We start from the raw sequence: 283844 nt of genomic DNA on the forward strand, positions 1-283844 counted from the left end.
TGTCTTGGGGGTATTTGGGGAAAGAGCGATGTGAGCACTTCACTTTTTTGGAAATCAAACCCATCTTCAAACAGTATTAAGCCAAGAACCTAAGAGTATCTTCCACAGTTTGAAATAGGCATGAGGTAAGAGTCACTTTACATTAAAAAGTATGTAAAAACTTCCTCTATCCCTGTAAAATATTTGTCTTCATTAGGCATGCAAAAAGGTACCTAAAAATACTACTTCTTGTAATAGCACAACTTGACACTTGCAGATTAAAAAAAAGGCTTATATGTACATAAATGGTGCCAAAACTGGGAGGGCCAGCATTAAAAAGTTAGGAAATGAGAAATTAAAAGGCAATCCAAATTTGTGCTGCTTCTGTGTGTAAACCATGCTAGAAACTTAACAGTGTAAGCGTGTCCTATCCACTCATCTGTGCAAAGTAAGTCCACACAGAATACTGTCTTGCCTACAGCATACCGATGGGGGCCCAGGGAAGTTCCAGCTCCAGCACCAGGCCACAGCGATGCACAGAGTGCAAAGACTGCTCCAACACCTTCAACCTATTCTTCCTAAAGTCTGACCGGTCTCCTCTCAGAAGAGCTTCCTCCTGGTATGCAACATGGGGGCTGCAAACACAAACACACTCAGTGTGCACTGTACCTACTTCAGCTATGCAAAATAATTAGAAGTGCTGCAGTGAATGTTCTCTGTTTAATGTCCAGGCTTCTCTGCTGTTTCCTGAATGACACAACAGTGTAGAGCAGTTACAGGACAGCTGTGACATACATTTCATACCTATCAGCCAAGCTCCTAGAAGCCTTCAACATTATTTCTCACAGCAAGCAGTAGACTCCAGCTCCACTGTTCTCTTTCCCATGTTCTCAACCACCATTTACTAAAGGATCTCATCTTAGTACAAAACTCTTTAAAAAAAAAATCTAACCCAACTGTTCTGACCCATCTCAAACCCTTCCAGCAAGGTCACACCACCAGGTACTGGTCCCATGTGTATGTCCGGAACGAACACAGACTTTGTGCTGCACATTCAGACTCTGGTCGTTTGTTCCAGAAACCTAGATAGATAAATTTCACCTTATTACAGTTTAACAGTACATTCTTTGGAACCCATTTTTATATATAACTGGACAGTTCCCTAAAATGAGTTTTCTCAGCTCGTTGCGACTGAGGTACTTGTACTCAAGGGTACTGCAGCTTTTAATGTTGCCAGTCGGCATTCACAGGCTCTGATCAAGTATTTAGTACAGCAAATACTGTTTCATCATGTAATTCAAGGCTGAGACATACTGCACAAGAAGAAAATTTCTAGTTTGGGCTACAGTGACATTCTTAATTTGATATTCTCTAACATCTGCCTGGCTTTGAAACATTAATGGTTCCTCTAAAATTGTCCAGTGTTGTATGTTGTAAGATAAATCTTTACTTATAAGCATTTTAAAATGTCTTAAGTCTTGCAGAACAATAGTGACTATTACAGTTCACCAGGTATCACCATGTGAACAGGGGAGAAATAGTCTACCCGAAGTCCTGGTGAAGGTTACAGAGCAGGTCTCATCTAGCTTTGCCTCGTACAAACCACTGGATGCAGTGTTAGTTCTTTTCTTCCCCAAAAGCAGTGCAGCTTAGTCATGTAATGCAGCCAGAACCAAAAATATAAGAGGGCAATTACTACAGCGCTGATTGCCAGGGGCAGGGAGGGGGCCTAGCAGACAAAAAGTGAGAGCAGGAGACCTGGATTTTTCTGAAAAAAAAAGGCAATAATAAAGCACAACATTTACAGGATCTTGAACAGATGTAGTGCTAAAAGAAACCCTCCACAGCAGCCCAAAGAGAAAAGTGTGAGCTTAAAAAAAGACATTCGAAAAATTAACGGTGCGAAGACGGATCCAGTGGGCAAGAGGCAGGGGGCATAAGGTGAAACACAGGAGGTTCCCCCGAACAGCAGCAACACCTTCTCACTGCGAGGGCAACCAAGTGCTGGCAGGGGCTGCCCAGGCAGGCTGTGGAATCTCCCTCCTTGGAAGTATTCAAGAGTTATCTGGACACAGTCCTGGGCAGCCGGCTCTAGACAGCCCTTCCTGACACGGGGGTTGGACAAGGTGACTTCCCATGGTCCCTTCCAACCTCAACCACCCTGTGATTAACGAAGATGCTGAGCAGGGACAGACTGACTACTGACCCTTGGGTACACTGCTAGCTCCTGGCATTCAACCAGACTTCATTCCACTGGCCACGCTGCATGCATCTCACGGTACCACTTGTGGTTCCCTTCAAGCCTGTCCATCCTTATGGCAAACACACTGCACAGATTGCTTGCAGGGCGTAACCCACACCCAAGAGAAGAGAAACGCCTTGAAAGGCATCTCAGATACTGCGGGGGGGTGATGGGAAGAGCAGGAAGCACACTTGTCAGTCTCTAGGACTGGCCCAGGCACACAGAGCAACAAATCTCTCCTCAGAGGAACACCAGCAGAAGCAACAAATAACCAGCTCAGTGGGCCACAGAGGACACTTCTGCCTCTGAAGAAACCTCAGGACACAGACCAGAATAAAGCCATTTGGGCAACGAGCTGTACCATAGCACAAAGTGCATTCTAACTCCCTCCATCTACTCTGAATGATCTACAACAGCTAGAAATTCTAACTATCTGACCTCCTACGTTAAGAGTTACCAAAGAAAGTAAGAGTTACAATGCATTTATTACACACTGCTTTTTAAATGTATTTTATTTTCCATACAAACCCACTCTGTCCTGTCTAGAATCTGTATGACGTGGTGGCAAGATCTGGAGCTGCTAACCAATTTCAGAACTATATTCTACATGCACAGCTAGAACAGAGTGGCAATTAACAAATAATACCACCTCAAAACCTGCATAGATATATATATATCACACACACATATATATATCTATCTATATCTATCTTTCTACTTACTGTGCAAACATGACAAGAATACATTTTTTATTAACCAGAACTGAATGTTACACTTTGTGTCAATCTTGTTCTCGGGATACAGGTCAGTTGTCTTCAAAGATCAAATGAGAGGAATTGAGGACAACTCTACCTTCCCAGAGCTGAGGCCACGTCCTGCTGTGCACGCAGCCCTCCAAGGCCCTGGCCCAGGAGGACGGCTGCTGATGTGGGCACATTCAGCCTAGGCACAAAAGCTGCCCCTTCTCTGGAAACAAAGTCCGTTTCCTCCCTTCTCCCCTATAAAACCACATGCAAACTGAACGCTAACCTTCTGGGTCACACGGTAAACAGTGGCACAACTCCCAGAGGCATTTGCCTTGGGATCTGCTGGTTACACTGGCTGAGAAACCAGCCTAAGAAGCTCTGGACAGGGCAGCAGACAGCAGGACACTCACCGTCCATCTGTAAGTGGAGAGGCACAGGAGAATAAACTGTCTTCCAAGGGACTTCCAATGCCAACAGCAACGTTACTGACCCCTTCACACTCCACCAAGGTGTGCAGTTGGGCCATTCAGGAAAGGAACTGAGTAATTCTGCTCAGGAATACTGGTCACAAATAAACCCTGAGCTATTTAAAAAGGCCCCAAACACGTCTGTACATACTGTGACCTTTCTGACAAAGAGCAGACCCCTTCAGCTGCTGCAGCTGATTTGCTTTGGTAAACAATGCAGGTTTACATTTTCTTGCTTTCAGCTTTTCAGTTCTGCTCTGAACCCACCTGTTTGTTGTTTGGCTGCTTTGTTGTGGGCTTTGTTTGGGGTTTTAAGATTTGACAGTCTTTTCAGAATTTAAGCTATCATTTCCAGTTTTAATGGATACCAGCTGCAGACTGGCTCACCGAAGGTTGGTATTAATAGTGTCACATAAAGAGGGAGATACCTCAGGACCCGTTTTCTTACAGAACCAAAGATGATGTCAGCTGCTGACAAGCCCCAGGTCACGTCAGAACATTTTAAAATGGGGGCCGCCTTCCCACCCACTCTGCTGCCTGTCCAGCACACACAGGACCTGCATGCAGTGGCCCAAAGCTCACAGCGTGATGGGAAGGGGCAGGTAGTCCTTGGATGTCAGAATTTGTATCATCAGCTCTTTTACAGACACGGGACTCTGAACCAAGATCAGGTTTATACAATAAAAACACTGGGTTACATACAGAGTTGGAAGCACAGCCATACACAAGTTTACTTCACTCCCAATCTTTCACAAATTAAGAGCTTCATTACTTAGGGAATCCCCTCTGCAAAGCAAAAAGCCAGGAAAAAACAGACATCCACATTTTCTCCCTGCCTGTGAGCCTCCCTTCCAGCTCTGCAACCTCCGTGCATGGGAGTATTTTCCACGTACAGCTACTACTGACATACTAACATCGCTAACAAGAGATTCGCAGCTTTTGTTCACATTCCTAACTGCTGTTCCACCTTCCTTAACAGTTTGCAGCCTGCATGCTGTATATACCTTAGCTACGAGAGGGGGTTGCTTCCAGAGATCTACCCATAAGAGTTCAGTGCTGCTGGAGAGGTCCAAGAAACCAACCCTGAACAGCACAGCACTGCCCGAGCCAATGCCCACAGCCTCCCTGAGTACCAGCTTCCCAAAGCTCTGCTGTGCTACAGAGGTAAATCCTGGAAGAGAGCATTCTGCAAAGGCACACAGGGTGGAACATCCCAGTGATGCACGGAAGGACTCAAGGACTCACCCCCTTTCAGCGCAGGGTTTATTAAATGCACTTTAAGAGCTGTCTTTTTAGAAGTGCAGTTTGTAAACACCCTTGATCCAGCCCTGAAGCTTCACTCAGTCACAACCACCTCCACAGCCTTCACTGCAGTAAGAATTCAATTCGTTACACATAGGAAACATTCAACATTTCCCTTTTCCAGCAGATCCCAATTCCTCTAGCTGAAGTGTTCTGTTCAAACAGGAGGAACACACAACAATACAGAATACTCAGTGCAGCATGGTGTCACTGAGCAGCAGAGCAAGACAAGGCAGTTAACTAGAAGATCCTTTAAAATTACCACGTTTTGGGTCATCATACAACCATAGAATGGTTTGGGGGTTGGAAAGGCCCTCAGACACCACCACCCCCAGTGCCCCCCTGCCACGGGCAGGGACACCCCCCAACCCTCCAGCCCAGGGTGCTCCAAGCCACATCCAACCTGGCCTTGAGCCCTGCCAGGGCCTCTCCTCTCCCCAGGAAGGATTCCTGCCTTCCAGCCCCTATCCATCCCCCTCCTGCAGCTGAAGGCCGTTCCCCTGGGCCTGGCACTCCCTGACCTTGGTACCAGCCCCTCTCCAGCATTCCTGGAGCCCCTCAAGGGATGGGGAGGGGCTCAGAGCTTTCCCCAGAAGAAGCCTTCTTCAGGCTGAGGCAGACCAGCTCTCCCAGCCTGGCTCCGGAGCAGAGGGGCTCTAGCCCCTCACATCATCTCTGTGGCTCCTCGGGACCGGCTCCCACAGCTCCGTGTCCTCCTCCTCCTGGGGACCCCGGAGCTGTACACAGTACTCCAGGTGGGGTCTCATGAGAGCAGAGTAGAGGGGCAGAATCCCCTCCCTGGACCTGCTCGCCATGCTGGTTTTGATCCTGCCCTGAATTGGCTTTCAGGGCAGAAAGCACGCTGCCAGCTCACAGAATGGTTTCTGTTGGAACAGACCTTCAAGATCAAGCCCAATCATCTATCCAGCCCTGCCAGGTCCAACATTAGACATGTCACCAACTACAACATCTACTCATCTTTTAAACACCTTCAGGGATGGTGACTCCCTGGATAGACCATTTGCAAATCAACACCTCCAAGTCCTAATCCTCAGGGCTGTTCTCAATCCATTCTCTTCTCAACCTATAGCTGTGCTTGGGATTGTCTGAGCTGTGTGCACAACCTTGCACTTGGCCCTGATGAACTTCACTAGGTTCACAGAGTCACCAGCATCTAACATTTTATAATGAACTGAGGGTGATCTAAGAGACTCCTAATTCAGGAATGAACAGAAACCACTGAAAACAAGAGAAGAGTAGTTTTTACTGTTTAAGGTACAGCTTCTGATATTTGTTTTACTACTATTCCAGCACTTGAGTGAAAATGGTAAAACAAATACACCAAGATCTGTCTCTGAATTCATACAATACAGTAAATGGCATATATGATGTTTGCAATGGGCTATGTGTTTCATTTGTTGCTCACTAAATAACTTCATTAAACTTACCTACGAGATACTCCACGTTCCCCCCTTATGTGACACCCCAAAAGCTATGCGCCAATCTAACAGGAGGCTGCAGGAGGACACCGAGGTTTCCGATTAGCTGCTCACTTCTGATCAGTGAAATCATGCCCTGAAGCACTATGAAAATGGAACGAAAGAGGTGAAAGATGTGGAAGCACGAGGACATCGCTATCAAGTTAGTTATTACAATGTGCTACTTTGCAGTAACTTTCTTCCCACCAGTTGGGCTCCAGATTTGACTTCCCAGGTGTCCTCAATGTACCTACTCCACCCCGCTATGCTGTGCTGCTCTTACCCTGCTGCTGGCTATTTTGGCCAGCATCTCTAAGGTGAAAAGATGTCTCCACATGACTCTGTCCAAAATTTCTTGGTGAGGTGCTGATTCTGCAGAAATAGCTGTTCAAACATCACTGTTCCCCAGCTACTTTTCACTGCACCGAAGAAGCTGCTCTTGCACTGCAGCAGATGAAGAGCACTCAGTCAGAAATACTAACCTCAAAGGTCATAAGCACCTGCTCCAACTAACCTGGATGATTCAGCAATGATGCAGGTGATGAATCATCAGCTGAGTCATGTGCCTGTCTACACTGGGGAAAAAAAGCAGCAGTTGTCAGCAGAGCAGCCATCAAATCTTAGAGACCCGCAGCTGTTTCTTACATGAAAAATATCTGACCACAGATGAGGAGCAAATGTATTTTTCCCCTTCTCTTCCCATTCTGCCAAGCCCCTGCTGCAGAGGAAATGCCAGGACCACAGCCTTCTGCCATTTTCTACAGAACGTCCCCTTTCTTCAGTTATAACTTGGGGGAAAAATAAAACCAAAAGCAAACAAACAGAAAGAAAAACAAAAAAAAAATCCCAGCAAAACCCCCTACTTCTCATCTGCACTGAATTTATCATGTTTATGCTTGCTATTTAGGCTTCTTCCTGCACCTCACCCCTCCAGCCCATTTACAAGATACTGCCAAGTTCTTCAAAGGATCAGGAGATCCACTGTGCTCCCCCAGTCTCATCCCATTTAGCCTGACTCCACTCTCAGCGGGGCTGTTTTTCCCTTCAATTTTATCTTTATCACAGAAGTAAATTACCCCCTATTATTCCAGTGCCTTTTATTTCTAAATTCAATTAATTATCTTTCCCCTCTCCAGCTTTGCAAGACAGGGATCAGTGTACACAGATGCTGCTGCAAAGTAAGTTTTTGCTTAAGGGGCAAGAAGAAGGTGGGAGTGTGGTGACAGCAGGACAGCAAAGGATGGCAGCCTTCCTCCTACCCTGCTACTTGTCTCCAGCAATAACCCTCACCTCAATAAAAAAGCCAGCTCTCCTCTGAGTGGAGGGTCCCTATTTAGGGAGTGAATGAAGTCATGCTAGAGTGGAGTAAGGTCACAAGGTTTAAAAAACCATCCTGAAGAAACACCACTGTGAGCATCCCAGCCAGCAATCCCTAGGAACCAGTGGGCATCACAGACAGTCTGCACCAGGGGAAGCAAAGGGCAATGAAGTATGACCACAAACCCTTCTTTTCTGGCTTTTCACCCCATCACTCCACACCCTCTCATGTTCACCACAGAGAAAGTTGCAAACCCTCCACTTTAAAATCAATTATGAAAGGGCCAAAACACCTGTCAGGGAAGCAGATTTCTTTCCAGCTGGCAGAAATGACACCCTGCACACATCACCTCAGCAGAAAGCCAGAAGCCTAAAACTAGGTGAAAACTAGGTCAGAAATTGCCAGTTCAGCTTTCACCAGCACATGGGAAATGAAAGGAAGACAAGAGTCATGCTGATCAAAGTCCACACCCGACTCAGAGCAATCAAGTCTTATTTTACCTTCGGTTACAACAGCACCATCCTCTCCAGGAAGCACAGAACATTGGAGTACAGAAATAAAATGCACCTCCTGCTTCTCAGCTGTCCTAGATAAAGTCCTCATTTCCAGAGGAGCATCGGTGAAACAGCAATTCACTCCCAACAGCCAAATGCAAACACCATACAGAATATGCCCATCTTACACCACTGCAGTTCAAACAACTTGGAGGGCAAAACCATCTTCCTTCAGCCTGTGGCTCTGCACAAGCTCAAACTGCTTCCTCCACACTGCTGCAATCCCAGACCCTGGTTTGTGACCTGCAAAATCCACAGCAGAATTGACCTAGCAAAGTACAAATGGGGACAGACACACCTCGATATCTACGTTAACCAACCCCAGCACTCTAACAGATTGATCTCTGGGCTCATTAGGCATCACCCAGATGTCAGTGTACCCACTACAGGAGCTGTGGGTTCCCCCAGTTCTTAAAAAAACCCAGCAACATGGGTTGGTCTTTGCAATCTGTATTTGGCAAACCTTCTCTGCTTCTGTTAAACTACAGGTACTATTAAAGCACCAGCATTATGAAGTTACTTGGGGGAAGAAGCAGGTGAAATCGATCCAGACGTAACAAATATTTGCACTGTTCAAGACAGGCAATAACCAGAAGTAACAAAAACCTCTATTACTACAGGGCAGGCTACAGACCTCCTCTAACCCTACCAAACTGATCGGACACACAACGAATCTGTAATGATTTGGGGCTACACCACCTACTTCTAATCAGCGATCCTCTCTTCTTTGTGCTGCAGCAAAGGGAAAAATACAGTTTCTCCTCAGCACCAGGAGTGATGTCTTCATCACATGCAAACTGAGCCCAATGGCAGCTCGTTTCACGTCTGCATGGCAACAGTCCTGACAGCTGACTCACAAACACGACATTGGACTTGCTGTGCTTTAAAACTCACATGCTGCCTCCTCCAGCTGTACACCCAGGTTTTATACCCTCCTCCATAGGAGGAAAACACCAAATTCCATTTAGCAGGCAACAAAATGACATCATGGCAGCTACCATCAGTGTTGCTACAGGACGTTCCTTCAGATGGCCAGGGCTTCCTCAGAGAGCACATGTGAGACCGGCTGACTGCTGCACGCCAGGACACAACTGCCTTGGACAAGACTCGCCACTTCTCAGCAGACCCCCTAAAGGAAGGACGAGCTCTCCAGTCACACAACAAGTGAGCAGCCAGGGGCTACATGTTCCTCACACCTCTCTACCTGGGAGACTGGAAAGGTCACCAAGGGAGGCTGAATAGCACTTACTCTTTTCTAGACTTGCCAAGTGTCACCAAAATCCCTACGCTCAGCGAGTGAACTACCACCAGTGAGATGAGAACCATCACCCGTGGCTTTTAGGCTACAGTTCATGTAGAGAAACAATAAATTACTATTTCATCCACCTTAAAAGTTCAAAGGAAGGAAGTTACCCCACGTAAAGGGATTTAACATCCTCAAACACTTTACGAGAAGGAAACATCAGGCTAAACTAACAGCAAGGGGGACAGAGTTATTAAATTTCATTTCAACTTGGTTAATGCTTTTGACTTGCCAATTACTGCAGATGAGAAATCCTATATATAAAAATATTCCCCCTAAACCTACCCAGTTACGTGCCTGCACTGAGTCTTGTTTTTAGATGCCAGATGTGTGTTAGTAACTCAGACACTTTTGCTCCTTTTCAGGCCACAGAACACTAACCAAGCTCCCTCTGGCCTCAGTATTAAACAAAAAAAGAATCACTGGATATCTTTCCCAGAATGAGACCTGAGCAAGATGAGCAATGCCTTGAGAGTTTCCATGGAGTACATCAGTAAGCCAAGGCAGCTCTCAAAATTGTACTCCAGGCAATGTCCAAACAAAAGTGACTGCAAAGCCATCGCACACCACGGATCTCTTCGGGACACAATGACAACAGCATGTGGTCCCACAAACACGTTAATTGCCGTACTTGTTTCTCTATGAAGAGACACATAATTAACCAGCAAACCAAAACATGAACAAAGGGAAGGAACCCACCAGGCAGCTCCAGATTTGAAGACACTTTGCTGTCACTCAACAGGCAATGATTCCATCCCCAGCCTACACACAAACACGCAGCAGGACTGCCTGCAGTCACGTTTTAAAAAGGGGATGTTTCTGCACACCTAACCACTGCCTGCTGCATCACTCCATCTCCTGTGACAGCGGTACCAGGTAGTACCTTAAAAGAGAAGCAGCAGCTGAATTCCAAAGACTGCAACAGACTGACAATCCTTTCAGAAAAGGAGAACAGCTCTCTCCAAATGCCAAGTTAAAGCATTTGATACCGAGCCAGAGCTGGCACTAGTGAAGCCTGGCAGCATCTGATGCAGGGAACTCGAGAGGAACACCACAGAATATGCACTTGGTGTCCAGAAGCGAAAGGTGCTCCTGCCGTTTCCTCCATCCACTGAACAGCAGGTGAGCAGGAAGCACAGGCGGGTCCCCTCGCAGAGTTACTCTAAGCAACAGCTGGAAAGGAACTTGCCAAAATACTGCTGAATCCACAGGGTGCTCAGAGACCCTCCTGCCATACATGGCCTGCCAAAGGTCAGCACCCCTTGTCTGCTCCTCTTCGTCTCCAGCCTGTCCCTGCCTGCAGACAGTTCAGCAGGACAGACCATCAGAAGGGGAAAAGCGTTGAGACAGATGGCAGCCACCAAGGCCTCTGAACTTTGAGAACAGGAATGAAATGAATCTCGGAGTGCTGGAGGCAGCAGCACGGCCCCTTCACTCCCCCACGCACTGTCACTTCCTTTAGTGCCAGCTGTGTAACTCTCACTCCTACACCCACACCAGCCCTGCTCTGCTGCTCCGGGATGCTGCCCTACAGCCCTGCTGCCCCGACCAGCCGCCGCAAGGGAAGATGCCTGAACACATCCAGCAACAGGCAAAGCAAAGCTGCTGAACCCAGGACCCTGTCCACCACACCAAGAGGTGGCTTTTCCATTATCATCGCTATGTTCCAAGTGTTCAGTGACTGCAGTGTGCCTAAGACAGTGTAAAAACCCCAGTCACACTAATGCAGACAGCTCTACTTCCTTGAATGAGCGTGACAGTATTGAAAAACTCAAAGGTCTGTTTTTGTTTTAGTTCTGGTTTAGTTCCTTATTGCATCTAGTTCCAGATCTCTCTAGTTCTTCATCCATCCTACCAAATTATTTTCAGGATTTTATTCTCTGCTTTTCCATAGAATCTTCCTTCCTTTCAAAAAGCAAAAATCGGTCCCTCTCCCTTGTTTCACAAATGATTTTCTCCTAACACACCACAGGCCTATTTTAGACATCGATGTCCAACACAGGTGCATGTTCTGGTCTACTGTCCTTAGAAATTCATCATCAGCTATCCTTAGAAATTCTGGGACAGCATGTTTTCAATAATCTCCAATCATAAAAGAGTTGATCTCGAAATGGCTGGGACTCACAGCCACTCGCTTTTGCCAGCAGTGTGATGCAGCGCTCCATCCAAGCTCTGCACACAAGGGACACGGGTTTTACTTCCTGCTTCTCCAGACTAAAAATAGAGATGAGCACATGTATTATTAAGTAAGCACTTCTGGAGGTTTTGATGGGACTTTTACAATACATTACTCTGGGTTCAAGTTGCTGGTGGTATTTTCTTCATTAGGATATCTACCTTCTAACCTCAATCATTAAAGGTAGAGTCCAATGTGTGCAACAACAGCTTGAAATACCCATGATGATAGAAAGTAACCATGCTCATTAAGATGTCTCTGATGGATGCAGAGCAAGAGAAGAGCTGAGGCTGTTGGACACCTCTGGAGGTCGGTGGGTCCAGACCCCTGTTCTGGCAGGGCAACTCGTACAAAAAAGGTCTTGGAAACCTGTATTAAAAGTGCCATGCAGAGTAAGTTACCTCCTTCAGAGAATGCAACTGCCTAAAGGGATCTGTTAACAAATGCATCCAAAAAATAAGAAAGGCAGATGCAATTCCTAAGTGACCCCAGAATGCAAAACCACATGTGAACACCAGGTTTAAATGTACCAGGGCTGTTGCTGTGATAACATCTCCTGGACAACAAACACAAAGCAGCAATCTACAGCCACTTGTTAAAATAAATTAACAACCTTGGGAATTTAACATCAGTATTCTTGAGGCTGCCTAGACACTTGAGTTGCACAATCTAGAAGGTACATGAATCAGAATACATCTACCTTAGGCATCTCTCCCTACCCTGCCTCCTCTTCCTCAGGGTGCCTCAAAACACAACGCTGCTCGTAAGAGCCCACAGGGAGGGTAGCAGTCTGACTCCCTCTCTACTTAGGAGGGCCGTGCCATGATGGACAAGCCCTGACAGGACAATGAAGGGGTCAGCTATGTATCCCTGTGCACGATGCCAGCACCAAGACAGCTCTGTACAGGGCAGTTGGATGGGCACCAGAGATGACACGACACACCGCAGGTACAGAAGGAGGGAAAGCCACTCCTTCCAGTCACAACACACTGTCAGATCAGCTCTTCCAGATCATGCCCTGAGGCATGAGGCAAAGCACAAGTACTGCCCTGCCCACTCCCATCTCAAACCCAGGGACACCTCCTTGTGCTGTCCCTTGTGAATGCAAACCGTACGTTCTCCACTGCTCAGTTACGTTGCTTTATGGACAGGACCCAGGCATTCTTCTGGAGCACAAACTACAAGGAAAGAGGCGACAGAACCTGAGGGAACGATGTAAAGCTGCATCAGGGGAGGTTTAGGTTGGATGTTGGGAAGAGGTTCTGTACTGAGAGGGCAGGAGGGCACTGGCACAGGCTCCCCAGGGAAGGGGTCACAGCCCTGACCTGGGCTGAGGTCAAGAAGCATCTGGATGATGCTCTCAGTCCCATGCTCTGGCTTGGCTGGGCCTGTGTGGAGCCAGGAGTTGATGGGCCCTATGGGTCCCTTCCAGCTCAGGAGAGTCTGGGATTCTGTGACTCTGTGAAACACTCCAACATATATATTCTTCTAACTCCTGTTCCCTTTAAGCATTTTTCATATCACTGCAGAGCATTAAAAGACCTTGTTAGAGTGTTCAAATGAGCTCTGTTTGAACACAGGTGCCAGGCAGCAGCTCCCACAAAGGGCTCAGAGGCAAACCTCCAATCCGACCACAACCCAGCACGTGCACACCCTCCCTGCACGAGGGGACCACTGAAATCAATGAAATCATTCACCTGAACTAGACACATGCTTTAGGTTGTATTCCTTGTCAGCCGTAAGTCCACTATGGGCACTTAAAGTAGGGACAAGCACGTATGTGGAACACCCCAGGGTTTGCTCTGGGAGAAAAACGAAAGGCTTGTCTATACAAGGGGCAAAGTGCTCCACATTCACACCCTGCCTCATTCTGCTCCCCGGTGCAGACAAGATCTTACATGCTCTCACCAAAAACATGAAATACCTGGCAAGCCCATATTTATTAAAATTTTACAGTTGTCCCAAGTAATTAAACAGCCAAACACGGCTAAAAGTCTGTAATTCAGATCCCAGAAAGCATTCCCTCTGTGGGCAAGCATCCAAAAAGAAATAAATTAAAAATCCTCCAAACCAGAATGTAACTAGTGGTGGAATGCAAATTCCTACCCTTTACAAAAATTAACTATTCATTAAAATCTTAGGTCTACACACTGCCTCACCTTAACCTGTTAATGGGATGCTTGCAAATCCCATGTAAATCAAGTGAGCTGAGCCAACTCTTTTATGAGGAGAATAGATGTATCACCACCAAAATCTCACTGAACTCAAACTCCTGCCAACAGAAGAGAAACTGGGAAGAAACAGAACTCAGCTTTTCTCCTGAGGAAAACTCAGAACTGCAGAAAGAAGGCTCAAGCAAGGCTTGCTGCGAAGAGCATTGGATTCTCCTGTTAGCAGGCCTGATAGAAATAGGAAGGACCTTGCTGCTAGCAGCTGATGGCCAGTGTTGGGTTTCTCAGAGGCCAGCTAGCCAGGGTCCCGAACACTTCGCCAATATGAAGAGCTCTCTCAAGAAGCCCACTCCCCCAGTGGGACCCAAGGGGGTACACACACCAGAGCCTCGTGAGGTCCCCTGGGAAGGGAAGGGCTCTAACAAACATTTTGGTATACTCCTGTGGTGCAGACTTCTACAAAGCTTTGAACTTTAGTAGACCAAATTAACACAGCATCCCTTATGCGCTCCTTTCCATGCTGTCTTTTAAAGACAAAAGGCAGAATTTTTGGTCAGGAAAGAGACACCTATTAAGACATCTATTAATTCGATCCTTTTTTCCCTGAAAACTTGCAAAATATGCCTAGTTCCTCTGAATGAGTTTAAAAGTGTGTAAAAGCTGACTGCTGTGGTTGACATGCCAGAGGGATGAGATGCCATCCAGAGGGATGTGGACAGGCTGGAGAAGTGGGCCCAGGGGAACCTCATGAAGTTCAACAAAACCAAGGACAGGGTCCTGCCCCTGGATCAGGACAACTCCTGTTATCTGTACAGGTTAGGAGATGATGTGCTGGAAAGCAGCCCTGAGGAAAAGGACTTGTGGGGACTCATGGGTGAGAAGCTGGGCATGAGCCACCAATGTGCATCTGCAGCCCAGAAGGCCAACCCCATCCTGGGCTGCATCACCAGAAGTGTGGCCAGCAGATGGAGAGAGGGGATTCTGCCCCTCTGCTCTGAGGAGACCTCACCCGGATACTGCATCCAGCTCTGGAGCCCGCAGCACAAGAAGGACATGGACCTGTTGGAGGGTGTCCAGAGGAGGACACAAACATGACCCAAGGGCTGGAGCAGCTCTGCTGTGAAGCCAGGCTGGGAGAGCTGGGCTGGGTCAGCCTGGAGAAGAGAAGGGGGGAAGCTCCAGGAGGACCTTACAGCCCCTTCCAGTCCCTGAGAGGTGCCTGTAGGAAAGCTGGGGAAGAACTGTGCACAAGAGCATGGAGCGACAGGGCAAAGGGTGATGGTTTAAACTAGGAAAGGGGAGATTTAGGTTGGGTATTAGGGGAAAGTTCTTCAACATGAGAGTGATGAGACACTGGCACTGGTTGCCCAGAGAGGTGGTGGAGGCCCCATCCCTGGAGACATCCAAGGTCAGGCTTGATGGGGCTCTGAGCGACCTCATCTAGTGAAGATATCCCTGCTCACTGCAGAGGGTGGGACTGGATGGGCTGTGAAGGTCCCTTCCAGCCCAACACATCCTGTGAGTCCACGAGGAGCGCTCCCATCACTCATGGCTGCCCTGTTGCAATCTCACAGAAGATGGAAGCTGCTGATACAGCACAGAGGCACAAATCAGAGAATAAACCTGCAGCCTACATACACCTCTGTGGTGCCAGAGGTTTTAAATAATCAGTAATTCCAGAACTGCACATTAGTGTGGTATGTCACAACGTTCCTATACTCCACTCTGAGTTTGCCACATACAACTGATCTGAGGACAAGGCGGACCTCTCCCCCGATGTCACTTCACTGCCTCTTGAACTTTTCACAGTAACACTTTCCTGCACACAAAGATGCTGCACCAGTAGCTGAGAAGCGCTGAAAATTTTACTTTGACACTGCAAAATCACGTCCAAACTTTATGGCAGTAATGTTCCTCCTCTTCCTCCTCAAACTTCCAGATCCTGGCAAAAGTTGTAGAAAAATGCGGGAACTCAGTGCCTTACTAACACAGAAAGAGCCTGTGTGACCTCAGTGGGAGTCAAGCAGACCTTGAACCACATTAACTAAATAATCAACCTTTCTGGTGTAAGCCACAGACAGAGTCGCCCTCCAAAATCCACATTAAGAATATTTTGCATTCTGTCATTTTTGCTCAAAAATGCAACAAAAGCAAACAAACAAAACATCCCAAAAGGCACAAAAAACCCACCCCCAAGCCCTAAACAAATCCAACCCACACATTAAACTCTCTAGCAACTTCTATCTCAGTTATGTTTCACAAAGCAAAGGTCATATTTTGCTTCTATTTATCCTTACCTGTGTATTGTTCGAATTGTAAATTGTTAGTAGTGTGCAGTGGAAACTACAGACTCTGAGGAACACACTCCAAGTCAGAAAGAAATGGATTAGCTTGACTGTCAACGACCACAAGAAGAAAAGCACCATCTTTAGACTACTCGAATCCTGGTATTTCTCCAGATAAAGCAAAGCAGGAGCAGCAGCAGTTTAATATGGACTCTGCTTTTCCCAGCAGCTAAAACACCTCAGCTCTTTTAAGAGTGATAGCTTTGAATCTGACTTCCAACTGTCAGCTTTTGACGTCACAGATATTTAATAATTCATCCTTAATTACATTAAGTGCATAGCAGCAAAGTTCCACCAGAAGATAATACAACACTTAAAAATGCAGAACTGTTTTGAACTAAAGGGAGCTGCAGCCATGCAGCTGCAGAGTTCACATTTACACACAAACAGGCACATCAAACCTTCCTTGCAGGGCGTTTCCTGTGCTGCTAACAAGTTCCAGCTTCTCTCCTGCCAGATCTAAATTTAACCAAGACTAAGGCTGAGTCTTAAAAGACAAAAAGAAACCCCGAAACAAGAGACAACAAACCAACCCAGAAGCTCCAGCAACAAAAATAAAGCCATCCCCACAGCATACACGCAACTCCACTGCCAGGCAGCGAACACTTAGAGGCACCTTGGCTTTCACAGCAGTTAGTCGCCAGATACAAAGCACACAGCGAATGAGTAGCAGCCGCTCGCCTGCCCGTCCCGCGCGTTCCTGCCTGGCCCTCCATGTGTACAGGGAACACACGTGCTGCGCGCAGCTGCTGACGCGGCACACGTATGTCAAGGCAGGCGGCTGTGACAAGGGAGTCGGAAGCTCACCCAGAGCCAGGGCCCCGCAGCACGGCCAGACGTGCTGCGCCTACGCGGGACCGCGGCAGCAGCTCGGGGTAAGGCTGCCTGCGAAGCCGTCACACCTCGCTCCACACCTGCTGACTCATACACACTGTAACCCCACAGCTGCCTGAGCGAGACCAGGGACATGCGGTAAAAGGGGAAGAAACGACTTGGAGCAAAGGAGACCAAACGTTCCAGCACCAACTGCTGTCAAGATCCGGCGCGTCTGCGCCCCACCGCTGTCCCCAGGTGCGTTTGCCAATGGGGCTCCTGGAGAGCACACACCCCATTCCCACTCCACCCGCACAGCGATGCCGCTGCCCACGGGTCACCCCGCACACTTCTCGATGGGTTCATTCTTACCACGCATCTTTTCTTTAAAGAAGGTGTTCGATTTGGGCAATACTTGGTTCACTGATCAGAGGGAAATTCTACCAGGTCTCTACTATGAGACTGAACAATTCTATCACAGGCTCTGGAGCTTCTCCTCCTTTCCCAACACCCCTGTGTTTTGGAACTCTTAAAACACGGACCCCTGCATTGACTGATAATTCACAAGTTAAAAGCAACACCATGATTTTAAGGTACATTCAGAAATACACAACATACACCTCTGTGGCTTTGTACCTTCCGTAGTTACCATAGGCAAGATCACTGGAACTCTAAGTTGCATCTGATGCACACCTAGATGTACCTGAATTCACCAAGGCTCACGGTGAAGAACTAGATGACTCCAAGTTCTATTCCCTATTCCCAAAATCACTTTGGTCCTCCAGACAGCAGACAGGCCTGAGCAGTGCTTCACCAAACCACCACCAGCAAACACCGGAGAGCCCGTAACCCCACAGCATTACAGGGGAAGGTCAAACATGCAGTAACAGCATCGCTACCAGCCTCAACACCACCACAATCCAAAGGCAGCTCTTGATTTGACCTCAAAGACATTGACACTTCTGCTAACAGCTATGCAGAGAACTCGTCTGCTGCTACTGCCCCTCTGATCCCGGTTCAAGAGCAGTGAGATGCTCCAGCCGAAAGCACAGTGTGCCCCACGAAGCCCATCACACTGCTCCCTGCGACCACTTCAGAACCCAGCGACAAGGCACCGACGAGGAGACACTGCAGACCTGGCAGGCTGGCTGAGCGGCACGGCCTTCCACCCAGCAACCCAGGGGAACTCCTGACTCCACACTGGCACCCTCCTCACACAGTATTGCTCAAGATAGAGAAAACAAGTGAAATACTGAACCAGAGGTGGCACTACCTCAGGAAATAAAGCACTTATTCCAGCAGCTGCCCCCAGTCACACAAGAAAGACTTAACTCGCAGCCACTTTGTGCTACCTGGCTGTCTGATTCCAGGCACAGGACCGTCTCCCTGCACTGCAGAGGAAGGCTGAGCACTGACGTCACAGCAAGGTTTAGTACCTCCGTACCAAAGCCCCTTTGCAGATGAAGCCTGCGGCGCAACAGGCCCCTCTCAGCCAGCTGCCGGCAGGAGACAAACCCACAACTCCCGACACACGGCAACACAACCAGGACTTCACCCAGCTCGAGTCATCACACTGACAGGCGTGCATTTGGACACTTTTAGGGTTCAGCTGGACAGGGTGCTGGGCTGTCTTGTCGAGAGGGTGTTTTCGCCAAGGAAGGTTAAATCAGGTGGTGTTTGTGGTCCCTTCCAACCTGATATTCTACCATCTGCTTCAAGATGGAGGAGCGATGGGGAATGGTGAAGAGAAGTCAGTACGGTGATACATCACCTGTACAGCACAGAAACCTGCAATAACTACAGAGCAGGCTCTGCAGGATTATTCTCTGTGTGAAGCTGAAAGACAGGAGCAGGGACAGAAAGCAATAGGACATTTTAGCTGTGATAAGGAGACCAAAGCTGGAACCGTGTTCCAGTTCAGACTCTCCATCCTAAGCAAGCAGGGAAGGGAAACTGCTGCTGAAGGTACATGGTGAGGCACAGTGTGGAACAGAGGGCACCTCACAATCCCTGCAGTGTATTTTACACTCACATAAATAATCTACTCGGGTAAGCATGCTGAAATATCCCACAGAATTTCCTAGATGCAATGAATACTGAAGAATTTAACCAGTCATGCAAAACAACAAATTTTAAAAGGAGAAGGCAGCAAGAGCACAGGAAGCAGACACATTAATAATGAAAAATACCTGTTGTGTGGCCTAAAAATGAGCAACCAATCCCTCTATTTACATCCCATCAGGATGGGATCGGAGCGTTTAAGGCTCCACCATAACAAACTGCTGTGGGTTTTTTTTAAACAAGGCATCTCTCAAGCTGAAGTTAAATACAAAACCAAATGCAGTGAGGATCAGGGACTGCTTCAGTGCTTGCTCTTGGGTTTTGTCCAGTTTGCTGTTACACGATGCCTTACTTATCATTCAGAAATCAGCTTTGCAGCAGAGGTGCCTCCTACACATAAACATATTTGTTAAAAATAATACTTTATATATTTGCTAGGTCATATGTGTTTTTTTCCTTCTGGATTTCCACAGCTTTGCGATAAACTCTCCAACCTTCAAGTTAAGTCTTCGGGGCTGAAAGCAACTGAAAGACACAAACTAGCCCAGTTTTACCAAACCTTACCCACACAGAAACCCCAAAGCTGACCTGTCTCTGCTTTTCTGGAAAACAAAGATCTAGCTCCCAAGAGAGCTTGAAATACCAATTTTTACTCAGATCTCTACAGGAAAACCCTAAGTTCAAAACCATTAATATAAATTTCAACTTACAGATGCTCTTATGGGTGTCACTACAAACGTCCGACAGATCAGGTTGATGTTCTCACACACACAAGAGTTTGAAGGCTTGCTGATTCATCCTTCATCTTCAAAGAAAGATTTAGTCTTGATGAGAGCAAGAAGTTCAGCTAAAGAAAAACAGAACAACACTGCTAAGACTGCTCAGCTGTCTTCAAGAGTACATACTCAGATCACAGAGTTGCTATGGCATCAACTTCGGGACTGTGGTTAGACACAAAAAATGTCTTTTTCCTACAGACTGTTTTGGGAAGCTGAGCAACTCTGGCCACGAACCAAATATGTTTTGGCTCTAAAGCAGATGTAATTCATCACATTTGGACATTCCAATGGCTAGCTAAACCGAGAAAGCAAGACAACCAGCACTGTGGAGCATCCGTGCAAACTAAGCTCTAAATACACTGCCCTAGCAATAGGACAGAGAAATTCTACTTGTGCTTACCTTGTGTACTGGCATTATTTAATAACATCATACTACTTTTCCCAGCACTTAACCACCAGATCAGAACAAATGGGAAAGGTTCATTTTTGGCAGCTACGTATCAAGCTACAGTGGGAGGAAATTCTGTGGGGTCCAAGGTATGACATTCATTTCCCTTGCTTCCTGGTATTTTTAATTTTAGAAGCACCAGGCTATTCTTAAGCAACAGCTATCACAGAGACAAGCTAAAACGGGACTTTCACACGTACTGAACAATCCTGCAAGGCTCCGGATGAGTGAAACACTTATCATGCCCCAAACCTGCACACCTCCTGCAAACCGTTTCACGCCCAGCAATCGCAGAAGCCCAGAGCAAACCTCCCACACGCCCAACTGTTAGCTTTCCGAACGGCAAAGCGGCGTCCCCAGGCAGAGCAGAGCAGGGCAGGGCAGGGCAGGGCAGGGCACTTCCACACTGCCGCACAGGGGTGGGCAGGGAACGGGACACGGGGGCCGCTCCGAGTCACGCCGAAGCCGATCTGAACGCCCTTTCCCCCAGTCTCACCCCCACAAAACATGTCCTCAGCTACGTTCTACCCTTGAACTCGGGGCCCAGCTCTGCCCCATAAACGCGCGCTGCGAGGCCAGGGCACTCAAACCACTGAAACGCGGGATCAGGCCGCTTCAGCAGGCGCGCCGCCGCGACAGGCACCGTGCCTTATGAGTTACCCGTGCCCAGGCAGAGACACCAAACTCTCCCTCACCGTTTTACCCGTGCGACCGCAGCAGGCGGCACCGACGGCCCAAGGCGGCACCTCCTGTCCCGTCGCCAACAAGGTCAGGACGGGCACCCGCCGCCCCGCTGCCCGCCAGACAGCCCGGCGCGCCTCCCGCCCGCAGCGGGCCCCCTCACGCTGCGGCGCCCACACCAAGTCTCCGCGAAGAAGTGCGGCTCCCCGGAAAGCGGGGCTCCTTCCTCCTGCCTCCGGGTTCCCCACCGGTACGGGAACGAGCGCGGCACCGGCCGCGGGAACGTGGAAGAATGTGCGGGAGGCGGAAATCCCGGCCGCGCACAGCCCCAGGCCTCGCCCCAGCGGGAGCGCCCCGGGGAGCGCCTCCTCCAGCCCGCCTCGCCGGCCCCGGGCCCCGGCCAGACCCCCGCCGCCCCCGGGCCCGCCGGCCTCCTGGGCCGCCCCACACCGCGCCTTCCCGCGCTCCTCCCCGCCCTGCCCCCACCTGTGCCGGCCACGGCCACCGCCGCGGCCCAGGCCCCGCCGCGGGGGCGCCGCCGCCTCAGCCGCGCCAGCCGCCGCGGCCCCCGCCCCGTGTCCGCCGGGCGCGGCAGCCCGACGTGCCCACACACGACCCTCGGCCAGAAAGTTTCACTTACGCCCCCGCTCCGCCGAGCCCCGCGCAGCCCCCCGGAGAGGCCGGGCGAAGGGCGCGCCCCGCCCGCACCGGCGGCGGAAGGGAGAAAGAAGAGGAGGGGGGGAGGAAGGGCTCACCTCCGCCCGCGCCTCCGGACACCCTCGCCCGGGGACTCCTGCGGCGCGGCCCAGGCAGGGCTCCGGTGCGGCTAGGCGGGCGCGTCGGCGGGATGAGCTCACTGAGAGCGGGCGGCGGCAGTCCCCGCCCCGCGCACCCCCGCGGCCGCCTCTCCGCAGGACCGGCTCCGCGGGGCGGGGAGCGCCCGGGGCGGGGCCGGTCCCGCAGCTGCCCCGGCGTGGCCCGCACGAGGCCCCGCCGGACGGGGCGGCGGCGCGGCGGCTCTAGCTCGCAGCTCTGGCGGCGGGCAGGGGAGCGGGGAGCGGCCTCGGCGAGCGAGGATCTTCTCCGCTGGAGATTGTCCGTGTGCCAGACGCACTTACCCGGGTCTCGGCTGCCGCGGCCCTGCGGGGCGGCGCTCGGGTCCGCCGGCCGCTGCTCGAAACGCCCCAACGCGGGTTCCCTCCGCCGTCCTTCCGCAACGTGCGTTCCCGCCGGCTGCGGCGTCAGGAGCCGCAACCAGGCTGGGACAGCCCGGAGGCACGGCGCGGGGCGGCGGGCTTCAGCCTCCAACGCCTCAACGGCCGGTGCCGCGGGCACGGCCCGTGGGGAGAGGTCACCTGGAGGGCCCACGGAGAGGCCTCGGGGAGAGGCCTCGGCGGGGCCCACGACCCGGGGCTGTGCGTGTGCCTAAGGCAGGTGTGTCGATCGCTCTTCGTCCGTAGCCTGACTGTCACTGCATCGCTGCTCCTGAGATCTGCACAGGGCGAGGAGAGGGGCAGGATACAAAGAACGATGATGACCGAACCACCGCAGGCCTGCAAGGCGCAGATGGCAGGTGGGGGCACGAGGAGCGTGGGCCCTGCCCGCCGTGCAGACGCGGACAGGCTGGGTCCTGGAAAGCAGCACCTCTGAGAGGGTTTGGGGCTGCAGCTGTGACACGCGAATGCTGCTGCGCCAAGCAGAGCGAGCGCATTCGTCACCTGCGCACGCAGGGTTAGCTAGCAGCTGCAGAGCCGTGTGTTACCTCCCAATAAGGCTTCGGTGGAACCAGAAGCACGACACTCTCCAGTCTCAGTATTTTCCAAGTTCCTGAAAAATTAGGTTGCAGAAGGGAGCTGCAAAAATGATCTGCAGGCTGAAGGTGATGCCTCGTACTGAGCATTAAAAGTACTTGGTTCCTCCAAAAAGTAGCTCAGAAGAGTCTTAAGAAAGAGTGAGGTACAGTATTTTTCCGTTGGTGCGCCTGAGGACGTGACCCCTGGTACCCCGATGAGCCGCTCCAGAGCATCATCTTTACCCTCAGATAACCGTCTCACATTAATGGGTTTAGCGTTGAAGTAGTGGGGGGTTTGTAAGTGCTGAGGCGTGGGTTTAGCAGTGATGGTTTGAATGCCATCATTATGAGCACAACTGTTGCTAACATCAGCAGAACACTCATCTGGTGTGGTTTTCTCTGCCCATCTCAAACTGCCTTTTCCACCCGAAACAGCCAACACTCCATCAGTTCCCCACATAGAGGCCAAACTGCTTAGCTTCCCTACATGTAATTCTTACAATACAGTCCCACATCATCAGTTTAAATGAACCCCCCTCACACCAAAAAAGGAAAGTGTAGGGACAATCCAAGATACATTTATAAATAATAGTAAGGGTTTGCTCAGTAAACGGTGATTTATTTCACATGTAACTCATCATGAAAAGTTAAATCTGAATTGAACTGCAAAATGATTTTCCAGTGCCAGAGCACTCCAGGACATTTGCTCTGCTATGCATGCCTGTCACGAGCCTGTGAGGGGTGCAGGGAGCCCACGCCTGTGTGCAGGAATGAGTCTCAGGCTTGCATACAAGAGCATCCTCTCAAGAACATCTGACATGATTGCCTTGTATGGTATTAGAGGAGCAGCCTGACATGGAGACAAAGCCTCTCGGGGTTCCAATGGCAGAGAAGTTCGTTATCTCACACTCCAGCAGCTCCAGCTGAAGCCTTGTCCCAAAACAAGGGTAGGACGCTGTGTGTGACTCGGCCAGCACCTTTTCTCTCTTCTGGTGGAGTGCCCTTTCAATCACCTTCTCTTCCCTGCTTTCTGCCTGTGTCACGATGTGTATGTCTGGAAAGAAAGGAATTTTCTCTCTCTCTCTCAAAGGAAATGTCTTAGTTTTGGCAGTCTTTTGTTATTTTGTCTCTGTCTCTGAAATCCCAGACAAAAACCTGAGCTGTGACTCCACCAGTCTGGGATCTGTTCCTCACGTGCTCCCAGCACTCACTCGTTCTTCCTCTGTGTATGAACCCAGAAGATTTGAAGCAGCGTTTCCATCAAGTGGATTTAGGTCCTGCTGTTGCATGGGAAAGCTCAGGATCAAAATATTTTTAACTAGGCCTTGATTTTAGTGCTTCCCTACGTGTCTCACTGGAAAAGTGCTTTTGATACCAGCAACATCAAGGGTTTTGCTCTCACCAGTAGCTCCTTTTGGGAAGAATTTAGCCCACAGGTGTTTTTCTTCTTAAACTGTTCTGCCCTCTGCTCCTGCCTCTCATTTTTTCAGACGATTTGTCCATTCCCAGCCACTGAAATTCTTCAGCTTTTCCTGTTTTTTTTTCTTCTCACAAAGGTTATGTCTGTCCTCAGTCTCACACACTACGATGTAAGCTTCTAGTAGGTTTGATGCCTTTGGTTTTGCCTTTCTTTGTTTTCAAAACAAGTACCTTAGACCAATCTGAAATAGGATGGCAGCGATGATGACTGTAATGCTGCGGTCTAGGGAGATAATAAGACTTCTTGCTTTTCCTGCTCAGCTTTATGTTAGCTTGGGCTTCTCAACAGACTTCACTTCTTTGGAGGGCTCCTGCAAAGAGGTTAATTTCGTACATTTCAGGAGCTCCCTTTCAGTGTAACTGTTTTTATCCTGTCAGATCCGTTCACATGCAAATGGTAATTTGGTAGAAAATTCTTGATTTGCTGATTTTAAAGAAACTGCTTGTTCTATAACCAGCAGAATCAGCACCACCCAACAATCAGTAGCTTTGGACTGTTATAACTGTAGCTGTAGAAGGTGTAACGTCTGGCTTATGTTCTGGTCTGTACAACAGCATTCATGCTGTCTATCCAGCGTGCAGTTACCTGATGGCTCAGGCTGCTTTTGTTTGTGATGCCACCTTGGCACAGTGGGAGCAGAGCAGGAGGAAGCTTCATCTCAGCCACCCACTTCCAACTGATGCCATTTCATTGAAGTGTTACTCCTGGCTGGTTTTACTTGAACCAACTGGTTCCCAAGCTACTGGGGAAGGAGAGGCTGGGGAACCAGGAGGTATGCACAGAGGGATTACACATCAGTCTGTTTCCCACGAAACCAGGCTAGAAGTTGGTCATGTGGCTGTACAGGGCGAAACAAGAGTGACACTTAATACCACGTTACAAACACTGCCTGTGTCACACCCCTGTACGATCACTCCCTGCATCACCTCAGGTCTGCAGAAGGTTCTGTACAGAGCCTTAGTAATGTCACCTGTAGCACATCAGGACTTATTGTGATGTTTCATCTCTTAGAATACTTGTCAACAGCTCCCATAGGTGTAGATGCTGCTTTGTGAAAGTGTTAACAGGATAAATGGTAAAAAAAAGAATAATCACTGCTAATCAACTATCAACTTTGATGATCTCAAAGGTCTTTTCCAACCTTGTGATTCTGTGAACTAAAATACTCCAAATACCAGACATGTACTGCAATTGCATCCATTAATAATTTGTTCTCTCTGCTTCCCCTGTACTCGGCTCCCATTCTGCCCTTCTTCCATTATGGACTTTTTCTAAAATTACTGGGAACTGACCTCTGTGTAAGGGCTGGACTTGCAGCCAGCAGCTTGGGGACCTCGGCATTAGCATGTGCTGTTTCCTGGAGTGCTGGTCAGGAGTGTGCTTCTGAAGGTGCAGGGAGGTAGGACAGCAACAGGAATTGCTGTTCTGAAGTCCAAGGGGGCAGGGACTTCCTCTGTGAATATATACTCAGACCTGAATGACTTTATGATTTGGTATTAGTTTTTACCCCAAATCCACATAGCTTCATTACACAAAACCAGATGCTGCTTAGAAAGGAGAAAGCAGTACATCTCCTACCTCTCTGTGGAAGCTGGACTGACAGTGAATGCAGAGGGCTAAAGCAACTTTAAGTCAGAGGTAAAGTACTGCAGGAGTAGAGCTGAGTTGCCCAACAAGCTTTCCATGTCATCTGCAGATAAGCATTAATCCCCATTTAACACGTGATTTTTTGGAGGCTGTGTGGGAGATAGATTGTCCCCTTTCTGTTCCTCCAGCGAATCAGAAAAACAGCAAGAGATGGGTAGTAAACTTTATTTGGAGTAAGAAGAGTGTTGTTACTTGGTCTGCACAGGAGTCATGATCCGTGAACACACACACAGGCTTTGCTTAAAGGACAGCCAGCTGCAGACGTGCAGCATGAGGAGCGCAGCCTGGGATACAGCTCTTCCAGTGTGTGTGTATGCCAGCTGTCTACAGCTGTAGGAACAGGGAGAGGGGAGTTACACACAGAACAGCTGGACAGGGTACCGCAGGTTACGGTGATGTTAGGGGGTAGTGTGGGTGTGATGTGATGCCAAGCACAGGTCTTTGCCTTTCAGAATGAGCAGAATTTGGGTTCTGGCCTTGCTCCTACAGGTAATGTGCCCTCAGCCACTCCCTGAACTCCTCAGGAGCCACTCAGATTTGAAATATTGGGAAGGAGTAGTGATGAGAAAAACCATATCCATAATACATCTGGCTCCCTGTCAGCAACAGAACCGACAGCTGGGAAGCTCCCAAGGGAACATACAGATTATTTAATTACTCTAGTTATAGGAAACAACAAAAAGCAATACCACTTGGTGGAAAATGTAGAGTTGATTCAAAATAAATCAATAAAATCAGAGTTCATGATCATTCTACCACCCCTACAAGCTTCAAACTCAATAATCTTTAATTCATGAAGCGTGAGCTTACTACTTCAGAACAGCATGTGCGTTTAGAGCAGTGGATGTGTGCAGCACATCCAACTTCGACAACCAGATTTCTGACTTCCTTAGGATAAACCAAGTTAAAAGTTTTCAGTTTCAGGTGGTTTTAATAGATAAATCTTGCTTATAATCGATTTTGATGTTTGATAGCAACAAATAAGGAACAAACATTTCCGGGTTGTGTAGCTTAAAGACAGTGAAGAGTTTGCTCCAACTCTTAAAGTTTGACAAAGCATACCAAATATGGGAAATTTAAACCAGAAGGAACTTAAGGAAGTTACGAACAATGAAAGTAGGAGGTTGGGATTAAATTTTAAAGTCAATCTTCATTCTAGTGACTGTTCTATTTCAGTACACAGTAAATGCATATTGTGCAGCTGAAATAATGGCTATCACATGAAATATTTTTTATACTATCTTAGGAAAAAGTCTTAATACTTTAAGAAGTTACTTTAAGTAAAAGTAACTTCTGAATCAATCACCAGAAGTAAACCCAACATACAAGAGAGAGCACTGTCTATAGGTGAAGCCCGTTTCAGACATTTCAACCCTTCATACCCAACTGCTGAACAGGAAATGCTCTATCCAGCAATCAGTGTTGCCTGGTTCGTAAAGCAGTTAATTTGTTCTCAAGTGACCAGATTTAGAAACATAACATGGAAGCATCTACAAAACCAGCAAGCCTTCATGAATGGTGTGAACTCACCCGATACTAACAGTGTGCTCTTCACCTGCTCTTTGGTCTGTCTGTCCTTTGTAACAGAGAACGCAGGAAGGGTGAAGAAGTGGATACTGCTCATTACCATCATCAGGTCCTCTGTGTCTTTGCAACTTCTCGGGGGTCATGTCTGGAACACCACATGATGCTTTAATAAACTATGATTTCTTTCTTTGGCACTTTCTCAGCAGATTAAAACACGCCTCCTCTACAGGGAACAGCCCTCTCTTGTGAGGCTAGCGCAGCTGGCAGACACCGAGTCAGCTGCAGGCACAGAGCAGCCTCTTGTGGCAAGAGTAATATACACACCACAGCTGGGAACTGGGTATTTCTTAAACTACTCTTGATAGGAGTCAGAAACCTCCGTAAAATCTTACGTGTTCTCCACAGCTGGGGAGTCTCTCTTAGCTTGGGGAAACAGCAGTACTCACACTTCAGAATCATCCTCTTCACCTGAAGAATGAAGTAAACATGGGCAGGCAGGGATACATGAAGGGCAGGACTGGAAGGTGTTAACAAAGGTATCTCAAGGGTTTTCATTAGCATTCAGCAAGAATGGAATAAAGGCCATAAGTACAATCCAAGGCCAGGTTTAACAAGAATAAACGTGCTATTATGTTGATCACCGAAACCAGGACTGGTTCCACCAGGCAAGTCAGAGTGGCTTTAGAGCTGACTGAGAGCAGAGCGTGTGCCTGGTCCAGTAAGGAATTCTGCATGGAATTCGTTTTTACATCGCAGGAATGTACTCCTCTACCCCTGAAACCAGAGGTGATGGTTGGGATTATGTGTGCACCAGTTCCCAGCACTCTGGGGTTTGGTGCACAGGGAGATGTTACTGTGCTTGAAGCGATTTGCAAATCCATCCAGAGTACTTCAGGAGGAACAGGCTGAACAAGTACACCTGGGAAGGGATGGAGGCTTTCAACAACAGGTAATATTAAGTCTTTCATTACAGTTCTCTTCTATTTAACTTCCTATATTGGCCATGTAATTTCTTTGCCATTTCACCTGCTGCAGTTTCACACCAGAGCTGGAAATGACACACAATTCAGACCTTGCTCTGTGTGCTCAGCAGCATATACTGTAGTTTCCTCCAAGCCAGCTCAAAGTTACAGGCTGCCAAATTCCCACAGCTCTGCCAAGCACCACCCAACTCGGGAATGCCAGCTGCTTAGAGGTGGAGACACTCTTCCCTGCCCCAAGAGGAACCCGATCCCTCAGAGAAGCCCAGCAGAGCGCACATCTGCCTCAGGCTGCCAAACAGGGTGTGTGACATGAGCAAGTTAACCGATATGTTGAACCCATCCACGTTTACTGAGATGGGTTTTCACTGTTTTCCTTGCCACTTGGCTTCAGTCATTCTCATCTTTCTGGTCTGTGGTCTCCAGAGTAAAACCAACTGTGCACTAACCAGCACTGAGTCCATCAAAATGATGAAATAAAGATCAACAGAAGAAATAATTCCCGTTCTTGCTGAACACCTGCATAGTTTGTAGTAACCCTCAAGAAGCCTGAAAACAGGCTTCCTAAAGAGTTTTGTTTTTTCTAGCAAACCAACTGTATTTGCCCCTTATGTTTTGAATTTAGCTGTAGTGCTTTGTTATTTAAATATGGAAAGTATTTAATTAACACTCGAACTAAATAAAGCAAACTCTAAACCAGAAGACAACCAATTCATCATAGCATCATCAATGGTGGTGCAAACAAACTAAAATGACACACAGAACAGAAGGCACAAACAGGATGAAAAACTAAGGTGTCTCTTATTTAGAACTTCAAAATACAGCTTTAGTTTCCTGTTCAACTCATTATCAAGAATCCCCTTATAAGCAGGACACCTTAATAAACAGAATTAAATTACAGAAAATAATGCCCCTGACAGTGCACGAGTCAGGGAGAAAAAGACTGACTTGGTTAAACAGGGAGTGCTCTTAAACAGTGTTCTCAATTATAACATGTATTTAAGCTGAAGAGTTTAATGCATTCTCTATATAAATCCTTCAGATTCCCTCCAAAGACTACTAAGTGCTATTGACACAAGCAGCTCCTTGTAACACAGGACACAGCCTCCAGAGGCAGGGAATTCAATGATCAGTTGCCAGGATTTCTTGCTGGGTGTGTTATTGCAGAGGAGCTTGCTTTACACTTTGTAAAACCATGAGGTGGAGCTTATAAAAATCGGGCTCCTGACAGGTCCTCTTGCACCTGAACATTTTGCACAGGTAGAGCATGGAAGACACTGAACGTGAAATCAGACTTTCACTGGGCTGCTGGAGCTTCTGCACACCCGGAGCTCCAGCCCCTGCTGCAGTACATGCACACACTGCTCTCCACAGGGACCAACACTTCTCAGAAGCTCACACTGAGCCAAGGCTGCCTCCCTCCCGCTAGCTGGGACGCTGTGCTTCCAGCACTGGAGTTATGTATGGCCTTAATTCATCTACACAGTGCTGAACTTGCTGAACCTGCTCTGCACAGAGCAGCACACAGGACCCTGAAGAGAACCACGACATCCATAAGTGAGCACTGTACAGCCACCTGACTTATATCACAACAGCAGTTTCCTACAGTCACCTCTAACACCCAGCACACCACCCCTGCCCTGAACATGCTACTTCACAGTTTAAATAACATTCACTAAAACAAAGCCACCACGGGCTGCAGAGTCAATGAGGAACTAACAGAAGGGTGGTCAGATTCTTTGGCTTACTCCCTGCCCCTTGCAGCAGTGTCAATGCTACATCACAACATGGTGTTTACACAGCCACAGTGGTGACCCACTGCAGGAACAGGCTGCCTTCCACAGAGGAGCTTACACACTCCTGGGAGAGTAATGCTTCCCCAGCTGTAGGGATGGAGGATAGAAATAGGGATCCCTGGTATCCCCATTCCCATAGTACTTAAGTAACTCCTCACAGCAGGGAGTAACCACAGTTACTCACTGCTGCAGTGTGCCAGGATAGCCCCCTCCCTCCCATGGGGAATGGGCCTGCAGATGGTTTCTCCACTCAGGTGAATCACAAACAGGGAGACTGGCATCCAGGGGGAGGCTGAGCGTACCTTGGGAAAAGACAATCCTTTTCCTCTAAGATGTGATTGCACATTAAATCACTGGATGGAACAAACATTTTAAGGAGCAGATTACTTCCTAGAAAGTAACATTCATTACCTCTGGACTGGGCAGGCCTGACCATTTCTCCTGACCTTTGCTGACAGCATAAGCAGACCAGGCTCACATATACTTACTGTACTTGCATTTACAATTGCTCCTCCCCATTATCAAGCTTGACCCCTCACCAGTCCATGCTTAGGGAAGGAATAACTATTTGAATCAGTACAGGTTGGGGGTGACCTGCTGGAGACAGACCTGGGAGTCCTGGTAGATGACAGGGTGTCCATGAGCCAGCAGTGTGCCCTGGGGGCTGAGAGAGACAATGGGATCCTGGGGGCATCAGGAGGAGTGTGGGCAGCAGGTGACAGAAGGGGATCCTCCCCCTCTGCTCTGCCCTGGTCAGGCCCCACCTGGAGTGTTGTGGCCAGTTCTGGGCTCCCTGGGATCAAACAGCCAGGGATCTCCTGGAGAGAGTCCAGATGAGGGACAGAGATGCTGAAGGGCCTAGAGCATCTCCCCTGGGAGGAAAGGCTGAAGGAGCTGGGGCTGTTCAGCCTGAAGGGGGGGGGACGGACACGATGACTTATTAATGTTTATAAATATCTGAAGTATGGGATGCAGGGGGAATGGGCAGCCCCTTTTCAGTGTCTGTGGGGACAGGACAAGGGGCAACAGCTGCAAGTTGGAGCACAGGGAGTTCCCCATCAATCTGGGGAAGAACTTTTACCCAGTGAGGGTGAGGGAGCCCTGGGACAGGCTGCCCAGGGGGGTGTGGAGTCTCCTTCTCTGGAGAGATTCCAGCCCCGTCTGGACGCTGCCCTGTGTGACCTGTCCTAGGGACCCTGCTTTGGCAGGGAGTTGGACCCCAGGGGCTCTGCAGGCTCCTTCCCACCCCTGTGATTATATGCTTAGTCTTGCATCCCATTCCACAGCCCCAAGCTTAAACTCCACACACTGCATGCCCTGCACCTTGACTCCTCCCTCCTATCCACCCTCTCACCCTAGAGCTTCAACCCCAACTCAGGTACATCCTCCACTCACCCTCCCCAGACCCAAAGACAGACTGTTCTGACTCGGTTCTCCCACCTGTCTGGATCCCAGCAGAGCAATCCCTGCAGGGGAGATAGATTTCCTTACAGAAAGAAAAGGAAAAGAAATCCACTGCCTGGAAAGCTTTCACAGGCCTCCCTGAAGTCTCTCAATCTGCAGTAAGCCAAAGGCATACATTCAGCATCAACACATCAGCCTAAATGGAAACAAAAGAAAGCCTTTCAGTTATGCCTTGTTCTCTTAGGATCATGTTCACCTCAGCTTCGTTAGTAAATTAAAAAGCAAAAAACCCCAGAGGGCTGGGAATGTCCAGTCAAGATTTCCAGTTAAATCCATGCAGTACGGGAAGCTGTTAAGACTTCTTGGCAGTATTTACTGTAAAACCAGGTAAGACAGAAGCCATGATATTTTAATAAATCCCAAGGACATTTAGTGACTCTTCTTACAAAGTATTTTATTGCTACTGTAACAGAAATACAGTAAGATACAAGGCACAGAGTGTTTGGTCATTTTACCAGTGTGCTAAGTGTTACCTAGAATAGAAAATCTTTCATGTAAACACAGGAGTATTTTCATAAGTATCTTAACATTTCCGTGGCTGTTGAATAATGTGATTTCTTTTGGGCAGCATGAACTTCTCCAAGGCAGGCTGGGGTTTCCTGTGAGCCACTTGCAATGCTGTTGCATGAATTCTGTGGCTCATCTGTAACATTAAGGGGGGATACAATGTGATAGAACACAGCTTTTCTGTTACTGTCTTCCTAAAATCCATCACATGCAAGTAGTTTAATAACATCAGTAAAAACATAATTCCAAAGAAAGCTGAAATGATCAATACATAAAACTCATGGTGAGTCTATACACAAGTTTATTTCTGTTTTCAAAGTGCTATTAGCCCGACTACCTTCAGCAAATTGGATTTTTTTCCCCACTCTTTTTGAGCAGGTCATAGAATGAGCCATAAGATATGGAAAGCAGAGGAAATAATCAGTATGCCAGAGTTAACAGCAAGTTGCCTCAAAATCTTATTTTCCTAGATTCAAAAGTCTTCATTACAGTATCTAATTATAATTCCTGAGGAAGCTTCATGTATGAGATTCTGGAAACCAACAGGAAAAGGAAATGGTAGGTCAGAAGAGAGGAGGTGAGGACAAGTGGAAGAGAAACAGGATGAGTAGTGGAAGAGAAACAGGATGAGTAGTGGAAGAGAAACAGGATGAGTAGTGGAAGAGAAACAGGATGAGTAGTGGAAGAGAAACAGGATGAGTAGTGGAAGAGAAACAGGATGAGTAGTGTCTGTTCTTAACATCAAGATCTACATAGTAAAGCTGTAATCACATCTGCTGATGAAAGGCTTATGTTGAAGTGATGCCACTGATGTTTTACCAAGCTCTGTGGATGAGGAACTCTTGCATGCTTCAGAACCTGAAGACTGCAAGTGCATGAAAAATAGATGACTGTCAGCTCTTCAGATTAGCATGCAAATTAAAAAGCTGCTTGTTAATTCAGCTCTTGCAAAGTGTAGGTGTAAGAGTCTGCATCAATGGCCTAGCAAGAGATACTGGAGAGTTGTTGTAAGCACTTGATGAGTAGAAGGGTCCATCAGCAGCTTCCAGGCACAGAATTTTACATGACCTTGCAAGCATTTCCAAGGGAGAAGCCAAGACAACACTTGACTATCTCATGTCAGGCCTCAGGTGAAAGAGCTGCATAGGTGGCAGCGGCAGAATATGCTGAGCCTGTTGTCTTGGGACCCCTCACAGCAGCCTGACATCAGCTTTCCACCTCAGCCTCCACTGCACACCCGCCAGTGCCGCTGCCGCCCCGGTCATGAAGCTGTCTGCTCTGAGCTGGGTCCTGACAGGAGGTGAAGCTGTTCCCACAGTGGGATGGGGAACTGCAGACTAGGTTTTGTTCTAGATGATAATCCCAGCTCTGCCACACATTTAGGGTGCCACTGGTAACTCTTCCCCACATTGTGCATGCTGTGCTTTCTGCAGCAGTTTTTCATAACTACCCTGGGGCTAATCAACACTAAATAGGAATGGAATCACACACAGCAGGGTAAGGAGGGAAGAACAGTTACTTTGTAGCCATCTAGCACTTTCAGCCAAACAACCACCAAAAAACCAGAATATTCAGTAGCAGATGACAAACCCACAAGCATCACGAGAGCAGTTTAAGGAAACATAACTATCTTTTTTAACTTCTTGGAGAAGCCCTGACAAGCAGGATGCTAGTACCTTGTTCTTACAGAGGTACTTACTTTGCTCAGCACTGCTGCTAGCATGACACCCACGTTTGGAGCTTTTGAAAAACTGGCAATTGCACTGTAAAACAAGAGAGAACAGTAGTCAGCATTTCCATCTCACACAAACACTTCTTGCTTGTTTTTCTAGGCTTAATATAAAACATTTTGTAATAGAAATTTAGGGTTTGGAGCTAAAGCCTTTAAACACATCAAAGTCTATGATATTAAAAAAGGCTATTCTGAGGCAGCATAAAACAATGCCAAATATGCTGCAAGCTGGTTTATTTAGATGAAGTTTTGTACAAAAATCTTTTATCCAAAATATCCTTAAATATCTCAAAAGGGATTTTTTTTTTCTTGGTATGCTGTGGAGTGGCCTCACAAAGGCTGGGCACTGATACCCAGAACTACAACAGTTTACTTTGAAATTAAAAAAACTACCATCTAGACACATGAAAAAAATCCCCCTCTGCTGCTGGGGAGTGTTCATCCAACCTGGCCTTGAACAGCTCTGCAGAGGGGCAGCCACAGCTTCTCTGGGCAGCTTGTTCCAGGGCCTCCCCACCCTCCCCAAAACCAGCAAGGTACTGAGAAACATCAACAGAGCTCCAAGAACACAGCAAACTGAATCATTTCTCTTCAGCAAGGGGAGAGAGCCCCATGTAAGGTACTGCCAGAGACCTGCCAGGCAGGCACCTGATGCTCCATTGTGACCCACGTTACACAGCCACTTCAGAGCACACACACTTCGGCTTTAGAACTGAAGCACAAAGCTCAACTCCTGCCAAGACCAACCTCAGCTCTGAGCAGCCACTATGACAGTGACTATGGACCTCTCAGTCTCCTCTGAATCAGAAGCTTGGTGGCAAGGAGTCTGTATAGGAGAGCTAATAAACTGCTTCAGAGTTCCCTGACTTCTGTGGTTGCAACCTGACAATGAAATCCATCATCCCAACAAGGTGCATACGCTATGTTAACTATTGATTCTGGCACAAAGAACTAGCCAACAGGACAGAAGCCAGTGTTACTGGCTCAGCTTTGTTCCAAAAACTGTATTTTGGGTTAGTGTCCTCCCATCCACCAAGGAGGAAAAGCACACAGAAACCTGTGGTGGTTCCTGCAGCCTGCCAAGAGATGCTGTCCACCTGTCAGTGTTCAATATGGCCAAGCCCAGTTCACTCAAAAGTTACCCAGTTGATTACAACCCTTTACAGGAAAAAAAAAGTTGTATCTTGGTCCAAAACCCAAGTTTAGCTGTCAGTCTAGTCTCAGGCCTCCCTTTTATTGGTGTTTCTGAGTATCAGAATACAGGCAACTTGAATCCCAGAGTGGAAAAAATGTTGAAATCAGAAGCTTCTTACACAGCTGCCTGGGTACTACAGCACAGTATGGGTGGCTCCTTTCTGACTGGTAAAACATAACCAGCAGTGGAAGGCACAAATCACAGCTTCCAGGATAACTCCAAGATGTGCTTTAATGAAGACACAATTCCAGAGCCACCCCCAGTTTGAACAGGCTGCTTTATCATGCTATCTTGTGATGACAAAGCCCTCATGATGGCAAAGTCACATTCAAAGCAACAACAGATGTGTTTCCTACCCACATCTAAAAGCAATGCCAAACATTTTCCAGGGGAACAACAGATTCTAGACTCTTCTCATCCTAAAGGGAGCAAAACCCTCAGCTCCTGCTCTCAAGAGCCTACAAGATCAGACTGTGCTCTCTTCTTGGAGCTGGGCCACTGAGCAGCAAAGCTGCAGTGTTTTAGAGGGCTAGACCAAAGTGTATGCTAGGTGAGAGACCCTCTGAGAAGGATATCCAAGGTGCACTGTTCTGACCACAGGCAGAGGAATAAAGGTATTAAATGCACACGAGTTACGATGCCAGGTGGCATTTTAGATCCAGCTCCTGCAGCACAGCACTCTGATCACTGTACTTTGTTTTATCCCCACAAATCTCAAGTCTTTTTTCCTACGAAACCTGTAGGTATCTGGTGCACTGGTGAAGATAAGAGACACAGCAAAACACGTACCCGTTACAGCTAAAATTCAGTCCATTCCCTCACAAGTATCCCAGTCATCCTGTGGGAGGGATACACACACCACTCCTCAGCACAGCAAGGTCACAGCTATCAGGATGCAGCAGATGTGTTCCAAAAGCACATCACCAGTGTGGGAACTGCACCTAGGAGGGTACAGACACCAGCATCTGCTTATCTCTTACAGGGATATTGCAGATGGAGCTCTGTGATGTTTGTGTGAAAAGGAGCTGAGGGAGGGAAGCTTGCAGCAGCAGAACAGCCCTGTTTTGGCTAGAGACTGTGGAATAAACAGATAGAGAGCCTCTGCACAGAGGTCTGAAGGCCACGGTGCCTGGAGCGAGACCTTCTGCTTCATTAACAGCAACATTAATCTATGAACTGAGACCCTGAATATGCTGATGAGCAAGAAGCAGCACATGCTGAACATGGATGACTGTAGTACTTCACTCTCCCTCCAAATCACGTTAAATATCACCCCTGGAAGGGAATGGCCAAGATTAGGGTATATAAAGGGGATTGAAGAAGTGACCCCCATGGGGGAGAACAGAAGTTGAAGACCCCGAAGGGGCAGTCGACAGGCTGTGCTCCTTCACACCCAAGACAGGGACACTTTGGTAAGCAATTGCAGTTTCAGCCTTTTGGTGAGACAGTAGTACTTTGCTGGCATTATAATTATAATCACAGCATTTTAATTGCAATCACAGTCATATATTATCACTTCTGCAGTAAGTGCATTTATTAATGGTAATCACAAACTTCTACATCTGTCACTTTAATAAACTTCCTACTAGTTTCAACTTTGAGAAGCTGTCCTGGTCAAAGTCCTTGACTCTACTATTCTGTATCAGACTCTTAGCCTGCAGGTGACAACCAGACCAGGCTCCTCTGAACAAAACATCAGCATCACACCAACTAGTTCCCAAATGTCACAGCAGTTATGAGGGGTGCTAGATACTCCTCAGTAAATGCAGTTCTAGATGTGCCCTCCCAAAATTACAGGCCCTCAAAGGGAACTTTTTGTGCAAGTGAAGAAGGTATGTGGCAAGATAAGGAGCATCAAATTAGGTGGCTACTGTAAAAGTTTACATTACAGTAGTATCAAAAAACTGGCTAAATCCTATTTATGGGATGTGTTCCATTTAGGATTTGGACTCTAATGCAAATTCAGGAACACCACAAGTCATTAAAGTTTTACCCTCCTATCCTTACATTGGTTGACTTACTTTTCAGTTAGTGATGCTTAAGAAAAGTGCATGTATTTTAGAAAAACATTCAGTCTTGGTTTGAAAAAGCTGAGAGAATGTTTCTTTGATGACCAGTTCAACTGGTCACTGCTACTTCATTCAAAAGTAGAAACACAGCTTCATTTGGGGGCAAAATTACTTCATTAACCTCATAAAGTAGAAAACAGGAAAAGCCAAATTAGAGTTCAGATTGTAATAGGAGACGTAGCCTTAACTGGAAAAAGCAGGCTCTTTGTGGAGGGGTTTGACTTCCTCCAGAATGAGGACAGCCTAAAATTCATTATTTCTTCACTGGAAGCTGTTTGACCACTACTTTATTAGGTACAGGTAGACAGCACCTGTTTTAATTTCTGTTCCATGACACGTGACAAGAGAGAAGAGATTCAGCCCCTGCCTTTCTCTGCAAGGCACTGTCCTCTGGGTTTAAGCAGGAGGTTGCTTTTTCAGGGGTTTTTAAGTTGATGGGGTTTGTGGGGGTTTTTAAGTTGATGATTACCTCAAAGTTGCCCTTTATTTATAAATTGCACGAGTTAATTTAAGAATTAAACTCCTCGTAGATGAAGAGCTGTCTTAGTTTTGAACCTTCAGTCCCATTACTTACTGACTTTAACTAGGGGACAGGGGGAAAGAAGCCCTGCAGTGTAATACCTTGTCTTTTCTTTTCCTGGAGATTTAGCATGTTTCCCCACAGGTCCATTTTCTTGCTTCTTTGACACTCTCATGCCTCCAGCTTTGACTGCAAGATGAGAACACAATTTATGTGAGAAGATTTGCAGAATTACATACTACAGCACATACACTTAGAGAATAAAAAGCCCTTACACCCCAGATAACTGTTCACAAGAAATGATCTTTCAGTATTTATGCTTCACATTTAAACACACATGCACAGAGAGCTGAAGGGACCCAACACAGGCTTTAAACTTCTGTGTCGTGGAGAGGGGTTTTGCTCACTGCTAGCTATATTAAATCTTAACCCTTTATTCTGCTAACATGCATTCTTCCCCTCTTCAACCTTAGGTGTAGGAGTAAGCAGCAAACCAAACAAAACACCAAACACTTCAAGGTTTTTGAACAGTGTCACATTAAGGGTTTGGTGCTTTACCCTAGAATAAACCTAACAGTGCAGATAAGAACCAGCTGCACACTTACCTTGTACTTGTGTTCCAACATGTTTAATTATATTTTATTAAGATATCTGCCAATCACAAAACCAATTAGCACTAATTGAGCTACAGCCGGCTTCACAATAACAGTTTAAGCTCTGAGGCATGTCAGAAAATTCAGTTCTGAGCAAAGAACACCTAAAGTGTCTGAAACACTGAAAGACATACCTTCTCCCTGCTCATGTGTGTATTTTAAGTTTAAAACTTGTGAGAACAAGAACGATCAAATTCATTATTCTTATTCTGAAGGAGTTACTTTATCTTACAGCAAGGTTCCTATCCTTATAATGAACAACCAAGACTAGAGTTTTCAACTCCAGTTATTCAGGGGAGAAAGGGAACAGGGAATGGAGAAGAGTTTTGAGGATTGATCAGCTAAATAGCATCAGAAACATATTTGGCCACTTTCGTGGGAGATGTGTCCATCTGTAACTGATACCCACTCTCTGTCAACCCTGACTACTCCCCTTTTTCCTAGCTGCAGGTTTACTTTTAGAAATGAGAACTCTCTTGCAGCCATGTCCAGAGCAGCCTTACAGCACTAGAGCCCTGTGATACTTAGATCTGGCTTTTCTTTTTAGTCATACATCAGTAATTAACTGTGTGTATATAAGCAGCACAAATTGCCCAGCCAGCTTTGGCTGCAAATAGGCTAGAGATCTCAGCTGAACCAAATTCTTCTGGGAGTCTAACTGCATTCCCAGTTACCTGCCAATAGAGAGAATCAAAATTCTAAACACCCTCAGCTCACAAGCTATGAAACTCTTCCTTGTCTTTATAAGCAGGAGGTAACCCGAGGGGCATCTTTAAACAAGAATGACAAGGATTTGAAAAGACCCAAACAAGAACTCCTGGAACATTTCAAGACCTAAGACATAGTGTTTTGTCAAGTACCAATGCAAGTCATCCCAAGTTGTCTTCCACAGCTTATTAGGTGCTCAGATTTTTTGGGGGTTTTTTTTAGGAATGAGTCACACCACAAGCAGGAACCCAGCTAAAATTGCTGGAGTAGACAAACTGTAGTTGAACCTAAATCCATGACTTTTGGCTGGGGACTTTGGCTAAGCATTCACAGGACTGGCAATTTCTAGGTACAAGCACTTTCTGTAGTTTTAGTTTAGGGGTGTGAAGAGATCCAGACACGTGGACATTTCACCATTACGAAGCTTTAAAAAGCACAAGAGGGAGAAGGGGTGTTGGGCAGGAAGGAGAGAGACACCCAAAATGGGAAGAGGTACTTAAACACTAAGTAGCCTGTCAGGAAGTATGTCTGCTACCAAAAACCCACAGAAGAAAGTCACTTACAACAATTGGAAATCATGCAAGACCAATGCCAGTCCTTTCACTGCCTTGAACACAGCTGCTAGCAGCTGCCAAGCCTGCTCACACACATCCGTGGCAGCGGAAGGGTTAAATACAGACGCTCCTGGAATGCATCAAAGCTGGTTTGGGTTTTTGTGTGGGTTTTTTTTTTTCCCCAAAGCAATTAAGAAATAGGTCAAAGTTTTAACACAGGGTTAAAGAGTGCTCTGCAAGCCACACAGCCTGTTGGGAACGAAGTCAAAAACTTTAGTAATGCCGGCATTTAAAACACCGCCCGCTCTTAAAGAAAGAGATAGCACTCCCTCCGCAAACCCCAAATAACCCAACCCCAACGGCCCCCCAGCCCAAACGGAAAGCAAAGGCAGTACTGTCTGCCGAGTCCCGAGGGTACTGCGGTCAGAGAGCAGCCGCCCACCTGCACCGGCCGCTCGCCCGGCGCGGAGCTGTACCCACCTCATCCCGACTCCTGAGGCAGAGCCGGGCCGCTCCGCCCCGCGGCGGGTAGGCCTCGGCAAGGCGCAGCGACAGAGCCAGCACCGCCCCGGGTCGCTGCAGCGGGCGCAGGGCCCCTTCAGGCGCAGCTCAGCCGTGCGCAGCGACACGAACCCCCAGGGAAGCGCTAGAGGCGAGTGGCCCTGTGAACACCTTACACCGCAAGCTGGCGCGAAGCGCGGCACCCCCTCAGCGCTGGCAGGAAAGCACGGCCAGGCGCCCGAGCCCTGCCCCGAGCCGGCGGCGCCTCCCGCCCCCGCAGCTCGCTGCGCGCACCCCCAGCGCTACGGCCAACTGCCCGCGGCCGCCGGCGGGCACGGGAGCTGCTGACCACCGCCCGTACGCGGCGGACACCCTCCGAGCCTGCGGAGAGCCGCGGCGCGGGTGCCGCGCCGAGCGCTCCTGGCCTCCCGAAGGCACGGCGGGCCGACGGCCACGGCAGGGGAAGCGCTCTTGGCGCGGCAGCGGGAGGCGGGGCACAGCGGCCCGGTGCGGCGTCCCCAGGTGAAGCACAACCGGGCGGCCTGCGCGGCGGCGGGACGAGCTCAGGCCGCGCGGACGCTCCGGCGGCGCCGCTGCGGAGAAGGACCGGCCCGGGGAGGAAGGGACGGGGCGGCCCCAGCCTCTCGGCGCCCACAGGTCCCATCCTACCGGGCCCTCGTTGCCGGTGCCTAAGGAGAAGCCTCCCAGGAGCCCGCGGGCGCGGGAGCGCCGGCCCGTCCTGGGCGGCTCCGCGGACGCCAGGCGCTACCGGGCCCGCGTCTGCCGAGGCCGGTTCGTTCCAGCGACCGCGACCCGCTCCCCCTCCCCGCCCAGCTGCCCACGGAGTCGCTGCCGATCCTCGGGCAAGGCCGGCTTCTCTCCGCTCTCGGTGGGGCCGCCGGCTGGTACCGCAACACGGCACCACACGCCCCGAGAGCGGCCACCGCGGAGCGGGAGCGCCTGTCAGGCCGCGGCCCCGCACCTACCTGCGGGCGAGCGCCGACCCAGCAGCGGGAAGAACGACGCGCGCCGCCTGCGCTCCATGGCGGGGCCGGCAGGCGAGTGCGGGCTCGCGCCGAAGCGCTCTCGTGCGCATAGGGGCGGGGGCGGGGCTGTGGGGGCGGGACCGGGCTGTGGTGAGGGGCGGGGCGGCGGTGACAGGTGGGCGGTGGGCGGGGGCGAGGGGCGGCTCCCGGGGTGCCCCGGCGCGGTACCGCGGCGTTGGGCTCCCGCAGCTCCTGAGGCGGCGGCGCGAGGAAGCCGGACGAGGTTCCCGCCGCCGCACGAGGGCTCCGTGTCGGGCGGGCGGGCAGCACATCGCTCTGTCGCGATAGAGGCGCCGGCTCTCCGGCTCTCCGGGCCTTCATCCCCCTGTGCCGCCGCCGCGGTTCGTCGTAGCGTCTCCCGGTCCGTGCTGCAGGCGCCGGGTGCCCCTCAGCCCCCGTGTCGCGCAGCGCTGCTCGCTCGGGGCCACTCGAGGGTTTCACGCCGGTTTGGGAATATTATCGCTGATTTGGTCGGTTTCCCAGCTGGGCTCCCTGCGGCGTCCGCGGTGACACATCCCGCTTGTGTGTGTTGATGCGTCCCCGCGACCCGAGCGCTGAGTCCCGGGGGCGCTGGGCCGCGTTTGGCCAAGAGACTCATTCAAACGGGGGGGGGAACCAGCTTGTTAAGGGGCAGAGACTGGCAGGACAAGGGGGATGGAGTGAAGCTGGAGGAGGGAAGGTTTAAATTAGATATTAGGGGGAAGCTCTTTGCAGAGAGATTGGTGAGGGGCTGGGAGGGGCTGCCCAGCCAGGTTGGATGGGGCCCTGGGCAACCTTGTGTAGCTCCAGGCCTGGAGGTTGGTGTCCCTGCCTGTGGCAGGGGGTTGGAGCTCTGGGACCCTTGGGGTCCCTCCCAACCCAGACCAGTCTGGGATTCTATTGCAGGTAAATCCAGTGGGAATCAGTTCTGGGTGGCAAAGTGCCTCAGCTGGGGGAGAGGCCATAGCAGGTGCCCTCAGCGCAGCAGGCCACAGGGAATCTGAGCGCTACGGGGTGTCGTGCTTGGAGGGCATCCCAACGGAGCCGGAGCCGGTCCCCGGCTGGCTGTGACCTCACGGAGCATCCTCCAGCACCCCGAGGGTCAGGGTAAGTCTGTCTCATTCAACAGACCTAATGCTGACTCAAGTGGCACAGAAGGAAACCTCTCTGGTGGCACCAGCATCATGTCACAGCATCTCACTTCGTGCTGAGTGCTCACAGAGTGCTCTGATGTGCTGTTTTACCCCACCTGCTAATTACCGCTAATGAAAACAGTGAAGTTAGTGCAAAGTTGGCTATGACTTTGTATCCTGACTGAAGAAAGCATTCTCTTCCACAGAAGAAAAAAGAAACCCCACAAAACGTGGTCATTGGTTTCTCCTGCGGTTTTTAAGTGGTACTGCAGCAGAACTTGATTTTAACCATCCATGATATGAACTTCAAGTATGGATCTGTGGTCCATCTGTGTGGTGTTAGACTGATGTCTAACACTGTAATCGTTTTGAACAACTTCCACACTGTTGTGTGAAAATATGTAGCCACGGGAGAATGAAAAAATGGACTTTACCAGCTTGTTGTGATCTCTCCAGCAGAGGATTAGGCAGAGACTGTAACTGTTAGCAGCTACACTGTTACTTGGTGTTGTTGCTTTTTGAGTAAACTTTGTTAAACACAGGCATGACTTCTGCCTGGCATGAGGTGATTCTGTCTCTAGGAGGAAACAGGAGTGAGAAAAGCATTGAGCTGTATGTGTTTGCATACTCTTCTGTTTGCTGCCTGTGTTGAGAAGGGACCTTTTTAAATTCAAATATACACTGCAGATGAATCAGCCCTGATTTGAAGCCTGCAATCATCGCTCAAAAAGACTCAATGGACTGGGTCTGATGGAGAGAGCGAGCTTCCTAGATGTACGTGAGTGCTATGCAGATGCAGTAATCTCTGTGCACTAATTTAGCTGTTATTCTGGGATGGATAGAGCTCTAAATATTAGAAAGAACAGGATAGATTGTATATAACAACTTCAAAGTGAGGTATTTGCTTGTCCTTATGTAGAAAAAAGCTGTATTCAACGCTAGTTGCAACTGCTGTTTAGACAAGGAAGTTGTTAGAGCTTTTCCTTCTGTGGAAAGGTAAAAACCAGGCATGTTTCCCATGTGGTTCAAAAGAACCCACCTTTTGTTTGCCCTGTACTGCTCAAACTGTGGGCTAGATGTGGCCCCCCCCTCACCACCTTAGATCTTAACTGGCACCCCAAGTTAGCAGACTTACGTACTTGCCAACCGTGCAGTGCTAACCACATCCCTATCCATGTGTTTCACCTCCTGGGGAAGGGCAGGGACAAATTTTACCTTAGGTTCAAAAATATGTAATCCCTGCTGTGTATTGTCTTGTCACCTTGAGAACAGGCCGTTAGTTGTGTCTGTGAAGATAGTCACAGGTTACTTCGTTGTAGAAAACCCCAACAACCTGGAATGCAAATGTTGACAGTTACAGCACAAAGCCAGTAGATTCAGATCTGTTTCTTTCCTTAATTTGACCTTGTCCTACAGGAGGTACTTTTTGTGTGGCCGGTTCCAGAAGTTCATTTCCCATTGATGTGATTGTTGGAACCATCCCTGTGCTACTCACTAATCAGAGGAAAAATATGAAAAACATACTGACTGATCTTCAGGCTAAAAGGAGCAGGGGAGGAGCACATGCTGATGTAAATAGCTGCGCAGGCAGTGTGTAAAGCACAGGTACCTCAGGAGCTACCCCCATCTCCTTCTGCAGAGGTACTTGGGCTGTATTTATGTTCTGGTTCGTTCATAAAGGTGATAAACTTGATTGATTTCTGTGATGATGTTTTCTGAGAACCAAACATCTTTGCAAATAGTAATAAATTAAAGCAAGGCAATGACAAAGTGATTTACATCAAAGGTCCATTATCATCATCATCATGACCACTACGTACTGGGGATTTCAACAACTATTCTGCTAAATGACTCTAAATTTAGCTTGTTTTACCTACAAACCAGATCTCAGTAAGTATGTCAAAGGGCTTGATGTTCTCGTGGTGTTTTTAAGTGTTCCTGTGCTCTTCACGCTCCATGTTCCTGGCTCAGCTCGTTGAGCTGTGCACTCAAACTCAGTTTGTCCTCTGCCATCTTCACTGCTGAAGGTTAATGACAGAGCACACAAAGGTTCTGATGAGATGAGCAGACTTCAGAGGCCCATTTTACTCTATTTTTAAACGTAGTGTAGTGGCACAAGGACAGATACAACATTTAAACTGTAGAATTAAAGCTGTACATCTCAGGAACTAGTGTACCCATCTGGGACAGAAACAGCAGAGATGGTCAGGGTCACTTGCACTAAGCCACTTGGGACAGGCACAACTCTGCCACCTTCTCCCCCCTCTCCCTCGTCAGCTTTGGTGACACGGATGAGCTGCCGACACATCCCAGTAACAGAAGCAGCAGCTCAGGAGCTTCACTAACGAGCCTCTCAGCAGTCACGAGAAATCCTAAGGATGATCAGGCGGCCCCTGCCAGCGCGCAGTGAGGCTCAGACCACGTTTCAGCACTGACTGCAGACAGGGACTTAGAGACCTTTCCATGTCCTTGGTGGGTGTTGTAGAACTCAGCTGAATGGGGTTTTTATAGTTGAAGGGATGAGTTGCAGGAGTCTCTCTGTTGCCTTAGCATGGCAATGAGTGTTTACACAAGCACAGAGGAAAGGTGTCCTGCTGACCTCGGTCCCTGCTTCCTGCTGTCTATTTTGGCAACAGCTACAAGAAACCTGGGGGGGGTGTGTGTGCTCCTTTTGCCTGGAGCACAGCACGCTGTGTCCGTGGCAGCAAGCAGGGTGTTAAAATGCTTCATTCTGACTCTGTGTAATGGTGACCCTTAATGAAACACAAGGCCTAGGGACCCTGAATTCCTTGGTGTGAAATCGATCTAGGATAGCCTTAGTTGAATCCATGTAGCAGTCAGTTAAACTTTGTTGCACAGGGTGATTATTGTAATAGGAAAAATGACTTGTTGGTGACCTGGGCAGGTCTGAGGGGACCCCAGCAGCACACAGCCAACCATCAGTCAGGACCCCACTCACCGTGTCACTGTGCAGTTTACTCCTTGGCTTCTCCCTTTCACAGTCCAGCAGCCAAAGTAGCCCAACTGATTAAGGAAAATGGAATTTGCCTTATCATCTAAACTGGAGCAGTTCTGTTTACCTCTTCTCACATCACGGATGCAGTCGGGGTATTTGGGAACACTGGAAACTGAAGAAAAGCACATGATGGGAAACATTGATGATGATTACAGACAGCACAGAGATAACAGACAGCACAGAGATAACAGACTGCAGCATGGGGAATGTCATTTAGTGACCCAAAATAATACAAGATTTTTATTGTAAATAAATCCAAGCAGAACACAGTCAAAAACGGAGCTGTAATTTATATGACAGCCAGATCACCTTTTCTTGGAGAGAGCAAGGGAAGGAGAAAAGGGGTGAAGAGCACAGAACAGAGTTATGAGTATCCTGGGTCTAAGGAGTAATGGGAGGATTGAGAGACACTTTGGTCTCCAGCCTGACAAATCCAGAGTACATGTCCTCAAGAAACTGGGGAAATGGACAAATGTTCTGATGTATTTTACCTGCTTAAAGCCCTGCAACAAGACTTTACATTCATGGCATCTGTTCCCAAGTATCACACACACAAAATCAAAATAAGAATGGACCAGGAGCAGGTTTCCATGGATGAGACGTCCATATTTATTGGTATTCCATGTGCATAGAAAATGGCAGTGAAGTTTCTTATGAAATAGGCAGGGAATGGGAGAGGTGTCGATATACCGGACTGGACTTTGTGCTTCAAAATTACACTATTCATTTTTAAAACTTTTTTTTTCCTTTTAAAATCTGTCACATCTCCTTGGATCCTGTTTTCTGTGCATGGTGCTTCAGTCCCCTGTGAAACGACACGGCGTTACGAATGGATGGCACTTGAACCCAACGCGGCAGCTCCATATTTACACCAACGAGAGAAATTTACACGACGTAGTAGCGTACAATCCTGACATTCAGTAATAGCAAGAAAACAAGGGCATCCATTTTATTTTTTCTGTACAAACTATCAGAACAAGACTTTTATTCACATAAAAAAAAATCAGCTTTAATTTGCTCTGACCTACACACCTTCCAAATTCATGTTACTCGATTCTCAAACCTTTCATCACATCGCCCACACCCTCACCAGACTACAGGAGCTACAAGTAATTATACCTAACACCTAAACAGAGCAAAACCCCACCTCTTCCAGCTTTTCTTCCTGACAATTCCTCACTCAAAAAAAAAATAGTTTTCCCTGTTCCTTCTCTCATTTCACTTTCACATTTCAGAACCAAAACAACAAATGAGGCCATTCCATTTCTTCTCAAGCAAGATGAGAAACACGCTGTCGGTTTTTCTCTTGATGCTACACCCAGGAGTCGGGTGACCCTGGGTACTGTTCTGCTCTATAAGACGACCGTCTGGTGGAATAAAAGTCTACGTAATTTGTGGTTGATTTCAGTCCATATTGTGTTGTGTAATCTGCAGTAGCAGGAAAGTGAACTCGATCATCAAAATACGGATCTTCGTAGCTATGTGGGGACTGCAAGTATAATCTGTATGCATCGTAGTTTTTTCTGTTGGTGTCTTCTTGACTGTAGTACAACTGCTGATGCTGTTGACAAAATGATAGAAAGATGGGTTTTCAAAACGTAATTAGCAAAGAAAAGACCCGTTTCATTATACAGAACCCATCCCTAAAAAGCCAAGTGCAGCTCTACCAGTGATGACAGTAACACAGGTTTCAAGCCTCCACGAAACATACCTATTTTTAAATTAAGCCAGGGAAAAACTCTAAGCCTCCCTGCCTGTCTCCTGCATTCAACGGTAACTCCCAAAGGAGTCATTTTAGAGCATCGGCAGGAAGTGCAGAACCTGAGTGTACCTACCAAAAAACCCCCACCCCCAAAAAAGGGGGGGGAAAAGAGTCAAATCCAAAAAGAACACACTAAAATATGTGACTAACAAACCCCACAGAGGTAAGGAAGTACAAAAGCAGCTGTCAGCATCAGTACAGTGATGCCCAGAACTAATTACCTAATGAGCTACGCTATGGACACCTGCTGCAGAAACCCCTCTGGTACTGCACGGTGTGCTCAGAGTCCCTCCAGTGCCATCAGGCCCCGCGTCCCCCCGCCCCATCACCGGTGTCCTGTCAAGGTAAAACACTGGCCTCACCTGGAGTCGCCTGTTCTGTTCTCTTGCTGGTGAGGAATAGGAACTGATGTAAATTGGTGAAGCTTTGCTGGACCCTGTGAGAAAAGTTCATGACATAAACGTCAGTCTGTCTCCTTTTGTCTTTGAGCCTGTCTGCAGACCTTAGTGTCTACTGATGGCCAACAGAGTGACACAGGCAAATTTTGTCCCTCAGCAGTAGTTAAACTGAAGCCAAGAGACTTTGTTGTGTGGCTGTGTTCTTGTTTTACAGACTAATAACCTTTAAAACAAGGAATTTCCTTCTCTTTATGAACTGTCATCTCTATTGTTTTGCAACTTGTGTCAACAGTGAGAAGGAAAAGGGAGATCAAAGAAGAGATTAAATGTTGGTACAACTTAACAACAGTGTTAAAATATACAATGGTGTGTTACTGGTTATAATAATAATTATTATATCTATAATGTGCACAGAAAAACAATTTCCTACAATAGGATTTTAAATGACAATAGAAACTCCAAGCACCTCTCACCTCCCAGTTCATAAACAGATCCTCTCCTGTCCTGGAACGTGTGCACCTTTAAACAGCAGGAAAACCCTGCTGCATCCCACACACAGCAGTTGTCGCATGGTAAACAGCGGTGTGTGGTTACAGCCCCTAGTGTGGCTGTCCCGATTACGGCTGAATAAACACCCCATATAAGGAGTTACTGACATGTTCCAGTTAGAGGTTCACCTGACAGGTGCCTTACCAGTGTACATGTCTTTGTGTGTAATGACATCGCCTTGGCTGTTGTAATACTGCATAGAAGGTTGTGTTCTATCGTATTCAGAGCGGGGCTCTCTAATTCCTAATAAAGCCGGTGATGAGGACGTGCTGCCAACTGATGAGAAAAGGGAGATTATCAGTAAATACCACAAAAGCCTTTTCCATACCCAGCCTTCTCTGTATTCTCTCTTCATCCCCATCTCCTTTCAGGATTAAAAAACAAGAGAGATGTGGGTAGTGGACAAAGCAAGTTCTCAGCCCTTCCTGGAGGAAGAACCCAATGACAGAAGCCACCAGGAGCTCAGGTGAGTCTGTAATCTGTACCTCAGCGGTGACTCACTGCTCTGTAACACACAGCTGACATGCAGGTGGCAATTTGCCTTTAGAAGGTGATGCTCCTGCTCCTGTTTGTCACACTGCAATAGAGGCTTCAAGTCCATCCTGTCACTTGGGACAGGACAAAGAAGTTTCCTCTGCCTGGCTGAAGCGACCCACGTACCCACTCGTGTAGCCGCGCCCTGGTCAGCGTGCGGACGTGTATCCGTTGTGCTGACAGCCCGCACGAGGCCGTAACCACCGGCTGCTTACGTCATGTCCTTACAGAGCACAGCTGCATCTCTGCTGTGGCTGCAGAACATTTGTTCTGCTACAACTTCCTGGTGTACAGAGCACTCAGCTGGGTTGGCTGAGAAACACTCCAGGAACACAGGAGAAAATCACTTCTTAAAAAGAACGCCTAGAAACTGTGCTTCACAGTATTAACCAGTGGTGTTGTCTTCCATTAGCTGCGTCCACAACATCCTGTGTCACAATGCTGTTATTACTGATGTGATCCAAGCATATTCATGGCTTTAAAAGCCAAATTTGGGGTGTTAAAATTCTGACACAGGTCAACATGACACGTGCGTTAACGAGCAACTGAGACAAGAACAACTGTTACAGGCCAAGTGTAACTGCTCTTCCCCGCACCTACTGCCCAAGCTGTGATCAAGGTTTCTGTGTTTGTCTTGCTCATCCCAACGTGACATGACACAACTGGGAATGAAAACAGGCTCCTTGCTCTCTGTCACCTGCTTTCTGTGCTACCCGGTCCCCATGTTCCGTGGGGCAGCGCCCAGCCACATGCCACCTTTGGGGGGCTTTGTGGGGGGAAGCAGCTGTAGCCAAGTCCAGGACCTCACTGAGCAACGAGCTGATCTGCGTTTCAGACTGAGCAGGAGATTTGCTCCTCATCTGAACCAAAATGCTACAGCAGCGACATCCGCAGCTCCCCTGGGACCTGGTGCCTGCCAACAGCAACACCCAGAGCACGTGGCATGCGGGCGCTGAAATGCAGAGGGGAGATGGCCGGACCCCTGGGGTTTACAGAATCTGCAGGAACTGAGAGGCCTCCTGAGCTACAAGAAGGGGGTGCCAGGTGCCCCTTCCTGTTTTGGACTGACCTGACTGTATGACAGGTGACATCTGTTGATTTGTTGTTGATAAGGAAGGATGTGATTTGAATCTCTCTCGCTCTAGCGTTGACACTGGTGTGATAAAGTGACTCTGATTCCACCCATCCTGTGCAGTGGCAAGAAAATGAAAAAATAAACCCAAAATAAATCACTTTTCTCATTAAATGAGGAGTTTTTGTAGCACTGTTCTCCACAGTAGGGTAATTTTGTAATTTACCTTTTTATAAATGCTACGGAGATCCCGGTATTGCCACAACGTGTTCAGCACCTGGGCAGCTGCCTTGACAACTTTCAGTGACGACCTGAGGAAGCAGAGAGTTGTTATTAAAAATTCCCCCACTTACAAAGAACAAGGTTCCGAGGTACACACGGCCTGGCCCCTGATGCTGTGACACAAGCCTGGTCACCTCTCCTGGTGTCAGCATGACATGGCTGTGTGACTGCAGTGTGAACACAGCTGCGCCAGCTACCTCCACAAAAGCCTGGGGATCCTTTCCCTCTCCAGCCTAGAAACCCTCTCCTAAGGTCACCCACATGAGGAAGAGAGAGAGAAAGGCTGCCACGCCTCCTGTCACTGTTTGCAAGGACTAAAAACTTAGTGCATTTACTGAAACCTGAGGCTACATGCTTTAAATCACCAGACCAAATTCCCAGCTGTAGGAGACTAAACAAACAGAAGAGAGCTGATAGCAAGTCCCCAGGCATCCTCACAGGCAGACTTTGCTCTCAGTTGTCTTGCACTACTGAAAACATTTACTGGTTGGGAAAAACCCTTTCCAGTCCCAAGAGTGAGGCAGCAAAACTGCTCTACTATTCCTAAAAACCACAGTGTCTTTTTAAGGAGAAAAGGGAGTGAGTTGGTGATGGTACCGACGTGCCGCAGCGTGACATGTGTTAAACATACACCCTTCCCTGTCACTAAAGATTCACCCAAATACAGATTTTGAAAGAAAAGATTGAATAAAAAAAGAGGCAGTTGGTGGTGTAATCAGTGAGTAGAGACTGTCAGTATGGCCACAGCTCTCAGTTGAGCTGTAGGCACTGTCTCCACAGCCTGGTGAGGCCGTACAGAGGATCCCTGCAGCTGAGAGGAGTTCTGTCCCTCAACACAAAGCGAATTGTGCAGACCCAAGAGACACTGTGGTTCCCTCTGAGATGTGGATTTTGTTCAAGACGCAGCATGTTCCATTCACACTGACCCGCTCCTCAGAAGAGATGCTTTTCCCTCCTGACCATCCCACACAGCGCTGGGCAGGTGGCATGAGGGGCTGTCTGCTCCCCATAGAAAGGGATCTGGGGCATCTTGGGGCACACAAGTGTCCTGCTGGCCTGGCTCACTGTGGAGCAGGGAGAGCTGTGAGCAGGGAGTGAGTGCTGGCAGCACTGCAGAGCACTGAACTGACCAGGGGCAGGTGGGGCCTCGGCTTCCTGCTGACCAGCACCACGCTGAGCCACTGTGTGTTCCTGCTCCTCCACGCTCTGGAAGGCTGCACCACAACACCTCGATGCACCACTGAGCCCAGCACTGAACTGGGCTGGCGTGAGGCTGTGGTGGGCCAGGTCTTCCCAACCCACACTCGCTTGAAGACAGAATCCCGCTGGCGACACAAACTGCTCGGCAGGCCCCTCTTTCCTCACCACCTGCCAGATGTCCACAGGACCAGCTATCACGATACGTCCTGATAAAGGTGCTAACACCACATTCTGACTTTGAAAACCTTGAAATATACCATTATTCCTGTAGATGTTTAAGGTGGGACAACTTTTTCTGTACCATTTACCTGACTGGGCTTAGCTTGACTGAGACGATTACTGCAGCAACTGTAAAAAGCCTCTACCAAGAGCTTTATCTAAAGAATACAGCGTGAGGGAACGGTGTTACCTACTGCCTCTGCGTTCCCAGTGACTCTGAGAGCTACGCAGAGCAGGATTGCAAGAGCAGATGCTTTTTGTTCTCACCCCCCTGGCATTTCCCAGATAAAGCATTTGAAATGCAAGACAGAAACAGTTCAGGAGTGGTGACCTTTGTTGCCTACTTGCCTGTCACCCCTTCCTTTCGTGATGTTCACCAGCTTTTCTATCCCTCCAGTGTCAGCGAGGGCTTTGGCATTCTCCATGTTCTTACTGGTGACCTCGTGCAGAGCGCAGCAGATCGCTGCCACCGTCTCATCGGACAGGATGCTCGGGCCGTTGCCGCCTGGAAGCCGATTGACCAGATCTCGCATCGCGTATTTACCTGTGAAGCGCAGCGACAGAGCCACGTGAAAAACATCAGCATACTCTGGCAGTTAAGATTTGAAATTCTAGAACTCAGCACAGAACTGCACCTGACAGCAGTGAAAGAATCACAGGGTCACACCGCTGGAAACCTTCCAAGAACTCACATTTTACACAGGATCAATGACACCAGAGATCACTGTTGTAAGTTCCGTTTTCCTTTTAGCTTAAACATTTGAGAAGCTGCACTTCTACATTACAAGGGGAGCACCCACAAACAGGGTGATTCTGAGAAAGCAGAACCACTCCAGGAAAACCTTTGTGCTGTTACACCTGATGGGGCGTCACACACACCGAGCTTCACGTCCGCCCGAGCGCCAGCGACATCCTTACAGTAACCTGGAACCTTTCAGACATTCTGTTCTCCGTGTTTGTTACAATAAGAGATGGGGTCTCAGCTCTTTCAGATTTCAATTACTGACTGATGCACAAGACTAATCACACTCCTAACAGCAAATTAATTACAGCAAAAGTAATTCCCCCCCCCCCCCCCCCCCCCCCCCCGTTTAGGCTGTGCTCTTAATCAAATGACTAATTGATTTCATTGAAGACGTGTATCTGTACGTAACAGTGAGTAATGAGTAAGCTTTACACAACACCATTAGCATAACGTGCCTGAGGAAAAAAAATGTATCCAAAACTGAATTCTGCAAACAAAGGGAACAACTTTCCACATGCACTGGAAGACTGTCAGCAGCACTGCTGCATACAGTGACACACAGCACAGGAAACCTGTAAGGACATGGCATGTGTCACCAGGGCCCGTTCAGGTCCCCACACGCAGCAGCTGAGGCACGTTCAGCTCTGGCCAGAGAGCCTGAGGTTCCTGATCAAAGCAGGGAGATGCTGTGGGCTGGGTTTGTTGTGCTCAATGGGAAAGGCACAGATGTCAAATACCAAAGCTGACGAAAGGGAAATGGGAAGATTTTCTAGCAAGCACCCTCACTGCTCATTCAGCAGAGACACACACATTCTGCTCTATATCTGGGTTTTCGTGGAAACATTTTACTAGGAAAGGATTTCTTTCCTCTCTCCCTATTCATTACTATTAAATGATTCATGTACTGATATACTGGCAGCAGAGCTGTCCTGTTCTCTTAGGACCTGTATGAAAGGGACCTTGAGACCCTCTGCCAGGGTTATCACTTCGCTCCAAGGAACCAGAGTTGTGTTTTCCATCATCTTTTGTACTGCCAGTTTCCCACCCAGTGTAGTTTAGCTGAGGTGGCTTCCATCCCGTTAAGGAGACCGCCAAGCAAGATGGCTAAAGGCAAACCCGAGTGTCAGCACTGCTCTGAGAAGCTGCTGCTGTCTGAAAGATGAATTTCTGTGACACGACTGGCATGATCCAGTACACAAAGCACGCGCCTTCTCCCGGCAGGTCTCATCCCAGTCCCGTCCCCACAGGAGGCCTGACGTGCTGGCAGCTGTGCCCTCTCCAGCCCAGCCCCGTACGTACCAATCAGCTCCTTGTTCCGCACGTCCAGCGCCATGTTCCTTAAGGCCGTGGCCACAGATGAAACCACTCTGTCATTGTCCATTCTGAGCAGCTCCACAAGGATGGGCAGCCCCTTCTCCTTGCGTACCGCCGCTCGGATGTACGCTGCAAACTGGAGTGGAACCCAGTTACTCTCACACCCACTGCAACACCCTGACTGACTGTCAGTGTGAGCCTGCCAGGGACAGTCTCCAGGGGCAATGCGTATCTTTTCCAGCATTACAAGGTGCTGGCTCTCTCTGGTCTCTCTCTTACAGAGCAATGTTTTAAGAGTGTGGTCTAACAGACACTGGATCTTCACAGGGGACAGATTACTGAAAAGGAACCAGGTCAGGGTTTTTTAGAGCAATTTTGTCCTGGTTGTAAACTGAAAAAGCCCGAGCTGCATTTCTACAGCAAAGGAAGCAATTGACTTGTGTTTTTAATCTCTCCATGACAAATACAGGTGGCATCAGGTGTGCTTCTGTAGCACACTGATCACATGGGCCCCAAGCCAGAACCAATGTAAATAAATAATACAAACAATAAAGCAAAAAAACCTACTTATGCTGGTTGTATTTTGACAGTACACCAGAACTCACTGCCAGAAGGTGCTAGAAGGTTATTTTGACCTGATACGAACTGTAAAAACCTTTTCTGTTAGAATGAACCGTACCAATTCCAAGGCCAGTTCCCACACTGCTCCTCCTGTGCCTGTCACCTTTGTCACTGCCCTTCCCCACGGCCACAGAGAGAGGAGCGCTCAGGTGCATACTAGGAAACCATACACATTCCTCTGCAAGGCATTCCAGTATCTGATCAAAAGCAACATCTAAAATAGGGACAGGAGGAAGAGCAGGAGTTGAGTTACCTTCCAATTGCCTGCAGACAGATTCTGGAGTGATCCTGCAGAGCCCTCTAGAGTGGCTGGGTTGGAGCTCTCTGCTAGGAGCGTGAGGTACGGCTTCACCACAGACGGGTGCCACAGCATCTCCACCCCCTTGGGAGACTTGGAAAATCCAGGAATAGGGCCAACGCCATCCCACTGAGAAACAAACAGACATTTGTAGCGGTGTGAGACCTCTGTATTTTCACTCAGCATAGGGTAGTTTCTCTTCACACTACATGCTCCCCCTGCCAGTTGCTAAACTACACTCAATATATTTGTAACACGAGAGAAAGGACAAACCTGATCTTCCTGTGAAGTTTTTTTTTTCTTCTTCTTCTTTTTCCCCCAGCAGCTGGGCTCTGAATCTTTGCTGGGTGATTCTTTTCCCAGCAAGTCATCCAACTCATTGATTCCCAGCAGGCGTGCCTGAGGTACCTCCAGTTCCAGGCGGTAGGAAAGGTTTCTCAAGGTGCACACACAGTTTTCCACTGTCTGAGACCAAACCAGAAAGATGTCATGGAATCAGTCACCTTCTCACATAGTGATAGAGCAAACCCAACCAATTATGTAGGGGTGAAAAGGCATTCAGAGCACAAGCCCTGAATTCTAATCCTGGGTCTTGGGCCCTGCTTTGTCTCTTCTGAAACTGAAATAATCTTTCTCCTAACAGTAATCTCTACTGCAGCGGCTTATTTTGTAGGAAAAGCACAAGAGCTCATTATTGTTGTATGAAACAATGAATACTCCAGCACTGATGAAAACGAGAAGCACAGCACAAGTTACACTGTGCAACGGACCTTGGTTGTGCATCAGCAAACTAGGGGGGAGAGAAGAGCAGTTGCTAAATTATACCCCACAAGATCCTGCCAGGCGCGCAGCTCAGCACTGGAAATGCTTCGCTGCAGCCTGCACACACCTTGCTGTCGTAGTCAGACGTGTTCACACACGTGTGGATCACGTACAGCAGCGAATCAACCAGCCCCTCGCACGACCGCATCTGCTTCCGGGCCTCTTCACCAGCGGAGCTGAGATTCCTGGGGGTGAAAGGATGAAGGAACACAAGACAGACACACACACCCCCCATCGTTCTGTCAGTCTGCAGCTGACTGAACACTGAGAAGTTAAAAGCAAAAGTACCCTGTGCAGTGGCCCAGCCCCCAGGATCGCTACAAAGGTTCACACCCACAGTGCCCAGCAGCACTGACCGACAGGCCCTGCACAGCTGGGTCCCTTCTGCACTTGGGGTGCACTGGCTTGTCCAAGCCCAGCCCCATGGTGTGCTGCTGGAGCAGGGCCTGAGCCCTCCTGTGCTGGAAACACCCTGCGCTGCTGGAGTGTCAGTGCTCTGTGTGCAGCCTCATCAGACTGTAACAGTGCTACACACACACATGGATACACCTGTGAGCTGGGGTGTACGGAGAGGAAAAGGCAGTGCTGTGCTTCAGAACAGAAGCAAAGGATGCAGAGAAACACTGGCCTTCAAGGCTACCACACTGCAAAACCTGAAGTGACTGGATGCACATGGAAATGGGACTGCTGCTAAAAGCCTGCTGCCTGTGCACAGAGGTGCCTGTTCCCCAGACATCAGACAGCTGGCACCACCCTACGTTCCACAGCGGTGTAAAACTTGTCATCTGGAAAAACATCCCCGAGGGGGTTATGGTGATACCCTGAGGCTCAGAAGGGTTACTGGCAAAGGAAGAGCAAGCCCAGCTCTGGGCCTTACTCTACTGCTTAACGGAATGCGATTTGAAACCAGTGAAATTATAACAAACCTTCCAATGGACAGACACAGCTGACAAACCCCTGGCCCTGAATACTCCTTCAGATATTGTAGTTTTGCTTTTTTCTTATTCTGGATACTTTCCTCTGTGCTTATTGCTGGTTGAGAAACCCACTAAGGGAGCAGCCAAGCCCTTCTGACTGACACACACACACACACACAGACACACACACAGACACACACACACACGCATGCACACACAGACACACACACAGACACACAGACAGACAGACAGACACACACAGTTTAAAAATATACACAGAATCATCAGATGCATGGTGGTTTTTCCTGGAGTATTGCTAAGCTCTAGACACAGTACAAAAGCTGCAGTACTGGGGAAGCGTGAGGTTTGTAACTCACACAAAGACCAACCAACATGAACCTACTAGCCATTGGAAGTAACAGCTCTGGTAACTCGGCACTTTTCATATTTCTCTAATATGGAAAAAAATCCCCAAATGCAGAGGCTGCCCCAGTCACAGAGCTGTGTGTGACCTACAAAATACAGCAGCTCTTTTGTCCTAAAAACTACAGTGTAAAACAGACCTGTCACATAACACAACTGCTTTGTAAAAGGAGTCTTGTAGAGCAGCAAGTTACCTCAGGCATCCTGTCGTATTGCGCAGGACTAGCGAGGTCTGGAATTTAATTTTGTGATCATCGTCAAAGGAAGAGCTGTTCCAGCCGGAGTGTGGCACCACCACCGTGCTGGTCAGTGTCGACAGAGCATCCCTGATGATTGTCATCTTCACTGCGTCGCACGAAGACAAGTTCCAGAGAACCCCTGGAGAAGAGACATGCATTGTAGCGAATACAAAGCCACACTGAAAGACATCCCTTCAGACAGGAGAAACACAATCTACCTGTGCAAAGCCAAAGGAAATACAATTAGTCCACAACCTAACTTTAACATTGTTCCAACACTACTGGTCGGTAAGGGGTCAGAAAAGGAGATGCACTTGGCAGAGTGAAGTGAGTGTTTGTATCCTTCAGGTGGTGATGCCTTCAGCAGCCTTCACTGGGGGCTGTCTGGCTCTGCGTGAGCTCTGTGAGCAAGAGCTGGAACCCAGGCGATAAGCAGTGTGTTCCTAACAGGTCAGCAGGTAGGTTGCCCACAACAGTGAGAAGGGAAATGAATGTGAGAAAATACCTTTCTCTCCTCTCAAGGAAAAATCCTGTGCAGAAACACAGACTGAGTGACAGGGGCTGTTCCTTTCTGTGCTGAGGTGCAGGAGAGGGCAAGTCCCCGTGTGCTACAGCAGCTGAGCAAGAGTCCCTCAGAGCACACAGGCTTCACTCAGTTCCAACCCCCCCCTTCAATCTCTGAATCCTGCCTGCCTCAGAGTCACTACATCTCACTGAAGCCAGTAACTTGCATCCCTACTCAGTGACCAGTCCCATGCTGACTGCCTGTGACAGGCCTCTGTTGCAGTGTGCCAGACCACGTGCCAAATAAGAGCATGGCATCAACGTGCCATGGCAGGTGCTTCCTTCCTGGAGAGGTCACTAATGATCTGCCAGGTTAATTCAGCACAAAACCTCATGTAAAACAGGAGATGGAAATCTCTATTTGTTGACTTCTGCCTGCAGAGTTGTAAAAGAAAGGTCATAAGAAACACAGGAGCAAAAAAGAAGCAAGAAGAAAGCAAATCCACGGATGTCAGCTGAAAGATGATCTGTGTCTGGCAAACACAAGGTCTTGTGGGGAAACTTGTGAAAAAATCCCCAAGAAAGCAGTGGTTACTACCCAGCTGGAGGAAGGCATTACTTTCCCTAGATGTCCCACAGGTTAGGATAACGAGGACTAAGTTTAATGCTTATTAGAAGTAAACCCTGAAGGTGATTTGGGGACTTTCCATTCAGAGATAAGGAGAATGGTGGTAGGAGCTGGTGCAGTGCTGTGTTAAGATTACAGTATGATTGTGTATGTCATTTACCTAACAGTGCCTTTTTATTCCTCATTGTGGAGGCACACTTAGAAGCAAGTATTTAACTGCTCCAGAATCATCTGCCAAAGTCCAAAGAGACAGTCTGAAACCACAGGGCAAAGATGAATTACCAGAAAGTTACTTTTCAACAGCACTGAGGGTCTGCAACTTCCATCATCCTGGAAGATGGGAACATGCTGTTCACTCAGAGCTCTGTACAAGCCCATTTACCCAGCTGAGCAGGTGTTTGTGTCTCTAGCACATCTGGGCTGGGAAGGAGAGGAGCTCCTGCCTGCTATTCATGCTACACTTGCTGAGTGCCTCAGCCAGCCTCACGTTTCATGCTGAGTCTGTGACTGTGCTCTGCAAGGAACAGGAAAATCACAAACCCCTGTGAGTGTCTGGCATTGCCTGGAGGTGAGGAAAACCCGGGAAGGGCAGCAGAGGCCTTCGTGGGGGAAGGAAATCAGCAGTAACAGCCCCAGGAGGGGGGAATACAAATCAGTAAGCTTTGCAGGAGAGTTCAGAACACCACACGGGGAACCTTCAGTGATTCTAACCAAAGTGGTCTTTTTGTTTCCCTTTTGATCAGGGACTGTCTGCCCTGGTTTTGCCTGAAGTTCTGACCCTCACAGCTCTCGGAGATGACCATGTTGTAGGAAGAGGGTGAGTGGGCTCTAAAATGCCTGCATGGAGTACCTTCTGTTAGCTAGCCACAGGGCTCGTCCAGCTGCCAGTACTCCAGTGTGTAGTCCCTGCATTTTCCCAGATTTAAGATCTTGTGCTCTATGAACTGTCTGTTCCTTGCTGAATGGCTTTGTAATCCGGGGTGCTGGGGGCTCACCAATGTCACACCTTCTATTTACTTTCCACTTCTTTATCTCTCTGCATTTCAATCTTGTCATTTCAGTTACTGTTAATTAAACTCAGAGCTCAGCATTGCTACTGTTTTCTAATGGCTCTGAAACACGTTTGTGCAATTAAACTATCCCCAGTATGCTGGCTTTTCAAATTTATCATAGTGAATCTTTAGGGCACATTCCCAAATTCCTTCTGAGGCTAAGAGATTGCTTTTGACCCAATGTTTCCTCACAAGATTCATACAGATGTTTTCCATGTTAATTCATTTACAGAGATTGCAAGCAGTTTGTTACTCTAATTTCCCTTCTCTGGGATAAGAGAGTGTTCATCTATCTAACTGCACCTTAAACTGGATGATATTCAGCTGCAGTGACACCAGAGGCACCGTCAGCTGCCAAAGGCAAGGCACACAGCTCCAAGGGAAGTGTAAGCACGTTAGCAAGGAAGAGAAAGACCATGCTCAGGAAAAGTACCACACTTCACCAGGAACTCTTGCACTGCAAGATATGAATGTTCTATATGACCAAAGATGACGTGAGTGCAGCGGCACCAGGAACTGCCAGCCTTCACACCAGAAACCACGGCGTGTCTAGCGACGCCGGCTGTGTTTGTGTTACGTGAACCTGCGCTCACAGTACGCTGGGTGTGGTGCTGCTTCTAGGTCTGCCTTAGGTGGAGCTTTCTAACTATTAAACAAACACCCATTTGATCTTTTCCACTTCTTTAGATTGCTACTTATAGAGAGCATTTAAAAATCCCTAAGCTTTGAAGGTCTGCTGTGGATTCATCTCAGGCATCCAGCACTGGCACAACAAGTCAATGCCACTGAGTTAACCAGAAGACAATTAGGTCACAACTCTCCCTCTTGTTGTAGCTGGTTAATAATTTTTTTTTAAAATGTGTGTTAAAAAGTCACTTTTTCTGAATTATTCATCTTTTAAGTTGTAATTCAAATTAAATACTGTATTTATTTAAAAATCCCTTTATTTACAGATGATGTGCCACACCTTTTTTGGAAGATGACAGTGTAGGGCTGTGGGTTTTGTAACAGTGACTACGTGCCTTCTTCTTCTAGTTCAGAATCTCATGCTGGTTTTGTCTGTGGAGTCGTCCCTACCATCTTTAGAGCACAAGAGTAATTCAGATGCATGACACACTAACTTCGTAGAGCAGACACGGCACCTAGTGTGCAAGTCTTGTTTTAAGTCTTCCCTTTATATAACTTTGGAAAAACTGGTGTCCTTCCAGAGAGAACATGAAAGCAGCAGGTTGTCTTAATGCTTGCCAATGTGGGAAAGACGTAAGGACAGCAGCCTGCACGTGAACTTCAGCTTCAGTGCTCCAGAAATGATCTGAGCAGAGTCCCTTCCCTCCTTCATAGCTTCACTGGGGGAATGACCTAGAAAGGCTCCAGCATGACACCTCGCTCGCTTCTCACTCAAGGACTGTTGTGCAGCTTTGCTTAGCAGGGAAGTGGTTAAGCTTCACTGCTTAACAAAATCAAATGACAGAGCTACTAAAACTTGAAGGAGGAATTGTTTAAAGAAAGTGAAAACTGCTTTTTTGTGCTATCCTCTCCTATTTTTCAATCCCCTAAAACCTCCACAGACAAATTACTCTGATATTAAGAAAAGGAGACAGCACGTACCACACAGTACCCAACAAATCACCTTCTTTTGATGGAAATAGAGTTCCTTAATGTGTTAGGACTGCAAATCATTTACTCCTGCACTTTGTGTCTGCACCAAGCACCATGTAGGTTCATGGTTACGAGTTAAACCTGCTCCCTCACACCCAAAGGACTGGGAGTGTGTACACAGGCCCTTGCCATGATTGTACTAGCAGGCTGGGCACTGAGATGTTGTCCCTACTTTAGCACATATTTACATAGTTGGGGTCTATCTTAACAATCCTGCAAGATCTCCCTTTAAAACTGAAGTCAGCAGATGATAAAAAAGGCTGTAACAAAACAAATGTTAGGAGTCACTAAAGCAACGCCTACCCAAAGACCAGCCAGAGGGGAAAATTTACCCCAAGTGGAATTTCAGTGCAACTGCCTCAGGAGTCACTTCTCCCAGCGAATCCACACCTCAACACTAAAACTTCCACTGTCAGGGATCAAAATAAGGGATTTTGTATTCACAGAAAAAATACTGGTGCACAAATAAAACCCAGTCAAGATACGTAATCCCAGTCACTCACCAGGTATGCCAGTCTTGTCCACTTCAGAAAAATAACCTGTATCGTAGTTACCTGCTTGTTTCTGCTCAGAACTCACCTGTTACAAGCTCTTTTATTTCAGCATCAACTGATTTTCTCAACAGTCGTAACAAGGCAGGTATCCCCCCCACATTCTTCATGGCTATTTTGTTTTCATCGGTGGACTTCCCATAGACCAGGTTCCTCAGGGCGCCACAGGCATTCTTCTGCACTTCCAGGGCTCTGTGGTCCAAGAGATCAACCAGGTGCTTGATTCCTCCCAGCCTGCACACCTGGAATCAGAACACCAGGAACATCAGCGCCCACGGATTTCACGTGTTTCCTCTCCTTACAGACTGAAAAGGCTTAAGCAGCACGATCTGTTCCATTTCAGTACTGTTGGTGAATCTCAACCACTTGTTGTGTTCTCACATACAGAGATTCCTGTGACCCACACTCATCCACGTTGAAAGGGCTGAGGGACCTTCCCAGTTATTTGCTGTACTCAGAGAAGCATTTTTACTGCTGAATTTTGTTCCCAAGCAGGGCAGTTTTTAAAGCCATTTCCTGTATCTCAGAATATCTTTGTGTGGAACACTAGAAATAAGAAGCTGCAGACATTTCAATGCCAACTGCTGCCCTCGGCCACACACACACAAAGATCCCTAACAGTTGGCACTGGGTCTCTTTAAAAACTCCAGGCCTAGAGCAGAACAGAGGGATATACATCATCATTCCTCAATACCTGGCTTTTGCAGGACATGGCTCTGGACCAAAAAGGTAGATGTAAAACCTAACAGTCCTGAGGGCAATCCAGTTCAGTGTTAAAAGCATTTTTAGAGGCCCCTTTTCTATTCTAACCTGTTCAATAATGATTAGTTTGGCAAGCCACAAGGCTATTGTAAGTACATTTAACCGCACAATTTTTTATGGATTTTTGGTTTATAAAGGTTATTGCCTCTCACTGGCCATAACAAAAGAATAATAAAATTATTCTCAATGAAAACATAACTGAGATGTAGCCAAACCATTTTACATTTGTACTTTGAGAAGCATAAAATACAAACCCAGCTTCACATAAGGCTTCACTGCATTTGACACCAAGATAATCACAATCCTAAACCATTCCAAAGGGCTTCTTGTGATGGCCTCTGCTTTGAAGGGAGGGTGACTTGCACCTTCCTGCAGCCACCCATGTTTTCAGACCGTGCTGATCCCCACCCACCACCCCCACTGGGGACCCGCTGAGGGTCAGACAGGACTGCTGATAAATGATGGGAAGTGGCTTGGTGAGCACTTCTGACAGCTCCCTCGGCACCCTTCGCTGGATCCCGTCTGGCCCCAGGGACCTCTGTGGGTCCAGGTGGTGCAGCAGGTCGCTGACCATTTCCAGTGGGTTATGGGGAATGCATTCTGCTCCCTGTCCCTGTCTTCCAGCTCAGGGGCTGGGTACCCTGAGAACAACTGGTTGTAGTACTGAGGCAAAGGAGGCATTAAATACATCAGCCTTTTCCTCCTCCTTTGTGCTACACTTCCCCTCACATCCAATAAAGGACACGGTATGATGTGTCTGTAAGTCCTTTGCACCTGAACTGATTTACAAACATATGAAATATTTCTAATGCTAAGTGGGGTAAACAGCTGAGACACCACTTCATAAATAACACACAACTTTGTGCCACAAACTGGCACATTCCTTTTAGTTTTGTGTGCTTTTGAAAAAAATAAGGCAGACATGCCGTAATTTCTAGAACAAATTCTTAATAATGGAAAAGAAAGCAGTGAAGAAACACAAGATCCCCTATAAATGAACATGTGCAGACAAATAGTATCTCAAGCATTCCTCAACAGCCTGTCATATCCCTTATGAAATAGCAAGAATACCTATAAATCTGTCTACAGCCAACTATCACTGTGATCTTTACCAGATCAAAACCACCTCATCTTTTCATCTGCCTTCCAGCAACAGTGAATTATGCTGGACTACCTTCTTATAAATGTTGCACCATTTTTTTATTAACATATTTATACTGAAAACGATAGATCACACACATACATGAATGAAAAAGCAAGTTCCTTCAGACCAATAGCTAATAGCTTCTCTGCAAGAAGAGCAGCTCCTCAAATGCAGTTTCTAGAAATTTCAACAATAATGTTCAGTCAGAATTATCCTTCCTCTACATGATATTGACATAACTATTATCCTCTCTGTATTTCTAGGATTAGGTATTTTTTCTTTTGCTTGACAGCTCACTCATTCCCTACGATGCCTTAAAGTATCTGGATAAAGCCAGTGGAAAGCCTTTCAGAGTTCTTGTTTTTCCTACTGTCCAACCAACAACAGGCGCAGAAAAACAAGCTCTGATAACCATACTTGACGGTTCTGACAGATCACACAACCTGAATGCAGAATATCTTAATATAATTTCCAGGCAGCCCCTTAGGACAGGAAGATGTGTGTGCACACACCCAGGTTCCTCAATACTATCCACACCTGGGACAGACAGAAACACGAGAGGGTTCAAACACTCTGTTCTGATGGAGAAACCCCACAAGCCCCCCAGGAAGAGGTACAGTTTCCCCAGAAGAGGAAGGCCCTGGGCACATACCTCTGTCTTCACTTTGTTGTCCCCGAAGCAGAGGTGCTGAAGGTAGGCAGCCGCGTTCGCCTGAACCGAGGGGAACTGGTGCTGCAGCATGTGAATGACCTCGGGCAGCTCTGGGTCTCGCCAAGCGAACTCCCTTCAGCAGAGAAACATGTTCCAGAGAAGCCATTAGTTACAAAGGTACATTTGTTAAGGAGAATGAGCAAAGCCTCTAAGTGTTTTTCCCCAATTCTGGTTTTGTTCTGAGTATCAGGGTAGGAGGAAAAGCAGGTCTATCAGAGTAACTACGAGTCACATCACCTTTTAGTCCTGCAATTGGAACAGGACTCTTTGTATCTTACATCTTCAGTTAGCCTGTCAATCAGAGTATGTACAAACAGACTAAAGTTACACCAACTCACACACTGCAGCCTACAGAAATCTCCCAAAATTTAAACATATGATGTGACAGACACCCACTTAACAATGCTGCTCAGGGGCACTTCTTCCACACAAGCATCTTCCTCAGTGCTCCATGTTCTCCCTAGTCTGAAGGCAACTACAGCTCAACAAAAAGCTGCGCAGCCTGAAATTTCATCATCACAATCAAATGCAGGAAGTTTGCATAATTCAAGTTATTCAGGGATTGTAAACTTAAAATCACTCAAATCAAATCCCCTTCATTAAACAAAAGGATTTTGTGCAGACAGATCCTAGAAAAGCCACTAAACACATCCACCCCGATTCAGAAATACAGCCTTCAGTATCTGCTGGGCTATATTCCTTCTGTAAAGATGGGAGGGAAGAGAAAGCGTGTAGGGAAGAGGAAAAGAGGGAAGAAAAGTAGTGTCTAAGTTTCCCAAGCTCAAAAATCCAAATTATTTAAAAAAAGAAGAAGAAATAAAAGGAAAAGGCTGTTCCAAGAACAGGACTCAGGGACCTACTCAAAGGCCAAGGGTAGCCTGGCCAGTTAGTCTCCTGGGATTCCCAGTCACCACGAAGGGAATGTTCAGTTGGGTGCCCACTTTGAACTGCTCAACAACTTCAAGGATGATTTCTCCACACTAACGATAGGAAGACCTTGGGGAAAACTCCCTTTTTAATAAACCCAGCAGCTTTCTGAATGATCCCTCACTCTTATTCTAGAGCAGTCCTATCAAATAGCCCAGTCCGAGGCTAGTGCCACACTAACCTGCCCTCTGCACCAGCATCACATGCAAATCAACCTGGAACAGGTTAAAATAGATGGCAAAAATTATCCCACTGTGGAATTACAAGAAGGTGCATCAGCAATGAAACCTGAGTCAGAATTTCTTTGAAGTTCCTTGTTATGAACTTGAAACACCCCTGTTACAAGCCACTTTTCTTGTGAGCCATGCCAGAACAGGCCTGCAGCTGCATGTGGCTAGCAAGCACCACTACTCAGAGGCAAGATTCTCCTACCAACAGTGTACAGATGAATGTACCATTCAGTTAAATGAAATTAAGCCAGTCTCTAAACCCACAACACATGCAATGTGCTTTCAGGACCAAGAAGTGTGTAGAAGCTGCCTCAGTGAGCTGGCAACCTGAGGACAGACTGGAGTTCCTAGTGATCCTGTGGCTGTACTGGACAGAAACAGCACCAGAAACCCCTCCACACTTGGCTCGGGCTGGGTTTTGATGCTCCCATTTCATAATACAAGGTTTCCATCAACAGCATTGTTAATAAATTGTAATAACATTACACTTGTCACATGCCTACACTGTGTACATACATTTACAACATCAGGCTAGTAACTATTTTAAAATTATGAATGTGTATTTGCTTTCAAAACGGTACCTTTATACGTGATTTTAACACTTACATTGTGCTGGAATTCAAGTAGGCTGCTCATGAAAAATTCATTCAGATAAATTTGGTATGTACTCACTGATTTTTAAACCCTGATTCCCATACAGAGAAAACTTACTACAGTACTAGAGGTTGCTCTGTAGAGTCACTAAACATGTTTGGAGTGATCCAATCTGTTCCCATCAAACTCATAAAAGTGTTTTTGGTGAAACACTACATGAAAATAAACAGGGAAGAAAAACGTAGTAATAACTAAATGCATAAAACCTGATCTTTCTTACTGTGACAGGTAGAGAGCATTTATCACTTTGGCTATGAAGTTATAGATCTTAAACTCTAAACTAGTCAAGATCGGTTAAACAAAGCAAAACTGGAGTATGCACGAGGTGCCACACACACTCAAGGAATGTATTGAAAGTCTTACTACAGAGAAGATGTGTGGTTCTTGAGAGCACAAAGGGACTTGCCTGGGGTCTTTCTGAATGCTGTCTATGGACGGCGAGCGCGTGGTGCCGTCGTCGGCGGGCGGCGCGTGCTGCAGCCTGCTGTAGCCGGGCTCGGGCAGGCGGTACGGCGCTGACCTGTAGGGTTCCGCATAGGTAGCTGTTGTGTTCAGAGCATAATTATTTCTTTGGTATGTGAGTGTGCTACGCTGGCTGGAGGATCTCTGCAGATTGCCGACTCCTAGTACAAAACCAGTATGAGAACAAACTGGGTAACAAGTCTCTACTGAAGAGAAGAGGCAACACGTGGTTACAAGCGCAAGCAAGAAAAGGTTAAAAAAGTGCACGGTCCCCAGTGTTAAAAGCTATCTACAGATTTCAGGGAGTGACTATCCACTGTCCCAGAGAAGACAGAGAGGCTGGTTACAGAACTAAAGGTCTGGTGGCATCAGGCCTATGCCTCAGTTTGCCTCAGGAAGTATTTAAACAGGTGCCACTGAGCAGAAATGAGGGTGCAAAATGTTACCAAGTTCTGTAGTAAAATTCAATATAAACAGTAACAGCAATCTGCCAGCAGTACTAAAAAGTAACTAAACAACAGTGCAGATAGTTTATATCACACTTCCCTTCTCCCAGCTACATGTACATCTTCCCTGACAAAACACTAACAAGAGGATGATTTCAAGGATTAAGCTGATCATTTCAAAACCAGGAACATGTCTCTTCTTGCCTTAGCAGAGCTGCTGTGGTAGTGTTTGCTCTTCCAAAGTGGTATCAGGTAGACATGTAAACAGTGAACTGCAACTTCTAGTTATATTTCCTCAATGGCACATCCTGAGGAGCCTGATTTGATTACTCTAAGCCATCCAGGACAGGAGAATTGCAAACACTGTTGCCTCCTCCAACATTCCATACTCTCAGTATGTCAGTTTCAGTAAAAAACATTAAAAAGCAATTTCCAGATGTGTGAAAACACAACAAATGAATCTGATACTTCTCTAGAAATATTTCTAGAGAGTTACTAAGTTAAATAACCACATTTTGGGAGGTTTGGGAAATGACTCCACTAATCAACCTTCAAGAACAAACTGCACTATACTGTGTATTACATTTCTCTTTACAGAAGATTGGGTTTACGACAAAGCTAATGCCTGTGCACTTCACAATACACAAGCAGTGACTCTGTGAAGCACCACAGAAGTATTTCAGTTTCAATACACGATCTTCAGACATAGCATACCAACACTGCCCTTTGCTGGGAACCTGGGTAAAACCAGTGGCTTTGCTGTGAAAGATGGGTAGGTAATTTAAGTGTGCAAGATACATTTTACAGTCCTGATGAACACAGAAAAAAACCATGCACAAGCTCACTCTGTAAGAGGGTGATGCACAGAACAGGAGCAAGCAATACATCTTTTGTGTTGGGAAACACGCTTTGCTTGGATGTTCCTGAGTGTGTGACATCAAACTGAATATATTCTGACTCCAATATATATACCAATACATATATATATATATGTTGCTTGCAAACATGACAAGAGCTTTTTAATTCCTGCTGGCTATTTTCAGTCCTTCAAACCTAATTTCTATTTCTGTAATATTGACCTTTTCCTTTTACACCAGCATTTCCTATCTCTCTCATGTTCTTCTACCTGCCACAGGTTCCAGCAGAACTCCAGTGAGCGAGTGGTGTCGGGAAAGAGCTGACAGAAGAGTGCTGGGAGCCCCTTACCCACCTGAGCCCGTCCGATACAAAGCCGACTGGGATCCCTGGAGCAGCTCCACTGTTCCATGGTTGGGACTGCGGTACACCGGGCTGTAGTAAGTTCTGCCTTCATAGATAGGGGTGATGTGCAAGTCAGGAGATACAGCAGATCGTAGCTCTTGTCCTAGCTGACTGTGCTGGCTAGCATATGAGCTCCTCAGGCCTGAAACCGAGAAGAGGAAGATAAGTACAGCCCATATGAAAGAGGTATGGCTCCCATCAATTAAAACCACAGAGCTGTAATGACTGAATCTTTCTTCTTTTAGCTGAGAAAAGGTGTCAGTTATATCTAGTTATGAAGGTATATTCATCAAACTTCTTTCTATTATTAAATGAGCAACTCTGGAAGACTCCCTGACAAGCAGCATGTCTGATGAAGAGTTTTCTCTGCACACTGACAACTTTAAGTTTTTCAGCTCAAATTTTCTGGTGCTATTTACAGCAGAAAATCCAAACCACAGAGAGTTGAAGCTAAGTCAGCACGTGCAGTTCACAGGCTCAGCAGTGACAAGGCGAGACGTGAGCCTGACAGGAACGCAGCTGCGACACAGGGCGCAGCCTTCACGGGGTCATAGACTCGGGCATGAAACAATCCACTGCAGTAAGAGCAAAGTCTAGGTAGTGGCAGCAGAGATTTAAGCTTCATAAAGGTTTACACGATGCATGTGTGTGTATATATATACATATATACTGCTATGCTGCAGCTGTGTGGGAAGCTCTTTCTCCACTTTGCCTTCCAGCCATCGCTCCTGAGTTCCTTTTAACTTACCTGTCTCATTTCACTTGAATTCCTCAGCAGGGGACCCCCTGCTGCCACTTGTGCACTGCCAGATCCAAGGACGTTACTGGCAGAGGTGCACAGCAGCTTCTCAGTCACGGCATTCCAGAAAGCACTGCACAAGTTCAGGCTTGCCTCTCCTTGCAAAGGTTCCCCCTCTCCCGCCCCGTGACAGTTTCATTCATGCTGCCTGGAATTTCCCTCCCTGCATTCCCGTGTTACTGTATTGCTGTAACCAGCACCTACCTTTCCCCTTACTATTTTGCTAACTAAATTAGCAATCAATCTCCTGTTAAGCTCACTGTTGCCATCCTGATTAGATCAGTGGCACAGCCTTGATCCTGCATCTCTTCCTTTTCAGGCCTGGAACGCTGTTGGACACACAGCGCCAGTCCTCCCACTGACCCTCTAATGCAGGCTTTGTATGCACTCTGGTTTTAATGCTTTCATTTAAAGCACCCTAGTTCCCCCATTTTCTGAGTTATCCTTCCAGTGTCTACAGAGTAGCACTAACGCAGTAAAGTGGGTAGTGGAAAGAGGTTGTTAGAAATCAGTTAGTTCTGAGAGTCCTTCACCATCTCCTACTCGAGACACGAGGCAGCAAAACCAGAGGAACCACGCCAAAGCAAGGCAGGCAGCTGGACCCATGCCTGCCAGAGACAACACCACCTCCCTGGAAGATGCACACCTTATCAACATTTCAGTTTTCCCAGGACACTGATACCCTTCCTACAGACCATAAACCCAGGAGTAAGAGAGGACCTGATCATGTATCTGTGCCCTCCTTCAGCTTACACAGCAGGGAAGAGCTCTGAACTATAGTGAAGCCTGCTACAGTACCAACCTTCCCCCCGTCCCAACTGCCTCTCACAAGACTGACCATATACAAATTTAACATTCCAGGTGTTACACTGAACTGTTTCCTCTAGAGAATCATGAATTTTTTACTAGAAAATTTAAGAGGTTTGGGGTTTTTTTAAATAATACTAAGGGATTCTTACTCATAGCTTGCAACAGAGAGCACAGGAAGGCCATACCATTTCAAGTTTCCTAGAAAGATTACAGTGGAGATGGCCCTAAGATAAGATGCTCTCTAGGCTTGACTACCACAGATGCTAATTACTTCCTTCATACTAAAAGCATTAAATTTAACACATCCGTTACTTGATTACTGATTCACTACCCTAATAACTCTTTTTTTCTGAAGCTGTGAAGTTCTCAAGCAGTGGTATTTGTAAAGTATCTTAATACTTAAAGAGTGCAAACTGCTGTTACAACACAACTTATGCAGCCCACAGGACTGTGTTCGTTTAACCTTCCTAATGGCCTTTCATGCCAAACCGACTTCCACTCACCCCTCATCGAACAGGCAGACTACTCACCATGCCTGCAAAGAGAGGTGAGGGAGCAGACACCTCACACCTCTGCTGAGAACATCCTGCAATCTCCTGCAGGATAGTAGTTTAAAAGAAGAAACAGCCATTGCGGTCTGTTCAACAGAGCACATGGCCTAACTGCCAACTCACCTTGTCTGTGCTCATTTAGATGAAGGTCAGAATAAAAACAGTAACACACAGCATGTATAATAAGAACTGCCTCTCAGATGAATAGATTCTACCATTCAGGACTCTATTTTAAGCTAATATTACAATGCTTACCCTATATTTAAGTTGAAGTACTTTGATATTAGGGAGAAGACTAAAATTCAGTGGTACAACATCATGTGTTTTAAGGAAGAGCTAGACATAAAGCTAGGTCCAGCCTACTATCCTTTACTTTGTAACCTGCACATACCTTTGAATGTACTTCAAAATCTTCAAACACCTCTGCATTGAAGGCTCAGAATTCCACTTAGCTACTTACAACATCCAATTTAAACTGGTGTGTGGCTGGTGTTAGTAAGTGAAGAGAAAGAGGGTATTCACAGGGAATGTGGGGTACGATTGTTTGACATCAGCATTTACAACTGATCTGATACATCCACCCCAATTATGTCCTACTGCTACAACGTCATCCATCAAACCACCATCGCATTACTGCCTTTCCCCAGCCACACGTTAGTGCCAAGTTTTAAGCTGTGTCTTTACCTTTTTACTAACCTGTAAGGCTGTCTGGGCGTGGAGGGACCATCCTCTCGTATATATCGTACTGCTGTCCGTACTGCTCCATGTCGTGAATTGTCCTCTGCAGCGTTGCTCCCAGGTGCTGCGGAACCGCGGTCATGCCAGACCGCTTTGGGGACGCGGACCCCAGCTGAGTCTGGGATGGAGAAGCCACTCTGGTTTGGACGTCAGCCAGGGCGAGAGGAGAGCCGACCCTGACTGACGTTTGGTACTGGGAAGTGCCGCCGTTGGGATTGGCTGTCTGCCGGGAGGTCACGGAGCCGATGCGCCGCACGGCCGTCGGGGAGGCAGGTCTCTGTGCCGCGTACGGCGATGCTGCCCGCTGTGCCGGCAGGGTCGTGGATGAATAGGCATGAGAGGCGAGGGATCTCTGCTCAGCAACCGGCGGAGAGCCGTACCCGCTACCCAGGGACGTTCGCAGCGACCCCCTGGACGGGGAGACACCCGTGCTGACCATGTAAGAGGGAGACTGTGCTCTGGATGGGACGGAGCTGACACGTCTCATGACTCGGTTGGCAGCAATATTTACTGAAGGCTGTTTAACAAAAACATTGATTAGTTCTATCATTTCAGCCCTATGGTGCATACTGTTCCCCCCTAAGGAGAATTCAACAAGAAACGCACACAATAGAACAACAAATTTCACTCTAGCCATCATTCCTTCCAGTTTTCCTACATATTTTTTTTCTAACCAGTTTTTAAAAATCTATAAAAAGACAACTTAACCTTACAAAACCCCTTCTATTCCACATTCTCACCTGGCGTGAGGGGACAAAAAAAGCCAGAAGCAGCAGAAGGTAGGGGGCACAAATACCATCTTCCTATGCTTACATACAGGCTAGATTCTAGGGAGGTTCCCCCCAGTATCACAGGTGACTTTTAGGTGAGTGATACTTCCTTGGTTTTATATGGGCAGCACACTCTGCAGTCGGGAGTCCTCAGAAGTTTTACTTAATTTCAGCTGCAGTGAATGGAGGAGATCACACACATGCTGATCTCAGCAAACGGGTCTATGTCTGCTCCAAACCATCTCTGCTGTTTAGACAGAGAAGGCGTTAAATCAAAGTGTAATCTAGCAACACTCATGCCAACCTACACAAAGGTAGGTCTGGCTGTACAGCTGCTGCTTCAGAACGGTGTTGCGCAGCATGCAGGCACAGAGGAAGCACGCTGTTATGAGCGTACCTGGACTGATGTCTGCCCTTCAGCCCGTGAGCTCCTCACCAAATGGTTGTTGGCGGTTCCGGGCAGGCAGTGCTGCTGCCTGTTCTCCGACTTGCTCAGGTTCTGGCTGTTGTGGAAACTGCTCACTTCCTGGTAGCCGCTGTCGGAGTAAGAATTCATTTGTGTTGAACTTCTCGAGTTGCCTACAGACCCTGCAGACATAGAGCCAGTGTAAGAACAAAAGTATTGGCCAACTTCACAGAAACACAGCACTGCACAGCTCTTGTCAGCTGTTGCACTGGTAATTGTACTACATTTTCATGCAGTCAGTACAGAAATACATTCTAGTATTTAAAATGCACAGAACAGACCCTCACTTTCATGGAGAGATGTCTGTTCTGGTGAGTAGAGGTTCCCTTGCTCTGGTTCAGTTCTAATGTCATAGGCATTGGTGTGGACGCTCTCTGACACTCGGGGTTTGTTTACACCAGTGGGTGGAGGATCTGAAAGAACAGATTAATTGGATAAATCCCATGTTTCATATGTACATTCCCTGCAAACTAAACACCAGTACTTCTGTACACCACACTAACGAAGAACTTCCAACATGCCCAGACTCTACATCAGACAGGTCTCATCGACTGAGCAGAGGGAACGCTGCTCCTGCTGTCCCAGCACCTCTTCCCTGGAGTCAGGATGCAGCTTTGCAATTCTGACTTCTCAAACGTATACTGCAACCTGTCTTGATGAAAACTGTAACTGATGACCCACTCAGTGTACTTTGCAGAGCAGAAACATTGTGCAACTGATGTAGTGCAGAGAGTGCAGCTGTCACTTGTCTGAAGGTCCTATTAGCTGAAGAGCTACGTCATTAAAAGGCGAAGTTGAGCTGCATCCCTGTTTGTGTACCATCAACAGAAGTTACTGCAAATTCTTCACATGTTTTTACTTCATATACTATTTTTAACAACTCTTGAACTAACTTCAGGTCTAAGAACATTAGCTGAACTTTACAGACAGCGAAGGAAAGCATCAGGAAGCAAAGGAGACATCACAGCACTACTATGAAGAAAGGGAAGTTAAACACAGTCTGGAAGAAGGGACAAAGATGAGGACATGAAACAATAAACCTGAGTCAACATTACTTTGACAGAAATATTAAGCATTCAATTGCAATTAGACTTATTGATGAAGAACTGGCAGCAGAGATGCAGTAAGAAATGAGGGTTACATTTAAAGGTAACACCAGGTACCTAAACTCTCATTGAAGGAATGTATGAATGGGCCTAGAGTGGAAGCCAAACGAGCCATGCCATCAGCAGCCACCCCAGGAACACCCCCGCAGCACTTCATGTCCCAAGCTGAGAGCTGTGGGCACTGAAGCCTCCCAAGTGCTCCTTGCAAGTGAATGTAACAGCACGTTATGGAAAGAGGCAAAGCTGTGCAGGGTTTGTGAAGAGTTGATGCTGGTGACGTAGGGGGAAGAGGGAACAAGGGCTGAAGTAAGGTCTGTGCCACAGCTAATGGAAACCCTCCCAGTGGTGATCACTGTTTGAACACTATTCAAATACCAGATTAAAAAATAAAAGGTAAAAAATAAGCACATCTTAGAAATGACAGGCAGTCAGCACTGTTATTTACCAGTGCGACATTCCTGGGTCAAACCATCTAATGAAATTTGGTACTAACTGATTTACTGTAATGGGAGTATTATGACCAAATTTAATTTAGATTTAATAAGAAGCATTATCACACTTCCATTAACTTAACCATCAGTATCCCTAGGAATGATACCGAGATACCTCACTTTTACAGCTCCTGTCATGCTAACTCAGTAACAGATCCCAACCGCCATCCCTGGATATTGTACGTCCTTCAGAGTAAGAGACTTGTGGGCACTGGGAGATTTAAATTACTCTGTAATTACACATTAATATTTTAATTTTCAATCTTTTCTTTTTAAATAATACAAGGCCTTGTTATTTTAGCTACTTGATACAACATGATACTACATCGGTTCCAAACTGACAGTCAGTTTTGGGAGAGACACGCAGGAAGAATAAAGTTCAATTGTGCAGCACTGTGCAGATGTCCCTGGGACAGTGCTCTGGACCAAAGCCTTGCCTGCATCACACACTTGCCACCAAGCAAATGCTTTCACAGTGCTCAGACACCAAGGCTGTTTCGGGTCTGTAACAAAGGCAAGAATGCACAATAAAGTCAATTGTTGTCTTGCTGTCTTTCCCTGCTACTATAAATCATGAGGAGATTGCCCTGAATAAAATAACAGCCTTTTTATAAACAGCTGCTGATCTAATATTCTATTTATAAGCATCTGCAAAACAACATCATTTTATATTTCTGTTAAAAAATCCTGTGTAATTCTGCTGACGTATAAAGCAATTTCAGCTAAGGTCACATCTTATCATCTGCTGATGGTTTTTTGATATAACCACTACTGCAGTCAGGAAAAGCAGGTGATTTAAGGGAGCATTTCCACTCCTCTTTGACTTGAGTATTTTTCAGATCGCAGCTGGCAAAGCATCAAGTAGCAACACTTCTTCAGAGCAAAGCTCAGGAGTCAATCTGTAAGTGAAACCTACAATCACACTATAATCACAACACCAACGTACACACTGAGTGAAATGCGTACCAGAAAAAACGCATTCTTCAAACACACCCACTCCCCAGCAATTACTCCAGAAAAGCCTTACTTCACATCCACAGAGGTGAGAAATACACATCCAGATTTACATTAATGCAGAGTATTCAAGTGGAAATATGGCTTTGCCATGTGTTAAGTGATTTCTTACCAGGCATGCACACAGACCCCTGAAGACAAATACACAAATGGAAGGATAAAACAAAGATACAAGCAGGACAGATGAAAGAAAAAGAGAGGAACTAACAGAAAGCTGGGAGGGAAAACAAGCACTGGACAAAGAATAAGTTCCAAGAGAAACTGAGAGGGAAATGAAGAAATGGAATGCAACTGGATGAGATGAATCAGTAACACTGCATGCATCCTTACATGAAGCTGTGATAGTAACAATACATAGAACTCATTTACCAAAGCTTTTAACGAGCTGCCTAAAATTCTAATTGTATCAGCCCAGTTTGGCTTAATGCAGTGCTGTGTCATGAGAATGTGCTGAACCAGAGACATGGGCCAGCACAAGAAGTACTCTGCAGGGAGGCTGAGCCCATTTCTGGTCCTGCTGAGTGGTTCTGACATGTTCACCTCTGCACACCGGCTTCAGAGACAACAGCTGGTCAGAAGATTGGCTCTTCAATGTCCAATATTTTAACTGATACAAAACCCCTAACTAGCTGAATGCTCTGATGTGAGACAGACAGGGTGGATCCCATCCATCCCACCCAGCACACTCGTACTATCAGACAAGCGCTTCTTGTTTTGGGGAGAAAGTTCAGGTTATCCTCAGCTACTAAAACAGAAAAAGCACTCTCAGGAAAACCATCACTTACTGGAGATTTACTGTTAAGCAAGAATAAAAGAAAGAAAAAAGAACAGTTCCCAAGCTTAAAGCATACAGTAACTTTTCATGATGCTTACCTGCCAAGGGGAAACTCAAAAGAATTTGCTATTTACTTGCAAAGGAGACCAGGTACAGAAGACACTTGTTACAGTCACATCACACACAAACGCAAGGGCACACGTGTGCAAGAGCATTATCTGCAACCACCTCCAAGCCAAAGCAATCTTGCAACTGCAGAGGAGCACACAAGTCTCTTCACACGTGAGGAGAAGGAGATACATATATATTATACTTCAGAAGAGATACTTGGAAAAGACACGCAGCACTGCTGCTAACATTCAGGTCACTTCAGAACAAGCAATGAATGCCAAGAAAATGAAGGGAGTGGGGCTCAAAGCAAAATGTAGACATAAACGATAATACCTGATGATCTCCAAGGAAATGACTTCTCAGTAGAGCTGCAGAAAGAAAGAAATTATCACAAAAATGAACCATGTGGCTAGGTTGGGCTTATCTTTTAACCAAAGCATACAAAATTGCACACCCCCCAGCAGACAACGTTCCAGCACCCCCTGTAAGGAACACCTGGCAGTACTCTACACCTGACAACTGAAGGATGGGGTTTGGAATTTAACGTTGGATTATTCAGTAGCAACTCCCTGTAATTCCCTGCACAGCGAGTTCTCAGCCAGCGTGATGTGCCGGCCACGGGACAGGCAGGCACGGCGCCGGCACACACACACTTCCCTTCCCCTCGCAGGCAGGACGTGAGGACGTAAAGCAGCGCTCGCCGTCCCGCGGGCACGCCCTGCAGTGGCAAAGCCCCTGGGGCACAGCACCCGCTGCTCACGGAAGGGTTGGCAGAAGAGAACAGAAACAGACCTGTTATTTCATGTTCTGGTTTTCCAGAGAGGATTCCAATCCTCTGCACAGGATGAGAAGTCAAACCCTGTGACACACCAACACGTACAGCCCTCAGCGTGAACACCCACAGCCCGGCATGGTGCAGGTTAAAGAGCAGCCTCACGGCCGGGCAGGTGTTCAGCATCGGTGCAGACCCCCAGGTCTCAGCAACTATTTTACATCAGGCTATTTTAACCAGTTCATTTCTTCTACAAAGACATGTTCTTTCATGCCTTGATGAAGTACTGATGCACAGCAACTGCTGCAGACAAATGCCAAATCCATCCATATATTAAGGGTAGATTTGCTTTTCCACAGAAGTATGCAGAGCATTTCCTTGTTCTTCAGGTGAGCTGTCAAACTTGGAATATTAAAGCATTCCTGCCATTATTTTAAGCCGCTATTTCCCAAGCAAAAAGCTATTTAAAGGAAAAATAGGTGAGTCCATCAGACTTTATGGTGCCTAAATATCAGCGTAAACCGGTGATTTTTGGGTAAGATGTATTTATTTCTAAATCAGAATTATTTTACTTCTTTCTACTACAGCTACAAAAAACTTTAGCACAGCAACATAAACATTACTATATAAATACTATATACTTATTTTCTAAAATAAAACTAGTCATTTAAGAGCCTTTTTTAGAAACAAAGTATTGCATATAAAAGAGTGCTGAACTTGCATTCCAGCACAAACCAAGCTATAGGTACAATGGTACATAAAGAAAAGGGAGAATTTGAATGCAGGCTTCAGGAGCCTGAAAGCCAACTTCTATCTCACTAGGAACAGGGTTTTTACTATGTATTGGTTATTCTTCCCCTCAGTCTACAATTTTAGTGTCTTTTCAGAGGCTGCACTGATCAAGTTGAAAAGACTGAAATCTGGGGTATGAGGATCTGCAGGTGAAGAGCTGAGTCCCAGACTGAGCCTCTCCAGGCTCATCTTCAGAAGTTCTTTTGTGTTCTACTGTATTTCTGGGATGCTTGTGGAGAGAAGGTGCTCAAACAGACTCCGAATCCAGAGGCATGCCTGGAATTTCACAGGTCTTTTCTCTCTCCTGAATGAGCATCTTGTCCAAGTTCAGAAGCACAAATATTGGGTTTAGACAAAGACAAAACCATTAGGTGGTACTGGAAACACAAGTCCAGTGTCAGAAACACTCAGTAAGCACATAAATAAAATCAAATCACATGCCAAAGCAGGGTAATCAACAAGCTCAACTGAGTGTCACCACGTGGGATTAACTGGGATACTTTACAGCAGCTACCTTCCCCAAACTCAGGACCACGTGAATTCTGTTATTTCACCCCCATGTGTCGGGTGGACTGGTGGGAGCTGCTGCTGTGGTTCAACCCTGCACAGCCACTCACCCACTGCCCCATCTGCAGCGAGACAGGGAGACTGGGAAAGAAAGAGGCAAAACCTGTGGGCTGAGATAAAGCCAGTTTAACAGCCAGAGAAGGAAGAAGATAATTATGGTAAGAACAGAATGAACAGAAGCAGCGATGCCCAGCACAGCTCACCACCCAGGACCAGTGCTCAGCTGGCTCCTGAGCCGCCTCTCAGCCACCCTCATTACACCCAGAGCATGACGACATTCGGTGCAGAATATCACAGCTGTCCTGGCCATGTGCCCTCCAGCTTCTTGGGCACCCCCTTCCCATTGGCAGGGCAGGATGGGAAGCTGAGGAGTCCTTGGCTGCTCAGCACCAGCTAAAACATCCGTGTGTGACCAACGCCATCCTCACCATAAAACCAAACTGCAGCACTAAGCAGCTGCTGGGAAGAACATCGACTGCATCCAAGCTGAAACAGGACAACTGCCTTCACTGATAGAAGTCAAACTGGGATTTAAACAAACCCAGATTCTGCATGATAGAACCTGTTACGGTGTTTCAGGAAAGAAGGTCGTAGCCTCCAGCTCACAGGAGGTAACAGCCAGCCACATATGGTTATTTCATAGCTTTGCTTCAGCCATTACAACACTGCAATTGCAGTACCCAGGTTAAACAGCTCTGTGAGAAACAACAGCATCCTGACACACCTGGAACTCTGCAGCAGACCATACTACTACGGGCTAGCTATTCCAGGGCAAAACGCAGTGCCAAGACCACCAGCACTTAAGGTTTGCACACCTGTGGGCTGAAGTTCATTCCATTTAAATAACAAATTAAAAGTTTATCCCATTTCTAGTGAGAGAAACTACTGAACCCAAGTAGTGTGTTAACTCCAGGATGTTTCTGTTGTAACTACACGCCAAGTAAATTCTGGGCAACTGCACTGACTTCTCACTGTCAAGCTGAACCCTGTAACTATTTAGATGCAACCTTTTAAAATATTTTTGTTGTTAAAAATTGCTGAGGAAATGTGTACAAAACCTGGCATTAATTCAAAAGGATTTGTATGCAACTGAGTCATTCCAACTACTGGAAGCTGAGTTCTGAATGTGAGTTAATCTACATGAGTCCTTTGCAGAGGACACTCTTTACCCTTCAACAAGTAAACGTGGATGTAATGGGTGTTTTAATCAATTACCGTTAGATTATTAATTAATACTTAGCTCCACTGAAATGAAGAAATACAAAGAGTATTTGACAGATACTGTGAACACTGGCCCCAGAAATGTCATGCTACCTGTTTTACACTCTTCATCTCCTCATTTATTCCTCAGACTTCCTGGAAACTCGGTTCCTGATGGTGACGGCACGATTCTGTGGTGCTGGCAAAGGTGTAAGTGCCAGACCTACAGAAACACTTCACTCTTACCCACACAGGATATAAACCCCCCAAAGGTGTCTCTGCCCAACACATCTGGCTAACGGAGCTTTCTTTCCGCGAACGATAAAGGTTGCTCTGACTACAGCTCGTAAGCAGACAGCTCCATCAACATTTAGACTGGTTAAGAAATTAACTGACTTCATCTTCTCTGTCACCTTCCAGATGAAATGCTTTGAAGCTGCCCAGTCTTTCAGCTTAAATACATTTTATTCCACTGTTTCACAACCAGTGGATCCAACACTGCACTGCCAAGGAGAAGCTGCTGCCATTAACTAGCCATTATGGTCTCTTCCTGATACCTACATGTAACGTATCTAAAGTACTGTGCTGCTAAAAATACTTGATTTTAGCCTTGAAAAAGAATGAGGTTAGTAGGGTAGATGTGACCTAGTGAAGATGCCCCTGCTCACTGCAGGGGGATTGGACTAGATGGCCTTTAAAGGTCTCTTCCAACCAAACACACTCTATGATTCTATGAAGAAACTACAGGGTTTTTTATTCAGGACAGTTTGGTTTGGTGTATATAGTTCTAAATTAAAGAAGTCAGAGATAATATTTACTAAAATATAGCAGCTGTTTTTAAATGCCACGGAAGGAAAGCATAGATAAAATATCAGCCATAGGGTCATGTACATGGGAAGAATTTTCTCTTTCCTTCTCAGGCTGCTTCACAAGAGCACAACCTAAGTTAAATCAAAACATAACTCTGCACTACGTGTGTATAGCACATAGGAACACTGGGCTTTTTGCCAGTAACACTAATATTTGGTACCTGAAGACAGAGTGTGGATACAAACCTGCTGAGATCAATCTATTCATTTTTTTCTTTGATCCGTTGCATTATTTTTTCCTCACTTCTATTTCCTAAGTATCTGGACTTATTTGGGGGTTTTGGGTGGTTGGTTTTGTCCCTTTCCTCATTTCGCACCGTTGCTGCCTCACAGCTTCACGTGAAAGCTGATGCCTCAGACACACACTGAACCAGCTGCCAATTTGGGAAAAAATACATGTGATAAACAGAAATTCTTGGTGCTACACACACCTTTTGCAGGTATAATATGACATGGAACACATTAAACCTATTCTCTATTAAGTGTGCCAGAAGATTAAATATATTTCTGATTTAAACAGTATCTCTGCAGAGAAGAGCAGTGATTTGCACTGCCTGTCTTAGCTGCCTAAATATACAGCTGCTGCCACCAAAAAAAAAGGCAAAACCGGGAAAAATTAAGTATTATTTATTAAATATTTCTAAAATGGTGAGAAGCTGTAAAAAGCTAAATATGTGATTCTGTTGAAGACGTATGTGCTCCACACATTTTTCTTCAGTACTTTGGTTTACTGCTTGGCTAGGCTTTCATCCCTGGAATACATCTGCTCTGTCAGGCGCCCAGCAGCAAAGGGTTTGTTCAGAGGGACCTGTGCTTGCTGCTCAGGCAGAGCTGCCAGCCAAAACTGAAGTGCCTGTTAATACTGAATGTGTGGGTTTACTTGCCCTTTAGTTTACATTTCATACATTGACATCAAGAGCACGTTTACAGTTATATGCAACATGAGGCTTAAAGCTTTGTGTAATGGTAAATTCTGGGTGCAGGGGGATTCTTCTAATAAATGTTAAACTCCACAAATTTGCAATGCACAGTCCAAGCAACTGGCAGCCATCAAATTCCATGTAAGGAGATTTCATATGTTTGTTTTTCTTCTTGATAGAGTTAGCAGATGTTTACACAAGCATTTTAACTACTTTCAGCTTTTTTGATAGCTGCCCTAGTTCCTGTGCCCACTCTGCTGGGCTCTGTACAAAGCACCAAAGCCATCTCACGTCCCACAGACCAACATCAAACAGCTCTCCCACCACTAAACAGGCAGCACAAGTGCTCTGGGTATGAATTCAGAACACTGTATCTGCAGTGCTACAGCTGCAGACAGACTGTACTGCAACACAGCACCCAAAGGGGGTCACCCCAGCGGGCAGGCACACAGACCGGCCAGCTCGGGAACCACCAGCCCTCTGCACAGCCGTACCGGGCACAAGCAGCGCTGTGACACTACAGGCTGCGCTCACCCACCACCGCCTCCCAACCTGCACCACAACACCGTAACTCAAACTGCAGGTCTCCAGCACGTCTGACTGTTTGGAAAGAATTAACACCCCTTCAAGTTCACTATTCTAGCTCGATGACACCCCGCAGTAACTACAGGACACTGGCTGCCCTTGCAGCACTGCAGGCCCTTGCAAAGGGTGACAGCCCAGCGTGGATCAGAACAGAGCGACTCTTTGGGTTCTAAAGGTTAGAGCAGGGGACCCCGTAACGCTTCCTGAAGTCATCTGGTAAAACTAGAGCCTAGAACATCCCCAAAACTCAGTGCATATACATCAAAGGTTGTACATTCACCCTAAACACTAATGGAACTACCTGCAAGTGTGATTCTGACTGGATTTACATTCCCAGGCCTGCCTGAACACCCAAAGCAAGGAACTGTACAAGCCATCAATGCAATCTTCTGTCTGACATGTAAGTGCAGTCAGGAACACAAATCTGGACCAGGCTGGGAAGAAACATTAAAATATCCTGCAAATCTGCTGATGCTTTAGACCAATGGCTCTATTCGTGTGAACAAGCTGCAATCAGTGTCTGTAGGGATAACGACAGGGAGCAGTGCTGCTGGGGTCAGCCTGCTGCTGCACGCCGCGGAATGCCCGAGCACGGGGGCGGCACAGGTCTCACACTGCTCCTCCCCAGGCCAGCAGAAGCCAGAGCGCAACACGACGGCGTGCGGGCTGTGCAGCACAACCACCTGCTCTGTGTATGTTCTTTGTAAGCACCTGCCCATGGCATGAGGGAAAGGTGCCTGGCCATGGCTTGCACCACGCGGTCACTGCACAGCTTTACATCACTCAGCCACAGAGTGTGCTGCTCTACCCAGTCACCCTGGGATACCCTCTGCTTACTACAGAAACACACCCTGCATTTCACTCGGCAGTGGGGAAAGAAGATTGTCTGCTGTGCGGAGCAGAGAAAAACCCATCCTGGTACCTATGAACTACATTTAATTTTACAAAGCTCATTAGACCTCAGGTAGGCACACTGCTACACAAACAGACCATTCAGCACTTGGAGTGTTTACCCTGTTTGGATGATTTACTGTGCTGCCAAAAGAGCCTGCACACTGACGAAGTCTAGTGTGCCATTTACCCGCTTCTCTGCTGTTAGAGTGCTTGTGACAAGCAGCTATTACAAGGGCAGTACTGGACATTAAATTAATAAGTATGAGCCTTTCAGTTCCCAGCACCACAGTTTTCATGAGTTCCACACAACAGGTAACTCACAAGGAGAATTAGTCACACAGCCAGCTCCCTCCAGAGAGGTCAGGCAGCATGCTTTACAGCGTCGGCTTGCTCAGACCCCAGGTACCTGCTGCTGTCTACCTGCACCAGCCCCTCTCCAGCCTGGGATGGAGCACTGGCTGCTGCCTCTCACCTCTCCAGCCCGGGATGGAGCGCTGGCTGCTGCCTCCTGGCACAGGGAGCTGCACAGCAACACGTGCATGTTATGGCAGGAAGCCAAAGTAGGAAGATGCAACTGAAACTTCACAGTGTTTTTGTCTTCTCATCTTGTGGGTAACATGGCTAAAAATATTAAATACTTACATGTAACACTAATCCTGTGTCATTTCAGGCTCTTGAAAGGCTTGAAAGTGTACAGGGTGCCATGAAAGATCTCAGAAGTGATGAGCACAATGCTCACTTAAAATAATTAGGAGAAGAAATAATTTTAATAGGCAAATAACCTCCAGGTACACAAAAATAAAGGCGTATTGGAATAAAGGGCTGCAGCTGATCTGGTGCTTCCTTCTCCAGCAATTACACATCTCCTCAGGATCTGCAGATCTGCTCTTGTTCCCATCTTTCACACTCTCGTAAGAGAGCACAACAGCCAACTACTCCCATGTCTCACCTGCATTTACAAGACAGTGAATACAGGTGGGTAACAAACCAACAAGCCTAAACTGCCAGTTCTTCCTGTTTTGCTTTGTCCGTGTGTAGGAAGCAACACAGACATTTCTTAAGAGCCAGCAGGAACAGGATGAACTGTACTTCAGAAATAGGAGTCCTCCTCAGGCACGCTCACCAGGGCCTACCTCCAGAAGGATTTATCCAGGTCCACCAGTTTGGAACTGGGTAAGTCAGAAGCAATGCTACAAGCATCGAGTTCAAGGATGCCTTTGGCTGGACTTCTGGAATGAAACGCTCCTGAAGGTTCCAGCCATGTTAAAGCAGACTCCAGCACTGTGGCTGACACAAAGCCCTGCTGATGTCCTGAGACAGAACACCTGAGCAGAAGATAAAAAGGCACACACATCTCACACTTCAGTTCTGCTTGCTTTGCTAGATTTTGTCGTGGGTTTGGTTTTGGGGGATGTTTAATACCTAAGGCTCTGTCAGACAGTTCTCCTGCCTGGCTGAAACACTGTCTTGCTCTCTGAACTGCTCCGTGTTTCTGGGAGCAGCTCATTAGCTCCTCACGACCCATCTCTCAGCACAACATGCAGTTTCCAAGCCTTCTCTCTATGCCCCCTTGGTGTTTGTCTAATTTCTGGTCAGCCTTAGCAAAACATGTACATCATCAGGTTTGGGGAAACACAGATACCTTGTACAGCTATACATTTTGCTGCTATATTTGTGTCTGCTGTGATACTGTTCCAAGAGATTCTTTCAACAGTTTTGCCAACTACATTGGGAGTAACTGATTATGAAGTGATGAAAGCATCTAATTCAAATATAGATGCTTCTCGCATCTCTTAGAAGAGATATCCACATTAAAGAGTAAGGAAAACAACCAAGGGCACACAGATCTCAGAACATATTGCCTACATCAATTTTTAACCCCACATCCCTCAGTAAAAAACAAGTGATGTAGTATATAGCATTCTCATCCATCCAGGACCAGACTCAGCTGAGAGAAGAAAACTTAGAAAAGTGAGAACAGTGGTCAGAATACAGAGGTGTCCATAGGAACTAAGAATATAATTAGGCTCTTGTTTCAACTGTGTAGAATATTTTAGTTATAACTATGCAAATTTTATGGCCTAGAGAACAAGTGCTTCAAGAGTTTAGATTCACAACTGTACTCATATGAAAGCATACTGCTAACCAATGGGTTAGTTATTTTCTCCCCCTAAACTTTCATCATCTTTTTAAGAAAAAACCCCAAACACAAATGAACATAATTTAGCTAGAAGGAAACAACCAATGGTAGAAATTACTCCATGATGCTATCAATTATGTTTTCCATCTTGGTAAATGACAGTACTTGACAGAAGTATAGGTTCTAACTTATTGCGTAGATACTGGTACTTATTCCAAAGCCTACACAATACTAGTTGTGGGATAAGCTACCTCTGATGGTGTTCATGCCTGAAATTCCCTGGGCTTGGGACGTAGAAAAACTATTTCCTTTGCATTACTCAGGCAAATTCACTGAAAATGGACATTCAAGACCGAATTAGAAGTGGTTGGAGGCATAAAGTAACTGAAGCTTTTATTTATTCTTCCATAGGAATTAACTTTTTTAGCTTTCAAAACTAAATGTGAGCAACAGCTGGAGAAGTGTTTGGACCTAGAGGGAAGACAGGCAAGCACGAAGGTTACAAAAAAGTCATCTTGTCAAAGGAGTATTTTTCAGTATTTCAAAGGGTCTTAAATGCAAGTTCTCCTGCTAGTGACACCACCATCAAATGACAGTATCTATGGCAGACGGGACATTAGATTTTTAAAATTTACTTTCAAGTAATTGGCTCCTGTTCCTTAAGTTTTTGTAGGAAAATCTTTCCATTTAATTGCAGAAATAATTATTGTGGCCACAGGAGGAAACATTTCAGGATGATACCCAATTTTATTGCTGAAAGAATATAGAAACAAACAGTATTTAAGGCAAAACACACTCATGCTGGAGCATATTCTCTATGTAGGTGCCAACATGAAGTTTGCTGGAACCTGAAACGCAGGTATGAATGTTTCATAGGAGAACACAGTGTTACCAACGCTTTCAGACTGAACAGCTACCAACCATGTGCTATGCTGGAGATGAATGAATGCTCAAACTCATTCAGCATTTATAAGTTTGCTAAGGAATTAAAATAAATAACCAGAGTATTAGTTACAGCTAAAATATTAACAAAATGCTTTGGTATACTGTCATTGTATGTGAAATACATTAAGTATATTTCACACTATAGAAATATGCTAACAAAACACTTACAGCAAGATGTTCCCTGGAAACAAAGGTAACAACAGAAAGTAGGTAAGTTAATTCAGGAAAAAAATAGGCATTACTGCATGTAGCTAGCACTGTTACTCGATACAGACATGTATAAAAGTCTACTGTATTTCTCTTTGGCTGAATCTTAAAGTTTGACATATTTAAAGAGAAATTAAAGTTTTACATACATTCCACTGAATATGTAATCAATTATTAGAGAAGCCTCTTTAAACTGTCCCATAACTCTGTACAGAAAATCTGTGGGGATTTTTATAGTTCAGATACTAATGGGAGGTGAAAAGCTACCAGGAACATATATTTATGTAGGACATAAGCACCACTAAGCAGCCCCTTAATTTATGGGACATATGAAATTGAAGTCATCCAGACTGGTACCTTGTGCTGGCGATACTTGGTGATTCTGCTCCAAGCCTACATCTTTCTAGCTGATTAGCCACAATTTGCCTTTCCACTTCCAGTTCTCTGGTAAGTCTTTGAAATTGGAGCTCCTGAAATTTCAAAATAAAAAGAAAAGCATTCTTGGTGTTAAAAATGGGTGTGGATTAATTCTGAAACAATCACTGTTTCATCACAATACTGTTGTTTGTTTTGACCCTTTCTTGGTGTAATAAACTATCAGAAGACTAAAGTGGGCAATGAATGGTTCTTTAAACCAGTGGCTCATGCAAATATTGACTTATCACCTGTTACAAAAGAAAAAACAAGTTTAAGCATTTGTGGATTTTATTCCTCCTGCAATTAAGGTTTTTGTGTCTCCTAAAGTTGCCAAAACATAATAAAATCAGTGCCTATAGAGTCAGTCTCCAGTTTCACCTGCAAACGAGGTATATTGGGGAATACTGTGTCCTAACCGCCACATCCCAAGCTATGCCATGGTCTGACTTCTGCATCAAACCTTAACCTTTATTATCTCAAAGGGGCTGAGGGTAGAGATGTGCTATTGTACCTTTCCTGAGTCCAGCTTCTGTTACGTTTCTGGGACAGAGGTACCAAAGCCCAGTCTTTGCAGGAGGCTTTTAGAACGTAACGCTCAGGGCAGACATGGGAAGTACAAGTGCTGCACAGAAGGTCTGTGTGTGAGAGAAAGCCCTTCCAGATTTTAATACACACGATACTCTGGAGTCTATACTGTGCCATCAAGGGATACCAGTGGTGTTCCCACCCACAGTTAGTGTTTGTTAATGACAGAAAAGGATTCTCTTGAGCAGTTGTAGTATTTTTCAAGCTGGTGTTGCACATCATTAGAAGTTTACGTAAGCTGTTCGGTACTATTTAAAAACAATTGATATTCAATAATCTGATGAAGCAAGTCTTACATACAGGTCAAATGCAGCACAGAAGCATTTCTAATTTAATTTTAAACTACAAATCAGTAATAAGGACTTTTTCTCTGACTGTAAACAGTGCAACTGTGTTACACGGTAGTTGCATGCCTTGCTATCTTACAGAGTCACCTTCCCTCACGGATTACAGTCAGTGCAAACTCTTCTTTCACACCTGACACTCACATACCTTCCTCCCATGGACAGTCCCTGACAGAGCTCTCCACTCCTTGCAGTGTGTACACCCTTTCGGCCAGGTGAAGTGGGGTTCAGTGATGCACCCTATGGCTTTCAGCAGTCTGCACGTACCTCTCTGCCTCTCACAGCTCCAGTCCTAGAGTGCTCCACCACAGTGCTATGGAGAGGTCAGAGTAACACTGTAGTAAAAAGCTACTCTAAACCCAAGGTTTACCTTGTAGAAGTAGGGATAAAGTTTTTTCTGCTGGCAACACAATGACAGAAAGTCGTGCTGGAGCTGCGTACAGCCATTGGCCTGTTACAGGTACACCAGACAAGATGCTGCCCTCCCGGGGGGTGTATCAATGGTTGCTGCTCTCAGAGGCTGTTCTCAGAGCCCGCTGGGCACAGTAACACACCCTGCATTCCAAACACTGCTTGCAGGGCTGCTGGCAGGGTGCGGGGCTTGCACGCCCCGGCCGCGGGACACCGGCACGCACAGCCACGGCTGGCTATCTTGGGTTAGCCCATCCTCCCAAAACACAGCACCACACCACCTGCTAGGGAAAAAGCAGTTATCCCTGCCGAACCCACAGGGACACTGCATTTTACTACTCTACCAAGAGCAGCTCAACAGAATGGCATAGCCTTAGCTCTCCTAAACACACTGACACCAGGGAGGCAGCGGGAGGGAGATGCAGTCCTCACTGTCCTCCCGGCCACCCCTCTCTGGGCTGGCATCTCTGTGAAGATTCAGCATTAGGAAAGCTGAGCACAGCCAATGCTCAGACACAAAAGAGCATTTTAGGACATATGTCCTGAACTTGGATTTTATTAAAACCTGCTTTTAGACAGAATTCTAAAGCTAAAGCCTTTAATCCTGAGATCTGATAGGAAAAGCCTGATGAGCAGGGTAACCTGCAGACCACAGCAAATCTCAGGGGCCCGTACGTGGACTAGAAAGTATGGACAATGTCAGAAGGTCTGTGCCACATGTACCTGCACCCCACAGCAGAGACAGTCACCACAGCCTGACCCCTGGCCTGAGCACCACTCAACTTCATGTTATTCCCAAGAAGTACACACTCACCCAGACAGTCCTTGGAGAGCAAACAGGAAAAAGTGCATTCAACAAAACAGTCAAGGAAATACAGAAATGAGGATTTTTTTTTCCAGTTCTAAGTCTGAATATCAGTCATACACCCATCTGGAAGCTGACACACCAGTCAGTCCTTAACCAGCTAGTGGAGAGTGCTGTGACTGAAAAAAAGCAACCCAAAAAAGGATGCTGAAGCTGTGCAAGTTCTGAAGCAGCACAAGCTTTCCAAGTCAGCCATGGTGTACTACACAGTGTGTAACAAACATACATCTTTAAAATAAACAGCACTGCACTGCTCATTTGCAGAAACATGCTGAAACAGTTACCCTGTTTACAGCTGTTTTCTGTTCCTTATTTGCAATCATTACTTACAGTGCAATCAGCACTGCCACTGACACACACTGTGAATCCCAACACAAGGCTCAAGATGCCTGTTGCTACCAACTGATCCTTTGATCAGACAAATAAAACAATAAAACATATACTAGCCACTATTTGTTTCCACCCAGCCAATCTCTGTTCATCTGCCTCTTCGTCACAGGCAGAGGCATTAATGAAAACAAGGCTACTCAAGAAAACATCCTCTCCATGTCCACACCCATCTGCGCTCCCTCCGCTGCCTTCTGCTCTCCAACACACCCCGCTGCAGCAGCTCAGGGTGTTTCTGCAGGAAGGCACATCACAACACAAGTGTTATTATCACTAGGCATTGGTCTTCTTCTGTTCCAGGAAAAATGGAGCGAATTACCAGGTCCTACAACAAAGTTGATGTTACCCAGGAAGATTTTTTACCTGATGTGAATCAGTTAAAAAGGAGCATGCAATAAAGAAACCAGGACAGAGCTCCAGGTCCAACTGTCATGTCAGATACACAAGAAGAAAGTCTGGGCTTGGGAATCCAGCTTGTATCTACATGAGCACAGCTTTGTCAAGTTAAGTTGTCACACACCTCTGTCCTGAGGATGTTTAGAAGATGAACCAGTTAATTGAGCTCATTGAAAAATTCAATAATACATTTTATAAGTACAGAACTATCACAGGTATAAAAGACAGAAAAGCCCTACTGAACCTGAAGGAATGACCAGTGCAAGACAAGGCTTCTCCAAAACACCACATAAGTGTAACAGCTACAGAAAATACTAGTTCCTGCAGCACAGAAGAGGGCTCAAGATAAAATACAGCAAGTGGAAGATAAGCTGTGTTTTTCTCATTCCTCAGTGTGCTTTCTTTATATCAAGTTAATAGGTAGACAGCTTCTTTAATGTGAAAGCCAAGCACCCCTGAGAGGTGGCTGGCTGGCAGGTGAGAACACACGATGCTGGTACTTGCATCCAGGTACTAACAGGAACGTATTTTGCATGACTGACCACAGAGACCATCATGTTCCTGTTTTAGGCTTCGGGTAGCAGAAGGTTGAGAGGCAAGTTCTGTGCTTTCTATTTGCACCCCACTAGGATGTCACATTGCAGATCCAACATTTTTTGTCCATGTGGAACTTGTATCCCTCAAGTAATATGGATGAGAATAAGGAGTCTACATTCACTATATCCAAACTGAAGATGATTTCTTCCTGCCCTGTTGGGATTTGAAAACCTCTGGCAGAACACAGGTAACTCAGAACTTCAAACAAAGCGTGGTCCAGCTGGCTAACTGCAGGTTTTCTGGTGACAACCTCGCAAGAATCAGCAGGAATGGTGCAAGCAGTGAAGACAACTCAGCCTTCTTCTGAACGGTACATGCCTGGCTAGCCAGAGCAGGGATGGGCAGTGGGACATCTGAGAGAGGTGATGCCTTACAGACAGACACTTATCTTGTGGCTCCTTGGCTTCTGTAGTTCTCAGTGGCTGCTGTAGTAGAAGGCAGGACTGGGATGGGACGTTCCTTCAAATTGCAGTAACACTGGGATATGCCACATTGCTACAACTGCCAAATCCCACTGCCCTTGTGAAACATTAAGAACATAATTGAAAGCTGAACTATGAAATGCTTTCCTAATCATAAAAATCTTGCCTGTTGAACAATGCAGTTGGGCCTCTCCCAGTAGTGTAAGTCAATGATCTAAGAAAGCACGGCCTGCATTCCAGAGGAACACTTTCACCCTGCATTTGCCATTTCTCATTTAGCTGCAACATCCAGTGCAGAGCCACACAGGAAAGTTCAAGTGTGGCTAAAGAAAAGGCAATTACATTTTGCACATAAAAATGTGCAACAAAGAGGACAAACAAAATTAAGTTAACTTATGCCTTTTTCACATTAATCCCCTGCACAGATCTGCACGAAGTTCCACGTGTCCCTACTTGCTGTAATTCAGAGCTAGATCAAGCAACTGACTGCTTAAAGTCATACCAGATATCTTTCCAACGTGAATATCACACTGGAGTGACCTAAAGTTTTAGTCCTCTACCAAAATTTTAACAAATGTACATGTATCTGTCCATATTAGATCAACTGTAACATTTCCAGTTACAGTTTAGTCATGCACACAGCTGCCCCTGCATGCTCTCAGTATCTCAGTATCTTCCAAAGCAGAAGACAAAAGGATGACAAAGTTGGCCTGGGTAAAGAGAGTCACAGGTTACAGGACGCAAAGTGACACAGCTACAGTTACTGGCTGATGGCACTTACTCTGTATTCAGCAGCAGCAGACCATTAAAGCCCTTAATACTTTTGTGCCTGCATGGTTCACTAGCCTGGTAAAGCAGTTTAGTGCTGCTCTGGCTGATGAGGGATCAGAGTTGAAGCAATTTGTAGAAGGCTCACGCCCAGTCAGTGGTGGAAAGGAAGAGTGACACTGGGTATCACTGCCTGTGCGGGCAGCACCCTCTCTGCAAACTCTTTGCTGCAATGCCAGGGGTTTTTAATTGCTGCTGAAGCCCAGTATACTGTTGTGCCAGCTGGTGACTGGAGCCCAGCTGATGGCCAGTGGATAGACTGGTCATCTAAATCTAAGTGTTACCCAAGGAAGAAATACCCCAGTGTTACCTCGGGGTACCACAATTAGAGGTGACTCTTTTTCTAGGGGAGGTTCTCGTCAGAAGCCCAACAAACAGTACATGTTAGAAAGAAAAACTAGTTTCTAGATCTTCCTATGACTAAAGGAACTGTGATCAGGGAATGAGTTAGTCCTTTTGTCCAAGATAGGAGCAGCATATTTTTTGTCCCAGAATGTGAGCTTTGGGAAGCCAACTCCAATCCCCAAACTGGGAACGCTGTACAGAGCAGAAACAGTAAACTTCAAAGCTCTGGGATTAAATGGGTAAGAATGATCTGTCCAAGTTATTATTTTATTAAGAGGTGACCAAACCCCAGGTCTTGCAGTCATTCAGGAAATGCTGACAGATTGTTGATTGACTCATGCAAAGCTTGGAAATCCCTGTCATGAGAAGTATGGCCTTCACTGCTGAACTGATCCACATTTATCCACCCAACTGATCACTCCCTACATGCAAATCAGGACATCAGGGTCCTGTTCAATGTTAATGCCAAATTACTGAAAGCACAATCAGGAAAACTTTATTTCAGGTAACATGTTGAAGCAACATGTCTCCACTGTCAGATTACAGAGCACTACAAGTGCTCCATATCTGAACTGGTACAGAAACTACCAAACTTTTCTAGTAAAGATGCTTTTAAACATGCAAGACCACGTTTTCTGCTGGGTGAAGAATGCACTGTCTCCTCTATTTCCACCTGGAAAATCTGGTTTGCCTTGTCCCACCCCAACCCTGATAAAACATCTCCAGAACTAAATAAAGACTTTGGTACTTATTAAAGAAGGAAAAGAGCAAAATGCACACCTAAGTATTGTTCAATACAGTTATAGGAAGAAAAGGTTTTGCTTTAAACAGAACTGAACACTTCTAAGAAAACCCTCAGGCAAACCAAAGGGATTTGCAGTTATTCGTCAGAAAGAGAATCTGATTCTTCCTCTAAACATCATCTGTTTGCATAAGAAGATATGAAACGTTGTCCATCTTTAGGTGTTAAAAACAACTAGATCAAAGAGCCAAGAAACTAAAAAAACAACTCAGCCACTGGTGCAAGTGCTGCTGTCCTAGCACAGAAACTAAACCCAGCGCACTCGGTGACTGGTGGTTTTTCCTGCCAGACCTTTGCTCCCAGCCCCACCACTGGAAAGGAAAACATGCAGGCTAAGCAGGAAATTCACAGTTCCAAACGATCCCATTTAATCTTGCCAGTTCTGCACCAGAGTATCCCAAATCCAGCTGCAGGCAGCCTGCACCCCTACAGCAGCAGAGTCAAAAAAAGAGAATTCTCTGGAGAAGTTGGAAGCTGCTGCTCCTACATCAGAGTCACAGAACTCCTGACCAGCCTGGGTGGGCAGAGACCCCAGAGCCCCACAGTGCCCCCCTGCCACGGGCAGGGACACCCCCCCAGCCCAGGGTGCCCCCAGCCCCATCCAACCCGGCCTTGAGCCCTGCCAGGGATCCCGGGGCAGCCCCAGCTTCTCTGGGCACCCTGTGCCAGGGCCTCCCCCCTCCTCAGGAAGGATTTCTGCCCCTCAGCCCCTCTCCATCCCCCTCCTGCAGCTGAAGGCCGTTCCCCTGGGCCTGTCCCTCCCTGCCCTGGGCACCAGCCCCTCTCCAGTTCTCCTGGAGCCCCTCGAGGGCCAGGAAGGGGCTCAGAGCTCTCCCCAGCAGCAGCCTTCTCTTCTCCAGGCTGAGCCAGCCCAGCTCTCCCAGCCCGGCTCCAGAGCAGAGGGGCTCCAGCCCTCCCATCGTTTCCGTGACTCATCAGAACTGGCTCCCACAGCTCCATGTCCTCCTTGTCCTGGGGACCCCAGAGCTGGACACAAACCCATAAAAAATTAACTGCTATGATGCTGCCCCTACAATTTGTAACAACTTGTTATTGTAGTGTGAAAATACTCAATTTCCTTTTAATATGGAGAGGAGTCTCTGTACAGAGCTCTGACGTCTACCCAGACACTCACTGGGATTCAGGAATACAGATGTGTATATAATAATGCTTTAGTTTTACAGAAAACCTGTTTCAGTGTTTCCTGAGATATTTCTATCCATTGTACTGTAAAAACTTCCTGACATTTTAGAAATTGTATGTTTTGAAAAAAAACGTAAACAACCCAACAACAACTGTGTCCAAAACAAACCCACAGACAGGAGCCCTCTCCCCAAGCAGCAAACAGAAACCAACAGAGCCCCCACCAACCAAAAAACCCACACCCCATCATCAGATCCACTAAAAGAAGAAAAATCCAAAAGGCCAAAATCCATTTCAGTTTCACTGCAGTTACCCATAGGACTGCCCTGAGTTCACAAAGGAGATGCTCTACTGGAGAGGTGACTAAACCAGGAAGAGTCTGTCCTTCCCTCGATTCTCACCCCAAACAGACTGGTGTATCCACAAGGAGAGTAACTCAGCCTGGGAACGAAACCATACACATTACCCCACTCAAAGCCGGGGTGGGCATGGTGGTAGCACCATAATTTATATGAATTTAGGATGTATTTACACATTAAAACAACACTTGAACTTTGCCAGAAAGGGACAAAGCTCCAGTCATCTAAATGACTTCACAGATTACACTTGTTCTGCACAAACTGTTTTAAAGCACTAAAAGTGAATGGAAACATTTATCTCAAATATAATCAGGGGAGATTTACAGAGCTGTCTGACAATTCTGTCTCCATTCTGTTCAGAGTTCAGGGGACACACTCTAGCTTGGTGAAGAACTGGATTTCAGTTGGTTTGGGTCACAGGAAAAAAACAAATGGGAGTTTATTTAAAGGGAGGGTTGATAGACTGATCTGTGCAACTTTTCCTCTCATTGTATCTGTAACACCATGGCAGAGCGTGTAACAAAGTCAGCCAATACATTTATCAACCCATTTCAGTGCTACTGTGGTAATTAAAAAAATAAGAAAGTTAAGTTAAAAGCTTGGACAGTTTAACAAGTCATAATAAAGGCTTTTCTGAATGGTGTTTCCACTGTGGTAGGTGTTCCTGAAGCACCAAAGTTAAGGTGTGGCAAGTCCTACAAATACGGACCTACTGCAGATGAAGAAAGATTCCTGTGCAAAAGGAAGTCAGGCCACAGCAAACAGTGTAGTAATTTCTGTTTGAGCTTAATAAAGTAAATAACTGCACTGGAAAGGATTCTGTTCTGGGCTTTCTGCCATACAGGAAGGGTGTTGAGTATGTCCGTGTCCATAATTATTACCAACAGAAAAAAACACCAGAAAGAAACAGTTCAGCTCTTAATTCTTCCACATTATCATTTCCAAGCATGAAGCACAACTTGCATCTTCCTCCTCCTCACACTCATTCTAATATCCTAATCTAATTTCAAAGTTAAGCAACTGCTCTGAAGTTTGTTTCACGACTAAGCACCACTGCAATTCTGTTCTTTCTTCAAAATTGAGTTACTTAATAGTCCACATATTTAATAGTCTTCCTTCATGAGTGGAGAGGGGAAGGGGTTTTGACCTGTTTAAAATTAACAAATATCCCATTATCATTTTTACTAAGAATAAGATCAAAACAGTTCCTGGGTAGGAAAAGGAAAGTTCACAAATGCCTTTTACTGCTTACTTATGTATCCATCTACTGCAGACAATGCTGACATAACTGTTCAGTTTAAGTGTCAGAACAGCACAGAAGCAATTCTGGACAGGAATCCCAGCAGTGAGATTACAGGCTGGTGACCACCAGCAATTACAGCACTGTCAGTTACTGCTCATTTCTCTAACTACCTCTGTGAGCCTGGTCTTTGTGAACTGCAAATAAAAGGAGCCAACCCACAGCTACCACAACAGTGCTGTAAGCACCTGAGCTCTACCTGACACGTGTGATGAGCTGAGGGGCACAAGGCAGGCTCCTGGCTCAGGTGATGGGAAGTGACTTAGATCACCAGCTTGGGTGACCCTGGTTACTCCGATCTCGACAGCCTCCAGCATTAATATCCTTCACAGTGAAGATTAAATACTGGTTTGAAAATCACTGAGAAATGATTAGGATTGTCACTGCCATCTTAAAATACTTTTGAAGCTATTAATTTAGGCATGAAAATAAAGATCCAAATGTCATCATCCTGCAGGAAATTTTCATTTAGGAATGAAGATTCCATAGGTAAGAAATGTGTTGATATCATGAGGATGTAATTTGATTCTCACCTTTTATTATTTTTAGTATTAATACAGGGCAAGATGAGAACTAGCACATAAATTAATATCTTCAATCAAGTACTGATCTATCTTACAGGAAATTCTGCAACAGAGAGATTAAAGCAGATTTATTCTGAAATTCAGAATATTCAATGTATGTGTTGAGCCAAGAAAGATGTTCCTTTTTTCTAGTTGTGACAACAGCAGCCAGATGATCACTTCTCTGTGTTTTTTTTTTTTTTTAAAGTAAACAAAAAACCTACTTTAGCTGGAGTGTTTCTTTGTAGAACTAATTTTTTCCCCTTGCACAAACTTTACATATTTATGCTGAACTTGCTTTCTAACAAATTTTATGTTCTCTATAGGGGCTATCATTAAGATACATGCCCATTGATGTGTTGCAGATTTAAAACATACATTACCACCTTGGTACTGCTAACTGAAACCCTAGTCAGACTTTAAAAGCCATTCCCTAACCAAATGCAGTTGATCACACCAAGACCTGTGTGTGCAGACCTCCCCAACACCGCACACCACTTGCAGACCGCACGAGCGGGACCGGTTCTCAGTGCTGACCCACTTCTACACCACTTGTTCTGTTCTCCATTTTCAAACAACAGTCTGACTCCCAGCAACCAGGCAGACGTTCCAAGGGATACAGTGCCCTAACGCTGCTCCTGTTCAGCGCAATTAAACACACCCTCTGTGGCCAGGCTCTAACCTCCTGACACACAGAACACACCATGCTGGGCAGCACACTTCCAAAACAAGGCTCTCCCCCAACAATGCACCAGGAGACACTGGTGATGTCCTGCAGAGCACAGCCCAGTCCCCCAGCGCCGGCAGCGAGCCATGGGTATACCTGTTCCTTCACAGAAGCCAGAATGGTGGTGGCAGTAGCCTCTGGTTCCATGCCCGGGCCTGGGGAAGCCTCCTGTGCCGTCTGGGGCAGCCCCTCCTCCACCATGGGGGTCTGCTCAGGGGCTGGCATTTTGCCTGCAACAACAATAGTTTAAAATGGTTTATTTACATTTTGAGCCAGGGATGGTTAAGAATCAAGTTTTCATCGTTACATTTTTTTGCTTCCAAAGCCTTTCCAAACTTAACCAGATTGCTAGAAAACTTCATCTTAGTATCAAGGTATGTTGCTGCTACTGTGCTTCACCTTCCCCAGCTGAAATCAGAATGGAACATGAGAGCCAGGCAGAAGCAAGCAGGCAGCAAGGCTACTACTAGAAGTAGCAAAATCCCAAATGCATGAAAAATGCTAGTGTTGAACATCAAGAACACCCAGGATTAGTAAACGTTTACTACACGTGCAGTTTTTAGCATAGAAGAATGACAGGTAACAGCAGAATGCTTTGCTCTTAGGAACACACCATGGAAGTGTAATTATGGTAATAAAAAGTTAATGGGAATAATGCTTCTAGTGTTCTTTTTGCAAAGGAGGATATTAAAACACTGAAGTTAAACCAACTGCCCTGGGCTATGGATAATGTGGAAAGGACCGACAGGATTAGCACTCAAGAATCCCAAGCTTCATTATCGCAGAGGCAGCACACTAACCATTCCAGCACATGTAAAAAAGCAACTCATTTGTTTAACTATAGAAGTCACTATTAGCTAATGTTACAGAGATAGTTATCAAGCATGTTTAATACTCTGGAAATAGCAAGCAGGTGGCATCTCAGAACCTCTGCACATATGTCATGCTTTAATTTCCACCAGGAAAAAGGAAAAGAAAGGCTGTGGGGCTAAGAGTAGTCAATGTTTCATTTTAGATTTTCAGAACAAACTCAATATTCCTAGAGAAAATATGAACAGCAGCTTCCTTCCCTTCACTGAACCCCAGACTGGCTGGGAAGGGGGGGCAGGGCCCTCAGAATCTCTAGTGCCCCCTGCCATGGGCAGGGACACACCCCCCCCCCAGCCCAGGGTGCCCAGAGACCCATCCAAGCTGGCTTTGAGCCCTGCCAGGGATCCCGGGGCAGCCCCAGCTTCTCTGGGCACCCTGTGCCAGGGCTTCCCCCCTCCCCAGGAAGGATTCCTGCCCCCCAGCCCCTCTCCATCCCCCTCCTGCAGCTGAAGGCCGTTCCCCTGGGCCTGGCCCTCCCTGCTCTGGGCTCCAGCCCCTCTCCAGCTTTAACAAAAAGCAAGACACAGCTTACACTGCAAACAGGCTCCCAGGCCAAGAATGGAGCCATAAATCCTTTCAGTCTGATGTATTTTAACAACAACCATCCCTCCTCCACCACCTGTCTTTACAATGCCCATCAGCATGCAGCGGGGCACAGACTACCCTAAAGAAACAGAAGACAACCTGGAAGACAGCAGCTGCACATTTCTCACTTGGTTGGAAGATCAGTTGAGTGGTCCCTCAAGGGATCTCTTCTGGAATCACCCTACAGATCACTTGCCCTGCCAGGCCACTTGCTGTGCTCGTGCCTGTGCTCCACGACTGAGTACAGGCAAAGCATGGTGTTGTCAGAGGACGCTCAGGCGAGTACAGGCAGCCTGGGGCAGAGAAGACAAGTAGAAGCTGGCAGAGAGATGATGTAAGAAAAAGTACTTTCATTCTGCTTCAGGTAGAGTGGCACGTGCACGATGAGAGGGATGACTCCCGTTCAGGCTTCAGGACTGCTCCAAGAGTGTTTGTTAGCAAGCAGTCTGCGTCAGCCACACTGTCCGGGCTGCTACGGGCTGTGAACACGGTTAACGTGAGCTGTGACACAGCCACTGAGGGAATCAAACAGCTTCAACGAAACTACACTGCGATGAGAGGCAGTGGAGCAGTCAGGGAGGTAACACGGTGCAGGAGCCTGGCAGCCCATCAGCTTCCAACGCCGCCAAGGGACAAGAAAAGCTGCTTCCAAAGGCAGCCAGCACACGAGGCTCACCGGGGCCCGGCGCCTTCTGGAGAAGGGCCTCTCCTCCCCTCAGTGACCCCCAAGCCATACACGAGACCCGTGCCCTGGGAAGAGGCTGCGCTGAGGCCTGTTCTCGCCTTAGGTCCATCCCGCCTGTGGAGCAAGCAGAAGGCAATCGCACAACTGCGGCACTGCCGGGTTTCTGGTGGCCAGAGGAAAGCGGCGCAGGCTGGTTTGGCCACAGGAGGAGGCGCTCCCTTTCCTTCTTCCCTGACCCGGCTCGCAGCCGGGCCGACCCCAGGCGTGGCGACACACAGGCCGCGCCGCCCCGTCCTCACCTGAACGGCCGCGCCCGGGGGCGCCGCACAGCACCCCCGCCAGGCCCCGCCTCGCCTCACCCAGACCCCGCTCTGCCCGGGCCAGCGTTCGTGTCCCGGCCGCGGGGAAGGAGGGGCAGCCCCGCCCGGGCCACGGCCTCCACCCGCCCGTTCCTGGCTGGCTCCGAACGAACGCGCCCTGCGGAGCTGCCGGAGGCCGGGTGAGGGCAGAGCCGCAAGAAGGCGAGGCGGCCCCGGGCCGGGGCCGGGCGGTGGAGGACGGGCCGGCGCCTCCCGCTGCCACCGTCATACTAACCGCCCGCTCGTCTTTTACCGAGAAGAAATGAGGCCAAAGGGAAGCACAGGGCAGCAGCCGCTCTCCCGGTCACCGATCCCGGGTGCGGTGCGTGTGCCCGAGCAGGCTGCGGCGTGCCGAGGGCCCCGCCCGAGGAACAGCTCTACCCGGCTGCTCCGAGACGACGCTTTCATTCCTCCCGAGCTTGCCGAGGCAAGGGCTGCCCCGTGGATCTTCCTCAGCCAGCCCTCAAGGGCCCTTGTTTCTACAAGAACTGATTAAACATCGCACAAGCAAGCAGAACTACAACGATTTAACAGGATTCTGACCAGTCAAAGATGCAACTTGTCAGGTTTGAGAGAGTTAAATGTATTCTGTCAAGGTTTTACTTGTAAAAAACAACTCTCTCTTCAAGCTGCAATAGCCCAAAGAGTCACTGGTTACGTGTTACAATGCCCTGAGTCACACCTGGGTTTGTAAAATCACTTTCCATAGTTCTTTTATGGCTGGAACTCAGCGATTCGGGATTCTGAATGGACCGTTACACTTGCAAGCATATCGGAGGCAAATACCCAGTCATGCTTTCCCTTCATTTGGTAATGTTTGCTAAGTAATCAAAAGGCCAAATCTCAAAGACTCTCCCAAGTTACACAGAGCTCCTGTCAGCCTTCCTGCCCCACATCCTGAGGGGTTCACCTGCATGGCTGCGGGGGGACCTCATTGCAGCCTTCCAGTACCTGAAGGGAGCTTATAGGCAGGAGGGGATTCGACTTTTTAAAAGAGCAGGTAATGGCAGGACAAGGGGGAATGGACTAAAGCTAAAGGAGGGAAGGTTTAGATTAGATATTAGGGGGAAGTTTTTTACAGAAAGAGTGATGAGGGGCTGGAACAGGCTGCCCAGAGAAGCAGTAGATTCCCCGTCCCTGGAGGTGTTCAAGGCCAGGCTGGATGGGGCCCTGGGCAGCCTTGTGTAGATCCAGGCCTGGAGGTTGGTGTCTCTGTGACCGTTGGGGTCCCTTCCAACCCAGACCAGTCTATGATTCTATGACAAGAAGGATGTAACCGAGGCAGCACCCACCATGCTTTGGGACTTTGGGGCCAGAAGCACACGATACAGCACACGGCAAACACAGACAACCTTCTAAATTACACAAGTCTGTAGCTTTCAATCAGTTAAATAGTCAGATGTGTCATAGTTTAACCCCCCTGAGCAGCCCAGCCCCACGCAGCCGCTCGCTCGCTCCCTGGCCTTGGGATGGCGACAGAATCGAAACCTCCTGGGCTGGGATGAAGAGAGTTCACTGGGTAAAGCAGAAGCTGCATGTGCAGGCAAAGCCCAGCCAGGAATTCACTCCCCTCACCATGGCAGGCAGGTTCAGCCATCCCCAGGGCAGCAGGGCCTGGGGAGACAAATGCCATCGCTGCCGGTGTCACGGCCTCCCTCCTTCCCCCACTGTTCCTGCTGAGCACGAGGCCATCTGGTCAGGGAGAACCTGTTGGTCAGTGGGGTCGGCTGTCCTGGCTGCGCACCCCCAGCTCCTTGTGCCCTCCCAGCTCCTTGTGCCCTTCTCCTGGTCACTGGTGGGGCAGGGTGAGCAGAGGAGAGGCCTCAAGGCCATGGAACGCTGCTCAGCAGTGACTAAGGCATCTCTGTGTCAGCAGCAGGCTTTGGGTCTCAAACACAAAATACAGCACCATAGGAGCTACTATGAAAAAGGGAACTCTACCCCACCCACAGCCAGCACATCGTGCCCACACTTCCAAACCACCAGTTCTTTCTGAAGGTTCAACTACAAAAGGCAAGTTCTGAGATACCCTAAAGCACTGAAACCAGTGCAATATTTATTCCAAACAAGAGACTTCTTTTTATTTTTTCAAGAGATATGGGTAACAAAAGCACAGGGTTTTTTTTCCCCCTATTTAGCTTCAAAAAGTGTGGGGGTTTTTTAAAATTTCTGTGACACAGCAGAAAAGTACTATAAAAACGCAGAGCTGATGCTTTCTAAGTGATCACTTCCAAAGTAAATTGTCTAAACGAATGCTTAAAACTGGGCCAGCTAAAAACCTCTACAAAAATACGAAACAACGAGAACAGACGTGAGATTATCTCGATCTGTCTTTTCCATCATCTTATTTGTCATTTCATTCTCTTCTCACCCCAACGCTGAAATAACTGTTCAGCCTATCTGCAGTACATTCCTGTAACAAACCAGCCAAGGAAAAGTACATCCGAACTAGCTGAAAGGTACTGTAATTTGAACAGAAAATATGCCCAACACTGAGTCTCCAATAACAACACTCAGATGAAAAGCAATCACATTATTGACGAGGATGTCAGTGTTAAATGTGTGTGTAAATCAGTGTTAAGAGGTGTAATTAGAGAGCTATACCCCTCCACACAGGCAGCTATTTTTCCGATTAACACATTTCTTGGCAAAGTTACTCATTTAATAATCTTGATTTCCAGATAAGAGCCTACACACTCCTACCTACGTACTTGAGCAGCACAAAGGAACATGCTCACTCCCTCTGACCACCAGCGTGGCCAGGAGGGTGAGGAAGAGCCGGGTGAGGAAGGCCCAGCCTCACAGAGGACCCAGTCCACACCACCGTGCCTCTGGCTGGGCACTCTGGGTGAGGAAGGAACCCCAACTCAGCTGAGATTCTCACATTCGCCTTATGGGAACAGGGAACACCAAACACAGGATTCATGAGAGCCTATTCAGGTACAAGCCAAACTCCAGAGGAGTTAATATGAAAACCAATGTTTTCCTTAAGCAAGACTGGGATTTACTGGCTGAATATACTCCCTGGACTTAGTTGTGCTAATCACCCCTTTAGGTATGGAAAACTGATTCCTTATTGGAAGACAAGCAGCCAGGCTTTAATCCCTGAAAAAACTAGGTTCACAGTTACTGTGCCTGCCTCTCGTGTCGTGACCCAGCAGTTAGATCTCACCCAGGATGGGAGACTTTGTTCTTACGTCCAAATCCTGACATACTTTACAACCACGTTACTCTTACAAATCTACACTTGAAGCAACAAGGCCCATATCTCAGCTCTCAGATTCTTTTTTTCATCCTTTACAGTATATGCCAAAGTCAAAATCAAAACAGGACTTGCTGATTTTCTACAGCTTTTACATGAAGATACAATTAAAATTTATCTTGGTTTGGGGTTTTTGTTGTTGTTGTTGTGTTTTTGAGTTAGTTCACAGACCTGTCAGTACACTTCTAGGTACAAGTAGTTCCCACCAGCTCCATCCTGCTGTGAGGATGAAGTGTTGCTCAGCCACAGACTGAGCAGTGATTTGCACTGTCAAGCTCGGTGCGACCAAGTGACCGACCTAAGACAAGCTCTGTGTTGTGTGCCAGCCTGTAGTTAAGGGTTGGGATGAAGAGACAGCAGATGACATCTTAGCCACCTGCCAAGATGATGCAAGCAACTGAAGATGGACTATGAGAAAGATGGCTTAAGGATGCACATGAAAAACAGGTTTTAAGGTTTCCAGACACAGTAAGTCAAGACACTTCAAATACCACACCACAGGCTGAACACGCTGTTACGGTGTCGCATTAGTAGTGCAGTTCTGTTCACCTGGACTTCAGGGTGAAACCAGGAAAGCAGATACAATCTCTGATGACAACATGGGAGAAACCCACTTCTGTAAGGAGAGGACAAACCCCCCTGCACCCCTGTAACAAGAAACCTACACACAACAGATTCACTGCCTGAGGAGCCTGGGAGAGGCGTTCAGCTATCTTGCTGCTCAACTTTGCATCTTCCTCAGCCTTCCTTCTTTCCGGGTCACAGTCTTTCCTCTCTTTCTTTAAATACACACAGGTTCAAGAGGTATTTGGTGCTATGTCCTTTTTTACACCTTAGAAGTTATTTCCCTAACTCTTAGATACATGTGGTTTTGTTACAGCTCCCAGTACGGGACAGCCTGCGGGGGGTGGGGGGCAGGGAAGGGATGGCTCCATATTTTAACTCCTCCAGTGAGCAGGAAACTCTCCACATCCACAAATATCCAGTCGTAACATGCTCATGAGATTACTATTTTTTACAGCTTTCCAACTAACCACTGAGGAGCAGAGCTGAGACAGGTACAGCCAGACAGCTGCTTTGAATACAGGCAGATTTACGATCAGATCCTTCAGCCTGAGGCACCACTTGGAGCTCTGCTGAGGAAAAGGAGAATCTCTGTCACCTGAAGGATGCAGCGAGAGTGTCCACGCCTCACAAACGTGTGAGGTACCACAAGGTAACTGGCAATAAACAGTGTTCAGTAGTCGAGTCAACAAGGCTCCCTGCCTTAAAGAGGAGGACAGACCCCAAGCCCCCCAAACCCCAAACCTCTGGCTGTCCCGAGTCTGTGCAGCTCTGCTCTGCCCACGTATCCAGGTCCCTGCCAGCAGGACCCCCTGACCAGAGCTCACAGCCAGTCCTGCCGACCAGCAAACAGCAGAAGCACCTGCAGGGGTACAGCTCAGTCCCAGCCCCACGCAGGCTGTGGGGAAGAGGGACACCACCCAAACCAGTGGTCAGCTGACAGAGACATTCATCACTCACTCAGCCCTTCACAGCAGGATAAGCTCTTGGCTTGGGTGGGAGCATCTCCAGTCCTTTGGGGAAGCCCTTCAGAATGAAGGTCGCAGAACAAGGTAGCTCAGACCCCGTTACGGCCGAGCAGCGGTGCCTGTGGACGTGCAGCACCACCACCAAACCCTCGCTCAGCACAGGGGCTCCACGCCAGCTCCTTCCCAGCGTCCCACCTGAAAGCAAGTAACTTGAAAGGTATAACCACCGCCCAGCAGAACGCTGCTGCAGCTACTACTCAGCTTCCACTCATGTCTCCCCTGGCCCTGTAAAACGATTACCCAGCATTACCGGGACAGGACCGCTAGATACAGTGAGCACTAACTGGAGCTGGATGCATTTCAGCTGGAAGCAGCATGGGACCAAATTTATTCTGTACTCGTTTATAGACATATTCCTCTCAATTTTGTCATGTTGGAAAAAAACCCCTATGGAAACACTTTTCCCAACAATAAAAATTAACAGCTACAACCACAGTTTTAAAAGACAGCTGAAGAGTTACAGACCCCCACAGCTCCCTGCTTTGCCAGTGTGTGTAATGTGCACCACCGAGATGTCTGGCACAAGGCACCACCAATCCCCCAGCACAGCCCGCCTTTAAAAACCAACCAGACAGATCAGTGGTGTGATTTCACTGGTCACACAGACTCATAGATCTTCACTGGGGCTGCAGTCTCCCTCTCTGCATCCAGACCTGTGGTTCAGGAATGAGTGACCAGCGAGCAGCAGCTTAAACAGGCTTTCACAGGGAGAAATAAGAAAATCAAACTATGCCCTTGCAGAATTTAGAAACTGATGATGTTGGAACTCTGCTTTACTCAGGATACATTTGGAAGTTCTTTAATGCAACCCACAGCTGATCCTGCTCAATGACTACTACAGAAATGTCAAACTTGTGTAGACAAGAGACAGACTGGGGAATACCTCTGTTCTCTAATACACATGGCTATAGAGTGGCAAAGAATAAAACTCCATGTTAGTGAAACCAATTACTAAATTGTGCTCTTCTTTTCATTGTGCTCTGAAACAGATCCACATGTCAAGACTCAGTTTGCTGCTAGAAATGCAGTAGGTGCAAACTGCTGTATTTAAACAGATGGGGCTCTCCACTTCTGTCCCCAGAGCTAGAGGGGAAAAACCCAACGAAAAGAAAGTTGCATGCAGGACCAAGCTCTGCATGAACTAGACAACAAGCATCTTTGGCTTTTATAGCCCAAATCACTTCCATCAGTTCTCCAATCTCTCAAAAGAGAGAGATATCAGTGGAATTATTATTCTGAGGTATATTTGACTTTGTTTACCTTTGAAAACATTAAGTACTGGTAGGAGGATTATGCTCTATAAAGTATTAGTAGCAATACTATGAGCTCTGTAAAGAGAGGAAGAGCTGTGAAGCACCAGAATTTACAAGTGACATTGTGAGCAGAGGAGATCAGAGGCAGCTGATCAGACAGAGCGGGTGGTGGTAAACACAGTTACACCACCCATTCCCAACAAAGCCAACCCTGTGCCTTCCCCTGGTAGGGGTGAGTGACAGGAGCAGTGACTACATGTTAGATGCACTCAGGGTAAAATCTCTGGCTAGGCATCAAGATTTTTTGCAGATGTGCTGTAAGGGAAAGAGGAGAGTGAAGCCAATATTACATTAAATAACGTCAATACTTTTAACCACGCTCTGAATTAGATGCTTACAGTACAAAACGTAGATAATTCTGTACAGAGCAACAAGAAAATGCAGAGGGACAGAAAACTATATATACTGGAGGAATAAAGATTAAGCATGGAAACAGCCAAGAAAGGAAACAAATACTGAGTGATGGGAAAGGGTCCAGGGCATTTACTAAAGCTCAGTTCAAACAAGGAGCTCTCAGACCGGTGTTCACAGGCTTCCTGTTGTGTGGACAGACTGCAGCTTTGTGAGCACCCTACGATGACACTACGATGTGATTTTCTTCTCTCAGTTAACAACATCTCCTGCTGTAAAATCTCCCACAGGCATACAATTCTGTCATGAGATGGCAATGTTTTGCATCAAAGTTTACCTGTCAGAGATGCAGCTTAGGTTGGTTTTCTGCCTCATTTCCTGAAAGGCTGGAAACATGACACAAATGTATTTCAGAGCTCAAATCCAAAGCTTCAAAGGAACCTCAGACACTGGTCACAACACCATCACTCTTATTTCTACCTTTTAATTCACTGCCCTGTACTCTTGTCTGAGCAGGGGAACTTGAGCACACAAGCCCAGTAGCAGGCACTAGAATTGCAAGCGTGAAGGAACAGCAGAGATTTGTCATGGGCAGACTGTGTCCAATCTCCCTGTTTTGTCCTACAAGAGCACCAGAGGAGACACAGTGGGGATGTGAAGCTTCAGACGCTGCCACGTGGTGTGACAGGGCAGGGGAAGGCACTGCGGGGGAAAGAGGTAACCGGTGCAACTGGTTACAGAGTCACAACCAAGGCAGTAATCATACACCAGCTCACTTCCATGGAAAGCAGGCTGGAAACGGGGCTCTGCCACAGCACTGCCAGCCAGGGTGACCAGGGACAGGGAGGGAGAGCTAGCATCCCTGCCAGCTTTTTGTAGGACTGGCTGGGCAGGCACGCGGGTCCTTGTGTTCAGAGATCAGCAACTCTAGAAGAATCTATTGAACGACATATGCCAAGCTCAAATCCCAACCCACGCTGAAGCGTGTCTGCCCATCCCAGGGATGCCCACTGATTCTGTACCACCTCCACCTGCATAATCCTGCCTGCCCACATTCCACGTTGCCCCGGCTGGACGATCAAAGTCCTGCACCAAACAGGGACAAACTCAATGCAGGAGACAATTAGCAAGAGGACAGCCCCATTGAAAACAGCACGAAGCTGGGATGCCTGTATCCAAATCACACTCTCCTGAGGCAAAGGAAAAGAAGGGGGAAAGCAGAAATCCCGAAAACCACCTCATTTATCACTCCTGATTGCTTCTGTTCCACACTGCACTGACACTCACGATCCTCCCAGTCTACAGATGCACAGCCAGCTTTGCACACCCAACTTCACTGGGTCACGTGGAAAGTCAGGAGAGCATCTAAAGCTATGCAAATTGTATGTAGGAGTTGCCTGTTTGGATGCAAAACAGAGACTATGGGGCGACGCAGTAACAGCTGGAATACTGCAATCACTGTAGGGAAGATGAAACAACGATCAAGGATAATACTAAAAGGTACTGCTCTCTTCTTGCCAGGTATCAGACAGCGTCAGTGACACCAGTTACTTGGTTCTGTCTCTTCTAAATGGGATACTGAGGTGCTCTTCGCCCCTTCCAAATTCAAACTGGTTTGGTTTATATACTTACAGATAACAGAAAAAAATAAACACTCAGAGGTAGGATTTAGATACGCCTGCCAATAATACTGATACATTTAAATAGGCAACTCTACCACCAGGAAAGTTATGCACTTAATCAGCCATTGTAACTGTACTTTAAAAGAAGCTCAACATGAGAGGTTTAAAAACACAGCTATCAAAAGCAAATCCTCTCAACAACATGAGGGGAGTTGAAAAATTGCACAATTTTAAGTCTTAAAAAACCACAACAATTTATTACTGTTTAGGGGATTTCCACTTTCAGAATAGAGAAAGCCTGCCCTTGCTTGCACTGTGCAGGTCCAGGAAGACGTCAGTGTAAGAGCTCAGGAAATGCACTGGCGGGTGACAGCAGCAGCAAAGAATGCACTCCAGAGCCTGCAAGATTGCTACTTCACATTATGCTTAAATAGCAGCTGCAGTTAGAGGCTTATCTTTCTGTTTTTAGAAAGTCCCACTTAAGCTCCATAAAGATAAGCACAATTTTGGGTAGCTGGTGCTGAATGAGCGTTCCGAGCAGTTGAGGTGAGGAAGGGGAGCAGCGGAGCTCCGGGGAAGCACCCCAAGCCCGCAGAGCCCAGACCTATCCTTCACGCTGTCCGCAGAGGAACCACTTCAGCAAGGTGCTGGCTGCCTTCTCAGTGCCACGGGCAGCCGGGCACAGACTGCAGCAGCACCCATCTCCCCAGCTGCATTCTGCCTCCCGACTCAGAGAGACCCCACTTCACAACCAGAAACTTCAAACTGGAGCTTCTGGGCCAAGGCACCCAAGAGGCTCTATGAAGGGAGAGCTCACCCTCTCTCCAGGCTGCCCAGCACATGCTCGTGGACACGCTCAGTTCCCACGTGGCTGGGCAGGTAAAGCTGCAGGTGCTGGAGCAAACGTCCATGTGCCCAGCCAAGGAGGGGCAAATCCAGGCTCAACAGCCCCTCTCACACATCTCTTGTTGAAGGGAAGTGTGCAACATCCCACTTCTGTCAAACGGGAGCACTATATACACTAGGTGAAAAATGCCTGAATTAGATTGTGCCCATATAATTATTTATTCAAGTAACATTTTATAAGCTGTTGCCTCCTTACAATGAAAAGTGGTTTGTAACTTGTTTCTCTACAGTAATGCTGCGGGTTAACTCCAGGTAACTCCCAACACACCTTCTGAGGAGCATCCCTAATTCTTCTGTTACATGTTTAAAGGCAGATTTCAGCGAGGCCATTGATACAGAGTCTGGATGAACCTGCCCAAACACGGCAAGGTGAACGCACATGCACGTACTGCCCTGTCCCATGTTTATCCGGTGTGAATCCTGATGCTGACACAGCTTGTCAACATCCTCTCGCAGAGCCACAGGCAGGGTAAGCCCAGCAACTCCATCAGATACCTGCAGCAAGGCACAAGTCCCTCTGCTCGTCGTTCATGGTCACCTTTCAAGGCAGCACTTACTGCAGCCGAACTGAGAGGGTGAGGTGCCCACGCTGTTCTGGAGGCTTCCCCCGGCTGACCAGCACAGCGGCACACAGGGCTCTGAGCGATGCTGGCATGTGACACAGCCCTGTGTGTGCCTAGTGCTGTGATGTGCAAGCATGGAAGAATCCCACCAGGCTGATAACCCAGCCTGGGATAACCTGAGCTTCCTCCTGGGTGGATTATCCAGGCTGAAATTTTCTCAGAGCAGAGGCCATCACCATCACCACTCCCATCCTCAACAGGAATTAGAAGCTTAAAGCATTGAAATGAAGGAAAATGTAGAAGAACTGGCATGTGACAAAGCTCTGACATGAGGCTGGTTACTTGGTTCCATGCTTGTCACCAACAAACCCCTCACGAGCGGGGACAAGCCTTTACACCTCCTCATCCCCAAATAAGTCCTCAGGAAAGCGAACCACTTTATTTGCGGAAATGGCATTATGAACTCCACCAGCTCTTCAGAATTCAGTGTGAAACCTGATCTGACCTCACTCTTTCCTGTCTGCAAAAGACAGAAAGACTTGTGTCTGTGCCAAGGACAGCGTGCCCAAAGCTGCAAACGTTCAACAACAACAGGAGTCTTCCTTAATGAACCGCTGATCCCATGTCTTCGTGACAGGCTGCTCTGCAGTGTCTCCAACTGACTAGTTACCAGTGTTACCCAGTGGTGAACTGCAACACCCACTGACCAAACCGAAATTCAAAAGACAGGAAAAGCGACGTTGCCAGTGTCCAGCTGCAGCAAGCAGCCACCTCCATTGCTGCTGACTGGTGTTCCTTCTCCTGACAAAGGACAGTGGTTGTTACAGCATGACCATCAAAGCCATGGGCCACACTGCTATGGACAGCCTTACATGCTAAACAGCAGGGTAATTTAAGTAGGCAGACCCGTAACTGAAGCTGTCAGTTTGAGAAGGACAGATTTTGTGAAATACAAAGCAAGGTGGTGGAATCAACCAGCCAAGCTCAGTGAAGCTGCCTGATGCTCATGTCGCTGAACGAACCCAAGGCCGTCAGAGCGGCGGAAGGGGTGACACACACAAGCATGCTGGGAAGCATACCTACTTTAAAAGGCATACAGCTGAAAAGGTAGAGCACCCTAAGGGGAGAGGAGAAATCTGCATGTCCACGACTTTTGAGAGCTGCTGCTTTCCAAGTCAAATAATAATGGAATTACGTCAAAGCGACAGACGATCACACCAAACAAGACTGAGCTAAAGCAGCAGAACAGTCCCAAAAGTAACAAACCCATCTGTCTGCAGAAGAAACACAGGCAGGTCAGGCCCTACCAGATACCCAGGGCAGAACATGCTACACACGTCTGCTTTGCAGAGACCACGGTAACACATTCAGCCTGCTCGTAGGAAGGCAAAAAAGTGCTGCTAATGAGCAGCTCTGTCTGGGAAGAGGTTTCTCCACTCGGAATTCCCTTGTGATGAATCACGCTTAACACTGCCAGAACAACTGGTCTTCACATGTCTTCGGAGGCTGTGGGGGCGCTGGTAGCAAGAGGCGCTTGGGGTGCTCTGCGGGCACGCTACTGGGGAAGAGCTCGAGGGGTCAGTCCTGCTGCTGGGCTTCACCCAGGCCACAGCTGGCGAAAGCTCCTGTCACGGGTGGCAAGGGCACTGCAAGGACCAGCTGGAGAGCACAGCTCGCTCACTAGCTGTTCCGGCGGCACGGCAGCGGCCCCGCCATCGCCCAACGCGTCACAGACACACGGCAGCAGCGGCTCCGCAGCGCTGCGCCCACACCAAACCAACCCGAGTGTGCCCGCTGCCCAGCACAGGTCTGTCTGCTCATGCTTGCGCTGCCTGTGCTGCTCTGACCGAGCCCAAAGGGACTGAGGCTCCTTTTTGCCAGGCAGAAACCATACAAGACAGAGACTGAGGACAGATTGCTTTCTGTGAATACGTGGGGGTGAAAATGGGGATAAGGAGACATCCCAGAGCAGGCCAAATAGGTCTCAAGAGCCCGTAAAGAAATTTATCTCTAACTACAAGTTAAGGAATTTCTCAGTGTAACAAACCTTTTGGAAAAGGGAAAAAAATACACTGTCTATAGCACTTGAGAACAGATTCACTGGTGGCTATTTCTTGATGGTGTAACTGTGCCGCTGAGATCCTCAGAGTGCATTCCCATCATGCTGGATACCTGATTTACTTTTTCTATTTACACAGATGAAATCCTATCTAGCATAAGGGAAGTCAACCTACCTCAGCCACACAGTCAGAACAGCAGAAAGCAGCCAGCTCCTCTGGGATGTGTTTACAGTCAGTGCTGTTCTGATTCACATCCTGCTGGCATCTTCGCAACTGGAAAATGTTACGGTCAAGTCAAGGTGAATTGCTTGCTTTCCTTCTGTGGTAGGGCCATTTCAGATAGGACTCTTGAATAAAATATACACCAATATCTTCATACAGTAGCTGAACTTATCGATAATCAAAGCTATTACTGCATTAAGCATCCACCCACAGCATTCTACCAACACCAAGTACATCTGGACACCCATGGGACTTGGAGAGTCACATATTTAGGTTCCACCATGTTTAAAGCTACACACTGGGATTTGAAAAGAACCAGTTCAAGCCCCTGTATCTCCCTCTGCTCATTTTATGGGAAGGCTTCACGTTTTGGTTTAAGCTCATCTGGGATTAAGTGGGAATCTGCCCAGTTTTGAGCCAGCTCCTCCACCCAATCCCAAAGGAGCAGCACAGGAAGAAATCTACACCTTGTAGTTGTGTCACAACAAATAATGTCTTACTTTGGGGAGATGCTGTATGTCCCCCACCCAAGAAAATCTGCACACGAGTCACCATTCTTTCTGAAGGAAACTACAAGCCCACATATAAACCCTGCACTGAGAAAAGCCTGACAGACACAGACTCTTCCAGCTACATGAAGACATGATCTTGATGCTGGCCAGATGAGAGGCACAGTCCCTGCACTCTGAGACAAAGAGAAGGCAAAACAGAAGTAACATCAGGCATTCGCACGTCATCCAGTGTTACCAGGTCCACTGCCACTATACTGGATGAGATTAATCATCAGATTTTTAAGGCTGGAAAAGACTACTAAGATCATGTCCAACTGTCTGTGCAACACCAACATGTCAACTAACACACGTCCTTGAGTGCCACATCTGCATGCTTTTTAACCCCTCCAGGGATGGTGACTGCATCATTTCTCTGGTCAGCCTGGTCCAATGCCTGAACATTCTTACAGTTAAGAAATTTTCCCTAATATCCAATCTGAATGTCATTAATTGTATTGAGCCCTAGCTCTACCTCCAAGGTAAAAGCTGAGTGGAAAGCTAACCTGCACTTGAAACTGAAAAGGTGGTTTGTGTTTGTACACCCATGAAGCCACAAGTCCTAAAATTTTAACATCTTACATATGAGGCAACATCACCCCAAACTGCTCCGTGTTCACATTAAAAAAATACACTGGCAAGAGGTGTGAGCTTCAGACCACACGAGGCTGCCCATCGGTGAGGTCCTTCCAGAGGCCAGCTGAGCCACTGGCACTGCTGAGGAGACTGCTGCTGGCTACAGGGACTAGAGAAGGCATTAAAAATGAGAAAGCATTCTGTTTCATAACCAGCATATCCTCAGCTATAAGCATCGTCCTCAGCTTGGATCATCTCATTTCAACAGACTGAAAAAGCCCAAGTCAAGTGTATGCAGTAAATCCAGCTACCCACAAAAACTTGGGACAAGCTACACCACTCAGACTAGAGAGTCTCTCACATGGTAATGCTGATGGACCACAGCTGGCAGGAGATGCTCCAGAGAAAAGGTCTGGAGAAGCATCCAGTTCTGTACCTCTGGGGTTCTGTCCCTGCTACCATGAGGAAACAAGTTGGCAAACAAGGCAGCTTGTACAAACAAGACAGCTTCCAGTCCTGAATTACTACATGCACCTGAATGTATGGAAAATTATGGAAATTTAATGGTACAGCAGATAAAACCCTGACTCAGCATCTTTTACCAAACTGTGTAAAATGAAGGAGAAATATTACAAAGGAATACAGAGTACTAGCTGTTTCTCAGGGTCTTTACCCCATATTCTGTAAAGAACCTTCTTTCAAAACCTTTAAATACAAGTGCCGGATTCTTGTGACTGAAGATGCCCAAGAACAGTAGTTATTCACCTGCTGCCTGAAACCAAACCTCAGCTCTGAAATACAAGTCAAGCAAGCTCAAGCACTGTGCAGGTCAATAGCCCACGTTAAGGTTTTAAATAGGGGAAAGTTATAAGAATTACAGAAGAAAACTGGTGAGTTATCACAGCTCCATCTTCGCTCTCCTCCTGTCTGAGGCTGTTGCAGACTGCCAGAGCAGAGGCTCCACAGTTGGCTGTTAATTAGGGAATGAACTTTGATACAGTGACACTGCAGAGGTATTGCACTTCATACTTACTCACTCTGGGTGGAAGTGGACACGCCTCACTCGCGCTTCAGGAATTCAGAGGCATCCTGGCACCCCAGGCAGAGCCCTCCAGCCTGACTGCGGCTCCGTGCGCCCATCGCCTGGGCCATCCAGGGGCTGCAGCCCCTGTGGGACCCTGGGCAAGGAGGGGAGAGCAGAACGGGAGTTATGCAGTAGTGCATCCTGCCTCCCCTTCCTCCAACATGTTGGAGTTTGCCCCTCTGAGGGCCTGGAAGCGAGACAGACACGTCAAGCGTTTCCAAAGAGAAGCCTGGGCAGGCAGGTGGCTGTTTGCCACGCAGACGGCAGGAACCTGTTTCACCCACTGCCTGTATTGGTGAACCTGGGGAAAGGTTTCCTCAGGACCTTGCAGAGCCAACTGCCAGCTCTGGGAGAAGCACCAAATACTCAGAAGTCACCTGCTTAGTGCTCATTGCTCTTGGTTTTGTAGGGAAAACCCACCTATACCAGTGAAAGAGTGTGCTCAGCTGCTGGACCAGGAGATGAAGGGCTCCTCAGCTCGTGTTCTGCTGGGAAGAGGCACTGACCTAAGTTCTCATGCAGAGACAGTCTTGTACTGTGTGTTCAATCTCAGCTTCCATGCACAAGGAGAAGATAATGTTTATGCCTCAAAGTGCCACAGGCCTCTGCACAGCAAGGCGCTGTGTTTCCACCACACTCACCGACAACAGGCTGTTTGACACCAGCCAGCTCAGACAGACATTATTCACTGAACACCAGGAAAACGCCCCAACAGGCACTGAGGAGTTGAGGACTCGCAGGTGTTCTTCCAAGCAAATACAACAGCAGCCTAAAAACAACCTGCTGCAGGCGTGTTTCCATTGGCGACGTTGTTTTTATTATTTCTCCTGCAGCATCCCAACTCAAGTTGTGCAAATTAACTAATCTACCAGCCTGAGATTTTCCCATCGATCACTTTAACCTGAGAAGATGTGCACAAAGGACTGACTGGCTAACAAGTGAGCTTTTCATCAGGTGGGCTTCCTGGAACCACCAAAATTTGGGCATGTAAATATAACATCACATGGTTTGTGTGGCTTATCCATAAAGCACTATTTTTAGCTTTCTATAACAAAAATTATCTGGAATATTACACAGTAAAATATGTTGTTGTGTTGCAGTATGGTGCCTGTGATGCTGTGAGGTGAAGGGAAAGCGAAGGAAAGCTCTAGAAACAGCAAAGATAAGTTGTGGCAATCTGAAACAAATAAGTAATTGTATCTGCCTTTTCTATTTCAAGTTCCAGTCCTCCTGACATGTACCTGTAAGTATTTATATTATCCAATAAATCAATATGTGAGCAATGCAGGACAATTTATTAATACAGCACACAGTAACACAATCCTGCATCGCTGAACCAGCACCTGCCCAGACTCAAGGACAGTGAGACTTCCACACCTGATGAGGTGCAGATGCCCAGAAGCAGGCAAGCTGCAGTAGAGGCACCTTCTGTCTTACCTATTATCATCAAAGAGATGTAAAAGGAAAAAACCTATCCATGAACACCAACAGAGATGCTGAGTTTAACCAAAGGCATCCTCTGCCTACACCGTGCTGCGGCGTCTGTGCCCGCGCAGAGGCAGCTGGCCCAGGGACAGGCTCTTCCCACTCCCTTCAGGCACTCGGCACCGGCCAGAACTGAACTCAGCAGCTCACCAGTCCAATCTACCCCTGTCCTCAGCCCGCCTTGCCAGTCCACCACGTCTCAAGCTGCTGAGCATCTCTGGGGTACGCTGTTTTGTTGCTGGCTTTGGTTTTCTTACTCCAGTGTCAGTGTGTAGCTCGGTGAGTCCTCTGTGTGTGGGTTAAAACAACCTCTGTGTTCCACATTAAAAACCTCTCCCAGTTCTGAGCAGCGATTACATCAGCCTGACCAAAGCGTCCCACAATGGGCAGTGTTCTCTACACAGCCACCTTTCAAGTCTGTGAGCCACGCTCAGCCTGTGTGTCACTCCTATTCTGTAATGAATTATACACAATTATTTTTTTAAGTATCTTCTGGAGAAGAATGTATCAAATCACTGCAAATGCCTCACAAACCTCAGTGCTTGCTGCTGCTGTGGTATACACTAAACAGTGGCAGAACTAAGGAAACTTGGTTGTTTTCTTTCTTACTGGGCAGTGCAAGTGGCAGAGAGAAGACAGATGGACACACCTCGCACATCCATGAGCCAAGCTGAAATCCTGAGCAGAATGTTCTTCCCTCTCCACTGGATACAAATTCATGCCCAGAAAGACACAACACACCGTATCGGTCACCTCACAGCCACCACTTTTATTTCAGCCACATGTGGCACCGGCCACTTCCAGTCCCTGGTCCGGGGACAGGGAGCAGCAACGGACACAGATGCTGACAGCCCACGGTCCGCCGAGGCTGTGCCAGGTAACGTGGACCCACAGCTCAGCACAGGCCCCAGGGCAGACACCCTGCGCCGAGGTGCACATCACACACCACTGGGCACTGCTGCCTCCGCTCCTCCCGTTCACACTCTGCCTGTCTGTACGTTCTACCTCAGAGAAGGGCGCATCCGTCTGGAGCTCAGGCACCACGGCAGCACCAGCGAAACCTCTGTTCACAGCAGTCTTTTTTCTTAATAATAAAGCCTGGGGATTGTCTTTAAATAAAACCCAAGACAAAAATACTAACCTAATATCCATCTCCCTCCTTAACTTTTGATACCACACAAGACCTCAGTGGGAATCTGCAAAAGGCAACCAGCGTCACAGACATCTGTACTCCAAACCGTATGCACACGTCCAGCCAGGCAGAAATACCTGGGAGCTGGTACCCTGTGCCTAGGCTGCACCAGCCCCTGGAGTTTCCAAAGGAGACCTGAGGGGAGCGGGAGCTTCCTGCCTGACCCAGAGGCACAGGCACCACGTCCCGACCCAGCCCCACGGCCACAGCAAACGGCAGTGACTACGAGTTACAGTGTTCACCCATCGGCTGTACCCTCAGGGGAGCAAACACACCAACACTCAGCTCTGCAGCAACAGACAATTCTGCTAACACGAGGCGATGAAGGACACTGTTTAGGATTGAGAAGCTCTCCTTTGGGAACACAAAGGAGGCATTGCCTGCCACCACCTTCCTGGGCAGGGAAAGGGCAGGAATCCACAACACATGGAAAATCTCCTGTGGCATTGTGTCTCCAGAGGAGATGGCACAAGTCAAGTCATTCAAAGCAAATTAAGATACAGGTTACACACCTTCTATTTGAACACGTGTAATACAAGTGCTTTTGAGGATGTTTACAGAAAAAACAGTTGGAAGCAGAGCACAGGCGATAGCCTCAGGCTTTCCACACCACACACGTGCCAGGAGGAGGTGAAGGGAGGAAAAGTTTTTCTGTACTCACGCAAATGAAGAGAAATCCAGAGCTTTCCTTACACTTCATCCCTGTTTCCATAGAGCGGAACCTCATTTGAGAGGAGGCAAAGCCTAGCACCAGTGAGTCCAGCTCCTGTCATCCCTTACCCACTCCACAGACCTCTGCTACTTCTTACTGACCCCAGCACTAAGAAAGCTGCTCCTGCCTCCTTGGCATCAGCCCCTTCACCTCCTTCCAGGACATTCGGCCTCTTGGTCCTCCTGCCTCTGGAGACGGCTCCATCGATGCTAAGGGCATCCCCAGGACTGCAGTGATGCTGCCGCACGCTGCGCTGCTGCAGGTGAGGGGATCACAGCTGAGCCTCCCCACGTCTCGCTCTGATGGGCCTCGCTTGCCCGGGCACAGGGACCCCCCGCTCTGAACTCCTATGGATGAGTTCAGCCAGCAAAGGCTCTTTACACACCCTACACAACGCCTGTGAGCCACCTGCTGCACAGACCCCACTGCCAGAGGGGGATTTCATTCACTGCCCACAGACCCACAAACCATAAATACACCAGAAATCCCCCTGCTGAGCTGTGATGCAGAAAGCAAGTTGCAGCTCGTACGCCTTCAAAGGTTTTACAGCAGATTCCTTTTTTCTCTCTAACAATGAATTAATCACAATACCAATCAGAATATTAGATTGGTGATAACGTTGATTTCAGGTTCACAAAAACCCCACTATGCAAAGGTAAGGGGGAAGAAGTCTTAACTAATTATTCCTTGAAGAATGGATCAAACGCTCCCAAAGTATTAGTTCACAGCTGTATTTTCCCCACTAAAAAGCATAGGTAAAGTGACTTTTAAAAGCCAACAGGAAGTTGACTCATCCTCAATTTCTAAAGCCAGGGAAGAACTTTGTCAGACGCTACAGGGGGAGGCAGACCTGCAAGAGATGGCCATGGAGACATTTGGAGAAAGATACTAATTTCTTTTTCTTTTGTACCCACAGTATCTTAAAGCAGCAGCAACAGGAGGAAAACACAGGTGTGCTGACTTATTTTTAGTATTTCTTTCCTAATTTACAAACACTGAAACAGATTCCCCTTCTTTCCCCCAGCGATGCTGACTCCCTTTGCCTGTAAGCAGGATGCCATGAGAAGGACCACAAAGCTAAAGACAGCCACAGCAACTCTCCACAGACCACTTTACCATCACTTCTCACCCGGCCACTCACTGCTGGCTCTGGGGAGGGAAGGGAGGAAGAGGAGGCAGGCAGCAAAGTGGTGGAGCTAGAAGGCAGAGGTGTGCGTGACAGCCTGGCTGCTCTTGGGGAAGCGAGGGCTGATGCAGGGACCCAGCCTGTGCTGGAGTCACCTCCCTGACCCGTGACACAAGCCTGCTCCTCCGCGGAGCGCGGCCAGACTGGAAAGGCACGTCCCATCCCGCCTTTTCCTGGCTCAGAGAGCAGTTAAACCTCTGCAGGATACCACCCAGAGAGCCCTCTCCCTAAGCCTCTCCTTGTAGTGAGCACGTTGGGGATTTTGTTATTAAAAAGCTAAGTTAGTCTGCTGTGAAACTGAAGGAGTCCTTCCTCCTCCCTGAAACACACATCTGCCTCCAAAGAGGGGTGAGAAAGGTGCTACAGGCAGAGAGGCAAAGAGGCAGCAAGTGGGGAGGGAGCAAAGGTCTGAGCCGGTGCTGGCTGCAGAGACTTGAACTGACAGGAAGACACGAATTGCTTCTGTGCAAGCAAAACCTTTGGGAAGGACACCACAGGCAGCTTTGGGCTGTGCCCACCCACCCCCTCGCTCTTCCCACCCGCTCCCAAAGCAGAATAAACAAGTATTCCCTTTGGAGAAGAACAGGACAAGTTACCCAATGAACCTGGCGATACCACGGGCCTGAGGAAAAGCAACTGGGCATCAGAAAAGCCACTGAGCGCAGCCAGAGAAGCGCTTGGCACAGGCAGAGCCTCCGGCTGCGGCTGCGAGTGGGTGAGACGGGGCTCTGCTGCAGGACCCAGGCACAAGAGGGGCTCTCGGCCGGGCTCTGGCTCTGCACTCAGAGCCAGGTATTTACTCTCCACCCTCAGCAGAATTGGAGCTGCCTGATCACCAGCAGTGTTTGCGATCCAGACAACCGTACCCAGCCGTATTTACAAGCCGTGCCCAAAACTCCAGTTCCAGGGCCGGTGCTCTGCACGCTGGCACATAAAGCTGTGCCAGCTCATCTTCTCTCCCTCCACAATTAGTGAAGTTTAAACCAGTGCAGATTACCTTTGGAGTGGCAATACCTGCATTTTCATAACAAGTTGCTGTCTTATTTTCATGAGAGGGAAAACCCCACAGGAACCCAACCAGAAACTCCAAGCCACAGCAGCACGAGTCACTCAGGAGATGCACACACCAGACAACAGACCGGGTTCTTTCTGCAGCAGCTCTTACCAGCTGTTTCCCACCAGCACCAGGCAAATACTTCAGTTCCCAGCCGGGCAGCAGCCCTTTGCCCCACATTGAGCACACCGATGCCAGGCTGACCCGCACGGCGCAGCCAGGCTGCCTCCCAGGGCTGCCTCCCAGGGCTCCATCAGGCTCTCCCTGCCACAGCAGCTGACTACAACCTTGCCTTTGGCTTGCAGAAGCCCCTCTGCTCAAGGCACTGCTCTGCCTAGGCCATGAACAGCTTAAAAGGAGCGCAGCTTCTCTACAGAGGAATCCAGTTTTAACCTAAGTTCACTGACTTGATTGAAAACAGTAAGAAAGTGAATGAGAGCCACAGAAAATGTGTCTGGTAACAGGCTCATAGTTGTGGTTTGTGGGTTTGGTCTTTTCCCTGACAAGTATCACGAGTCCTGCTTGCTTTTTAGGGGTCTTCTCCATAACATACTACAATAACTGCATTCTGGTAATAAACCCAGTTACTCTTGTAAAAGCTTTGTGAAGCTCCTGGAGATCCCTGAACCAGTCAGTGCTGTCTGGAACCAAGCACACAGAGAAACACCTGCAGAACTCGCTCCTTCTCAGCATCAAAACCCAGAAAACACACCCAACAAAACTGTGTGCTCCCCGAGTCACAGCTCACGTGCTTGCTGCAGCCTTTGGTGTGCTATAAACATCCCTAAATCGTCTACATAAGGTGAAACACAAGTACAGAGAGTTCTTGCTTGTTCCCTGATGGGTGAGCAGGCAGCACGGTCCTTCTCCCGCAGCGCACACGCATTTCCTATGCCAAACCCTGCCCCAGCCTGCTAACCAAACTGCTGTTATGGTTACACAGCACAGGCTATCAGTCAGTATAACGACACAATAAATGCACCATCGATCCTGTGTGGCTAGCCCAGGAAGCTGCTACAAAGCAGCAACGTATCACGTCATTTTCCTCGGTTACTTTGTGCCCCGACTTCCTCTGGTCGCAGTGGAAGGACCCTGTGCTGCTGCCAGAAAAGGAGACACCAAAAGGGGCGTTACGTGGTTGACACCTTAAGAAAGGTTAGAACAAATCCCCCTTTACAGAAGGCTACTCACTCACAGAACCTGCTCCAATGGTGTTTTACAGCAGAACTTTTATTACTGCTGGTATTTATCCCTACCAGCTAACAGGACGAAAGGTAAAAAGCCATGTCTTTCACTGAAAGAGGCCCATCTGCTGGTCTACCTGAATTAAAGTCGTTAATATCAACTTATTTCAGTGGCAAGACCACACTTTACAGGCTATTTAAACACAAGGAAAAGGTTACTGCAGGTTACATTCATTCTCAAGGATGCAATGTTTAACCCAGACACTACAGCATGTCAGTGCCAACAGCAAGCTGCTGCCCCCAACACACCCCTCCTGCTTCAGAAGCGATGGACAAGCCAGATTAATACAGCTCTGTCTGCTAAATAAATACGTTCAGTAGGCGCCCACGTTTCTATCCCAGAGAGCCTATTACTCGATGTTCACCTCACAAGCACAGTTATTTGCCAAAGAGTAAAGCATTACCCTCCTCGTCTTCTCCTCATCCCGGAGCTCCAAGCGATCAGGAAATGAGAGCACGGCAGAGCCGGAGCGCTGTTAACGAGCCCTCGCGGCTGCGAGCCCGGCCGCGCCTCTTCCTTCAACACCCAGTCCCGCAGCGGGGACGGATGTCAGAGCAGCGCGGGGCAGGAGGTGAGTTAGGAAGAATACAGGAGTGCAAAGGTCTGTGGGCCAAACACGAGCCCTTCGCAAGCGCCCTGCCTCCTCAGCGCGCCGTCTGACGTGTCAGCTGGGAGGGGAGAGGGGCACCCCGAGTCCTTCTGGGGTACGGGCACCTTCCAGGCGAGGTGCGCCCGCAGCCAGCCAGGCTGCGGCTGGACGCGCCGGGGCAACCGCGTACCCGGACCCGCCGAGGGCTCGCCGGCCAGCCGGCCCGGCCGGAGGCGCGGCGCGTCATTCGGCAGCGGCACCCACGGAGCCCCGGGCGGCGGCTGCAGCGCCTTCGGTCCCGGCGAGCCCCGGCAGCCGCGCTGGGGCTGCGTTTCCCCGCCCGCCTTCAGCCCCTCGGTCAGGGGGAGCCGCTCAGGGCTGCGGCAGCCGCGCTCGGACGGCGCGGGCTGGGGATGCTCCGCCGGCACCGACGGACGGCGCGGAACCCCCGGCCCGCGGAGTGCAGGAGAAATACCAAATCCCGCCGCAGAACCAGGTCCGGGGCAGGCGGCGAACGGGAGCGGCTCCGTCGCGGGCACACGCCGCCTGCCGCGGCGCAGCCCGGCACCGGCCGCAGCAGCGCGGAGCCCGGCCCGGCGGAGCGCGGCCCGGCGACCCTGCCCGGGCGGGAGCGGAGGCCCGTCCGGCTCCCCGAAGTTTCCGCCCCCGCCCGCCCCGCGCTCTCGGCCGCGGTACGGCGCGGCGGGCGCTCCGGCGGGGCGGCCCTGCCTGCGGCGGCTCGGCGCGGCTCCCGGCTGCAGCGCCGCGCACCGCCCCGCGCAGACGGCGGCCTCCAGCGCGCGGCGCGGCCGCGCATCCGCCGAGGGTTCGCCCCGCGGCCGCGGAAAGCCGGCGCCCCCGGGAGGCGGCCGCGCGGGTCCGAAGGCAGCGGGCCCGGGCACCGCGAACCCCCTTCCACCGCCGCCAGCTCCCCGGCCCGGCCCGCGCACACCTGCCCCCGCGCGGCGCCCGCCCGCCCGCCCCCGGGCTCCCGCGCCCCGCCGCCCGGCGCGGATCCCGGGCCGGCGGCACCTCCGCCCGCAGGGCCCCCTGCGCGGCCACGGCACCGCGCGAGAGAGCGCGGGCGGGCAGCGGGGACGCGGGCGGCTCGAGGCGGCGGCTTCTCGGCCCCGCGCCCCCGGCGGGCTCCACCGCCTCACCGCCAGCCTCGCTCCCGCCGCGCCCCCGGCCGGCCCGCGGCCGCCCCCGACCCTCGCCCACTCACCGCACGGAGGGAGCCGGCGGCGGGGCGGCGAGGCCGGCCCCGCTCAGCGCCGCGGCGGGCCCTAGCCCGGGGTCTCCATGGTGGCGGCGGTGGCGCCGGCGCCGCCGAGCCCCGCCGCCCGCTCCGCCTGGCCGCTGCTCCGCCCTGTTTGCAGCGTCAGCGCGGCGCCCTGCCCTGCCCCGCATCCATTGGCCAGGCGCGGCGCGGGGCGGCGCGCTATTGGCTACTGCCTCACGTTAAACCCACCAACGGCGGCGCGACTTGAGGTCGTTATGGTTACCGATGCTGCGTGGAGTCGAGGCGCCGCTGGCGCCTCAGCGCGGGGGTCGCGGCTGGGACAGGACGGGACGCGGTGCCGCTGGCAGTGCCGCGCCGAGGGGCGTGGAGGGTCCCTCAGCCGCGCCCGGCAGCACTCGCCCCGCAGGCCGCCGGGACGGGAGGCTGCTCTTGCCCCGCCGCCGAGCTCGCCGCCTGCTCGCGGTGAGTGTCCGTGCGCGGAGCGGGCGGGGCGCAGGTGACTGGAGCAACCGGTTGCAAAATGGCCGCCAAGGCCGCTGCCGGCCGCGCTGTCCCGCCGGGCCGGGCCGGGCCTTGCCCTGTGAGGGGTGGGAGCTGAGCCCGGCGCTGTGCGGCTCCGCGGAGGGCAGCGCCGCGGCACGGCAGGGCCGGCGCCCCGCGGCCGGACGAGGGGAAGGCAGGGCGTTGCGGCGGGCGGGGAGCCCCACCGGCGGCAGCGCGGGCACGGGCCGCTCCCCGCTGCGGAGCGCTTTAGCCAGGGGCGCGCGCGGGGCTCGCGCGGCTGCTTGGCTCCGCGCCCGCCCCGCACGCGCAGCCCCGCGCCTCGCCGCGCGGCCCGGCCGGGGCGCGCCTCGCGCCTCCCTGCAGCGCGTGCGGCGGCGCCGCGAGCGGCCCGGAGAAGCCCCGGCCCGCCGGCCACCCGCGCGGCCTCGGCACCTGTCGCGCCGCTGCCGTTTCTCCTTCCCCAGTACTTGTCCCTGGGGGCCCTTCAGGCCAGCTGGGTCTTTGGGTCCTGGCTCCTTGGGTTTGGGAGCTGTTGCTGGACGTTCCGCATGTTGGCCGGGGAGCGCTTCTCGGGCCGCGAACTGCAACTATGGAGATCGCTCCAGTGTTCCCTGGCCAACGAAAGCCCCCGCGCCACAGTGCTAGGGGCTGCTTGGGGGCCCCCTGGGGAGCTTTCACAGAGGCTCCAGGCGCGGTTCTCTAGGCAGCTGTGGATTTAGGGTGCAATCAGTGGGCAGCTCTGGCCGTCTTAAGACGTTGTCCTATTCAACCCGTTCCCTTTTTGCATTCCCACAGACTGTGTAGGAATCCTGCTGAATAACAGCCATGAAAACAGTCCCTGTGTCCTTACTGGTGTCTTTCCCCCTTCCCGATTAGCTCTCCAGCTCACAGGTGCAGGGGTGCACCATGTTTTTATCCTGGCAGAAGGACACGTGACAACACTGAGATGGCTGGATCAGCGCCGATGCTGCAAGCAGAACCGTGTCCTTATCCGCTGTTCGGAAAGGGACTGTGAGTAACAAGGAGGGTGTAACTCAAATCACATAGTCCCTGCTCTTTATTTCCTACATGGAGTGTCATCTGCTATGCTGGGAGCTACGTAGGCTATTGGAATAGCTTTAATCTCTGTAATGTTTCTTGCCATTTGTATGGATTAATACAGAAGGAACTCCTACAGTATGATCATATGTCAAATAGAAAACACTTGGCAGATGTAAACAGGGGTCCTGATTCTTCACTGCCCTGAAAATCTCGTGATTGGTGCTACGTTAAGTGGGTTTAAGATCTTACCAAACCAGAATGGTGACCTGCATCTAAGAAATTGGAGGCCTGAGGAGTAATAGCAGAAACGTAGTAAACCAAAGAGTAAGAAGGATGAAATATGATAAGCAGAGGAAGGCTCAAATAAGAGTGCAAAGCAAGAGAGAAGGAAAAAATAAAACATGAAATCAGTAGATCTAGACTAGAGGGATGGGAAAGCACGGAATATGTGAGAGCAGGGACTTCATTAGTTGCAAGGTTGCTCCTTACAAAGGTGTACTGGATTAATTAAATCAACTTCAAATCAGCCTCAGCTGGTTTTAACCTGCAGTTTGGATGTCTTTCCGTTGGCTTAGCTTCCACAGATGACAGCTTTTGGAAAACAAAGCAGCTTTTACTTGCCTCCCCTGGCAAATGGAACCACTTCTGGATGCTGGGTTGTGGAAGGTACAGTCTGCTGGCAGGACATGGAGTAATGCCTGGAAGAACCAGATCCAGGGTGGTTCCAGGTGGATGGCTGTGACCTCCAGTGTTGGAACAGGCCGTTCTCAGCACCCTTTATCCCTGCAGAGCCCTGCACTGCAAGGGCTCTCTGTATTTTGGAGTTTACTGCTGACACGAGATGGGAAGGGGTAAGAAATAATGGTGAGAAGGAGAAGGTGATCTTGAGCCAGTTTGTTTTGGCACAATAGAAGTGTAAAGAATTTTAAAAAAATATTTTGAGGTCTTGTCAGATTTGCAAATATATTGAATGAGTATTGGAGAAGAACAGCTATTTCGTTCTGTGTCTGGTATTAGTCATACAGTCACAGCAGTTTTATTTGTTCTGGCACACAGAGCAGCCAATACATTATCTAATTTGACTGCTGCATATCACAGGCCATCAATTCCCACTCGTTTATCACAGCACTGAGCCCAAGAGGGACAAAGTATGCTGTGGAAAGGCACCCCATTTTAGCTTTCCAATACAAAGAGCTGCACGGTGCAGTGATTCTTTTGATTTCTTATTCCATTAGCCGATAATAGCCTCTGTCAAACACATGTTTAAACTCCTATATCAATTTTAGAATCTGCAACAAACAAGTACTGTTTCTCTTTATTCACCCTCTTCAGGAGGCGGGTTGGAAGTAAGATTATCTTGTGCTTTCGTTCCCAGCGTCATTTGGAAAGCACCCATTCCATTATGTTTGTGAATCTTACAGAGTCTAATGTTTTCCTTCTGAACCTTCCTGGCTTCTCAGGAGCCTTCAATCCAATCTCTTCAAATGATCCGGCTCCTTCTCCAGCTTTTTAGACAAGCAGTTTAGTTAGCGGGTATTTCCTGGTGCTTTTGTTGCTCTTGTGTTACCTCCGCATTCCAAGCCATTAATACATTTTTCTGCTTCATTTACTCTATTCTGAAATTAATCCAAATTGAAGTGTGTTTGCTTTTTTGTTCTTTCTATGCCACAGATGTTCGTGTTCCTTGCAGAACACTGGCATGCCTGTCCTGAACTTGGGTTTTCTCACTGGGTATATGCACACAGGCACGGTGGCTGGGAAGTGCTGGGTCCCTGGAAAGGCAGGGCTGTGGTGATAAATGTCAGTCACACAAACAGCGTTGTCTTTGCTTCTAGTTTTTGTTTGTTGGTTGGGTTTTTTTCTGGAAAGCAGTTAGTGCTACCTGTTTCATCTGTTACCTCTTACAGATACTGAAATTACAAAGGTTTGTAAGAAAAATAATAGCTGGAGAAGAGAGCGCTGCTGATGGTGGGCTAACTGAACAGGCAGCAGCTCCTCAGCATCCACAGGGAAGTGCTTTAGATGCAGATGGTGTGGGGTTTGTTCCCCTCATTAAAACTACAGTTTTATGTCAAAAGTTATGGCAAGCCATTGTGGTGATGTCACAGCAACCCTGTCAGCTATCACACAACTGACTTTGGGTGATTTGGAAACTGTAATTTCATTTGGCTTAAAAAGCGCTGAATGTTCTCCTGGTTTTTATTGCTGAACTGTGGAGGTGTTGGCACCTAACAGGAGGTGTGCTTCTGAAGTAGTGGGCTGACATTTGCCATTGTAGCAAGGGCTTCTACAGCAGCTTTAAGTTTCAGAGGTGGCATTTGAAATCACCACTCTACCATGAGCATGGATGTTTCTTTCCCTGTGGGAAACGAAGTATTGATGAAGGAGTGTTTGGATGCTGCCAAATTGGTAGCGTTTTCATGGGTTTTTCCATGCCTTTAAAGCATCAGGTATGAATTCTAGATCCTGTGAAGTGCTCACAAGATCACCAAGTTTCTGATTACAGGGCTCCTTTAATCTGGCTGAAGCTGTGCTGCCATGGAAAGGGACAATGCTACCCTGTCACGGTATCTCTCCAGCAAGGACAATCGTGAAACTGTGCAGTGAACTAGATTAGAAAGTTGATCCTGTTTCTCCAGAAACCTCCTCAGTACATAAGCTCTTATTTTTTTTGCTGGCTCAGTTTCCTGATCTAGCTCCCTGTTCCTGCCTCTGATGCCTGTGCTGGGAACGTTCAGTGAGACAGTGGGAACAGGGAACCTCCCCTTCTGCAGCCAGGTCAAATGTTTTGCCCTGGGTACCTGCTTTAGCAGAACGGAGGTGTGAGGAGCAGCACTTGGTGGGCTGCAAAGTCAGCTCAGCTGCTGAATTGATACAGGTTTAAGAAGAGTAACCTTTTCTTGAGAAAAGGCCTGTGCTAATGTAGTGACTTTTGTGGTACCAGGAGTGGCTTTGTTGGCATTGGGTTCGGCAGGTACAGTGGGAGAGGGGCTGGAGCCCAGGGCAGGGAGGGCCAGGCCCAGGGGAACGGCCTCCAGCTGCAGGAGGGGGATGGAGAGGGGCTGGGGGGCAGGAATCCTTCCTGGGGAGGGGGGAGGCCCTGGCACAGGGTGCCCAGAGAAGCTGGGGCTGCCCTGGGATCCCTGGCAGGGCTCAAGGCCGGGTTGGATGGGGCTTGGGGCACCCTGGGCTGGGGGCTCTGGGCCCTGCCCACCCAGGCTGGTCAGGGGTTCTGTGATTTTCCTTGGGGTAGCACACCATGGTGGCAGGGTGGGAAGAAGTGCCCAGTGAAAGGAAGTCCTTCAGTAAGCTTGGCTGCCGAAGCCAGGCTTCAAACTGCATGTACCTGTGAGCCAGGGCTGCTCTTGCACATCACTGCCTCTGGCAAAAGCAAACGTGTGGTTTGGTGACAGGATGTGGGGAAAAGCTGAGTGGGATGTCCAATGAAGAAAAGCTGATTAACAGGCATTCTGTTCTGTGGGTTTTCAGGTTCTAAGCTTGTAAGTAATCTTTGTGTGGAGACTGTCAAGCTTTTTAAAAAACAAAAACCAAGCAACAAGCACACACAACCAATAAGAAACACAGCAAAGCACAAAGCAAACCCTCCATAAACCGAAAAGCCCAGCTCTGGAGAATGCAGGTACTTGTATCTGCTCAAGGACAGGTGAAGGGCTGCTAAAATCCTCTGCAGTTGCTCCTGAACGGCTGCAGTTCTCAAGCTGAACAAAATATTACCCATCGTCTTACTAGGCTGTGCTTGGGGCCTGGAAAAAACGTGGAGAGATTTACCAAACTGTAATCGTTCCTGCCAGGCTGGGGCTGTAGAATTTCAAGCTGAAATCTAGACATCTTGTGAGCGTGGAGGCAGCAAAGAAAATTAAAGGCGGAAAGAAGATTGAGTCCTGTTTATGGCCTGTATGCTTTCAAGGGTCGCAAGTGAGAGGCTTCAGACAAGCGTGCTTTTTTTTGTACTATGGTGTCAGACAATGGTATGCATCACTTTAAAGTGAAGGTGTGCCAAATGCTTCCCTGCACATAACTCTGGATTTGGCTGGGCAGAACTAGCAAAAGCTGTAGGATGATGCCTGTGCTCCTGACAAAACAACCTGCAGTGGCGCAGGAATTATCTGTCCCTCCTGCTAGTGCACTCAGGCTGCAGACAGCAGTGCCACTGGCAGACCGACATCAGCTAGGGTAGCTGAAGGTGCTGCGATGGAGCCTTTGGTGTCAGCACTAACTCAGGAGGTCCTGCCTTCTCAGGTTGGCCCTGTCAGCCCTGATCCTGTGCCTCCCGCTGGGGCTGGGTTTGGGAAGCCATCTGTTAAACACAGGGCTGATGCAGAATGGCTTTGAAGTGTAACCATAGGTGTGCAAATCACTGCAACTGGGAAACACCTTAAGAGAAGCTAGGCTACAGGAAAATGTATCTCAGCCTAAGGAGAAATTGGGCTTACACACACTGATGTGTTCTTGAAGCACGGACAGGGAAAAAGTGTACCCCCATACTGTCTGGATGAACCAAGCAGGCGGACTGGAAGCTCGTTAAGAAATGCTTACATAAATTGGTCTGTCAGCAGAGCTGTGGGGAGGAGGCCTCCAGCAGAGAGCCAGGGAACCTTACTGTGCAGGTTTGGGTTTTGTAAAGAAAAAAAATCAGTAACAAAGCTAGCATGAAAATGGCCTAGGTGGGAACCCTTTAAATTAAAATACTATTTAGAAGGCAAGAGCAAAGACAGAAGCATGTGCTAAAGGTGAGGACAGCTTAAAATCACCTGCTTCATTCTATAAAATGAAGACTCAGACTTGTTTTGCTTCCTGCTTTATGATACTTGGCTTTAGCTTTCATGACCTGAAAACTGTGTATTTCTAATTGTTCCTTTTGCATTGCTGGAAGGAAAATCTCCTCAGATGGTTTGTCTGAAGGGAGGTGGGGCTGTCATTTAACAACAGCAATCCAGATAGTTTGTACAGAACTTTTAAGGCCACTCCTCAGTGGGTAATTTATTATTTTTTTAGTCTCTTCATAACTTATGTATACTCTGAGCTTCTTCAGCTGTCTTCCAATGGAGTTCTGCTGCTACTTAGTGTTGATTATTTTGGTGTCGGATGGTTTGGTAGATGTGACGGTTCTTATAGGACACGCTGTTCTGCTACAGCTCCTTTAAGATCTACATCCTTATCTGTCCCTGCCTGTAAGATGGCATCTTTATCACATTGGCCCTGCATTATTGTACAGGGAATCCACCCTGGACACTTCTGTGGTACCATGTGTATCCTGCCTCTTGGTAAGACATCATTGCAATTGAATCCTGCCCATTGGCGACCTCTTGTATATTTGTGGACTACCAAGAGTATTTAACACTGACCCCAGCTTCACAGAACACTTGGGTGTGTTCCAGCTTACACAGGCAGCGATGTGCCGGGTGGGATCTCGACTAGCATGGTGTTACCTTGCAGAAGAGTCCTCAGGAGAAAGGCTACGTGTGTGGAAGAGGAGTGGCACCGAACCTTTTTTGCATGTAGATCATCAGGCAGACACTGTTCTTAACCACTCTGGAGTTATCTGTACAGATAACATGGCTTTGTTCCGGAATGTATTTTAAAAGGTGACAATCCTGTGCTTTTCACTTCCCTGCAGGTTCGCTCTGAAGTGCCACCTGTTAGAGAAGGACTGTGTTTCCACAAGTCACCGAGGTGATGGTTCGATTTAGGTTTGGTTTGGGGTTAAATATTCTAGTTACATATGAGTAAGAAGTATTTATTTAATTCATTTTAGCAGTTAGAAGGCAGTGAAATTTTGTACTGGAGCATCACTTCATTGGTGCTGTTCAGCAAGAAAAATCCTAAACACGAAAATGACTTCTGGTAATTTTTTTCACTGTTTGGTTTAGTCTCCTTGTTGGTGTGAATCAGATGTATTTTTGTTTGTTTAAAAAAGAAAAAAAAGACTATTTTTTTTATAGGGATGGCTGAAATGCTGGGTTCCAAAACTGGAGCTGAAATTGCAGGATTTTGTAATACTAACATCAGTCTCTTTAGAGGGTCTCCAGCTACTGCTTTGGCTTTGTTTGTCATTAATAGAAAATAAGGCAAATTAAAAAAGGTCAGAGCACAGCCCAGACACTTTGTTGGAATGCAGGAACGTTGGTTCTATGGCAGTTTTCTGTTAAATCTTTACTTCTGTTGTGGTAAATGAGTACTGTAGATTTGAGCCTTTTACCTGATGGGTGCCAGAGCAGCAGAGTGGTGAAGTTGCTCCCTGCACCATTACAGATGCCCTGCCTTCCTCACAGGGCGATGAGGCAGGAGACAGGAGACAGGCTTCCCCGGGTCAGACACTTAAAGGTCGATTTAACTCTGCGTTTGTTATTCCCTCTGTAATGGAGATAATTGCAGGGCCCTAATGGACGACTCAGTCTCACCTCTGCCAATAAACCTTTACATGTGTTGTACTGTTTAATTTGTAACTTGCTTTTGGTTACACATTGAGGTAATAAATAGGAGGCTAGATGGAACATTAATAATATTAAAAGGTATCAAATAAGTCTCCAAATTTCTTGTGTTCAGATCTAGAAGTGTGTGTATCTGCCTTCAGTAAGCAGAGCAGGGCTGGGACCAGCATTGCCCAGCCACCTGCTGGGAACTTCCCAGAGCAGCTGGGGCTGCCCTGGGATCCCTGGCAGGGCTCAAGGCTGGCACGGATGGGCCTTGGGGCACCCTGGGCTGGGGGGGTGTCCCTGCCCATGGTGGGGGGCACTGGAGGGTGAGGGCCCTGCCCACCCAGGCCAGGCTGGGATGGTTTGCTGAAGGCATCAGAGCATCTCTGGGTTTTGTCTCCTCTGTAGCCAGATGGAACCTGCCTGGTGCACAGCGGGCAGCTGCCCAGCTTTGCCCTGGGTGGTCTGGCCCCTGGCAGGGGTTGTGCAGGTTGGAACACAAGGTAGCAGATGCCAGCTGACTCTTGATTCCAGGCTGTGTGCTGACATGGGTGACTTCATTTCCTACTGGCTATGGCCCTGGTCACTTTTTTAACCCTCCTCCCCTCCCTCCCCTTCCTCTTTCCTTCCTTTTCTTTGCTTGTTGCAATGCTTTTCCCCTGTAGAAAGACTTCAAATTTATTTTGTCTTGGATTTGCTACTTGGAATGTTCAAAGAACAGAGGAGGGATAGCAGTGCCCTTGTAAGGTGCAGCTGCTCGGGCAGGAGATGCACTGTCCCCGCCCTAGCACTGTGACAGGGTGTTCCATGAAGCTGATTGTTTTAAGTGTTACTCAAATTGATCTTCCTACTTTGGATTAAGTTTTACTTAATGAGGGAGTAATGAGATTAGCATAGACAAAAAGGACTGTGTCTCTTTTGGGAACATGCAGTTTCTGATACCTGACTCTGTTTCCAACAGATACATAATTCTTTCTTTAGGGAACGCAAATTTAAATGAGAATCGAACTATGGGACTTCTCCAGCAACTGTTTTGCTGGGGTATTACACTGCATTTTGTTCCTGGGGAGAGGATTGAGTGCCCGGAGATTAAAGCCTTCTGGATGGGTGCCATTTTCAGATAGTTCAACTAGAAGAAAATAGATCCGATTAAAGGATAAAGCTGGTTATTTGTTTGGTGTTTTTACAGGGTGCCTACAATGGGAGTGATTCTCTGCCCCTTTTCTCTAATAGTAATTAGGATTCCAACAACTCCACATTAATACTATCTTCTTTGACTGGAAACTTGCAGTAGCTAAGCAATTCACATTTCCTTTAAACTCTTGAATCTAGTGGAAAAAAAACTGCTTTCCACAAATATCTAAGAAACCTGTGGGCATTAAAAACGAGCACTGAAAATACGGGACTTCTGTGTTTGGGCTGGTTTCTTCTGGAGTTTGGATGTTGTAGGAAGCATCTGTCAAAGTTCCTGTGGATGGGTTCATAAGTGTCAGTGGAGCCCGTGGATGGTTTCTGGTTGGTGTCCGTGTGTGTAACTCGCTGGCAGGCTTGGGACACCCGCTGCTGGGAGGTTCAGCAGCCTTCCTTCTCACAAAATATGAGTAGCTATTAACCTGCCATTGATTATGCTGTTAAATTGTATGTTGTGTGGAATTACCTGGCTTTGTATTATTGATTTGACGTTTAAAGATGTCAGTGGCTTAGAGCGTGCCCCAGAAGTGTGTCTTAAAGAGCGTGCCCAGGGCACTAACCCCATGCCTCCCCTGCCGTGCCCCTGCCCTGCTCTCCATGAGCGGCAGTTTGTCTGAGAGGAGAAAAACGACACTCGTGACCCAAATCTGCTAAGATTTATGTATGCAAATGACTTGCTGCATGGGGGCAGTGAAATCCCTGCTCCTTTAAAGTTAATGGTTAAACTTACTGGGAGTGCTCTTAACTGGGCAGGAACCACCCTTAGCAAGAGATGCCAGGGTGTGAGCGGCAGGCTGCAGGCTTTGCTTGCTCCAGAAATGCTGACTAACCCTTTAGAGGAGAGCTTAATTTCTATTTAAATGAAGGGGAGCTGGATCTTTGCCTTCGCGTTTGGTACTCCTGTGTTTAAGAATATACTTGTCATACATCTCAGACACAAGCGTTTGCAGTAAGGATGCGCTGAAGGGTCTAGAGGAACTGGAGGCACAGTCTGAGAGGTCGTGTTTGTCATTCCCTAGAAGAGTTCTGAATTGTCAGGAAGTGCTAGCTAACAAACAGGAGGAGGGACAGAGGGTTGGTGAACTTCATGCTCTCTACTGTTACTGGGAGGTGTAGTCGTGGCTGGCTGCAGGCAGAGCTGGGTGAGCATTCTTGGGGAGCAGTTTTCCGTGTAGTAAAGGCTTCGGTTCAATGTCCACAGCCTCCTTTGTGCTTTCTCTGTGCACCACATCAGGACTTCCAGCCTGGAGGCTCAGCTGAAGTCTGAACGTAGCCTTGGAGCAGGGTATCTGCACACAGGTGTAGATGAACTTTGATAGTATTGAAGAGGTTTTGAGATATATAAGTGTTCCAGAGAAATACATTTAACTTGCAGTGCCTTTATCATTTCTGCTAGATACTGAAGATACAATACAGTTTTATACAGAGCTTGCCCTTTCCAAAACTGTGTTAGCGTTCATTTGTTATCAGTGTCTTAGTGAAGTCATAATGTTGAATTTGTGATAAGAGAAAATCATGTCCATTAAAAGGCAGGCATCAAATTCAAGTGTACTGTGTCTTTGCAGAAGAGAGAAATGGGCAGGCTTGAAGGGAATAAGAACTTATTTAATTACAGAAAATGGCCAGTAAGTTGTTTTATTGTATCAGTTGGGTTCCTGCAGATGTACTCTTCTGGTTCCTTTTCAAAGGAGATGAAGCTAAGGTGAATATGTGAAGTTTCGTGAAAATGCTGATGTTGGAGTGCAAACATGTCGGCAGAAAGGGGAGATATTAACAATGTGGCCAAGGGATAAATCAGTAAACACACTGGAGGGGTAGCTGTGCTGCTGCTAATCTTTCTAGCATCCACTGTTATTTTTTCAAAAAGGACAGTGTGTCTTGTGCTGGAAGAAGCCTGTCATTTAAAGCAGGCCAGATGGACCCAGATTAAGATGATGGCTCCCAAAACGTGTAATACAGGAGATTGACGCTAGCATGCAGCTGGGCAGGGAACATCAGTAAAGGGGTTTATAGAGAGAAGTGGGTGCGATGGAGCCAGTCTTCTCAGAGCTTTCAAGCACTCCCAGTTTTTCATCAGCAAGTTGTTTGTCTTTCATACAGTGCCAAACAAGAGTCACTGTGTAGTGCTCTCTTCCCAAGTTTCTCAGTAGAAGTAGTGCTAGGATGGCCAGAAACCAGAACACGAAAAAGCAGGCAGGAGGAAGGCTGTTTGAAGAACAGAATTGCTTTAAGCTTGTGAGAGACAAGATTGTTAGCTCCTTGTACAGTTATTTTTCTAAAGACAGATGTTTTGTCCAGCCTTTACATTACTCATAACTCTGAAATGTCTTTCCAGCCTGGTTTATTTTATTTAACCTAATAAAATCTTAACCCTACTGAAGGTTTGATGCAGCAATGAAACTGTTGGGTGGCATCTCCTTTCTTTTCATTTCCAGCTGAAATGCCTGACCTGTTTTTCTTTTAATTTATTTTTAAATCCCATGCTGCTGTGCTTTGACCATGTACAGCAGAGCCAGACTAATACTGTGAGCGGATGGGGAAGGCAGGAGAATAACCAGAAGCCAGCCTGGAAATCGCACTGGGGATGGGTTTGTGTGTGCAAGACGCTGCTCATTCTGCCAGACTTGGATACGGGTTGCTGATACTTACAAAAGACAGTTTGCATCCTCCTGTGCAGTTGTACAACACGTAATGCTAATTGGCAGAGCTCCCTGGTGCGGCTTTTTTTTATATTTTTCTCCTTTTAGAGCTTTTCTCCAAATCTGCTGAGTTGTCTAGTTCTTAGTCCTCCTACAGCGCTCCTTCGCCCTTCCCCTGCTGCTCAGGTCTCCAGGACAGGACTCCACGGTGGTAGTGTCTCTAGCAAAAACAACAGCCTGTTTCTCGTGGTGTGGGTGGGGAGGGAAGCGCGTCTCCATCTGCGAGAAGCTAACCTGGCTGTGCTGTTAGTCACAACCCCTGACCAGCGCTCGCCCATGCCAGGTCCATGCTCTCAGGTACATGGCGGGCTGTGTTTCAGCCAGGCCTGCTGGGCCTTGAGAACAGGCCTGAGCTGGGACTTCATCATGCCTCAGGTGTCTAGAGAGGGGCTTGCACTCACCTGTGGGCTTTGGAGCACCTTGCAGGGTGCAGAGCAAACAGGGGGAAGGCCTTGGCTCGTGCTGCCTGCTGGCCTGGGCTTGAGCTCGCGTCCACCGGTGGTGTGGAGCACAACCATCCTGGCCTGGCTGCCTCGGGATGTGTCAGCAGGGTCAGGGCAGATCCTTCTCCAGGTGCTTTCCAGGAGGGATGCAGTGTTCTATGACATAGAGTTACCACACATGGTCAGCAAAGCTGGCATGCCCTGTCTGCTTTGGACACGATGGGCAGTGAGTGCCTCCTGAGGCCCTGGGGCTTCTGGAGCTTTCCTGATCATGCTCTGCCTGCGCTGGGGCAGAGACAGGAGAGGGAGCACAGATGGATTTTTTAATGTTTTTATTTTATTTGAGCTGTCAGATAAAGTACTTTAGGTTAAACAGTTGCATGATATGATATCTCATTTTGATTTAGGATGTTTGGATGTGAGGTATATGTGGTACTCAAAAACCATCAGAGTAGATTATCCCTTAACGAGTGTGGATATATGGGGATCCTCTGGCTGCGATGCTTAGGAGACCCTTCAGAAAGGGCATTGGGAACCCAGGTTCTCCTCCCTCGTGCCTCTGCATCCCTAACCACTGAGATAAAAGAAAAGGCCCTTCCCTTTCTGAAAATGGTGTGGATTGTACCCAAATTTCCTTGTGGCTGTATTCAAAGGAGTATTTTAAAAGTTTAAATGCGAACATGTCAACCTTCCTGAATGTTTTATTAATCTTTCTGGTCACAAATATTAAATGGATTGATGAAGCTCCTGGATACCGTGTTTGGTACAATCTGCATTTTATGGAAGTTAATAAACTAATCATTAAAAGCACAGGAAATAAACCCGTTCCCAGTGAAAATATACTACGAGTACCAAGAGAAGTTACTGTTGTTCTAAGGAGTGCCACTTCGTGAATAATCTTCCTTTTAAAAAGTATGCAGATTGAAGTTATTCTGATGTAATCTGTGAAGGTAAAAATATTTTTAAGGCAGTCAGCTCCTAGTGAAATTTATTTCTACACTTTACCTATTTCAGCTTCAAACCCGTAGAGGTCCATGGAAAAAAAAATCATTAGCTGTAAGTTATTAGCTCTGTTCAAGCAGCTGCAAACCTTTAAAAATGAATAATTTTTCATCATGAAGTGCAAAGTCTGGGTTGTAAGCTGTAGTATTCATTCCGTGCAGAGTTTCAACTGAAGCTGACAGGAGGCTCGTAGGGGAGAGGTTGAGCAAGCATGCCCAGAATCCACTCACTGCTATCGATTAAATTTGTTGTCTTTAGACCTGAAAATAATTTGATCTTTGTAAAAGTGCTATTATGATGTAAATATACCAAGCCTCACCCTAAATTGATTTCCTTTCCCCTTTTAATACAGACTCCACAACTAGGAGAAATAGTAACATATCAGAGTATTGGCACAGTGGAAATTACTCTTTTTAACGTTACAGAATTCGAACCTTCCCATGGTCTCTTCAAGAGCCAAAGGATGAAGTGCTTACAGGCATTGCTATCTGTATTGAGATGTGGCTCTTGCTAAAAACCAAAGTACCCCCTGAAATACTGGCATTTCTTTCTGTGAACTAGAGCAGAAACACAAGAGGAAGTAGGAAAAAACCCTGGTACATATGATTTTCCACAGGTTATGCTTGTAAGAATGAAACATGTAAGTAGATTTTATGGTCTTTGAAATCGCTGAATCACAGGTCTTTCACTGAGCCCAGGGAGACTGAGAGCAGCAGGGATTTCCTTGGATGCTGATGCAGACCCCGGGCTCTGAGAATACGGTCTGGTAGCAGCTTGCCCATCCCTACTGAGAGTATCTCTGCTCTGATACTGACACGAGCAAACACAGGTCGTAGAACCCAGGATGGAGGCTTAAACGCCCTTTGTAAGGAGTAACCTTGTGAAAGAGCAGTCAGAGCATCTTTAAAGGTGACTTGTACCCAAATATACTGGTGAATTTGCTCTCTGTCTTCAGCGTGGGGAAACTGGGTGCCAAGAATTGCAAGTGCTAGCAGGCCACACAAAGCCAGCTGGCATTGCTGCAGATCTCACTGTGACTTGGGGAGGAACTTCTGATGTTCTGTAGGCAGGTAGGACTATCCTGTGTTGTGTTTCCCTTTGAAAGTTTTTTTGTATGTTTAAATTGAAGAATTCTGGCAACTTGGTGAAAGCTGCTCCTGTCCCTGGGCTGTTACAAAAGTCCAAATGGTGCCACAAAGCATGTGTGGACACCCTGCTTCAAGTGTAATGCAGCTGTATTTCTTTCTGTTTGCAGAATCTCAGCTGATATCTCTGCTGAGGGAAATCAACCTGCTGTGTAAACACTAACCATAGTATGCAAGTCGTGCTACTGGTCTGTAGAGCTCCAGCAGCTCTCTGGAGAAGGGTCATACCCATCCAGCACCCAAGCTGGTGCTTCCCCCTTCTTGCCTTGGCCCCGTGTAGACGTAGGCTGTGTTGATGGTGGAAGAGGAGACATGATGTGATTATTCTTCTCTTTTGTGTTAGTAAGAATATCAGTAGTGTTACAGAAATATCAGGCCACAGGTGAATATTCACATCTTCCTGAATGAGGCTGGGAATTGTGATGACTTAGTCTTCCTAAAAAGAGAGCCTCTTCTAGGCTAGTCAGTCAAAAAGCTTTAAAGTAAATATTTTCAATAGATTGTCATGCTTTCCCTTTCTCTAAATTCAGGTATGTAGTTGATTTACTTGTCAAAGGGAAGAGTAAAATTTAGCAAAGAAAAAACTGCCTGGTTTTGTTTCTTTGTGATTCGCTTTGAAAGCCTTGAGAAGAGACAATTGAAAAGCAGCTCTAAGCAAATATTTTGGGCTTTCTTACAGATTTTTTTTTTCCTACTTTTTGGTCTCTTCTTAATTTAAGTTTTCCTGTTCAATCTTAATGACTGTAAATTCAGTGGAAGATTGTGTCACAATATCATTGTGCTGAAGTTTGCAGAAAGTGCTGGATATTACAGAATTCCATGGGGAATTAGGCCAGTTTGGAGGGTTTCACTGCTGGTGTAGTTATGGTTCTCCCCATGCCCACCCCTTTTTGTAATTACAGAATTTCATGATGTGTCTGCCTCTGCCTGCTCCTGGGAAGAAGATTTTGGAGATTAAAAATCTATGTGAATTAGGACACTAGGAATATTAAACTAAACCTAATGTACAGGTTTGGAAAACAAGCTGAATAAAAATGATTTAAAAGTAAAGTGAACATTTAGACTGTCTTTGTGCATCTGGAAGAAACAAGTAAGGAAATGTAAATCCCTACCTTAAGGATTTACATGTATAGTTAATTTGTTTTAAAACCCCCAACTATTCTAACTGAATATATGCAGTTAGAAAATGATCTGTAGATAAGTTGATGTGTAGATAAAACTTTACCATGACAAATAGGACAAAATCTCTTCTGATGCAGAGAATTACCTCATTTGCCTGGGTGAGTTTGGCAGTGCTGTAGGGTTACAAGCTGAACCCAAAGAATCACTTTCAGTGAAAAAAGGGATCAACAGCATGAACATGCTGACCTTTTCCTTCCTTTCTTTTTCCTTGACTTCTGAGGAGAGTGTAGCCTTCGGGTCAGAACCGTGGATTTATTTACAGGTGAGTATTTAACTGTAAAATGCACATGAGTGTTTCAGAAGGGGGTGAGCTCCCTCGTGCACTGTTGTGTTTTCTCTGTCTTGTGTATCTTTAACTTCAGTCTCTGTGATCAGATGATGATGCTCAGTGTAGCTCCTGCCCAACCAATATTGTCAATTACTTTCAGAACAGGTATGCGAGGGTCCCTTTGCTGTTAATGAATGGTACCTCTTGGGTGAAGACAGATGACATTTAGGCTGCTATATTCTTGGGTTTAGTGCCAGGGACAGGTTCATAGCTTCGTAACACTGAGGAATCTGTAATACCTAATGAAGGAGCATTGAGAAATGTCACACTTCATCAGGGAGTGGTCACGGTTTTCTCCTTGGTTTGGTCATGGAATATTCACTGTACAAACCCTGGTGCTCACAAACTTCATTTACTCTGTGACTTGTGTGGTTACCCTGTACAGAATTAATGTGGGTCTGCCTTTGTGGCACTGGGACAGAGGTGGGGTGTATCTGTGTGATGATGTGACTACACTTCCAACTGCACTTACTGATTGTTTTCAGCACTAGTGGCAGCTCATCCATGACACTGTTGTCCATCTAGGTCAGACTTTTACCCTGTAGCTGCTTTGGGTGATTCTGCAATGCAGACACTTGTCATGAAGAAACATGGCTCACAGGAAAGCACAGTGCTTAGTACCTCTGGTTGCAGTCTCACGTTGCTAATTGAAATGAATAGCTCTCTGTCAGAGGAGTTCCCTCTAAATTGCTTCTGCTGCTCCTCCTTCCCTCCTAGCTGCATCGTGCCACTGCTGGAATTTGTGTGGATAAAGTGGTTCAACTCAGCAGAAGAGCAGAAAAGGAGCTCCTCAGTACAGAAGTGACCAGGTCTTGCTGGTCTGCTGCTCAGTGTGCTGGTCCTTGCTGTGGGACCACACAGATGTCAAAGGTGTGACAGAGTGGATGGAACTGTTTTATGGGGCAAATCTTGGTAAGGTAGAGTTGGGCTTGGGGAAGAGGGATGTGGGGGGCCTGGGTGGCCATGGCCTTCCCCTTCTGGCATTCCTCAGCTGCTGGTTGACTTCAAGACACACCTTGTTTTGATCTCTGGCTTGTGCTTGTATGCAAGACCCGTGATGATGGAGCTCACTTCATTAAGGGGAAAGTAAGGGGAATAAGACATCGAATTTTTACAATGTTGTGCATCTAATTGCATCTGAAATGTCAGGTTTATTCCAGGATGCTGTGAGTGCTTGATACGTGCTGCCTGATGCAGCTCCTCATGGGGAGCTAAGCCACAGCTGCTGAAACAGTTGATTGGGTTGACAAGTGTTAACACTGAGACTCTTACAGGGGGTGTATAGGGATCTATACATAAACCACAGTCTCTCAATAGAAGAAAGTCATCTTGTCAGGGTAAATCTCTAAGTAACAAAGAACACCTACAACAGTTACCTTACATTTGAGTCAATGGGATTGTTGTATTTTCAAAGCACAAGCAAAGAAGAGATGATCCGTGTCATGCCATTATATGTTCATGAAGGAAATAATACTTTGTCTTTTTTTTGGCTGCTAAATGATAGGAGACACAAAATCTCTCTTAAAATGAGAGATGAACCTGTGGAATTTCTTTATTGTTACATTTTCAGAGAGATGTGTCCTCTCTTCTCAGGAAACAATACATATGTTTTTGAATGTGTTTTTAGATTGCATTCACAGTGTTTGTGTTCTCAAAACATCTGTTTGTTTCTCAACAGGTATAAAAAAGCATATAAAAATGAGTGCTCCAGACCATGGAACACTCTCTGCAGCCCGTAGGATCAGTGGTGGGGGTATGTATGCTGTCGTGTTCAAATGTAACTTTTATCACAATCTAGAGTAAAGCTATTTATGAAATACTCAGTGCAATTAGTAGCTGCATATGGAAGTGTTCTGATCATAGAATCATAGTGTGGCCTGGGTGGACAGAGCCCCCAGAGCCCCCCAATGCCCCCCTGCCACGGGCAGGGACACCCCCCAGCCCAGGGTGCCCCAAGCCCCATCCAACCCGGCCTTGAGCCCTGCCAGGGATCCCGGGGCAGCCCCAGCTTCTCTGGGCACCCTGTGCCAGGGCCTCCCCACTCCCCAGGAAGGATTTCTGCCCCCCAGCCCCTCTCCATCCCCCTCCTGCAGCTGGAGGCCGTTACCCTGGGCCTGGCCCTCCCTGCCCTGGGCTCCAGCCCCTCTCCAGCTCTCCTGGAGCCCCTCGAGGGAGGGGAAGGGGCTCAGAGCTGTCCCCAGAAGCAGCCTTCTCTTTTCCAGGCTGAGACAGCCCAACTCTTCTCTTCTCCTCTGGAAGATGAGTGTCCCACCTTTGTTCTGACACCTGCATCAAAATACACCATCCTGGAATTAATTGTTGATCTCTGATGCTGAAACATCATGCTATCATAGTTTTCAAAGATCCTGGGGTTCACAAGCACCATGCCAAGGAGCTGTACTTAATGACTTGCAGCAGCAGCTAACTCTGTTCAGCAGTACTAGTAACAGCTGCCAGTTATTTTATAATGCCTGTGACAGGATCCATCTCTGACCTACCTCCCAGGTGCTCCCAGGCATTGTCTGCAGGGAGCCCGAGTTAGAAGTGTCAGGGAATTGCTGTGAAGCTCCTGCCCTGTCCTGCTGCTCCTGTGTGTGGGCACTGCTACTGCCCCAGATGACTCCTAGCAGACTAGGAGTGATTGTAAGCCTTTGGGAGCAGTAATGAAAGAGTAACAGGCTTAGGAGGAAAATCTGGCTGAGTGGCTTTTCTGAGGGTTTGGCAGCTGAACTTTTCCTCCTCTGAAGGCTGGATGATTTCCCGTGATCTCTGCTGGATGATGTCAGCATCCCCACAATCTTCACCTAATCTTGCTGATTTAGGGGGATGAGAACTTGAAATTTGGATTGATGGAAATAAAAGCCTAGAGATGAGCAAAGCTGCCTACAGGGCTACAAACTGGGAGAAAGGAGATTATTCATGCTAAGCTCATAGGAGGGATAACATGGGAGAGACTGGTGGATCAAACTGCTGAGTGTTCTTTGTGTGAGCTATATAGAGAATAAAAAAGTTGTAATACAAGATCTGGGCTGTAACCTGCTCATCTTAACACTGCTTTGGGGGAATAACTTGCATGTTGAGAAGGTGAGAGGAGAATAAAGCAGGACTGACAAACAGGAGGAGAGGAGGAAGCTGTCCTGTGTGTAGGTGGTGTACCCTCTGGAGTTGAGAGGATGGGAACTGCAGAGGGATTGCCTGTGGGAGATGCAGGTGCTGATTAGAGGGTGAGACAGAGCAGCTCTGTGTTAAGGGGAGCCTGGTGCTGCCCAGTAAGCCAGCAGAATCTTTTGACTAGTATTAGACAGCTCTGTATTTCAGGTTACCTTGAGAGTGCTTCTCTTTCTGTTGATGAAACTTCTTGGGACAGGATTAGCAGCCTTGGTTGTCTGTTTTTGTTCTGATATTGCTGCTGGTGATCTCAGTCCTTGGCTCACCCAGGTTTGAGTGTATATAATATGCTTGGGATTGAGGTGGCTATGAAATGGTGGCAGTTATCCTTCTCAGGAACTTGGTGAGGGGGAAGAGAAAGGTAGGCAGTGGATTTTTAGGAACATGAACTCATGGGAGGGCTCCACAGTAAACCTCGGGTGACTCTTGTTTGGGGACTATGGTAATCCCTCAGTGAAACTCCTTGAAGGGTTCATTCTAAATGATCTTCCTTGTGGTGAAGGACCAGCTGGGTGAAATCTGGATTGCTTTCAGAGGTTTTTTTGGCAAAGCTACTTCTGGGGCATTTTGGACAAGAGTCTGTCCCAGTCCTTCAAACACTGGTGGTAGGATTGCAGGAAGCAGGCAGTATCAGCAGTGTTGCACGCAGCAGGAACCACATGTTTTCCTTGCATTTTAGTGTCTGTCTCTGTTAGGAAAGTACTTTAATTTCCTGGGGCCTACAAAAGTTTAATGGAGAAATTACAGTGTTCTTGCAGCTGGAGATTCGATGGGAAATGTAACAGCAGCTCACTCCACATGTAGTTAGTAGTTTATATACCTTTTACTCCTATTGCTCAGTCCCTGGACACAGGCTGAGGTGGTTTTCCAGATTGCCAACTAAGAATGCATATATTGTATATATCAGACCTTTCTAAAATGCCTGTAAACCCAGTTTAAAGGGAATTGTTGAGTTCACATATAAAAAACCCTTTTAAATAAATTCTTTGTAAGTAGGTAATGTTTCTTTTGTAGTTTCAACTGCCTTGTCTGTTTCAAATTTTTATTTATCAAATAACAATCCCTTTGTTATGTAAACTTTTAATGTTTAAAATACACTGCTTCTAATTTCTATCTATGCTTTAATTTTATGACTCACACTTCAACTATTTCTCCAGAGTTTGAGATGACTCTGTGTGTTTTATGTGGCAACTAGGAAATCTGGTGATTCCTACAAGAGATGGGCTTTGCAGGCAGAAGTATAAACCTGTTGACTACAAACACCTGCAGGAACTTGCTGCAGCTGAAAAAAGGGCATCAGCTGCAATTGAATTAAAGGTATGGGCTTTATACTACTTGTAATGGGAATGATTTTAAAAGTGAATGGTGTATGTGTTTTCATTGTCCCAGTGAACGTGAGAATGAATAGGGATACCAAACTGCTGTAACAGTGTCCAGCAAAAGGGGGCAAAAGACCAAGACTTTGTCACAGTTAGTGTCACTGTGATTTGGGCATGTCGATGTCAAAATAGGGGATTTCTGTGAGTCAGAGGCACAAAATACACGTGGAGTCTGCTTCCCAGAGGACAGGAGCGGTTTGTGCTCTGAGGAGATTCACCCAGACTCGCTGCAGAAACTGCTCATTACCCCCATTACTGCTTGTAACAAGGAACTTGCAGGAATAAATGGGAAGGGGGGGTTGAGCAAGAAAGAAGCAGCCAAGAGTACAAGAAGTGAGGATTTCACAGAATCCCCAGGTTGGAAAAGCCCTTCAAGCTCATCAAGTCCAACCGTCCCTGTCCTGTGCTGACCCAGCTCCCTGAGCACCTCATCTCCCCTCTGTGAAACACCCCCAGGGCTGGGGACTCAGCCCCTCCCTGGGCAGCCTGTGCCACAGCCCCACAACTCTTTCAGTAAAAAATTTTTTTCTAATATCTAATCTGACCCTGATTTCCAAAAGTCAAGCTGAGGCAGATGGTAAAAAGGAAGTTAAAGGGGTTTTGTAGCCATAAAATGTACATAGAGAGCTCGGCAGTTAGAAAGGTGTAAATAGCTCAATGTGGGCCAAACGGTAAATAGGATTAGAATAGTTATTACTATTGAAGTTTAACAAAAACTTTATCTCTAATTTTATTAAGAATGATGGTTTATAATGTATGGACAAAGCAGGGTCTCTGGCAGAACTGAAGAAGCAGCAAGAGTCAGAGCTGTCAAGCTGGAAAGAAGGCTGGGTGCAGTTCTAAAATTGCCTTTGCATCTAAAACACGTTTAGAAGCTCTTTGAGCAGAAGTTGTGAAGAGCAGTGTATTGGTTACACGGCCACATGCTGGTTTATTTGTTCTGATGCTGTTTACGTCTCAGCAGATGGAACCAGCGCAGTGCCAATGAGCATAACTTACTAGTTCCCAGGCCTGTCCTGAAGGCTGTGCAGCAGAAGGGGGTTGCTCATGCAGATCTTCATTTCACATAGAAAAGGGTGACAGCGAATGAGAGAAAACAAATCATGCATTCCTTGGAGTACTGCCTCCTGCAGTGCACCTAAGGGTCATGTATCAAAAGCTCTGGCAAGTATTTCTCCCTGGTTTGGCGGTACAAATTCTACTGAGTTAAGTCAATAAACTAGCTTTTCATTGTCTGCCTGTTGGTATTGCACCTCTGCAAGTGTTTTCAAAGGGAGCAGACAGTGAAATATACATGCTGAAAGCTCCACAGAGAATAGAATGTGTTCCCACCTACTACTCCCTTGTTGCTGATTCAGGCTACTCAGGTTTGGAAGTGCTGGGTTACTCCTCTGTTGAGGCAGAGCCATGCAAGCACGTAGCAGCCAGTTGAAAAAAAAAAAAAGAAAAAAATACAGCACTTATAGGCAAAAGCTCCTATTGCAGCAGTTACATGGGTGTCATTGCCGTTGCTGTATTTTCAGGAGCGTGTTAGATTTCATGTACTTCAGCTTTTGCTCAGCTTTACAGCTGAAGATGGGTGTATTTTCAGTTTACTTTAAATACAGTATTTTGTTTGATTACAGTAAGATGCTTAAAAACAGACCTCAGCAAAGGAAGCTATAAATAACTTTTTAAATGAAAAAGCATGGAAGCCATGCATAGCAGCAAGTGAAAGCACTGCTTCCATTCAGCAGCCCTGTGGCGTGGGGGTGGGAAGCACGGCACAAGTGCTTTCAAACACTTACAGCACAGGCACGTCTGTGGCTTCTTGAGAATGCCTTGTTCCTTGTTGACTGGCAGTCACAGCACCTCTCCTCAGCACCTACTGCAACTTCTTAGCCAAACCCACCACTAAAGCAGCTTGCCGCAAACCCCCAGTGTGTTACCCAGGTCCCAGTCGGGGCAGCTCCTCGCCTGACTGTCTAGAAACCTGGTGACATCAGCCAGAGATACTCGTCTCGGGCTCACCGGAGAGGGGTAAACGTTCCTAGTTTCAATGCTGTAGGTATTTTGTCTTAAAGTAAGGTTTTAGCTTTGGTGGAGGGTGGATGGGAGGCTGAGATTGGTGGTGTGATGGGAGCCCTGCTTACCTGGGCAGAGTCTGCACAAAGCTCCCCAGGTGTCCTCTTTGAGGAGCCCGTGGGCTTCACCCGCCTGGCCGGTGGAAGGGTTTGCTCTCTGTGCTCCTGGTAGTGTGGGGCCTTGTCTGGCTTCCCAGGCAGGACAGTTGTCAGAGCAGCTTAATTCCACCTGAGCCAAGTGGAAAACTGGTGTAATTTCTTTCCTGAACTAGATGTGGAGTGAGATCTTTATTAGTCTCTTCCTGTTAAGAACTAGGACATGAGTTTCCAATCTCTTTCTTGTCTTGCTACTGTTCTGCAGTAGGATAATGTATCTGCGTGAAGGGAGGTCTGCAGAGGAAGAAAGAGGGGGTTGTATGTGAATTGTGTGAGCCCATGAATCAGAGGTGGTTTGCCCCTAGAAGAAGTTGGCTGGGACAGGGATGAGGTCCGGTGCAGTGGAAGGAGGTGGTGGCTAGGTGTCCAAACAAGGAGCAGGACAGGAGCCAGTTCTGAACTGAAATGCTGCTTTTCCCTGAGTATCCACGAAGCAGCCAGAAGACAGTTGTGGTGGTGGGAGGAGGAGAGAAAACTGGCTTGTCTTGGGGGCTTCTGTCAGCCCCAGACTTCTGACCCTTTCCCTAAGTTGCTGGTTGGCCAGAGTCATCTGGCCACTGCTTCCTCGGCCTTTCACCAGCAGCTTTTCCTGTAGTTTAAGCAGTAACTCCATCTGTCTCAAAAGCACGTCTCTGGTTTATCTGCAGAAGGAAGTGATGTTTTTGTGAAGCCCTCAGACAGCTTCAGAGCCTCTTTTATTGGATGGATTTTGAAAAATCACTCCTTTAGTCATCAATTTTTGAAATTCTTTTTCTTGAAAGACAGGCTTTCACTCTTTCATCTTCACCCCTGTAAGAAAGTGTATTTTTCTTTCTTCTGCTCCTCTTCCCTCATGGGAAATAGGGATGGGAAAGAAAAGGAGAAAAAGGGAAGGGAGAAAACGGCCTGTGCTCTTTTTCCTCTCGTTCAATTGTGGTTTGAGATGGAGTATTTTCTTCACTAAAATTGGTCACATTTGAACCCATATTCTTTAAAAGAACACAGTTTTGGAAAAAAGCTTTTAGATTCACCATTCTGTAGTTCAGTTTCCATATGAAAGCATTTGATATGAAGCTGTTGAACAGCTTCAGAATACTTACAGGCTTTAATTTTTCCTGCAGATTAAAAAAACAGAGCAAGTTTCAAAACTTAAAAAAGAGCAAATGCTGCTGAAACAGCATCAGCAAGTGTGGTGGCAAGAGCATAAAAGGCTGAGAGAGGACAGGTAAGAGCAGAGGAATCTTAATTAGCTATCGTTAAAGAAATACTTGGAGAGGCAGATTGTGGTGTGGCCCACTTGATTCAAGGGCTGTGAAGAGGACCCGAAGTGAAGATAACTTCTGTGCAGCACATGAGTCTGTGATACACATTGAAGGGGGTCTGCAGGCCTGAAGAGAACACGCACAGAGAGGAGGGCATGGGGGGGTGTTGTTCTGTACATAACCCTCGTGATGATCTCATAGCTGTTTAGTTGACCTGTCATATCCTTCAGATGTTGTATTGACGGAGTATCCAGAGTTGTCAGATGCTCTTTAATTCCTTCAGAGTCTGTCTCTGGATGTGCATGTTGAGTTCATGCTTACAACGGGGACCGTTAACACTGTTCTTGCCTGTTAGTTTGTGGACAGTTCATAGAGCAGATCAATGACAGCATTTTTTGCTCAGAGGAGGGTGGCTTCAGTACCACCTCCATGTCAGTCCTGCACTTTATCCTTCCCAGGCAAAGAATCCTGCTTTTTACTTTATTATTGGAGTACTTGAGGTTTATTGTTCTTGAAAACTCGATGAGTGAGAATTTAAAGCTTTTGCAAAACTTTTATTTATACCTTCCAGGCAAAAAACAGAAGCAGAAATAAAGACTTTTCTTGAGGAAGAAAGCCATAAGCAAAACTTTTTTTCAGCTATGAGGGACTTGGGTAAGAATGGTTATTAATTTTGTCTATAAAAGCCAAGAAATTATCTTGATTATTGAAGTCCCTGTCTTGGCAGGCTTAGATTTAGAAAGCACAGTGCCATGGAATATTTTGTGTGTTTGAGAGAGCTTTCTGTTTCGTCTGGATATAGAGCACAGATTGTCAAAGGAGCGGGACACACACCACACAAACACTGTAGTTCCTCTTTGGCAGCTCAGAGAGGGTTTGGAACTCGGTCTGGCTGACATGAAGCGTTACCCCTCAGAGGGATCTGGTTGGAAATCTAAAACAAATCCAACTGAACTGTTACAGCAGGTCAGTGTTTTAACTTTCACATTCTATTATCACTGTTTTTAGCATCTTCTTTTACTTTTATGTAATACTTTGAGAATAAAACTCCAATCCAGAGTGCCCAGTAACCTCTGTACTTGCCACAGTGCCAGTCTGCTTCCCTAAGAGTTGGGAAAGCATGGCAGTGTGAACTGGAAATCAGCTCTAAACAAGGTCTTCCATGTTAACACAAGATGAAGAGGTAACAGTAACGTATTTCATGAAATAGATGAAATTGGTGAAGAAGCAGCAGAAGGCAATTCTGGAACTCCTTATCCTCGAAAGCCTGGCTTTGGAAAGAGAGCTTGAAGACTGTAAGAGAGAAGTAAGCTTGTCCTTAAAGGTTTAATTAGCACTTTTTCAGATAGAAAATATAATGCAGAGTAGTCTGCTGAGTGGCATTGTTTCCTCTCAGGCATTAGCACAGTCTTCTGATGAGAAAAACAGACTTTTCCTTGAAGTCCCTCCAGCACTGCTGTCTTTGGAATGCCCCTATCAGGAGCTGAAGACCTTCGTTATCGATGAATACCGAAAGCTTGCAAGCGGGTACTGGTCTAAGCTTCAAGAGATTGATCAACAGTTGCAAGTTTTACATAGGTAATGACTTTGTGTCTGGCTTTCTTTTGTTTGGTATAAAATAAATGTGAAGTATTCTGTTGAACACATAGTTGTAGTCAACATGGTTGACAGACAGCCCAGCTCTGGGGTTAAAGAGTCAGTAGCTCTTTGCTGAGGGAATGGAGGCGGTCCTGTCAGCAGCTCTCCTCTAGAACAATCAGCAAAGTCTTTTGTGGATTAAAGAACCAGCAATCTGCTGTGCATCAAATGTCCTCTTCATGTGCTTTTGTACAAATAGAAATTAGTCTTTCTGTATGGTAATCACACTATCAGATTTATGCCAGAAAATACAGTCTTTGGGGGGGAGATCTAGAATGTATTTATCTAGAAAGTGACAAATACATTCAGTCTTTTCACAAGTCTTGATTGCTGCCCTAACTCTTACCACAAAGACATGTAAAGAAATGTGTGTGGCTCTGATTCAGAGCAACTGAAAGGAGGAGAGATCGTTCTATAAATGAAAAAATACATAGAAGGAACATAAATACTCACAATGGTCTAGAAATGGAGCATACATATCTACTAATAGTATAAAGCTAACTGGAGTCCTGGTGAGATTGAGCTGCAGATACTGGACCAGCCTTGAGGACTTCTTGCCATCTGGTGATACTCTTCTGCCTTAGAATGGCATCAGGTTTTACAATTCTGATTAGGAGAGTCAGAGGAGTGGTTTGAAGCCCAAGTAGAAGAAACGGGGGAGAGCAGGAAGGTCCCTAAATTTCTTTGGTAAAACAATCACATGCTGCTTCTAAATCTTCCTCTCTCTCTAGGTGTACCTACAGTGCAGCACTTAACTCTTCTGCTGGAATAGTTTGGGGGTGCTGAAACAGGTTTGGGATGTTGGCTCTCATAGAAACTGGTGCTATAATCTGTGTGTAAATCTTGTGTAAATTATACAGATGCTCTGCAGGTTACCTAAGACCTGTAGGCTATGACTGTAGTGCCCTAGCTATTCTAACGTGATGCTTATAAAAATTGTTCTCATCTTTCCAGTATTTCTGAAGTGGCAAGTGGCAATTTTCCAGCAGCTCCTCTGCTGCTGGCTCTGATGCTGTGTTAGCTGCTCACGTGGAAGAAGTTTTCACAACCTCTGTAAGAAAATCTGTGGCAAATGATAAGATTTTTAATATGGACAAAGTCTTTCTAGTGGCTTTGATACTAATTGTGCTGAAGCTTATGATCAGCACAGTTTTGGTGAAAATTCATAAATTCAAATCCCTTGATCCACACAGCACGTGTGTGACAGGGTAGCAGACAGACCTGAGCTGGGCAACAGAATCTGAACGTGGTTGAACAGCCTGTACGTGGTGTTCTCATCCATCACGTGCCAAGTCTGAATTTAGGCCACAAGCTAGCTAGTTTTGCACTGATAATTAACTAGCATCAAGACTTTAAAGGTAAAATACCTGATTTGTAAGGGAATGAAATTCAGCTGTAGGCAGCAGAACATTAAAGGGGCTGAGTTATGATCTAGTTGGGAGAAGAGAAACGGCTGTAGCTGGTGGTGGTGGCAGCAATCTGCTGGTGGGATGTAGGGGTGGCTGTGTAGGAAAATTTACCCAATTTGGATCAGTGAGTGCCAGTACTGTTAGCTGGGGATGCCTGAAGTCATAAATGAACCATCAGCAATTATCCCAGGCATTTTAGTTAAAGCTGGAATTCAGTCTCTTTTTTTACCCGTTTGCCTTCTGCTCTCCAGCTCTTTGATGTATTGCTCACTTGTGTTTCTGGGATCTTATCCACAACACTAAAAACGCATTTTCAGTTAAAAGCCAAGATTTTGTTCTTGTAGAATTGCTTCCTTCTAAGACTGCAGAAGGTACACCACTCCTGGTCACTCCACTTCCATCGGCAGGTACAGCCTGGTGACCTCAGTGTTCTGTCAGGCATCAGGCTGGTCCCACTAACACAGGCAGTGCTGTCAAAGGTTTCGTGGCAGATTTTTCACCTTGGTATGTATCCTACTGATTAATATAGCCTTAATGAGGCCCTTGCAATTACTGCTGCTGCTCTATCCCCAAAGATAGTAGGCATTCTCCTGCATTACACCTTTTCTCATTCCTGTCATTTGAGGAGTTGCTCTGTGGAACAACGTGACTGTGATAACACAACTCAGCCACTCCTGTCATTCTTCTCGCATCGCATGCTTGAATGAACAGTAAAGAAATTGTAAGGTAACAGCAGTCTTGTGGTGTTAAACACCTCACTGTGTAACTGTGCAGGCTGTCTGGGAAATGTGCGTAGAATTTCCAGAGAGAAAGATCAGAACAAGGTAATATTCTGCTCTGCTCTAGTCTGCATGCCTTGCAGTCCTACCAGAATCCAAAGTGTTACTGCTTTTAGAAACGGAAGAATTTGGCTGTTTTCAAGCATAATAGACAGTTTATAATGTTTTTAACACCTTAATACACTCTTACTGCTGCAAACCTCCAAATTCTTGTATTTGGGAAATACCCAAGTCCTGAGTTATCCCACCAATTGTGGACTTGGAACTGATATGTGTGCTATAGCTGATAATTCTCTAAGCACTATATATTTTTGCCACCATTCCCAAGAATGTCTGAATAATTCAAATAACTGAAGGGTGGAGTGTTGGACATTCAGCACTGTCTCCTCTGCAGCATCCTTTCCAACAAATGGGGGATTATGACTAAGTCATACTTAGTTCCTCTTTTCAGGCCCCTTACTGGGATCTAGTGGTACATCAATTGGCAGTGACATAACAGTCAGGGAGGTTCAGGTCTCACTTGATGGTATTGTTGCAGCCTGAACAAGCCAGCAGTGCATCAAGTATACGCTGCGATTGCAAGGGCTGTGTGGGGATAAGAGGGTGAGGAGGGAGCTCCCCTTCCGAGCTGTTTGTATTCTTCAGAGTCTGTGAAGCCAGGGATTAATGCTGGGGAAATCTGTTTCAGAGCATGCAGCTGCCTTAGGGCTGTTGAATAGAAGGCAATCGCTGTGTTTCAGTTCTGAAACAAAATAAAGATTGCAGTGTTTTACTGCAGAGCGATGCACACAGGACAGGCAAACGCTGCAGCTAAAATTTGGGTCGTGCCTTCCACCTCCTAAAAGTTTGTCACCATCTTGGCACTGAGCAAGTCTGATATTAGCATAAATATTAATGTGAGATGAATTGGCATTCCTCAGACTCCTTTCAGGTGAGATCTTCCTTTCTGGGACTTCCCCAAAGTTTAAGTGAGGTGACATCGTGAACTCATCAGGCAGATTTTGGGATTCTCCCTGCGTGTAATGGTGAGGAATACACTGTGCTGGGTGGTGCTGGGGGGGGTTTTGGCTATTTGTCTGAGCAGCTGACAATCTCTGCACAGCTGACAAATGTTGGCACAGCTGACATACCAGGGCACTGGCAGTCAGTGTGTCTCTACTGACAAAAAACTACTTGTAGTTCGAACTGTAGCTGATGCTCCCCAGATTATCTTCCACAAACTTTAATTTCTTGTGTTGTTCATGAGCAGTGTAGAACTCCATTGTGAGCAGACCTGGAGAGGAATGCACGAGTTGGGGGAAGCCTTGAGAGATGAGGTGCAGGTGGCAGAAACTGAGGCAGCAACTGGTGCATCTGCCCTGTGTGCAGACCTCACCAGGGTGGCCCTTGGAGCACATGGCCTGTGCCTCCCCTGCTCTCAGGCTCTCGGTGTAATGAATCTTTCCTGGTCATGGTGCATCTCCCTCTGCCTTGCTCTTCAGGAGGCAGAAGACCTGCATTTGTTCCTAAACCTGAGTCATCTGAAATGCTTGAGGGAAATTGTTAGGAAAGAGTTTCAGCTCTTAGAACCTCCTTGTTACTGTCACCAAGATAACATGTCCGAACGGCACCGTACTGGGGTACCTCAGGGCTTCCTGAAGAGGATTGCTGCTTCCTTTCAGAAATTACCAGAGGGAGTTCAAAATCTAACCCAGGAACTAGCAAACACTCCTAGGATGGCTGGTATTCCCTCTGAGTAAAGGCTGGCAAGGTTTCATAGTTCTTCTAATAAACAAGTAAATAAAATATTAGGGTGATAAGAATGCTAGGGGTCATCTTAAAGTATTTGTGTGCTCAGTTCAGCATCTGTAGGAGCGGTTGAAGTGAGAGAGATTGAAATCATAACAAAGAATAATTAGTTTGTTCATTATGCTTCAGAAAGCCTATACCTATGATAGCAAATTATGGCACAGTGTTTCTAAAATTAATAAATGAACTGGTTTCACATAAAGCTCCCTCTAGAGAGAAGAGTGGAAAACATTAATTCCTGAGAACGGGTTACAAGGTGTTTTTCTTAGAGGCAGCAGGTCACTCTTAACATCTATTCACAGAAAAACAAAACACATTAAAGTGTACCTAGAGTGCAAGAAACGAGGTGTTTAGTGCTAGGGAATAGTAATTGAACGTTTCTTCATACTGGATTATCATGGAGTTGCCACCACTCTGATCCTGGAGTGATGACTCTGTGCTGGGAGCGTGGCAGTAAGCTGAGAGCCGCTTTTATGTCACGAAAGTCAGAGGGTGAAGAATTGCAGCAGGGAGGAAACACCTCTGATCATTAGCTGTCTCCAGAAAGATGGTGAAGGTTAAATCCCTCTTAAGACCATAAGGGTAAAAATAAAGTCCCTTAGCCTGCATGAAGGAAGCTGTGAAACGAATGCCTTGGGGTAGGTGAAGATAAGTGGATGTCTGTCTACATGTGTGCCCAGGTGTGGCAGAGCCTGCCAAGTAGGACGCAGGGAGGAGTGACGCTGCAGTGCTGTCAGCAGAGACTGGATCCCCTCACTGGCAGGGTATGACTGCAAAACTGATTTGTTGGAAGAGGATATTGTGTCTGCTGCCTTGAGATGTGCCTGTGGGTGAAGCTCTCCCTGTCTCAGTACTAACAGGCCTGGGGATGCTTTCCCCTTTCCGCCCCCCATGTCCCAGAATGTTGTTCGATGGTGACAGTGCACCGTGGTTCTGGTGTACAGTGCTACTGGAAGAAAAGTTGTATTGAACTGGATTAGGTAGATTATTTTTTAATACTCGTGTTCACTGTTCTTTCTTTAGAGACAGTGCTAGATTGTATCATCAAATCTACTTTAATATTAGTTACATATAAGCATCTTGCAAAAGTTCCTCTTTTTTTAAATACCTGGTGTTTCTGCCTGTGTAAGGACAAAATTGTGATGTTCATGCAATGCCACCACTGCCAGCTCCAGCAGCCCAAGCTGCAAGCAGAGGGAGCCTGCAGGAATTTGGTGGGGGTAGAGCCATGGGACTGCTGCCTTTTAATTCTCACTAGATTTAGTCACTCTTGAAAGCGGGTCACTGGGACAGAGACACCTCTTGCTTTTGTGTATTGCTGCTCTTACACTATTGCTGACAATAAAAGCCTGATGTTAGCATAGGATGGGAATGGTTGGACTTGATGATCTTCAAAGGTCTCTTCCAACCTTGTGATTCTGTGATTCTTGCTACTCTAGTTGTACAAAATACACAAATGCATGCTGATTGCTACACCTCCTGTTTTACAGACTTGTGATGCTTATGCCTTACTGGTGAGGTGCTGGCTGTCAGAAGCTTGGGTTTTAAACTAATTCTTCGTTTAGCTACATACAGGTGTTATAAATTAATTTCGCTGTGGTGAGCATTTAGTGCTCAACTGATCATTCTTCCATTTTCCCATGGTGTTTTCCACGTGGTGTGACTTCCTTACGTCATGTTTGAGACTTCCTTACTTCCATGTTTGAGACGCGCAGCATTGCTGCCCAATAAAAGTGCCAGGTTAGAAAAGGAGCGATTCACTTGGGTGATGGTTCACTAAATGTTCACATTAGAAAGCAGTATAAGTTTGCTTTGTTTCATTCAAGTAAATCTAAATTTCTCAGTTCTGATCCAGGACCCACTTCAGGGTTGTGAGCCCAGCGAAAGACTAGGCCTAGAATAAACTAGGCCCAGACTCCTCCTGCCATGGTAAGTCAAACTGAGGCTGATTGTTCTGCATTTCTGTAGGAACATGGAGTGGAAAGAAGATGATCAGTGGGTTTTCCAGACCGTTATCAATCAGTACCCAAGTGGTCTTCAGAGGAGGAGGACTCTATACCTTGACGTGCTCCAGAAGTACCTCCCTCACAAATCCAGGCACGATCTGGTCAGTGTTGGTTTAAATACTAGATCAGTACATGCCTTCTTACATAAACAATGTAGTGAGCATTTGTATTAAAGAATGTTTATCAAAGTTTTTTCTTTCAGAATTTCATTGTAAGCTTTACTGTTCACAGTGAAGGGCTGTCCCTGTCTTGAAACACGTGAACCTGAAAACCCTCTGCTGCTTCAAAATAAGCACTGTGGAGATGTTACTGTTCTGCAAGCTCTTACAGCCAAACTCAAGGAATTAGTTTGTTAGCATTGCTTTTGCTGTGCAGTTTTATAGCTATGCCATGCTGCTTCTCATGGTACTTCTGGTTTTGATGAGGATGTATAGCATTGTCACACTGTCTAGGAATAGTTATTTTAATTGGTCTGTGGCACGTATATACCAGGAAGAGTGGAAAGTTATCTCCTGCTCTCAGGGAGAGGCTATTTTTATATGCATTATGCTTTTCAAATTGATTGCTGATTCCTTTTACACTCCACAGTGAATAAGCACGTAGCTAACAGAGAAACCCAGTTCAAGGCCAGAACACTTCAGGATGTCATAAGTAAAGTAGGAGTCTTTTTTTATCTCTGCATGTATTTTTAGACCATCTACTTCCTTGTGTCTGAGGAGTGCCTGGTGCAAAGGAGTGACAGTGAAATGATGCTGGTAATTAGTGTAGTTTCACCAGAAAGTTCTTGTGGATTTCAAAAGTTTTGCCTGTGAGAACTGGGCTTTGTACGGTGTAGGTGTATTTTAAGCACAGCCATTATTAATGGGTCCCCATAAGTCTTTGAAGGTCCATTTAAAATTTTAAAATGCTAAATTTAGAAGTCTTAATTCTGCATTGAATTGCTTGGAGGAGGTGATCCCCAGAAGTCCCTTCCAACCGCTGCGCTCTGTCAGTCTGTGAATTGGTCTCTGTTAAGTACATCACTAGCATGACAAATGCAGAAATGTTAGAGGTATGAAAGACTTTATCTTAAAACATTTGTGTTATGTTAGAATAGTAACTTGGGAGTTTTCAGGTGCCACCTTCCCTCTGAAGAAGAGTGGCCAAGCTCTGAGTGCTTGATCCAGTAGCATGAGAGAGGTCTGTTTTTAGAAGTGCACACTCTCCATCCCATTTCTTGCTTAGCAGTTCCTTAGCTCTAGGTGCTTGCCAGCAAGACTCCTCCACGTTGGTGGCAGTGGCAGTGGGAACTCCCACTGTGGGGCCCTGTGTGCATTTGGCCAAAGAGAACCTTCAGAGGTGATAGTGGTACCACATTCTCTTCAGCCAGCTATGAGCTGGGCACCAGGTGAGCCGAGCCAGCATCCCCTGTCTCCAGCCAACAGCCTGGAAGCCAGTGTCAGGAATGGTCCCTTGCACTTGTGAGCAGGCAGCCATTTCTAGAGTCTCCTTCATCCCTGTAACTTGTATTTTGGGCATATGAGTCCAAGACTACAGCCTCAGTCTGTGCAGCCTTACCTGCTGCTGCTTCTGCCAAAGGCTCACAGCTTGAACATCCTTGGGAACCGTGCTGAGTAAGGCCAAACAGATGTACTTAAGCTTTAACACTCACCAGCTTGGTTAGGTGTGTGCTGCCTGGCAAGCTAAGCATCCATTGCCAGATCTCTTGCTAATTCTCATGGGTATGGTCTCTGTACAGTCGCTTGCATCGCTGTCCTGTTTCTCTGCAGATCATAACTCACTACGAAGAGCCTCCTTTGCTGAAAGCACACAGGGTTTGGGAGATGTGCTGCATTTTCTGTCCTTGAGGGCAGGAAGGAACCTCTGTGTTTAACTTACACTGAAAAGTGTAGTTTGGGAAAGAGCAGTGGGTCATCAGGACACTGAAGTGCCACGTGGCACTGGCAGAAGGGAAGGGCTGGAGTGGTATCGCTGCCGCTCACACACAAGGAGACTGCAGCAACCTGGCATCTCCTGGAATACTTGGAGGCCCCAAATTGTGAATTCCATAGGAATATCTCGTGATGGAATAATTAAACCGATTATATTCAAGGCTTGCAAAAGTGCATTGAATTACCTGATTAACTTAGCTAATGGGTTTATTATTGGTTTAGGTTGTTCAGGAGGAAGCCTGGGCTCGTTACCGCTCCGTGGGGAGCCGGCGCAGAGCCTTGCTGTTCAGCTGGGCGCAGGCCAGGAAAGCCTTTCTCCTGAGGGCAGCGACGGCGGCTGCCGAGGCCTCTGCCGCCCGTGAGGCAGAGGTGGAGTCGGCTCAGACCCGGCAGAGGCAACAGGAGATCTGTGCTCAGCTCAAGGCAAAGGTATGTCCAGTTACAACTCCACTAGATGCAAGTCTGGTTTTTGCTGGTAGTTTCAGAATGAAGTGGTAGTGTTTTGGGGGAGCAAACCTTACTGGAGCCAGTTGTTGCAGCCCTGCTTTCACCGGCCTGAAGGAATTGTTCTGGGGGAAAAGCAAACTGGTCCCTTGGCAGGAATCAGTGTGTTTGTGAAGCTTGGCTTGCAAATAGTTGTGAAGGTGATATGTTTCATTGCCAGCAAAGATCCTTGTTAGTGCTTCAACCTGCTCTTGACCTCAGTTTGTCTTTTGATTACCCAGCATGCTTCAGGCCTCGCAGCGAGTTTCGTTTGGGCATTATCTCTGCATAAACTGCAATCACGTTTGTTTTGATGGACTTTGAGCACCACCAGAGAGTTTGCACTGTAGTTTGGGCTTGGAAGAGCAAGACTTGTTCTGCTGTTTGCAGTGAGAGACTGTAAGCAAGCTGTGGGAGTAGAGGTCTGGCTGCGTGTTCTTGGGTTCCTTTGTAGCCTTGGCTAATTGCAGAACATTGGTGTTGCTTCTGTTTCTTCCTCAGCACAGTGGAGTTGCTATCTGTACTGTCTGAGGTTCACTTCAGGATGGCTTTTAACAGGGGAATCCTCCGAAGTGGAGGCGAAATGTTACATCCACTTACACTTTGTAATTACTCCTTCATTCCCACTCCCATTCCCAGGGCCCATCTTGCTCTTGTGGGTTTTGTCTCTATCCAGTTCTTCCCCAAACTGCTTCTCTCCCTACTTCAAAACGCCTTTTCCCTGCCCAGGTTGCATGAGGAGACAGTATGTGCTCAGTCTTATTTTCCCAGCCTGGATGCATCTTTTGCTAAGCTGCAGGTTAGGAGAGGAAGGTCGGAAGTTTCCTTTGCTCAGCTCTCTATCACCCCCCGCCCCCCGGCATTTGGTGTACAGCTCTTCAGCAGCCAATGTGCAAAAACCCCACTGTTTTTTAAGACTAATGCTAGTTTGTTCTCAGAGAAATAATGAATATGTATTCCGTTTATTTTAAAGAACGCTTTCTAAAACCTGAAAAAACAGATCACATAACTGTTTTGCCCTTGTTATGGAGGTTTTGCAGTATTCTGAAAGGCGATTGACTGTGCTAAGAAGTGGATATAAAATATCTAGGGTGGGGTTTTGGTTTGGGTTTTTTTTTTTTTAATTGTTGGGTTTTAATTGGTTTTTTTAAGAGAATGGGAATAAAATGGGAGGAGCCAGGAGACATGAGGAGAGTGTTATGATGTTGATGCCTAAGGCTCTTGTAAGGGGAATCACATTTCTGGGCATGAAAGGCATGTTAGGATTTGTTTAGACAGCACCCTGTGATTTTCCACTTGCAGGAGATGAACATCTGGAAGCATGCACAGTGTTACTCTCACTTTACCACCATGAGCTCTGCTGAACCTTTACTTCACTCTTCAGCAAAATGCCCAACACTTGATTTCATAAAGACTCACAGTAAAGCTGGTACTGTGATGAAGGTTTTTGATGGTGATGCTGGTGGTGTGCTGTAGTAACAGCACACAGGCTGCCGTCCCTGCCCCTGGAGCCATCTGTCATAGGAAGGTTTGAACCAAAACACTTCAGGGTTGGAAACTGCCTGGGCTTGACTGAAGTCCCCCATTTTAACTCCTGTGGCAGGCTTCCCTGGAGCCAGGTGGAGCTGAGGGGGGTTGCTTGGGTTTTTATAGCCAGACCTCCTTTCTGGAATGGCTGAGTGTCTCTGCTGCACAATGAGAGGTGCAAGGACTGTGTATTCCAGAACGGTGAATCTGAGTCAGTCTCTTCTCCTTTTTCACCCCCACAAAGAGTAACAAGGCAGCGCTGGGTACTGACACAGGCTCCATGTACCTTAAGATCTTGCTGAGGCATTGAACGTTTTCTGAAAGTGTTTTGGATTGTGACCTCCTGTCTTCAGTAACCAGGAACTGTTTGAAGCTTGCACCCATTAGGCCTGAGCTTTGCAAGGGCTGCTCTCCAAGGTGGCTTTGTTACAATTTTGAACATTTGATCAAAAACAATTCACCTGTTTCCCAGCAGAGGAATGGAAAAGGTACATTTGTTTTCATCACAGAAGAGTATCGTTGTGACCTTGTTTTGATCAGCTCTGTAGCTGGAAGGGCTGGAGCACGGAAGGTGAAATTGGGCAAGGAGCTACCTGTTTTCAGAGACATTATTCTGAGTGTGTCCATGGGTTGTGTTTGGATTTGAGGGGTATATGCATTTGAAAGCTCACACGTTACCCAGTTAGAGTTCATTCTACAGACGTCTTTCTGCTCTTCTGAAGTGTGCAACTACAGATGTCATCCTGCAGGAAGCTGCTGTTGGCAGATACCAGGCAAAAAGCAACTCAGTCCAGTGAGTTAATTAAGACTGATTAAAGACCCATCCTCATGAGGATCCTTGGTAAGGGATAGAATGCCAGTCTGCCTCTAAGGAAATCAGTGTAGAGCTGGAAATCAGGGGTGAGGTCTGTTCTCCCACTTTTTGGCCACTGACTTAATGTTTTGCATTCTGATAAGTTCAGTGTAAGGAAATTGTCCTCCTGTCGCTTTGCCTGGGGAAACGTGTAGTTGCTGTAATGATTTAGCTGTATAGTAACCTCTGGGTTTGTGTCCTGAATGTGAGAGAGATAGAGAGAGAGAGACATCTCCTTCATGACACCTGTGGCTTCCAGGGGCAGCCCTAGCATCCACCTGCCTGTTCACACCAGCTGTGAAGTTGCAGCACACAGCAGCTCTGGGAACACAGGGGATGGCTAGATGCATTCTGCAGGCAGAATACGTAGAAATACATTAAAATCCAACTGGATCATTCAAGCAGCTGTTAATGACAGGGTGGGAGAAGACAAATTCTGACTGTTTCAGCTCCAGCCAGCAAACCCTGTAGCCTGTTTCCCTTGGGTTAACAGGGAGATCTTTCTGTAAATACCTGTGCTTCTGTGAGCTTGTAGGGCTTTTCAGAAGAGTTGTTATTTCTTTCTGTGTGTCAGTAGCAGTTTCTTCCTAATTATGGTACAGATTGAGCAAAGCAAAAGAGAAAAAAATGCTCACACATGACAAGCTGTGCAGGTTTTTTATTCCTGCAATAACCATGTGATCTCACCTAATATTTCTATAGTTCATCTGTCAACAGCAAGCCAGTGGTACAGCATTGACTAAAGATACACTAGTTAAAGCTCTTTTAAATGTACCAGAATCTGGAGCATGGGCAGCAGGTCAGGGGAGGGGATTCTGCCCCTCTACTCCACTCTCGTGAGACCCCACCTGCAGTGCTGTGTCCAGCTCTGGAGCCCTCAGCACAAGAAGGACATGGACCTGTTGGAACGGGGCCAGAGGAAGCCACAAAGATGATCAGAGGGGTGGAGCATCAGAGGGCCTGTGAAGCCAGGCTGAGAAAGTTGGGGTTCAGCCTGGAGAAGAGAAGGTGCCGGGGGGACCTTACAGCACCTTCCAGTCCCTGAAGGGGCTACAGAAAATCTGGGGAGGAACTTTTTAGAAGGGCAAGGAGTGACGGGATGAGGAGGAATGGGTTTGAATTGGAAGGGGGTGGATTTAGGATGGATATTAGGAAGAAATTTTTCACTCTGAGGGTGGTGAGGCCCTGGCACAGGGTGCCCAGGCAGGTCATGGGTGCCTCCTCCCTGGAGGTGTTCAAGGCTGGGTTGGATGGGGCCTTGATCAGCCTGGGCTGGTGAGAGGTGTCCCTGCCCATGGCAGGGGGTTGGGATGTGATGATCTTTGAGGACCCTTCCAACCCAAACCATTCTATGATTCTATGAGCCGTCCCATTGTGAGACTCTAGGTCTTCTGACTAACTGGAGGTGATAATTAAAAAATGAAGCAGCAGAGCAGTTGAATTAATGTTTATAGCAGCTTTCACTTGGGGAAAGAACTTTCAGGTTCTTATTCCATGATCCATCTCACAGAAGATCAATGCGTGTCCTTAACAGAAATCAGAGTCTCTAAGGAGGAATTTTGAAACAACTCAAGAAGCTCAAATGAAATAAATTACAGGGCCCATGGTAGTCTGAATGAAACAAAGTGTGAAATGGATAATGCTAGTGAGGATGTGCTGCTGGCTCTTAAAAAGGAAGTGTCTGTGGGACAACCATTAAACACCCCTGTTTGCTGGGGGAGAACAAACAAAAGGAGGAGTTGGGAGGTGACTGGGAATCTCTCATATTTGGCACGCTTTACGCTGCCCGGACATAACCACTTCTGGGGTTCTGCTGCAGATGCTGAGAAAGATTTCCTCTTTCTGTATAACCTTCCTCTTTCCAAAGAGCAGAGAGACTGGTGCTTCTATGTCATAGCCTGGTGAAGTGAGAGCGTTGGCTCACAGCATGCTGCTGCACAGTCGCTGTCTGAAGGACTGAAGTACTCGCTGTAATACATGTACAAATCCAGTCAGGGTATCTCTGTGTGTTCAAGACATTTTTCTATTGAATTTATCCTAAAACATTTATAATCCAGTTCTTTCCACCTTCATATAAAAAAACTCTCAAAGGACACTCAAGGGAAGACCTACAAGAGCAGGCAGAGGGATGGCTGGATCCCCTGTGTGCAATGCATTGGGTGGGCTCTTTCCCTTAGCGTAAAGCTATGTGCCTGCCTGCCTGTAACTCTTTGCTCTTTCTCCTCTTGTGTTCAGGAGTAATGCCCACTGCAGGCCTAAAATCTCTCGCAGCACATTGTGAATATTTGGAGAGCAACTCTTGTCTTCCTTATCCTGGCAGAAACTAAATAAATTAATTTCAAGAAGAAAATAGTGATGTGGAATTAACTGGGACACTGCAAAGCGTGTGAAGCGTGTTGCAGATCTCCTTCCTTCTCCCTTCCTGTAACATGAGAAGAAAGGATGTCAGAGGAAGAAGTTGTGTGTCCCTATTCAGCAAGTGCTCATCTGCACAGGTGATCAACACTGAAGTATTACAGCTGAACGTTTTGGGGGCTTTTATCCCCTGGATAGGCATCAAATCCAGTACTTTGACTAAAACCTGATCATTTTGCAGGAAACCTTTTTAAAAAATAAATGTTTAAATAGTGAGACACTTTAAAGAAGAGATTTCTCTTTCAGAGGCATTGTCTATTCACCACTGAGGTGACCCATTTGTTTGATGGGTATGAGAAATACCAGGAAGCTTTAATAGCCTGGATTTTGAATGCAGGCACTCCTTCAGGAAGCGTGAGGTGAACTCGAGTGGTAGGATGCTATAATGTTTCTCCAAAGTGGATGTGAGCAGATACCCGACACTTTAAAACTCAGGTAAGATGAGCCAGCTCTGACTCAGTAGTATGCTTTCAATCCAAACCAGGACTTGGTAGCTTGAGGTCAGCACAGCACTGATGAATCACATGGCTTTTGGGTCAGATAAAGTTCATACAAGCAGGCTTGAAGCATGTTCAGAGATTGTCTCTGCAAATTTTCCCCTCGTGCAGCTCAGGGCTCTGTTACAGGCTGGCAGTTAAGGCTGGAATGAAAGGGCAGGAATGTTCTCACAACTTCCTGCTCTCTCAGGGCACACACACCAGGAGCAGCCCATAAAGGGATTCATGGAGAGGGTGAAAAGCAGGCTTCTCTAAGGTTTAACTGCAAATGAAAACATAATTGTCCTTTTTGCTAATTAAGAAGCAGTCATTAGCAGAGAGAGGCTCACGTGTTGCTATCATGCTGCGGTTGGGCAGGGGAGCTGCTGGCTGAGCCACAGCAGCTGCCCCTGTGCTGAGCCGACTGCCTGGTCAGGCTGGGAGTTCAGACTGCCCCCGGGGCCTGCTCCTGCAGGGCAAGGAGAATGCACACTGTATCCAGCAGCATCACGCCTGGAAACGCTGCTCTTTGGCTGTAAGAGATCCGGGAAGGACCTGGAAGGACCCTCTGCAGGGGCACGTGCAGTTTGCTCAACCCTGCTGGCTCTGGTGCTACCTGTCTGTTGTCTCAGTCTTGTATACTTGATCTTATGTCCTGGGCATAAATTGCAGGGATTTGGCAAGGGGGCTGCAATGGTACCCTGCAGAGGGGAGACCATGGACTGACTTGTCAGCTCTGAGTCCCTTTAAACAACTCATTGCACCCAAAAACTCCAGCTGCAGGAGCACAGGGTGCCTCAGCCTGAGTATCTTGGTCATTTACCTGGGTTTGTCAAAGCTTGTAGTTTCCTCGGTGTGTTTGAGACATACACTTATCTGTCAAAATTAGCTGAAATTGCCCGGTGATCCCCAGAATGACTCAGGGATGGATAGCTGCACAAGCAGACACATCATGCTAATCTTATTTTCTTAGGAGAATTATCTTCCTCCTTCAGGTGGGAAAGTGGCAGGTCAGGCAAGCAACATCATTTACATGATCGCTTTGCTGTCCCTTCACACGCAGCACTATCTCTGGCACTGGTACCCAGAGCTCCTTTGATCCTTTACTGCTGCTGCAAAGTCAGCTAAGTAGTTGTAAGCAGAAGGACAGCTTGCTTAAGGTTATGCACGTGTGAATATTTAAGCCTACATATATTTAAACAGGCTAGTTGACACTCCTGTTGCCAAGAACAGAAGGATGTTCTGAGTAAGGCTGCCTGACAAGAGAGAGCAAATACCAGGGCAAGCTGTGGGACGTAAACTGTGCTTCCAGCTCCAGGGAGCTGAACCTGGTCCTGTCTGGGATCCCAAGTGCTGTCAGTACCAGTCCTGGCCCTCGTGACTGTTTCCTCACTGGAAGCAGCGTTTGTTTTTAGCCCTCAGGTTGTGACTGAGGATTGAGCTCAAATGCTTTTCTCTCACATCCTTGTTTCAGGTTTAATCACTTCTGTAGCTGAAGAAAACGCCTGTTAATGATCGAAACGGCTCCTTTCGGCCACTTTCTGACTTCCAAATTAAAATTTTTCTAGAGGTGGGTATGGATTAATTTTTTTATTGAACAAAATCAATCCTGGTGCCAGTAGCCTTGCTGCTCTTCATTGTTTCTTGCAAATGTCTTAGAGGTAGCCTGTGGAACACAAGCTGCCCGAGAGTACGGGTCAAAAATCTACCAGGGATGTGACCTTCCACTGTTTTGGTAATCACAGCCAGAACAAGGTTACCTTGTTCAGCAAACTAACCTGCAAATGTATTAATTCCTCATTTCCTGTTGCCAAATGCTCTGGTACTGGGCTTCTCTGAGGTCTCGTGCAGTCGGAAGCAGGATGCTGTTCGCTCGTACCACTTGCTGTTGTGTCGTGTTGCTCAGAAGGTTCCAGGGCAGAGGAATCCCCAGCCTAGAGGAGGAGGAGCAGGTTTTTAGAGCTGAAAGCTCAGTGGCTGGTGCCCCGTGTTTCTGTATTGAGGATTAGGTGTGGTAGGCGTTAGCATGGATTTTGAGCGCTTGGTGCTTGCCATGAAGCTGAGGGCCAGCGGCATCTCCAGCGCTGCGTAGCGGAGCTCGGACAGGAGGATGCCTGATGGTCAGCCTGTTGCTGACCTGACAGGAGCTCGTCGCTGCAGATCCCCAGGCTGCATGTGAACCCACACAACTCCCTATTTCCTACTTGATCATGATATTTAATGTGTGGTAAATCCCAGTGTCCTTCCACAGTACCCTAGTCATTGTCACTGGATGTTTCTGTGTTCCTGTCACCTCCTAAGGTTACAAGAAAAGGAAAACAGTACATGTGATGCTTTTAGAAAGTCCTTTTCTCTACTTAAAAAATGATGGCTTTGTTAGTGTTTTGACAAACTCCCCCTGCCCTGTTATACTTTAGACTCCAGGGAACTGTTCTTAATACACACTTTAATATTTTTCCTTTTTATGAGTTCTGGTATTCACCCCCGAGGCATCAGCCTCATTATCTCTCCACTCAGGAATGTCCACAAACACTTTCTATTCTTATTTCCAAGAATACCACTGTTAATATTTTATATCTCAATGAGTGGTTGGTTTGATTAGTGCAAGTTAGGTTTTTAATTTGATACCGTAGCAGGTCTACTGCTCATCCCGGTTCCTTTGGAGAGCTCAGCTTTGTTGGGGCAGTTTGCCTGTGACTCCCAGTGCCTTGGCAGACAAGACATTAACTGTAAGCCAGAGACCCAGGGGTGCCCAGTGTGCAAGCGTAAATCCACTCACCAGTGCCTGTGCTGAGAGTCCTGCGTGCCTGAGAGGGTTTAAAGCTCCTGCACGTGTTGCCAGTAGGTTCAGCAGTTCCTGAACTTCCTTCTCATGCGTGCCCAAAACATCCATAAGGAGTGTGCATGGGCATTGCTTCCTGGGAGGCTGCATCTGCCTGGGGAGAGCGCAGCCGCTCTGTGCTGGAGGTGCAGGTGTCTTACAGCAGCCATTGTGCCCTCCTCCCTAGCAGAAAGTCTCGCAAGTGGGAGTCCTCGGGGGTTTGTAACAAGGACATGCCTAAGGTGGGAAATACTTTCTTTTAATGGAAGGCACTACTAGAGGGGAGGTTGGGTGGGATGTTGGGGAGGTTGGATTGGATGTTGGGAAACATTTCTTCCCAGAGAAGGTTGTTAGGCCTTGGAACGGGCTGCCTAGGGAGGTGGTGGAGTCTCCATCCCTGGAGCTGTTCAAATGACAGTAGATGTGGTGCTTAGGCACATGGGTTAGTGGTGGTTTTGGCGGGTTAGGGTTAGGGTTGGATGATCTGGAAGGACCCTCCCAACCAAGACAATTCCATGATTCTGTACTTTTCTATAGTCACTGAAGAGACATTTCTGTATAATTAGTGACTGAAACTGTTTTAGTTTTGTGACACAGGCTTCTATTGTCCTCTTCCATTTATAAAATATTTAAGTCTAAGGGATTTATTATTCCATTAGCCCAAGTGGATTTCATGTGTTTAACTTCTATTAACCTTAATAGAAATTACCTGGGCGAATCCCTGTTCTTCTGTGGGAGACTAGATCTTTAATTTTTAAGTTTTCCTCTGTTTCCTTCCCCCTTTTGGTAAGAATCTTTCTCTTCGTTTTCCCACCTTAGAGTGTGAGTTGCTCAGGCAAGAGACATAGATCAGCAGGCACTGCTTTTATCTGAATATTAACGACTAAGCTATTTTGCAAGTGAAGAGGCTGCACTGCTGGTTATGAAAGTCACCTCTTAATGAGTTTTCCATGTTAATCTTCTAGTGATCTCAGTTTGACTGTGCTCTGTGGCCAGTTCTATAGTGGATAAAGCAATGACCTTCTCTTGTGCGGGGAAATAAGTTTGCCAAATTTATTAAATCATCTTCATTGATTGGGTGATGTGACCATTAGGAACTGAACTGAGAATAATACCCTTACTGAAGACCTGATGTTGCAATCCTGAAATTCCTTTAGCCCATAACTTTTTATCACTTAATCATTTTTTACATCTGTTTTGCTTGATCCTGTTCTTCAGGACACACTAGAGCTGTGTGGCTCTAAGCCAGCCTTTTGTAATGGGAATTCCTTGGGTCACCAGCTCGTTCTGAGGCAGCAGTCCTTATCTTCAGAACGTGAAGGAAAGATGTCATGGTTGGTGTGGTTTGAATCCAAGCGTGCAGTTAAGAGGCACTTGTTTCCCTTCTGAGCCCTGCGGCTTCTATCTGGAAAAAATAAGAGGTATCTCTGACTGACCTTAAGTGAGATAACTCAGTTCTGTATTTGGCAAGAAGCAGGGCAGGGAACATGGTGACAGAATGAAGCTGGGAAGGAGAATAAGAAAGGAGAGGACCTAGTCCTGGTTATAGAAGCTCACTGTGGTTATCTGAACTGTGGGCACTTCTTGCTGTGCTTTTGGGCTCAGTTCATTCCAAGCTTCCTTTTTCCTCTGGGCTCTGTGTGTCAGTAGCTGTAGGAAGCCTCTGATGGCCTGGAGGGCTCCAGGCTGAGTAGTGCTATGGAAGGGGAGCAGACATGGGTTCCCATGCAATTTGGTGCCCACCTTTTCCAGAGCTTATTCCATAGCTCTGAATGACTGCTTGGGCTCTAGCTGGATAAGCCAAAAGCTGCAGAGCTTGTTCTGTTTCCTAGGGCACCTTCAGTAGCTTAACGTTGAAGGAGAAACTTTGTCACTCTGAGGGTGACAGAGCCCTGGGACAGGCTGCCCGGGGAGGCTGGGGAGTCTCCTTCTCTGGGGACATTCAAACCCGCCTGGATGTGTTCTGTGGGATCCAGTCTGGGTGATCCTGCTCTGACAGGGGGTGGGACTGGATGAGCTTTCAAGGTCCCTTCCAACTCCTAATGCTCTGTGTGATTCTGTGATTAACATGAAGCTTTGCACACAAGAGGAGCTTTACTGCTGCTTTGACCTGGTTTTGGCCCAGGCAGAACCTGAGATGCAGAACATAACACTGAGCTCAGGTAGTCTGCACTGTGCCAGTGTGAAACCTGAAATAACACAGCTGATAGTTGTTGGGATCTCCCAGCCACTCCACAGGACAGCCCCTGAGAGCATGGGACAAATGCATGTAGGTGCATTCTGTGATCCCTTGCTGTATGTTCAGGATTATTCTTTTCACAGTGACTTCCTTTAAATGGTGTTTCAATCTCCAGTCTCCTTGCCACCCCACTGTGGCATTTCTGACCCAGTGCCCCAACTGCTGCTGTTGCTTTCGGCTGTGTGGTGACAGCTCCATGACAGTGCCAGTTCTCTCACCAGTGCTGGGATGGCATTCTGTCCATCTTGGGCATCCTCAGCTTACCTGTTCAGGTTTTTGCTGGTTGTTTTGCTATGTAGCATCTATTTTGTGAAGTTATTTTACTTGAAGAAACCCTGTAAATGTTTTTCCAGGCATTCTTGGAATCAGTTGTGAACTCCATGAAGGAGAAAAAGCCTGCACAGCACAAAGTAATAAAGCTCAGGCAGGGTGCAGGAGTGTTTCAGAGGTGTTAGAGCTGTGGGAGGGTCCAAAAATGTTTTGGGATTGGGTCACTTGGTACAGTTCATGGAGTGAGCTGGAGAGAGTCAAATGGGGATATCTGAGGACTTCCTTGCTGAGCCTTTAGTTACAGCGCAGCACGGACTTGATTGGGATTGCTGGGAATTCCTGCCTGGAACCTGAGCTGTAGCGGCTGCTAGACCTGTGTGGCGCAGGGCAGCAGGCAGGAGTCAGATGTGGTTGTTCTGTGACCCGTTCCTCCCGGCCCCTTTATGTCCTTCTGGTCCATCGGGTGGTTTTGCCTCAGTTTGTCTCTGTGTGTGACCCTCACCCTGCAGACCCTCACCACACAGACCCCCTGTGCCAGGCATGGGTTCTCTGCTCCTGTTTACCAGGCTGTACAGCTCAGCTGCCAGGAGGGGCTCAATGCCAGCTCTTGTGTCACCCCAGGCAGCTTCCAGACCTGTTTAGAACATAAGCCAGCGTTGCTTAAAGAGGAGAACCTTACATGGTGCTGTGTCACCATGTCCTGATTTAATGGGGATTCCCAAGGCAAGTATCTCAGGAATTGTTCTGGCATTGAGAGAGATGTATCTGTAGCATTAAGTGCATGGTAAATACATTATTACTATTCAGATGTTAGAGTGAAAGAACTAATTTATTACTTTAATTAGTTTGTAATGTACTTTACATTATTGTAATATGCAATATTGAAATGCTGAACTGAAAATAGGTATGTACACATTCTGTTCTGCACAGCAGCTTAATAACTCACTTGGCAAAAGCTCCTCTAATAATACATGAACTGTGAAATGGGCTTGAAATTCTGGTTGTAATTAAAGCCTTGCAGAACTTAATGCTGGCAGTGCTTATACTGCTAAAAGGTAAGGGGCTGGTGAAACAGGCAATAGGGGATCCCATTTTCAGTGTAGCTTCAATATTAGTTTAACTACTGACCTTGGTTTAGATAAACAGAACATTAGCTGTCGTCCCAGTAAAACTCCCCTGTTCTGATTCTGTGCTCGTAGGAATGACAGCCCACCGGGTTAGTGGGCTCCCCGTGAAACCTCGTGGTATCATGCATGTTCCAGCTCCAATCTGAGTTGACTTCTAGCAGGTTCCCTTGATTTTCTGTTTGTTAGGTTTTAAAGCTTTGTGTGTATGTTTTTGCTTGAGTGTGTTTCATAAGCAGGGTAGGAATCAGTGTGTGTTCTTCAACATTCATTTCCAAGATGTTCCTCTCCAGGTTCATTGATGTAGCAAGCACAGGGTAACAGAAACAATCCAGCATTTTATTTTAGATACTTAAGCTGCTAAAATGTACGAGCAGAGTGCTGTCAACACTGCTAAATAACAGTGTCTGTTTTGACAAAGATGACATGTTAGGAGTTTCAGGGTATGGGGGAGGCTCCCTTTGGGGAGGCTGAGCTCCAGGCACGCAGGGTCAGGGGAAAAGTGGCATCTTTCCTCAACAAGTCTCGTAGCTGCCAGTAAGGTCATCTCATGTAAAGCAGACCCCATCTAGTGCTGAGTCAGAACTATAGAAAACCCTGAAATAAAGGTCTGGATACATCTTGATGATGCTTGGCAGTTCCTCACCTTCAGTGGCTCTCTTCAGAACTTGGGAGAGCTCAGGCAGCTGGAACCTGGTACCTGCTTCCTTCCTGCCCCTCTGGCAGTGCCTGTGCTGAAATCCAGTGCAAGAGCCCCAGCTCTGCGTGTTCCTCAAGAAACATGCATTTCTGGGATGCCTAAAAACACAAATAAATGCCAGATTCTTTTTCTGGGAACTTGCTTACTTCTTGGAGCATCTGCTTGCTGCCTTGATGTTTTTAACTTGTGAACAAACTGACGGAGCTAAGATCTCACGTGGTAGGAGAGAGACAGAACTGAGTGTGGGAGCTGGTGTGGGAGAACAGTGTGAGGGCTGAACTATGGAGAAAAGGAGTTCCTTCACACCAGAATAATCGGTTGGCATCAAGGGAAAGGCAGTGGCCAGCAGAGAAGACATTCCCAAGTGAATGTCTGGATGCTGGAAGAGAGATGCTCTTCTGTTTCTTGCTGATTTTCTAGTGGAACAGCTCCAGAGTCAGGAATGAGAAGACCCTGGCTCAAGCTACTCTGGAAATGAGAGTGTTCCTGTTACTTTAGGGACAGCTGGACTATAGGTCGCTGCTTCAAACAGTGTTCCATTATTTCACCTGAAGTTCCACTTCATCCATCACTTTGCAGAGAGGGTGATGAACTGCCTTGGCCAGCAAGATTGTGGAGCCTGTGCCCTTTGGGGATACTGCACCTCGATCGGACACAGTGCCAGGTCACCAGCTGTAACTGGCCCTGCTTGGGCTGGGGGTGGCCTAGGGGCTTGAGAGGTCCTTCCGACCCCAGCTGTCTGACCCTGCTTTCTCCCACCCGGAAGGACTTCAGCAGTAAGCACAGGATAAAGAATGGGATGTGGATCTCCCACAGCCTGGGGGAAAGGGCTCCAGGTACTCACGCTGTGCTGCGGCACTCCTGATTGAGCAAGTCATTAAATGAGAATCAGGGACTGATTCAGAACGTACTGCTTGACTTCATTAATGTATCTGGATGACTGAAAGCAGGGTATTACTGGGGAGGCAGGGGGGAACATTCTGCTTTAGCAACAATTTTGCCTGATGCTCCTTTCACTGGGCTGTGCAGAGGAGATGAAGGAAACCGATTGACATGCAGGGTATGTTCAGTGCTCCCTGTCATCTGCAGGGCTCGCTTCTGAAGAACTGATTGAATGCAGATGCTTAGAGCTATTTATATTACTGTACTTAAGCCTAAGGGTTATTTATGTTAATACATCACCTCTGATTAAGGGAAAACCGAGAGGGGAGCAGGTGCTGTGTGTCCCCACGAGTGCTCAGTGTGCTCCCCAGTTCTGGTAGAGACCTCATGTACTGATGGTTGGTGTAGGGACCGGTGTGATGGGGGGATGCTTTTTCCTTTTCAGGAATGAAGGGACCATTTACCCTTGCCAAAGCAGCTTTACCAAACACGTCTGTATTTAACTGCCAGTGCTGTTGTCATGATGCACAGGAGACCCTGCTCAGGGGGTGCTTTCAAAATCCTGAGGAGGAAGACCACGTGTGAAGAGTCATCTCTGCACTTTCCTTTTCCTTCAGCATGGTACAAGTGTGAATTCCAGTCTGAAATACTTTAGTAAGAATGGCTGAAAGAAGGGCTGTCTCTGTGCTGTCTGCTGTACCTCATTGTGCACCCACATGCCTGTGTGCCCCTTGATGCCTCTTGCATGTTTTCAAGCCCTCATGCCCAGCCAGTGTTCACACACACGTGTCTCTATTCACTGCTAGCAGACCATCCTGTTACGTGCTCTGGGGTTCCTTCAGTGCCAAGGATAAATGTTGGCACAGTCAGTGGGAAGAATGTCCCGTGTTCTGGGACCTGAGTGCTTCCCACAGTCCGGGGAGCAGGTACAGCTGGCCCAAAGGTGTGCTCCACTGAGGAGCTGCAGTTGTGCTTCCACTTGCAATCCATCGCACGAAGGGCTGCCTGGCCCACAGAGAGGAGGCATGGCGAAGCTATTGTGAAACAGATGAGCCTACAGCTGCTCTGGGCAGCTCCAGGGTGAGTCAGGGATCCACACTTGCTGCAAACAGTGTGCTGGGGACATTGGATACACTTCACTGGTGTTACCGGTTACTGAGGCTAGTGCAGGGTGTCAGGAGTGCATCCAGAATGGATTGTTGGCATGTTGAGACAGGTGATCCATCCCATCCCTGGTACGTTCTGCTCAAAAGCATGGTGAGAGGTGCTGGTGCCTGGTCCCTGCCATGCTTCTGCTCACCCTTAGCCCACAGGCTGGGTGGCTGTGGGTGCTGAGCTGCAGCCCATGTCTCACTCCCAGAGAGCAGGACGCTGGGTGTGCCAGGTCACAACCTGTGATGGGGTGTCAGGATCCCAGACTAGTTGCACAGTTTGAAAGCCGACAGAAGGCGAAATCCCTGTCACTGGGCTCTGCTGATTCCTGCAGAGTCCTGGCTGGGAGCGAAGTGCTGTTAGAGGACCGCCGGGCTGGAGGATGCTCGGTTAGCATTGGCCTCCGCTTGTCCATGGCGTCGTTCAACGTTTCCGTGTTACCGACAGTCTAAGCGCTGAAGGGGAATTTAGGATCTGGTGTTACTGGAATGGTTATTGGTAACTCTACCTAAAACCTCAGATGAGGTGGGTTTCCCTTCCAGTCTCGGGTGGTAGGATCACAGTGTTACGAGCTCTGATGCAGGACTGTCTGTCCAACCCTTTCCTCCAGGTCCTGCAGTGGAGAGCGCAGCAGGAGGAGGCTGCGAAGCTGGAAGCTGCTGTGGCTGCCAGAAGAAAAGAGAAGGAAGATGAGAAGGAAAGGCTGCAGAAAGAGCAGGAGGTGATCCGCAGAGCTCGGGAGAAGGAGGAAGTATGGGAAACTTTTGTGTGTTTTTGTGTGTGTTAACGTGTGCATTTGCCTTTAAAATCTTTACCTGACCCCACTCCTGGTACTCCTGTAGCGTGTTTAGTACAGAGATGAGTGTAGGGCTCGTTGTCTTGCTGCTGCGCCTTTTAGCTTTAAAGCTGCCCACTCTTACACCCGTTGCACTTCTTCATTCTGCTTCTACAATAAAAGGAGTACACAGAGAGGCTGTGTGGCTGTCTGTGTCACACACAGTCGGTGCAGAGGCACTGCAGGGCTTCTGACTTGGGGATTTGTGCTCTCAGCGCTGTGGCAGAGCCTGCGAAAGCCTCTGATGCTGCAGTTCATGTGCTGCAATGCAGCAAACGAGCCGTTGGGTATATTGTCTGCAAGGCAGCCCTGCTCTTTGCAGCACAGGCACCTTAGAGTGGGCCTGGAGCACAGTGCTTCCCACTTTGGGGTGTCAGAATCCAGTGCGTTGTTCTGAGCATGGACGTGGTGGCTGCTCAGGAAACACCTTCAATGCCCAAGTCCAAACTGCAACTAATGGAAAATCAGAAACCCACTATAGGGAATATAGTGCCTTTAGCAAATCAGCTCTCTCACGTGTGTTAGTGCTGTCCTCCTTATTGTAAGGACATGGCAGGAGTGGGATTTTTTAATTAAAACTTTACCTCTTTTTCTGGTAGTCTTTTACACTGAGATCTCTCCTGCTGAGAGTCCACCTCACCTGTCCCGTATGTGGTAAGGCTGCATCGTTATTTCTGGGAAAAACAAGTTGGAGAATGTCCTGAATTCCTACTGCTTTGTCTCCCAAACACTGATGAGTAAATAGTCTCTATTCCTCCTGTTGTCCTACTCGTGGGTACACGTTTGCAAGAAGGGTGGTGAAGGGCTCTGCTCTTACAGCATTAGGAGCAGAGGTAAGGAAACAAGGCTGAGCTGCTCCTGGGACTTTTGTGATGCCTCCTGGAGGCTTTACTGACATTACATTTTAGGGGTATTAAAATTCTGCATAGATTTGTGCATCTTTTTTCTAAAGCTTCCCTTCTCCTTCCAGCTGTGTTTGAAGGTTTAGAAACTCAGTGCTGTTGTGCCCATGAGTTACAGGTGTTGCCCACGCTGCCATCCTCAGTCTTTTCCAAAACCCAGTCTTGACTCTCAAGGCAAACACTGTCTTTGTTTGCTGGAAGCAATATCTTTTAGTGAATTTTGTAGCTTTTCTCTTTCAATTTGTCATAGCAATTGTCAAGGAATCTGTTTGGCTTAAGGCATGAAGGGGTTTCTGAGCAGCCCTGAGGTGGTAGGAAGCACCATGCCATTCTCTGGCTGCTCTTTTGCTCTCTGATGTGGACTTACATCAGGTATGTCATTATGTCTCTGTCGCAGCTTGTCTCTTCTGGTACCTATGTGTGGAATGGGAAGGAAAAAAAAAGGTGGCAAAAAGTGGAAATGAAGGACTGAGAAGTACAAGAAAGGAAGGAATGCTACTACCCCTTGTAGATTTACCAGGTCATCCTAACTTTTGGGCTAGCAGTGTGTAGTACAGCTCAGAAAGGAGAGTGTGCAGTACCTGTTAGAGACGACATGGGATGGGGCTGTGTTACTGTGTGTTGGTGTTACCACATGCTACGCCTCATTGACACCTTTCACAGGCTGAGTTGAGGAATTCTGTTGCATCCTGTCACCTTACGTCGGATGAACTGGTTTATTTTACTCACGTAGTAAGGAGTGTAGTGTCCTGAGCGTGTTCCTCAGTTTGTGAACTTCCATTCACACACAGGTCCCAAGCTACAGATGTCTGAACCCTTCCTGAAAATCGGTGGCTTAAATTAGATAAACTGAAGGGCTTTTTTCCTTAACTGCATATAGATCTTTTGATTGTTTCCCTTAGGAGTGCAGTGTTGGAGTGGTTCTGCTGAGTATCAGTGTGATTCAGATGTTCTTGAAAACTGTATTTAAAACATTCTGAAGTTAGTGCTTCAGAGATGAGAGGTGATGGTTGTTCTTGTGTTTAAATAAACCTGCTCTGGCAGGCTGGGAGCTGGCGGTGAGGGTAGCTCAGGTCACCCTTAGGAGCTTTGGGAAGTACCCCAGCAGCAGTTTTTTCTCCAGGCGCATTTGTACAGTGGGTGGGATTTCCAGCTTGTGAATCCCACCCCTTGGCTCTGGGGAGCTGCCCTGGGCTTAGGAGCGGGGTCTGGTAGAATTATTTCCAGTGAAGGATCTGGAGTTCCATTTCAGTGACACGACCAAAGCCCTGATCTTTCCTATAAGCTTCTGTCCTGGTTTCAGCCAGGGCAGAGTTAATTCCTTCCTAGCAGCTGGTGGATGCCTGTGTGGTAGTCGGGATGCTGATAACACAGGGATGGTTTAGGTGTTGCCCAGCAGTCAGGGGCTTTTCAGTTGTTCCTCCTGCCCTGCGAATGAGAAAGTGGGGTGCCCAGGGAGCTGGGGGGGACACAAGCAGGGCAGGTGACCCGAACTGGCCAAAGAGGGTATCCCATGCCAATCACATCCTGCTCAGCATAAAGGGGGCTGGTGTGGCGAGGAGCACACGGCTCCAGGACACGCAGTTTCAGGGATGGTCTGGTTTCTGGATGGCTCTGAGCTGTGTGGGCTGAGCTGCTCAGTGAGACCCTGGATTGTGTATCACCAGTTCTGTATATTCTGCTGTAAAGTTCTATATTTATTATATCTGTCTCTCTGCTGCCCCAGTAAACTCTCCTCATCCCAACCCATGAGGTTTGGGTTTTGGTTTTCTTTCACCTCCCTCTTAGAGCAAGTGGCTGTGTGGTGCTCAGCTCCTGGTGGGGGCAAAACCACGATGACTTCCCTGCTAGGTTCCAGTCTAGCTCTGGAAGAGCCCCCTGGCTACATGAGGACCACCCCAAGCCACCTCCTGTTCCTGGCCAGGCTCTGCCCAGCAGCCAGGATGGGCTGGGCTGGGCTGCTCTGGTCCCAGCCCTGCGAGGAACTGAGGGTGCTTTTGCTCACAGGACAGAGCGGTGGTGAAGGATTGATGCCAGAGCAGGAAAGCAGAGAGCAGAGGAAAGGGCTGTCTTCAGTCTGCAAAGCTGAAAATGGTGTTCCCATCAAACTGCCCACACTCCAGATTTCTGTAGTGGGGGCTCCTCACCCCCTCATGCTCCCTGTAAGCTTCTCTTGGCACCTGCTGCTCTAAAATGTCCATTTCTTTCTAAAAAGGTCGCATTTGGATATTGAACGTTAATGCTTTTCTAACTGTACTTGTTCTCCCTGTCTCGGAACGATTGCTACTTTGTGTTTGTGCCAACTCAAGGTGAAAAAGTACCGGGCTGAGAGAGAGCTGGAGTGGCGAGAACAGGAGGAGAAGGAGCTGCAGCGTCTGGAGGAGCTAAGGCAATTAATGGCTGAGCAAGCAGTTAAAGACAGAGAAAGGTAAAACAAATTAAACATGAATAGCTACAGTATCAATAGTATTAAAATCTAATTTGTTTTGATCTCCCAGCTTTCGAAATTAGAAGAAAATAAGTTGGTTTTTTCTCTCTGCTTGGCAGTTCCCCCAGTCTGTGCACCAGGCCTGCACCATGATCGTGTCCTGGATGCAGCTGATTTGTTAGTCTGAATTAATTCACATCTCTTGAAGCTTTAGACCTTTGTGAGTGCTAGACTGTTGATGATAGGATATGCACATGGAAACCAGCTCCCTTCCTGATTTTTCATTTGTAGCTGGGGAATAAGACCTTCTACATTCCCACCTTGTAAAGTTATTTATAGTCAGGTTTGTTTGATTTGAGAGGCAAGTGAGAAGATCACATTATGCACTTAACAGCCTCAAAGATCTTTTACAGGGTCTTAAACTGTGCATCTAGCTGTAGATGCTCGCCACATGCTTGATGTAATTCAGGACGTCAGCCTGTTGAGTGAGGCTTTGTCAAGGCTTTGTTATGGAATTTGGCCTTTAGTGACCTGGGGAAGGAACACTTCATTTCAGAGAGGAATTCCTCTGTCAGAGAAACACTAAAACCCCCAGTGTAGTCTGGTCACAGTTGCTCCCAAATCGCAGGTGAACCTTTTTTGCATGAAACAAATTGCCTGTACCAGAAATGAAATAAAAATGTAATTAAAACAGGGCTAAAGTACCACTGGCATTAGAATACTGAACTTCACCTTTCCCACATTCTGGGAAATGCTACTTTAGTCTTGTTTTGTTAGGATACCTCGCTGACAGCTCAACTCCAGTGCCTGCATTCTCATGCCCCAAATGTATCTGTACCTTTCTCTAAACATCCCTGCAGTGCTTTACCCATGGTGAGAGACACACACACACACACACACCTGAATCATTGAGAGTTCAGCAGGACTGCTCAGGGAAACAGGGCTTTATCCTGTGTGCTCCCTTGTGCCATGTGTGGCTGGGGAACATCCTGCCCTTGTGCATGGAAATGTTGGGAATGAACCGTAGGAAAATGGCACAGCTCACCAGGAAAGTGGAGAGGAAATCACCTTTGGGCCACATGAATCAAAAGTCAGTCAGTGCTTAGTGCTGGGATTCCCAGAACTGATTGCTGTACAGAATGAAACAGCTGAAAGAAAAATGCTCACTGTTTGTGGAGGTTAATAATGCTCTGGAATTACTCAGTGCTTTTCATCTTCAAAGCCTTCACAGACATTAATCATACACAGGCAGAGGGATGCGTCTGTTGTTGGATCCTGTAGTGCTTCCAGCACAGCGTAAGGCATTTTAAACATGCACTGTGCTGAGCTGTGGTAGCATGCTGGTGTAGGGACTGCTGGGGGCAGAGCTGCAGTCCTGTGGACACTCACGGTGTTCTCACCCGTTTCACCTGCTGCAGCATGTTAATTGGGGTTGGGTCTTTGCAGAGCTGACCATGGAACATGGCACAGGCCAGTACGTGAGGTGTCTTCAGGAAGAGGTTTTTTGAGTGTGAGCTGACTGCTCTAAGTGCAAGATACAGCCTGGATACTGCACAGAGTTTCTGAGAGTTTCTAATTATTTATTCAGGTCTCATTGGTGGTGAATAGCCAGAGCGATGACCAGGTCAGAGAAAAGGAGCAAAGGCACCTGAAACTGGATGTAGAATTTCAAGGGACTTAAGTGCAAATTTACTTTCTCCAACTCCTTTGGTTCGTGACTGCCTGGCAGTGGGGACACGCAGCTGGCCAGGCATCGTGGGTGCTGGCCTGGAAGTTCCTGGGGTGCTGCAGGTTCTCATGGGTGCCTTACAACTCTTGTCTGCACAGCTGGCTACCCAGCACTTGCTTAAGCCCTGCTAGGTTTAAGTTCACATGAATTCCTGATCAAGTGAAAGATGGTGAGAGTATTGAGACCAGCACAAAATCCTAACAGTGATGCTGTCTGCATTCAGAGCCCTGGGGATTGTGCTGTGACTTCTGCTCTGAGCACAGGAGATGTTCTCTACCCAACAGTCATTTCATACAAAGCTTGTACAGCAGCATTAAGATAAATCATGGGAGCTGTGGTTAGGACCTAGATCTGCCCAGACCCTGTCAACTGCAACCCTGGAGTCAGCGCGCAGGGGTGAGAGCGGTGAGGGTGGCACCGCTCTTGGCAAGCGTCTCCTCTGCCCAGCCAGCAGGAATGGAGCACGGCAGCTGTGTGCTGTGCAGCTGGGGTCATAGCATTTATCACAGGCAGGGAAGGGGCAGCGTGTCCCCCCTTGCATGGTGCTTGTCACAGCTGCTCCTGGCTGGAACACGTGCCGGTAGCCTCTCCTCTCCCCTCGCCCCACCGCGAGTTCTCCCCATCCTGCAGCCCACAACCCCAGCACCCTCCTGCACTCGCCAGCAAGGCTCAGACACAGAACAGGAGGAGTCCAAAACTCTGTGGGCAAGTCCCTGGCCATTAGCCACCCGTAGAGCTGGGCGAGCCAGCAGGCTGCCAGAGGGTTGATGCACACAGTAGCTCTGCTTTCAGCTCAGGCTGTGATGCCTGGGAACATCTGTAGGGCTGAGGGCTGGCATGGGCTGTGCACAGCGATGTGGCCGCAGTGCCTCTGTCAGGGGGGCTGGTGGGTACCCCCAAAGTGTTCACACCACTGTGCCAGCCCCTCTCTACACCAGCTGCCTGATGCCTCAGCAATGACACGGGCACCGATCTGCCCATCCCGTCACTGGTGGGAGCGAGTGGGCTGTGACAGCAGCAGGCTGTGACAGCAGCAGGCTGTGACAGCAGCAGGCTGCCACCATGCTGGCTGCTGCTTTGGTGAGACTTGGTCATCTGACACCAGTGCAGGGAGAGGCTGGGGCACAGGACAAGAAGCATCTCTATTCTCTAACCCGTTTTCAAAACAGTCTGGCTACAGTTTTCATAAGAAACACAGTAGTCATTTTTCCTATTGAATATTTATGAGACAATGTCTGAAAGCAGGTTTTAATGAAATTATGCTTATCAAAAATGACACAAGTGTGTACCCACAATGCTCCAGAAAGGCAGCATGACTGCAACTAATCAGCTCAGCTCACTTTCAGCTGGGGAGTTATTAAAATCCTTACTTACTGGGGTACTTAAAGCCAGAATGGAGTATTAAGACATTTTAATTTCAAGCTTTTCTATAAAATTCAGTTACTTTGACAAAATAGAAGCTAAAATATTCCTGAGTAGAATAGAGTAAAAGAGAATGAACAGTTCCATTTGGTGTGGACGTTGTGAGCTTGAAGCTCAGGTAAAGCCTTTCCAGGCATGTTCTGAGAGCATGTTCCAAAGCAGGACCCCACTGTGCAGCTGAACACAGCTCTCTCCACGCTGGCCTTGGCCTCTCCAGCATGAGCAGGAGATCAAGTCCCTCAGGTAACAGCCATGGAAGCCTGAGCCACCTTCTCAGGGGCTACGGTGCCGCATCAGGACCTTGCCTGGCCCTGGACTACATGTCACCCCCTCCGGCAGTGGATCCCGTTGCTGTTGCATGGAAGTGCCAGGCAGGGTTTTGGTTCAGCTGTGCTGTACGTGTGGGGGAAAGCTGCAGCAGGGACACAGTGGTGGGGATTGGGCTGGGCAAGCCTGGGGTTCCTTCATTACAGAGGCTTCTGAGGAACAGGGTTCTGTCCCTGGTATCACTGGAGTGTGTTAGAACAGCAGTCAGCTCAAGTGAAAGGTTTTCACTGTGATATAATGGTGTTGGTTTTCAGGAAAATATTAATATCTGCTTTTTATTAAACTTTCTTTGTGTAAAAAGCAGTTTAGGCTTTCTCCTGGAACAAAATCACCTCTGGAGATTGTTACTGTAAGCATTCATCTGCCTAAACTAGAGTGGCTCCAGTGAGGAACTGGAAGTGTCTCTGGGGCATCCTCAGGCAGCTTCATACTATTCTGGGGACAGGCTTGTTTGTCCCAGTAACTGTTGGCTCAGGGCTCCTCTGGAGCTGCCAGCGCACCCGTACGCTTAGCTCTGGTTCCTGCAGCCTGTAGCACGAGTCAGAGACTCCTCTGAGCTACAGCTGGAAAGAAAGGAAATAGAAACCCATGCTTAGCTGTAACTGGAGAGGCTTGTTCTTCTCCTTTCTCTGAAGGAAAGTCACATTTTGAAGGGCAAGAGGAGGCTGGTGTCTGAACGTGTGGCACAGTGATGCCAGCTCCTCTGTAAGGACCAGCAGTAGCCTAGGAAAGGTTCTCTGCAGCTGCCTGGGGCGTGTGGCAGCAGGCTGGGGGGCCTTAGGAAGCACTGGCTAAGCTGCTGTGAGGGGAAAGTCTCAGGGTCACTTTGCTACCCCCAGTTTTCTCCTTTCACGTCAGGATGTAGTTCTCAGGCTTCCTTGCTTCTTCCAGTAACAAGACTGGGAGAGATGTTTCTTTTAAGGGAAAGGGCGATGGGAAAGAACTCTTCTGGCATACACAGATGTCAGAACATTTCTTCTTGGCAAAGAACACGGGGGGAAAGAGTAGCAGGGCTATATAAAGCAGGCTAGAGAGGAATCTGCATTCCTGGGATGAGATCAGAAAGGTTAGCCGAGCTGCTTAAAAAAATAAGTCACACTTCCCCAACCTCCCTCCCCAAAATCTCCCCCCCAAGTAACTCATCCAAATGAAGAGGCATTCCCTGCATGTTCTGGTGTTGATGAGCCGCTGTAGGATTCACAGGCGGACACAGAGAACACCAGACCTGTTCTCAGATGGAAATACCCGAGCAGCAGCTCAGAGGTACACCTGACCAAGGGGTTTCCCTGTGTGTGGCTCTGTGTTGCAGGGTGAAGTTCAGGCGAGCGCTGCTGGAGGAGCGGCTGCTGCAGCGGAAGGAGCTGGCCCGTCAGGAAGCTCGGGAGGCGGAGGAGAAGGCGAAATGCCTCGACGCTCTCAGGCAGCAGGTGCTTTGTCCTGGCTGTAGTGGGTCCGGACCCGGTGACGATGCACACACACTGTCATGTTACAGAGAGAGAAAAAGAACAATCTATCTAAAGCAAACCAGTGACCAAGCAAGCAGGAGCTGTGGGTCTGACCTGGGCAGGCACTCTGTCAGGGCACAGATCCCTGTGCTCTGTCGCTCAGGCAACGGGAGCGCGAGGATGTCAGATTGCACTCTAGGAGCTGTTGATACCTGAAAATAGATGGGTACTATTTTTTCTGTTTGATTATTTTATTTTGGGGTGGTTTTTTTTATAATCTTACGTCTGCCTTGAGCCTTAGGCAAGATTTATGACTAATGTAAATTCTTTTCAAATTCTGAAGACTTAGAGCCCTTGGGCAGCTTCTCACCTAAGGCAGATTTAACTCTTTGAAAGCTCTGCATGTTGTTAGGAGAAGGACATCCCAGGACATGCTTGCTGATGTTTGTCATAGTGAATGTAGTGGTTTGGCGTGGTTGGTTTTGGGTTATTTTTCCTTACTGCTGAGTTTTGAAGGAGTATTTTAACTTCATTTATACTTTTCTATCTAATCTCCTTGGTTTCCCCCTCCCAAAGATTAAAAGGAAAACCTGGGGTTTACGTTCTCCAGGAACCACAGCCTAAACGTGTAGCCAATGGAGAGTCAGGGAGGGAGAGAAGGTGCTCTTTAGACCCTTTAGGTTTTGGATAACTGAAGTGGCACTAATGCAGCACCTTCCTTGCTGGAACCACCCAGGGTTACAGATCTGGTACCTGATGCAGCTCAGCCTCACCTTCAGCATGTCCTTGGCTTCAGGGTTATCCACCCCGGCACACTGGACATGCCAGTGGGATTCTCTGTGCTCCCTCATGGGCTCTTTGTGGCTTATAAGTGCTTTTACTCCAGCGTTTGGGGGCACAAAGTCAAGGAGAAAGGAAAACATACTCCCAGGCTTCAGGTACTCCGGTAGGTCCGTGGGAGAGCCGAGCGTGGCAGCAGGGAGCAGACCGAAGGGAGCACTGACCTGTTGTTTCAGTTGGGTTTTTTAAGCTGCTGAACTTGGGCTCATTTCCAGTCCATAATGCTTTGCTTTTAAGCATCTGACTCAATTAACTGTTTCTCAGTATTAGCAGTGGTGGTTTAGGTTATCAGGGCATTTTTAATAACAACTGGCTGAACTGCATCATCTTCTGCATCAGACTTTATGGGCCTGGTCGAGAGTCACGAGCTGTTGGTCTCTTCTGCCTGAGCCCGTTCTCTTATTTTCAGTAGAAAACGCCTCCAGAACTGTTCTGACCAGGGTTGTAGCGGCCACTTTGCTGGTTTTCTAACCAGTATTTATTCCCTGTGTTACACCCCTTGAAAGCTCTTCAGTAGAGTCACCTGGTCTGTGTGTTTTGACAGAGGTGTCACTAATGAAGAGATGGGGGAGAAAAAATTATCATATGCAGCTTCAAATAATCTGTCTGGGTTTAACCATTTCCATTGTGTCCTGGCTTTTATTGTTTTGCTCTTGCATCTGTCTTGTCCAAAGTTGCATTAGCCTATATCTGAATACTAGAACAAAGAAGATAAGCCATGAAAAAAGGATCTGAAATCTGTAGACTCTGAGCTCTGACTCTTGCACAATCTAGTGTCTGAGAGAATCCTTGATACTGATCTAGTCACAGGAAATTAAACAGTTCAAACAGATGCCTCTAAGGAATACCCAAAGACTTATGTTACTGGGGATGTATCACTCACCCTTGCTGCGTGTGACTCAGTACAGACTGTGAATTACCCATCCCAACGCCCTTGTTTCCAATGGAAGGAGAGGGAAGTTTGGGCTCCAGGAGTGTGGGCATTGCTGGGTTATGAGCGTGCCAGTTCCTCCTGGTCACTGGTGTGAACGTCAGAGCTCGTGTCAGTCTCTGCTGGAGAGCTGAGGGCGCTGCTGCCTGTCCCTTAGTGTCCCTTACAGCACCCTGGCAGAGCGAGGCCGCTGCCCCGGGACCGCACGCTGCTGCGGTGTGAAGATCAGTGTGTGTGCTGGGATGGGCTGGTTTCCTTAGCCCAGAGCTCAGCTTCACAGCTTTGATGTATGGATACAGGGTGGTACAAGACAGCCTTTGACACTGTTGAGCCAGGGAGATGACTGTCTTCTCAGAGCACGTGTGCTATCGATAACAACCATCTCTCACCTCAGGCCTACGCAGAGACCAACTGTTGTTGTCATACCCTGTGTTTTAGGTTGCTGTTGCTGCAAGGTTAGATCCAGCTAGAGTCGTGGCTGACACGGTGGCATCTAAAGCTCGGATGGGCATTGGAGCCAAAGAAGAGTTTGAACTTCAGAAGCCGCTGTTTAAGTTGCAGACATACAGTGAGCAGCAGGTAACTGTCAGTAGTCTTGTTACTGGGTGCATGTATCTTGACAGCAGTGTTAGTAGCACATCCCAAGTAGCAATACTAGGAGGTAGGATCTAAGGTGTGTTAAAAGATAATAAAAACCCAAACCAACCAACCAAAACCAAACCCAAAACCAAACCATGTTAGGGGAAGTGTGTGGGGTCATCTCTGTGACTCAGGATAGCTGCTGGCAGAGCAAAGGATGGACCACAAAGGTCCAGCATGGAGCTCCTGGGCTCTCCCTGAACAGTGGCTGGGGAGGGCAAACAAGCTGCTGGGCAGTGCCTGTGCTCCCTGGGCGCTTTGCCTGCTCTGTTTGCTCTTTTTTCATTTCACCCCCCGCCCTTTACAGTTCAGTGTGTTTACTGGAGCATCTCCTTTTCACCTGCCCGGGTTAGCGTGGTGCTCAGCATCGAGGGGAATGGCCTCAGCAGAAGGTTCTCCCAGCTGGGTGTTGAGGAGCTGTGACACAGGTCACTGAGTGATCGGGGATTCTTTATCCTGGAAGGTTGTGCACAGCACAGATCTCTTCTGAAGCAGAAAAATAGTCTCTTGACTATCTTACTGCCAGACTGAGCATCAGTTGGGATGTGATATGCAGGTGCCAAAGGAGAAGAAAACAGCTAGGGGTGAATGCAGCAGAAAGCTGAAGTAACTCTGCTCTGGTTCTCAGGCCACGGGGTCAGTGCTAGCTCAGTGTCAAACAGAACACAGCAACATCAGAGTGGGGGTTCTGATTCCCTTACTGTTCCCATCTGCTCTGTCTGTGTGTTTGAAATTCTCCTCACTCTGGAATCTGAAAATTCCACTTGCAGAAAGTGCTGTGATGTAACTGACAGAAAGCTTGCCTTCAGCTCTGAATGAGCTGAAATGGAACAGCACCTATAGCTATGTGTGTTCAGCACTTCCTGTTCTACAGCATTTCAGTTTCTCAGCTGGGTAAAGGAGATGATGTGAGGACAGGAGATGTGGTTTGTGTTTGGCCATTAACATTGACCCAAATCTGCTGCTCTACGAGGTTCTGAAAAGCCATAGCTCGAAGATGCTCTGAACTTGGGTACTTGGGTTTGGTACCCAAATTCTCTGCATCCTCCTCCTGTTTTTGTTCCCCCTGGATTTTGGCACTGCTTGGACTGCATGGCTGGCTCCTGGTGAGCACAGTATCCTGCTCCTGCTCCCCCTGGAGCTGTGGGGCTCTGGAGAGCTGGCAATGGAGGGTGTTGGTTAGGGGCAGCTCCAGGTGCTGTGGGAGGAGATGCCAGGCCTCACGCTGCTGTCTGGCCACTGCAGCCCCTGAAGAAGGGCCTGAGAGCAGCTTAGCAATGCTGGCCCGTGGACAAATGTGGAATGTCCTTTCCCTGGGCAGTAACTGTTGCTCTGTGCAGCAGCTCTCACCAGGCACACAAGCTCTGGGCTTTCCCCGGGGCTGGTGGAAGGGGTTAAGAGCGTGCTGGAGGCAGGGCTGTGCTGGTGAGGGGCACGAGGGGTGTCATAGACTCCACAGTGAGTTGCCTGAATTAAAAGTCGCTCAGTTTCTTCTCAGCCCTCTGAGTTCTGCTGAGGAAGGACAGCCAAGGCTCGTCCCAGGGCTCTTTGTTAACACAGTTTGTGATCGTTAATACTAAAAAGGGTAATACTGAGGTATGTGCAGTGACATAAGGGTTATTTATTCACTCTGCAGCTTCTCTGCCTTTGACCATAAGTTGTTTGACTGTCTTTTAAAGCTTTTAAAATGTAAACACCCACAGATAACCTGTAGGATACTCTCTGTGTACAAGAAAGTCGCTGCTATGTTTCTGTCTATCCTTGGTGTGTTCTATTTTCCCAGATCATCTCTGACCCCAGGCTCCGTGTTGAGCTGGCTCTCCGAGAGGCTGGGCTTCACAGGACACCTTATGCCAAGGAGCTCTTACCCAAACTCCCTCCCCTGAAGCTCCCCAGGAGGGACATGGCATCCACCGCCTTTGAGGTGTAGGGCACCGCACGCGTGGGCAGCAGAGGCGCTTCGGGGTGCGGTCTGGCTGTGGGTGGGACCCCCAGAAAGCAGCGTGTCACCTTTCCCATGCAGCACTTCCTGCCTGCCACGGTGGGGGCTTATGGAGCCACTTGGTGGGGGTGGGCTGCAGCCTGGCTTCCCGTGGCCCTTTGCTGGACACTGTGCATGGAAGATCCCCACAGATGCAACAGCCCAACCCAGTACGAAGCGTCTGGAGTGGGAGCTCTGGTGTTTAACTGGCAGCATAAACCCAGAGCAGCTCTGCAGAGCATCCCCTCAGATCGCGTTAGGTGCATGAACACATCCCACTTACCTAACTCCTCATCCCAGGCTGCTTGAGAATATGATTCTTTTTAATTATTAAATCTTCATTGTCAGGAATGCTGTTATTTGTATTGTTATTCCTAGATCATCACCAAGAGGCTCCAGGAGAGCTGGAGAGGGGCTGGAGCCCAGGGCAGGGAGGGCCAGGCTCAGGGGAACGGCCTCCAGCTGCAGGAGGGGGATGGAGAGGGGCTGGGGGGCAGAAATCCTTCCTGGGGAGGGGGGAGGCCCTGGCACAGGGTGCCCAGAGAAGCTGGGGCTGCCCCGGGATCCCTGGCAGGGCTCAAGGCCGGGTTGGATGAGGCTTGGGGCACCCTGGGCTGGGGGGTGGGGGTGTCCCTGCCTCTGGCAGGAGGGCTCTGGGGGGGTCTGTGGTCCCTGCCCACGCAGGCCAGTCTGGGGCTCTGTCATTATTAGAAGAAACGTAGCCTGTGTCTATATTTGGAAAGCAGTTTGCTGCATTATATTTACTGCACACCAGCCATTTCTCGTTGCAGATTGGTCTTTCAGTATAAATTACAAGTTAGAAATAACATTTCAGATCTTCATTTTGGAGCTGGAACTCCTGAGCAGGATCCTGTTCAATGGAAGGGAAATTGATGTCGGTTCCTTCTGTAGCTGCTGATGTTTCCAGCCTGACGTAAGATGCCTGTAAACAAGTGACAATCAGCAGTTCCACCAATGGTTCCCCAGGGTGATGAGTATCTGTGGCGCACTCGCAGTTGTGTGTCTGGGTAATTACAGGAAGCTCGTTAATGCCCCATTGTGCCGCCTCCAGGCGCTGGCGGAGCAGCGGGCAGGTAATTCCTCACTGGCTGAAGGAGAAGCTGAGGATGGGGCAGGTGGGTCCCTCTGAGTTCCCCCAGCAGCCCCTGTGGTGTTCTGGCTCGTTCGGGTTTCACCAGCACGTGCCACCTCCTGCTCCTGGCACCCCCGGCGCAGACAACGTGTCTGGTTCTCACAGCCCGACTGGGGGTCGTGCTGGCACAGTCTGGTAGCGGGGGGTGTGGTGCTGGGACGGGTCACCCAGGGGGGTTGCTCTGGTCTGGCTGTTGAAGGGTGCACAGTCAGGAGCAGGCTCCAGGAAGGGTGCCAGAGGGCAAGGGAAGAGCTGGGGCGACAGACCCCCGAAGGCAGCCAAAATTTGAAACCTGAGTATTGAAGTGGGGTGGGGGTTCCAGAGGCTGGATTTAGCTTCTGCCTCTTCCTGCCAGATGGCAGTTGGGTGACACTTGGTGCTCAGGCTGGTGTGTCTCCTGGGGAAACTCGCTCTCTAAACCAGGCTGGGCCAGCTCCGTGTCGGCTGTTCCACAGGAGAGGCCAGCGCCGAGTCTCTTCCCGTCCGAGCCAGGCTGGCTTCCCCACTGCTTCCCACCAGCCCAGCATCCCAAATTCAGGCAGCTGTTTTGCTTGGGATTTTTTCTCCTGGAAGCTGATCTACAAGATCATTTCAGTGGTGCCAAACCTTTCCAGATTGTAGTTTCAGATGATGTTTTATAGATACCAGGTACCTGTCCCTTTTAGGCCGTGTCTGGCCAATGCCCTCATGTCTGTTGTTCCTCAGGGAGCAGCCAGGGCAGAAATCTGCTGCCAACCCACTGCAGCCATGAATTAGGGCTGCTTGTTGGCACGGTGAGGCCAGGATGAGGCCTTTGGGAGGGGGAAGGAACCGTGTGGCAGTGGAGCATGGAGAGCGCGCGGGTCAGTGAGGATGGCTCGGGGTATGTCACTCAGCACACCCGTGGGGAGGGGGGGCACTGCCAGGAGAGCTTCCGCAGAGCCCCTCAGCCGCCCCCAGCCTCTGTGGGGAGGAGGTGGGTGTTTTGCCATCCCGACCTTAGTGCTGCTCCTGAGAGGTGGCCGAGGCCCTTCGGGCAGCGGAGGTGCCTGGCAGGGTGTGCGGTGTTGTGCACGGTGCTGGCTGCACTGTTCCTGGAACGCTGAGATGTTGCAAGTTGGTTTTGTACAAAGATGTATGAATGTAAAAACATTAATTTATGAAATGTTAATGGGAAATAGGCTGCTCAGCCAGCATCTCCTGCAGCCCTGTGGTGTTTTTGCCTCAATGAGGGTAACGGTTCAGGGTTCAGCTTCCTTCTGCCAGTGTGTGAAGCTCGACTAACAATCTGAGAGAAACTCTGATGAAAATCGAGCTCTTTGGGTTCAGGATACATGATTCACCTGTGAATTCTGGTAGCCAGGAAAGCGGCTTAAATGTGAAGTGGCACCTGAAAGTCACATATCCAGCTGGCACGGGGTCAGGTGTGGTGTCCAGCTGCTGTGAGGCACATAGTGTGTGTGCCAGCTCTGTGCACACCCGTTTACGTGCACACTCACGTGTGTGCAGAGGGGAAAGTGAGCGTGGTGCCCCGCTGAGGATGGTGAGGGCTTTGCAGTGACAGTTGGTATTCTGGACAGGAGCTCCCTGAGGACACATGGTCTGAGCTCTGCAGACTATGGGCTGGTCTGAAACCCCTGGGAAACGGAACGAAACTATTAACAACAGAGATTGTTAAGCTAAAAGCAACAGTCAGAAAAACAAGGGTCTCTGGGCTGGACAGTGCTCTAGGAAACGGAGAGTTCGGGCTCTCCTGCCAAGTTATGCCCAGAGTTGTGGTTCTGTGCACAGGGGCAGAGCGAACCTCACTCATCATCCCCCTGCTCCTGCTGCAGCCCTGGGCATCACCACAGGCAAGGCCCCATGCTGGGCACCCATCCCCACCCTTGCACTGGTGCCACTGGTCGGTGGAGCTGACCCGTGCTGGTGCTGCCGCTCCTCTGCCAGCGTGTGGCATCCTCCCTGCTGCCCCAGGCAGGGGCTTGTCTGGGGCTCTTCCCCTGTGAATCCCCTCGCGCAGCGTTTTGTTTAAGCCCTGAGCCACACACAGATGGTCGCGTTTGCAGCAGATCCAAGGGTTATAAATAGCCCTGGAATTATTAATCCTTCATTTATTACATTCCATCTACTCTGTAATCAGCACTTCATTGTGAAAGGAAACGGCTCCAGAGCAGCCGAAGTTTGTGTAGGTCCCTGAACACCACCAGCAGGTTGTGCGTCCCCCTTCCCACGTCCCGGTGACAGACAACATACCCCCGCCCATCGAGTCCGAGGGTGGGGCTTTAATGTGCAGGAGCCCACTGCTGTGGCGAGACGGGGCGAAGGCGGGTCAGGGCAGTGCGGCAGGAACAGGGACCAGGCAGGACTGGGTGTGAGGGGCAGGCATGGCCCTGGATTCTGCGACAGGCAGGGGACAAGCAGCTCTGGGTGGCAGCTGGGGCGGCTGCCTTGGCGTCCGACCCCGGCTCCACTTGAGCATCCACCGCTGCTGGGGGGTACCACGCTGTGTCCCCTCCGCTGCCAGTAACCTCTTGGGCATCCCCTGTGTTCAGCTGCGTGCTTGGCACACAGCATTTGCTCCATGGCAGCCTCAGCTAGTTCCTGCACGTAACGCTGCCAGAAATACCCAGCAGGTAACATCCTGTGCTGCTCTGTGGGCGACAGTGTACCGAGCTCGTAGCAAACCAGGAGTTTGTGTTTCATTGTCCCAGATAACTGCCTGGCAGCACAAGTGCAAATTAAATTCAGGTTCCAGAGGCGGCGGGAGGCTGCTTTGCCTTCCTTCTCTTCAGGCTTTAATGGCAGGGGAGCAGCTAAGCAACAATGCAGGTCACTTTTACAAATGCTCCTTAAACAAACCCAGAGAACATTTTCCTTGTGTTATTAAAACAAATTCAGACCCTTCCCTGTCACTCACCCCGAGTAACCTGTGGTTGGGTCGGAGTGGCTCTGCCAGCAGCAGCTGCCAGTGATGCTCTGTCGAGAGCGCAAGGAAAACGCCCCACTGTTTCTTCAGCTGCAGGGCCCGGAGCTCAGAGCGGGTTTAAGGAGCTCTGAGGAGGGGGGGGTGGGTCAGACACCCTCTTTGCCCCTTTGGGCAGCTCCCAAGACCAACAGAGGCCATTGCCCCTCTGCCCGCTCCCCTTGTCCCACTGACTGCAGGAGGTTCCCCCTCTGCCAGCGCTGGGTCTGTCCCTCACTGGCTGTTTCTGCAGGGGTGTCACCAGTAACCTCGACGCTCCTTCCAGCACCGCGCTGGGGCAGTGAGGGCCGGTGTGCCACTTGCCCGCTGCCTGGCAGGCTGAGTGCCAGGGCACGTGGCTGGCACACCTCCCGCTGGGGTCAGGCCTGCCCAGCTCCTGCTTCGCACCGAGGGTTTGCCGGGGCCGCCGCAGTGGGCTCAGCCCAGGGCTGTGCTTCCCAGTGTGGAACCAGTGCTCCCACCCCGGATGCCAGCCTCAGACCGAGCCTTTCTCTGCCCGCTGGGTGCCAGTGTGAAGCCCCCCGGCGCTGTCCTCGGGCAGGCAGGAGCTGGTGGCACAGCACCCAGGGCCCTGTGAGGGGGTGGCTGCGCAGAGCTCGGCACTGCGGCCAGCGGCAGCCCCGGCTGTTCACGGGTCCCATGTGGGCGCTGATTGACACTTCCTGCTGCCTCAGCACCCCCAGCTTTTGGGCTGGTCCTTGACAACGGCTTTGGCTTCTTTCAAAGTACCTCTCAAGGCCTCCTCTGTCCAGAGGGCTGTACCTCTGTCCTTGCCAAAATCAAAGCGTGGTTCCCATCCCTGGCAGAGGCAGCCTGAGTTAACAACGAACTGTCCGGTTCCGGGGTGAGGAGGGACATGGACCCCGTGAGGGAGGCAGCCTTTTGCTGGGCAAATACAGGTCCGAACCCTTAAAACAGCAAATACTGTATGAAAGCAAATGTGGTTCCAAGCTGACAGCAGAGCAACGTGTGAGCTGAGTACCTGGCCTGGGCCAGGGTCAGGATGGATCGGAGGAGGGATGGGAGCAGAGCCCTTACAGATATTTCAGGCTTGCTGGAGTTGTACCAAAGTCAGGCTGGAATGATTTCTCAGCTCTGATGAAGTTCTCCCCTCCCTGGATGCTGCTAACATATGCCTGCCAAAGATGACTTATTACTGCTGCTCCACAGCACTCCTGTGGAATAAGAATCTGTCATCTCTTTTTCCTCTCTGAGGGCACCAGACTCCAGCATGAGGTGCTCAGAGAAAGCCTTCCTCAGGGACAAGACGTGCATCTTCCTCCCACAGCCCCCAGCTGCCAGAAGTCACTTGGTGCCATCGCTGTTTTCAGCACAAACCCCGCTGTTTCGGGCAGGTGGCAGCTGATGCAGCAGTTGCTGTGTGGATCCCCCTGGTTCTGTCCTGGTACTCAAACTGGACAATGCGGCGGTTTGGTGTGCTGCTTCCCAGGCCATGCTTGTTTGGTGGAGGGAAACGGGGTTCCTCTCCCCACACCTGCCTCCTGCATCCCTCACCCCCCATGGACACACCGTCCCTGTGGGAGGAGCGGAGCCGGGAGGGAATGGGAAGCCCCAGCTTCTGCCCCGCTGCCCGTGGAGGGGCTGCAGGCAGGGCGGCTGCCTGGCCATCGCCGGGGGATCGGTTTGGCACGCAGGGCCGGTGCTATTGCTGGGGAGGCACCAAGGAGAAGGAACAGCTTGTGCATCCAGCCCAGACGAGTCCGTGGGATGAGTGGGCAGAAAAATCACCTGCTCCTGCCGGGAGCGCAGCCAGAGGGAAGGACCCAGGCGAGTCCCTCACACGGCTCCAGCCTGACGCCAAACCACAGCCCCAAGGGGGCTCGGGGGACAAGGGACCCTGCAGTGGGCTGAGCCCACCCATGGGTGCTCTGCGACCCACAGGGCACGGCTGGGAGGCAGCCCTCCCAGGGAAGGCGGGCTGTGGCAGAATGGCAGGTGGACGGACAGACAGACAGATGTCACACAGACAGACAGATGTGGCAAGGCAGGAGGGCGTGTGGCCCCGCACAGGACACGCGGTGCCTCCATGTCCCCACACTTGGTGGTTTTGGACACGGCTGCGAGGCCTGTCCCTGTGCAGCGACCTCCTGGAACACCTGGGAAGCTCCTTAAGTTAGAGAGTTGCTTGTGACCTAAAGCCAGCATCCCCCTGCACCCCTCCTGGCCCAGTGCCGACCTGGCAGCCCCTGCCCTGCTGTGCTCAGCCCCGGGCAGGGACCCCTCCAGCCAGACTGCGGGCTGGGCCTGGAGCGAGCAGACAGGAATGTCCTGGGGCTGCAGCTCCGTTTAGGCTGAGACCCAGAGTAAGGAGTGCTCCTGGTGTGTCTGTCCCCGCTGCGCTCGAGGAGATGAGAACCAGCGTGTTCCTGTCAAGTAAACACAGCGGCACCAAGGGAACAGGTAACTGCTGCTGGCTTCCCAGAGCTGATGTGGAAGGGGAGGACAGCGGCTGTGGGTCACACAGGTCTCAGTGCCTGTGTCCATTCAAGTCCCTCACACTTGGCTTCCTCGATGGTGATTATTGGTCCTGTGGGTGTTCTCATTTGGGATGGCTTCAGATCCCTCCCAGGCAAAGGTGTGTCTGCGCTCTGGCTGACTGCAGAGCAACCCGTGTGCTGCCGGCATGGTTCTCCCCCCTGCTCCCTATGGCAGGGGCTGCAGGGTGGAGAAAGGGGGGGAAAGGAAGTGTTTTTGGTGGGAAGTGACCCACAGTGCCCATCCTGTCCAACTGCCCGTTTCCTTCAGGCGGTGAGCGTGGTGAGGAGCAGAGATCACTGCCCAGGCGAGTGTGTTTGTGACTGACTCTGAGCTAAATTCAGGCTTTCAGGGTTCCAGGCAGGAGCTGTAAGCATATGTGCTGCAGCCTGACAAACAGAGCGGGATGAAGCGTGTGGCAGAGGAACATATGGCAACGGAGACAGGCTCCTGGTGAGGGAAGAGCTCAGGAGAGCCAGGCTCCTGCACCCATCCAACACCTCCAGTCATCTGCAATGCTATTTTAAAACACATCAGCCTTTGTGGGGCAGGGACGTGCCACCCGCTGCGTCCTGCCCGAGCTGCTGGGACGTCTGCCTCACACCAGCCTGAGCCTTCTGACTCTGCTCCCTTCCGGCTTGTTTTGGGTGAGTGGGGGCCGGCAGCCCGGGCCAGGAGGGAACAGGTTGCGCTCACGGCAGAGCTGCTCTCAGAGCCATCACAGAGGTGTGAGCACTCGCATGAGTGCCTTAGTGTCAGCTCCTCAATTAGCAGTTCTGGTTCATTAGCAGCAACCGTATGAAGATTCCCAGTCTGAGGGGAGTCTGGTGCGTTCCTCCAGCAGTGAGTCGTGGCAGCCAGCAGGAAGGAGCAGGGAAAGCACCAGGAGAGCTTTGGCGTGACAGAAAGCAGCGTGTGCCAGCAGAGCAGAGCTGCCCCTCTCCCTCTGCCCCTGCCCTGGCCGGCTGCAGAACAGCCAGCGAGGGGGCAAGATGCAGACTGGCTCCGGTTCTTTGTGTTCTCTTGTTTATTATTGGTGTAAATCTGTTCCTGGCGTTGGGAGAAGCCAGCACAACCCAGGCACAGCAGATCCTCGGGCGCAGAGTAACAGCTCGTCGGGATGTGATTCCTGAGGTGAGACTGTCACAAACCCGATTGTTTCAGGGAAATCAGCTCTGGAGGGTGCAGCCAGCCAAGGCACCGGCAGCCCTGTGCTGCAGTGAGGTGCTGGTGGGGCTGAGCACTGCTCCTTCGCTGCAGGAATGACTCTTGAGCTGTGGACAAGGCTGAGGTGCCCGGGCAGGTGGGAGTGATGAGTCCAGCCCAGCCCTTGGTGAGGCATCTGCTGCGTTTCGAGAGCAGCCTGAAGAAGCACCTGCTATGAACAGAGCCTCCTTGCCTCAGCCTCGCCATCCAGGCTCCCCAGCTCCTCACAGAGGCACCACGTCTGTAATTCCTTCCTCGCTCTGCTGTTCCCCACCTCTGCTCCTGCAGAAAATTGACCCCGGGATTGCCGGGCACGGGGCAGCCCAGGACAGCTCTGGGATGGACGAGCCTGGGCACGTCTGTGTGTCGGGCTCGGCCGTGCTGCTGGCACAGGCAGTGGGCACCTCGGCTGGGCCGCAGTGGTGTTACCAATGCCTGGCTGCTCCACGCAGGAGGCTCCTCCAGCTGTGATGTGTTTCTAGCACGCAGCGATGTCGTGTGCTTGTGCAGAGGTCAGGATCAAGCCCTGCAGAGCTGCACGGGCCATGAAAAACACCCTGAAATACCCCAGTTGTGACTTAAAATCATAGGCACAGAACATTCAGCTCCTGCAGGAGAAGAGCAGAGCAGATCTGAGGGGGTGTGTGAGCCCCACCGCAGCAGCACACAAGGTGTCCCCGGACGGGCTGTCAGGGCTCTGCTTCTGCTCCAGCACCCGCCTGCCCTGGCAGAGGGGCTGCAGCCCGACCCCGGGCAGTGGGGAGCTGACTCCACTTCCACTGGTCTCATCCATCCTGTGCCGTGCTGCTGACCAGCGCTGGGCACGGCAAACGCTGCCTCTGGTACTCCCGAGCCTGGGGTTGGTGCGCAGGACAGACGGGAGCGCTTCCGAGGGAGCTGAGGGTGGATGATGCATCCCGCTCGCTGGGAGCGGATTCCCCGAGCGTTTCCAGGCACCGCTCAGAAGGAAGGAGACAGGTGCCACCTTGTGTGGGAACGGCTGTCCGTGCAGGGCACGGAGAGGATCTGTCCTCTCTTTCCTGCTCACTCCTGTGGCAAACTCCTCGCCTGACGGAAACGCAGCCGGCTCCTCACCAGCCCACGGCGGCGACGTCTGTCTGTCTCCCTGCTCCACCCGGGGCGACCCGAAGCGCCGGGCAGTGAGGTGCTGGCTGCATCATGCAGCTGCCGAGGGTCAGGGCCTGCCGCCCATCTGCACAGCGCCCCAGGCACAGCCACGGCTGGACCCCGTGTCCCTGGGGCTGCTGTGGGCACAGCGCTGCCCTGTTGTCTGTGGGGCTGCTGTGGGCACGGCACTGCTCCGTGTCCCTGGGACACAGCACTGCTCCACCTCCGGCGCTGTGCTGCTCCGGGCAGGAACCGTGCGGTCAGAGCCAGCACTGCTGACCCCCAGTCCGGCAGGTTCTGGCTCCGAGTCTTTCCACGGAGCAGCCACGGGACCTCCGGAGGCGCTTTATTTACAGCAGAAGGGCGGCTCACAGCACGCTGCCCCTCGCTGTGCCGGGCTGCCTGTCCTCTGACACGGAGGGTTATTTCTGTCACCTCCAGTGTTAACAGGCATCCCCCTCTTTCCCTTCCCAGCTGCTCAGAAGTGTCACAGCCGGCAGTCCTGGGGTGCCCGTCCCCAGCCACACGATGAACCACACGTCTTCCCTTCCCCAGCCGCTTCCTCAGCCGTGGGGGAGGAGAGCAAAACCGGTGCCTGGCTTTATGAGAACTGATGTGTGAGAACGGGCTGCGTGCTGACACTGCCACCCCTCAGCCCTTGCTAGGAGCACCTGTCCTTTGCTGCTCCCATCTCACGCCCTGTGCTCTGGGGGCGTTGGGATCACTGGCTCTGCCTGGCAGATGTGAAAGGGTGGGCCAGGACCTCGACACCTGCTCCCATCCCCACATCTAAATTTGGAGACTGCCATCCACTTCTCTTTCCTGTGCCTGCTCGTGGAACAGAGGAGTGTGTGTGGAGAGCTGCTGCGAGGCCCTCGGCGCGGCTCTGCAGCACAGAGCCTGGCCACCACCCCAAGGAGAAGGCTGAAGAGGTCTGTCCCCAGCGGGTCTGTCCGCAGGCAGCCGGACTCTGGGGACCCCTCAGCTCGGGCGCAGTGTGAGGCCCTGGGAGAGGCGAGTGCTGCCATCTGCCTGCTCCTCCACGGGAGAGCAGAGGGCTCCTGCTCCACCCCAGGGCGGACGGGCTCCTCGGAGGGGCCGAGGGACGGGAGCCCCGTGCCAGCCCTGTGCGCACAGACCGTGCTGCGCTTCTCTCTGCCCTGCCTCTGAGGATGGTTTCTGCAGACTGACTGCTCCTGCAGCAGCAGGAGTGTTTAAACACACGGCCTGGCACACAGGTGGCCGAATTGGGCACGCTAAACCACCTGCACGGACCCGAAGCGAGCGCAGAGAAGGGTTTGGGGAGCCTTGGGCTGGGCTCGGCAGCAGGACACCAGTAACCTGTGTTACAGGACCTGGGGCTGAAATGTTCCGCTGCTGGAAACGTCAGCAACCAGAGATCCTGTTACGCTCAAATGCCAGATGACAGAGGCAGGGGCCAAAAACAGCACCCTCTGCAGCCAAGAGAGTGGGGCGACCGCGCCAGCGGGGCCGGTGGGCACAGGCTGGCACCGGGGATGCCGGGGGGAGCGAGCAGGGCTGGCACCGGGGGTGCCAGGGATGCCAGGGGGAGCGAGCAGGGCTGGGCAGGCTGTGGTGCCTCGGGAGGAAGGGGCTGGTGCATCGCTCAGCAGAGCCCCTGAGCGCGGCACAGGGCAGAAGTGTGCTGGTGCCTGCAGAGACACGGGGTCAGCCGTGGGAGAGAGCTCACCCTTGTCATGGTCTGGGCATTTGATGTGGGAAAGAGCCTGCTGGCTTTTCCATCCCCACATCCCCTGTGCCCTGTGACTCGGTTGCCAGAGTTCTGGGCTGGGACTCAGCCCGCGAGGTCTCCTGCCCGGCTGTGCTCTGCACTTACTCCTCGATGTAACTTCAGTCAGCTCCAGTGGGCTCTCCCTACCCAGAGCAGGAGGCAGCTGCGCAGCCGGGGAGGTGCCGCTCCACAGCTGGAGAGCTGGAGGGTCTTGGGAGGGGGTTCTGGTGGGAGCAGCACGCGGCGCGCGCTGGGCTGGCGGAGCAGAGGGGCCGCACTATGGGCACTGTTTGGCGTGGAGTGGAAAGGAGTTGAGCTGCCAGCGCTCAGATGAACACGGTTCAGGTAACAACGCTTTCAGTTTGTGTAAAGCCGCGTTGGCAGCAGTTACATGTTACTGTTCGTGAGGTGAGCTGGGCGCTCCTCTCCCTGCCCCGCTGAGCGGCACCCGGCTGCCCGGCCCCGCCGAGGCCCGTGGGATTCCCGGGGTGCACAGCCTGAGGCCCTGCCCCGGGCAGCGCAGAGGGGGGGGGTCAGGCCCTTCGCAGGGCGCTGGGGCAGCACGCGTGCCCTCGGCCCTGCCCTCACAGCAGGGGAGGGGTGCTGGGGGCTGTGCACACACGCACTGGAGCTGCTGGGACAGCCCGTGCTGGCTGCGCCTCCAGCCCGGCTCAGCTCCCTTTGTGACTCAGCCCTGACTCACAGAGCCCTGGTGAGATCCGTGTACTCACAGTCAGATTTACCACGGGTAAATGTGCAAACAAGTCTTTAGCTCCCAGCCCCAGGACTCCCCGGGGTTTTCTCAGCAGCTGCACCCAGAACGGCGCCGGGCTGCACCCGGGGAAGGGGCAGTGATGTAGCCAGCACGACCCTCCGCTCAGAGGTGCGCTCATTTGCATGTATATATTGTATATATATATATATAAATCTCCCCGAGGCAAGATGGAATGACACGTGACAAGCAGCAGCCTGGAAGGTCACCGGGATTGTTGCTTCTGCAGCGCAGGTCACCTCCGGCACAGCAGCAAAGGCTCCATGTGGGGGGAATAACGCCAGAGGAGTCTGAGCCGGCAGCGGTTACTGTGAGGGCGGCTCCATCCCTGGCCTCGTGCGCGCCGCAGGACTCTGTGTTTGGGAAGGGGCGTTGGGGGGCGGGGGTCCCGCTGGGAAAGCAGAGTGAGAGCGGGACGGGCGCGGTGGCGGGAGGTGGGGCCAGAGGGGCCTCGCCGGGCTGCGCGGGGGGCCGGGCTGCGCTCCCCCCACCCCAGTGTCCCGCCTGTCCCTGCAGACCGAGCGAGGCGAGTCCGCGCCCGGGGCTGGGCTGGAGCGGCGCGTCCCCCCCGCAGGGGCAGCGCCCGCGCTGCGGGGCCCGGGGCGGCGCCGCCGTGTGCGGCCGCCGGAGCCCAGCGGGCAGCGCGGCGCGAGCGCTCACGGCTCCGCGCGGCCCGGGCACGGCGCCGCCTGCGGGCTCAAGCAGCGCGGAACACGGCCGTGACGTCACAGGCTGGGCGGTGACGTCACCCGGCAGGCGATGATGTCATCTGCCGGGCAACAACGTCACCCGCACGCGATGTCGTGGCAGCCGCGTGGTGACGTCACGGCGCTCCCGCCGCGGCGCGGGACGGGCCCCGCGGGACGCCGCCAGGGGGCGTCGCCGGGAGGCGCGGCGCGGCGGGCGGAAGTGACGCAGCGGCCGTGAGTGACGGCTGCCGGCGGCCATTAGCGGGGCGGGGCGTCGCCGCCGCCACAGCCGCTGCCGCCCCCGCCGCCCGCCCGGCCCGTCCCGGCCCGTCCCGTCCCGCTGTCAGCGCTCCGCCGCCGCGGGCGAGCGGCCGGGCCGCGCGCAGGGCGAGCGCCGGGCCCAGAGCGCGGCGGCCGCGCCGCCCCCGCCGCCCATGGCCGGCCCGCGGCCCTAGCGACCGCCGCGATGAGGAGGTGAGCGGGCGCGGCCGGGCCGGGGGCGCGGGAGGGGCCGCCTCGGGCGGAGCGGGGCCGGGGGCCGGCCGGCGGAGGGGGGTCCCGGCGGCGGGGCCGGCAGCGAGGGGCCCCGCCCGCGCTCCGGCGGCTGCCCCCGCCGCGGCCCCTGCCCGGGCCGGCGAGGGGGGAGGGGAGGGAGGGGTCCCGCGGCGGTTCGGCCCGACCCGGCCCGCGGGGACGCGGCGGCGGTCGCGGGGCGGCTCCTCCCGCGGCCGGCCCGGCCCTGTCGCCCCGCGGCGCCGCGCGGAGCCGTCCCGGCTGCGGGAGGGACAAAGGGCCGCGCGTAGCGGGCAGCGGCGCCGCCGGGCCCGGGCGGGGACAGGGCTCGGCCCGGGTGCCGGGGCTGCCCCGGCTGCGGGGCCGTGCGGTGCCGCGGGCGGGAGGCGGCCGCTCGGCCCCGGGTCCCTGGGCGAGGGGCGGCGGGCCGCGCCCGGGGGCTCGGGGCTCGGAACCTCGGGCAGGACCGGGCGGGCCGGCGCCCCTGGCCGGGCTCCTGCTCGCCGCGGGGGCAGGTTGGGAGCGGGCAGCCCGTGCTTCTGCCGGCTGGGCTCCGCGCTCAGCCCCGGGCTCTCCCGCCGCACGCTGCTCTGTGCGGCCTGGGGTGTGAGTGCAGTCGGGGAAGCTGCCCGGGCAGTCTTCCCAACTCTGCTGGTGTATAAACGCCCGTTGAAGTAACCAGTCTCCAGCAGCCCTTGTGCGGTAAGCTGGGCCTCAGCCACTTTATTTTCCCCCATGTTGAGGGCGAAAGTCATCTGCAGCAGGTTTTGGAAGAGCAGGGCTTTGTGTAGGTGTGCCAGAGGGACTAACTCATCACGGCCGTGTCGGTAATGGGGGCATCACGAGGTGGAGACTTCACAGCTCAGGACTGAGCTGCAGGACTGGTGCTTTTGTTTAAAAGCCCGTTTTGGAAACGATGCGTTGAGCTTTCAGAAGAGAGAGGGTTCTTTTCCCACATCTCCCGTGTTTGTGAGGAGTGCGGTGAAGCTGGGCTGCCACGCACCTCAGCCTCCTGCCTGGAGAAAACTGTGGCTGCAGCAGTTTGCTGTGGGCACTGACAGGTCTATTTTTAAATCTCCAGTTCTCTTCTGTTTCCTGTAACAGGATCTTTGCCGAGATCCTCACGCCCCATCCTCAGAGGAAGGGTAGTGACCCGGGATGCGGCAGACACTGTAAATATTCCGCCAGCTCTGCCCTTGAGGGTGAAGAGCCCTGGGTTGCCTTGAAGCTGAAAGGGGTGGGAGCTGGAGTCGTGGCTGTGGAGAGCTCTCAAGTGCCTGGCCGGCTCCTTTGATGGCCGAGGCGGAGGTGTTAGGGGTCTGCCTGCTTCAGGGGAACAAAACGTCCCTGTATGCATGGGCTGCTCTCCCCCGGAGGCGCTAAGTGTGTGCTGGAGGGGTTTGCCTCCCACAACGGGGTTTTGTGTGCTAAGACCTGCATTCCTCTGCTTTATTTCGGGGGGTGGGGTGCTGCTCCTGGCCCAGTGGATCAGGAGTAGTTGCTGATTGGAAATCAGCTGCTAACTTGCCTTCTCGCTGCAGCGACAGGCGTGTTCCTGTCCCCTGCTTCAGTCTGGGTCGGGGCAGCCCCTAAGATCTGTTGCTGTGACTTAGATCCCCCTTGACCCCTTTCAGCTGGTAAATAATCGGTGTTTACAGGCCTCGGTGGTCCCTAGGCCAAAGCTGTGGAAGGTGAGGCTGTTATTTAAATGAAGCTGCCTGAGGGAAGAAAGCCCTGTCGTAGATTTTAAAGTCTTTCAACACTTTCAAAGCTGGAAGTTGAGAAGGGGCAATCCTACTGCCCTGGGATCCAGAGACGTCACCCACGGCCTCTGCATAAGCCCCACTGCACAGTAACTGCTGCCAGCTCGTTTTCCCATGACTTATTTTTATATGTACATTAAGAAACTGGCAGTATTTTGGTTGTGCAGCTGTTGAGGTTGTTCCTGAGTGTTTAGACTCTGGCCATGGCTGCCGGGGTCCCAGAAGCACCTGTGAAGAGCTGGACTGTGCCCGCAGCAGCTCAGCCTCATCCTCCCTGCACGCAGCTCCTGCAGTAGCTGTGCCCATATTATGTTCTCAGCACTTGCAACCTGACACACTCAAGACATGACTTCTTTTCTTGATGCCTAAGCAGCTGGCTATTCCATCTTCTGATGGCTGCTTACACGCTTCTCTATTAACATATGTGAAGCTGTTTGCATTTTTTCTGCTGAGGTCATCTGCCAGGCTCACCTCTAACAGCCTTCAGAAAGATTCTTCTGCAGGAGAATGTGAGTGTGTGGAGGAGCTGAGGTGAAAGGAGAGGGCTAAATATAGCTATTTCCTGCAAAACTTATCTGGCTTTGAGGCTAGCTCTCCAAGTGAATGAAGCTCCATGTCTTCCAGAGCCTGCTGCCAGAGGGTTTCCTCTCCTGTCTCACTCTCACAGGTAGGACTGCAGCTGGATGGTGGTGGATGAGTCCCAGTGCAGGTGTACAGGAGAACACGGGGCCGGGGCTGGGGCACACAGAAAGGTGTGTGTCATGGTAACGTGTTCCCATGACAGTAGTGTTTGTCTGCCTTCAGCCCGTGTCCTGCAGGGAGGTGGTGGTGACTTGTGTCATCCTCCCCAAACTGCCAGACGCAGCAACAGCACAGGCATCAAAAAGCTGCTTTGGGAGGGGTGAGGATGGGTCCAGGAGAGGGTTGAAAGTCGTTGGGACAAACAGTGTGCTCTCTCAAGCCCTGCTCAGTCCTTGCCGTGCTCTTCCAGCAGCTGCGTGCTGCCTGGGGAGGGAGAAAGCTGTGGGCTTTTAGCAGCAAGGCAGCTCTGGGGTAGGAAGAGAACATAGGCGGGGGAAAGAACACCAGTGGGGTGGTGTGGGTGGGTTGTGTTTGTGTGTTTTGTTGGTGTGGTTTAGGGATTTTTTTTGGCCAGCTGGTACTCTGAAGTCATGCTTAAATTTAATGAAAGCCTGATGCTAAAATAGGATCGAGGGACAGCCGTTGTGAAGTAATTAGGCACCCTTTTAGCTCCCTCATCCCTGCCAAACAAAAAAGAGAAGCTGCTTGAATTCACTTGTGTTCTTGGGCATTTGGGCTCTCAGATGGGCACCTCAGTACCTGCCCCTGTGTCTTGCCTCTTCTGCGCTGTATAACCAGGGGAAAGCTTGGTCCAGTCGCTGTGCAGCTGTATAGAGCTACAGAGGGTCACAGTGGTGGTGCTGAATTACAGGAGGCTTTTGGGTGATAACTGCTCCCTTCCAGCTAGTGTATGAGGATTCATGGGCTGGGTTGCAGGGTGGCCTTGAAGAGGGGGTGCACATGCATTAGGGGATACCTTATTTGCTTTGAGACCAGAGGGTAGGCAAGACTAGGTCAGTTTAAGAGCATGTTTCTTGCAAAGGTATCCAGGACTGTCTAAAAACTCAGCTTTTGCATCTGCTGTGGACAAGTTCAGTGAGTACACGTTAGGGATGGTAACTCATTTACATCTTCTACATATCTGTCTGTGTCTGTAAAATAAGGACTGAGAGGATTTCTTAGCACTGTTGGAAAGCTGAATTCTCATCAGCTTACAGGCTGTTTTGGGGTGCTGAATGTGGAAAACTGGCTCTGCAGTGTGTGGAGTTCCATGAAGGGCTCTCAAGAAATTCCTTCTTAGCTGTGCTGGCAGCCACAACAGAGGTTAGAGTAACGCTTGCAGAGGCGTGGACGTGCAGTCAGGTAGCAGCAGGTAGCTGTACTGCACTAGTGTTCTTGGTTAGATTGGGCCGTGAGCCGCGGTGACGGAGCGCCGGATAACCCCTCACCAGGACGTGGTGTCGTGCGGCTGTGTGTGTTCAGCTCGGTGCCCACAGGCTCCTGTCTCGGAGTGATGGGCACTGTCAGCCCTCCTGGGGTTCGGAACCTGCTCGGACAGTTGTGCTCCCCTGGCCAGGGCACGGTGAACTGGCTGCGGTTACGAAGCAGCATCGAGCCCGATGTCAGTTCCATGGGCTGATCACCACGTTCTGGAGGGACACGGGGAGTGTGCCAGTTCTCCTGGGGAGCTGTGCACGTCGCTGCTGCTTCCTGAAAGAAAGTGGCTGTGTGTTTTGGAAGTGTGACAGCGTGCAGATGCCGGCTCTGTCCCCCTGCAAGGCCAGAACTGACCTTGGGATTCATCTGCCAGCAAATGGTCAGCATCAGGCGCTGTACGGCCCCTCTCCAAACAGCATCCTCGTGGTCTGTCTGCTCTGCCTTGTGTGCCGAACCCTGGCTGGGGCTGTGCTGGGCTGGTGCTGATCCTGGAGCCAGCTGGAGGGTGGTGCTCAGGTCTTGCTTTGCGTTCTTTGTGCCTGCAGATCAGTGGGCCAGCAGCTCCCGAGCACCTCCAGAGCCCCAGGACCTGCGTCCCCCACATGAGTGGTCACCTGCTCTCGAAGTGCAAAGGCAGCAGTTGGGATAACTCACTGTCCTTCAGGTCAGCAGTTTCCTCACGCTCAGGACCTGTTGGTTTAGTTTTACAGGGGGTTGGCTCAGTCTTGTTCCCTGGAGCTCTGTGACGTGGTGTAGAAGCAGCATGTCTAAATAAACTGACTCTTGGGCTGAGGAGAGAAATCACAGAATGGTTTCGGTTGGAAAAGACCTTCAAGATCATAGAGTCCAACCATCTATCCAGCCCTGCTAGGTGCACCAACAAACCGTGTCACCATCTACTCTTTTAAATCCCTCCAAGGATGATGACTCAGCCTCCTCCCTGGGCAGCCTGGTCCAGTATCTGACAACCCTTTCAGTAAAGACATTTTTCCTGATATCCAACCTAAAGTTCCCTAATGCAACTTGAGACTGTGAAAGGAAGTATGAGAGAGGTCTTAGTTAGGATTGAAATGCGAGTAAATGGGAAGTGATGGCTTTATGTTCTTTCTTAGGATGTAGGAAATGGGGAATACAATGTATAGTCAGCAGTCTTAAAAAGTAATAGATAGTTTTGGGTGGTGCCAGTTGTAGAATGATTGCGGTGGGACGTTCCAGAGAGATTTATTTATTTATCTTCCTTTGTGGGAAAGGAGCAGGGTATGTTTGTAGGTCTGTGGGAGCACCATTAAATGCAGCAGTCCAGAGCAGTCTGGGGCTGGGAAGTGTGGGGCTGGGGGCAGAGGAGGGTGGGAGCGTGACCTTCTCACACTGTGTCCTAATGCTTCTTCCTGGGGGCTGCCTCTGGCCTCTCCTGGGGTCAGCAGTTTGAGGTAGGTGTATGGGTTGGTTTTCCAAGGCAGCCAAATGGTTGCTTGTCCCCAGAAGTCACTTTTGCTGGTGCATCTCCCCCTTTTGAAATGCTCCTGGCGTTTCAGACCACGCCACTGCTTGATACCTGTCGTGCTTCCAAAGAGGGGCACTGGGAGCTGTCTCTGGCTTATTGTAAAGTATCTCAAGCCTGTTTCTGTAAAAGAAGGACTATGGGGCTTGATGAGGAAAAGCTTATTAAATCAGAAGAGCTCCAGTTTGGTGGTTGTCCAAGGCAGACTTTGAACTCTTCATCTGCCTTGTCTGGAAGGAACAAAGACGGAGGCAGGAGCTGGCGGAGGGGAATGCCGACGGGGTTATCCAGACCTCTTCACTGAGAGGGGTGGTGTGCTGTGCCCTTCCCCTCCTGTCCTGAGCACCTGGAGCACTGGTGGCCCTCAGCTGGGTGGGAGCTGGTAGGAGGACCTCTCCCTTGTCTGGCAGAGCGGTGGGACTAGCTCTGCTCAACAAAGGTCAGGCATTTCTTGTTCTGACTGCAGCCCTCACCTCTGCGAACAGGCTGCAGAAGAGAGGCCAACAAACACCTCTCCTAATTGCAGGCCTGATGTTTGTCTGGCAAGTATCCTGTAACAGTAGGAGCAGGTTGGCAGGTTTTCGACAGCCGCCTTGGCTGGGCGGGTAGCTCGGAGGCTCCCAGTGGCTTCCTGGCTTCCTTTTGAAGTCCTGCGAGCTGCTGAGCTCGGCTTTCATGCGTCGCTGTGCCCCGGCAGGCCCCCAGCCCTCCTCGCCCAATGGCCCGGGGTTGCTGGCTGAGCTGGCAGCCGTGGTTGTGCAAGCCTTCCCGCCGGCCGCTCCTGCCAGGAAAGCAGGTCCTCCTGCTCCTCCCTCCCCATGTGCTGTTCTCTCTCCTGCTCCGGCATCGCTGTGGCTGTGTGGTGAATGTGGTGATAATTTGGTTCAAACTTGGTCGTCTTTGGCAGCTCAGTTCTAATCCGGATCAACCCCTGGCTTGTGTTTGTGCTGGTGCTGAGGAGGGATCTGAGTGTGGGGGTGGCCGAGTGGACATGGAGGACTCTGGGTGCTGCCTCGGTGTGTCCGTGAGAGCCGTGGCCTTGCTGAGCATGTCTGGGTGTGGGCAGCTCGGCTGTGACCGAGGCTGTGCCTTGGCCCGCTTGCCGGAGCCGGAGTGGACCCTGTGTGCTCTGCTGCCCTGCAGCAGTTCCTGCAGGCACAGGGCTGCCTGCTCACCCTCAGCCCTGGGTGTACTGAGCACGTGTTTCTGGGCATTCCAGGGGTCTCAGGCCTGCACGCCCTGCCTTGTGCACGGCGTGTGGCGAGCGGGGCTGCGTCCTTGAGAGCTGCCGTGCCTGGTGGCACATCTACCCGCGTTGCCTGGCGCTGTAGGGTGGGTGACTTCCCGTGGTGTCGGCCAGTTCTGCGCTGGAGGTAGGAGGGAGCAGGGCTGGATCTCCCTAGGAACAAACGTAACATGAAACAAAATGCCTCTCTGCATTAGCCTAAACCAGACCGTGCTATTTAGGGCTCTCTGCTGCACTAAAGGTGTCTCTGGTGTTTGTGTGGGCGGGCTGCAACAATTAAATCATTTTAAGGCTGAATCTTAAAAGAGAAAATAAAATGAAAAGATAATGGTTTGGTTTAAGAGGATGAATTAATTGTATCTTGTTACTTGAGAGAGAAGAGAGACGGTACCTTGCAGGTTGTTTATTGTTGGTGAGGATCATGTCCGTGTGGCTTGTTGAAACCCTTCCTGACTCCATGAGGAGTAACATGAGGAGTTTTCTGTCCATTCAGTTTTACACTCCTTACTGACACTGGAGTGTAACTGCCTGTTGGAGCTGTGGCTCTGTGTAGCAGCCTGCTACAACACGGATTGCGATTGCATGGGCTGGACAAACCCTGGGCTGTAGGGTGGCTTGGTGACGGGTGTTACGTAGCAGTCGGTCTCGTGCTGTCATACTGTGTGTGACTCCCTTGTTTTCTGTTGTCAGAATGCAAAGATGCGACTGGCAGGACACTGGTCTGAGGATTGACTTGGCTAATTCATGCCTCCTTAGGAGTGGAATTGAAGTAAGCTGTGTGTTTTTAAAAAAACTAGTTTCAATTTGACTTCTAAACACTGGCTGGAGTTAAATGTTAATAAAAGCACCTTGGATGTACTCTTAGTTCGTGAAAAAGTGCTGATGCTTGTGAATTAAAAACCAATCAGACAACAAAAAAGCTCCAAAACCCCACCAAGTGTGGGGTGTGTGTGTTTTTTGCTGACTGTGGTTAGAATAGAAAAATAAATATTTGGAAAACTTAATGTCAGGAGGAGAGTTTCAGCATTCGTTCTTGCTTACTGGGTGTAGGTCTCATTAATTTTTACTCCGCCTGACCTGTGTTTTTGGACTGAGGTGTAAAACCTGAGCCTTGGTGAAGTGATGAAGGTAAAAAGATGCTTGCACAGCAATTTTCGTTCTGCTGGCTTTTCATCTCAAGGAGCAAACAGCAGTGTGGAGCCATCTCTGCTTGTCTCGGTTCAGGAGCTGTCCTCCCTGGAGAGGAAGGGTAGGGTCTTCCCTGGCTGTAGTTCTTTTCCCTCAGCAGAGTCCCTGTGCTGCAGTGGAGGAGCCCTTTCTGTCCAGCCTGGCTACCCCAACGCAAGTCGGAAGGAGCAGAGGTACGTCTGTGCTTGGTGGCTGTGATGCAGGTTAAGCCGTTTGAGTATTGGCTATTCTCCAGCATCTTTCCATAACTTGAACCCTTTTCTGTCCAGAAAGAAACATGCAAGTTATTTCAAGTCATTGGGGTAGCAGGAAAAGCTCCACCTAAAACACTGGGAAGAGACCTGGGATATGCTGCCCCTACCTGCAGATCAGCACGCCACACGTGTGGCACCAGTGGAGTCACAGCGTGGAGTATGGCTGGTGGCTTCCTGGCTTTCAGATGGGACAGAACCTGGCCTTTCCTCCTTCTCTGTTCTTAGGGATCCTGCCCCTTCCCTTCTGTTGTCTGGACCCTGTGCTGCTTAAATTCCCCAACTTGGCTTTGCCTCAGCCCTGTCTCTGAGCCTCCCGCCGGCTGGTTGTCAGGAAGCCTGTACAGGTGTTCCAGACGTGCCACATAGACACTTCTCTGGGTGTTTGTGGACCTGGCCTGTTTGCATCAGCCTTCAGTAGAGAATAATCTGAATGAGGAACGTGTTCCAACCCGCCTGAACAATAGGGTGTTTTTTCTGCCTTTGTGTAGGCATTGTACACGTCTGTGAGCCTCATGTCCATACCTCTGAAGTAAACTGGTGCATAATTGTTCTGCAAAACCTGTTCTAAAATCTGGAGCTGCTCAGACCCTTCCCTCCACACACTCTGGGGAATGAGTGCATCCATGTGACTGTCCCTAAATTATGGAAACCAAAGCCTGAACACTATCACGATGCCATTTGAGAGAAATACAGGGTTTCCATCATTTGTGCAAAAGTGGCATTTTTTGAGTGGAAAAGCCTTTGGCTTCATCTTTTTAGTTGGGATTTGATCCTGGATGTTGGTTAGACATTCAGATAAAACACTTCTAATGTGCAACAGCACCCAGGTTTCTGAGGGAGCTTTATCTTGCTCCTCCATTGGAAGGCCAGGCTGGCAGGCGATTTTGAGCCCCAAGACCAAACTCCCCTTCAGAAGCTGTCGATTTCCTTGCACAACTCCTGGAGCCTCTGCTGAGAAATCAGTGCTGGAGGCTGCGGTGGGGCTTCGTGCCTCCCCTGACAAAGGTCTGAGAGGAGCAAAACTCGCTTTATTCCCGGTCTGGGGATCTGTAAGCGTCTGACGTGCAGACCAATTATACTGGTGTTGGTTTGGTTCCCAAAGTGAGCTCTTTATTCTGGAAGGGGCCCCGCTGCATGCAAACAGCAGTACTGAAGGCCCCGAAATGTTAGCATTTGAATGGGTTTGGCTTGGCTTTAAAATAAATATCTGCTGGATGGAGAGCCCCGGGGAGTGGACTAAAGCAAATGGAAAAGGTGAATTAGCTTGGAGTTGTTCTGCAGGGCTGGGTGAGCAGCCACAGCACAGCAGCGCCGTGGCAGGTGAAGGGGCAGGAGAGGGATTTTGAGAGCTTGTTTGTATTTCGAGGCTGTTCAGAAGGGAAGTAGATGCAATTCAGAGCCTGCTGCTCCTCTTCACAGAGTCCTCTTGTCGTTCTGGCTCTGCAGCATGAGTCTTTGTTTGGCCTAAGCAGGTTCCCTCGAGTGCCCACACTGCTGCTGCCAGGAGCAGGGAGAACCGTTCCTGTCTGTCTCCTGACGCAGGCAAGCCTTCACCTTGCAGCTCTTGTCTCGTGGGACTTGATGGTTCTTATAAGACCTGGCTGAAGAAATCAGTGTGTTCCCTCTTTAGGAGAGAGTTTCACAGGTTTTTTTCTGGCTGTGATGGAAAATGTGTGAAGAGAAGCAAGGGTGCTGCTTCATGGACGTGTGTGCTGCAAGGTGACTGAAAGGAAAGCACATTGGCACAGTCTGCTTTGTCTGGGGAGGGAAGGAGCCGAACTCATGGCTTTCAACTGCCTTCTGGTGGGAATGGTAGTTCTGGGCAAGTGGAAAAGGCTCTTTTCCCTTGCTGCTGGCTGGTCCTTTCCCTAAGGAGTACTCTGTGCACTCTTTTGCTCCTGAAGGATTCCTAACAGGGTGGGCTTTGTGGGATTGTGTGACTGTGGGACTCAGTAGCAGCTGGGGAAGTTGAAGGACTTTGTGGAGAATCTGGGAGAGCAGAGGAGCTTCCTTCAACCAGCTTTGGAGGGCATCTGAGGGACTGTTGGGCACAGAGGACCACAGAATATGGGGGTAGGCAACTGCCTGTGGAAGGGAGGCTGGAGCCAGCCTGGCACCTGGAGAACTGGTGTGACCTGCTTTGTGTAGGGTCTTCGCCTTGGCATTGAGATGCCCTTAAACTGGAGGTAGCCCTGGGAGTCCCAGGGCTCACAGGGCAAAGGCCCCTCCGTGCCTTCACGTGCTCAAAGTCGTGATCTCTTTGTCAGGCCTCTTGGAGGAGAGCTTGGGAGAAGTGTGTGTATGTGGGGCTCTTCATGGGTACGAGTAACTGGCAGGGGGTAGAGGTGAAAGAGGGGCACACAGGCAGCTCTGTGGGGCTCCTGTGTCACTGTGAGAGGGTGTAGTGGCAAAGGGCTGGGCACGTGGCTGGGTATCCATAGAGAAGTTATCCCTTATCAGCTGGTAGTGGGTGCTGTTCAGCCCTGTGCCTACACCCGCTGTTTCAGGAAGGTGGGTAGAAGAGCAGCTGAAAGTGTTTCCCTCAGATTTCAGGTGATGGGTGTTGGTGTGTCGTGGTTGATGCCCTGGCTGCTACACCCTGGCACCATGGCACCCTGAGAAGGGTCTTGGTGGCACATCAGCACAAAGGTGATGGCATTGGATCGCGTGTTTGACTGGGGATTGCAGTACCTGAGCAGTTCCCTGCAGCACACACAATGTCTTGCAGGGTGAGGTTTGTGTAATGGTGTCTTGTCAGTGGGAGTGTGAGGGTCCTGCTCCCCGTGGTCTCCCTGGCACAGGGTGTGCTGGCAGTGACTCTGCAGGGTGGGCTTCCTGGACTAGGGCTCGGTGAGCATCAGCTAATTTCCTGTGTGGCAGTTCAGCCTGTGTGGAACAGCCTAACTGGTGCTTTGGAGTGACAACCTTCCCGTGACACGTGCAGGAACAGCCATTCACTTTATTTCCAGGGTTTGATTGTCCTTGTGTGGAGCTCTGGGTGGCTCAGGTGTGCTCTGCCAGCGCTGCTGCTCAGCTAGGGTCAGTTCCTGATGCCTGTTCATTACAAAACAGACATTGGACAGCCCAGAACTGTCTGATTTAACGTGGATTTACTGCCATGTTTATGTGCAAAAGAGGTCTGAGTGTGTTGGCAGCCTGACGCTGCGTACAGATTCTGCTCTCACTGCTCATAGAGTTACAGCTGGTCCACAGTCACCTCTGGTTATCTGCTGAAGAGAGGATGTACTTAACACCTTACCTTCCTTTTGGGCGATGGCTGTTGGTCTGGAAGGCTGCAGTGGCTCCTGTGTCAAAAAGCAAACCAATGCCCAAGGAAAGAAATCAGGCTTGTACAGCTACCTGTGAGTTACAGCTTAGGGTTAAAGAAAGTACAGGAGGTTCTCCAATGGAGTATTCAACTGGCTTCTTGAGAAACAGAGGAAATACTTAAATATCTAAATGTTAAAAGGAGATTCTGTTGGTTCTCTGTTCTTGAAAGGCCACTTCTTGCAAAAGAACCAAAAGACCCTGCAAAAACAGGTCTTCTCTGCTGCAAGTAATTCAAAACGTTTAAGTACAATAAATGGGTTTAACAGAAGAACCTACAAAAGAGACCCTAAAAAACCTCAAACCAGACATTTGATTTTACTCTGAACTGGGTGAAAGACTAGAAAGGTACAATTTAGACTTCTGTGGAAGAATTTGAGGGAATAAAGAGATTTTAATCTTGGGGCTGACCTGCCCCTGGAGCGCTACTGAGGCTGAGGGCCTGAAGAAGTAGGCTTCACCTTTGCTATTATATGTTCCAAGTATAAAAGTTAAAATTAGCCTAAATGGTTGAATGTTTTGGGCTTAATTTAATTTGTATTTTTCTTTGGTGGTTGTTTTTCACAGCAGAACACAAACTGCTGAAGTTTATTAAACACTTGTCCAGGCTGCCTAATGAACACGATTTAAGGTGACTAAACACTCCCTCCTGATCTAAGATGTTTCAGAGATGCCTGAAAAGGTCTTCAGATCCTTTGCTTCAGGATGGTACATGGGCTGTTGGGTGGTCACCACCGTGATGGGAGCGGGCGGGCAGCCAGGCACGCTGACCTGCTGGCTCTGCGGCCTCTGGCGCTGCCGCCTGGCTGGGCGGGTGGCACCGTGGCTTGATCACGTCCATATAGAGCTGGGAAGTCAGCTGGGACTTGTGGAAGCAGAAAAGAGTGTGTGTCTGATCTATGACCTGAGGAACAGGGTGATCTTACCCCAGACTACCTGATCAGCTGGCTGGGTTTGGTCAGTTTAGTTCAGGATCTGCAGGCACAGTGTCCTTTGCCTAATAAACAAGCTTTAAGAGCAAAATGTAGATCACTTTCCTTAATTAGCACAGGTCTAACAGTTGTAAACCTGTTTTCCAATTAGAAGGAAACTTTAAGAGTGAATAATCAAGTGTGCATCATGGTAAAATGTGAGTGCTGCAAGTGAGGGGCCTGGGCTCCTGGGCAGTGAAGCGGAGGCGGGAGCTGCTTTGGCCGAGGCTTGCTCAGTGAGAGGAGCCCTGCTGACACCACTGCCCTGGGCTGTGCTGCCCTGCCCTGTGCCACATGCTTCCAGACAGCGGGCTTGCTTCTGCTCTCCCTTGCTGCTGCTTCATGTGCTGCTTGTATCTCTCTCTTGCCTGAGTCTGTGGTTGGGGTGAGCAGAGATTTGCAGCAGGAACAGGGAGCGTCCCTCCCCGTGACTGCAAGCCAGCACAGCGCGCTCCCACAACAGTCAGAAGTCACCTGCTGCCCTCCTGTCCCCTGTTGTTCTACAGGCTGCCCTTATTCCTAGTAAATGGTCTTCAAAGTCTGTATTCAGGTACTCTTAACAATGTGTTCGTTTGTGTTGGGCAGCAATTAACCCTTCTTTGGGATAGAAAAATGTGCAAAACCAGCTGTGAAGTTGTTTCTTGCAGTTGGGACCCAACTTTGTAACTTAAAGGACCCTGATTGAGGAGGCAGTCTGTGCACCCCAGAACCTGAAACGAGCATGGCACCTGTGTGAATGCAGGATGCTGGTTCCATGCTCCAGACAGCCAGGCACAGCCCCAGATGGTGTGTGGCTTTCTGTCTTTGGGGGCTTTAGTTATTTTTTTAACGTCAAATTTTGCTTAGCTTGCCTTTGAGTCACTGTGCTCACACAATTACTCGGTAGGGTTTATTTTGCTTCTGTAGCTATTTTTTCCTAGTAGTGTTCCAAAGGAACTTCCATCCCATGTATCCAGGCTGAATACAGCATTCCCACTGAAGGGACTGCAGCGGAAGGGGGAGCATGGCTGTGTTTGGGGTGGTGGATGTTCCTTCTGTGGGTTTACCTGGTGTGAGCTCAGGAGGGTCAGGGGTATGAAGGGATTTGAAATAATGCTACTGACCTTTTGATGCATTTCTAAGAATAAGATTTTGAATTTGAGGGAGGAGACTGGAAAAGAGTGAAGCTGGAGTGAAGTCTTAAAGCAGTGTGGAGGGACCAGAGACCTTTACCCTCCTGTAAGAACATTTCTGTAATGCAAGTATGGCATAATACTGCCCCGAGAGCTGTGGGCAGAGAACTGGCACAGCCTAGGGAGGATGGAGACACTTCATGTAGTGCTGGAGTAGTTCTGTGCAGTGTTACTTGCCTGGAGCAGCTGGTGCAGCCTGGCTGGATTTTCAGGTGGCCAGGGATTGTTTTCTCCTGGGGAGCAGTGCAGACCTGCTGAGATCCCTCGCTCCTTCAACCCTCCCCAGAATTGCTAGTTTGGCAACTCTGTCCCTGGGAAGCTTACCACAGAGTTATTTTGGAGCTGTTTGATTTCTTTGCAGTCCTGTTTGTGGGAACCTGGGTGGTTTTGGGCTTCGAACCACGTCTCAGTCTGCCTGGGCTGAGCTGGCCTTGCTGCTGGATGGGGCCTGAGATGTGGTGTGGTGGCAGCCTGGCTTTTGCATGGGCAGTGGCTGAGCTGTGCAGGGTCGCCTGTGCTTTCCTCCCCGGCTGGGGCGGGTCAGCTGAGGCTGTGTTGACATGGCCAAAGTCAGAGCGTGGAGCAGAGGCTGGGCTCAGAATCCCCGTTGGGTTTGTGGACAGGAGCTGCCTTACGCTCTCTGGCTTGGCCGTGGTGCTCACAGGAGACTGCCTGTGTACAGGCAGAACAGACACCCGCTGCAGGACTCCCCAGGAGGGGAAGGGACCCGAGCGCAGCCGTGGGGTGTTCAGTGGCATCGCTGTGTAACCGGTGCAGGTCCAGAAGCATGTGGCCTCTGAGCAGGTAGCGAGTCACCTCTTACCAGGGCTGTTGCTTAAAGACCTGTTGGCATCAGAGCTTTTATACCTGGGGGTGGGTGTTACCTGCTGTCCCACAGTACCTGTTCACCAAACCCAGATGCAGTGTCGAATGTTGGGTGTCATGGGTAAAGATCACAGCCGACTGGTGCCCTGGTTGTGCCCTTCGGAGCCTGGTGGGAAGAGGAACAGAAAAGGTCTTGGTCCCAGCTAAAAGGAAGTAGCTTGAGATCACTCACTGCATCCCATAAAAGACAAAAGAAGTGTGAGGATGGAAGAGCAGCCTCTCCTCCTGGCCTTGTGCTGCTGAGGTGAGGTCAGCCCCACTCCTGTCAGCTACCCCGAGGAGGAAAGACTGTGGTTGCTGCCTCCCTGAACTTCTTTCTCTGGCATTAGCACAAATTCAGTCTAATCCTTTTGTAAGCAAGGTGACAATGTTTGAAAATGACCTGCTGTGTAACATCTGTGGAGCTGTCCCAGTGCAGAAGATAGCCGGAAGAGGTGCCCAGAAGGAGGGTGTGTTGCCAGGAAGTGAGATCCTAAGGTGAAGAACAGGGGAGGTTCCAGAAAATGGAGTGAAAATTACCACTTTGAAGAGCTTGGAGTGAGTAAAAACAATCGTGGTCTTAGTAAGGGACCAGAAAAGGAAGGGGGAAGGTCAGTGCTTCTCTTAGCTAAATGATTTACGTGATATAACTTTTGTAGGTAGCTAAATTCCAGTTTGTTGTGTTGTCCTGAACTAGGTATTGAGAAAATGCAGCATTGCTCTTCTAATTCAGGAGGATTCTGGGCAGAGAGAAGGTTTTGTTTGACTTTATCAATGGCTTTTCATGAACAAGGAAACTGAGCAGCAAGCAGCTTCTTGCAGTAGAGGTTCACAGGCTTCAAGCTCTGCTAGCCCCAGTCTCGATTACCTTTGCTGTGGGAGCCTGTGAGGAGTGTTAGGTGATCTTTCCTGAAAACTGGGAGCAGGACAAGAAGGAAGTCCCTTCCATCAGAGAATGGGAAGGGAGCTCAAGCCCAAAGCTCTAGTGCAAAGGAAGGCAGGCTTGCCCATGTCTGTGGTGAGCGTTACACAAGCAAAAGGCAAATCACTGTTGCACGAATGAGTAGGGATGACTTGTATTTTCACTAGCTCAAATTGTCAAGTGAGTTCATATTACTGAGTCAGTTCGGGGAGTTTTGGAGATGTTTCCCTGATTGCTGTGTTTATTCAGCCCACTGACATAGCAAAAATACCCTATTGGTAACGAATTTTAACTCGTTCAGCTCAGATCTTGCTTGCTCACCAGTGCTGGGCTTTATTGGAGTGTTGGCTGCCTGTGATGTGCATCGGGGACCTGTGGTGGCACAGTCCTGCGCCCAGCAGAGGTGGGTGTGCAAGGGGGGGGCTGGGGGTGGGTGCTGCTGAGTGCTGTTGCTTTGAGGCAACCCTCCTGCTTGGAAAGGAAGCAGCTAAGTTAGTGGGTGCCTGGGGAGCAGGCAGCAGCTGGCTGCAAAGCGGAGATCTGCTAAACCAGCGGTGATTTCCAAAGGGTTTTCATATGTGTTTAGTAGCAAATTACCACTTGAGTGTATTCAGTTGTGCTTCCCTGAAGCTGCCATGGGACGTCTGTTCGGAGCCGGTCCTTGTTGCTGTGAGACTTTGTTTAACAGTGGTACAGTGCAGTGGCTGGCACTCTGTCCTTCCAGCAGGATGCATCCTGTTCAGTGGGAACTGTTTGAATTGGCTTCCCCCCTGTGTGATGTTAAAGCTCTGCTGCTCGATGTAGAGAACCCTGCACGTTTTGTTTGTTCCTGACAACACACACTTGGTTCTGCTTTGGCCATTCAGGTCTGCTTGATGTGAGTGTCAGCTGAACAGAATGCCGTGCTTGGCAGTGCTCCGTGCAGGGCAGCTTCCTGCGCCCAGGACCGAGCTGTGGAACTTACCCGGGGGGCTGCATGCACAGAAAGGAGAATCCCTGCTCTGACAGCATCCCTTGCTCCGCGCGGCAGCGTGGCTCTCGGAGGCAGCCGGTACCGTGGGGAGGGCGGGAGGCTGTGCCAGCTGCACCCACCTGGTGCTGCGAGGACCCAGGATGGGTTTGGGAGCCCTGGGCACTGCTGGTGAGCGGCGGGTGGAACCCATCTCTGCCATGGTCAGTGGCTCAGCTTCCTGGGATGTACGGTTACGCTGAGCCGCTGGCGCGGGGGAGCTGGGTGTTGGGCTGGGTGTCTGGCTGGGCGCTGGGCCCCGGTTACAGTTCGGTGTGCCATCTGCCCAGGGAGATTTAGACAGCCCAGTGTTCCCTTGGTGGTAAGCCTAACTTTGTAATGCTCCTTGGTGTGACAGCTCGTTAGGAAATAACCACTAGTCATGGCTTCTGTTAATTAACTAGGAGCAAAAAAAGTCATTGGAAGAACCAGTCATTGTTTATTTGGCATGTCTTTCTCCAGAAAAGGCTGGTGCTAGTTGGTACATGCTCGGCTTCTGTGCATGTCTGCGGTGTGGCTTTGTGTTTTCTCTGTATTGATTTCCATGATTCATTGAACATGAGCTCAGCAGAAAGCATACTTAGCTGACACTGGAGACAGCTGTCTGTTAAAGCGGGACGTTTACGGATGCTGAAACGGCGCCAGGTTTTATTTCCATTCCTTTATCAAGTAACACACACCAGTCATATTTCTTTGTTTAATTTCCTTTTCTAGGTCACTGGTATGTCACCTCTGTTTTCTTTAAAGAGCTATGGCAAATTCTTACTCTAAACTTTGGTATCAGTTTTGTTCCTGTTATTCTTCTGATAATGCTCTTTGAGGTTGTTTTGAAGTGGAAAGGGCTTCACTTCGTGTTCGGGGGTCTGTGTGAGGGACTGGGTGGGGTTTTTTTGCTTTTCTCCCAGTAGAGCCATTCTGGAAGTTATGTGTGGGAAATGTGGATAAGAGCAGGAGCACGTAAAGCTTGGGAGCTGATGCATAGCTTTTCCCAGTTCTAATCTGGGTCTCTTGTGCCTATGGCAGGCTGAAGTTCCAGATGTTGTTTTGGTTTGGAGATAGTGAATAGGGGAAAAATAAGCATTCGTAATGTTAGCAGAGTCGGACTGGCTGCTCCTGTACTGACAGGAAAAGAGAGATAAAACCTCCATTAGTGGTGTGTGTGCTGCCTGAGTAGCCAATAACCCTGTGCTGCCTTCACTGGAAGTAGGTCCCAGGTTGGCAGTGGCTGGTGCCAGCTGCTGGAGGAGACAGCTGCAGAGGCTGGGGAGTGCTAAAGGGAACCTAAGCATTAATTGGATAGCAGTGGGAGTTTGTTTGGGTGTCTGCATCCCCTCCTTTCCCAGTCAGAAGGTAGTTCTTGGCCCCTTTCTTCTCCCCCCAGCACACATCTCAGTCCTGCTTGCTGACTTTCAGGGGCTGACTGCGGGTGCTGGCTGGGGCACCTGGCGGGGCGAAGGGGGGGTCACACATCAGGGGCCGAAGGGGCCCACTGCCGGGGTGGGCCGTGACACTGGTCCCCCCGATGCTGCGCACCGCAGAGGGGGTCAGGCACGTGTGTGCTGGAGGAAATGAACCTGCAGCTCTGCTCCTGATGTGTCCCAAACGTGCTGTGTCCCGGCAGGTGGGGGAGAGGCCCTGGCCTCTTCTGGGCAGCTCTGAGCCATGCATGGTATCGATGGCTTCCAGGCAAGGGGCCGGGCTAAATCTGCTCTGAAGCAGAACTGCAGAGTGCCTGTTAGGGATGCGTGTGGCGCTGGGGATGTGGTTCCTGGTACTGCTCTGTAGGTGTATGTATGATAGCCTACCCATTTCCCACGTTGTGTTAAGGATATAAATATGCTGGGTCTCTAACTGACCTGTCCCTCCTGTCATGCTGCTTTCTGAAATGTATGAGCAGTTTATTTTTGAATCATTGCTGCAGTTCTGCTTATTTCTCCTCCTTCTCCCCCTGCATTGTTGCAAGCAGGGAATAGCAGCTCCTGGTCCGCAGCCTGGCCCCCCACGCCTGTCCCTGCCCGCCTGGTGTGCCTGTGCTCCAGGGAGTCCTGACCTCAGCGAGGAGCTCTGTAAGGGTGCTCAGTTCACCTGCCTTGTTTCACACCATGGAGTTAAAGATGAATAGTGCTTGTACGGACTCACTGAAGTGAGAGGGGAGCCAAGCTGTTACGGCTCTTGTGGTACCTGAAGGCCTATCTGCTGCTTGGAACCAGGATAGACCCTGTTCATGTCACCATTTGTGTAGCTGATGGAAACAAGGGTTCGGCTTTGTTCTGGGGAGATGGGAGCAGAGCTGGTGGTGTGTGTTGCTGTAAGGGGTACTTGGAGCATCTGCAGTCTTAGCCAGCTGGGCATGCATGTAAGGTAGGCTAGGACTGTAAGGATTTAACCCTTTTTGCCTTGTTTTGTTCACAGAGGTGCGAGGACTGCATGCCCAGAGGTGGCTGGCTGGCCAGCTGTGGCTGTGTGAGCATTGCCCGATGCCCCAGAAGCACCGTCCTTAGAAGTCCCATGGGATGGGGCTGTAGGAAGGGTGTCAGAGTAAGGGGGCTGTTGCACACATTTGCTGGAGAAAGAAAACGTGGGCGCAGGAGAGTCCTGCTGCCTACCTCTGTGCTGCTCTGCATTCCTGCTTGGCTGCCCGGAGGCAGCAGTGGGGTGTCTTGCTCATGTGGTTCATGAGTCAAGCCAAGCCCAGATGTTTTCATGCCTGGTCTGGCCTATTTTCTGAGAATAATTTTGGATGCCTCAGTCCATTTTGTTGTGGTTTCCTTAGCGTCTGGTCCAGCTGAAGCGAGGATGATTCTTGGCCTAATGGAGTGCCGGTAGGCAGAGGCGGCAGCGTCTGCCTCGTCCCTGCTCCGTGTTCCTGCCAGCTTCAGCGCGCCCGAGAGCCAGACCCGCTCTGGGGAGGACCTGGCGCTGGGGTGGTTGCCGTTTGCCTTTGAGCAGGAAGCTGTGCAGCATGCAACTCAGAAGAGTGAGTGTGGCCAGGAGATGGGTGGAAGCTTGACGGGTGCTGTGGGGGTGGATGTGGCCTTGCTGCCCAATCTGGTGTCCTGTTTTCACTGCGCAGCAGCAAGGACATGGAAACCTTTTCACACTGACTCGGGGAGCTTTCCATCAGTACTACCTGTCATCTGCGTGACAGGTTGATGACAACAATGATCCAGGGCATCCAAGATGTAGTTCCTTATGCCTTTGACAGTGCTCTTTGCCCCTCTTGTAGGAAAGGTTTCCATAAAAAGCTATTTGGGGAAAGTATTTTCACCCCTTAAACTTGTGTGTTCCCATCTTGGAGGAAAAGGGCTTTATGCCAAATCTTCCTGACATTGAAAAGAAGTGGTGTGGTCACCTCCTCTGTCTTCAGCGTGGCCTCTTACTCTCTCATGCCCCATCAGCGTTGACCCGAAGTGTATTTGGGTGCTTCCCTTTTCAGAAGCAGTTGGAGGTTATCTTTGCCGTGCTTCAGGCTGTGATATTAACAGCCACGGCTGGATCCTCTGGGTGGAGATGTTGAAACTGGAAATGGCCAGTGGAGGTATGTCATAAGCTCAGTTCAGTCAAGAGAGTATGGCTCTGTGCATGATCGTAGATGAGTTGCTCTGAGGCATCCTTCATTTTGGAGATCCAAGGCTAGACTTGTCTGTAAGGAGAATTCTAGCTTGGATTTTGCTTCATGTTTGCAGCTAGGTCAGCATCACAGTTTAGCTGTTAAATAGTAATTTGATTGATTGCTTTTGGGATCTGTAACAGCAATTAAAGCAGAAGCCTGGGTATACAAGAGTCAGGCGTGGCGAGGCCACGTGCGACATGGGGATTTGGAAGCGTTTGGGAGGTGGAAAGAGCACACTGACAGCAGCTCTGGAAAGGAGTGTCAGGACCGTGTGTGTTTGGGATGAACTTGCCTTGGGGAGGAGTGGCAGGAGGGCAGCGTGGTATGGCAGTGGGCACACCAGCCTGTTACCAGGAGGGACACCCATGTCTGCTTCTGCAGCAGCCAGTGCCTGACAGAGCCCTTGGGAAGGAAAGATCCCAACCCCTCTAGCACATGGGTGGGATGCTGGCTGGTTGGGGCTGCCGCAGGGAAGAGGTGAGTGGAGCAAAGCCTGTGCTGGATGCAGAGCAGCACAGAGCCCCTGCTGAGAGCAGAGCTTGCAGGGTGCACTGGGGGGAGCAGAGCCAGGGGAAAGGGTGCTGGTGGAGGGCAAGAGGGTGCAGCTGTGGTGTGGGCAGCAGCACTTTGAGGTTCATGTCCCCAGAGTGGGGGCACAGAAGTCCCACCAGAGAGTTCCAGGACAGAGAAAACCCCTAACTGTTCCTAACCTTAACAGCTCCTTAAACTCAGCTCAGACTGATGACTGACCTGATGGTGTTTGTAGAGGCCTCTGCATGGTGGTGTCCAGTTCGCATGCTGTCGGTGGAAGAAGGAAGGTTGTGGGCCACTGTGCCTGTAACAGAGCATGGTTTTGTCTGTACCTTGTGTTTAACAACAGAATAACATGGCTCTGGCCTGTCCTAACAGGCAAGACTGAACTGTAGAACTGTGTTGTTAAAATTCCATGGTGTGTAATATAATCTCTGAAAAATTTACCTTTCTTGTGCAGTGGGGTGTCTCCTTTTCTGGATTGCTAATTGCATCCAGCCTTCTGGGCTGCAGAGTGATAGTTAATGAAGGGATGTGATGAGGTGAAGGGCCGCTCAGCCACGCGTGCCTTTGGAGTGTTAGGATCTTCTCTCCTCACTGATTGTTCTAAAAACATTTTGTTAATTGGTGTTTTGGCTCAGGGTTAAGCTGTAAGTGGAGAGCAAAATGAATACCTGACTTTTTCACATCCCTTAACTGTTCTTACTTAGTGGCAGCCCGTTGCCCCTGAAGAGTGCCACTGTGATCCCAGTGTAACTGTGAGGAGCCTGGGGTGCCCAGCCTGGCTCTCCCAGAGTCCCCCCTCTTGTCACAGTCCTTGCCCTGGAGCAGGGATGCTGTGCTGGGGCTGGCCCTGCCATGGCAGCCCTGTGCCGGCTGCGCTGCTGCTCCCTCCAAGCAGCCTGCTCTGGCTGCCTCCTCTGAGTAGATCGGGTGGCTTTGTTGTAACCAAGGGCTCTGTTTGCCGCGACATGCTGCAGTCAGGTTATTCTGCTAATCACTGAGGCACAGAAGGCTTTGGGAAGGGACCTCCAAGGTCATCTAGTTCCACCCCTGCATTCTGGTTCAGATGCCTGGCTAGGAGACCAAGTGGAAGCGACCTGTGAAAATCACTGCAGAGGTTCAGGTTTACCCAGGCAGGCAACACCCCGCTGAGCTGATTGGTGTGCAAAGGAGGGTCCTGCCCGCTGGTGAAAGACCGGTGCAGATAAGGGGTGACCCGACACAGATACGGGTCACCCGTGGAGTCGGGTGGGGAGGGAGCTCCAGACCCTTTGGCTCCCGGTGATCCGGCCTGATAACGCCAGGGGCTGAAAATAAACAGCATTTGCACCTCTTCAGGCCCCTGCTTGTGCAAAAACACAGAACTGGGCTGTGGTGGGAGCTGGGAATGAACACATTTGTAGGAACCAGGCTGCACCTTTGTCTTTCAGCAGGGCTTGCCAGAGTGAGCCGTGGTCTTCAGTGCTGCTCATGCCACATAACCTGAGCTGGGCTTCTCTACTAAAAGGGAAAAAACCAACAAACCCACAAAACCAACCCAAGGCAGATAAATGAGCACTTAAAAATTGTGTGAAGAAAAAAGATGGGAAAGCCAGAAAAAAATTGAACTTTCATGGGGGGGGGGAAATAAAATGAGGACTTTTGCTGAAGCTAAAGCTTTGCTTTCAGAAATGTCTTCCTGTGTTGGCTGAAGAGTTCAGTGAGAAACGTTTAACAGGTCATCTATGCAACATTAAGGTGTTAATAAAAAGCATTTAAAGTGTAGGATGCTGGGTGCTGCTTCTCTGAGCTGGTCCCTAGCCTGTGTGCCATTCACCTAGAGAGGGGAATGCAAGCACTGAATTACTGCTTTGCTTCTAAAGACCCAGCTGGTGGTGAGTTTAGCTTGTGTGTGGCTATTGTGGATGGCAGAGTTGTGCTCCAGTGTGATGGATGTTTTCTTTTGATACAAATCTGGTGAGGTACATGCAAAATATGTGCAGCCCTTGGGCTGTTGGCGAGCTGCCGCCGGGCCTGTCAGCGATAGCGTGGGTGCAGAGCCTGACCTCCTCCAGCGCCCGTGTTCCCACGTCTGTCCCTTGGAGATGAAATGCAATCTCCAGTTTCTTCACTAATTGGGCTTGCTCCGTGCCTGGCTCGGTGTGTGCCCTGTGCCAGGGTGGTGGTGTCCTAACTCCTGGCTCTGCTCCCCTGTGCTGATCCCCACGGTCCCAGCTACGGCTCTGGGGGCTGCCCCAGCACCGGGGTTTGGCAGGGCACATGTAGCTTGCTTAGGGCCAAGAGGGACAGCACTTTGTTTGCTGTGAAAGGAGAAGAGGCTTTGGGGTTCTCAGGGTGGATTCTTCAAAGCGTTGGGACTTCACAAATACAACTGTGAAGAATCCTGTGGATTGTTTTACTTAAACCAATTAGGTGTGTATGTTAATTTGGGTATCCTGGCCAAGTACTATCTCTGCCTTATGATATACTTATTGCTCACTTGGGCTTCTGAAAGGAGTTGGATTGATTCCCCCTTTGCCTCCAAAGCTGGCTCCAGGGTGGAGACCGGCCCCTCTGGAGCAGGTCCACTTGCCTGCCCGTCTCTGGAAATCCCCTGGCTGCTGCCCGAGGAGGCTTTACCACTGCGCCCTGTGGCGAGGCTCAGGTTCGCTAAGGGCAGGCTTCTGTCGGGAACAGTTAAAGCCAAATCAGCCCGTGGATGAAAGTCCCAGGCGCTGCATCCCGTCCGCAGCTCCGCGGTCCGGATCGGCTCCTGACGCGCGGCTGGGCGCGGGGGATCCCAGCGCTGGCTCCGGGTGCCCTCTCGTGGCTGCGGCAGCTGCCTCCATCCCCCGCGGGACGCGGTGCGCTGGCTCGGGGCAGGACGGAGATGTCTGGAGCCGAAGAGATCTTCGGTGTGTTATAGAAAGCTGTTTGCTTTCTCGTTTTCCTTTAAATCCAAGTCCTTGCCTTTGGAAACAGTTGTTGTGAATTCAGACACCGCATGGCAACTGGGTATCTTACGGCTCTCTTGCTGTGGAGTTTGTTAAAGAATGGGGTGTTCTTTATGTTAAAACTTATGTTTGTTTTCTCTCTAAGCTTTCTTGCTCTCTAGAGCAGTGCAGGAAGAGATGTGCTTGCTGGTGTCACCGGGACCAAACTTTGGCTCTTATCCTGTATTACTAATCACTTTTACAGCTTTTTAATTTGTATTTGTTTTCCTAAACAGTGGAAACAGGACTCTGCAGCTGGGATAAGCAGAGTGAGCTCGAGCAAATGCCTGGCTGCAGCGCTGTGTGTGGTTTGGTGCCTTCGCTGTGGGGATGCAGGTGCTGCAAGAACCAGAGCAGCGCGTGGGAGCCGGGATGCTGCGGCTCCGGCCCCTGCCAGCGCGGCGGGACGCCTGCAGAGGGGCTGCCGGGTCCCACAGCTGCCTGGCAAGCAGCGTGCTCTCCAGGGTTATTTTTAGTGGCTGCTGTGCCAGGCGTGTGGCAGACGGGGCATCCCCGAGCAAAGCAGCAGCCAGCCATCCTGACACCTCTTCCCAGGCGCTGGCAGGGGCTCAGCTGCCTAAACACTGCGTCGGACGGAGAGTGGTGTGGGCAGAGGGCAGACCTCGCCTCGTCCCCCCCTGAAATGTTCTCTTAGAGCCAGTGGACACGCTTGCTTGCAAGTAATTTTTGAAAGAAAAATCAGTATTTTATGAGGGTTGGAGCCTCCTTCCCTCCTCTGATCTCCCAGCCCCAGCAGACCCAGCTGAGGGCTGGTGTCACTGGGCTGTGCCATGCTGAGGGCAGTGGGTGCAGCCTGCTGAAAGCCCGACTGAGCCTGCACAGACCCGGCACAGGGCTCCAGTTGGCGATGTGCACCTGCAGGGTGGGTGTTTCGGAGGGTGCTGTAAGAATGCACGGTGCTTCTCAGGAAGGAATTGCTCTTTGGGGCTTTTGGGAAAATGAATGTCTGTAGGAACAGCGGCTCAGAGAAGCAGGGTTTAAATTGTTAGTCTGTGACTCTCCTGGAGAGGACCATCACGCTGTGAAGCGCATGAAGTCTGTTAATAGTCTGGTTTTGTCATTTGCATTTATAATAGGAAAAGCCTATTAATAAAGGAGCCCTGCTGAAGAGGCTTGCATGAGTCGTTGCTCGCTCACAGAGCTGAATGTGAGCTGTCCCCAGAACGCTGGCTGTCCCATTCCTGGCGCTGGTTGGTGCCTTCCTGTGGTGTCATGCCTCTCAGGCTGCTGTCCAGCCCTTGTGCTAGGCACTCCAGTGCTTGCAGCAAGGAGATTTCGTGTGTGTTACTCAAGGAAGTCACCCTTGGGCTTCATTGAAGGGGAGCTCTGAGCAGCATTTCGGATGAGGGATCCAGAATGACCACTTGTGTGGTTTCACAGTTCTCCGTGTTTGATCCCTTTGGTGAGGACTGGTCACAGTCCCCACACTCATTGATGAGCTGCTGTCAGTCTCAGCTCTGCCTCTGCCTGGGGCACAGGCGTGGGCCAGGCTGGTGGGCGTGTAGAGCTGGAGGTTGGGCAGCAGCCTTAGCACCCCAAGCACGTTACAGCTCCCTTTTGAGATGGGAGGGAGTCATGGTGGGAGGTCGGCTGCCTCTTTGGGGTGTGCAGTTTGGGTTTCTGTTCTCCTCCTCTCCCTGAGAAATACGGGGCAGGGGTGTATGTGTGTCTATTTACCTGTAGGGAATTGAAATAAACAGCTAGAAAAGAAAAACAGCCAAATCCATGCAGTTTGCAGCACTCTCCTGGCTTGCAGAGTGTCTTAAACCCCTCCTCTCATGTTCCTGTGTTAACATCTGTTCCTGCAGGACTGACCTGAGTGCTTGCAGGCTCCCTCTGCTCCCTGCTCCAGCCTGGTTTGATGGGGGGGTTGGTGGGAGGAGAGGCTGGGGGGCGACACTGGCAGGTGGTGGGTGGCAGGAGGAAGAGGAGGCTGTGGTGTGTACTGGTCTGACCGACCTGTGGCATTGGAGGGGGTGCGATGGCTCCCTGTCAGCAGCAAACAGCCACTGTCGCTTTTTGTTTGGGAATGGAGGGTGCAACTGTGAATTACAGCTCTGCAGGAAGCCTGGCAACCACCCTGGTGCCAGCAGCAGGCTGCTGTGCAGCCTCTTAACCCGCTCTGTGCCTCCTGCGAAGCCCCTTCCCTGTGCCGCCTGTCCCCGGGCGCTGTGCCCCTGCCCCCCAGCCCCAGGGCGGCTGGCTTGCCCAGCTCTGCCACGGCTGCACCCACTGTCATTAAAATCAAAGGTCTGTGCTTCTGTTCTTTGAACCAGGGATGTGCTGAGAGGAGGAGGGCAGGCCTCACGAGACACCTTTGTCTAGACTTGCCGGGAGTTACCTGGGCGCAGTGCCCGGGAAGGCGCTGGCGTAAGCTGTTTGGGCCACGGGATCGCATGTGGTGGGGAGGGGAGCAGAGTCGCTCTCGTGTCCAGCAGCTGCTCCCCCCTTGGAGCAAGGGACCCCTTTGAGCAGCTCCGGAGCATTCCGTGGCTCATCCTTCCCTGGGGTAGCTTCCTTCTGCTTTGAGCGTCCAGCCTGGGCTCGCTCGGTGGTCGCGCCGCGCGTGGCTTCACTCCGCCGTGTTCCCAGCGTGACTGCTGACAGTGAAATACTGGCACCTATTAAGGACGTGCTGGTGTGTCAGGAGCAAGGAAGGCAGCGTTCCCTGGTGACTGGATGCTGGGCAGGGAGAGCTTCACCCCAGGAGATAAGTGGCGAGTGCTCCCCGATCCTTTCCATAAGGATGTAAAATTTCAATACTCATGTTGAGAAAGTTTGGGTCATTTTAGGTGATGAAGAAACAATTATTGAAACATTTCTCCTATTCTACAAAACAAGCCCATGTCAGGAAATAAATACAGGAGCAAATGGCTTGGCTTTCGTCACTGAGCACTTAAGCAGCCTGCTAATGATTTGAAAAGGCAGACACAGAAGATATCTGAAAGAAAAAGTCAATATCAAATTTATTTTCAAGTTTCTTCTGCCTCGCTGGAATTAAATCTGTAAAATGAAGATGGATACTGATACGTAAGGTGGATGGCGATGACTCAGTTCCTTGGTCAGGGAGAGTAACTTGGTTTTGCATGTACTGCTTGCTGCTGCTTCTGGCTGAAATGTTACAGCGTGTGATCAGGCTTGAGGACCATGAGCCCTTCCCAGGCACCCAGCCCTGCTTGCGGAGTAGAATCCCACTGTGGGGGGACTGTAGCTCATCTCTGTCCCTCGGTAACATGCATCATTTAGATGTAGGCTGCAGGAAACTGCCTCAGAGTGTATTTGCAGAAGCCTGTAAAGGAAAATGTGGAGCTTTTACTTTGTATCCTGGAAAAGACTGGACAGGCAAGAGAATTCCCTCCTTTACTTTCTGACTTAGAGGGAGCACGTGCCTTTAGGGATGTGCTGGCAGCAGCCTGTTTTCACATGAAATGCAGTTACTGTCTTCAGCAGCAGGGAAATGGAGCTGGGCCACTGGAAGGAAAACCTTGGAAAAGCAGCTTCCATTGGGAAAATACTCTTCTGAGAGTGGTGTCTCCCTTAATCCATCCTGCTGTCTTTCTTACCATCTAGCAATGGCTCCTGCTGCTTTGGGTTATTCAGAGGCTGCTGGCTGAGAGCTCTGCTGTTTCCCCTCAAAGCTCAGGAATACAGCTTTACATACCTTCTTTTCAGTTCTTGAAAATTTACCTTTTTAATGGCTGATTGAAAGAATTTATCTTGTCATTTACGTGCCTGCTTGGTGCTGAAGGGGTCACGTTTTCCTCCTGGTGTGCTGGGTATGGGCACTGTAGTTGCAAGTGACGTTTCTGTGGCTCCAGCAGCAAACAAACATCAGATTTAAGAAACTGAGGTAGACGCAGAGTTTTGTAAACGAAGGAAATTATTTGAGAAAGGAGACACAATGAAAAGGAGACCAACCTTGGTGGTTCTGCATTCTGTATAAGGAATTGATGGAAGATGTTGCTAAATGCTCTTGGGGGGGGGATGCATTTTCAGATGCCAGTGCAAGTGTGCACAGCTCTCATGTCTTGTCTCTCTTGCAGCTCTGCAATGGCAGACGGAGTGATGATTCTTCCTGTGCTGATCCTGATGGCGTTTCCCTCCCCAGGCTGGCAAGGTGAGTGACTTGTGTCGCGGTGCAGCAGCGCTCTGCTGCTGGTGGGGCCAGGTTGGAGTCGGCTCAGCTGCCGGAGACCCTGCTCCTCCCTGGCTGACAGCATGGGCAGAGCCCTCTGGGGAACCAGCTGTTTGCTTTCCCATGCCCAGCTGTTCTGAGGGTATTCGTTGCCCATTTATGTATACAATGCACTGCACGTGTGATGGGCACAGGCCTGGGGAGGGAAATGGGAAAGTGTTTGGGTATCAGGTTACTGTGCTGTGTAAGGAGGACGTCCTGCCAGCCCTGGCTGAGGTGCAGTTGTGTGCTTGTGCTCTTTGAAGCCAAGTTCTTTTTTCTCTGGGAAGACTTTGGAGCTTCCAGTATGGTGCTTGGTCACTTCTCCATGATTGCTGTAGTAAGGACTTTGGCTGTGGGAAGTCACCTTGTCATAAATGGGTTACACAGCTGTGTGCACGTAAAGGCTGTGTGACATACCACGTGTTGAAAGGTTTGCATCAGCAGAACAGGAGAGGGGTATTCCCACTGCTGTGGGGAAGCCAAAGCTCTTTGGGATGTTTTGGGAGGTGACCCTCTGAAAGATGCGTGCTTGCTACTTCACCAACAGTCTTTTGAAGTGTTGAATTAAGGTTTTCTGAGAGTAACTCGGTTTCCCCAATTTAAATTGAAAGTGACCTGAGAGGCGTGTGGCGTATCCACAGTCCTTGGTGGTTCCCTTGTGAAACCTCCTGAGCTGCCCTGCTGAAACATGGGTATTTTCAAGTGCTGATGTGAGTAATGAAAGGCAGAGTTTTAAACAGTGTTAGAATGGATCATGAAAGGGGAGGATTAAAACCACACAGAGGTCTAGTTGCTGACTTTAGTCACGTCTATGAATAGGAAATTGAGACAAAATGTGAGAGGGGAGGAGCACTGGGTGAATGCCTGTGGGAATACATTGAACTGCCAGTGCTATTGATGCAATGCTATCTTGAAATAAGGCTTGGTAGCAGTTATCACGCTTATCACTCTTGAAGTGCAGCTATCTGCCTCAAACATTTCCAGCTTTCAGAACTCCTTATATTAAAAATCTGAACACTAAACCACCTGCCCTTCCCATCCTTGGCATTCAGAGCAGTTGGTGGAGAAAAACACAGGGGTGTGCACTGAAGCCTGTGGTCCTGGTTTGTTTCTCCTATGCTGTGTGGAGTCAGAAGCCTGTGCTACCCTAGCTTCTAAGGCTTAACTGGTCTCTTTCTGTGGGAGAGATGCTGATAAGCCATCAGGAAGAGAAGGGTCACTAAGTCTGTGCCAAGGTGCTTTCTTTTCCCAGCTGCCTGGGATACTGAGGCTGGAAGCAGAGGATGGTGCATCCCTGGAAGCAAAGGCAGAGCTGGCCCAGCTGAGCTGCTGGAGTGAGCTTTGGTGCGGGGCAGGAGAGTGTCAGCAGAGCTGTGTGTGGGTGTTGGGTTCTTGCTGTCCATCTGCCTGTGCCAGACAGACATCTGTGTGGAGCGGGGTTTCCCCTTCCTGACAGGGGCTGCCGTGCCGACAGAGAGCTTGTTCAGCTTGCTTTGTGGAGAGCTCTGTCTTTGGGCCTGTGTTCCCTTCCCACAGTGACAGAGCTCCCGTGGAAGACTTTGTGGAGCAGATGTGTCAATCTTGCTTTGCTTTTCCTGCTCTATTCCTTCCCACACCTCCTGCTGTGCTTCCTATGGGGAGTTTTCCCTGAGCAGTTACTTGTCTAACAAACACGAATTGTGCTGGTCTTCCCCCTGTTCAGGTCTTTCCCCGGTCATCCCCCTGTGTTTGTGCCTTTGGAGGCCCCTTGAGGGAATGGAAGTCCATCCTCTACTGCTGCCCGTGGGATGGGCCTGGTGCCCCCTGCCCAGCCTGCTTCCCACCTGCTGCTTCCCAGCTGTTTGTGAAGCTTTCACTTACCAGTGGCCGTGCACAAGTGCCGTTTCCTTGCCCCGGCAGCAGCGTTAGGAGCACAGCATGTCACGTGCTGCTGGTGCTTCGGCCCTTCCTAGTGCTGGGGGGACAGTGTCTGGGCTGTGTCCCGCTGCCGAGCGCAGCCCCTGAACGGGGCAGGCTGGGCAGGGTCTCCTGTTGTGTGGGGAACAGTGCTGGGGCTGAGCAGCTGTTAGTGCTGGACAGTGCAGAGGCTGGGGATACTCAGAACACATCACTGTGGGCTGCCCAGGGGAGCGGTTGGTCACCGTCCCTGGCCGTGTTTGAAAGACGTGGGGACGGGGCCTAGTGATGGGCTTGGCAAGGTGAGGTCTGTGCTGGGCTCTGATGTAAAGGCCTTTTCCAGCCAAGCTGACTGTGTGATTGCTGGTGTGGCTGCCTTACAATGCTTGCTGCTGTGTGCATTGGAATGAGAAACATCCCCTCCACGAGCTGATTTATCTTCTGCTCCCCTGAAGTGACTAAAAATCATCAAGGGGAGCTAACCACCAAACAGGCTGTCTAATGTACAATGGAACAGGCTAAAGAGATCTTAATTTTTCCAAGTCTGCTTTCCTTCATCTTCAGTTCATGATGATAGGAAGCCGTAGCAGGTCCCAGCTCTTCCTTCCCCCAGTCCTGGGCGTTTAAGAAGAATATTCCTGCTTCTACGTACTCCAGCCTTTGGGTGTGAGGTCCCTGCCATCCCGCTGCAGACGGCAGCAGCTCTCCGAAATGAGCTTCCCCTGTGGTTTGTACCCTTCCTGGTTCGGTTCCCGGGTTCTGCGTGGGAGCAGGGTGCCCCACACGGCAGGTGGTCCCGCTGGAAGCCGAGCTGCAAGCCCAGGCCGGGATCCCAGCCGCGGTGGCACAGCGCGGGGGCTGGGCGCGGGAGGCTGCATCCCGCTGGTCTGCGGGCTGGGCTCGGCCTGGCGTGCCCGCGGTTAGCGATGACCGCAGCGTCCGTGCATCCGCAGCACGCGGCCATGGAGGCGTGGCGCCGTCCTGCCACGCGGCGCCGTCCTGCCACGCGGCGCCGTCCTGCCACGCGGCGCCGTCCTGCCGCGCAGCTGCCGGCTGCACTGGACGTGTCGCTGCCCTCACATCTCCACTGTCACACAGGTGAGTCTCAGTGAGCAGAGGGATGGGTGGTGTGAGGCTTTGGTGCACGGCCTGTTCGCCTCTGCCCACCCTCGGCCTGGTTTCCAGCCCCGTGCTGAGAGGCCCTGCGGTGCTGTGCAGGTCGTCCCCCGTGCACACCTGCGCTCCATGCACATCCTGCCTTGTGTGGTACGTGCCAGCCCTGAGCTGCAAGCTGAGTGCAGCCCTGTGCGGCGCAGGGACTTGGGCTTGATGGGCCTCCTGGGTCCCTTCCAGCTTGATGACACTTCGTGAGGGGGTGTGTGGCGGCGGTGTGCTGCCAGAAGGAAATGATTCGATGCTGTCAGAGCCCTTCTCAAAAGGTACAGGTAATACTAGCACCACATCGTTAGAAGGGAAAATGAAGCTCTTAGGATAGCACGTGCTTTTAATGTCCTGTGCTTTCTGAAATTACTTCAGTATTTGCAAACCACGTGCAGTTGACAGGCGTTTTTTCAAGTCAAAGGTAGTTGAGGAAGCTGTGTTGCTGTAGAGCCAAGGAGGAAAGGTGTCCAAGTGCTGCCTGTTTCCCTGGAAAACGTGAAGAGGTCACCTCAAAGTTAAGGTGTGTTACCAGAAAGGAGTGAGGTGCATTCCTCCTTGGAGAGGAGTATGCTGGTATTTCCTTAAGCAGGTAACAGTGCTCACTGCCCAGGTGTTGGACCTCAACCACGAAATACAACTGTCCAGCTCAGCAGCTGGTTGTGCAAAGTCAGCTTCACATAGAAGCCAGCACCTTGTCTTTGTTCCTTGCATCGTTTCCATCGTTAGCCGTGCAGGGTAATGAAGCTGGGCTCTGTCTGCCCACTGCCATCATCATGTGGTGGTTTGGCACCCAGCAGCGCAGGTCAGGGTGGCTGGGCTGGGTGCTGGCACCCCAACATCGCTCACAGCATGCCCTGTCCTCGCTTACAGGGGAACAGGGAGTGCTTCAGCTCTGGTGAAACGCCTGGTAATTAGAGTCAGCACTCTTAATTATTGACTTTCATAAAGTGAATGAACAAACAGAATAAGGGAGCTTTGGTTTTGACACTTTCATAATAAGGAGCTAATAAACCAGTTAATGAGAAGTTAATGCAAAGCTCTGCATCTGCGTGGCACGTCGCCCGTGTGTGTGCACAGTGTGTGTGGGGCAGACGTGCAGCAGCGAGCCCCGCGCTACGGGACAAGAGTGTGTGCTGAGAATCTGTGCCTGGAGCATCTGCCCTGTGAGGAAAGGCTGAGCGAGCTGGGGCTGTTCAGTCTGGAGAGAAGCAGCCTGAGAGGGGATCTGATCAATGGGTATCAATAGCTGAAGGGTGGGACACAGGGGGACATGGGCAGCCTCTGCTCAGTGTCTGTGGGGACAGGACAAGGGGCGATGGCTGCAAGTTGGAGCACAGGGAGTTCCCCCCCAATGTGGGGAAGAACTTCTTCCCAGTGAGGGTGAGGGAGCCCTGGGACAGGCTGCCCAGGGGCTGTGGAGTCTCCATCTCTGGAGAGATTCCAGCCCCGTCTGGACACCGCCCTGTGTGCCCTGTCCTAGGGACCCTGCTTGGGCAGGGGGTTGGACCCCATGGGCTCTGGGGGTCCCTTCCAACCCCTGTAATTCAAAATATTCAAAAAAAGATTAAAAAGGTAAGGGAAGTGTTTTGGAGCCTGGCTTCTGCCCTGTGTGTGCTGCCCGACTGCTGTGCATGGTGGCCAGAGAGCCTTCTGTGCCCAGGCTGTGGCTGAGGATGCTTACCTGTGGTCCTGTGTGGTGGAGGGTTATCTGCTTCAGCTGTAACCTCTTGATTGCAGCTGCTGTGGGGTTTGCTGGTCACATCTCTCCTGTGGTCTCACTCGGCCATGCTGCTGAGAGCTGTGGAGCAGTACTGCCCAGTCCAGCCCTGCCCTTCACCCTGTGCCAACACAGCTGAGCTTTGCCGGCGCTGCTGGCTCCTCTGGGACCTGTGGCTGGAGCAGCCAGCCCTGCGTGGCTGGCTGTGTGCACGGGGAGCTTGCTCCTGGCTCTAGCACCGCGTTCAGCTTGTACGTGTGTGCTGAAGCATCAGTCTGCTCTCTGCTCCTGCTCTGCCACTCTGCCTGCAGGGACGGGGACACGGTCAGTGCTGTGACTGGGTCTGCAGCCCAAATTGCCCTCCCGCTCGGGGAAGTCCAGCCTGGCTTTGGGTGAGCACTGCTGATGGAAGGGCTGGCTGGTACCTGTCCTGCACCCTGGAGTTCAGAAACTGAGAGAGAGAGAAGCATCTCGGGCATCCTGTTAGATGGCTCGCCCTGCCTTCGGACTGGAGCGGCAGGCGGTGTGCCTGCAGTTTCAACACCTGGGCTCACTGCCGGTCGGGACGTGGGGTTCACTCTGCGGGCTGAGCGAGTGCCCGTGGCGGGGCAGTCGCTCCTGGCCCACCTTGGCTTGCGGAGCTGCTCCAGGAGGTGACGTGAGGGGAGCTGGGCTGCTGCCAGAACCACACCAACTGCTGACCAGAGCTCGGCTCTGGGGTCAGGAGAAGGGGAGGTGTTATGCTGAAGCAGGCTGCGAGCCAGGTGAGGTCTTGTGGGCTCTGGGGTGGTGGGTTAGCTGTCCTGCCCCTGAGAGCAGCTGCCTCTGCTGCTGATGGCTGCAGCCCCCGGCTCTGTCCTGTGTGCCACGCAGGGCAGGAACACCTCGCTCACTGGGCAGAATGGAGTCCTGGGTGCTGTGGGGCTGCTGGGCAGGCTGTGCTAAGCACAGTGTGGGTCCTGTGCCCCGTGGGAAATGGTGACTGTGCCTGGGCAGCTGGTCCCTTGCAGGGCCCTGGCTTCGGGCACTGCAGCTTTTCCAGCCTCGGGACCAAGGGCGTGTGTGTTACTGTCCTGGCTGTGTGGTCCTGCGGCCTGGGGGACACCGAGCTCTGGTGGTAGGGATGCTCGGTGTAACTTCTTTCTGCTAAAAGCTCCACAGAAGTAGCAAAGTGGTTACTCGGTACGTGTGTGACCCTGTATACCAGTACTGGACATAGGTGTGACAGATGCTGTCTGATTTTGGGATTCATACCCTAATTTAGTTAGTGGCTCAGCAATGGGAAATTGTACTTGTGTGTGTGTTCATCGTGGGGGATGGGGAAGGAAACAAAGGGGAAAACAGAGTTCTGTTCCCAGTGGGCAGACTCCAGTGATAGCCTTGAGAAAGTCCAGCACATGGTATGCTCAGCTGCTATTTTGGGAGCATCCACTGCATCTGTGGCTGGAAATTCTTCTTACATGTTAGAGCTAAAAAGTGTGAATCAAGCTGCTGTAACCTTGGTGTGTGTGTGTGCAGGCTGTGTGCAACAGCAGCGGTGCCTTCTGCCTTCCTCAGGTGAGCCTCTGCAGCAGCCCTCCCTGTGCACCGGGCTGTTCCCCACCACGGGCACCTGGATGTGCCCGGGGACTGGAGCTTCCAGGGTTCTCCATCAGCTGGCCCAGACCAGAGTGACCTGGTGTGTGTGTTCCTGAGTGGGCAGCATGTGTGGTTCAGCGCAGAGCGAGTGGCCCTTTCCAGCCAGGGCTCCCAAAATGCTTTGCTGAGGATACCTGGAAGTTTCAGTTCCTACTCTAAGTTCTCCTACAAATTCTTCCTCCAGCTTAGCCCAAGTGTCTGCAGTGGAAGGGGGGGTGGTGTACCCCCCACAGAGTGTGCTGCTTTTCCCTCGGTTACTCAGACTCAGACTCCCAAGGTTCTCCTCCAAGGCTTTCCTGGGAAAGTCCATCCAGATCCGCTTCTCCAGCGAGCTTGTAAACCTGCTGAACCCCTGTCACTGTGTCCACGGCAAATTTAAACAGCCTTAATTTGATTTAGTTAATGCCATTTCTGGAATACTGGAGAACTATTTCCATATAGAAATATGATGTGGTTTGACACATCTGTTGTAAATTTACACTGTTAGTGTTTTGCCTCTGCTGAGTGCCCCTGTGTAGATGCTGTCCTGTGGTATATGCCTGCAGAGGCCGTGGAAAATCACCCAAACTCTGTAAAATGCCTGAACTCTTAGAATGTGGGTACTGGGAGGGAGCAGATGGGACTGGTGTTTCTCTGATGGTGCAGGCTCCTACCTTTGTCCTGCTGCAGTGGCTGAACTAGACATTAGCTCCTGCTTGGGGGTTCTCAGCACTGTTCCCAAGTAGTTTTTCTTCCCTTAAACAGAAGGTTTTGTCGCCTAAGGATTTTGTTACCTCTCTGTAAGTGAAGCTGTGAAGGACAGGGTGATTTTGTTCCTCATCTCTCCTCTTCTACAGACGATGAACTGAAGCTCAACATGGTCCACTACGAGTGTGTGTGTGAGGGCATGTCCTGCGGGAACGGAGATCGCTGCCAAGGCCAGCAGTGTTTCGCTTCCCTGAGCATTAATGACGGGGCTAAGGTTTACCAGAAGGGCTGCTTCCAAGTCTATGAACAAGGGAAAATGACGTGCAAAACCCCTCCCTCTCCTGACCAGGCTGTTGAGTGCTGCCAAGGATACCTGTGCAACATGAACATCACTGCGCAGCTGCCTTCCTCCAAAGGTGAGAGGCTGGTGAATGAACGGTGGGGTTTGAGAAAGCAAAGAGCCTCGTTCCGCTGGTGTGATGGGGGTGAGATGGCTGCAGAGCCCCCAGGTTGAAGGATCTGTTGCTGGGTGAAGGACAGGTTACAGCGTGCTGAATCACAGGGCCATGGCTGGGGTCTGTGCTGGGGTCTGTGGGGACAGCCCCAGCAGCATCCCTTGTGTGAGTGCACACAGATCTCAGGCTGGGACACACCTCCCTCTCAGACCAGGAGGCTCCCAAGTTTACATGTTGCTTTTACAGACTTCCTCTGGAAATTCACTGATATTTGTTTATTTTTCTCTTTTCCCCTTCTTCTGTCTTTTCTTCCTCCCCTTCCCAAGGGCAAACCTATCAAGGAGAGGCTGCAGGTTACAGCATGGAAACACTCATCATCGTTATCCTGGCTCCTGTGGTAGTGCTGGTAGTTTTTTCTGCAGTAGCTGTGCTGATCATCCGGAGAATACAGAAGAACCACATGGAGAGGCTCAACTCGAGGGATGCAGAGTACGGCACCATCGAGGGGCTCATTGCATCTAATGTTGGAGACAGCACGCTGGCAGTAAGTAACCCCTGTGTGTGGTGGGATTTGTGTGAGCTTTCCTCACTTCTGAGCACCCTCTTCCTACCCTCCAGACGTGGCCATGTCAGCAGCAGGACCTTTTCCTGCCAGGGGACACGGTGTCAGGACTGCTGTGGTGATGTTCCCATGCTCACAAAGCCATGGTTTAATGAAATTTAACCAGGAGATAGCTTTTGCAGGTGTGAGAGTTGCCATAAGCTGTAAGTCAGGCTGCTGTGGTTCCTAGAAGTGGTGTCTGGATGGCAGAGCAGCATGTGTGATGGGTGGGTAGCCTGGAGCAGTAACACAGGGTGTAAAAACCTACTGTGGCTTTGATACATGAAAGACAGCCTGTAAGGCTGGGAAAGATGTGATGCCAGGGGAAGAAGGGACAGAGATTTGTAACTTCTAAAATCTCCAAACCTGGCTCCTGTGATCTCGGTGTGAGAGCTCTGGGATGGCTGGGAAATCAATCACTGAAGCTCTGCTGAGAGCTGAGTGGAATGAGCTCTAAGAAATGAGATGCTCACTCAGACTTCAGCTTGGAAAGCATGTTCCTGTTCATGCAGCCTCTGGAAGATGAAGTGATACAGGAAAGTGTTTACTTTTTAAACACTTCATGTGCCTTACCCTTCTACTTGAGGATGACAGAGTGTTGCCAGCAGCTTCCCCCTGCCTCACCAAAACCGAGCAAGTGAAGCTTCAGAGGCAGCTTGAGTGTCGTGTCTGAAACCAGTGCAAAGAGATGTGTTCTGCTCCTTGCACTTCAGAGATAATCTCCTCAACATCAAGAGCCTGGAAAACACTTCCAGTTTGGAGCTTTCCCACCATTATGGACTTTCCCTGCAGGTTGGAAAACTGGCTGAAGAAAAATGGCCCAGAACACAAGTATTATTTTAAAAATGTGATACTAAATACATGAACTGGGGCTTTTCTTTCTGTGTTCTGGGGCGTGTTAGTGTCCCTCTCTGTAGGGAAGAGAAACTGAAGTGGGTATTTTTGTAAGTTAAGAATAACCCTCAGTGCCTTCCATAGAAAGTGTTGGTTACTGCCAGCTGTGGAGGCAGTTTTGACTGTGCCAAAAAGAGAAGAAATCCCCCAGGCAAGGACTGCACCTCCTCACCTGAAAGCTTACACTGCTCTGCATGCCCAGCTACAGGAGTTTATCAAAAGAAGGGTCTGTGGGACCACTCAAAAGCTGGAGCTGTTTTGGGGAGCTGAAAACTATTGGATCTTTTTGTTCTGAGGCAGAGATGTTTCTCTAAATACTGCTGTGGGGAAGTGTTGGGAGAGTCATGTGCAAACCCATTCTGTTCACAAGCATGTCCCAAGAAGGGCATTTTCAGGGCTTGAGGAGGCCAGTAAGGGATGCAGTTGGGAGCAGGGAAGATGCTTCTGTAGGGAAGAACAGGTTAAACTAAGTAATCGGAGTTCTGGCCATTTGGATGCCCTGATATGTGTCTCTGGTGTGGGGAGGGAGCAGTAAACCCCGGCTTTGGCCAGAAGGAGGAGCACAGGTCTCTTAAGGGAGTGGGGGAATGATGGAGCCGGGCGGTGTGGCAAGGAGTAAGGGGAGGATGGGTAGGAATCAGTTGTTTGCCCTCTCTGCACTACAACAGGCATCAAAATCAACAAGTAAGAGCAAGGTTAAACGTAAGGAAGGTGTTTGTTAACACGGGGTAGTGCCATAGGTTGGCGTACGTTGAGCAGCGGGGTGAGGAGGCTGCGGGGTGTTCAGCATGGGGCTGGCAGGGCGCTGGAGGAAGGCATCCTGTGAGTCAGGGCTCCCACATGCACCTGTAATTCACTGCACCTCTAGTAGCCCCATATGCTGATTCCCCAGTGCCCCCACATACATCCATGTGCCTCGTACTCCAGGTAACATCTGCACCCCCTGATTCACTCCACTCGTGATGCCCTTGGAAAGGACACAGCCTGAGGTACAGAGACCAGGCTGCCCCTCTGGAGGGACCGTGAGGTGGCTGCTCTGGTAACAGCTTTGGCTTTGGATGTAAGATGGAGCAGTGGGATTGTCTCCCTCCCAGCTCCAGATGTCCAGGCACTGCCCTAACTGCAGGACCAGGTGTGGGGCAGACTGCAGCAGCCTTCTGCTGCTGCCCTGCTCGTGCGCAGCTGGGTATCTGTCCTTGGCGCTGACTTCCAGCCTCTACCAGCTCTTATCTCTTATCAGCACAAGACTGTTCCCATTACATGTGCAATCCTTTTGCGCTTCAAGTCATCACCATTTCCAAATAACATTAAATAAAACCTGAGGAATAAATTGAAATTCCTTTAGAAAGGCATTGGAGGAGGTGCTGACTGTCAAGGCTTGGTGTGATGGAGCTGGCTTGTCTGGCCAGCCTCTGAGTTGGGTGGTAGTTCCTTGTTCCTAAGTGTTGGACTAAACAGTTTCTTAAATTACTTAAATTCTGGATTTTTCTTCTCCATTGTGAGTTTTAAATTGCTAGTTTTGCCCCAGGTGAGAGTACTTTAGATTCAGGATTAGTCCCAGTCGTGTAGCAGATGCTTAAAGCCCCAAGCTCCCTAATGGGACATGGAAAGAGCTGTTGCCTCTTCAACTCTTGTTTTTCCTGTCACTGCAGGTAAGTTTGGGTTGTTTATTGTTTTGGTTTAGGGTTTTTTTCCCCTCTGATACAAGCAGGAAGGAAAACGAGCTCTTAGTTTGTATTAAAAAGCAAAACAGCAGTCTCCTGTCCCTCTTAAATTATCTTTTTCTGGAGTACTCATTAACAAATTGTTAGGAATAATGAGATTTCATCGGGTCTGGTTAAAGCTCAGTAGTGCAGTTTGCTGCAAATATTAGGAAGTTGATTATGCTTATGCTTTTTATCCTGCTCTCCTTTGTAAAGAGGAGAAGAAGAAGAAGAAAAAGCCCAGTAATGCAGTTGTTAATGATTGGAACTAGTACGGAAGTCCCAGCTATGACAGTAGCTGGGTATTAGCTTTTTAAAAGGCTAATAGGATTTTAGCATTCAATTAGAATCTCATTCATGGCTTTTTGTCCTAAGCTTGCAGGTTAAAGTCTGGTTTCCATGCACTAAAAATACCAGGAACTGATAAAAACTTACAAGACAGACTTGTTATGGGAAGTTTTCTGGAGTCTCAGGGATGTAGCCAGTGTAGGTGATGCAGGTGGTGTTCCTGTCACCTTGTTTGTTTTTAAAGTGGTTTTGGTTACAAATAACTACCAAACCTGAGCAGTTTGGGCCAGCCCTTCCATGCTGTTAGTGAACACAGAATGGCTTTTGTTTTGAGGGCCTGTTCAGCTGGCAAGGTTTGGCCCCTTCAGGGAAGGAGACCGACACTGAGTCTGTCCCAAAAACTACCTAAATGCTTTGTGTAAGGCATGTGAAGTCATTCTGCATTCTTTACAGATCTTTATTAGATTACTGTCAAAATAGCAAAGTATTGCATGATTTGCTTTCTCTTCACTGTTACTGAACTAATCTATAGCACTTCATCTGGGGATTTGATGGCTAAACCAGAGGTGTCTGGTGACATGAAGGTGCTGTGTGGTTTTCAGGGCATCTGAGTGTGACAGGTCTGGTAGAGGAGCTGCTGGGCACCTGTTGGGCTCCTGCTCTGCTCTGGGATGGTGTCTGGGGTCAGCCAGATAGGTGAGGACATCCCAGGTAGCCCTGGGTGCTGTTAGCCAGCCGATGGCGGTGGGTCCCACGGGAGCACGGCGGTGAAGGTTGCTGCAGCTGCCTTCCTCCTCTCCCTCACAGCTGAAGCTCTGCCTGCAGAACCAGGGAGCTTCATAAAGTCACACGCAGACTCAGAAGTGGGGACAGAGGTGCATGTGCCATGGGGGGCCCCAGCCCTCATAGGTTCAGCCTGCCCAGAAGGGTTCAGGGTTGGGGAGACCCACTCCTGCCTGAGCACGCTTCCCAGGGAGCCCAGCAAGAGCTGGAGCCCCAGAGCAAGCCTCCAGCCCAGGGAGCTCAGTGGCAGGGCTGGAGCCCCAGAGCAAGCCTCCAGCCCGGGGAGCTCAGTGGCCTGGCAGGGGTGATTAAAGGCTGCTGGGAAATACTGGGCAGGCAGGGGATGCTCTTCACTCACGGACAGAGCACGCTGCTGTGCTGCCTGGTCACTGCTGGGAACAGCCCACAGCAGGATGGGAACGTCTGCATGGATGTTCCACAGTAAATGCTGGTGACTCTATAGGGCTGAAGGCTTCAGGTGTAGGAGAACTTAGAGGACATAAGTTTCTTTCATACTGAGCTGGCTCGGATTATTGTAAGGCATAAAAAATGTGGAGGAAAACAAAGTGGATGTTAACCTTCTTGGAATAGGTTGGCAGAAAAGAATAGAGAGAGCGTGAGGTAAGAGAACCAGAGTGCTGCAAAAGGGTGGAATTTCACCACAGAGGATAGCTTGTGGGTGACAAGTGAGCCTGTGGGTTCACGGGCAGTAAAAATGGATTATCCTCTACCTATTAAAGTGATTTACTTATTAAAGTGATACTGTAAAGCCAAATAAAATATAGAGGTGGAATAAGAAATCTGAGAATGAAATGATACGTTGTGTTGTGTGTAGAACTTCTGGCAGAAGGTCATCATGCATAAACTGGCTCCCCTGCCAGTTCTTTGAGGTGATGAACACTTGGAAGGGGGATTCTCTGCCCATCTGTAGGGTGATGGCACCAGCGTGTCTCAGTCCTGAGTGGTCAGACGGCAGCGCTGGAGCCACCGTGATGCCCATGGGCTGTACTGTACCTGCCCTGGGAAGTGGGGTGCCTTTGTGTATTTAATCTGAGGAGAAAATGTCAGCTCTTCTAGGTTCTAAACATCTGCTTTTCCTTTTCAACAGGATCTACTGGATCATTCCTGCACATCTGGAAGTGGCTCTGGGCTTCCTTTCTTGGTGCAAAGAACGGTGGCTCGCCAGATCACGCTTGTGGAGTGTGTAGGTTAGTAGAAGTCTTGTTCACATCTAGTGCCAGGTCTTGGGAGCAAATGTAGAGAAAAAGCTTAATGTCCCATCTTCATTATCTGTTTCTCCCCAGTTACTGATGTGATACATGAGATTTTCCAGGCTTGGCAGAGATTGTTAGTTGACAACTTTCACTGTGCTTTCCCCCACCAGGAAAGGGCCGTTACGGAGAAGTTTGGAGGGGTCAGTGGCAAGGAGAAAACGTTGCTGTGAAGATCTTCTCTTCTAGGGATGAAAAATCCTGGTTCAGGGAAACTGAGTTGTACAACACTGTATTGCTGCGGCACGAGAATATTTTGGGTAAGTGGAAGGGCCATTTTCCTGTCTCCTGGCTGGATGGTGTACAGGTGTGTCAACCAGGCAGCTCACCTGCAGAGCACTGCAGGTTGGCCCCTGGTCTTGAAGTCTTTGAGGTCAGGTTCTTGTCTGTGTGGTAAATAGTTGAAGGGAGATTTTGAGGGGGAGACTTGCAGGAGGGTGCTGAAGTCTCAGTCTCAGCTGGACAGAGTGTTGTAGCAGCTGTGCATCACTGCCCTGCAGCAGTACTGCAGCGAGCAGCAGACAGCCACATCAACAGGTTGTTGGCAACATGGTGCAGAGAGAGAGGAATGGAGGTGCCACAGGCCTGCATGAAGAGCTCTGCCTTGGCCTTGAGTGGCAGAAGAGCACTGCAGTGTGTTAGGGGCAGGATGGGTGCTGAATCTAGTGCTGGGAAAACTTCCATTTGCCTGGGAGAAACTGGGCAGGAGTTGATGCTGAGATTGTTCAGGCACAAGGAAGAGCACTCAGGTGTTTCAAACTGCAGTGTGCAGCCATCGTTTGCTCTGTTTAACTGTTCTGCTCAGGGTCAGGCTAAGTTCCTTTGCTCTTTAACTACAGCTGACCCCTCATGATGTATCTCACTTGATTTTGAATCTTCCACCCCCGCTGTACTTCATGTGCTCAGTTCCCAGAGCACAGGAGATGGCTTTAACTTGCTGTGAGCTGCATCTGATTCCTGGCAGGCAGGTCACCTTTTCTGGGGTGCAACCTCTGCAGATAAAAGCAGTGGCGTATTTCCTGTGTGTGACATTACCTCACCCTCTGTCTGTCTGTCTGCAGTCGCTTTCCCTTGGGCTCCCTGTTCCCTGCTGGGGAATATTCCTTGGCTCTGTAGCTCATCCCACTTGACGTTTTTCTAATGTTTCCCTTTGTTGCTACAAAAATAATTTGGTGGCCTCCTGAAATGTGAATTATTGGACTTGCCTGCCCAAGAAAGCAAGTAGCTTGGCTGAAATTGCGTTACACGTTCCCCATCTCCCTCTGTCTGTGTTTAGTCTTTCTTGATAACTGTCACATTTGTTGGCTGTTGTACAGAATGTATTTAGATGTGATGCTAAACAACATCCTGGGCTGCAGAAGTGTCACACTGCAGGAGAGACAGCAGTGGGTGTTCTTTCTGACAGGTGTCACACCAGGGCCTTTAATAAACATGATTTGTTCCTCTGGCTTGTGACTGAAACTTCTGTTGCTTCCCAGCTAAAGCTGTTGAGGCCACAAGTGTGCTGACACGCAGCGAATCCAGGGGTAACGGGAGGGGAGCTGGTCCTGAGTGTTGGGTTCTGTTTTAATGCACCAGTTTTGGAAGCTGTTCTTGAGGTTCATGAGCTTCAAATTGAAGTTTTTCTCTGCTGCTCTGTAGAAGATCGTTGTGAAATACAGCTGTGACAGGCAGAGGTGCTGTGCCCTGCTCTCTGTGCTTGTTGTGTGGCCCCGCTGCGAGCTGGCCAGCAGCAGAGAGCGATTTATCAATCAGAAGGGGATTGATTTATCAAAAACAGGGGTCAGGGGAGAGCAAGTTGTTGCTGAGGCACAAAGAGGCATTTTATCTGAGCTGGGTCAGCAGGATGTGGTGCTCCTGTCCTGTGGGATGAGTTTGACCCGTGAAGGCCGATTGTTGGGGGTGCCGTGGCAGGCTGACCTTGGGTGTGAAGGTGCAGCTGGCACAGCATCTCTTCACAGGGGCCGATGTGTATGTGAAACACACTTACCTCTTGTCTCAGCAGCCTGCACTGGCTGCTTGTTGTCCTTAAAACCAGGAAGGACTGTGTGTGCCCTGTCTGTCAGAGGCAGTGCCGCTTGCTGGTGCGATGCAGCTGTACGGACACTGCCTAACAGTGACCTCCCTGCCCTGAGTCCTTCAGGAAGGAGGGGGGGAAACTGCTGGTTCTTTCCAGAGCGCATGGTCCGTCCCAACAAGCAGCTGTGTGTGTTTGCTGGGGGCTGAACAAACGTGTAAATGTGTTACTGTGAGCAGACTGAAGTTGGTGTGCCAGAGCATCGGTCCCCTGCCACCATGGTGCTGCCTGAGCCCCTTGGAGGGGGCAGGCAGGAGGGGCCTGCCAGCCCGGGGCCCTTCCCTGGGGAGTGTGGGGGGAGCTCTGTCCCCTGACACCGCTGTCCCCCTGCCTCTCCCCGCAGGCTTCATCGCCTCCGACATGACCTCCCGCAACTCCAGCACCCAGCTCTGGCTCATCACCCACTACCACGAGATGGGGTCCCTGTACGACTACCTGCAGCTCACCACGCTGGACACGGTCAGCTGCCTGCGCCTGGTGCTGTCCATCGCCAGCGGGCTGGCGCACCTGCACATCGAGATCTTCGGCACGCAGGGCAAGCCCGCCATCGCCCACCGCGACCTCAAGAGCAAGAACATCCTGGTCAAGAAAAACGGGCAGTGCTGCATCGCCGACCTGGGTGCGTGCGGCGGGCCCGGGCCGGGACGGCTCGGCGAGGGCAAGGGGGGTGTGGCGTGTCCCGGCGGGGACGGGGGCGTGTGGGTGACGTCTCGGCGAGGGGGGGGGGTGTGTGTGTGTGTGTGTGACGTGTCCCGGCCGCGCCCCGCCGATGCCGCTAGGTGGCGCGGACGGACAGACCGACGGACGGACGGACGGACGGGGCGCGGAGGGACGGGCCCGGGACCCGCGGAGGGGTCCGCCTGGCTTCCAGCGCAGGGCTGCGGCCCGCCCGGCCCCGGGGCAGCCGCAGGCCGGGTCCCGGCACCCGCTGGTGGGTCATGCTGCCAGCCGCAGGGCGCTGGGGAGCGGTCGGGCAGCGGGGCTCCTTCATCCCCCAGAGCCGGTGGCCACGCAGAGATGGGGCTTCTGGAGTGGCGGGGCTCCTGTCGCCCTTGCCTGAGGGAGAGGAGAGCCAGGGAAGGCAGAGAACTACCTGGGCCTATCTGAATTTGAACCGTTGAGTCCTTAGGGTTGGAAAAGACCTCTAAGATCACCAAGTCCAACCATCATCCCAACACCACCACGCCCAGTAAACCATGTCCCCAAGCGCCGCATCCACGCAGCATCTGCCTGTCCTTTAAATACCTCTGCATGGGGTGGCAACTCAGCACTGCCCTGGGCAGCTGTTCAGCTCCAGTTCAGTGCTTGACCAACTTTTGGTAAAGAAACTTCCTGATCTCCAAGCTAAACCTCTGAAAACCAAGAAGAATAAAGTCACACTGATGTGTGTCCTGTGGGCTTTGCCAGCAGCCTGGGTGCTGCACGCCTGAACCAGTGAGGTGGGTGCCTGCCCAGTCCTGGTCCTCGTGGCTGGCAGCAAGTGCAGGAGCTCTGAGTTGGGTGCTCGTCCCTCAGCACACGTGCTGCAGACGAGTCTCTGGGGCAGCAGCCCACCCAGACAGAGCTGCAGGTACACCACAGGCTGTGTCCAGCATGCTCTAGCTAAGCAGAACCTGTGTGATGAAGTCTAGGGGGGTGTCACCCGGGCTTCAGTCTCAGCACTGTGGAAGGTTCTGCCATTCTAAAGCAGCACACGTGCTCTGGAGCAGGTCTTGGTTCAGCAGCTTCGCTGAGCAGCAGAGTAACATTACACAAAAGACAGAGCCCAGCTCTCCCCTTGCCCCTCTGTGCAGAGCAGCACGTCCCTGCGTGAAGCTAACACTGGTGTTTGTAAGGAAGGGACAAAGGATGTTAACAGAGTTAAACAAAACCTGCTCAGGTTTTGTTTCCCACAGGTACTTCAGTATCCCAAAGAGCATTTGTTGGTGTCTTGAACACCAGTGTGCTCCATCAGTTTGCTCTCCTGACAAGCTGCTTTATTCATTTTTAAGAATCCATGCCTTACAGCACGAGCTTCCCCCAGCAGCAGTCATGTCCCTTAACTCAGACGTGCCATGAGGTCTCCAGAGGTGGGAGAAGCTGTGGCAGTGCCGATCTGCTCCTGACCCATAAACAGCACAGGCGCCACCGTGATGAGACCCCGATTACAACACGGGCGTCCCTTGACCTTGTTGCGACACCCTGGTAGTTCGTAGGGTGCAGGATGCTGACTTGCATCCCTCAGCCTCCAACCTTTGACCTGTCAGGCTTTGCCCAGTCTGGATGGAGTAGTGTGATTTTTATCACAGCCTTCTCCAAAGTCTTGGTGTCTTCAGAGTTTGCCAGGAAATTGGTTTTCTAACCTTTGTTTCCAGTGGGAGTTGTAAAAATAATACTGTAAGCCATGTGTATTGTCTAACAGAAGCTAAAATCAGCACACACACCAATGTATGGGGAGTGTGTGTGTATCTATGACAAATGCTGGTTTAACTGGAGAGCAGGCTTTCCAAGTCACCTTCTTGGCAGTCGTGGGGTTAGGAGATGATGTCTCTAGAGCTGCCATGAGTGCTCTTCAGCAGCTCCAAATGCCTTGGAGCTCATTTGGGTTGTAGGAAGGCGTGTTCCAGGTTTTTATGGTGGTGATGTACAGACTATTGTTTGGAAAGGGGAAAAACCTGGCGACAGGTTCATTTTTTGCAGGACTGAGTTAAGAAGCATTTTAAGCTTCACCTAAAATAAACTCACGTTAAATGTAAATGGTGTATGTTATTCTTACAAGATTTGTTGAGGAAATTAGGGAGAGTTTGTGTTGTCTTTTCTATTGCTTAGTTATGTCATGCATCTGTTGCTGCTCAATTTGCAGTGCTCTCTGTTTACCAGGGCAAAACGAGTACTCGGTGTGTTTCCAAATTTACAGTAATTTAGTTCCTCACATAATGTTCTTTGCTTAAATGTTTAGTAATTAGTAGAAACCAGGTAGAGTGGTTTGGAGTGACTCATTTCAGATCAGCTTGAGGATGTTTGTTTTTCAGGCTACCGCAGATACGGTGTTTTTTATTTTCCAGCTTTCTTTTTTAACTTGTGTATCTCCAGCGTGCAGTGTTTTTCTTCTCTCTTCCCCACAGGTCGGATATATCCACCTACCCCAAAGTTCTATAAATAAACTTGAATGCTGTGTAAAATTGTTGTCTTCTGAGGAACAGATGCCTGGCCTTCTGTGTATACGTGCTTAGAGCGCTGGTGACATCCAGTGGCTGCAAAACACTTAATGACAACATTTTGCAACAGCGCAATAACATGCTTAATGGTAATCCCTGAGGAGATAATTGGGCTAAGCCTGCGGCCACGGGGGCTGTTTTTGATTGCTAGCCTAGAGCCGACCCAGTTGGGCTTTGGACAGTTGGACTCTTCAGCTCCTTCCTTGGGAACTGGCTGATGGGCGTCACCGCTCACGTGGAATGTTAAGTGTCTGCCCCTGTGGTTTTAAAGGGACCCAACTGTGACTTGGTTTTCTCTTGCCCCCCAGGCCTTGCGGTGATGCACTCCCAAAGCACCAATCAGCTGGACGTGGGGAACAACCCCCGCGTGGGTACCAAGCGCTACATGGCCCCCGAAGTCTTGGACGAGACGATCCAGGCAGACTGCTTCGACTCCTACAAAAGGGTGGACATCTGGGCCTTCGGGCTCGTGCTCTGGGAGGTAGCGAGGCGCATGGTTAGCAACGGTAAGTGCCTGGGACCCCTCACGTGGTTTGGAAGGGGCCAAGCAAACTAATTCACTGCAAAGCACCTGCCACCAAAATGTGGAGGACACCCAGCAGAATGCTGGACCTCTGAGGTCTGTTGGTTCCTGACGCTTCGCTGCCTGTGCAGTTGTTGGCACCTTGGATACAGTGGATGAGTATTCTGGCTCTCTGGGTGGCCAGGGCTGAGCTCGTGACCGGCCATCCTCCTCCCTTCAGGTAGCCCTCTGGCAGTGAAGACATGCGACGAACAGCATAGGTGTTCTGGTGTTGGTATGGTTCATCAGTGGAATCGTGGGTCAATGATGCACTCAGGTGTCCGTGGCTAATGACAGGAAGGAGAAGTCCTGTGCAGGCATGGTGTTCATGTCCCGTTTATTGGCAGATGTGAGGGCTTGCTCCTTGCATTTCCCAATGTTTGGAGACCTCTGGGCTGCAGCTCGTGTCAGAGTGAGTGCCTGGAGAGTTAAAGCTGTAACGTCACTGTTTGCAGCGCAGCTTTGTGCTCTGCGCTGTCTCACAGCCTGGAGCACTGCAGCTTCCCAGCTGCTGTGATGCGATGGGCCTGCTGGGCAGGGGTTGGCACAGTCACTGTGCCATAGGTGATGCTCGTGCAGTGGGAAGCAGTCGGGCTGCGGAGGGACCGTGCTCATGGCTGTGGGTGAGGGACCAGCAGTGCTCACACATCAGCACCTCATGGGGCTCTGTGTGCACAGCAGCAGGACAGCAGGATGCACACCTTCCCATGTAGCCTTCCACACGTGTGCTGCCAGCCCTGGGCCTGACTTGCCCAGTGCTGTTCCTGGGGGCTGTGATCCTGGGTGCTGCCTGGGGTATGAACACACCTTCACGCTCGTGTGTGCATCTTGTACATTGACAGTACACAGGTGTACCCCATTACCTCTGGGGAGGAGAACTCCATGGAAGGGTGGCTGTTAGAGATGTCCCCTGATGTGCAGGTACCTCCCAGCTGCTGCAGCCCGCAGCAGTTTGCCTGAGCTGCCTTTAGCTGAGAGCTCAGGCTGTGCTGGCACCTTCACCGGGGCATGTGAGACTCGGCACGGGCCGTATACCTACCCAAGCTGGTGGGTAAATGCCTCCGTGACTTGACTCAGGCTGAGCTCAGCCTCTAGCAGTGCTACAGCTACGACATGACACTGGCCACGTCAGTTAAGCTTAAGTTTAAGACGATGGCAGTACAAGTTCCAGAGTACATGCTGCAGTTGCTCTGTGTTGCTGCTGGTTGCCATGAGCAATGACACTTCCTGGCCCTGGTTTGAATGGAGCACGTGTTCTCTCTTGAATCCAAGTGCGTGGCAGTAGGGAAATAACTTCCCTGTCAGGTGGGCACTTGGCTGACCCTGTTAGACCCCAAACCTTTGGCGCTGGGAGGGAGCTTGCTGAGGTCAGGGTGGCATGTCGGTGTGACCTGGGTGCTGGCATGCCAGTGGCACTGACACCCGCACCAGAGAGCTTGGCTGCTGCGCTGTGCTGATGGACACTCCTCATCCCTCCCTGATGGGTGGAGGTGCTGAGTCTGTTCCGTGAGCCAGCCTGGTTCAGAGCTTCAGCTCCTGGAGACTCTGGAGTTGGGATCTAAGTCTGGTCTCTTCAGATACTGCTAAAATGTTTGGTTTTAAATGTTTAAAGTTGTCTAGTGATCCTCAGGGAGACACAGTGGTTCCCAGGGCTTCTCTGTTGCGCTTAGCGGTCGGAAACGCCTTCGCCACAACAGAGGATACATGTGTACCACCTCTGTGCTGAGGCTGGAGCCACTCAGAACTCTTCTCTCTGTACTTGAAAAATGCAATTTAAGCCCCCAAACCAGTATTTCACTCCCTTCAAACAGACCAGGGGTTTTGGATGTGCCTCCTTCCTGGCATTCCATGCCGTGCATCATTCCTTCCCCGGTACCGGGCCCTTGCAGCTCTGTTCCTGGTCACCTGTCACTGTCATTACTGGCACTGTGATCTCTTCAGGATTAAGAGCAGCACCAGAAGCTGAAAGGTGGTTGCTGCCCAGGCCATCACCTTTGGGGTCATTGTCCTGCCTGCGAGGCTGGGCCTGTTGGCAAGTGTTTGTGGGGATTGTGCTGTGCACCCTAGATTGCTGCACATGTAGGACAAGGTGACACTAAAGGGACAAGGGGTAAAGGTGAGGAAAGTGCTGGGGTGGGGGAGGTGAGAGCTCTGATTGATTTGAGTAGCAAAGAGACAGCGTTTCCAGGGGCAAAGATAGGCTGTACTGGCTGTATTGCAATTGCAGAGCTCCCCTTACAAGTGCTGGGAGGGCAGCAAGCTGCGGGGCATCCCGATCGCCCTGGGGTGTCCCTGTAGCCAGCACAGGCTCGCCTTCCCTTCCCAGGCAGTGGGCGAGGGCAGCGTGTCACAGGGCAGCGCTGCGAGCCCAGTGCTGTGGGCGGGAGGTCACCGAGCTCGCTGGCAGCACCAGCGGCTGCTGTGGAGCCAGTGGGGGTCCCGTGGGGTCGGTGACGTTTGGCTGAGTGCTCAGGGCCAGTGGGGGTCCCGTGGGGTTGGTGATGTTTGGCTGAGTGCTCGGGAGTTGCTCCCTTGGAGTAAAAGTTCACTTCATGCTTGTTACTGTGCCTCTCCTCTGAGGCAGCCAGCTCCATACCCTGCACTTCAGAAAGACCCCAGGAAAACAGTAATTGGTGCCAGACTCTCTCTTGGGGCGATAAAGTTCATCTGTTTTCCTTGTGGACCCTGGAAGCGTTTCCAGAGCCCTGTGATGTAGCCCTGTGATGTAGCCCTGTGTTTGAAGCCACTGCTTTTATCTGCAGCAGAAGCATGGGCAGTGTGGGCTCGCAGGAGGCTCTGCTGCTCAGCCAGCAGCTGCTCTCCTGGGCTCCATCGGGAAGCAGGAGGAGAGAAGCCAGGAGTGCAGTGCTGTGGGTGATGCTCAGTGCAGTCAGGGGGGTAGGGGTGGTACCTCTTTGTGCAGCGTAGTCTCTCCTCCTGTGTCTGTGTTGGAGTGCCACAGGGCACTGGTAGGTGCTTTGGTACGGTAACTTGCTCGGGCAGCCAGGTCTTTGGACTGCCCTGCAGCTCTTGAAGGGGGCTGTGGTGTCCTGAAGATGGATTCCCTTTTCACTGGCCACTGCAGAGGGATTTACAGACTTTACAGAGGATCCATGGGACTTGAATCTTTATCTCCTGTATAACAAGAAAACTAGATCCCAACCGCCCTAGCAAAGTCTGAGAACTTCTTTTCAACCTCAGGATATCCAAAGCAACAGATTCTCTGGGATTTCAGGTGTGTGTGACACAGGCAGAGCTGCCAGCCTGCCAGAGGCAGTTCTGCAGTGGTTCTGGTGTACATCGAGGGCCTCGGTCGCTTGGTGCTTCTCCCAGCTGCTGTCCCAAATGCCTCTCTTTGAGCACCAGTTTTTAAGTTGGCTTCCTAAGAAAGCTGAGCTCCCTGTAGATCACTTGTGAGCTCAATCCACTGATGAAACAGTGCTGTTGGAGTAGGCAAAAGGCTTTCCAGCCTGCCAGCTCTCTGTAGGCTGGGTGACACGTTGTGTGAGCACGTGCATGAGCTCCTTTTCCAGCGCGGAGTCGTGCAGAGCGTGCGGAGACGCCGGGTGCCACAGCTGTTGGTGCTGGGCTTTGTAGTGGGACATGGTGCCAGTTACCCTGGGCACTTCACTGCTTCAGCAGCAAGGAATCAAGTTGTCTGAAGCCCAGCGTGGGGGTCTGTTGGTACTGACCTGCTTGTGGGCTCCTATGGGAATCCTGGAGCAGTGCAAAGTGTTGGTAAGCCCAGTAGAACCCCCAGTGAGGAGCTTCAATCCCAGATGTGTGGCAGGGAGCACGTTATCAGCAGTGGCTTCTGGCAAGTGAATTTGTTTCTTGGCACTTCGGCTCAAGCATCTGCAAAGTGGATGTAGCTCTCGTTTTGTGGAGCTGTAGCCTGAGCCAATTAATGAACGTTTGGGGCAGCAGAAGCTGCTCCTGTGGCAGTCGGTGCTGTGCAGCGGCTGTTGGGCACCGTGCTGGTACCTCCTGAAGGGTTTTTGTGCTGTGCAGAGGGCTGGGTGGTCTCTCTGTGCAGGGACAGCGTTCCACTGCAGCCTCACTAAGCAGTGCCTCTTGTGTCTCTCTAGGTATTGTGGAAGACTACAAACCACCCTTCTACGACTTGGTTCCGAACGATCCCAGTTTTGAAGACATGAGGAAAGTGGTCTGTGTGGACCAGCAGAGGCCAAACATTCCCAACAGATGGTTCTCAGACCCCGTAAGTTGGTGTGCTGGGGGGGCCCAGCTGCCTCTGAAACACTCAGAGGTTATTTTGGCTATGGCTTGAGATCAGGGTGCTCTCAGCGCTGCTCGTCAGGGCTGGGCACAGCCGGGCTGCAGGGGGGTGCTGGCCCTTGGTCTGGGGGCAGGCAGGGGCTGCAGGGAGCCAGCCTGGGGCTGTCGCGTCTCCGCTGCTCCCGGATCAGCTGTTTAGTAGCAGGGTTGAACGAGCTGCTGTAAAGCTGCTCGTCCCATGGTGGGCTCTCCAGGGGGGAATCCTGTAAGGACAAGGTAGCCTCTGTACACCTTGCCATGGCTCAGATTCAGGACAGAGACTGGGGACCTGCTGCTCCTGTGGAGAGGCCAGTGCCTCTCTTTGCCTTCACCAGAGCTGGTCTGGGAGCTGTGGGGGTCAGTTTGGGTCTGTGTGCTGGCTGCAGCCAGAAGGATGAGGTCCCACCTGCCAGGTTTTGGTGACTGATGGCTCCAGCAGCCCCAGCCAGCTGCACCAGGCATGATGAACGCTGACAGAAAACCCATGCCTCCTCCAGCGCCCTTTGTTGGCCTTGCAGGGGGCAGGTTTGCTGGAAGGAGCCTGTAGTGTTCTGTTAACTAGAAAACTGGCAGAGCTGCAGCATTAAGTCACAGCAGCTTGTCACTCCAGCTGGCCGCTGCCTGGTTACTGTTCAGCTTACCTGTTGTATCGGGACTGTCTGGTGTGTGAAGGCTGAGTGTTGGACAGGCAGCAGTCAGCCCTCAGCAGGCTCTGCAGTGGGGTGTTGTTAGGGCCTGGCCCAGCCCAGTGCTCCTTGGCTTGTGATCCCTGTCCTTAAACGTGTGTTTTGTCTTTTCCTCTCTCCTCAGACGTTAACATCTCTGGCCAAGCTGATGAAAGAGTGCTGGTACCAGAACCCATCCGCCAGACTCACAGCCCTGCGAATCAAAAAGACATTGACCAAAATCGATAATTCCTTAGACAAACTGAAAGCTGACTGTTGACCCCCTTCTCCTGGTGCTCTCCTGGCAGGAAGGCGTCTGCCTGGTTGGGAAGCAGCCTGGCCAGGCAGTGGATACGTTGGCTCCACGTGGCTGCTTGCAGAGGCAGAGGCTCTTCTCACCAAGGCGTCTGCTGGGAGACGCCGGAACCGCACGGACTTTGCTCAGCGACTACAGTGGGCATTTCGCAAACGGTCAAGCTCTAAGGACTCAGCTGGATGGACTGTTGCAAAGGTAGTGGCCTGAAGGAAGACAGAGAAATCCTAAGACAAGATCAGGGCATTAAATAATGGCTTTGAACAGCTTTTTTCCTTTTTTTTTCCTTTTTTTTTTTTTTTGGTTTTTTTTGTTTTTAATTCTCCTAAAATCACTCCCAGGAACACGTGGAAGTGGTAAATTTTAATCAGCAATATTGCCTGTGCTTATCTTCTTTATTGCACTAGGAATTCTTTGCATTCCTTACTTGCACTGTCACTGTTAATTTTAATGACATGACTTGCCAAAAATAAGATTGGCTGTATACTACATTGATCTATGCCTGAAGAATAGGAAACGAATTTGGTAAACTGAAAATGTAACTGTCAGATTTTAGCTGCATTTTACATGTGTACTGATGTTTACAATAATGCTGAACACTAGGAATTTCTCCTTTATACAAAACTTGCAAATTATTTATTACTAGTGCACTTGGCAGTTTTTTAAACTGTGAAATAAGTGCATAAAGTTAAAGCTTATTTTTATGTGGCCTCTTTCATGATTTCTTACACAGATGTTTTTGTAACACGATATAACCTGAGACATGAATTGTTTTCTGTATTGTCATATTACAGCTCGATAAGTCACATCCTAAGTGCTTCACATTTGTAGGTGTGTGGTCTGTAACATGTTTTCAGTTCGAATATGGAACACATATATAGCCATTACCCACACGGCACTGTGCCCAGCATCCCACTGATCTAGAGGAGGACAGCAAGGCAGGAGTTCACTAGAGTTTTAGGTCATGAATGCTGTGGGGAAAATGCATTTTATTTCTTCTAAGCTATATAATATGCATTTAAACTCTGCCAGAAAAATAACTATTTTGTTTTAATCTACTTTTTCTATTTAGTAGTTATTTGTATAAATTAAATAGAATGTTTTCAAGTCAAACAGCAGTGTGTTAGTTCTCTTGCTGCCTGCCAGGGACAGCGGCGTGCCACTGCAGGGGTGTCACCGCTGGGTGCCTGCTGTGGTCAGCCCTGGGTGGGACGCTGAGGTGCTGAGGCTGCCGGTGTCTGTCTGTCTGGCCGTGTCTGCCCTGTGCTGAGCTGGATCCCCGGAGCGTGTGGCAGGGACCTGGTGTGATGTGAGCACATCCACACAGACTGCCCAGCGTGTGTGGCACGGGAGGAGGTACGTTACCCCAGCCTCAGGGGCAGAGCTGGGCTGGCTTGGACTCTGCCTGCACACACCTCTCGGTGCTCTCATCCTGCTGTGCCGAGAGGCAGAGGAGCTCGGCAGTGGCAGTGTCCTCTCACCCTTGGAGAGCAACTTGTTTCTTGGTTTGAAGTCCTCCAAGCAATCAAAGGACCCAGGTAGCAATGAGCTGCTGGGACATGCTCCCTCCCTGGGTTAAAACATTCCTTGGAGTCAGTCAGACTCTGCTGTGTGTTTCCCTGTGACCGTTCCTCCTTGGGCCCAGGCAGGTGTCTGGCCTCTCTCTGTGCCCACCTCTAGCCTGGCAATGGCAGCTGAGCTGTGGGCAGGTGCTGCGTGGGGCTGGGAGTCGGCAGGAGCACGGCAGAGCGGGCTGAGTCGGTGCTTCGCTGTTCCTGGGGGGACTCTGAGCTGATTGGTGCTGCAAGAAGCTGAGGAAAAGCAGGATCTGATTATTTTTACTGTTAGTTCTTAACAGGAAGGCAAAGGCTCTGTTGCCTGGATGTGTTCTGGTTCGCTCTAAGCTGGCGTGTGCTGGTGATCGTGCTGGGGGCTCAAATAACTGTGGCCCAGCAGGGACAGTGTTCAGCAGAGACTGGAGCCCACCCACCAGTACCCCATGTACCCCGCATTAGGGGTAGGAGATGATCCAAGCAAGGCCCGGGCAGGGTGAGGAAGTCTGGCTGGTGCCAGGGCCCCGAGGTGCTCGTCACTGTGGTGGGCAAGGTCATTTTCCTTGGTGCTGCTGCTAGTAACTTCTGTGTATCCAGACACCCAGGGACTCTTCTAATTGAAATGCACATTTGTGCCCTACTAACAAAGTGGTTTTGGTCCAGGCTTTGAGCTATCTGAAATGTTAACTGATCTTCTTAATTAGGTAACTATTTGACAAACTTCATAAGGAAGATTGAGTGGAAAATAGTCACAAGAATTTCTTAGCAACTTCTCATCCCTTGACTTAGGCATAAGTCATTCAGCACTCTGCTTTTCTAATGGGTAGTTGCTACTACAGGTAGCAGGGTCCATGCTTTAAACCATGACAGAAGTAGTGGTGCTGTGACTGGTCTCTTGGTGTGCCTGGGAGCAGTGAGGGGAGGCTCAGTGATGGTCACTGCAGTTATCTGCTGCCTGCAGCGCTGAACCGCTGCCCGGCATCGGCACGCTCAGAGGAGTGAACCCGCTTCTCTCTCATGGTGTCAGGGCTTGGCCAAAGGGAGAGGTGCCAGGGGTGTAGTGATGAGAACACCCCGCCCCCACGCTGCTTTTCCAGCATGTTTATTAATTGATGTTCCTCTAGTGCCCCCCAGATCTAATCTTCTAAAGAGATTTGGAATGCTTATATCTAATCTGCTGCACTTATTACTATGGAGATGGCACAAGTGGTGCCACAGCTGAATTATTCGTGTGCCTGGCAGACCCGTGCTGTGACCCTGACGTGGGCAGGAGCTCTGGTTCAAGCAGCACCTGCCCCTGTGCCAGAGCCCTGCTCAGGGGAGGCCCTGCATCTCCAGAGGCCAATGTGATGCCCCTCGGTGCAGGAGTGGCACCGTCTGGTTCCACTGTGCCTGTGAGGAGGAAGGTGAGGCAAAAACCTTCTGTCCTTGTACTGGGCACTGGTGAGGCTGCACCTGGAGTGCTGGGTCCAGTTCTGGGCTCCTCACCATCAGAAGGACATGGAGGTCCTGGAGCGAGTGCAGAGAAGGGCAACCAGGCTGGGGAAGGGGCTGGAGGGCAAATCCTCTGAGGAGCAGCTGAGGGAGCTGGGGGTGTTGAGCCTGGAGAAGAGGAGGCTGAGGGGAGACCTTCTCCCCACCTCCCCTGCCCTGCCAGGAGGGTGCAGAGAGGTGGGCGATGGTCTCTGCAGCCAGGGGACAGGAGATGGGCCAAGGGGCAATGGGCTCAAGCTGCCCCAGGGCAGGGTCAGCTCAGCTGGGAGGGCAAAGTTCTTCCCTGGCAGAGTTGTGGGGCTGTGGCACAGGCTGCCCAGGGAGGGGGCTGAGTCCCCAGCATTGGGGGTGTTTAACAGAGGGGAGATGAGGTGCTCAGGAATCTGGTTTAGCTTAGGATGGGATTGGTTGGGCTTGATGATCTTTAAAGGTCTCTTCCAACCTTGTGATTCTGAAAAACCAGAGGTGCCTGAGGTGGGGGGAGGTCGCTGCTTTGGTTTGGGTTTCTGTTGGCCCCACGTCCTGGGGACAGCGACTCGTGTTGGTGCTGCTGCGCAGAAGCTGCTCAAGGTTTCCTCCCACTTGTACCTCTCCTTGTGCACCTTCCCTGCTGGAATTTTCCATGAAAGATCCGTACCCAGCCGCCCAGAATTCTCTCTGTTTACTTGGATTAAGCTGTTTGATGAGGGAGGGACCAGGATGAGCGCTCTGCTGTGCGAAGAGATCGGCCCTGGTGTGGTGGTTGGCATCGGAGGAGGAGAACGAAGGTGTTACAGGTGCGGCTCTGTTTATACAGATCGAAGTTGAATCCTTCTCAAACACAGCTTTACATGTCAAACCTCAGATTTCTGGGGAAAAGTAAGCATTTTATCAAGAGTGGAGTTAATGATTGACTGTGACACATCCTCTCACCTGGGAGGCACATCTGCTGTATCCCAGTTGGAAGGAAAAACCCCACCACAGTCCTGGTGCCTGAGCCACGACACCGTGCTGAGGGGAGCTGAGGAGGGACCTCTGGTACTCGTGGAGGGAGAAGCTGGGGCCATCTCCATGCCGTTTCTCTCTGGTTACAGACTTGTGTTGCTACTTTGCAACAGGGATCTCCCAAGGGGATGGGATGTCTGCTCACTAGATCAACCTGCTTGGTGCCAGCCGAGCTGCTGGGAGGTCCAGGACGGTGGTTCTCCTGGGTCGGTGGCCTGTGACACGGTACACCAAAGCACCTACCAGCCTGGGGACACGTAGGGGTTGGGGTTTAAAAAGAAAAGGAAACCTAAGAAGCCACCCCCAAGGCGAGCTCCTGCCCCCACAAGTCGTGTCCGTGCTGCTCTGTGTGTAGTCGCCTCTGTCCTGGCAACGCCCTCCTGCAAGGAGCCAGCACACTGACCTGGTTCTTGGTGGTGGAACCACACTTCAGGAAAGGGAGGAGGATGCAGAGTGTGCTGGGGACACTGCTGCCCAGCATGTGCCAGTCATGGGGCGGGTAGTGCAGTGGTCTCTCATGTTTAGCATCCTCCTGCAGAGGCAAAGCTCCTGGAGTGCATCACTGGGGCGAGGCTGCAGCTTTCACCTCTTGCCAGCATCAAAACGGATGCTCAGGATCGAACCCTGGGAGTTACTGAGGGCTGTGCCTGGATCTAACCCTGGGAGTTACCGAGGGCTGTACCTGGATCTAACCCCGGGAGTTACCGAGGGCTGTACCTGGATCTAACCCCGGGAGTTACTGAGGGCTGTACCTGGATCTAACCCCGGGAGTTACTGAGGGCTGTGCCTGGATCTAACCCCGGGAGTTACTGAGGGCTGTACCTGGATCTAACCCCGGGAGTTACTGAGGGCTGTACCTGGATCTAACCCCGGGAGTTACCGAGGGCTGTACCTGGATCTAACCCCGGGAGTTACCAAGGGCTGTACCCAGTTCCCATGTTGTTCAGGCCACTTCACTGCAGCAGGACCGGGATCGCTCCCTGGGGCACAGGACAGTCGAGTTGCCGTCTGGGCTCCGTGTGCCGACGCGGACTCACGGCACAGATCTGGTTTGGTTCCTGGATTGTTCTTGTGGGAACCTTAAACATGACACCTACCAAAGGGGGTGGGGACCCGTGCCCAATGGGCTTCAGAGCGATGGGAGGACGGAGATGGGGCGCTCCTGTCCGTGCTGGTGTAGAGACGCCTGTGAGGACGCGTTTCGGGAGCGTCTCGAGCAGTGGTCCCTCCGCCCCGGGGTCTCTGTGCCTTTGGCTGGGCTCTGGGGGCGGAGAGTTGGGTCGGTAGCGGCAGCTCAGGCCCGAGGCAGGGGGCAGGCTGAGAAGTTGGCCTGGGCTTGGTTTGTCCTTCACTGCTGATGACACCAAAGGATGACGAAGAGGAATCAGGACCAAGTGTCGAGTTGGCAGCTTCACCCTGCTCAGGCTGTGCCGCCATCTCCCCTGCACGAGTGTTGTGATGGCACCGGCAGCCTTGCGAGGAGGAGGAGGAGGAGGAGGAGGAGGAGGAGGAGGAGGAGGAGAGCAAGAGCAGGTGAGGAGCAGGTGGCACCGTCAGCGCTGGGATGGCAAGAGAGGAGGCCAGTGACCATCATCTTGGGAACAGAGGTGAGAGCGGAGGCGGCAGGCAGGCGCATTAGGGAATTAACATTTTAATTACAGTAATGCTCACCCTGCCGACACTTCTGTGTCTGAACGATGCTAAAATGTTCCGAGAAGCCCCATCATTACGCTCCCCATCGAAAAGGCACCACTCAGATCAGTGTGAGCTGCCCAGCAGATTTATGGGCTGCTGTTTAATGGATTTCAGGGCTGTGAAAGCAGCGTTCGGGGTGACTAAAGGTTTGTAAAATGCTTCTTGGAACAGTTTGGGGGTTTTTTACTCTTTCTGATTGCCATGGTCAACTGCAGAATGTTTTTGCAGAAATGTATCATTCTGATGACAACTTTTGGAAGGTTTCGTGGCACTTCTGGATGAGCAGAGCAGCAGACTGCAAGGCTGAACTGGGATGCAGGGGACCAAGGTAAGGTGGTGGGTGCTGCCTCTTCTGGAATACCCATGTACTTCGTTTTGTTTTGCTTGTGCAAAGTTTCAATAGGTTTTAGGTTTGTCCTGATGTGGAGCAAAACAAATTACAAAACTAAATTCTTGCTTTCCAGCCAACCCTGGAAGTACTTCCAGTTGGCAAAGGTTTTTATGGTGTTGCCTATTTCCAAAGACTCTTGAATCCCCAGGATACATTATTTCTGTCCTGCTGTGAGCTGTGCCATGCAAGCATCCAGCATGTTTGCCTCACAGTAGCCTTGATGTGTGGTGGGGTTTTGTTCCCCCTCCATCCCTTGTGCTGTTGCTCTCTTGTTTTTCAGTGCCTGCGGTGTGTCAAAGGCCTGAGGGAGACTAGAGAGGAAGGGTGAAAGCTCAGTGGGGACCCAGAGCTCTGCCCCGGCCTGGACGCTGTCGGCAGAGCTGCTTCTGGTGAACCCCTGTGTCGGTAGGCAGCAGGGAGCTGCTGTTCCTTCTTGTCTGTGCTTGTGCACACGGAGAATTCTGCTTTAAACAGCCCAAGTGAAGTGTGAGCACAGGTTGTGTTCCCTGCCCTTAGCACAGTGCAGCCCCGCAGACCGATGGCTGGGGGGTTTCGCAGCGCGGGTCGTCTCTGCGGGGCCACAGGGGCCGATGCCCAGAGCAGCAGCGCTGCGGGAGGGGTGTGGGCACAGCCTGTGCTCCAGCACCCCGAGGGACCGCTGGAGCCTGTGCCTGTGGCTCGGGCTGGAGGCAAACCAGCAGAGACCGAAGTGAAGGCTGAGAGGAAGAGGATGGTTTGGGGTGGGATTTTTTGGTCCTAAACTCCCCTTCAGAACACTTTTACAACGTGAGCAGCTTGTAATTCTGCACCAACAACAGCTGTAACAGCGTTCACCTACGTGGAACCTGTTGAGTCGCAGGGTAAGGCCCCACAGACAGTTCAGGGTTTGACCTGTTGTACAGAACATGAAGTGCCCAGGCAATTAGTTTTTAATGGCCTAAATGGAAACAAAAGGCCTCAAGTGTGCTTTGAGCACCCCCAGGTTGTCATTGTCAGATCGCTGAAGGGCCTTGTCTGACCTGGGTGACACCCACCCCATCCCTGCCCTGCGGGAGCCCTGGTCCCATGGAGCCCCGTGGGGCTGCTCTGCTGTGCTCGGTGTGAGGGTGTTTGTGAGTCTGTGTTTATGTAAATACAAACGCAGATGGGAAGGGGGGACAGAGAAGCTTGTTGGGCACTTGAATGCACGTCCAGCATCCGAAAGGAGCGACAGGGATGGTTTGTGCCAGGGAGCCTGGAAATGCCTGGCTTGGATAGAGGCGTCTCAAGGTGCCGGGGGAGCTCCCCATGGCCACGCTCGTCCCGAGCCGGCTGCAGCCCGTGGGCTCTGGGGCACCTGGCAGGGAACCACAGCGCTCAGGTGCTGTGGGACAGGCCCTGAGCACGGAGGGTTTCGCTGGAGGGGTGGGCAGCTGGGGAAGGGGCTTCTCCCCCGTTACACCCACCCCTCCGCAGAGCCTCGTGCCTGCGGCTCCCGTGAGGATCTGCCCATCCCAAGGCACGAGGGTGGAAATGTTCTGAAAGAGGTGAGAGAGAATCTGGGAGTCTCCCAGCCCTAAAAATCCCGAGCTGGGAGGAGATGGCTGGGGACAGGAGAAGCACTGCAAGGAGAACCATCCTGGTGATGAGGAAGCTGGAGGCCGTGAGGGCTCCGTTCACCTCTGATTTTGGGCAGACCTGGGCTATGTGCACTCTTCCGTGAGCAGGGCTTGTAGTAGTGTTACTCACCTAGTTCCTCATCAGTAACTAACTGCAGGCCTGCTGTTCACTGATGTGGGTGGAAAACAACCTCGAGATGGGTGTGCACTGTCTTGGGCTGATGTGCTTCCTTTGGGTTTGGCCCAGACAAGAAGTGAAGTTACTGGTAGAAGCTGCCACCAGATTTATAAAGGAAACAGTACGGAGAGTTGGCCGCTGAGTAACCCTGAAGTAAGAAACCAATTCCTACCCTTATCTCTGTGACTGAGGGCTGCAGCTGGAAGCACTGACAGTAATGAGAATAGGTATGATAATGGTAACACACGCAACAAAGAATCTTGTTCTCTGAGTTTCTGAGGTGCTCATTGTATATACACCTGCTTGGAAACGTGTTCCAGAGCAGCCCGGGGTTTTTGGGAGGAGCAGGAGTTTGATGAGGCTTTTCTCATCCCCTGCTTGGTGCAGGCAGCATCCCTTGGGCTGGAAGGGCTGTTTGGTACCAAGATGCCTCTTGGTATCACTGAGTAAAGGTCAGCTCCTGCACTTACGTTAATGGGAAGGGAGGGATGGGAAGGCAAGGACTGAGGTATGAGAACAGCAGATGCTCATCGTTTCAGTGTTAAATATTCAGGGTTCTCAAGAAAAAAAACAGGAAGGTGGATTGGGGGGGTGGAGATACTAAAAAAGCAGAGCAAACCAGTGCTTGAAACCCCTTTGGTGCCTTGTTACTGGAGGAACGGTGTAGGTGCCAGAAATGGGGCTGACGTTTTCACAGCCCTTTGAATGGCAACCAGGGTTCTGCATGGGCCTGTTCAGGTGGCCGAGTGGCGGCCCAGTGTTTGGGTGATGGAGGAGTGAGGGGTAACGATGCCCAGGCTCTGGTAGAAGTCTTGCCCCATCCAGACCCCGTAGGTGGTACACAGGACCAGTGGCTTCAGCTGTTTATAACCTGAGCTCCCAGTGGCTTCAGCGCAGGGCCAGGCGCTTTGCCTTTCTGGAAACCAACTGAAAACACTGACATCCACAGATTCTGCTTAATAAAAACCCTGCTGTGCTGAGGACAGGCTAATTAGGGCAAACGGAGCCCGGGGTCGGTGCCGCTGATGGGAACATGGAGCGTGCTCACCCATGGTGCCCTGTGCTTCAGGGGAGCGCTGAGGGCGAGCGGCTGGGCAGCCAACAATGGGCAGAGACAAAGAGGAGGAGAGTAGTAATTAGGAGTTGGTAATTAGCGTTCCCTCTCTCCCTTCCAGGGCCACGCTCCTGGGACAGGAAAGCGCATGTGCACGTGGCCTGGCTGCACCGGGAAGGCTGCTGGAGCCGGTGGGGGCTGCCGGGCTGGCCCAGTCCTGGGGGAGGGCTGGGGGCTTTGGGGGTGCTGGGGGAGCTCTGGGGGCCGCTGGCCACGGGACAGCCCTGGCCATCCCCCAGCCTCAGTGGTCCCGATGCTCTGTGTGTTCCCACTGAAGCTGGCGGTGTCGGGGACCCTGTACGCTCGAGGGACAGGCTGCCTTTCCCATTTCTGGGGTTAGATAAGGAGTTCCTTTGGGGATGCTACTGAAACAAAGAGCTGAGTGCTTTTTTATGAGAAGTGTTTATTTAGAGCCAGAATGGGTGTGCTAAGAACTATTTTGTGTAACTCTGTGTGCTGTCACTTCTTCCTGTAAACTTGGATTCTTTTTCTGCACAAGCACAGGGAGTGCTGTTGTCTCCATGGCTTCTGTAACCTGTGAGCAAAGCTGTTCTACAGATGTAGCTTCTTAAAGTGAAGAATGACCTCCCCTGCTCCAATACACAATGTGTAATTCTGTGTCTTCCCTCCCAGAGAAGCAGCAGCAGTAATGATGACGTGCTGTGCCCCGGCCGTGAGTCCGGAGGAGATTTACACTTTCTAGTAGCACTAAGTAAGTTATTCTAGTCTTCAGAGGGGAAGGCAGAAACCACGGGTTTGCCAAGAGCAGTGCTCTGTTCACCTCATCTTGTCAGGAAGATGAGCAGTGGCCAGACCCTGGTGAGGCTCTTGATGTTCCCCCATGGCATTCCCATGGCCCAGCGAGGATCCGTGTCGCAGGAATGCAGGGCTGAGCAGGGAGCCAGGGAGCTGGTCCTGGCTCTGCTCTCCAGTTTGACTTCGCTCTAAGGAGTTGCAGTTTTTTACTCTTAACATTTTATTGCTTTGACACCCAAACCTGACTTTCTAATGCATTTTCTAATCCCTCTCCACTACTTAGAAAGCAGCAAGGTCTGTAATCGCAGGTTGATAGAGCAGCCTGGGTGGGAAGGGACCTCAAACCCACGGTGCCCCCCTGCCATGGGCAGGGACACCCTCTGGTGTGTGCTGGTGTGTCCTGTTTCAGGGTATCACACAGCCTACAGTGTGAGTTGAGAAATAACTCCAGGTCGGGCTTGGCTGTAGTGAGATGCAGCAGCTCCCACTGCAGAGCTGTGTGAGAGCAGCTGGTTTTGGCCTTGGTTAGTGGCTACTCATCCCAGGCTGTGTGGGTTTCATCTTCCCGGTACCTGTATCTTGGGTAATTAATTCTCTTCTCAGAAGCATTTGGTGGAACAACTTCTGCTCGTGGAAGAGTGATGCAGAAACACAGGTCACGTCATCGGAGTTCACACGGGTGTGAGTGGGCTCCTGTGGAGCTGGCAGCCCTTGTGCTTCGGGTTGGCATGTGGAGCAGGGACAGGTGCTCTCGGAGGAGAGAAAGGGGTGAGGGAAGCCCCTGGGTGTGGGGGGATGAGGGGGTGCCAGGCCTTCATCCCTCAGCCAGGTAACTTCCCCCTGCCCTCTGCCCGCTGCGGTGGGCAGTCGCACTCCTGTTCCTGCGTGGGCATCGCTGGCAGGATTTCTGCAGGGCTGGCACTCCTGCTCCCCAGTGTTGAGAAGGATGTAGTTAGACCTGCTTAACTTCTCCAAAGCAGGATCCCAGGCTCTGGATCCCAGGTCTGTAGGGATGCTCACTGTGGTGCCAAAGCTCGGAGGGAGCAGGAGCACTGGCTCATCCGTGCCCTTTGTTATTGGCAGGACTTCATTCAGGTTATTTGGGTGCCAATCCACAGCACCAGGCTCTTAATTGAACCAAGCCCTCAAGTAATTTGCTAACGTTAGCAGCAGAGCATTGGAATACATTGAATTCCCAAATCCCAGGACCTTGGGGAGACTCCAGAGCTGTAATTGTTGGAAAAGCCATCTGGAACCACGCTGCCTTGAGCTGTGCGTGGAAGCGAGCGGGTCAGGAGGAGGATCCGTGGGGATGCTCCAGGGGGAAAACATCTGGGGTTAGGAGCTAGTAACAACCTCGTGGGTGTATGGCTGGTGGTGCAGCCCTGGATGAGGAAAATTACATGAATAAAATCAACGCTCAGTGATGATTTCTTCTTCCCCCCCCCCCAGGCATTTCCGTACCAGCGTGGAGCCTCCGCCGGCGCGATGGGCGATCCCAGGTGGAGCCAGGTAGGCTGCGAGGGGTGACAGGTGCCCCCGGCACAACCTCAGTGCTCAGAGAGCCTGGGCAGTGACTGTCTAGGGGAGTCTGGAAGGCTTAATAGAGATGTCATAATTACAGGGAAGAATTACAGGGCGGCAATAAACGCCCAGAGAGGCGTCTCCCCACGGGTGGGAAGCGGGGCCCTTGCTGGTGCCTTGACACAGGTGCAGGGCCGGCGTGTGCGGCGATGCCCGGCAGACAGGGCCCTGCCCCGGCCTCTCCCGTAACGCCGTCAGGACGGACTCTGCTTGCACCTCGATTCACACCGAGCGCTCCTTGTCAGGATGGTACCCCTGGGTGCTGCTGCGCTGCCGCGGCACGGCGGCTCCAGGACCCCCCGGGGCCGCGCAGCCTGAGCGCTGCTGGGTGTCTGCTGGGAGGAGCGGGGCGGGCTGGGGTGCGGCTCTGCAGCCGGGCCCCGCTTATTAGAGAAGCTGCAGACACCCCCCTTTCCCCCCCCGGGCTCCGGCTCCGACCCGCTTCTCCCGACCGCCTTAGCGGGGCGAGGGGCTCCCCCCGCTCCGCCCCCCGGACGCGGGCTGGGGTGGGGGACACGCAGCCGGGCACCGCTCGCTCCGCGGCAGGAGGCAGGGCCGGGGGGGCTCCGGGCAGGGCAGAGCGGAGCGGCCCCCAGCGCCCCCCGCCCCGTCCCACGGGCGCTGCCCGGGCGGGGAAGGTGGGCTCGGGCGGGCGGAGCCGGGCGCGGGCGGCCCCTCCCCTCCCCGCTCCGCTCGCTATAGCTGCCGGCGGCGGCGCGGGCGGGCAGCTGCCGGCGGCGGCGGGGACCCGGCAGCAGCGGGACCCGGCCCCGGCCCCGCCGCCGGTGCGCGGCCATGAGGCGGGCGCCCGGCTCCGCGCTGCGGGCGGCGCTGCCGCTGCTGGGCGCCGCCGTCTCGCTGTGCGCAGGTAGGGCGAGCGGCACCGGGAGCGCGGCCGCGCCGGGACCCCCGCTCGTTCCTCGGGACCACCGTTCCGTCGGTCGTTCCCCGGGACCCCGGCGCTCCCCAGCCGCGCCCCCCCCCCCCCCCGCCCCGGGCCGTCCCCGTCCCTCGGGCCGCTAAGGAGCTTAACGCGGGCGAGTCCCTCCGGCCGGCGCCGCGGGGAAATAGGTCAGCGGCGCCCGCAGCGGGTCCCCCCGCCCCGGCTCCAGCGGGCGGCACGGCCGGGCCGGGGCCGCGGGTGCCCGGTGCTCCCGGGGCGGCGGCGAGAGGCTGCGGCGGGGCCGGCCCGGGCCGCGGAACGCCGCGCCTGGAGCGGGCTGTGCAGGTGCGAGCGGAGCATCCCGCATCTCCCGCCTGCATCCCGCGTCTCCCGACCGCATCCCGCCCCGCGCGCTCCGCGGCTGCTCCGCAATCCGGCAGTCGCCTCCCAGGCAAAGGCGGCGGCGCCCGAGCGATGCCTCCCCTCGCTCCGTCAGCTCGGATTTACCTTCCTCTCGGTGTTCCCAGCGAGCGGTTCTTGGCGCGATGCTCGTTCCGCTCCCGCAGCGGGGGGTGGGCTCCCCAGCCCGATCGGAGCCGCTCCAAGCGCTCCCGTCCCCCGTCGCGGTGGAGCAGCCGCAGCAGGGCTGGGCTCCTGCTCTTGCAAGTTCTTGGGTACGGCCCTGTACATCGCTAAGGCTTGGTTCGTGGTAAAACCTGACCTATCCAGGCTCACTCCTTGCTCATCTAGGTGGATGTGAGCCGCAGGACCAGGCAACCCCGTGCCCCTTTTCCCTGTCAGGCTTGAACTGAGCTGGGGCTTCACAGCACTGTGGCTGTTCCCGCTTCCCTCCGGAGACTGCTGCGCCCAGGAGTCGTGTTGGCTTTGATCATGGTTTATGTAGGACAGTCTTGTGCTGCTTTCTTCTCTTAACGTGTGACGGTGTCATCCTCTGCTTTTCTTACCCCATGAGCTGTCATTCCCGAGCCTGGCTCAGGTGCGACCTGTGTGCATATGGTCCAGGGTAGGCGGGCATCTTCTTTGCCCTCACAGCTCTTAGGGGGGCACCAAGAGGAGTTACAGGTACCTGGAAAGGGTCTTCAGGTCTCAATTGCTGTTTGGTGTCAAGTATTTAGCTGTGCATCTCTTAACGAACTCCTACCTCAGTCCTACCCCACCCATCTGATCGAGACACACGACCAAACACGCCCTGGTAAACTTCCCCCCGCCAGTCTGTCCCACACAAGTTTGAAGATGCTGTGCTGGGCAGCAGAGCTCTGTGAGGAGCCACCATCCTGTCTCTGTATTCAGGAATATTTCTAAGATTTAGAGGAAAAATATTTGCCGCTGCTAAAGGTGGGTCCTACTGTTTCCTCTCTGCTTACCCCTGCGGGTGCTCACCATTCCCTCTTCCCCAGCCCTGACTCTGCATCCCCTGTGTGGTATTCAAGGCTTTGGGTGCTCTTCTATGCTCTTCTGAGGGTTGTTTCTGGGAAGCAGGGAGCACTGGCTGTGCTGTGGCGTCTCTAAACAGACAGAGTGGAGGGTGGGTTGCAATAAGAAAAGTGTTATTGTGCAGGGTGCTGGCAGCACCCATTACTGTGCTGCAGTTCATGCTTCTGCAGAGAGCTTTTTGGCACATCCCGAGTTTGTCAGAGTTTATTTCCCCTCCCTGGGTGCATTTTAATCCCCAGGCACAGACCCGAGAGCCTGTGAGTTGTCCCCAGTGCACAGAGATGCCTCAGTGTCTGTTTAGAAATGGGAAGCAAACTGCTTGCTGTGGGGAATGGCTGTGTAGGGATGAAGGCATGGACACAGGGACACAGTGGGAAATGGGGATCCTGCGCCGTGAGCAGGGCTGTAGTCACACAGCTTCACCCCCTTGTCTTTGCCGTGCTGCACAGTGCCCTCATTGCTGAAGATACCCCACAGATCCCACCTGAATTCCTGTCACACTCTGTATTGCAGCACTTCCTATAGAGAGTAGGCTTAGAGTAAGAGTCCGAGGTACGTAGCATGCGTGGCCACGGCTGTGAGCCAGGCACTGCGTGTCCGGGTAACGTGTGTCGCTGGTGGGTCTGGAGAGCAGCACTGTGCAAGTGCATCTTCCTTCCAGCCTGATTGTTCAGTTCACTCAGTCCTTACTGAACAGCCTACGTGTTGTCAGGCACCAAAAGTGGTGTGTCCTTGGTACGAAGTACCTCCTGTAGCACAGCAGTTGTGCTTCATCCAGCAGTGGAATTCACTGCGATGTGGCAAGTGATCAGTGCAACGCTGTCCTCTCATTTCCCAGGGCCACTGAAGCTTTGTTTTCCTGGCTGTTAGTAAAAAGCTTTAATGAAGTGACACAGATGAGAGCTACAAGCACTGAACACCCTGGCTCCAGGAGCTGTCGGGTGTCTGCCTGTGATTCGCACAGGTAAAGACTGTGTGTGGGTGTGATTCAATCCTGCTTTTTTGGCGTAGGCTCTAGATCCTTACTGGGCACTCAGAAATAGTTATTCTTGGCTTTAATCTGGCCAGGGTATCTCTTAGGCTCTGAAAAGCACTGCAGGAATGGGAGCGGTGTGGACGGGAGTGAGCCGTGGGATGCACCTATGGACCCAGCTGGGTTTGTGTTGGGGTGTCTGCCGATGTCTGGCTGGAGTTTGGAGTTCTGGCACTGAGATGGCAGTGATCTTCCCTAAGAGCAGGGGTCTGGGATGGGATGCTGCAGCCTTGGAGCATCAGTTCATTTCCCTATTCTTCCCTGTACCGGGTGCTTGGAGGGGCAGGCTCGGGGCTTTTCTGTGCTTGTTTCTGTAGGGTAGAAATTCAGCTTCTGCCCAGCTGTGGAGGTTCTGATAACCTGGTAATTAACAAAGCGCCGCCGCGACAGCGCTGAGCTGCGGGCAGATGATGTTGAGGAGATACACTTGGCTAATAACTCCGTGCCAGCTCAGAAATGCAATTTCCCCTCTCGAGCCTCAAGTGCTGTTGGGCTCTGAATTACCCTGCGTCGTCTCTGGCTGTTACGCCGAGGACCCAGTCCTAATTGAAACCCAGGATGGATGCTTGGATTTAGATGCTGTGAATACCTGTGGAGGGGGACGTACCCTTCTGTCAAGCACCTTTGGACAGGGGCAGGTGAGTCTGGGCACATATAAGTCTCTCCAATGGGTGCTGGTGGGTTTGGTTGTGTCCTGTCCTGTCCCAAATGCTTTCGGCAGCGCTGCAGCCCCAGCGTCCCCGCAGACGCGTTGCTGCCGTGCTGAGGCGATAGGTGTAAGGCTGGTGCTGTGCCTTGCTGCGCTGGGTGGCTGTGCCTTGCTGCTGCTGGGAGCCTCGGGAATGCATTTTCCCTGAACACACAGTCTCTGGGAGTTAGGCTTTTCTTGCAGAGCAGTGTGGAAGGGACCTGTGGCGACGCTCCCATCTGGCTGCCGGCACCCAGCTGATGCTTCGTCTTTCTGCCCTCGATTCCTCTGGTGCTCGGTGGTGGCAAAAATGAGTAAGTAAAGTACACTAAAAACTCAATGTTTTCTTGATTAGCAGGAAGCTGATTCTTGGCAATGAGAGCAGCGCAGCGTTAGCAGAGCTGGTGTCCCTCTCGCTGTGGTACGCTTTGCCCCAGCACTACACTTTCGGTCTGGCACATGCAGGGACAGAACTGGCGGCAGTTAAGTCACAGGGGGGGTTTGTTAAGTCACAGGGGGTGTTTCTGATTCCCAAGTGCTGCTCTGGACTGCTCTGGCCTTCTGAACACTGTCATTCTGAGGCATTTGGATTTTCATTGAAAACCTGTGCGTTCCTTTCGCGGGGGAGCTGCAGTCAGCGGGAGGGGACGTGCGGCGACGTACGTCACTGTGGTTTCCTGAGTGTGAAGCACCTTGTCAGGCTGTTTTTGGGTGCTGAGTACACTCAGCTTTCAAAGCTGGGGACTCTTCTCTGTGCAAACCACCTTGGAGTCGGTACGTGCTGTCAGCACCGTTGTGCCGCAGCCAATGTACTTTGTACCCTCACCCTTGGGCTGGATCCCCCTCCAGCACCTTAGGACTGAGACCGGCAGATTCTTCCTCAGTGTTATTTGCACACTGTTTCACAAGACTCCTGTGTGCAGAGGGTTCTGCTGAACAGCCTAAGTTTCATGAAGCACAGCGCTTTGCAGGGCAGCACGCTGATCTGAAGGTAGCGAGAGATCCGCAAATGAGAGAAATCAGCTGCTTACTCCAGCAAAAATAATTGTGCTGGGGTTCATCGCCCTTCCCCTGCTTGGTTAATGCTGGTATGGCTGGTACCTGATCCTCAACATGATCTACAGGTTCCTTATAAACCTGTCCCATCTCCCCAGGAACTGCCTGTGAGGTGGAAGCGCCCCATTTCCGAATGCATGTCCAGTCGCCCTCACCATTGTCCTGTAACTCATCCTACTTCTGTGCCCTTGTGAAGGGGTGGCGGGAATTGGACCCGACAGCAGAGTTGGGTCTCCTGGCTATGGCCCCTTGGTGAGCTGGTGGGTGCCCCCTGGAGAGGCATGGTCGCCTGTTCCTGGTGGCGATGGGTAAGGTTGGGGTGCGTCCTGCACATGCACATCTGAACTGGGTTTTCTCCCGTATAATTTTGCGCCTCTCTGGCTCTTGATGCCTCAGCACGGCGAGGTTCCTGCGCAGCAATCTGAAGTCTCTCTGCTTTTGCTGTCCTGAGCGAGCCGTGCTGCTGTATTGTTGAGTCCCCGCTCTGGACGCTGGTGCACGCACACACGCACACACACACACACACGCACACGCACAGAGACACACACACACACACACACACACACACACTCGCACACACGCTTCTGTGTGGTGTCGCAGAAAACAGCCGCTCGCTGCAAGAGCTGATGGCTTCCCCTGCCTTTGATTCCCGCTGCTGCCAGAAAGTGGGCTGACCCCTGGTTAGGGCTGAGGCAGCTCTGCCTTATGGCACTGAAGTGCCTCTGCTGCGGTGGGGTATCAGCAGAGACAACCAGCCCAGACGCTGCCAGACCCATACCGGCCCTGCAGCACCGGTACTGGCGGCTCGCTGGTCTCTCCTGGCTCCAGCATGAGCAACTGACCAGACACTGGGAACAATAGTTTGTGGTCTCCTTTGAGGCCCCTTTTACAACAGTGAAGCTTTTGCCACCAGCACCCTCCTGAGAGCGATGTGAATGGGTTGGTTAGTGGGTTGGGGCCCCTGGGCAACAGCAGTGCTGCTGCTCGGCCGAGCTCCAAGTCTCTTAATTTGGGAATAAAATGAAGGTGTGTGTAGCAGTGCCCAATCCAGAAGGGCTGTGCAGACCCACTGAGGATGGAAACAACGCGGATGGTCAGCCTTCCTTCCCGGCAAGACTGTGGACGAATTTGCAGTTGCTGTAAGGCCACTTGGATGTGCTTCCCAATTTAATTCTGAAATGCTCCACTGCCTGTAGTCACAAGAGGAAGCTGCCAGCTATTGTAGGCAGCGCTGGATTATCGCTTGATGGAGGATTAATGCCTTCTTAATCTGTACAGTGAAACGTGGAACCGGTGTGGTTCCTAGGAGATAGCAAGCCTGGGCTTCCCCCCCATAGCTTTTAGTTGATTCTTTTAGTCCCATGGCATTAGTCATCTTATGCCAATTATATGCTCGATTCTTTCTATTTAACTTCTGTGGTTGCACTATACCTACCTACTTGGTTTAATTGTTAGCAGCTTTCATTAAGGTGGTGTCTGACCTCACGCTCTTCCCTCTGTTGTTCACGTGTGGTACTGTTCTCCTTTCTTAGTTATCTGGTGATTCACGTAGCTGAAGCTGAGACTTGGGGAAAAGCGGCTGGAAGCACAAAAGGAAAATAATCCTCTGTTGGCTTGTTGGGAATGGGGTGCTGGTGGGGATCTCCCTGCCATGCTTTGGCGGGGGGGTGGACTTGATGATCTCTTGAGGTCCCTTCCAGCCCCTGTGGTTCTGTGAAGTTAGGGGCACAGTGTGTTCGCCTCTGTGCTTTCTTACATTGCATTGAAGACTAGGGAAAATCCCAATCCCTTTTTCTGTAAGCAATGCCAGCAGCGTTCTGCTCTCAAGAGCCGGTCGTTCTATCCTCGATTCACAGTGGGTCTGGTACGTGGGCCCAAGCCTACTGCAGTAACGGCAGGGAAACCCTCGCAAACTGCCTAGGCCTCAAAAAGCACTGCGGGCAGGGAGCACCCATTCCCTGTGCGCTCTGCGACTGAAGGGTGCTCCTCATGTAGCTCTTGGCGCGTGAATCGGCAGCTCAGGCTTGGCGGTTGGGCCCTCCTTTGGTTCTCTGGGTCCTTGCTGAGGGGCTCCTGGGCTTCGGTGGGCAGAGGGCCTGGCTGTCCTCTGTGGGGCCTCATGTCTGTAACCGCCATCCCGGCCAGAGGGGACCCACGGTGCGTCCTCCCCCGGGCTGCGCAGCCAGTCGTGGTGGGATACCACGCTTGCCTTACGGGGTGCAGCCTCTGAAGGGGTGCGGTGCTTTGGGGGTCAGGTCAGACTGGGTAGTGACTGCTGGGGAGTTTGTTACAGGCTGGGCGAGCTGTCCCCGCTGGCAGCCACGTTCAGATGCCTCACACAGCTCTCTGAGGCCACGGCACGTTTCAGTCGTTCCCTTTCTCCTCATTTCTCAACCAGAGTGTGCAGGGTTGGAAGGGCAATGTTGGGCTTGAGCAAACGAAGGGCTCAATTCATTACTGGATTGGAGAGTGCCTCATTTGGAGACTTGGGGAGCAGGTTCTCCTCCCACCCCTTCGATCCTCTGCCCTTTAACTCCTTGTTCCATGGCTCCAGTGGCCGTGTCTGGGCTTCTCCCCGTGACAGGGCGCTGCTGGCAGCATTGCCAGGCTGGTCCCTGGGAACAGAGCTGGAGGAGTGCTGTGTGCCTTCCCCAGGGCGGGAATCAGCATTTCTTGCTCCATGTAGGGACCTGTGGAATTGCAGTCAATATTCTCCCTCCCTTCCTGCCAGAGTCAGACTGCTCAGGAGGGGAAGTGTGGCTCAAAGCTGGTGTTGGCTTGAGCAGTGAGAGATGTGGAAGATCTTCCGCTGTCATGCCACCAGCCCTCTGCTCTGTAAAGTGGGGGGAGTGGCTTGTCAGCTCCTGTGGGGCAGCAGTGGGGCCAGAGCACGCGCTGAGCAGACACGTGACGCAGCAGCGTGACGTACACTGCCAGCGATTGCAGGCTGCCAGCCTTTAGGAGGGAACAGGGGCAGGTTTTCCTATAAAAAGGAAGAGATCCGAGGGGGATGCTGCCCTGAGCAAAGCGGAGCAGAGTGAGATGTGCCCAGTGGGTCGGCACGGAGAAGGCACAAATCCCAGCGAGTCCCTGGGGATGTCAGTGGGGATGGTGCTATGGGCTGGGCAGCGGTTGAGTGGTTGTACCGGCATCTGCAAGGAGCTGTGTGCGTGGTGCAGATTGGGATGCAATGCTGGGTGAGAGCCGAGCGCCAGTGGGGTTTGCCATGGCCCCTGTTCAGCGGGATGGGGAGTGTGAGCGTGGATGCTCCCAGGGGCACATTCACGGGGGTCCCGGCTCTACTGAGGAGTGGCACCTGACACAGTACAGGGCTGGAGAGTTGGACTTCTGTGGTTGAATTTTGAGGTCATCTTTCTAACAGCACCTGGTTTGAGTTTCCTGTCTCTTCCTTTGCTGATCTTGCCTTCAAGTAGATGGGGTGATTCTTCCTGGGTAAGGTCTTGGAATTTGGCAGCATTCAGCCTTGGGTGAGCAATGGGTGAAGACATGACAGTGGGAAAATGTGAAACATGAGGCTGAAGGGGCAGGGAAAGTGGGGTTTGCCTCACGTAGGACCCCTCTGAATCTAGCTAGCAGCAGGGGTGCGTGAAGTCTTCATCCTGGCCCACCAGTGTGTTTCTCCTGGCTCTTGCAATGTCGGCTGCTTGACCTCTGCCACGCGTCACCCTGCAGCCCAGACCTGTTCCAGCCCAGCAAGGCTTGGCTTAGGGAAGCTTGGCCAGAGCTGATCTCGGACACGGGCTGGCACAGGGCTGTTAGAGGGGACAGAGAGCAGAGAAACCTCTGCCCAGTGCTGCCACCCGGCATTTCCCCTGCCCCAGCACCGGGTGTGCTGCTGAGCAGGGAGAGCACAAAGCCTTGGCCGAGGGACGGGGAAGAGTCTGGTGGAGCCAGGACTGAGGTGGTGCTGGGGGGGTGGTGCTCAGCCTTTTGTAAAGGAGCGATTGAAGAAGGCAGCAGCTCGAGTGTGGCTGGGCAAACACATGGGAAGAGGGTTTTTAGGATGCTTTTGAGTGCAGACAAGGTTTTCTTCGTGTGCTTTCCCACCTCTTCCAAACCCAACTTAGTGTGCCCATCGGAAGTTTGTGTGCCAGCTACCACAAAGAAAATCAACTCTATCCCAGCCCAAACCAGCGTGTCACTGAGCTCCCAGGATGTGACTCCTGGCAGCTCAGTGTCTCCGAAGGACAGGAGAGGATGCTTGTGAAGCCATCTTGGTCTGCAGGGGCAGGAAAGTGCTCTAGAAGTGTTGACTTCAAGATGTTCCTTTTCCTGCTGCTCCCAGCTTGTCATCGGAGGGGGGCAGATGCTTTTGCTTTCAGAGCAATAGTAGTGTGCTTGGATTGTATTGAGAATTTTGACCTCAAATTTTAAACTTCTGTTGTTCTTTGCACAATGGCTTCTTGCAGAAACAGCTCTGGGGCTGGTTCCCAAGCCTCTGAACTTGCGGGTGTGGGCACTGGATTGGAGAAGTCAGTCTTGAGCGATGTACTCAGAATGAGTAGGAAAAACAGGGTGAGGATCTTGCTGTCAGTGACGTCGAAAGGCAGAAGGACACCCAGTACAGTGGTCTCTGAACACAATAGGAAGCCCCAGTCTTTGAGTGGTTACAGCTCTTGTTTTCCCCTGATCAAGCTGCCCATCAGACCACACACTGGCATCACAGCTCCTACCAGCCCCGTGGCGGTGCAGGGCCCCTTTCACTCTGGAAACAGTGGCTCAGTGGGCTTGCAGAGCCCCACAGCCAACCTTTCTCCCCCTGTGCTCACGGTGTGCCCTTGGAGCTGTTCAGGACTCCGTGGCATCGCAGATCAGCTCCTCTCAAGCAATCTGCAAACTGCCGGAACGTGGATAAACCTATCAGACACCTGCTGTGGATAACACCACAAAGACCATTTCCCATTTTAGCTTTAGGCGATGAGAAAGGGGGGAAAAAACAGCCTCCTGACGTGTCCGAAGCGCCCAGGCGCTTGCGACAATCTTGTATTCATTTCCTCCTGTAATGCTTTTGTTTTGCAGCCCTGGCGATGATGTGTCTGTTTTTCTCCTGCTAGATCTCTTCTTGATGTGGATCTGACTGAGCCTTGCTCCTGGCGTGTCTTCCAGGGCGGTGGTAATGTCTTTAAGGGAGAGATTCACCTGTTTTGTGGCTGCGTGACTGATGGTGCTCGCTCGCCGCGCCGCGGGGAAGGCGCAGCAGACAGACAGGGCTGTGGTTCCTGGCGTACCCTGTACCCAGGATAAACACCGACATATGGTGCCAAGGAAGTTTGTTGTGGCCCGAGCTGCAGATAAACACTGCAAGCTGTTACTTCAGGAGATTGCTGCGAGGAAAACAAATAGCACCACAAGAGCAGGAATCAGATCTGTGCTGACGTCTGTCAGGACTCCTCTGCTCCTCCTGAGATGCTGAGACGAGCCCCTGCTGTTCCTGCCACGTGGTCAGTGGTGCTGCGGTCATCGACACATCCCTCCTCAGCCATGGGTGTGGGACACCCCTGCTCCCAAGGGAACAGAATGGCTTTATGGATAAAATTCCTTCTTTTTTTACTTTAAATACTCCAAATACTCTAACTCCTTTAAGTAGAGCAGTGTTCAGTCTCATGGAGCTATAACCGACATAGGAAGGTGTACAGAACGCATTTCGGGGACCTTCTGGTGGGATAAGAACCATTTAAGTCCAAAAGTGGAAGAGATCGATTCTCTGTGCTCTAAAATGAGGGGCTTTCAGCAGCCATCAGATCAAGTGCAGTTAAGGACGCGTTTCCTGTAGAAATTGCCTTCAGCCTGAGGGTGAGATGTCTCAGTTACTGTATTGCTGCTCGTGTGGGTTAAACTTGGCATGAAGCAGGTGAAAATGGTTTGTCAAGAAGCAGGTGAGGAAAACAAGGCAGGCAGAAGAATTTATTGTGGGCATTGGGAGTTTCACTGGGGTGATCTGGCCTCAGCTTCCCCCTCCTCTTCCAAGGAAGAGTCATGAAAGCCTGGAGAACGCAGTGGTTATTAGAGGTGTTTCTATTGCTTTGGTAGAACACAAAGGTGTGGTTAAAATCACACAAAGCCGGGTGGGTATCGGTGTGTCTCAGAGCGCATCGCCTCGCAGGACGGGGCAGGGACTGTCCGTGGCTGCCCCGTCTGTCTGTGGGGTGGAGGCTGCTGCGTGCTGGAACTTCTCCTCTTGGCACTTCTCAGGCTCGTTGTGCCAACCCAGTTGGCTCTGGCAGGTGGGGGCACAGTGGAGCAGGGCTGAGTGCTGGCTGCATTTCGGGACAGCAGCAGCAGTGGTGGTTTAGAATCCACTGTGCAGAGAACGTAGCTGTGTCTGGACACCCATCTTGAAATGGAGCCTGTGCCCACATGCTTGTCCCAAGCGTTGTTGGTGGGAGCTGGGGTACAGACCCGGAGGCCCCCCACCGCCTGCCCATCTGGGCACGGGGTGCTCCCATGGGAACAGCCTCTCAGACACTCAGCCCTCTCCTCCACACAGACGGAGCCCAGGCCTGGGGACCGCACAGTGCGAGGACCTGTCCATTGCGCTGCGGGGGCTGTCGGGGGGCTGCCTCCCTCCTGCAGCCCAGGAGCCTGTCCAGTGGCGTGGGGCCTGCACTGGCGTCCTGTCCAGTGCTTGCCATGAGCCAGCCAGCCTTCCCAGCAGCAGGGCCTGCTGTGCGGGGGTCTGCCTGCCCGCTGGGGGTCTGCCTGCCTGCTGGGGGTCTGCCTGCCCACCAGGGTCTTCTCACGACAGCTGGGAACCTGTCTCTTTCAGGGCTGAAGTGCGTGTGCCAGCTGTGCGAGCACACCAACTTCACCTGCCAGACGGAGGGCGCCTGCTGGGCCTCGGTCATGCTGACCAACGGGCGGGAGGAGGTGATCAAGTCCTGTGTCTCCCTCCCCGAGCTCAACGCCCAGGTCTTCTGCCACAGCTCCAAGAACATCACCAAGACCGAGTGCTGCTACACCGACTTCTGCAACAACATCACCCTCCGCCTGCCCGTGGGTAAGTGCCATGTGCACCCTGGCTTGGGAGCGCAGAGGTACCGTGCGGGGGATGCGGCCCTGGGACCCAGCTCCCTGGGATTTAGAGGTGGCTGTGAAACAGCAGCTCATTTCCCCCTGACTGGTTCCAGAGGGGGAAGCTGAACAGCAGCTCTGGTGAAAAGTGAATCCCTTGCAGCACCCGAATGTATTTGTTGGGGTCCCATGAGGGGATGAAGAGTCTGAAGGGAGCGGGCTTGTACCCTCACCGGCTTTATGTGTTGGAATTTCTAAGGGAGTTTGTGATTTGAATTGGCGTTAGTCTCTTTGTTGGGAGGGTGTTATCCACAGGGTGTAGATCTGCAACCTGTAGCTGCTGTGAGCTCACAGGTGTGAGCGGCTGAGACCCTTTACCTGGTGCTTCACAAGGAAATCGTGGAGACCTGGCACTGGCTGATGTCCTACAGCCTCGCACATCCCTGTGCATGATTCATCCGACCTGCTTTGGGTGGCTTTGGTAGGGCTCGGGCATGAGAGCATTGGGAGGAAGGGGCTTAGCTGCCTCCAACCTCAGGCTGTCAGGTTCCTTTGGGCAGCTGGTAAGCAGCTTCTGTCAGTGTGACATCGCTGTCATTGATTCTCACACAGCAGGGGCCGGAAAGTGTGAGATTCCCGGTCCAGATCAGCGGGAGGAGGAAGATTTGCCCTTCTAGGAGCAATAGGTATCACACAGCTGGTGCAGTGCTGGGCTCTGACAGGCTGGAAGTTGTGTAATGAAGTTGATGCTGTGCTTTTTTTAAAATCAATATTTATGCTATTTTTAGATTGAATTATTTAACTGTTCTTCCCGAGATGTGTGCCTCATCCAGCCTTTTCTGAAAGAGCAGCCAGTGTACTGCTTTATGGGATGGCAGCTTTTTATGTGCCTACACCAGTGAGAAGTGTTATAGGTAAGGAAGATGCGAGTGAATACCCAGTTACAGTTGTAGCTTGTGTTTGAGGTGCTGTCACAGAATAGTGAGCAGGATTCAGGGGGCTGTTTCTGGGAGCCCTTGCTGTATCACGTAGAGTACAGCGGAGAGGCTGGGGGAGCGGCTCTGGTAGTCTGGGGACCGTTGTCTCCTGGTGCAGGGATGCTGGGTGCTGCTGGAGCAGGGGCTGTTCCCACCCCTCCCCATCGGAGCCAGCCTGGCTGGGGCCCGGCACCTGGGGGGCTCTGTGCCCTCACACCTGATCTCACCTGTCGCATGGGGCAGGACTAAGGATTAATTAAGTATTTTTCTTTCAGTCGACACAGAGGGAGGTGTGGATAGTGGTCATGCTCCAGGAACGTAGCAGTGAAATACCAGGGGTTCAGGGTTTTTTTTTTCCCCAAGTTGAGATGCAGGAGCCTGGGGAGAAAGCTGCTATTTATAGAGGAGCAGTGGAGGCATGTCTGCTGTCCTGCTGCTCAACGGAGAGTTGCAAAACATCTGGTCTCATATTTCAGGACCAGAGACAATGACTTCATGTTCAGCCTGAGCCCTTTGCTCCAAACATGTGGGGAATTGGTGTTACTCGAAAATCCAGCGGTGCCCACGCTGTTTGCTCTCTGGCCTCTCTGACAGCCCTTCCTCACACGATGTGTACTGCAGGAGCGCGCCGTGGGGTCCGAGCACAGATCCAGCTCCTGTGGGGGCAGGAGCTGGGCAGCAGAAGCTGGGCAGCAGGAGCTGGGCAGCAGAAGCTGGGCTGTCCCGGCTGCTCCTTGGCACGGTGTGCTTGCCACACCAGCAGCAGGCTGTGCTGTGGGGAGAGATGGTTTGAGTGCCATCACCTCAGCCACCTTCATGGGTGCATTCCCATGCTTAGGAAGCTGCTGTTCCTAAACTGAGGTTTTAGGTGGCTCCCTGCTCAGCTTGCTGGGGTTTTGGGCTTCTGTGGCACTTGGAAATCCCGATCCAGACCTTGGGTTTGTCTCAGGTGGAGGCAGCACAGCCTGTAACCAGCTCTGCAACTTGGAGGCAGTTGGAGGTTGAGGAATTAGTCCATTTATCTCACCGACACCGTGAGCACTTTGTTTTCCACCACTGAGCACAGGCTGGGCCAGGACTCGCAGCCAGGACTCGCTGTGCTTGGACCCAGACGGGATTGCTTGGCCCAGAGCTCTGTGTGTGATGTCACCTCTTCCTGACGTGTGCCACTGTGTGTTATCTGGCTTCTCCCATCTCAGTGGTCCTTGCCAGCTGTGGTGGTAGCCACACCAGCTGCTGGAACTGGTTATTAATGCCTGACTTGGCACGTGGGCTTGCTGGGCTTTGAGCGATCCCTGCTTTGTAAGGCCAGCCCACCTCCACCACCCTCTAAGCAGTGATAATATGTGCAGTTTAACACTTGGTACAGACACCCCGGTGTGGAAGAGCCCTCCCTCCCTCCATCCATCCCCACCATGCAGGGTCCAGTTTGTAAGTAGAGCACGTAGACACAAACAGCTTGCTTCTAGGCAGGAGTGAATCTCCCAGAGGAGGAGAAGCCTTGAGAAGACCCGGCGTGGTGGACAGCCCTGCCAGGCGAGGAAGGAACTTCAGGCAGCCCTTCCCTCCTGGCCACGGCGGCTGTGGGGACACCGGCCCATCCTTCAGCTCCTCTGTGTGCTGACCTGCTTCGGTAACCACAGGGGCTTGTGTTGTAACTGTATCAAGAGTGACTGGGAGAGGGTCAGAGGGCTCGGAGCGAGAGCATCTGCGGGGGCAGAAAGCAGCGTGTTCTCTGCCTGTGCCTGAATTTCCTGGGTGGAACTGCAGATGGCAATGCGTGCCTCAGTCGGTGGCACGGCTCTGGGGCTGCAGCGAGGAGAGGTGGCTCTCGGTCAAGTTGTTTTTACGAGGTCTGAACAGACTCATCTTCAAGGGCAGGTGCAACCTGGATGGTTGTGCTCTGTGCTCTTGGTGGTGGTGGGGAGTCATCGCAGTGTCCTGCGGTAGCAGGTGCTGTGTTTCAAGGTGTTTGCAGTAGTTTGTGCTTTTCTGTGTTACTCTGACTTTGGTTCCAGGCTCCTGGTGTCTCACCTGGGCTGCTTCCCACCCCAACAGCTGGCTTGTGCTGACCTTCTGTGCTGCAGGGATGCTGAGGCAGGGCTGCAGGAACATCCTGTGTGCCGCTTCCTCGAGGAAGTGTGTGCTTCCCTCTCTGGAGGAGAAATCGCCTCTGCACCGCAGCGTGCAGCGGGCTCTTTTGAGAAGCTGCTAATAAGATCTGGAAGACTTCTTCCAGCTGAAGACTTATGTCACACACGAGTTTCAGACCATACTTCAGGTCCAGGAGACAGTGCTTGTGGCGTCTGCCCCCAGCTTGCTGGTGAGCAGGATGTACCCCACTCACCAGCCTGTTTGCAGATGACAGACTTTGCTTGCAGCCCTGGGGCAGGTACTGGAGCTTCTTATAGCCCAGTACTTACATTTGGATATGGTGGTGGGTGATGTTTGCCCCCAAGGAGAGTAAGTGCAGGCTGGGGAAGCTGTTTCCCACCCTGCAGAGGCAGCCTTTGAGCTGGAGCCCGAAGGACCAGGTGCTTTACATTTGTCTGTGTGTAGGCGTGTGGGACAGTGCATGCTGCTACTCACTGCAGCCTCCACACGCCCAGTGATGCTGGATGCTAAATCCCCATCCTCACCAATGCTGAAAGTGGGGTGGAGGGGTGGGGTGTGGAGGTGTCACCAGGCCCTGGGCGCTCTGCCCAGGCTGCTTTCAGAGGCTGGCCAAAGGCAATGTCAGCTTCTCCGAGAGGAACCATGGGGGTGTGTTTGGGGGGACAGCCTCACATCCCTGAGTCAGTGGGGAACAGCAAAGGATTCTCTGGTTTTGGGGTTTTTCCTTCAAAGGTACCTCAGTCCTTCCAGCAAAGGCAGCAGCACGTGGCACCTGCAGCCTCCTCTCTGCTCCGGCTCGGTGACCCGGCACAGCGTCTCCTCCAGAACTCCAGATAAAAACCATACAAGTTCTGTTCTGGATTTGCATAATGGAAAATGAGTCAGAGGAGGAAGGAGGCTTTATGCAAGAAGATTAAGCTAATAGTGGGATTAGAAAAGTGTATAGTAAGTAATTTGCCAGCTCTCTTCTTTATTCCTACTGCCCAAACAGTACAAAGGCACAAATGGCCCTTGTGTCACCCGCAGTGGCACATGCTGGGATGAGAGAAAGGGAAAGTTAATAGAATTCCTAAGGCAGAAATCCCTTGAGTATGCTCACAGTGCCAGGAGAGACGGATGGTTCCAATTAGCCTGCTTGTTGGGCTGGAGTCTCATATTTTGATGGGTTTTTTAATATTATCCCTAGGTTTTTGCATAACAAATAATTACTCATCATTTACCTGTTTGAGAAATGCCTTAAAGGCGTTAAAGCCCTTTTAGGAGAGTGATCCCCATGGATATGTTGCTATTAAAGAAGTCAGGCACTGCACTACCAGAAGTTTTTCAATGTATTAATGCAGAGAGTGAGAAAAATCACTCAGTAACTCTGTGAATAACCCCCAGAGTTTGCATATACCTTGTAAGGGAAATTGCTGGAATCCTTTTTGGACCTTGAGGGTTAGGGTTAGGGGTGGGGGGCAGGCTGTGCCACAGGGCAAGGCTCAGCCCCCCCCCCCCCCCCCCATCTCCTGTTCCCTGGGATGGAAAGGATGGGAAGGTCTCACTTTGTTTGCCCAGCACGGACTCAGTCTGAGAGCAGCGTTAGAAGGAAGGTCTGGGCTGGGAACGAAGGGGCAAAACACACTTCTCACCAAAATGTTAGTGATGGACAAAAGGAGGAGAAATACAAAAGAAGAGGAGGGGAAATGTTTCTAGATATTGTTTCTGTGCCCTGTGCAGGTGCTGCTGGAGCTCAGCAGCTGGTATCGGCACGTCGTGTTACGCTGTGGCAGCAGAAACAGAGGCTTGGCTCAGCTGGCTGCTTTCTGGCTGGGGGTTTGGGGGTTGGTGGGGCTTTCTGATGAAGAGCATACGCTTGGGTACTGAGGCACAGCACAGCCAGGCTGATGGAGGTCAGGACTCTCTGAAAGCAGGGGTAGCCGCCTGTGACCGACCTCCGTCTGGACCTGGTGCCTTCCAGCCTGCCAAGCCTGGTCAGGGGTTCTGGAGAAGATGTGGGTGCAGGGACCCATGAGAAGTGCTTCTGTCCTGGGACAGCCGGCCTGAACACATCAGCTTCTCAGTTACTGCCATCCTCTTTCTGCCTGTCAGGATGTCAGCTCTCTGTGACCCAGAACATAGGCTGTCAGCTGGGGTTGTGGTGGTACCAAGCTGCTCAGAGACCGAAATAACTGCAGGAGCATCACCAAACCTCTGTCCTCTGCGTGTTGGTGCAGTTCAGTGCTGCACAGCCAGTGCGGTTCCTGGGATAATCCCCAGCACGAATCTCCTGAGCTCTCAGCACAACCCCTGTGCCCAGGGCTCCAGCCTGCCGTGGTGCTGTGCGGAGGTCTCATTCTGCAAATATTTCACATACCTCTGTCCATCTTGGCCATTCCAGCCTTGAGTGCTCTGGAGGGATCAGCAGGAACCCAGCCGTGCAAGGAGAGGGCAGGGAGGGGGAAGCTGCAGCTCAGGAAAGGTGCCTGCTCATCTCCAAGCTGTATCCCCGGTGGGTCTGCTTCAACTTCAGGACGCTCTAGCAGCCCTTTCCCAGCCGATGGCTGAATGTCCTGGGGTGGTGACAGGGCCTCTAGTCATGGTGAAAGCTGGAGAAACTTAATTTTATGTTCTCATGCAAACTGTGCTGGAAGTATTCTGAGCAGAGCCCCCGTTAGATGCAATACAGGTTCTTACTGCACCAGAAATAATACACATTTATTTCCCCAGGCAGCTTAGGACCTTGGACCTGCATGGGTAGGGGCTTCTAGAGGTCTTAAGGTGGCCATTGTGTGTTAAAAGTGAGGCAGACGCTGTGTGTGGAATGTCTTTTCCATCAGAGGGAAAACGATCCTTCCTTTCCATGTCCCTCTGTCCTCACTGTTTACACAACCCAGTTCGGCCGCGTTGGGAAATCGCTGAGCGCTGCCAGATGTGCTCCGGCCATGGCAGCGCGTCTTCAGCTGCTGCTCCTGCTCAGGGAGGCGCTGAGGAGCGCCTTTGAAACCGGATTGCAAAACGCCCTGGTGACTGGCGCTGGCTGGGGCTGGGGTCAGGCAGCCACCAGAGGGGTCCTCTGCTTGCCCAAGGAGGGAGCGTTGCACAACCCCTGCAAACATTGCACACTCGGCGGGGTCGCCTGGAGTACCGCTCGTGCCGTGCCTGGCGCGTGCTCTGCACGTGTGGCGTGTTCTGCATGCGTGCCGTCTGTCACTGCGGGGTGGCTTGTGCCAGGGACGCCGGGGCCGTGGGCTGCAAGCCCAGAGCGGTGCCGTCTGCGGTGCCGTCTGCGGTGCCGTCTGCGGTGCCGGCTGTGGTGCCGGCTGCGGTGACAGCTGCGGTGCCGGCTGCAGTGCCGGCTGTGGTGCCAGCTGCGGCGCCGGTTGTGGTGTTGGTTGTGGTGCCAGTTGTAGTGCCAGCTGCAGTGCCGGTTGTGGTGCCGGTTGTGGTGCTGGCTGCAGTGCCAGTTGTGGTGCCGGTTGTAGTGCCAGCTGCGGTGCCGGCTGCGGTGCCGGTTGTGGTGTTGGTTGTGGTGCCAGTTGTGGTGCCGGCTGCGGTGCCGGCTGTGGTGCCGATTGTGGCGCCAGTTGTAGTGCCAGCTGCGGTGCCGGTTGTGGTGCCGGTTGTGGTGCTGGCTGCGGTGCCGGTTGCGGTGCTGGCTGCTGGGGAACTCTCTGCCCTGTGGAAACATAACTGAAACCACCCAGGACATCACTGCCCAGGACATCGCTGCGCACCGGTTAACAAGGGGGAGCTGCAAGGAGGACTCCAGCTTTGTCCTCTCACAAACCTGCCAGACAGCCCTTGAGCATCCTGTCAGGTCTGTTAAGGAGCAGCCTGTGGGCAAGGCAGAAAAACTTTGTTTCCAGAAGGGTCTGAAGCGTGTGCTGGGAACAGACATGGGCCCTTCGGCTGTCCCGGCTTCGGGCTCTCCTCTCCGTTACAGCGTGTAGTGCTGACACGTAACGGGGAGAGGAGGAAGGAGCCAGGTACCTCTGGGCAGGGTGGCTTGGCACAGCCCCTCGGGGCAGCACTTCTGCTGTATGTTAGTGGGAGGAAGTCACTGACGATGTGACTCCAGGGCTGGGTTACCCTGGAGATGCTGGTATCAGCGTACAGGGCTTGGCAGCTGCCCCGGGGGATGGGGGCTGAGGGCTGACTTTGCAGGGCTGGCGTTTGCCACTCTGAAATCATCCATAGCCCTCAGGTCCCGTGCTTGGTACGGGTGGCTCTGAGTGCTGAGGGGTCGGTTTGGGCTGTGTCCCTGCTTTGGTTTAGTTTTTTGGGCCGGGTGTGTTGGTTGGTTTGGTTTGGTTTAAGCTTGTTTGAAGTTTGGGGCCGTTAAGGGATTTGTGGGCATGTGCAAGTAAACACCTCAGTAACGTCTTCCTGCAGCTTCTTGGTTTTCTACCCCTGTGGTTTTAAAATGGAAAATGATGTAGGACATACTGCTTCTTGACCCTGGTGAACGCAGCCTTGTGAGCATGGGCTCTGAAAAACAGCCTGTCTCTGAGGTCCTTCGAAGGCCTCCTTTGCCAGAGCTTTGTCTTCCCATATGTGCTGCACCTCGAGTGCTGGGTCCAGTTCTGGGCTCCTCAGCATCAGAAGGACATTGAGGTCCTGGAGTGAGTCCAGAGAAGGGCAACCAGGCTGGGGAAGGGGCTGGAGGGCAAATCCTCTGAGGAGCAGCTGAGGGAGCTGGGGGTGTTGAGCCTGGAGAAGAGGAGGCTGAGGGGAGACCTTCTCCCCACCTCCCCTGCCCTGCCAGGAGGGTGCAGAGAGGTGGGCGATGGTCTCTGCAGCCAGGGGACAGGAGATGGGCCAAGGGGCAATGGGCTCAAGCTGCCCCAGGGCAGGGTCAGCTCAGCTGGGAGGGCAAAGTTCTTCCCTGGCAGAGTTGTGGGGCTGTGGCACAGGCTGCCCAGGGAGGGGCTGAGTCCCCAGCCCTGGGGGTGTTTAACAGAGGGGAGATGAGGTGCTCAGGGATCTGGTTTGGCTTAGGACAGGAATGGTTGGACTTGATCTTTAAAGGTCTGTTCAACCTTGTGACTCTGATTCTGTGAAATCGCTTTTGCCCTGGGTTTGTCTTTGGCTGGGACAGTGTGCTGGGAAATCTCCCCACAGTGCTTGACAGCGTGGAAGGCCCCGTGCCCTCTGGTGAGGTGGCTCCCACTGGACATGGATGGCCCGTGTGCAGGGCTGCCTCCCACACCGTGGTGTGTGAAGCACAGCGTGGGGTCTGTCGGGGGGTGGGGGTCTCGTCTCGGTCAGGCTCCCTAGTGAGCTGGCCCCGTCTCTCATCGTCAGCAGCGACCAGCAGGCTGCAGATGAACGACAGTTTGCTAACAGCAGGTGAAACCATGTGCTCTGTTGGGTCCCTGCCGTGGTTTGGGGGCTAAAGTTGGGAGGGAGTGCTCCTTGGGTGCGTGCTGTGCGTGGTGCTGAGCGCTGGGCTGGGAGCAGCTGGCGGCTGCGGTGCTGAGTGTCCACATCTGCCCGGGTGTCAGGACAGACGAAGCGGGACTGTCCCCCTGGGAGAGACCCTGCGGGGAGGGTGGGCTGTCAGCGTGTCAGCCTTTCCCGGGGCTGTCCTGGTGACAGGCACAGTGACACCTTACTGCCAGCCACATGTCAGCAAACATCTCCACTAGTGATGTCTCACTGCTGGTGGGGCGGCCCGTCTGAGGGTGGTGCTCAGCGGGGTCGCAGTGCTCACCTGAGCCCAGGTGCCCACGGAAGGGTGTGGGGGGACACTCCATAGCACCCAGAAACGTGGTGTCTCGCTGCTGCCTGGCCTGGTCAGGGCGGCTCTGGGGAGTCACCAAGCCTGAACGTGGTGTCTGCTCTGCCACCCCCCCACTCACTGTCCCTTCCCTCGCACCCCGCTCTCCCTTCCCTCCCACCCCGCTCTCCCTTCCCTCCCACCCCGCTCTCCCTTCCCTCCCACCCTGCTCTCCCTTCCCTCCCACCCTGCTCTCCCTTCCCTCCCACCCTGCTCTCCCTTCCCTCCCACCCCGCTCTCCCTTCCCTCCCACCCCGCTCTCCCTTCCCTCCCACCCCGCTCTCCCTTGTGTCTTCCTCAAGCATCCGAGTCACCCGGCAAAGCCAGCGCGGGACCCGTGGTGCTGGCGGTGACGGTGGCGGTGCCGGTCTGCGTCCTGTCCCTCGCCGCGGTGCTGGTGGCATGCAGCTGCCAGGGCCGGCGCTGTGCCCGCGGCAGGGCGAAGCAGCCCAACGTGGAGGAGCCGCTCTCCGAGTGCAACCTGGTGAACTCCGGGAAGACGCTGAAGGATCTCATCTACGACATGACGACCTCCGGCTCCGGCTCTGGTACGTGGCGGCTGCCTGGCTGCCCTGCCCACCCCCCCGGTGTGGCCCAGGGGTGAATGAGCCGCCTCGCTCATAGGGCGATGAAGAATGTTGGCTGCTGGGCAGAGGGTGCGAGTGGGGGCTTATCTCAGAGGCTCTTGCACCTCAGGTTCTGTGTCAAGGCAGGCTTGGCCCCACCTTGGGGCAGCAGCAGGGCCTCCTGGACAGGCTTGGCACTGCCTTGGGGCAGCAGCAGGGCCTCCTTGGCTCTTTTTCTGTTGAATTACAAAAGTTTGATCCTTTGTCGGATGGGAGAGCTCAGAAAGCTGGTGGAGAGGTTGGAGGTTGCTGGCTGACGTGTGTAATGAAAGGTGCTGAATGGGCAGGATGCTGCTCCTGACATTTTGATAGTGGAGCCAGAAGAATGTGACTTCAGATTCTTGTTTGGAGCAGAACACCAGCCTTTTCCACATGTCCCAGTGCCTGACAGCCTCTCTGCAGTAGTGTCTCCATTCCTACTGAGAACTTGTCAGGGATGTCCCAAAATGAGGTGGGACTGGGGAAGCTCCATCGTCAGGGCAGTGGCACGTCGGTGTGCAAAGCCAGCTTTCTGTACCTGGGAATTTTATTTACTGGAAAAAGAGCGATCCCATTCACTTTCACTTCTAAGGGATAAAGGTATAAACGGTGCTTGGATCAATTTTCTTGTGTTCTGTGAAGTATGAGCACTTTTGGGGTGAATTTACCGTATTTCCCTAAGGTTGTATCACAGGTCAAACGAGCTGACTCTGCTTTGCCCCCCCCACAGTCATACCCACTCTTCACCCCCCTGAGCTAGCCGTGGGGCATCCTTGTGCTGAGCCCCACATCACCGCTGCCGTCTGGTCCCAATGCAGCCCAAGGGGGGTTCTCCCCGCTCTGCCTGGGGCAGCTCTGGGGTTTGCTGGGGGCAGGACGAGCCCCGGTACCGGCAGCAGCACCGCAGGCAGCGAGGGCTCTGTTGAGGAACCCGGAGGGAAAGGTTGAATCCATTTGAATAATGGATTAAAGCTGGAGGAGGGAATGGTGAGAGGAGAGATTGGGGGGAAGCTCTTTGCAGAGAGAGTGGTGAGGGGCTGGAAGGGGCTGCCCAGAGAGGGGGTGGGTGCCCCATCCCTGGGGGTGTTCAGGGCCAGGTTGGCTGGGGCCCTGGGCAACCTTGTGTAGCTCCAGGCCTGGAGGTTGGTGTCCCTGCCTGTGGCAGGGGGTTGGAGCTCTGGGACCCTTGGGGTCCCTCCCAACCCAGACCAGGCTGGGATTCTATGATTCTAAGCTGACATCAAACTGTTCTGGGTTGTTTGGTATTTTCCTCACTGATTATTTTGCTGTGGTAAAAGCAAGGCTGTCTAGGCTTAGAAACAGATAGATAGATTTATTTTAAGTCCCGAGTCACGCGGTGTCACGCCGGATCAGACAGGGGCCTGTGGCTCACAAAGCGAAACGAAACTGCAGTGACAATTCGTTTGTTCTTCCTGCAAACCTGAGCCAGAGCTCCTCAGCCAGAGCTCCTCAGCCAGAGCTCCTCAGCTCGCTGGCTGCAAAACAACCTGCAGCCCACATCAGACTGCACGAAGTGCTTTGGGTCTGCTTTCTTACATTGCTGTTTGGGGATTTGAGGGTTTCTGTAGAGTTTGGGAAAGGTACATGTGTCACACGGGTCTGACAGCGCGCTGGAAAAGAGACCTGTGTGCTGAGGAGGGTGGGAGGGGAAGGGGGGGGGCTGGCTTTGGGCAGGGCTGGTGAAGCAGAGCAGGGGCTGAAGCCCCTGAATGCTGCGAGGATGCAGCAGGTGATGCCCAGCATGGGACTGGTGGGTCTGAACTTCAGCCCTGGCTTTTGCCAGTGCCAATAGCTGCAGCTGGGCTAGGTACACATTGGCCACAGCCAGTCCTTTCTCACACAGCAGCAAAGCAGGGCGGATTGTTGGGGTTTTCAGGCCTCTGGTGTGTCCGTCCCTTATCCAGAGGGTAGGTAACTCCTGCCCTGACCCAGACTGCCTCACAGCTCTTGCAGGACAGCAGTGTCCGGAGCACAGAGCGTCCAGCTGTGGCATTTACAGGTCACCACTGAACTCTTTCACAAACCCCCCTGTCTCCCTCTGAAACCAGGTCTGCCTCTGCTTGTACAAAGAACCATCGCGAGGACTATTGTGCTGCAGGAGATCGTGGGGAAGGGCCGTTTCGGCGAGGTCTGGCGTGGAAAATGGTGTGGGGAGGACGTGGCTGTGAAGATCTTCTCCTCCAGAGACGAGCGGTCCTGGTTTCGGGAGGCAGAGATTTATCAGACGGTTATGCTGAGACACGAGAACATCCTGGGCTTCATTGCTGCTGACAACAAGGGTACGTGTGGGAAACTTGTCCCTGAATTGCTTCCTCTGCCCCCGCTCCCATCCGGAGCAGCACTGTGACCCTCAGGCTGTGCAGAGCTCCTCCCTGGGGCAGCAGCCGGCAGATCGGTTCCTTTGCATGTCTGAGTCAGCCGTGAAATGGGGAAGGTTTGGTTAAATTGGTAATAAAGCTGGATGTCTTGTTTCTTGCGGGTAGATAACGGGACGTGGACTCAGCTCTGGCTTGTCTCCGAGTACCACGAGCAGGGGTCCCTGTTCGACTACCTGAACAGGGGCACGGTGACGGTGGAGGGCATGGTGAAGCTGGCGCTGTCGGTGGCCAGCGGCCTGGCACACCTCCACATGGAGATCGTCGGCACACAAGGCAAGAGCTTCCTCCCTTCTCCTCCAGGGATTTCAGGGGAGCTTTGGTGGAAACATCTGTGGGGATGTGGCACAGTCACAGGTTCACACCCCCGGGAACGCAGTTAGTGTGTGCTGGGCAAACAGAGGGGCTGAGTGTCCTGCTCCTGCTTCCACTGTCCACATCTCCTTCCACGTCTTTCATGGATGTCTGTGGGAGCAGCTCTGTGAATGGGGAGCGCTAATGAAGGACTTTCTAAATTAATTTGGAGCATGAACTTACCTGCCTGTGGCAGGGGGTTTTGAGCTCTGTGATCCTTGGGGTCCCTTCCAACCCAGCCCAACCTGGGATTCTATGAAAGGGCATAGTGACAAGGGTGGATAGAAATGGGTGTGCTTCCCTGCTCGTGCCAGTGAATCCCCTCCTGCTGTTACCAAACCGGCACGCTGTCTGTGCACAGGCAAGCCGGCGATCGCACACCGGGACCTGAAATCCAAAAACATCCTGGTGAAGAGGAACGAGAGCTGCGCCATCGCCGACCTGGGGCTGGCGGTGAAGCACGACTCGGTGCTCAACACCATCGACATTCCCCAGAACCCCAGGGTGGGGACCCGCAGGTGGGTGAGGACGGGTGCCCGCCCAGCTGCCCCACAGGGACGGCATCACACAGCCCCTCCTCGGCCCCCTCCCCCTTTGGTGAGTCCCCCATGGCTTGTGGTGTCTGTTGAGTGCCATGGCAGACCCAAGCCCTCCTTGCCCAAAGGTGTTGCCCTGGCTTGAGACAGAGCTCACCACCCCTCCTGGGCCACAGCCCCATGTCAAAAGGGGTTTCCCTTTTCCCTTGTGCCCAGTCAGGGGCTGCCTCCCATGCAGCTGCCCTCTGTTGGGCGAGCCCCTGGCAAAGTGCCCTTTGTGTGCTCCAAAGGTATATGGCTCCTGAGATCCTTGATGACATGATGAACATGAACATCTTCGAGTCCTTCAAGCGAGCAGACATTTACTCCCTTGGGCTGGTGT

At 50.4% G+C, this 283844-nt stretch overlaps 5 protein-coding genes across 10 annotated transcripts in view; 3 read left to right on the plus strand and 2 right to left on the minus strand.

Annotated features, from left to right (window-relative positions):
• Positions 1-31923: 31923 nt before the first annotated feature.
• Positions 31924-41068, minus strand: DAPL1 (death associated protein like 1). Its single transcript, XM_084264903.1, has 4 exons — positions 40975-41068; positions 37674-37761; positions 33756-33819; positions 31924-32192 (listed from the first exon to the last, which is right to left on the minus strand). Exons 1-4 carry the CDS (start codon positions 41030-41032, stop codon positions 32073-32075), a joined length of 330 nt encoding a protein of 109 aa, XP_084121029.1. The 5' UTR covers positions 41033-41068; the 3' UTR covers positions 31924-32072.
• A 4690-nt stretch (positions 41069-45758) lies between these two features.
• On the minus strand, positions 45759-95786 carry PKP4 (plakophilin 4; the record flags this gene model as incomplete). Of its 6 annotated transcripts, none has more annotated exons than XM_084265731.1 (21): positions 45759-46723; positions 47287-47360; positions 48016-48147; positions 49475-49592; positions 49704-49788; positions 51527-51722; positions 53223-53373; positions 54112-54285; positions 54430-54621; positions 55046-55163; positions 56513-56696; positions 60980-61193; positions 63510-63638; positions 65783-66003; positions 67499-67690; positions 70405-70963; positions 71614-71804; positions 71970-72095; positions 75513-75547; positions 85428-85540; positions 95658-95786. In XM_084265731.1, 21 exons carry the CDS (start codon positions 95784-95786, stop codon positions 46475-46477), a joined length of 3582 nt encoding a protein of 1193 aa, XP_084121857.1. In that variant the 3' UTR covers positions 45759-46474. The 6 variants fall into 6 exon arrangements, with proteins under 6 accessions (XP_084121857.1, XP_084121854.1, XP_084121855.1 ...); XM_084265728.1 differs by having other exon boundaries at positions 71614-71864; XM_084265729.1 differs by having other exon boundaries at positions 71964-72095.
• Positions 95787-121119: 25333 nt separating this feature from the next.
• On the plus strand, positions 121120-183167 carry CCDC148 (coiled-coil domain containing 148; the record flags this gene model as incomplete). Its single annotated transcript, XM_084265656.1, has 14 exons — positions 121120-121327; positions 141201-141322; positions 144704-144807; positions 145416-145498; positions 145647-145810; positions 146055-146150; positions 146241-146422; positions 152427-152565; positions 154618-154824; positions 169948-170088; positions 173384-173502; positions 178290-178407; positions 180635-180775; positions 182619-183167. The coding sequence occupies 14 exons, from the start codon at positions 121120-121122 to the stop codon at positions 182763-182765; spliced, it is 1971 nt and encodes a 656-aa protein (XP_084121782.1). The 3' UTR covers positions 182766-183167.
• A 39744-nt stretch (positions 183168-222911) lies between these two features.
• On the plus strand, positions 222912-248331 carry ACVR1 (activin A receptor type 1). The gene is made up of 9 exons (XM_084264667.1): positions 222912-222981; positions 230290-230556; positions 230922-231139; positions 235973-236072; positions 236249-236395; positions 238556-238831; positions 241718-241915; positions 246060-246190; positions 247057-248331. Exons 1-9 carry the CDS (start codon positions 222915-222917, stop codon positions 247189-247191), a joined length of 1539 nt encoding a protein of 512 aa, XP_084120793.1. The 5' UTR covers positions 222912-222914; the 3' UTR covers positions 247192-248331.
• An 11035-nt stretch (positions 248332-259366) lies between these two features.
• The window catches only part of ACVR1C (activin A receptor type 1C), a gene marked incomplete at both ends in the record, with an annotated part of 25322 nt that continues 844 nt past the window's right edge, over positions 259367-283844 (plus strand). Inside the window, 7 exons of the mRNA XM_084264918.1 lie at positions 259367-259439; positions 270474-270704; positions 279874-280119; positions 282246-282476; positions 282681-282848; positions 283288-283444; positions 283753-283844. The exon at positions 283753-283844 is cut by the window's right edge and continues 33 nt beyond it. Of these exons, the coding sequence (XP_084121044.1) occupies positions 259367-259439; positions 270474-270704; positions 279874-280119; positions 282246-282476; positions 282681-282848; positions 283288-283444; positions 283753-283844 (1198 nt within the window). The remainder of the gene's footprint in view (positions 259440-270473; positions 270705-279873; positions 280120-282245; positions 282477-282680; positions 282849-283287; positions 283445-283752) is intronic.

The sequence above is a fragment of the Gallinula chloropus genome (genome assembly GCF_964237585.1).
Source record: "Gallinula chloropus genome assembly, chromosome: 5".
NCBI classification, from domain to species: Eukaryota; Metazoa; Chordata; class Aves; order Gruiformes; family Rallidae; genus Gallinula; species Gallinula chloropus.

Excerpts from the sequence above, each read along its gene's own strand:
- DAPL1 (XM_084264903.1), bottom strand. The coding sequence starts at position 41,032 with ATGGAGCGCAGGCGGCGCGCGTCGTTCTTCCCGCTGCTGGGTCGGCGC. Across the intron at positions 37,762-40,974 it reads GGGTCGGCGCTCGCCCGCAG|TCAAAGCTGGAGGCATGAGA; the intron begins GTAGGTGCGGGG and ends CTCATCTTGCAG. Across the intron at positions 33,820-37,673 it reads CCAGGAAAAGAAAAGACAAG|TGCAATTGCCAGTTTTTCAA; the intron begins GTATTACACTGC and ends CTTGTTTTACAG.
- ACVR1 (XM_084264667.1), top strand. The coding sequence starts at position 222,915 with ATGGCAGACGGAGTGATGATTCTTCCTGTGCTGATCCTGATGGCGTTT. Across the intron at positions 231,140-235,972 it reads TTGGAGACAGCACGCTGGCA|GATCTACTGGATCATTCCTG; the intron begins GTAAGTAACCCC and ends CCTTTTCAACAG. Across the intron at positions 236,396-238,555 it reads GCGGCACGAGAATATTTTGG|GCTTCATCGCCTCCGACATG; the intron begins GTAAGTGGAAGG and ends CTCTCCCCGCAG.